Consider the following 288,358-nt stretch of genomic DNA (forward strand, 5'->3'; position numbering starts at 1 on the left):
GACGATGGATTATATTACTGCTATCCAAATTGAGAAATGTTACAAATATTAGTGAAGCTGCACCACCTTTCAATGTGGGGTGTCTTGCATACTACACAATCGAACACTTTTATCTGGTTCAATTACCACCCTGTAAGGTCATTTTCCTGTTCTTCTCAGTATGCATAACTGTATAATCCAACAGTAACTGGAGGTGTAGAAAAAGACAAATATTAATTGGCCATGATAAAAGTTATCGTGGCCAGTCTTATAAAGATTAAAAATCAATTCATAGGATCACCTGCTTGTGAAGAAAGTATATTTTAATAATATATTTTAAATATAGTTTAAAAAGGTAGTGTGGATTCCACCTGTAAGGGTGTTTCCACTGTCTAAGAATGCCCCATCCAGCCATGGATGTAGATGTCAACAATTTTTGGGAGCTTAATCCAATGTGGCACAGTGAGGAGCTATGATGGATCTCAAGTAAGGATAAGAAAAAAGGTTGACAACAAGGAAGTTGATACAACAAATCTTGTTCAGAACCTTGTGCAGTTGTCACAGTGCTATCTCTGCGGGTCTCTGAATCTTTATGGCTGTTGCTCAAAGAGCCAGTGGACATTCATAGACCACAGAGAGGTTGACAGGTTATTGCTTGTTCCAAGATGGCACTTCTTGGAACGGAAGGATGCAAGAGATACACCCGATGTTATTCAGGTCAAGCCCCTGCTACGTTAACTGCTCTAACTGAACTGAGTCAGTCATGAAGGAGCTGACAGATCACACACTGCCCAACAACCATTACCAATAATAATTAAAAAAGAAGAAAAAAAAACATTGTGGAGACTATAATTTGCTTCATTCTTCATACTTCGTACTGGACTAATGAGTCCATAGGGAGATCCAGACAAGCTATTTCTAAAGGATCATAGCCTAGTTCGAATCACATCCATGTTTGAAAGACACACCGGGTTACAACTAACTACAGGTCCAGTGAAAGATATCTTTGAAAGATATCTTTGTCTATTGAACATTCACAGTAGAAAGAATCTATCTTTAGTGAAATTGATTAAAAAGCCTGGAAAATGAAAATGTTGTCCACTTTCTTCCCCTACGACGTGCCACAGTGTCATTATTTTCTTTGCAACGGCAATAACACGTTGATGCTTCCATTCAACAGCATGCTTTTGTGTGTTCATTTTGGATGCCCCGTAGAGGAATTGGCTACAATTATTAAATATGATCAACAAAAAAAAACTGTAACAATGTTAGATGACCATGGAGTGGACCTTCACGATATCACCCTAGTTGGTGATTGGTAAACTTAAACGTTAAACTGGTAAACGTCTGAGACCAACTTAGCTCATGCTTGTCAAGGGCACAGTGGAGTATAGCTCAGAGGACAAGCAGAGTGTAAGCATGCTTGAATGGTGATAATTGGCAAAACGGAGCCAACCATTCTAAAAGTGCTATGCTGAGAGTGAATCAGTTGGATCATAATGTTATGTCCCAATAACTCTGAAAATTAAATTTGGGGTAAAATAGATCAATCTTAACCCAACATCCTTTGAGGCACACTTCACTTTCCGACCAATATCGTGAAGGAAAAAAAGAAAGAAAAATGATAGCAATTCACTCCGCTTCATCTTTCAAGTGATAATAGTTCCAGAAACGAAGACATCAAAAAATGAGTGTCATTTATTTGATGATGCAGTTTGGTGATATCAATTCATAACCTTACATATGCATTAATATGACATCTTAGAATAATTATACTGATCCAATCTATGTATAATACCAATAACACTTAAGATTATTTCCGTTACAATTAACTTCAGTCATGTGCGTCAGACAGAAAGTAAAGAGATAATGATGACATCCAGTACGTACCTTTTATAAGAATTCAATCTAAATGATTATTTTACAGGTTTTGTCACAATTGATTGTTCGGGACACATAAGTAGTAAGCAGTCTGCAGATTGGAGAGAGAATTGAAACATTATTGATATCAGTAATGACCACATAATACACAGTGTTGGTAACAATGTATTGATTCCACCAAGTTCCACTCAAACATCAAATGCATTTTAGAACAAATGCTGTAAGATTCAAAATTAGGCAATTGTAGCTCTAATTAATCTAGCTCTAAATAGCATAATATAAATTGTAATATGAGTAATAAAACGTGTTGGGCTGTGTTTATTCAGTCAGGTCTATCAGTGGCAGACTCAGGCTATCTGAGGGCCAGGGGCTAAAAAAATGAAAAGGGAACCAGCTGCATATGGTGGGGCACAGGGGCGTTGCTAGACTCAAAGCTCTGCTGGGGTACAGGCCCTTCATTAGAGCTACTACTAAAATAAAATCTTCCAAGGTTGTTGCGTACAAGAAGTGTGCGATACAATGCACTGTACCAACTTCCTTTGCGTAACCTACTATGTACAGTTCTGGCTTAGGCAGGGACATGAAAAGTAATATGAGTTCAATTTTGGACTCATGTTGTTATTTTGTTTGTCGAAATGAGATGTTTTTGGGGGGGGCGGGAGAACTGCATCCTGTTTTCTTCACTGAAAGGGCATCCTAGAAGGGACTTTTTTCTTTTTTTTCACACATAGGGGCACTAGAGGGCACTGCATCTCATTGCATCAAGCTGACATTTATCACCTCTAGGGTAACCAGATGGACAGGCCTTGAACAAGGCAGTGGGCATGATTGGTGAGCATGAGGTCCTGGCAGTAGGTGAATCTGTTGGAGCCAGAGAACAGCTGTGAGGTGATTACAGCACTAATCAGGCGGAGCTGGTTCATGCAGGAGACTCCGAGACCTTAGCGCGTCACTAGCATCTCGTCATATCACGCAGTCGGGGCACACCTTCTAGCAGGGCGAGGTATTTAAAAAGGATATCACGGCACTCTGCATTGCTTTGTGTGACACAGAATGCTCACAGTTTCAATCCTGCTGCCTCCGCCTCCCCGGCCTCCACCCTTGGTGCTGTGTTTCCTTTTGTAGGGGGAATGCGCCGCTGCTCTCTGCTCAGATGTCGGGACAGTGTCTCCGTTGGTTGTGGCAGGGAGCCGCTGCAAGCAGAACCATTATACCTAGACATGTATTGTATCGTGTGTAATAAAGTATCAAGTAAACTCTACGACTGAGTCCTCCTGCCTGAACCAAGGAGAAGGCATCAAAGGACCAATGAGATGGATTGGAGCAGCACCAGCATGACTGAGAGAGTAGTGAGTAGAGGAGGCTGAAGCTGCTAGTTATCTGTGTGTGCACTGCAGAGATCCATGTGGCTTGAAAAAGGAAGGTTTCCTAGGCCTGAGGAGTCTGCCAATTGGTGAAGAAAAGAAAGGAGGACACAGAGGTTGGTAGACTGTATTGGCCAGACAGACTCTTGGTGCTCAATGTATCGAGCCCGGTGTAAATTCAAAAACAGTATTGCAGTGGTTAGTGCCAAAGTACTGAGGTGACTGAAAGGTGCACAGATGAATGGTACATGGCAGAATTCATTCCACCATTGGAGAGCAAGTATGGATTTGAGAAGCACCCCAGGGTGGATGAGCAAGAACCATCCCTTTGATAATGAGCTCAATATCAATTAATTAGTCAAAATAGGCATAAATAACTAGTGACCCAAATGAACATAGCTTTCACAAAAAAATTTGAGGCATAAGCTATCACCATTTTATTATCAATGGCTTCATTGATACATTGATACATGAACAAATAACCAAGACCAAGTGAACCATGTTTATTTGGCCATGCACTTTTTCTCTTCACCATGTCACTCAAAAAACGTATGCATGGTGTCTACTGTTTAAACCTTATAGAGGTACGCAGACTCACACACGTTTTGTTTTTTTATAAATAGGAAATTATGTTTCTTCAGCCGTAGCCAAGAATGTTTTGATGGCCATTTTGTGGGTATGTGTTGTCATACATTTGGACCCAACTCTGTACAGGATGTTCGGTAAAGACGTTTTAGTCCTTCTATATAAAACAGTTACCTAGTTCGCCCAGACCAATTGCCTAGTTAGCTTGGTATTAGTTAAATTAACTGGTTCTTGAACATCTCAAAATACAGAACTTTTGCAGAGCAGCAATTAACCTAAATGCTGATGATGACTGTAATTGTTGGTTCAATTATTGCACTCTATGGACAAATATTAAATAATATAAATAATTGCTTATCAAATTATAAAAAGACAGCATGTGCCAGAAAATTATGTCAGAGGTGTGTGACGGAAAAGTAAGTGGTTATAATGTGACTTACTGCTATTTAACTGATCAAACTGTCCCACAAGTACTGTAAAGTTAAAAATACAATACACACCAATTTCCTTTTAAAGGATGAATCAGGGAAATATGTGATTCATACTCTTTTTAATCCCTTCAAAGATGAAGCTTAATAATACATGGCTCTACCTACAAGGCTCCTATTCTCAGTGTGGTGGATGTGAGGGAAGAAATATAATTGCATTTAAAATGAGTTCCGTGGCTTCCAGTCGGTTTTCAAAGTTTGTCAAATTATTTATTGGGCAGGCAGGTGGTATCTTGGAGAAAGGATTTTACCTAAAATTATATTCCCAGATTTGAGAAGAGAATAATATTATTTCCTGTTTGAATCATTTATTTGGTTTTAGCGTACCTACTCTATATTGCACTACTGCATTTGAGAAGTAATTGTAATGGAATTAACCAGGAATTAAAGTGTTATTGTTGCATTGTACCATTATGTTTGCTCACTACACATTAATTGCTAGCTACTGTAATTGAGATGGTAATATTATGCAGTAAGACTTTTTTTGTTCACCACGTTGGGTAGCTAAAATGTGGTTACTTGTGGGAGGTAAACACTGATTGTTCCTTGACCCTGGCCACCAAAGTAATGGAGCTGATAATGACCTTCTGCTGAACTTTCTGTGTTCACAATTTATATGTCTCTTTGGATGCAGACATCTGCAGAAAGAATACAATTTCAAATGGTAAATATAAAATTCAAAACGGTCACAAAGTCCTTTGTCCACAGTCATTACAAAACTGTTGGATAAAACAATATGTATTTAATTGTGTTTTAATATGCCACAATGTATAGAATATGCATGTATCAAATTCCATAATGACCACCTAGTGACCACCAGATGCATAATTTTTGGGAAAAAATAAAATAAAATAAAATGTGGTTGCAAACAATTAAGTGATTTGACCTTATACGGTCTATGGACTTCTGTGAGATTAATTGATTGGAAGCCCACAATATTTGCTGCATTACATAATAGTCTGGCATTCTTTAAAGGATAAGGAGGCTCTGTCCAACAGTACGTGCTCAGAAGAGGTCCCCTCAGACAATAACAATGTCACTTTGGTCTGGTAGATGTTTGGACTTGGAGACTGGAGAGACAAAAGTGTAATTGACAAACAAAAGTCAATAAAAATTAAATGAAAGGGAGTCCAACTGCAGGCGGACATTGACTCAAGCTCAACTGCCATGTCACCTAGCTGGAATCACACCTAGGTTTGGAGAAGTCGGTCAGAAAAATGTGTGCAGACTCACTGTGTGACAGCTGAGGTGTGAATCTCTCTCAGCCTTAGCAACCTGAGACATCATGCTGATTAGCATGGACCACTAACAAGCAGAGTGGGGATCCTGCGGTCCCACCAGGCACTGCAGCAAGACAAATCTAATTTTCAGACCCCATACTGTGTCAGAACACCTGGTAAAGTTTTACTTTGACAGGATGTCATCCCTTACTGTGGAGTAAATATTAAGGGTATCACGAAAGACAGGTGAATTAAATGTGAGATTTTTAATTGCATTTGGCAGAACTAAAACATTGTTATTCCAAGTCTTTATTTACCATCAGATTTTGGACATTCTGTCAAACCAACTATATTCTTGTTAACCCATATCGGTATCTCACACTGCTGGCTGTCCAGTAACTTATCAAGGATAGAGATTGATATTAACGTCACAAGAAGTAAACACTGTACTGAAAAACACTTTAATAATGCCAACATGAAAAAAAAGTATTTACATTCAGAAAGAACTATGTTGAACCAAGAACCTAAACCAAGGTCATCTTGGTTTGGATCATGAGGACTTCAAAGTGGCTGACTAAAATGACAAATGGAAACTGGTCTCATATAGGGAAAAGCTTTGGCTCTGGATGAGTTTCCATCATTACCTCTGGACAATGAGGTGAAACGTCCAAACAAATTGACTACACCACAATGTAATGGTTTTAAGACACATTTACCGACTGGTAAATAAAAGTTTATATAAAAAGAACAATTAAAGCCAATCAAAGTGGAAAATACTTAATGGGAGTGTTTTTCTGTGTCACAAGAATAGAAATAAGCTTTTATAATTGTATTCATTATTACCAAGAATACAACTAAGAATTCATCTTAGTTCTTTTAATTATTTTATTTACCGCTAGGAGCCTTTGGTTACATCCACTGAAAGAGTTTTCCTCCCCTAGTCCACATCAAATAATTAGAACAAACAATATGTCATGATGGAGCGTTGAGTCTGGAAGCAGGTGAAGGTGATACTTTTAATCCGAGAAACGAACAATGCAGAACAGAATCCAGACAGGGAGGATTAACAACTAAAGACCAAACAAAAGAGACACATTATGGGGAGGAACTGATGAGAGGAACGGAATCAAGGGGTGTGTAATGGTGATTGACAGGTGCTAGTATTCCGGTGACCTTGTACGCAGGAGGGAAGGAACAGGAAAATACATGTCACAATAAGGTATATGTGCACAAACATGTCACATGTTTTAGAGCATGTTTTTTAGAAATGTACGTGTAAATGCCTCATTCAATTAAAACACATTTGAATTATAATAATTGAATGCATCTGTTTCTTAAATAATTGCTGTACTGGACAATAGTAATTTGATTGAATCAACTTGAATGTATTCATGTGTGCATGTTCAACAAACAGAGTTGACGTCATGCAAAATTACACAGGGGTTAGATTTCTAAAATTAACAAGCTACATTTACACAGCTGGAATTCCTCCCTTTCTGAACAGCATGTACAACAAATTCTGCAAAGGCCACATCTATAGGACCCCTATGACTTAATGATTTAATTTCCTTTACAAAGCCATCTCAGCCCATGTATGAAACATGCTGACTGGGAGATAATTAAATCAGCTCCTGGGCCACATGGGTGCACTCAATATTATTTTCCAGTTCCATCTGCCCACCATGGAGAGATCTGTCTGATATCTTATATGACCTTGAAATCACCGATACTATTACACTAACATGCTCAAGGTGTCTTCATAATGGCTTAAATAAGTCATTGTGAAATTCTACATTTTTATTCTGACAATAATAGCCTATATGGCTGTTAAGAGATGCAGGCAAAGGTTGGATAAATAGTCTGGGATGACATGTACTCATTTATCAGAGGACATTCCTGGGATTGAGTCCATTACACCTGTCACTGAGGATTGCATCCAGCACACGGCTCACTAAAACTCATATCTCTCCGGACCTGACTCATGGCTTGGCTTCCTTGGTACAGAAGCATCTGTAGCTGGAGACAGAGCAATATGTTGCAGCTTTCATTCAGAAAACAAATTTAAAATTAATATATATGAATGCTTTAAATGGCAACTCAGAAAGCTATAAACTGCATCCCACTTCTCATTCCTGCATCAGTGACTGAGAGAGGGATGACTCATAAGGGCTCTGGAAGAGCTCCTGAAGCACCCAGGTTGGCTTTCCATCTGTTTACACTAGGAGAGACATCTTAGGATGAGAGATACAGAGGGCTTTAATGAGGATGAGGAAACATGCTTTTCACAGAAAAAAAAAAACATTGTTGACATGTTAGTCTTGTCCACAAGTTGTTTTAAAAGATAAACCCACTCAATACTACTGTTTTTACTCTTCACCTTTATTCAAACCCTGCCTCATATATTGTGGGTATGAACTGTCCCATTGAGGTCAAACAAAACATATCAGAATACATCAGGGATTCTCAAGGCTGCGGCCATCAGGGTTTCCTGCAGCTCTGTAGTCTCAACTATTAGTGAGACATGCTTGTAACCATGATCACGTTAACCCTGTTGCCAAACAAGGATTTATAGGACAGGTGTTGTATAAAGGAGCCTGTTCTGTGCATAATTGATTGTCATAAAGTAGCTGAATATTCCACCTAAATGTTGTTTGACATTGTGTTCCTTCTCTTCACTGAAAATGCGGTAAAGCAAGAACATTGGTGGCTTCAGTATAAGCACTGATGTGTATCCTATGTTAATATTGCAATTAGTGCACTTAAACAACACTATTAGTATTTTTGAAAAACAATCAAAAAATTATTAGGACTAATTACAAGGACTGAGGCAGTAAATCAATCACTGTCATGTTGAAATAAGCTGCTTGTTTCTTTGCCAAACTCAACTGGAATCATAAGGATGATCAAGAGTGTAACAATAGGCCTCGAAATTGACAAAAATAGTAACTTTGTAAAAAGACTCAAACATTTATAATTATTCAAGGTTACCATGAATATGGACACTGAAATATATGGACTTTTCAGTAGATCTTGATAAATTCATGTCGATACTGTACATTAATCATAGTTGGTTAATGTTTAAGTAACTGGGGGTATCAGAAACCCATTTTAAGTGTTCAAAATTAGTGCTTTGGGAGATACTCTCAAGGGTAGGGAGTTTAATTCAGCCCAGTTTCATCACCAAAGGTTAGCACATCAGCAACATTTCTAATCGGAAATCTTGCCTAGCCTAGTCCATGATACAGTATAAAGAAATATAACAGAGGGGTGGTTTGACTTGGGGATTTCAGTTTGGCGTGATTCTGTGAGATTTTGACTACAAGGATGGTTACAACAAGCCTGTTATAGCAATAGTTACTGTGCTACCCATAATGTCTGATTAGACATTCATGTTTCTGTAAATTCAACCAAAATGCTGCTGGATGGAGAACAATCAGTATAGATTGAAGGTACATTTAGAATTTCATATTCCCTTTAACAAGATCTTGGGGCATATTTTAATCAGACACATTATTTCACACTGTACCAGCCTACAGTGGGGCTCCATACATTCCTTGATGGAATCGTTGATCTACAGTATGGAAATATATTTTATTTTTATTTCATATTTTCCTTGAGGTTCTTTCCCCTTTAGTCTAGGTAGGTAATGTTTAAGCTGCACGGCACCTGCAAAATAGAAGGGATTGTTCTAGATCAGTTACTGATGCTAAAACAATTTGGAGGTGTATCTACAGGCAAAACCTACTGCTACAAGAGCCTGGTCTTATATTTGATGCTTTCTTAAAGTCATTTATTTGTGAAATAATATTTAAATTTTCCAATCTACCAAAGGCATTTGCAGAAAGGTAGAATCTGCTTCAGAAGTGCATTAAATTTCTGTGAAACAACTTGTTAGGGTGTGAATTCCCACTTTGTTAACAGTTATCTCACATTTGACAGGATGCAGCTGGAAGGCCGTCATCTGCCTCACGCTCCACTGGCCTGCCTCATAACAACATGCAAATAATATGCTTGTGTAATCAGTAGCTCCTGTTCCTTCACCTGTTGCAACTGCTCCATCGCTGGGAGCAAAGGGAATGAAGCAAGGATATGATTACTTTGTCTGTCTGCCAGTTTACCACTGCTGTTCAAAGACATTGAAAACAGAAGATTAAGATCTCTTTGGTGCCACTTTACTTTTTGGTTGTCCCCTAAAGATCCTCTGTGGATACTTAGGTTTATAGTGATGGTATATATATATATATATATATATATATTGAGAATCATATACAGATCTTAACATTGCCAGTCATCTCAAGATGGACCATATATGGCCTATATATTACAGAAAGCATATTTTAAGCATAAAGTGACAGAACATTTTAGTAATGTAATTAATAGAGAGGTTTCTATTTACCACATTGGCTGGTATCCTTTCCTATTTTCACATTTGTACATTTGAGCGTGTCTAACAAGGAAGTTTGGCAAGGGGTTTTGTCCCAGTGACACATTCTCTAGTGCTAAAAGAAGACCCAAGACAGGAATGAAAGTATTTATTTTATTTTGACACATGCCAAGGTTGCTGACAGACAAAATGTCGGATTCCTGGCAATTAGCTGTCCAAAGAATGGACAACATGCTCATTATTGCCTGTTTAAAAATGTAGGAAGTCTGACAAGACATTCAGCTGTGGCACTCTGTCCCTCCCTTTGTTTTCAGATGGATCACAGTATTTGCAACTACACTTTCTTGCTGTTTCATAATGCATGCCAACTACTGTACCAGTCATTACAGTAATAGCTAAAACACAGTTAGTTGTCAGGGGTAATGGCTTAGCAAAATGGCCGTGACCACATGCAAACTTATTGCGGTTAAAGGCATCTAAACCCAATTCCCCTCCGGAATCAGTGTGGCCTTACTGGCCTAACATAGTCATATGCAAGGGTTAATGCGAGGCCAATAAAGATAATTGCTAACTTTTCCCTGAAACATGGTTACTGCTTCAGACAGAATGAGGGTTCTTGGTTTATGCCCTGTTTTCATCAACAGTCAATTCCCCCTGGTGTGAACAATTACAACTGTGAAAAAAGGGAGGAGGGGGGGTATTAATCATAAGTGAGTTTTCTTTAAGGTTAAACAGTTAAAAGTTATTTTGTTGAGTATCAAGCAGGCTTTTTAATCAGGCCCAATTCATGTCGATGCTTCTCTGTGGGGAGGATAGGGATTCTTCAGCCCAGCTGGAAACCAGGGGCCTATGGGAAGCTAATCACACATTGGCTAAACTATTATGATAAGAATACATTAAGAGAAGCACTCAAGCTCATTAAAATAATCACAGTGGAAATCTTCAGTATTACCAATAGTATCCATCATTCAAGGTGTTCTCCTCTAATAAATGGCAAAGACAGATTATTTGTGTGAAACAATGCAGCCCATTATAAAGGGTAACACCAATGATATGATATAACACCATTTCTCATAGAGGCTCAAGTTCCTTGTGTTTTCTGTTTCTAAGCATGATGGTCAAAGGCAGGGTAATACATTGACGATACGGCTGTATCCCATTAATAAATGACTGTCACAACAATTACAGTAAGGCTTACCTTTTCAAGGTGGAACCCCAATGTATTCTGTGCACAGACAACAAAGTAAGACCTTGCCAGACCATGGCTACATTATCTCATTGGAGCTAATGGAGCTGATGGCATAGCTAAAGATAACATGTCCTCCAGCCTCCCATGGCTAAATCCCTTCATCAATGTTTCCCACATCAGGTCGTCAGGGGGACCCAGGTCAAAGACTTGTTAGATCTCAATCTCAGTCAATTTACACAGGATAGCGGCTTAGTACGATACAATCAACAACCTCCTGGCACAGGGACATGGATGGCTAATTAATTAACTTAGATCCCTAACAAAGGAGAGGTTTAGTGTCACAACTGCTTCGCTAGAGCTCAGTAACTGTAAGAAGGGTCTTAACGAAATGTTACAGGGAATAAAAGTAAACGAGAGAAGAGGTTGGAAATATCAGGAGACCAGACTGATGAAAATGTAGAGGCACTTTTCACAAACAAAAACTTTTCAAATGCTGGCAAAGCTTCTCCTCTTATCTGCTGATATGAAGACAAAAGATCCATATCTCCTGGCGTTGCGCTGCACCATTCATTTACATTAGCAGGATGACTGAGAGAGAACCTGTAAACCCTTACTGTCAATGCCACAGAGACCTTCCTCTCACATTTGAATTCATGGAACTGCACATGGCAACAGGAGCACAGTTATTTCATTTCATTTCATTTCCTCACTCTCATTCCTATTCATTTGCACAGTCCCTTGTGTTTGTACCCGGAACATGCACCTTTTCTCAGTTTAACAATCAGCCCCTGTGCTTAGGGAGAGACACTCCTGTGGAGAGCTTGAACCAGGAAATCAGCTTACACTGGTAATTAGTTTGCCCATTTGGCTGCTGACAATTGAACCGCTTTCATCAAAATACCACAGGCCGAGCCGCCCTTCATCACGAGCAACAAGCTAGCCCTGATGGAGGCTCCCTCACAGAAGCAAGTCGTCATCCCTGTATCAGCCTAACTATCTATGTCATCCATTTAGCGGTGGTGAAATCTCATCTCCCATGCACAATTCCCCTGTAAAGAAAACAACCTCCCAGCGACAGAGATGTCAAACTTGCTGATTAGCAGTGTAACTGTGCTTTGTCTGGGAGCCAAGGCCATTATTGTGAGTCGTAAAAAAAAAATCCCTTGAACAATGTCAGCTTTTTCTGCAGGTGTCCACTTTTTTCCAAGAAAGACTCATTAAATTTATGCAAATAGCAGTGTCACCCCATGAAACATGCTAATTCATTTCTTGCAGGGATGCTTTGAGTTGGAGGAGAGTTTGAGTAATACAGTCATTTTCAATGACTAAAAAGAAATGATCTACATATTCTCTTGACATTCTTATTAAGTGCACATACTAAGTGACTGTCAATATTTTTACTGTAATGTGTGTACATCTTGATGTACATTGTTTACATTATTGGGGTGTAAAAGCACCCTACATGACATCCCAATACACCACTGACTTGATATTTATTTGATTCAATTCACTTTATTGATCCCAAAAGAACCGCAAGTGTTCATGTAACTCTGTGTGAATCTGTTTTAAAATGTTACATAAAAGTACAACACTGTATCTGAACGCTATAATAAAAATGATGGTATTTACATTCATTGTTGCTGTTGTAAGACAGATACATATGTAAGTGTATTTAAATATTATGGAATATAATAGGTATGGATTAATCAGTTGTATAAATCCTTCACCTTCATGTAAGGCAGTGTGCATTTTAGAAATGCCTCATGCAGCCCCTTCCTTTTATCTGTTTGGACAATCAGAGCTCCTTCTCATCTTAAAATGTGAGTCCCAATCTTCTACCGTGTTATCTCTAGTGAGGCTCTTCAACAGGGGCATTTCAGAGGGTATTTGGAAAAATCTATAATATAGCTTCCAATTCTAGACTATTTCGGGCACCCGTAAGTCGAAGAAGGACCCATTTGATGTCAAACACGCATTGGGTATCATCTAAACAGCTTGCAGGAGGGTAAGGTTCAAACAAGATGTCAAGAAAAGGGCCAAAAAGAGAGAACTGAAATGTATCTTTTGACTAATTTGGCTTTGTTTCTCTGGTGACGGTTTGATGTTTACATTTAAGGAGTGTACCTGGTATTATTTCCCATTCAATTTCATAGGTACGAGGGATATTTACTGGATGCACATTCTGATATGAATTAATCAATTCAAAACCTAAAACAAACTAGATAATTCATTGGGTCTCATGATATAAATATAGCAAGAAACTGTTTGATGGTCGAGGGTAATGAGGTGCATTGTGTTTACTGGTGACAATGCATTAGACTGACTAAGTGGACTATTACTGTAGTATATCCTTCTGATGATTTTATCGTAAATGTGCCAATGAATGTACTTCTGATTGTTCTCCTTTTGAAACATTGATTCCATTTGTAGATATGCTCAGGAGATGCATGGATAATGATAATTTTGACTGAATGAATGTGTACCGTTTGCCCCAGCACATCTGCCTACCGGCTTAATGGAAAATCTTAAAACGAGGATGGCATTAACATTAACGTCAGTTAATGACCTTCTTTTGAAACAATATAATAAAACTGTATCTCCAAGAACTGTCTTTTGTTTAATTCTTTCTCTCCTTCCCACCCTTCACATACCAACCACAATCCCATCCTAGCCTCCAGTGGGTTGGCCACACATAATGTATTTACCACCAGACTGTTGACGCCTGCAGTGAAGCTTCATTGTGGCTCCCTCCACACAGTCCCAGAGGCCCACACTGTACCACCCTCATCTTGTCCTCTCCCCCTTTCACCATCCCCCCTGTCTCTCTCTCCCACCACTCTCTATATATCCCTCCCTCCCTCCATTCCTCCTTCTTTCCAGTCCAGATCTGCAGGGCCCAGCAGAGCACCAGCATCTCCAGGCTGTGAGACTGCATGGTTGGGGTGGCTATCAGCCAGCTCTCCCCACTGGGCTCTTTAAAATGGGATTAAACCTATTTAATCGCTTCTCTAGCAATGCAGTTCAATTTGCTCACACTTATCTATGCAGAACAGTCAAGAAGATGATTCTGGAATGAAGAAGCTACTGAAAGATTTGATTTCTTACCATTGAAGCAGCTGTGGTAATATAAATTAATTATGATGACAACTATATATACAGTACTGTAGCAGGTATTAGGTTCAATGGGAATGCCCAAAAAAGTATTCTGAAACCTAATAGAATAATATATTTGTAATGTGGACACATCTAATCAGGTATTCTCTACCAGAATAATCAATAACATTAATCCAGTATAATGTTTTAGCTGTACGAAGGTAAAGGCTCCCACCATTAATTCACTGGATCAATTTGATAGTTTAATTTGTGCCTCAACCAGTTACCACTGCCATTATACAAGCCTGTAAATTCACATCTTACACACTGATAGGAGAGAAACATGAACAAGATATTAAAGCAAAATAGTGTATTTTACAGTACTATTGTTTATTTCACCATTGTCAAAGTAGCATACACACACTCAACAATCAAAGGCAGTAGAATTAATGGGCCTGTCACTGTCTCAATTTGTGTCCTGACTGTATGATGCAAAACAATAGATCAAATTACTGTAACTATTTTAGACTGGCTTGTCAGCAGTAGATTTTTGCACGATTTGTAGCATCACATTATTAGACTACAGCTATTATCTTGAGTCTAAATCCTTTGGTAACTTTTTTTTAATGACACACAGAAACAAAAACAGCATTAGAATGCATTATCCAGGTTTTTGACATAATCCATTTCTGAATATTAGATAAAGTGAAAAGGAGAGAAATGTTGGGAGACATTGGGAGAGGGATATAAAATAGAAAAGACCTGAAACTACTCAAAAAATCCAATGAGTGTATAGAATACCAATGGACATGTCAGCACAAGCTTGGATCCATTTTTTACCACCACCTGATATCATCACGTCAAGGATATTGGTCATTCGTGACCTAAATGTCTCGCTGTCTGAAGCACATTCTGCACATGGTTCTACTGCTGTTTTTTCAACGACAACAATCTGACTGAAACTTTTAACAATATTCAATGTATATGGATTGAAAACATTATTGAAATGAAAGAGTTGCTGCAAATGTTACCCAGAACACAAAGCCAAACATTAATAGAATATTTACTTTATTTGAATATATCAATATCCTGCTGTAATCAGATTTCAAACTGCGTTTCAATATGAAGATTTTAGATGCATTCCTTTAAAGATGAATCAATCTTTGTTCTAACACAAGCTGCAAGTTCTACTTTGTTCTGTATTATCACACATACATATATTCCATTATTCACCTCACACAAGATCGGAGGCATCTCATTCTGGAGGAAATCACACATGTATCATGTCCCCTTGATGTGATCTCTGACAGCACGCATGTTATTACTCTCTGGTCATATTCTTCTTAGCTGTGTAATGTAGTGGAGGCCTTAGAATAAATCACACCACTGTTCAAGGTCAGGTGAAAATATTTCCTTCTATCAGAAATTCTCCTGAGGCTTTGATCCATTACCAAGAGAAAAATCTTAAATCTAAAATCCCTGGTGCCTTTCCTTTTTGTCTGCCAAGACAACAGAAACTAACACAAAATTGGAAAACTTCTGCTCAACTGACATGAGACAGAGTAGCAGAAGATCCTAGAACACTATCACACGTGCATCTGAATGGAAGTTGAAAAGAATGTTGCCCAAAATGACTGGCACTGTCAAGTCACTATCAAGATCATAAAAACAGCAGAACATTTAATGCCACATTATCCCAAATGTATTATTTGTTTTAACTTTTTCAATACAAATCAATGATGTAGGCTGAACTGAAACTGATTATGGGATCAAATGGCAGGCTTTCATTGGCACTGTTACCAAATCAGAGGTGTTACCATTTCAGTCCACCGCTTACAACAAACACAGAGCTTTCTGGGAAATGACTAGCTGGATCAATAACCTCTCCAGCTGAATTTTTTCCAGTCAGGCACACCTGATCCTAGCACAGACAGCCGTTTCCATCTTTTCATCTGATAAAAAAGATCCATGGACCAGAACCAGGGATGCAAACCATTGATTAAAAACACTGATGGAGTACATTGCTGTGGAATGATAGAGATGATTTACTGAGAGATGTGTTAGCATTTAGGTCCAGCCTCTGTCAACCTCAACAACTGTACCGGTCTAACTTCTCTTGTCAAGTAGGATCTTGTTCAAATGGTGAGGATGATCGTTTTCGTCCAGAGGTCTGATCATCAATAACGAACCATAAAAAGCTGTGGTTATCAGAACCCCCTTAACGCCAGCAAGGATTTCAGCAGGCTTCAGCAGTTAATGAACATTTAATGGCTGTAGTTACAAAGTCTCCATTATGGTTATTGTCTAGCTCTGATAGCTGGGGTTGACATTTCAATTTAAAGTATGCTGTTATCACCCCGCTACCCTGAAGATCACGACATTCACAATGTGGAGGTTGACATCCAGAGGCTTCTCATGGCCCTCAGGGACAAAAAACCTTCCTCCTGAATCGCTGCTCACCAGCGATAGGGGAGAAACCTCCTAAAATCCTTGACTCAGATCTACTTCAATTCCCTTCTTATCTTTATAGCAATCGAAACTGCTTAATGACCAGTACAGTTCTGAATCCTTCACAAACATTGGATCATTTCAGTTTCAGTTTGCCATCAATCGATAGTTTGATAAATAATTTTGAAGGGATTTTTTTAAATTTTAGGTTGGAATTTAGCTGGGATTTTGCTTTACAATGGTATGTTATGGTGGACTAACTCTTGACATGAAAATCTGCTTGAGAAGGTTTTTGATTTATAGCTTCCTCATCTCAGTGACAAGATGGTAGGCTGAAAGGAATTCAATGCTGGGCATCGTTATCTGCTGTAATTACAACAGATTATAGCTTAAATCCAGAGGGTAACAGTCATGAAGAGATTAGATTTGATATGTCAAGTCAAGTAATGAGGACATGAGCAATTTACATCTGTCATTTCAAATAAAAGACTTTCAGAAACTATACTTAAAGTTTCCTTAGCTCAGAGTTCCAGATGCAGTTTGGATTCTTACTGTACAAAAAGCAATGAATACTTGCACCTATGTATAAACTTCATATTACAATAAAAACATGTACAGTGTCTTAAAAATAAGCCTTACATTGAGGTGACAGCCAAATGTGTTGTGTCATCGTTGGTATAATATCATAAAATAAACTTGTGTATACTTGTATAAAACAAGTCATTTATCTCTAAACTGAGCCAGTGACAAAAAACAGAGTAGAATTATGAAAGGGCTGTCAGTTATTTAGTTGGACTTCAGGGCCACTGAAAGGTCTCAGTCTTTGAAACAACCACAAGCACAGCCTGAGCCAATGAGATAAAGGCTTCTGTTTTGTAAGAACCAATCAGTAATACTCAAAGGAGACCAGAGTCAATTAATCTCTTTGGTGACATGAGCTTTGGAGGAATGGCCTGCTTAACTTCTCATGGCATGCCAAGGCTGGATCGAAATCCTTCAGTTTTTTCTCTCATCTCATGCTCACAAACCATGAAGTACTCAGCTGCTAAGAGAATCTGTGAGAGACATTGTCTGACTGTCTTGAAAACTGCATGTGTACAATCAAGCGATGAGACACAGATTTTTTTCCTCGTTCAGTTTAATTCATCATAAAGATTGAACAAACCTGTATAAGACAAGGGTAAGTTTAACCCATACTGTGACTCGCCATTCCTTTGTTTGCATCCATGCCAGTTCAATGTCTCAAGAGCTTCATCTTGTTCAGGATCACACATTGTTCAACACCTTTAATTTCAGAACACTATAGAAGTCCAGGTTGATCATAAATGCATGCTGTGTACCTTCTTGTGAGAGCAAATTACATAACTGGCCACTCCCCACTTGATGCCCCTTTTCTTCTTAACCACTGCTCTTTTCAACCACATTTTGGATTTTGAATGTATCGAACACAATGGTGATTTGTTATCTTTAATTAAAATAAAATAAGTCAAATATCAGTCAACAAGGAGGATCATAATACTTATTAGAATACTTGTTGATTTTGCTTGTGGGCCAAACACTAAAAACATACATTTTACTAAAGATTGGAAAGGCATGGTTTACCCCTGGAGTGAATGATAGCACTAATATTGAGGTACTTACAACGCAATACTCAATGTGATAATGCAATTGCCAGTCTTATCAACTTGTGTACTCTAACTAAACAGTATAAAAGCAGAATGTAAAATATTTTGTTAATCTAGGTAACATTTAATTTGGAAATGATTGGAAGTGAAGTATATAATATTCAATTGGTAAATCAGTATAATTGAATATGAATCCTAACTAGTTGTTGAATGTGAGTAAAGCTATAACTGACACAAGTTACATCTGGAGAAAATATCAGCCTTCGGTACACTGCCATTCATTTGATGTGATACCTGGTCAAGAAAAGTCAGCTTCCTCTAGCCAGCATATTGGATTTCTTGCATCATGTGTGTAAAAGTTGTAGTGTAATCAATATTGTAAGACTGCATTGGACAGTGTATTACCACTCACGTGATTCACTCAGTGGAGTCATGCAAACAAACTTCCTTACCATGAAGGTGCCTGTGGCTCACTTTGTTAGGATGTAGCATCTGTAATACAAGGGATAGTTGTTCAAATCCTGATGAATGCAGATATTTTATGATTCGCAGTTAATAGTTTAAGGATTGTATGAGCATCTGTGCATATTGTCTACATTGGACTAAAAAATAAAGTGTAACCAGTATATCATATTTTTTTGAAGACTTGATCAGTTTGTGTTCATAAACTGTCTTAAGATAACATTTGATCTGCCATTCTCAGTATAATACTTGGCTGCAAACCATAAACTGGCTGTGGTTATTTACAGTATCAACAAGGTTCTGAAAACGATAGTGCTTAGTGCATGTGATGCAGTGCTCTTCATAAGCTAGCAGGGCAATGTTTTGACAGGATTGAAACCCCTGATAACCAAGCATAACGGATCTGTCTGGTCTATTTGTCCTTCTTCACTGGCCGCATAATCCTACATGTCTGTTAGCCAAACGAGGCCGACTCTCTGTGTGATACATGAAACAGAATGTGACAGAGGGGGTAATGGAGCAGGCTTGTTGTCTTCATGTATTCAGGGTGCATACAGAAGGGCTTGATGCTGCTTTAACCACCCTACCCCCTAAACACACAGACAAACACACACATCCAATGGGATGTTCTTGACAAGACCCGAATCAAAGGGAGGTCAGGATCATCAATGTTAATCTTATATCTAATCATGTTGACACATGTGATGTGACGTGGGTGAGTGTGGAAGCACTGTGAGGTTGGGGGGTTGGTATCTTGAGGTAAAGAATGACAAATGGGACAGGAACACGTACGGAGGGGCTGATAGACATCTTCCAGGGCCTTAACAGGTTTGTAAGCTGGAATGGGATAGGATATGCCTTGCAGCTACACTACACCGCACAGTGCACATAGACACTTCTGTTTCCTCATTCATATGAACAAGGACTTTGTGTCCAGGTTTTGTATACAGGTTACAATTCCATCTCTGTCCCATCAGAATCTCTCAGAAACTAAAACATCTTAATGACGTCAGATTGTGTGCCAGCCTATGACAACAGAGGTGACATAGACATATCTATTATTGTTATACAATACGTTCTATTTATGTATGTATTTGGATATTATACATTGTATACATTGTTGATTACTCTTTTGTTGTGTGTACTGTATACAACATAAAAGCTATAAAATGTATATGTGTCTAATCACATTCAAAATCATTCAAATTATCATCATTCAAATTATCTCTACTGTATGTGGGAACCATGTTGAGGTTTGCTTTAGAGAACTCTACTGTGCTCCACATCCACACCCAGTGTAACCAGCAGACTCAATATTCTACACTGTCTACCCTGCATTGCTCATGGATTTCATGTTAGAAAGTACTAGACATACAGTATAGGCCCACTTTTTAATATGCCTTCTCCATCATCTCCACAGCCATAAGGCTAAGTGCAGGGTAAACAAACACCTCTGAATGTATTGTAATGGAAGCGGAGCTGTCTGGTGAGGTGAGATTATGACGCCAGTGAATCAATGAACCTCAATAACAAGGCTTTGATATAAACCCATTGTATGGGTGGAAATCCCTGCAGTCTAAACAAAGGACTTAGAAACCTTCTCAAGGTACTGAATGATGTGCTGGAGTGAAACAGTTTTTGCTCTATGTTTTACTTACTTCCCCTTGAACAGTAGATACATAGGTCAGTGTAAACTTGTGGCACAGATAGGGTATATATCTTATTACATTACAGACTGTGAAATCAATGAGCGACATCAGCGACATACGATTTTTACTGATCGGCACGATCAATAAAACCGGCCCTTTTGGAGGGAATACAAATGGAAAAAAATGCCTTACAAAGCAAAGAAAGACATAACACCGACCACTAACAAATGACTGTTGAGGCCCCCAAGGCACAGACACAGAGAGCTATCAGCCTTGGGGATTGGTTTGTGGGTGGTAATGTTGTCCCTGAGGCCTAGCCATGCCTACCACCCCAGACCCCCTGAGGAGAGAGGGGTTAGACAGGCTAGATCCACACACACACTCCACTACCCACCCAGGAGACTGCAGTCTTGTGGGTCAGACCATACATGCATCACTTCAATTTATCATCCTCTGAGGGCAAGCTTTGTAAACAGGATGCTGCTAGTGCGATATGTAACATTCCCAAATGCTGAGCTTGCCGGTGTTTCGATTTCCAGGGACAGTTAGATAGTTGAAGAAAAACAGATATGGACTTAGATTAGTGTAATGCATGATTAAATGGACTGCATGTATACAGTGATTTTCTACCTTAGCGGCACTCTAAGTGCATATAAGGCATTAGATTATGTTTCCTGTTCATCTGCTCCATACTTTTTTCTGTCTTGGCATCTACAAAACAGCTCACTGTTCACCATGACTGACTACCTAAAAATGATTGCAAAAGGATGGAACTTCAGTTTTCATTAATTCGACAGAAATCTTGAATCTGAGTACATGATGAAACATTGGAAACAAATCAAATGTGCTGTTAAGTGGCCAGTCAAAACATGTTTTGCATACCGCAAAATGCAACCAAATGTAATGGGTCATTCTGGCAGTTTTGGTATACTTTATGACAATTATTTTGGAACGATGATATGCCATTTCAGATGCACAGATACTCTTTGACAGGGGACTTGAATCCCCTTTGTATTGACCTTTGGATGGTGCAGCCTCCAAAGTTCTGACAAAACTGCTGCAAGACATGTCAAGAAGATTTATTATTTGATTACATTATACGATGTGGCCTAAATACAAAAAAGGGTCAATTTCACTGTCTGGAAAAGCTTTGAGACATCCATTGATGTGTATAAATGCTGGACATACTGCATACTTTGTAAATGCAAACATGGCATGTTTTAGAGATAGATATACACACAGATAGTGATAAAGCAGCATCTTATTTAATCCATGCAAGTAGAGTTAGAGGGGGAGATAGGGAGATCTTCAAACCCAATCACAGGCTAGGCTCAAAAATACTCACCGTCAGCAATAATGTCAACTACCAAAACAGGTGCATCCCCCAAAGGCTCAGGTCAGAGCAAAGACTGATCTCTGCACTACCAGTTATTAGAAATGTGCAGTGGAGAAAATCCCAATGCATTACATATAGATTAAGTGTGCTGTGAGTTAATTGGGGACTGAGAGAACTACTAGTAATCTCACAATTTCTTATTTATAGCACTCTAAGCAAAGGGCTCTAATAAACTAAAGCAGGATCAGGGTGGATAGTTCAATAATGTTAGAATTTCAATGATTTCTAATAAATAAAAAAAACATTTAGTTTTACAAAAACTAAGCATAATATTTTGTTACGTTTACTACTACAGAAAAATTCTCTCTTTCACAAGAAATTGTTACAAAATGTATTGTTGTGACTACAGGTTGAAAATGTGTTTGTATCCCAAACAATTCAACAATACTTGAAAGTTTTATTTTATTAACAAAGTATATCTGCCCTAACGCTTAGCTGACTGCTTTGAGAACAAGACTCATTACAATGCTGAATTTACGAAGTTGCGACAACACAATTTTTGAAAAAAGACAACCAGGTACCCGTCTGCCAACCAACAACTTGCAACAAGATAAAACTGAAGTTTATTTATACAATAGCTTAGATATCTAGCGCACTCGTTCAGTGAAAAACATAGTGACACTGCTGGTCTTCACACCCAAAGTATATGTTATTTTACTTTATGTAAGACATAGTGGTTGCTATGCAATTCAGTCTCCTGATAGAGTTTCTATGCATCGTACGCTATTAGCAATAATGTTTTATGTTTTTTTGTAAGAAAACTACAAATGAAGCAACATTTTGATAAAGACACAAATGTAGGCAAAACATTGTGCCTCACACTGTGCTGCTGTCACTATGCTGCCAAATTCCTTTTGTTTTCACTCCATTGCCTCAGACTGACAGACCCTCTGCTCTCTGCCTCCCTTCCTCAGAAACAGCTGTAGCCATGTCTCACCAATTAAAGGAAGTGGAGCCCAGGAGATGCCTGTGTCTGATAACCAATCTAAATCTCTAATTCAGTGCCTCAGAGTTTCATTTATAGGTTTTACCAAGCAATGGTCACACACTCAGAGACCACACACACAGATTCTTGAAATCATTGCTGCATATTTGGATCTGAGGTGTAGAACAGAGACCAAAAAACAAGACAGTTAAAGAGTACAAGACGTGAATAACCATACCTTCTTCTATGTACAGAATGTACTGTCAATGGCACAAACGCTAAAAAGCAAAGATTCTCCTGATTAAATGACAAAGGCAACACAAGTGTCTGTGAAATTGTCTCGATGGTCCACCACACCCAACCAAGTGGATGTGCTTGGATTGCAAAAGAAACATGTTGGGTAAGAATGAAGATTCATTAACCAATTGGTTGGCACAAATAGACTCATTTTCTAATTAGCACAAGAACACTTTTCCTTAATAAATACCTTAAGATGTGCAAACTGTAAGACATATATGTATTCCGTACAGTATATATGGAAGAACACATAACAAACTGCAAGGAAAATATCACTAGTCTAAGATTTGTAAATAACTCATGAGGCATGACTCATGAGACATCTCCAGACCAGGTCAGGTGAAACGGTCTTACTGAAAATACTCGTGGCACAACAGCAATGGGGTATCTTCATACCTGAAAATAACAGTGTCAAAGGGAATAACTGAATATTCCCCGTTGAAGGGGTTTGCACTATGAATGGTCTTTGCTCTGTTAAGAGCCCTGGTGCTAAGATGCTGAGTCTCTCAGAGAAGGGTGCCTCATTACCAACCTGCACTGAATCCAAGCTTGCTGTCCATGTAACTTCATGAATATAATGGCTCTGCCTCTCTGCTGAGCTCCGAGTTCTTGCTCACTGGGAATTTTACAACAGAAACCCCTTTTAGCTGCTGATAACTGGAATAATCAGGCCTCTATTCTCTGCTCTGAGGACTCATTTGGGATGTTAGTCATTTTAATGTACATGCTTTATGTGATGGTAATTTACTGAATAAATAATCATTTAAATAACAAGCCTGATCCTAAGTGTCGTGTTTGGAAAGAAAAAAGTCGTAATGCACTACAGGGTTTGTCCCACTATGGGATGTGTTGAGATTCAGCGACTGGGAGTTAAGAAGGGTAACATTTGCATGCAAATGCAGCTCCTCACTGCATGTTAAACAGACTGGGATCCTCTGAGGTTAAACAGGCCAAACTATTCCAGCCCAATGTCTACACCAGTAACTTGCCAGTTACAAAAACAAGCTGATCAATGGAGCTTTCAGACTTGAGGTATTTATCCGCCCTGAAAATGTCTTTACAACAGTAGACGGCATTGTGACACTATACTATGGACGAGAAAGGTGCTGTAAGTATAGCGCGAGAACAGTTTTAAACGTGTTGTTTTTATGGCATATCTTCAGTATGCAGCCTATGTAACGTGTTTCACTAAATGGCTCAGTTTGATTTGATTGGAGGTGGTTCAAAAAGGAATGGACTTGGATGTACTAACATTTTATTTCTATATTCTTAATAAGATACATGAATCATCATTTTCAACAGTGGTGTGTGGTAATTTGACAGATGTTGTTTTGGAGTAACAGGAGTTTTCTGCTGTCTTTTCAAGTTTCGGTTTGCAGTGTTGTTGTTTTAAACAACATAATGGTATTTTGTCCTTGAGAATGTCCTTTGAGAAAAAAAAGGAGGTGTTACGCTTGGGACTTTCTCTGACATTCCCTCTGACAAGATGGTAGTTAAGTTTCTGCCATTATTCTGTAAACAAACAGCAGAAATTCTGCCTGTCTTTGAATGTGAAGTGATTAAGATCGTACAGTAGAATTCACCTGCCATTGATCCAAGGGTTACATTTTCATTGAGCAGGGTAACTATTATACAATACCTACCATGTGAACTAAGATGCCTCTGAAAGAGAGAATGTTGCCATAATTGTATTACAATGAACAGACACACCTACCTATAGAATTAATACATTGTCTAGAGTCAAGGTATGTTCTCTTTTAAATATTGTGTCAACTCCCGACTTAGCATGGTTGATTGTATAATGGCACTGTATTCAAATTAAGTGTAGTATCTGAGTCTATGGGGGCATAGCATGAAAGCTTGGTCCAGACCTTACAACTGGAGTAAGCTTTAAAAAGTAAATAAACATGGTTTACAGATGAAACACCTTCCTAGAAATCTAAGGTATGCATTTAATTTATCCTCAGTAAGACATTAACTTTTAAAGGACATGCCAATTACAAAATCAGAACTTCAAAAACATGCAGATATTGCTGTTAAGAAATCAATTGTGGGGTGTTCCATGGTAAAAGTTGCATCAACATGTAGCCAGCATCAAAGCAAATAGGTCATAAGTGAACTGCCTGATCATTTTATGCCTGAGAGAAATGTCAAACTGTGATACCTCTGAACATTTGACCACTACACTGTGGTGATATTTATAGCTATTGACCATATTACCCATGATTGGCCGTAAACTGTCTCAAACACGCACAGAAACTTGGCACAGTATCTTAAATGGGTTCTAAGCAACTAAGATAGGATTATTTTATAATGCATCTACCATCCAAGGAGAACAATGGGAGTTTTCTGAAACAACACAAGTTATACAGCAGATCAAGCAACACGGATCAACACGGTGTCCGAGGCTAGTCACGTGAGTGTATCTTTATAGGCTGAGTTTACTTGTTTTACCTCTGACCAGAGCTGGAGATTAACTGCTGTGTGTGGACCAAGGCCAGCAGAGGTGACCCGTGAGGCCAAATGGACTGTTATATTTCAGGCCAGGGGTTCAGAGGGAACCAAGATTTATTCCCTTTCCCTACCATAGTGTAACTCTGGGGGCCTCATTCTAAACCAGCAATAAATCAACACAGCTCCTACTGTGTCCTTTGTTTCTTGGGGCTCTCGCATCCAATGCTAATTTGTGGGCGGTGGCAGCTTCATTTCAATGGCACTGTCGACCTAACTAGCATATATTTTTTGAGTTGTGGATGCGGTGAACTCTTTTGATGGCTGAATAGATGTAAACCACACACTGAGTTGAGCTTTCCAGCTCCCAAAGCTCTCCTGTGGCAGTCCAGATAAGCCTCTGTTTAGAGCATACCTAAAGAGACCATCAGCTGATGTTGACATTGAGACAGACAATATTAAAATCCTTCAGTGCCGGGAGACACGAGACATTATCGGAGGCAGCTTTACATCCCTACAAGCTCCCACACATTGTATACGTTGCATCTGTCATATATCAAACGGCCACTTCATCTTCATGTGTCAGCAAGCTTAACAGCACAACACATCATGAAAAATGAAGCAGGTATGAATCTATAAATCATCCCTCACAAAGCCTCCCCACTTGGATCCCGATACCAAACGACAGGTGACACGTGACTTCCTAGTGCTGTAGTCTCCCCCAGAAGGGACAAATGATCTTCAAATACCTTTAAATGGCTGTAATACTTTGCCTTGTGTGTCTAATTATTGTCTCACGTTGTACCATGATGTCCTCTTGGTCTTATAATAGATTTTGTAGTTAGAATTTGAGATGTGTTTGGCAGTCACACTTTTATCTGGAATGGTTGCATTCGGTCAGATTTATAAAGTGTGAAACTCTTTCCACTATATTTCTCTTTCCAACCCTTGTCCCACCATCCACTTAAACCCCTTGGCCTTCTTTATTGAGATCATTATAATAACAGCCTAACTATGGCAGTATAGCTGTGTCAACAAAATAGCCTTTGCATTATCAATATGACTTCACTGCTAGCATCCTGTTTCAGCAAGCCATTAAAAGGCAAATGGAGATGCTCAACAAAAATGTGTTTGGAAGAACAACACTTCATCATGGTGAGCTTCAAGACCATGTGGTGGAATGTTACAGAAGTCACATTCAGTTTCAAATGGAAATGCAGACCTAGCAGGTTCATAAACTATACAGTAGACGCTATGCAAAAACTAAGTGGGACACCACAGATACTGTAAAAACTGTGATTATATATCAACTGAGTGGAAGCCTTTAGAATCCCAACCTCTATGTTTCCTTGGTAACTAGCAACTTAATCTCACAACATTGTCACCATACAGACATTTAAAGTATTACCGCATACTTCTTTCATCCTAATGTAATACATTATATTATTATTTGCAGTGAATATATAACTGCCCACCCATATATAATATCAGTACATAGACACCATTTAAGTAATGGGCAAGAAATAATTTTCATAGGGAAGGGTTGGAAGATGACTCTAATTTCAACGCTATCGGTATAATTAGCTTTTAAACCCTATGACTTGTCAAGTTCCACGTGGGGGTCATCAGCTACTGTGAACACAATGTAACATTCGATAATTATGCACAAAGACTCTGATTCAATATGAGTACTTTGAATTGCTGTAAAAGTTGCCTTTACTTTTTAGACTTATTTTTGTATTTGTTTTGAAACACTGTTAAAGATTTCTATTTGGTTTTAATATCCTGCCATTATTACTATACACAGGTAGACACCTGGCAGGCTTTTGTATTTCTCATCAATAAAACCATTACGTTTTGTACAATGTAACAATCATACACATGGCATTTTACCCCAAGCATCATTACAGGTACCCCACAAGCTAGCACTTTTCCTTGGTCAAACGTTCTTCAGAGTTTAAGCCATGGAACTAATGGGTTAGGATAAGAAATGAATCAATATACAATGCAAATATTGCCTTTTGCTTAAAAGCTCTCCTTTCCTTGACCACTCTTGTCTATGATAATCAATCATTTATATTGACTGGACCGGGGAAGCTTTAACAAAGAGGTAGCCACTGAGAGTAAGGCTATTAAACTTTCAGTGCATGGTCTACAAATGATCACACTCATCTACTGTATGTGGCTGAAGAAACCAAACAATTGGTATTAGATTAATAATGGTAAATGTGTTCTTGGAGTTTTGAAATGGGGGCACCACCTATAGTGAATAACAAGGAACCCCAAGAATGGTATGAATATACAGTGTGGGTTTTTTTTACCACACAGGAAATCACTCATCTCTGCAGCAAACTCCCAACTAAATACCATACCAATGTCTCTCACTTAGAAGGAAATAAGAAAGAATGTTATTAAAGGAAGGAAATTACAATAATATTTACAGCATATTGGACGTGTCACGTTTTGTGTTTTGTGTTCAGTCAATTCACAAATTGATGAATGGTGCATGGGAATGGTGTAATTTGAAAGGTACTTTTTCAAATATATTGAGAATAAGATGGTTCGACCAGGGCAAGATGTTGTCTGTAGAAAAGTGTCAGTGAACTGTAACAAATTTGACCCTGTGTGATCTTTCAAAGAAGCTATTCATCTTTGAATTGTTGCACTAAACTTCGAGGAAGCTATGCAATGCATTTTTCTTCAACAGAGACAGAGGGTTCATTTCATGCTTTTACAGCCACCCTCCAAAATGTCTCTGAACAGCCTTATAGCATCTTGTTCCTGCAAACGGCTTCTCAAAACTTGTTTTCCACAACATCTGACTGTGACAGATACAACATTTAGCCCTGTGCTGTCTTATTTTCATTCTTAGAGCAACACCTATTCATGAAATGCACAAACACAGCCACGAGCAAAGCCATTATCAGAGTGTTCAACAGAGCATTTTACAGAATTGCAGTCAGGCAAACCTGTCTTTTTTGTCTGCAAGAATATCAAACCATTATAAATGAAAATCTTGAATAGACCTGTTGGCCTTCCTATCAGTACCAAAGCCCCTATGGAGTTGTTACTGCAGGTATGACATTGAGTTCCATACTGAAAGTCAACTCAAGGTAAAATAAAAAGGTGAAAACCAAAACTATACACTCACACACAGATGTACACATACACTATTGTTTATTTCATTACTACCCATAAGCAGATGGCACCAGCCTGAGGAAATGTGTATGAGGCCTGCTCAAACTGGGAGAGTCCACCACTAAATTAAAAAGCTAATTTCCAAACTTCTGTCATTTCCACTTCCCCAGAGAGCAGTCACCTATTTTTTTACATAAAATTATTAAGTGAACAAGCTGATTAGAAACCCAGATACAATTCACCATTGGACCCTAAACTCCATCCTGCTAAGGCCAAATGTCATGGGAATACTCATATCTACAGTACATTTACTGTATTGTAGAATTGATGCAGATGCACAAATGTACCATCACACAAGCAACCACCCACATTGCTTCACTTTGAGTGTACAAATGTGTTCATCAATAGGGATAATTACACTAACACAGCTAAGCAATTATTAAAGTGTACTTAAACACAAGACCCTGCGTGTATGCCACTTCGGTAAGACTAAATTACGTCATGTATAAAATGAAAGACTTGCTGCTTTGAGAGATATGTTTCTTTGGGGGCCTGAAAGCTCTATCATTCATTTCCCTGTCAAAGACGATAGTCAATGAAAATGAGTCTTTCCGCATTCACACAAACTGAACATGTATTCAGTATTCAGCATTTAATTTCTACAGTATTTAAATAAGATGCTGCCAAGTCATTTAATCCACACGATGACGTATTTATTCACATGCTGTGTACCATGACGGGTAATCCTCTCGATGAAAACACAACCCAGGCAGTGTGAAGGAAGCACAGAAGAGACAGGTATCTGTCTGTGTGTTTGTACGCCTGATGCCGGTGGCTGTGAAAGATGCTGTTGATAAGTCAGAGGAATGACATTTGCTTTACTGAAAATGCGACATGCCCTATGTTACTCCTACATGCCAGAAGTCCTTTGTCAGGGAGCCTTAAAGCTTTCAGGGCAGTCATCTGTTGCTAAAATGAGGATGTGGACATAAAAACGCTCTCCAGTACACCTTTAACAGATGGATAGAAGGAGTGGAAGGCCGGCTGCAGACAAATTCAGCTGGTGATGGCAATATATGTCATGGTGACTCTCATGCTCCAAAGAGAACATTCTCAGAATGTAGTACCTAAAGACTGAGAACGTAGAAAGCCCAGTGCTCCTAAACATGAATAGTGTAATACTTTACGCTTCCGGTTGGCTCTCATAAAATGAGCCAAGATGCCTACTGATGTCATCAACCTGAGACACAGATCAAATGACTACTTATACAAAACAGTCAACAGGGGGTTGTAAATGAACATAACTGACTACCAAGGCTGCACACTCCCCTCAATTACCCATCCCAAGACTACTGTTTGAGCATGGGTGAGTCATGACTCATGTGACATGTCTATTTGGTTCTCTGCTTTGTGGTTCCTTATGATGTCTCTGCCAAGCAAGATGATAACAGGAGCTTGACTGTCAACCTCTGGGATCTTTTGACCAGACGGTTAAGTACATGTCATGCAGTGCATAAGAACTACACCGTTCACTGTCATTGAAAGACTTTACTTATTTTTCATTTGTAATGCCTTTCTCAGTGTTTACCTCATCATCATTTATTCACCAGATCCTTATTTAGACAACAGTATTGTCACAAATGCATGTATTGTCCACACAAAACCCAGAAAAACAGAACTGTGCCACTGTGGCAGTCAATGTTCAGTTTGCAATAGCACCCCCTACTGGTGATTTTGCATAGATAGTCATGTAGGAAGTCTCCAGTTGATTACATCATCGGGAAGCATCTAGGCAGTTCTCCTTGTCAGAACTTAGGGAAAACAAATGTTTTCATTTGACATCATCCTAACGTTCAGGTCTTGTAGCAAAAGATGTTCGCTGTGTAAAAGTAATCTTTGGGTTTATTATTTATCAAACTATATGCGTGTTTTCTCAAATGAAAGATATTTGAATGGGAATGTTATATATTTTGTAGTGTACCTTATTGCTTACCTTCTATATACCATCATGGGAATTCAGACACTTTTTGATAATAAATCTGTTTTACATTACTGCCAGTTGCTACATCAAAGGTCAACTTGGAAAACAACTTCATACATGTAGTAATTGGAGATGGAGCTCATCTCCCTGTCAATTCATGCAAAGTGTGTGAATATGACAAGACAGTGAAACCACGTTTTCTGGTGGGCTGAACTGCAAGGAACAGGAAAACAAATGTCACAACAGGCAATTCTCTTTCCAAAAGGTTGGGTAAGAAATGATCAGGATCTCAGTTCTTACAGACAAGGTCTCATGCCTCATGTGATCTTCATCCACATGATCCCATGGCTCCTCCACCAGTGCAACCGCAGCCTTAGCTCTCGCGGAAGTCCAAGCCGGAGGCAGCATTTGCAGAAAAGGAAAGCCATGTTAAATTAAGCACACTTAGAGGCATCTTCAAAGGTAAAGAAGACATATTTACAGTTGGCACTTAATTTTCCTTCAACAAACTGCAGCTGTGGTAACTGAAGCCAAAGCGTTCGAGTCACATAAGAGCAAAATGTAATAGACCTCAGCTCCAACACTGATCTTCAAACCCATCGTACAGCCGAGTGCATGCAAGACTATGTGGAGGAGCAGGCAAACCATGCTACCTATTCTCGAGAGTGTCAGTCAACCATCCATTGTTGGACAGTTATCCTATCTTAATCCTCTTCGTCCCTAATGGAACATAAGGCTTTGACAATCTGCCTTCATCTGGAGCTGTCTTGTGCCGCATGCTGTGCCTTCTCCCCAGGTTAGGTTGGACAGTGAAGAGATGTAACTCATGGGGAAGTGGCTGAGTACAGAGTCAGCTGAACATTTGAGAAGAATAAGAGCTGTGCATGTCCACCCACCGAAATGGCTTCAAATGGTTTGGGATAGACTTGACGAATGTTATTGGTTGCCAGAGGTTGTTGAGAATTATCTGTTGAAGAGAGTGGATGCCTTCCCTAAGATCTCTGACAAGGACCACAGGAAGTCACAGAGAGCTAGGTGAATCGTTAATGGAGATTAAAACTACTAACTCTGATGGGGACCTGCCAAGACTCACCTACTTAGACAGCCTGTGGTATCAATCCCACTATATAGAGGCTGCCTCACTTTTTGCAGGAGAGATGGCTCTCTCACGGTTTTAAGTTCAAGGAAGATTTAGTTCATTTCCCACCATTTTGTTTCCGAGCAAATGCTCAGAAATCCAAACACACAAAGCAACACTGCATCATGCATTATCTTAATATCAACAATATTATAACAAGGATGTTGTTTATCAAAACGATAATAATCTATCTTGAAATAAGAACAGCAGTCTGGACCATTTGTGGAACCACTCTCTGTGTTGTGCCTCGTTAGCCTACCCACAGTGAACTGTCATTCACTGCTGCAAGGATTGCTTCAAGACCCGGTTGACGAGTACCTCCTCCATGCCTCATTTCCAGACCTCAGATGGAACAGAGAGCGACAGACGACACCCCCCAGATCACATAGATGAGTCTGACAGACGCTTGGCTGCTCCTGTGCCAAATGTTACTGTCAATTAAAGCCAAGCATCAGCATGTTACCCATTTGATTCACTGTGGGAGAGAACATGCATTTAGATCCCAACTGAAGATGGTGAGAATGTTAAGGAATTAAACCGCGGAATATTGCATGCATTAATCAGAGGAGATTCATGGGACTGTTGTTGATTGAAATAGCTGTCTGACCAACTGTAACCTTTTACACCACTTCGAATATGTTTTACAATAGTGTTTGTTCACATATGAAAATGTGTATTAAGTAAGCGTGTCTCTCTCTTTCTCTCTGACTCTTTTTCTTTGTCTCTCTCTGTCTCCCGCAGACACACACTAACACACAAACTCATACCAATCTTGAACCATGAGGCATCAAAGAAGCCTCTAATTAAGATGCACTTGCTCTTCTGAGATTTCAAGTTTGCCGTTAATTCATCTATGAACTCAGCAGCGTCGCACAGCTGGAAGTCAGCTCTGGAGGATATGATTAGTTACATTTCATTAGAAAATTGGGGAGCACATGTCTAGTTTAATGTGCCTAAAAGTATCTCTCAGCCCTATTAACCCCGCAGGCATAAGTATTGTAATGATGCTAAATCACCATTCTCGACTATGAAATGAAATACATAATCACTACAATAAAAATGATGATCAAGTACAGTACAAATTCTGAGGAACAGATGGGAAATCATCTGAAAATCTCCCCCTCTGCTTTAGCCTTAACTCACTCCTGAGGGTCAAAGAAGGTTTTTCTTTAACCCTTCCAAAACCAATTTTCAAGAGTGGAAAATACTGGTTTAGTGTGGAGCAGTTCAGATTTTCAATGAAGGTAGGGATCTGACAACTGTTATGGCCATTCAGAGCAAAGCATAGAGAAAGTTTAACTATTGTGAACTTTCACTTGTAATTACACTTCGCCAACTCATGAATGCATCATAATTCAGGTCATAGCTTTTCCTCTGATTGCCCTGTGGGAAAAGGGGCCTTGCTTTGGTGCAAGCACATCATTTGTCATTTCATGTCCTCCTATGGATGACAGCAGCATTACATGAAAGGTCAACAACACCCATCATCTGATCTACTGACGGAGACAATGTAACCTGAAGAATTGACCGGTGGTTTCTACTTTAGCCTGACAGGATGTAAAGTGGACACTGACAGGCACTGTGTGTGACGTGACTCAATTAAATCTACACAGCAATGAATAAGCAATCGATTTGGTTAGCGGGAGGTTGGAGCTTGGGCTGAAAAGGGGCATTAAAATGATTCAGTCCATTGCTCCCTTTTGCAATATCTCGCCTCATGTAAAGGAGACTCCATGAGATGGTATGATTAATATTCCCAATCAAGCAGAGACACTTTTCAGCCAGACTCCAATTGTCCCCACCAGAAGAGAATTACACAAAGATAAAAAAATAAATGTCGAAAAAAATGTGACAGATATTTTCTAGTTATTGTGGGGATGTAGTGATTGAAGGCAATTTGTACATCATGTACATACATAGAGGTGCATACACAGATATACACACACACACTCACACACTAACACACTGACATACATGCATACATAATCCAAAATGGAATCAAGCTGTCAAGGTAAGTAAATCAGAATCAGAAAAAAGTATCTCTCAGCCCTATTAACCCCGCAGGCATAAGTATTGTAATGATGCTAATAAGAACGTGGTATAACTGCATTGGATTTGTTAAGCTCACTCCTCAGTATTAGTACCACACACTGCCGCAATCGGTGGTGTAGCTGGCTCACCATATTATTTGAGAGGTGGTTGTTGTGTGTCAGGAGTGTCCCAAGATCAAACAAGAGCAAGAGAGTGAGAAAATGTTGACAGATGAGCGACACCACGACACTTGTGATAGTAGCGCCTGACCTGAGATTTTTCATTTCTCAAAGTATTTTATATTTGAAAAACAGATATGAAAAAGGTTTTGGAACATTCAAAATCATGTGGCATACCGGTATGTGACTCTCCAGGAAATATGTTCTTTATTTAGGTCTTAGTGATAAATGGAAGGTGGACAGGACAAAACTGTAGCCTATTGTGTTTCACAGCCTTGTGTTCAATACAAAAAGACTTCATTCAGGAGAACAATAATAAGCATTTAGAGTCTCATATTAGAATAGATTCACACATTGCTCTCAGCAGGCATTGCATTAGTATGCCTGGAATGACCTTCCATATTTGTGCCTCGCATCACCGAGCAAAAGTGTATTTCATAAGAATTCACAATGCATGCAGCATGATGGCCAACCCTGCAGGAGAGATTTAGGCATAGTAATCCTGCCTCTGGTTTCATGAACTGAATTATAATAAGAGACTGGGAAAGGAGTTGGCATGTAACTGTTATGGAGCAATACTTAAAGGTCAAGTCACTTTTCTCCCTGATTCGTCAAATTATTTAAACATTTGAATGCTTATATTGTGTTACTACACGAAGACGCTTTAAATGAAACATTAGACAAAATGGATATTTTCCACTTTTACGGAAGTAGAAATACTTCACTCTTGTACAAGAAATGCAGGCTGCTGCTGTCGACTTGACCACCAGAGCTGTGCCTCGATTCTTAGTCTTTCCATGATGCACCAAAGTAAGACTGGGCTGAAGAATAAGACAAGCAAGAGCATGAAAATTCAATCTGCACGGTGAATTGATGGAGCTCCCTTGACGGCTCACAGTGGAGCAGATGGTATTACAATATGAGGACAGTGCTATTAACAGATCCATCCATTGTCTGCCTGTGTCAGGGGAGCTGCTCTGGGTGGGTGGTGGGTCTCACTGAGCCAAGACTGTCAGATGGCCACCCCTCCGTTCGTGTGAACAGAGAGCCGGCCATAGCAGGAGGAAAGCGGACAAAGTCACTGGCACCAAGGAGCATTTCTGGCATTGATGGTTTTGTGTCTGTTGTAGTCCTTTGATTATTGTTGATGAGGTCTATAAGAAAGCTTGTAATACAACCATAGACACAAACATATAACTCCATACGCACCCCCCATTCCTTCTGAACTCGAGTTTAACAATGTCATTTTGTAATTAAAAGTGCAACTGAGGGATGTTTTGGCCCACAAAAGTTATCTACCAGACAATGCAAAGGACTTGGATTCCACTAAAAGGCTGTCCATTTGATTGATAGCATATTTGGGGAGAAAGGCAAAGTTAAGTGCTGCATTAATATTTTAGATCTCATTGTCTAATTACACTTAATTAGTGTGATTAAGAATTTAAGGACACAGAGTCAAACTAGTAACTCTCAGGCGGAAATGGAAGCTGTCAATTCAGCAATAAAGATATTTGAGAAAGACTCTTGGTTCTCCCAACATCCCATCATGAATATGGATCTTTAGGTGAACTCCTGGCCCATTATGTAGTTAGAGAGAAGCTAATGGGTACAGAGTGGAGGAGAGAAAGGATCATTTTCAAATTGACATTAATTTGTGGATAGGAAAATACCATTCATTTTTAGTCTATGCTTAAAAGCTTTTCGGAGTACATGGCAGAGATTCATCACACACCAAAGTTTTCAAAAAGATCAGAGGCTTGCATTAGGAAGAGTGCACATATACACAGTGAGCTGGATCCAGCACACTCTTAAGGTATGCACCACTTACTGAATGGAGCTTTCATTCCAGAGAGAGTTGGGTAATGTGACATACATGTCAATGAATCTGCCCATTGGAGGTTTCATCCTTTCATATAGAGTGCTGAAGTGAACCTGACATGTCAGCATAGGATCTGACAGATGTGTGTTTACGCTGGGCCCATGGTACCCTTCTGGGGAACATTCTAGCCACTAATTAATCACACTCTGGGGTTTAGTTCTACCGCAGACAGCGATGCTCCTCCATCATCTTAAACCCACACCAACCTCACAGTGAAGTTTTCAACCCTGCTAATGACTCGGATCATCTTCAACATGGAATTTGTTGTCCCAGACATAGGATTAGGAGGCATATGAGAAGTAAACTCATATTAGTCATAGCACAATTAGCCTTATAGCAAGGGAGTCCCAAAAATGATGACTTCATCATGTTCTTATAACAAGTTAGTTGGCACGCGTGTTTCTTAGTGAGTGACATACGTCAAAAGGAATTTTACATGTAGGATTAGGAGGCTGGATCCCACCATACTCTCCCAGAGTGAGAGCCCAGAGGAGAAAGCTCATTCCCCAGAGTGTCTGGTCGGCAGGAACCTCACACTTTGATAAGCTATCATGAGCTGGTTCTGCTCTCAATCAGTGTGTACAGGTCCTCTCTGCTCCCCATGACTCTGCTCCCCTCATGCTCCGCCTCACTGAGGAGCAGCCGCATCCAGCCTGCTTCCTCACGTCTCAACTCAGAGACAAGGGGTATGCCAGGACAAATCAATGGGATATGCTTCTTACGCATGGTTCACACTATTGCATATTTTTAAGGATCTGTCTACACAGGATGGGCGTGCTCCAAATTTGTATGCTACATACTAGTAGGCTATTTGGCAGTCGTTCTTTTACATCTGTGTTTCCGCGCTTTGGAACCCGCATTTTGCCATTTTGAAAATGGATGTTGAACACACGTACTCTTAGGGATTGTTTTAAAACATTATGCGCTTTCTGTAAAAATACACAATGGTGAACCGTGCGGAAAACTGACAGTTTCCAAATTATGTAACTTGCTAAGGATTTTTGTAGTTAAGTTTGGCAAAAATGGCTAATGTATGTGTGTATGGCTATGTATTGCTTTGTGCAGTCGAGACACATCTATTTATTTCTGAAACATTATTACCATAGGGATATGCAGTGATAGTTTTTTTTCCAAAACTATCAGGCACCCAGAATTTCATACAGTGCAATGACATCATGACAAACACCTATTCTACAATCCTTGAAATAGATGCACATATAAGCTATATTTATTTATAGATGCCTGAAAATAAACAGATGGATTCTGATAGACTTCTGCGACCAAGAAAATTAGATCATTTCACTTGCCAACCACCAAACTGTTCCTTTGCAGTACAGACTAAACATATGTCATAAACAGGAGTCTGCCCTTCAGTCTCTCTCAAGGATGGCCTTTATGGGTGTGATTCTGGCTAATAGTCAATGATAAATAGAGCAAAAGTGACAGAGAGAAGGGAAAGAGTGCGGGGGAGAGAGTAGGGGAGAGGGAAAGACACAAACAAAGAAAGAGAGATGTGAGATAGATAAAGAACGGAATAGAGAAGGACATTCATAAGGTTGAAAAATACCTAAAATGCCTTGGTACTTTTAGATTCAATCCCCCAACAAAATCACTCAAAGGAGGTTTCTGGCAGAATAGGAGACTGGGGCCTATTCACTCTGTTTATTATTAATTCGTTCTCAAGCTCACGAGAGTGGCAGCATCATTTCAAAGGCAGAGATGAGAAATGCTGCAGCTGGAGGAGCAATACCCTGGCTTTTTCTTTTTGACCTGTCACATGTCCACAACAAAAATAGAGGTCAAGCAATGCTATGGTGAATGGAAATAATTGCATTTATATCAAAATACTTGGAGAAACTTGGAGAAAAGTTGTTCTTCTTCCAACTCATGATTTGGAATATCTTGATGGATGCACAGTAGGGGAGAAAACATATACATCGGCAGTAGAGATGAACAAAGGTCAAGGCACATTCCCTCTGCAATAGATTAGTAAAGTGAAAGTACTAAAGTTTAGTAAAACTTAAAAGTAACGTGTCATCTTTGGCCTTGGCTTAGGGTTCTTTAACTACCACATTCTGACTCACAGAAAACAGAAAATACACATTAATTCAATATCTACCACTGTGATAAGGGGGTCAAGCCTATAACCATTTTCTCTGGCCGCTGTTATCACAAAATCTATGGTTTGGCGCCTGGCCATCAAGGGATCTATAAAATGTTATTGCTGGCCAATTTCTGATTAAACTGATAAAGGGTGAGAGTAATAATGGTAAACGTCCATCTTTTTGTTGTTGTTACTATGGGGATACACTGCAAGTCTACAAGATACCACATATGGCACTGTTTTATAGCAAGGCTCTAAAGAGCTTTTTTGTGTATACTTGAAATGTATTGTAGTTTTATTTAATTATATGTTATTTCAAATCTGATTTATGTCTATGTGAGAGCAGACAACTTATTCAAATACACAATAAAATGTGTTGTGTCATTGTAATCTGGAGAGAAAGTCTTGAAGAAAAATTGTCAACTCCAAAACTCACAAGAGGTAACATAGGTAAAATAGTACGAAAAGAAAAATTTAATACAATAAAAGAAACAGTCAAGTCTCTAAACGTATATTATAGGAAAAATGTTCTGATAGTAAAAGCGTTTCAGAGAGGAATATAGTGAGAGGTAGAAAGTGACAGCCAGAGAGAGAGAGAGAGAGAGAGAGAGAGAGAGAGAGAGAGAGAGAGAGAGAGAGAGAGAGAGAGAGAGAAAGAGAGAGAGAGAGAGAGAGAGAGAGAGAGAGAGAGAGAGAGACTGAAAAAGAGAGAGCGTTTGAACAATTGTTGGAAGCGGCTGTAATCTTTTTGCTTTCCTTCCACATTTCCTGAGTACAGTACTATGAGCTCAAGGCTGAACATGGTGTAGTCGTGACCAGAGGCTGCTTGACTGACTGTACAGATATGGCAGCTAACGCCTCAGCCAGAGCCAACTAGCCAGGTTCCTCGTACAGTGCCTTAAGTCTAGCAGAGGAGCAGCCAAGGAGCAGCCCCGGGGCGAACATGCACATACAGAGGTCTGTCCAAGCCTATCAGTAAGTCACTCACTGGGGCACATTTGTTGGTGCTCTCCCACTAGGAAGGGCTGCTCAGCCTGAGGAGTGCTTGCAGAAAAGCACTTGGTTTTTCTAGATTATTCCACTTCACACACTGTAAACAAACATGCTCTCCCCATGACCTGAAAGTACCCTCATCCACAACCTGTGGCATTTGATAGTGTACCATCCCTTGTTGCAAAGTTGGAGTGAAGTCCATTTCTCCAGTCCAATGACCTAATCTTTCTTCACTGAAGCATTATAACAACATATGTTTCCATAACATAATCTACTTAGTCTAAAAAACGCCTTTAGGATTGCGGTTAACGGTACCCCAAAGAAGCCTAAGTTCTCTAACTCCTTATTCCTTACTTGATGAAGACAAGTCATTAGATCTCATCATCACACCTTAAAATGCAAACGAGTATTTACTAGCAACATGTGTCTGTCTGTGTCTGCAAGTGTTTTTGCATGTGTGAAGTGGTTTCCGTTCACAAGTAAAAGCTCCTGTCCTAGTAATGCCTGCCAACATGCACTGCGAGGTCTTGCACCTGTCAATAAGAGTAATGCTCATAGAGGTCCTGCCAGCTTGGCTACAAAGCAAATCTGTCAGATGGACTCCGGACACAGTGGTGTTCATGTGTACCTGTCTTGATGAATAGAATAGAACAGTCCCATCTGACCCATAAACATCTCCAATACGTAATCACAAACTCCCACCCACCCACCCACGCACACACACACACACACACACACACACACACACACACACACACACACACACACACACAACCTTACATGGAGTTATCAACAAGCCCTCTATTAACCACAGAGAACATTACAGTAATAGTGTTTCTGTGGTCCAACGGGCATCAAATCTAGACCACAGGTTATACTTCCTACTAGGGCAGGATATCTATGGGAAAATGCTCTACAGTGCTGCTTGTCATTTGAACACCTGAAGAGGCTGCATAACGTGGCTCCATGTGAGCTCCACAAGTACTCAAAGTACTTGATTTTAATTGGCTTGTTGTGGCATACTTGTGGTTAGTATAAAGTGTCCTAAAGTCAGCTCATGTCAGTCTTTAGGGTTGTATTCACACTGTTGACACTCTGTGCTGTATTCATACCAAGAAAAGATGAGCAGTCCCTTTCAACTGGATGATTACAACCACAAATGTTGTCACTTTGTTAAGCTTGTATTCGCTGTTGTGTTGAACATGTTTACAAAGACCATCCAAGTGTAAGAAAGCTGACAACCAAATGGAAGTTGTTTAAGCTGCTGTGGTTGCTTTCGCAGTGTGAAACGGAGGTCAAAATCATCACGGGAAACCCATCCGCCACAGATCTCTGAGAGACTGAACAAACACAAAGAGCAACACGCTTTAGAGAGGAATGACCAGTCAAGGTGTTAATCTATTCAGGAATACGTATTTGTTGATTTTTTTTACAGGTAACTACTTTCTACGTGTTAACATTTACTTAAAGGGTAATTCACTTAATTGTTTGACTGGCTAGACACAAGTAGAAAGTTAATTACTTTTCATCTCACAAGATACAGCATGTTAATGAGGGAGACTGTATTAAAGTTGACCCATAGTGATTACTTCACATCCAGCTGAGCTTGAGTTTGACTTGTCAAAGGTAAGTGAACGACGGGGGGTACCCTCTCAGCTGTCAGTTCTTCAAAACTCTGGAACATACCAAGTTTTGTTGGCTCTAAAAATTGTGCAGTGATTGACACTGCCTGCAGCATGACCTCCTACACATTTATGACCACTTTCCTATTTAGCGAGCAGCATGTAGCGAGTTAGAAAATGTGTAGATACTTCTGGCACACCTAGCACTGGAAAAGAGAGTTGAGCCAGATGAAGGTTTGGATATGTAATTACCATCAGGACTTGATCCCCCCTCTCTCCTCTCTTTTGGAATCACTGCCCCTCATTCACCACTGATTGAGAGAAATCAGCAAAACGACATCCGTTTCAGATGGTATAGCTCTATCATCATTTGCTAACTCTCGCTGGTCAGATTTAGCCTCAAATAGACCAAAAGAGTTGACTTACAATTGCATGGTCACCTAGTGAGCACACATTCCCAATCCCACAAACACACTTATCCAATCGATTCTGTCATACTTTTGACGTTGTCATGAGAACCTCGTCTTTGGGTTTTTCTGTGACAGCCCTCTTACTCTGCCAGTGGCAGCAAACCTTTAAATACGCTGTGGCGGATGGCCAGTCTTAGACACGCACACACACACATACCCACACACACACACTCAGACACATATATACACACACTTCAACAGGAGTAGGGGCAGTCAGGATGTCTGGGCGAAATATAAATAGGTAATTATCTGACTTGTGAGCTATCTGTGTGAGCTATGTAAGAGGCAGCCAGTACCACGTGACCAGCCTAAAACAAAACCTTCCTCTCGGCTCAAGAATATTAATTGCAATACCATTCAGTGCCTGGGGTCTTGATTATTTTGTCTGTTTTTTCAAGCAACCCAAATAAAGGCATCCCCTTATCCTCAACATTCACCCATTGATTGTAAAATGTTTTCTAACAAGGTTGGGATTTGAGTATTTTCTCATCTCAGGCATTATAAAATGACTTCCTAAACTGACGGTAAATATTTTAGCCTCCTTTCCTCAGTCTTTTGAGATAAGTGCCTCCTTGCTCTCTATGGTTAACACACACGACAGGCTGTGGTGCCTGGGTGCCCCCTATAGGGAAGAGCGCTAAACAAGAACTGTGAACGAAGATTCTCCGCTTTCTATAAGGACAAGGAAATATGAGAAATGTGAAAGGGACCCAAAGGCATTTTGTGTGCCCCTTATGTTGTTATGATGGAGAGATTGATAAAGGCAAGAAAGAAAAAGACATGAAAGGGCACAGATAAGATCAATATGACCAAAAACAGGAAGCAGAGACATATTTGTAAATATCTATTTGTGTATTTCTTATATTTCATCAGCAGTGACCTCAAAGCCACTCCATATCTGGAACACATCTTGACCAGCGGTATGCATCTATTCATGTTTCATATAATCAGATATGATTGTTAATAGTGCTCTCGGCTCTGTCTTTGTCACACTGGCCCCATATCTCCCTGTCTGTCTCTGTGTCGGTGGTCCAGACTGTCTGACTGGTTACAAATGATCCTCCTCCAGGCTGCTCACTGCAGCACAGCTAAAACAGCCCACAGTGGCTGCTATTCACAGCCTGGGCTGGAGTAGTGGGGAGACGACTTAAGACAAATTCCCTCTGTCACTTTCCACTCAAGCATGCCAGACACAATTTAAAGAGATTAACCATATTCAGTCAGAGTTCCTAATTAGCCACGTATGTCCCTTGTTTGAGGGAGCTGTAGTCGCAAGTCCGTGTTCACTGCTTATGATGAATATCGGAACTGTCGTCTGCAAATTGCGACAACAATTAAATGATGGGATTGCGGCTGCGTACTAAAATATTGTGCAGGGGTACATTCATGTTGCAAACGCGCTTAGTTTAGGGACGCATTTGTCACACAGTTCCAACTAAATGGGAACACAGTATCCTGTAAGAATTTGCAAGTATGCAAATATTGTTATATTCAGAGTGTCCTTCCCTTCTACAATGAGAGAAATGTCAGAGAAATGGGTCCCAGATGATTAAGAGCTGCATCTTCCCCCAGGCGACTCAGTCTCCAGAGACACATCATGTTCCTGATAGTTTCCAGGGTGTAGCTACGCCTTGCACCTCAGACAGATGACAGAGAGAGGGAGGGAGGGAGGGAGGGAGGGAGGGAGGGAGGGAGTGAGGGAGGGAGGGAGGGAGGGAGGGAGGGAGGGAGGGAGGGAGGGAGGGAGGGAGGGAGGGAGGGAGGGAGGGAGGGAGGGAGGGAGGGCATCAAAGGAAGAGAGGGAGAGAGGGAGAGAGAGAGAAAGAGAGAGAAAGAGAGAGAAAGAGAGAAAGAGAAAGAGAGAGAGAAAGGGAAAGGGAAAGAGAAAGAGAGAGAGAGAGAGAGAGAGAGAGAGAGAGAGAGAGAGAGAGAGAGAGAGAGAGAGAGAGAAGGAGACAGAGAGGCAGAAAGGAAAAGAGAGAGAAAAAGAGAGAGTGGTTGAGGGAGAGAGAGCGATAGAGAAGGGTGCCAACACAATGGATCTGGGACTATTTATCTTACAAATGAGTTTATCATCACGCTTTCAAGTCTAACTGGAGAGGAACAGATAGTGGATGAAATGGTTGCCTCTACCATTGTAAAATCCAGCCAGTTGTTTTCTCTCAAATTCAGTGTGTCACCATGTGTGAGACTGATGCTTCATATAAGTTCCAAAAGATAGGTGCTTTTCCTACTGGATAGCTATCCTCTCAAACATCCACTAAATATATTTGATCCTCTTTGAGTTTGTCTTCCTGTCTGTAATTGATGGAAAAAACGTCCCTGTGTTTTCTCATCTTTTTCATCCAGCATACAAAAACAAGTTCTTGTCTCATCTAATTAGCTCACACCAGGCTCTGAGAGGGAAAAAAGGAGAATGAATTGTCCTCTGAGCTGAGGTAATTAGCACCTTTTCTTCCCAGAAAACAACATCACAGGTTTCCTAAATAGTTGTTTCTGGAACCCCAGTGGATCTCTCTCACCTCCTATAGAGTGACCTATATGCAGAAGAAATGTCAAGCGAGAGCCAGGGAACAGATGAGAGGAACACAGGGGAGAGGAGACACAAGCAGACCCACCAACCCCTAGTCAGATCCACTCAGGCAGGAAATAAAAGAGACCCAGAGTTCCCCCTTGAGAGCTCCCTGAATCACAGTTACATGTCAAAGCTGGTCAGCTGCAAGCAGGGTGCCAGATCCTTTTCTGATTGTTTATGAGATCAAAGCCTAATTGGAAGCAGAGAGATTATTTAAAGCTTTGCACTGTCGATGACACCCTTTTTTTGTTGTTGCATTTTACAGGTAGTAAGCTTTAACGTTGTGGTTGGGTTCGTTGAGGTACCTGCTACGCTACCTTGATGTGGTAGAGTTATGCAGAAGCAGAACAGAATGTTGCTTTGCTTATACTCTTTCCAAATTGTATTTTTCCAAAACTTTCTTGTTGCACTGTGATGGACTTGTAATTCTGTTATCATCATTGGATGTACTCAACTCAGATATAGCTGGTGCTGGAAGCTAGCCTAATTTTTTTTAAACTTAAGTGACATTACTTAAAAGTATTAGTGGAATCAAATGGATTACATATAACTTATTTTTTAAGTTATTTTAATGAATGAAAATTTAATGTTTTCATGAATTTACTATCATCCTTCATCCTCTACCTTACCTTTGTCTTATGCAACATTGGTATCCAGTCAGCTGACTGAACCTATTCACTTGCACACCACTATTCTGATCACGCTCACGAGTTAGTCAAGAATAATGTATTTTTAATTATGGACATGTGTTGTACAGCACTAAATGTGAACATGATGCAAATATCCTCTGTAAAGACTGAGCTCATTGAAGTTGAACTAAATCTTTCTTTCAGATATTGGATTTCTGTCTTCCTCAAACCCAAGATGCTTTGATTTGAAGGCTTTAATGACTGGCAACCACACTGACGTTTACGGTGGCACATGTTACACATCAAACGTTTCCTCAACAACTCTTTGTGAACATGTTAATGAATTAGTATATTCAAAAAGACAAAAACGGCTTGACAAAATATCGAACAGTATCCTAGAAGTGTTCTGTGACAAACACAGAGGTTTGCCAGCATCATATCTACAATACATTGCAGTCTTCCCCTCTGAGGAGGTGCGTGAGAGAGAATCCATAGATGACCGCCACTATGTGGCCTTTGCAGAGTAACCTGTGACATATCAATTAACAATGACCGCCAAGTTCAATATCCAATGTCACCTTCCTGCACCTGGTGTCACACTACAGTTCCACACAACACAGCAGAGGGACTTACATTTCCGTGGAGGCAATTTGTCAAGTTCACAAATAACTAGCTTTTACTCTACTGGGGTTCCATGCTTCTCGAGACTGCTGAAGCATCTGTCAGTAAGGCTTTGGGATGCAGGGGGCAGCCACACCACACTCAATCCATGACGTGGTGGAAACCTGGGGTCAACCCTGTCCTCCTGCTCCAGAAGGTGCTATTGTAATGAGGGAAGCAATCACCTCATCACCAGGGGTTCTGGAACCTCAAAGTCACTCCATACCGGTTTTGTCCGTACCTTGTGCTGGAAACAAAACAACAGCAAATGTCTCAACTGTACTGAAGCTAAACTACACTTCCGCTTACCCTGCAGCCTCAGCTTTCTTGGCAACCATGAACAGCCGGATTATCAATAACCATGATGGGCAAGCTCTTGTCTTTACTTGTTCCAAAATGTCTTCCTATCCTTTTATTGTTCTCTCGTGAAAAATAGGAGTGTTGCCAAACCTAAGAACAGCTTGCATGCCTAAATCAATAAATAATTTTAAATTAGTACTTCACCAGTTGATACACGTAAACGTATGATGGGTTAAGCACAGTATGCTACAACAAAGTTATATAGCAACTGCTTGGAAAAAAGCATATACACAACCAATCCAACACAAACAGAAATGTCCGGTATCAACACACACACAGACACACTGCTCACCATTTAAACATTGGAGATAAACAAAACAAAACTGAGATTAGTAGGGCCAAATGCATGTAATTTATAATTCTAGCCCAGATCCTCTTGCCTCTAACGGTGATATGTTGTCTAAATTCAAAGTGACATCAAAGTCCTAACACATCAAACACATTATTTATCACACGCAATGAAAGGCAGACAGGTGTGCACAGTTTTGCTCCATCAGTCTGATGATTATTTTTCACTGAGAGGGCCATCGTCACCGGCATCCTTGTCAAGAGATAGGATTACGAAGAGATGCAATTAAGTCCTACAGGGATTCAGCATGACACAGAAAGATACGATTCAGGGCAAACCCTCTGATATGTCAATGTTGTTCTCAAACTGTGAAGTTGAATGCACACCTTTAGTTAGATGGGCATTATGCTGCACTTTGTATGTTCTGGCATTACTTATTGCGTCTTTGTGGGAAGTTTGACGAGTTCCATACAATTTGGAAAGGGGTCATTATCTATTCACAGCTGCAAACCAATTACCTAATGCAATGATTAATACTGCGGAAAAAAAGTAGGAAATATACAGCAAGATGGTCTCTGTAGATATATAGTGACATAGAAGCCAGTTCAGAAGCATATTAATTAAATTTTCTCCATGAAATGAGATAGCTACTGCATCACAAATTACGCACAGAATTAGCTTTAAAACATGCCATTCAACAATCTTGTAAACATATTTGGTAGCGTGTAAACAGTTAACAGTTGTGTAGCTTGTGATGGGCCATCTGATCAATAATTCATTGCTTAGGATATAACATGGGTCTCTGGTTTCACAACTAATGGCTTGATTCATTCTGACCCACATCCCAGCAATCTCCTCCATCGCAAGACAAGGAAAAACTGATAAGAACCTTGAAGCTGTTGCAGTTTTTGTGATCTGCAAATTCCCCACAAAAGGTTTATGTACATCCTTTGTCTAGACATATCAGCCATTCTCACAGTCCTAGCAAGCTAAAAAAAACTTTCATAACACCATCTAGCTGAAGGTCTGTTGAGGACGATGGTAGAACTGCATGGCTTCTTCAGAATTTGTATTTTTTGTTCTATCACCTAGTGTCCCTTTGTGGTCTCCAGTCTCCACTTCTCTGTTCTCTTATTCCATCTCCAATCTTTCTCTCCCCTTCTAGCAAACACATTCACATTCTCTCTCTCTCTCGCTCTCTCTCAACCTCTTAGTTTTCTCCACTTTGTCACTGGATACTCCATATTAGGAGCTGCAGGTCTTCATCGTAATGACCCCTCCAGGGACTGGGCGAACTGTCTATACTGTCTGGTTGTGTTCTGGAGTGGGAGTTCCACACTTCATGTGGAACAATAAAGAATTGTGACATTGTGCAGTATGCTGACCAGCCTCTTGTTAAGAGGTCTGATATCTCTGCCGAGACCCCCCAACCAGATGAGGACACATCGTCACATGACCAAAGACCTTCTGCAGTGACTAAAGAGCAGCTGATCTCATTATAATATAATATGTCCCCCGTTTCAAATTGAATTTGAGTTCCTGAAAGATTACATGATAACTTGATGTAATGGAATTAATTGACAGTTCTCCTTCCCTCTAAAAAAAATTTTTTTGTCCAAGAGTTCTATATATGCAGATGGTGACCACAAATTTCCAGTTAATGATGCATTTTAGACACCCACTGTATGTCAATCTCTAAGCATCAGTGAATGAGGATGACATGTGTGGCACAATGCCTCACTTAACCAGCCCTTGGGGCTCTTCTCTCCCATTAATTCCCTGTCACACAACGCCATTATATTCAGCAGTGATGACTCTGGAAAATAACTGCATCCCTCCTATGTCTGCCGCCCTGTGTACTTCCCTCTTGATTAAAAACAAATCTACTGAAGTTATTGGAATCCATTAGAATCATGTCTTTCCTGTCATCTGTCTGGCTTGTGGCAATCCTCCCTGATATCGTCAATTTTCTAATATGGTAATGGAGCTATCTGGCTGGGACAAGGTTATTACTGGAACTCGTTATTACTGCTTTATCAATAGACTCAGGACAGGGGACTTTTTTTGCTAAGGAAAATAGATCCTGTCAACAGCTTAATCCATACAAAATAGATGCTGGTGGCAGTGCTTGCAATATTAATATAATGCCTCAAGCCCTCAAACTCGCTGTAACCATGCCAATATCTACAATTAATCATAGCCTTATTGAGCTGGAAGAACATATATATTGTAGAGATGACATTGGGAAAAGTGTCAAGTTTGGAGCTGGGTTAGCACTTTTAATCCACTCCAATCTTCTTCTGTTAGAGGTTTTGTGTTTGGCCAATTGTTGGTCTTAATCATCAGCGTAGCTCCCTATGGAGGACTGTGGATTGCTAAACTGTGAGTAATTCCCAGAGCGGTGGTCCGGATGTTCCTCAACTGGTCCTCGCAAACAAAAGAGGACAGGAGTCATGAATATGCATCGGTAGGAGGGGAAGATCCCCTCAAGGCTTCATAAAAGACAGCATTAAGCTGCTCTAATTAAATTCCCCTCTCCTCTCCTCTATAGCGAACATGGCATTGGTGATCGGTTCTCTCTCAGACTGATACCAGGCTCCTGGATGAAACACTCTGCTGGGCTACTCACCGACGCTACAATCAATAAACAACATCATCATGAATTAGAAATACCTACTCAGCATTCCAAACACACTGATTAAATGGCATCAAAAATGTTATTGCTGTGTCTGTATTCTGCACTTGGGAGAAATACATGATTTAAATGCATTGAATATTGAAGTGCATCAGACACCAGTATCATACATACTCTGATTAACTGAAACACAACACAATGTACATGAAAGAAAGGATAAGATTTACTAGTAAGCAAACTGTGCCATGATGTGCATGGTACCATAATGAGTGGAATTATTGTACCCTAACAGACATTTGATACAGACATCCCCAAATACCCCCCCCCCCCCCCCCCCCCAAGAAAAAATGCCTTTTAATAAACCATTTAAACAAACAGTGGGATGTTTCCAGTGTAGACCTTATCCAGTTATGTTTGACATTTTAAAAGAAGATTTATGATGAGGTAGGCAGGTCTGAACAGCAGCCGGCACCCCATCACCCAAGCAGATGACAATCTTCCATCGGACATGTCTTCCTGGGTCTCCTTGCCCTGCTGTTGTCTTCATGTCTGCTGCTATCAGTTAATGAGGTCCAGTTGGACGCTCTGCACCTGTGGAGCAGGGCTTAGCCAATTTAAAGGACGCCAAGGAGGGACCAGGGGATTTCAGCACCATGGACAGTGATACACTTCCACTGTGTCATAAGAAGCAAGATTTGGTCATCTATTGGAAGTATAGTAATTGAAATGCTTGTTTGTTTGTGAGACTGCATCAATCCAATATTATAGCACCTGCTAAATACTATTTCGAAGTTTTGCTGTCATTCACGTTCACATAGTTTGGAACAAAGTTTGCTTGAAACTCTTTCCGATCTGCAACTTTTTCCTTTGATTCAAGATGATCCTTATTGTATGTAATGATGTGTCCTCAACCAACTTGAACGGTAAAATCAAGTTGAAATACATCTAAACAATGTAAAAAGGGACAACAAAAACATCTACGAACATCTTTTTGTTGTCAAAAATCCATTAAAACAGGAGGAGGCTGGGTGAAGGTCAAACACATCTGACTCCTTGAGATTGTACACAGAAAATCCCTGCAGTGAGATTTGGCACTGCGTGTCTCTCTCTCCAGGAAGAATCTAACCTGCATAGAAGGACATTTATTCTTTCTGACAGAAATTGGGGACATTTAAAGACCTTGCTTATCATCTTTTGTCTTTCATATGGGGAAAAAGTTTTACTTTAAACCTGTGAGCATTGGGACACCAATTAAATTGTCAATCATTGTATTCTGACGAATATTCAAGTACATGATTATAATACAGATACATTTCAGCAGTCTGAATCATAACTTGACAAAGCAGTTTGATTTTAAATAAATAATAACTCCACTATAATTTATTGACATTTTCTTCAGACTAGGTTTCTTTGAAAATGTTTTTTTGTTCATGTAAATTAAGTGAGGATCCTAATAATGACTTGGCCTTTTGTGGTTTTATGTCAAAACACTTAAGAGCAGTGAACAAATGATGTAGATTTACAAGTTAATACATCCAAATGAGGTGGCAAATGTTATTAAGTTCAAATTACTCTGCGGTAATGTGGAATACATGCCAGCTAATAAAACATAGCACAGACGATTGCTGATAATATCATTTAGAGCAGACTTCTCTAGAAGAAGGTTCATTTAGGTATTATTCTTGAATCATCTACTTACAGTATTTACATTTTCCTTCACACACAGCCGATACTGTAATCCTAAACTATGTACTAGTCCATCCCTATTTTGTGCATAATTGTGTACATATAGTCTTGTGTCAAGAACACTGCACCAATCTGGTCACTGGAGACAAAATGTATTCCTGGTATACACGCAAGCCACATTCCCTCTTCCAATAGAGATCCACTAACTGGCAAGGTGGACGGGGTACACAAGGGGAGTAATCTAGCATAAGGGAAAATGCCAAGTGTCTTATTAGTGGCTGAGCAGAGCTGGCTGGGAATCGATGAGTGACCCCCTGGTCACACCACAGCACTCCCAGAGACTCAAATCATGGCTCTCACTCTGTACTATCCATCATGAAAACACACATCTCCTCAACTAGAGAAAGTTGCCTCCCTTCTCTCTTACCCCCCCTGTGCTTTTGGAGGGAAACGTGAGAGCACTGCTAAGTATTGGGACGGCGCCAAGCAGGGACAAGCTCATCTTCTGGGCAGTGCCTTGGGGGGGGGGGGGGTGTTCCCTTAACACGTAAGCACACACACATGCACATAATATATTTCAGGCAAACAACTTTTCTCTCCCAACAGCTATGTGACTCTGAGGCTAAATAACAAACTGGAGGAAGTGCACCAAACTTTGAGAGTCACTGAAGAGCAAATCAGGTGAAATCCAAGGAGGTTCCAGATGACAAGGGGCTATGTGAAACTTGCCATCACCTGTAGAATGTTTTTCCTAATGGTTAAATGGCTTAGGTTCTTCATCACTTCCTGATTTAGCTTTGTCCATACCTGCACTGAGGCAGAAAATAAGCTCCTAAACGGTCTGCTGGTTGAGAGAGGCCCATGGTAAGACTGAACAAGTGAAATATCAAGGCCAAGTAAGATTCAATAAAAAAAGACTGGAGTAAGGCAAGCTGTATTTCTTTTTCAATCATCCATCACGATCTCAAACACTCTCACAACTTCAGAAGCTAACCATTTTGTAGAGTCAAGTGTTTATTTTAAATGGGTAAACTGTAAATGAAGAAAGTCTATGTATGAGTCTGATGTAGGAATCTAACCTGGAGGACCTGCTGCAGATGTACTCTTCATGGCTCCTGAAAGAAGTGTGCACACTTTGAACATGAGGATCGCTGTAAACAGAGTGTTTACCATGTGTTATATAAACCCGTCTTATTTATTTTCGTCATCTATGAGGGGTGAACGAGCACACGGAAGGGTAACAAATGGTTGCAGTGGCTTCCAACAAAGCTAGACATCCAGCCAGACTCACAGCTATTCTCTGGAGGGTTCCAATTTGTTCAGTGAAAGCCACTAAAGATAAAGCCTGGCTTTCCCCCCCCCCCCCCCCCTCAAAAAACCAGAGTGGTAGCCTACTCTAAAGCACTCCATCAAGGACCTCATTCAGCATGTTTCAAACAATTCCAACCCAATCTCAGTGGCCGCCAAACGAAGAAAACATACATTGGCCACAATTAGACAAGTCCGATTATCTCTCATCTGTCCTTTGCAGAGGATTGGAATTTTCTTGAAGGCATATTCTAGCCCCCTACACACCTGAGTTGTGTCCTGCCACATCCCCTCATTATTATTCAGAGAGTTCCACATCCATGGTGTAGCCCCACTCACACACAGGGACCAAGGTCAGGTATTGTCTTGCTCAAACACACGGAGCTCTCGGTTCCTTCTCTTCAAACCTCACACCTGACTGGCCCCATCACTAATGTCTTTGAACCCGGCTGGAGCAGGGCCCATACTAGATCAAGGGGGGTCTGCCTCACCTGCCTTATCAGCGGAGAGGAAAGAGGAGCCCGACTGCTTTGGGGAAGAGGACTGGAAATACAAACCCCAGACTCATTTCCCTGTACCTGCTATCAGAAACCCACACTGAATACTAACCAATTACAAGAGTGGATGGCATCTGTAATACGTTGAGCTGCTCTTGCATCCTCTATCAGCTGTTAACATACAACCTGGAGAAAGAGCGAAACATGGAGAAGGAGCTCTTCAGCTGTGTCGCAAGACATCAATCATTCTTTAGTTGTTAAATAAATAAGAGTGTCTTGCCCAAATGAATCCCATCTTCTGAACGTTTTTGTTGCCTCTGAATGTTGCTGCCCAACTTAGTCTCTCACCAAAGTTCTCAGAATCATGAGAAAACGTCAGTGGATGAAACAATGACCCTAACACCAATCTGTAGAGATATAGAGTGGATGAATTGTAAAATCTGTTTGCCATGGCATATCAATTACACATTTAGAATGAATGATCATACCAAGAATTTGTATTTTTATGTCACATTTGTTTCACTGTGACCTTGTGGGAAGCATTCTCTGCCAGTTTAGTGTGATGATAAATTGTGGGGTTTGTTTTATGAGAAGTTTGGCCTCATCTCCTCTCTCATATGTCATGAGACAAGGCAATGTGACAACTCAATGGATTCTATTCCACTTTTCATTCTTTCCATAGCTATATGGAATGTGAATTAATAATTAAAATAATAAGACAGTTGATTGACTGAAAAAAACAAAACATTTAGTAAAACCATTGGCACAATGCAGTATAATGGCATACAGAATAATGTATAATTGCATTATTTTACATGTTTGTCATTTCACACACAGAAGCTTTGGGAACATATTGTCAGTGTGGACAACAGCTAAATAGTGATGCAGGAAAATGACTATGGTAATATTATGTTGTGTATTTGCATACAGCCAGAGATGATTATTTGGCATTGGATTAAACAATGCTGTTTTGAATATCTAACAGAGCCTAAGAATTCAGAATAGTTTTCATACCATTTAATTTACATTTCAGTGCGTGCGCATGGGCAGTATTGAAAATGAACAAATGGTCTACATGGTTTTCCCCCGTCCTCAAAGCTAAAAGGCAACAAAAGGTTTGACAAAGGCTGAAGTGCATATCAATCTGCATACATTTCACCCCTCACTTGCATTTAATGCCATCTGGTAATGTTTGAGAAAATGCTGGAAGACCCATACTTCCAAACACATGAGTGAAGTGGGGTTTTCATGTATTTTTTTACCTCTGTCCCGCAGTTGGAATTGTGTTTTAATTACAAAGATGATCAAATAGCCACTATTTGTTTATTTTACCTTAAGGTGTGTTTATGCAAGGGGGGGGGGGGCTTTGGGAAAAACAATATTTGAAATGGTCAAAACAGCACTTGCATGAAATCTAAAGATGATTGTTTCATCTACACTGTCCTGCTGTGATTGCTTCAAGCATTAATCATTTGCAACACTAAGATCGTAGTGCAATTCCCCCACTGTCAAAAAAAATGAGAATCAAAAAACCTTCAGATGGAGAGAGGATTTCCTTCTAGCAGACAAACACACACACGCACTCACCCCCACTGGGTGCAGCAGAATACCAATTACCTTGCGTCTTTTTGTATTTACTCCCCAAAAGAGTCTGTGCCGTAGACTGGGGTGGCCAAGTTTGCACTGTTAAAACATTCCGGTATTCATGGTAACAGCAAAGCATGATTCGTATGTGGTCTTGCGCTCAGAAATGGTTTTCCTTGCGTAATGATGTGTCTGGTGGATTCTTCATCACGTTGTCTCTTTCCGAATTCACAATCATACATACACATACTTCAGTACTCAGAAGACCGGACGAGATTTGGACTCAGATTATACAGACATGCCCTTGGCCGTCAATTCTTTGCAGCAGCAGGAGCTGAACCATTTGAAGAACAGCTCACATTTGTATCCACTGGAATAGATCTGATCAACGTGCCTTCCTTCCTCCCAACACACTCTATTCCTGCTCTCGTTTGTTCGCTCACCCTTTTGTTGTTCTTGCCAAGGGTTGCACTCTGTTTATTTTAGGACAGAGAGCAGTTCCTTTCTTTAGATTCTGTCTTTATCTAAAGCCAGACACTAAGAAGGGACAACAAGGCTACTCTGGAAGCTGTCTGTCAGGTCCCTTGATGTTATCATATATGACTCAATCTGGTGTTTCACACCAATCTTTTGCACTCTAATCTGTAAACCAACAGGCAAGGATGATAGTGAGAAATATGTCTCTGGTTGTCTTACTTCTGCTGCTCCATGGGCCAAAGCAGCAATGTCATTGAGGGGATTGGTGAAAGGCTAGCTTGTTTTTGGATCAAACACACACTCAACTACGTGACATGAGCATGGGATCTGCTTGTTTACATTTGTCATCGAACAGGATGCAAATCTACTGAGAATACTGAACAATTCGAAACTGAAACATCCCCTTCAACCTAATATTTGAAACTGGGTTTAAAATGACAAGTATCATATCTTGATGATTGATTAGAATGAGCATACATTTCCTTGCCATTGAATCAGGACACCTCCCTAACATTGAACTATCCAGCAACCTCTGCTCTTACCACAGGGTTGTCTTTAACAGTTACAGGTAGTAATGTTTTCTATTGGCTGACATATACAGCACGTCTGATGTGTTCAACTTCCAAGCAGTCTGTAACATCTGAATGATCTCTGGTGGTGAAATTTTCCCAGGATGTAGGTATGACATCATGATGGTGTAAAGGGAGTTAGATAAGACATCGATGAACAGAGGACACCTATAATTTATATGCAAAAATATGATTTGACCTTCACCAGTGATAGAACCAGTCAATTTTCCTTGAGAGGTAATTCCTTGCAGAAAGGGTCTTATCTTTTTTTTTCTACTAATATCATCTCCTCCTTGTGTGTGAACACTCCTGCTGAGATGAGAGAATATAATTTTTAAACCTGCTAAATTAAATGCACTGCTCGATTCATCCCCATGGCTCCCAAACACACGTGGTGTTATGCTGTGCTCTAATGAAGAACTGATCCTCGTTAGTCTCAAGGGCTCTCGTTGCCCCTGTGATTGCAGGGTACAATATGCCAACAAAGGGCCCTGTCTAACTAATAAAAGGTCACCGATTTTGTCTTTGTAGGTTTGTTCTTTATGTGTTAGTTGAAAAGAATAAATAGAGGCTGGTGTTTTCCAGCAGGGATTCCAGACTGTCCTCGTAGACTTTGATAAGTGACTCTGTGGCATCTCTGCCATCCATGTGGGCGTTGTGTCCTTTTCCTGGACAGCCTGTGCTGGCTCCTTCTTTCCTGTCTGGCCTAAATCAACATGTTCAAGGCTACAATGGAGGCTAATATAGCCATTTTGTTTCTGACAAAACCTCATATATATGTTTAGTGTTAATGTATAGTGTAGTTTTGGTATTAAAAAGATTAGAACTTGTCTTCTTGTTAATTTAAAAACATTTGTGGCCAGACCAGGGGTATTTTACTTTCTCACCGTAATGGAATCTGAGAGCAGCAGATAAGAAGAACTCACATCCCAACTTCTGAAGCATTACAGTCGGCGTATCTGTGCTGTCTGTGATCACAGCCTTTCTAAGAAGTTCCTAATGCTGCTGATGTTGAAGGCTTCGTTTTATCACTGTGTTGCGTCTCTAACCGAAACCGAGCGCTAGATGAGTATGATGTGAGCAGATCAAAAGGCAGAGCAGAGCCCTGTTCATAGGAGGCTCAGCCCTGCCGATCCCACCTGCCGTGGATGTCTCACCTGCCCCCTGCCAAAGGCAGGAAGGAAAGTCATCACTAATTAACATCTCAGACCAGGCAGCCATCTGTGAACTGAGACAGTGATTGACTCTGAGCCTCCGGTTCCATTCATCAGACATTTACACACCCTTACACTCTTCTTGCGGACCCAACAATGTCGAAGGAGCTTAGTTGGGAATTTATACAGTTCCTGACGATCATCACAATCTTGGTCCAGTTCTCTCCTAGATCACGTGATCGGGTGAAGGATGGGGAGGTGAGATGAGTGTCATGGACTACAGAAAGGGGGGTTAACTGTGCTTCTCCGTGTAGCAAGGTGATCCCAATGGAAATATGGCTCATGTGCATCCAATCCTTCACCTGCAGATTTGTTACCATAGCTGCATCTGTGAGTCATTTCCATTTAGATAGGCAGGGTGATGGCAACTCTCTGAGACAGAGGATATAAGTGGATAAGCTCCACATTTCTTCTGTTCTTTTACTGATATGTGGCCGCACGAAGGCAAGCCCTGATTGGCCCATTTGGACACATCAGTCAGGAAGCGTATAGGAAAAACCTGCCTTTCATCACAAGTTATCATCTGCCCTTATTGGAAGGGAGCCTTGATTTGAGGCAAAAGAGAGGCGTTTTAAACTTTGGTGGCCTTTGTCAGAATAATGACTGTAAGTATACCAACGAGTGAGGGTACAGTGCAGTTTCCAACTACTCAACACAGTTCTTGAGAGCCTTGACTCTCAATAGATTAATGAAGTCACCTGATTGGATGGCTGAATAAAGGAAACTCTGCCTGTGCAAGCATGAAAGGCAAAAAGCCTCACTGTCGGCCACCCTTTGTTGTTAATGTTGCAATTTAGTCTTGGTTCCCACTCAATCACATGGGATAACAATACACATCAAACATAATTGAGAGGCCAAACTGTTACTTTACTCAAATAGCCTACCCCCAGACAGACACTTCAAACACAATGGTGGTATGATCACATCAGGGCATTTATGTTAAATAATTTACACTATGTGAGGCAGAGACATTACATGTTTGGAAAATCTATGAGTCATGCCAAGCCTGACACAGGAGTTCCTCTAATTGCCAAGGTCATCCTAAACCACTTAGTGCATATTAATGAGGTACTCTTTCTAATGGAACAACAATAAGAAATATTGACACAATCGAAATCGATACAAATGGATCTTCAGTCTAAAAGCGTCCGTGCGATTGGTCAGGTTCATTTTTTGTCATCCATTATTTAGTCTCTCCTCTGCCATGGAGTGTGCTTTTGAAACAATCGCCACACTCGCCATTGCAGATCAATGCTGATAGTATTTCCGTGTCTCTTGCCACTGTCCTCATTATCACTACCCTGCAATCGACCAGTGGAAATTAGGCTGATTCACCACTCCCTCCATGCTGGGGCTCTTCTCAGGGTGCCTAGACAGGGCCTTTTATGTAGACTCCTCCACGTAAAACAACCACACCATCAGAATACATTTCATCCTTTACAAAGGTGTCTCTCTGTCACCTCGGTCAGAAACCAAAGCAGCACAATTTCACATTTTCCCCTTTGTCTGGAGATATACAAACAAAATAATTGAGCATTGTCTCAGACGTGTCTCGCCCAGCTACTTAAGTCTGACCTGTGCGCCGTGGTCACGTCCCTATTCAGCAGCGCGCGAATACACAGTGATACAGAGCAACGAAGTACATCTAACCCCGGTGTATGGAAAACAAGGCTTAGCATAAGCCTCTTTAATCCTCTTCTCTCTCAGTCTCTCTCTCTCTCTCTCTCTCTCTCTCTCTCTCTCTCTCTCTCTCTCTCTCTCTCTCTCTCTCTCTCTCTCTCTCTCTCTCTCTCTCTCTCTCTCTCTCTCTCTCTATCTGTCTCCCTCTCTCTTTATCTCTCTCTCTTTCCGCCTGTGATACCCACCGTGGTGTGACTTACTGTACACCTCAACAGATGAGAAGCACCTTCCTCAGGCTCCTTAATCATTACCAGAGAAACACCTTTGACCATTACATACCTTAAGGCAAAAGTCTGTGAGTCAAGCAGTCCACTTCTCAAGGTAGGGTTGTCCTTTTCAAGCAGGACTTCAGTTGTCAAGGCAGCGGTGAGACATAAGTGTACAGCTTTTTTTACATTGTATTTATTTTAATGGCACCAGCCCTGAGTCATAAATCATTCATATTCCTTCAAACGTCTTATAGAAAACGTATAATTACTTAATTCAACACTGTGTTTGTATTATGACAGCTGTACAATAACTCTGTAGGGTTCAAATCCACTGGGTACAGCAGAATCTTCTTCCATTTCTTTGTCTTTTCAATATCCTTGCGCCCTGTTCATTCAAAGACCCTAGTAAAATAAAGACCTCAACCACAGGGGTTCCTCTGCCTTTTAGAAAGCAAGCGAGCCTATAAATGTTGAGCAGCAGGGGCTTTCTGGATCTTCGACAGCACCCATAGACTTTTCTCACCAAGAATCGTCTTTAGAATCAATAACCCAGCTCGTCTGTCAGACAGCCCTGATGGACCACTTCACAGAAGAAGGAGAGAGTGAGCCCAAAGTGCACCAAAAGTGCTTGATGCATGCTGTAGGCGATATTTCATCACTGTGTCTGAAATATGTTAAAAGCACTGCAATGGCATGAATAATGAATAGTTCATCTCCAGGCCTTCTGGTGTTCAGTGACTCTATCGGAATAATCACTTGGACTTGGACAATGTTCCTCTCCCCTTCTATATTCAGCCTCTTCGTCCGACTCAATGAATTACAAACTACAAGTCATTTGAACTAACTAAGAAAGAGTATGGAACAAAAAGGAGTTTACTTTGCTTTAGGTTGTTCATGGTGTAAATTATGTTCTGATATGAATTACAAATAATGGTAACATGGAAAAAACACTACAAGGGTTGTTTCATTGTAAACTGTCACTTGTTACCTCACAAGTAACTAACCAATCATGAGGAGCTTCTCGCTGCACCAGAGAGACTATTCCTCTCAGATTTTCAAGGTTTTTTCTGGTACTCTCCGTGTAACCTATAGAAGAGTACAATGTCCTTTGGTGGGTCAGCATACTATAATGAGGAGTAGGACACCACCAGGTGGTGAGACAGAACACCTGTCCTGGGTGTCTATTCTCCAGCCTCTCCACAATTGCTCGTGCACTCGATTATCTCAATGAGACTGATCTTTACACTGACTGAACTCAAACTTTGCTCTGCTAGAGGAGAGAGGACAGCACACTTCGGGGGGGGGGGGGGGGGGAGCGATGTTTCCCTTTATGTTAAGAAGACAATACCTCTTGTCAATCCTGTTCATTGTCAATCAGAGCACACACTGTCAGGAGGGATTTAAGACATTCCCTTCGATTCATAAAATGACTTACATCTAAAATTGTTCCATTATACTTGAGTCTTATATATTGCATAAAGATTCATAATAGGACTTCATTGATTTGTTATCGAAATTTGTTTCAAGTAGCAAATTAGTGTACTTCCCATTCTGAATCAATATGACCTTACATAGTCCTGTTCCTGTCTATTACCAGAACATATTATGTACCCACAAGCTATCAGGTTAGGTATACCAATTTGAATGATTTTGTGCTCATGGTTTACAATTTTCTAAAGGTTATGGGGAGACCAGCAACATTTGTGTGCACAATAGTCACAAAGATTGCATCTTTTTAAAGGTTACAAAATACATAAAGGCAGGTATTAACTCCAGAGACCTCTGCAAATAAAAGCAATTCCCTCAGAAAAGTGCTTTCACATTTTCCTCTGACTCATTAAAACAAATGAAGTTGCTTGGTCTGCATACAAAAACCGGGTGAAGAAGATTTTAACACAGCATCCAAGGGATAAGCATCACGCTAACACTTCATTAACAGCACAGCTTCCACTAATTTGTTTTTACATCTGGTATTAAGAGATACAATAGCCATGACTAGTCTTTGACACCTACAATAATGACTGTAAACATCTGCCCTCGATTACATTTAGGTGACACATATCCTATTTCAGTCCAATTACGTATAGACAGCGCTATCTCAAGGATAATCCTATACTGATTGATTATACTGTCAATATCAACAATACTGTAGACTTACTGAAGCAAGAAAAGCTATTTCACTTTGAGCCTGTGACTGTAGGCTCCACCATGCTTCTTTTTGATCAGGACACAACTGCCTGGTACCTTTTAACTGATTTTCCATTAACGTACTGCTTAAACGTGCAAATTCTAGAAAACGGCTGGTGAAGGGGGTGGAACTGTACAAAGGCATGACCAGTAATGTAAAAGGCTGAAGTTTGATTCAAGTCATCAGGCAATTAGAAAACACAAGGCAGTGCTTTGCAGTGGCAATGTATTAGCTACGCTTAATCACAGAAATCACTTAATTGATGTTACAATCTATTTCAGAAAGAAAGACTTCAGCTATACAGTCACTGTATGTGGGTCAGCTACTTGGTACCCAGAACATGTCTACAATTATTTTGTGCTAACAGGGCTCACAACAGGGCTTCACCACACTGGGGGGGGGGGGGGGGGGGAATGCAATCTGAATAGACAATGTGACATTTCAAATGAAAAATAACAGAATCATTCGACTTTACAAAAGATACAAAAAAAATGCCACCTTTATCTTACAATTTTGAGGCATGTTGTAAATACTGTATTTACTTTGAGCGGGGGTATGGTATGTGCGATATGTATGGTGGTTTCATGTATGGCATTTTGATTTAACAAGAGGAACTTTCATCAAGAGGAACAAAACAAGGAAATTGTATCTCCCCCTCATGAAAATGAAATGAAGCCATAGGCGTAACTGTATGGGAGGAAACCAGCGAGGAAAAAAGCAGGAATGAGTGACTGAAGTACAGATGTATACATTTTTAAACCTTAGTCCAGGCACCCATATTGTAAATTCACTGATGTTTCTCTGAGAACAATCTTTGAAACTACAATGTTTTATTCACAGACATGGGATTTCAGTTTCTCTGAAGTGGCAGACCCATTACAGTGGTCTTCCCTGATGAGTGTATCTTGACTGGTACATCTTTAATATCACTCTTTTTATCTTAGACGGGATAGCGAGAATATAGACATCTTTCCTTTTGTTAAAATTTCTGCTCCCCTCATGAAATGTTTCCTTTTTTCAGGAACATACTCTAGCATAAAACATACATTCACAAGTAGTGAATACAGAGTACACACATTGAGTAGGATATTTTAAGGTCAGCCAAACCTATGTGAAACTTTTTCCTTTTTGTCAAATACTGTATTTGGGGATGTGGATTAACAGAAACATATAACCCAAATGGTGGAGTAAACCACCATTTCTGGCAAAGAACGCTTCATGAAAAGCCTCGGAAAAACAGATGCCCTCACAGGATTCAAGACCTTGCATAGTGCGTGCACGCTGACTGCAGAAAGAAATTTGTACGTGAATGTAAAAACCCAGATGCTTTGAGCGGCAAAAGCATACATCTGCAACCGTATCTGCATGATTGCATATGCTTCATGATAGAATGCTTACAGTTTTACAGGACCCATTTCCTTCCTTCCTCCCCCTTATCCCCTCCTTGAATAAATGACTTTCCTTATTCCCTCACTCTCTAGTGTGTGTGAACTTTTGTGTGTTTTCTGAGGTCATGGTGTGCCTGTTTTAAGACACACATCCGCATGGTTAAGCCCTACTGTCTCAGCCAAAAGAGATAAATCAGTGCTTGTTGGATGTTTGGTGATACACTGACAGAGTCTTTTGTCTACAGTAGTTTTCAACACACTCACCCAACCTCCAAACCTACCACAGTTATTCTTATTCTAATCCCCCATCACATGGTTGAAGAAACCCAAAAGATTTAGACATATTTCTTTGGCAGAGTAAACCTCTCTGTTCTTACGCTGATACAGCGTAAGAACGTATGGTAGCCTGGTTTGATACAGTTCTCACTCAGTAGAATAACTGGGGGTTTTAAAACATGCTGTTAATTATTCACTCTTTCTGTTCTGATGAATATATTTTAATGAAGAACTGTTTCACAGTTTGAAGCTAAAACTCTACTAAAGGTTTTCCAATTATTGCTATGATTTTGTTGACGAGTGCTTGGTTTTAAGTGCTAGTATTTACTGACATTCATCACAAACACAAACATAAAATGGCATTGATTGGTTCTAGTGATTTTTGAACCTTGGGGATTATGAGGTCAACAAGGAGGTTTGAAATTATATAATGGAGCCCACAATACTGCAGTTCAACTATTTTCTCAACTTTTCTACAGAATTCTCAAGTGAGGAAACACCTCACAACAAACAACATTCAGGACTCATTTTCCAGCAAACTAGCAAGGTCAGAAGTCAGCAGAAAACTGTTTTAATTGGATCCAATTTGACCTGTTATCTCAGCCGAGTGCAGTCATGCATTGAGGTACACATGGATTGTTCCTGGGAGCCACAACACAAACATGCCCATCGCTTTGAGCCTGAAAGCAAGACGTTATTGTAAAAAAAACTTTCTTAGATATCATTTTGATAACCCAGAACCAGAACCACCTAATCATCAAAACGAATTGTAGGGCCTTTTAAATAGAAAAAAATGCACAAAAGCTGGCCACTTCGAAACGCTTATCTGTTAAATATCTTCACAAGCCTTTCTTCCTATTGAGTTCTATGAATTGGACTATAAACTGTTCCATCACCTATTTCATACCTTGCATAGATAAGTTGAGGTCCATTGTGTGGAAATTTCACACCAAATTATTCTGTGATTGCATCAGATACAAATACTTAAACTATTGATATTGGTCCGCTGTGCACATTCACATACTCTGAACATTTGATTGTGGAAGGCACCACAAACCGAATTGTCTACCAGTGTTTCTCATTGAACTCTAAGCTCTAAGCATTGTGGCTCGTTGAAGCTCGATTTTTGTCACGACAAAAATAAGAACAGAAACTGTTTTACAGTATGAATAGTATTCGCTGAGACAGTTGTCAGAGAAACAAACATCACATTCATATTTCAGAACCTATTCTTAATTCAGCATGTATACACATGTTACCTTTGCTGTGGGTGGAAACAGTTGCATCAACAAACTTCTCTGGGGAACTAACTGCCGTGATGTAGAATTTTGTAATAAGATAAAAAATAAGGCTTAGTCTAAACCACACACATTCCATTTACAGACTTCTATCTCTCTCTCTCTCTCTCTCTCTCTCTCTCTCTCTCTCTCTCTCTCTCTCTCTCTCTCTCTCTCTCTCTCTCTCTCTATCTCTCTCTCTCTATATATATATATATATATATATATATATATATATATATATATATATATATATATATATATATATACCTTCCAAAAACACATTTGATTCTTATAGGATCTGGAATGGCAACCTACAATGTTTTTATTTATTCATGTATGTTTGGGTGGCTTTTCAAGCCATGTGTTACATAACCCTCTGGGTTATTGAATATTAAACAAATTCTTCCTTCTCAACGATTACAAAAATGAAAACAAACTGTTTTGTCAAAGCTTTTTGTGTATCTCCGTAGCCTGCTTGCGTCCCTAGAGCTACTGGTGCGTGAGTAAATGAAAGCAGAGTGTGGCATGTAGACCTAACACTCCAACTACTCCCCCTGCCCCTAGTGTCTCTCTCTCCCTTCCCCTCTCCCTCTTTCTCTCTCTCTCTCATTTTCTCTCTCTTCCTATTACAGAGTTACACAGTCATTAAGCCACACTCCAGGGAGACTCGTTAAAACATTCTGGAGATCCAAACTTTCATTTCATTTGTAAGTTATCAGTGCAGTTTGTCACAGCCAAAGCACTGAGATGTAGCCTTGTTGTACTCAGGGGGATTCTGCCACATGTTTTTCCTTTTCTTGTAGATTTCCAATTGAATGTACTCAGCTCAACCTCCCCCAACCTCCCCCTTCCTCCCCCCATGAAGTCGCTGTACTGTTGATGTGAAGGTGAAAAGTTTGATGCCTTAGTAGCCACTCATAAAAAAGACAGAGAGAGAGAGAGAGAGAGAGAGAGAGAGAGAGAGAGAGAGAGAGAGAATGTGTATGTGTGGGTATATACGTGTGTATATATGCGCGTGGGTGTGTATGCACGTGTGTATGCGTATGCATATGTATATATGTATATATATGTGTATATGTGTGTTTATAGCGATTATTTGGCAACATTAGTAATACACCAACTTGAATGATAATAACATTGATACAAGTTGTACACCTGTGTGGTGTAGCTACACGTATGTATATGTTACTGTAAACTGCTGTGTAAGTCTCTCTGTATGTAAGTGTATGAAATATAAATATATATAAGGCCATGATTTACGTTGATTAATATTTCTGTAATTCTACCGTTGCTTTGGCAATATGAACTATTGTTGTTTTTCATGCCAATAAAGCCCTTTGAACTGAACTGAGAGAGAGAGAGAGAGAGAGAGAGAGAGAGAGAGAGAGAGAGAGAGAGAGAGAGAGAGTGAGAGAGAGAGGAAGGTGACTAATGATGTATTCTTTCACTTAAGACCCTTATCTCTGGACACTGAGCCCTGAGACCAAAGATGGTCCAGCCCTGGTAAACAACCCAGTTTGAATCCTCATACAGAGGGGTCTATCAAATCAGGCCATCCATTTCCCTGGTCACCTCCCTCAGTGCTCAAACACTGACATGTGCCGGCGGGTGGGTAGGCAATATGGGGCACAGTAATGATGTTTGTGATGACTTGCAGTGTTGACTCAGGCATTCAATCCTGACACTTTCACAGCCAGCCCATTCCACACAGTGTGATCCTCCTAAGCCACCGTAAGAAGTTTAGATGTGAAGACACTTGTTGATGCTGGGAAGTGACCTTTGGCTGAACTTCTATAAACACTGAACTATAGACAACTAACCTATTCCAGCCATCATGCCTCAGCAAATAGGGACATTGTAGCTGAAGCTCTCAAAATCCCAGATAATGGGCTGCTACTGAATTTGGAAGTGCGTCATGTGCAGGATGATTAGCTTTTAAATGGTTCCCATACACTGCAGCAAAATACCCATTATTTCATTCAACTGTGCATAGTAGTCAACATAATTTGCTCCAAAACAACCCTGTGAGTGCCTCATCCCTGTTGCACATCCAAAGGTCCCCATTGGAGACGGCCTTAGTTGAAGCCATGTTCACATGAAATTTCAGTTGATGTCCATCCTTGCCGACAGTCAAAAGTTTAAAGTATTCTGCCAACTTGTTATATCTTCTAACATGGCCTTTTATCCTCAGTCAACATATGGCTTAAAATGCAAAGCCTGGATATCACTGACAAAAAAAAAACCTGCATTCTGAAAGCTACACTTCAAATGGCAATCCAGCTATTATATCAAGCCCTCCCTCTTTGTTCAGACAGACCATTGTCCTATGTCCTTCCGTATTCTGGCGGTATTATTTAGATGAGTTCTGCATTGCAGTGTGAGTCATGTTTATTGACCAAAGCCGCAGTGTGAAATCCAGAATAATTACTCTCTTGCTTCTCCCCTGGCTCCTGGCATTCCATTCAGTTCACGGAGGAAGTCTAACAGAGACAAACAATTCACAGAATAAATAAAGTTTAAGTTTTCCATTCTCTTCTCAGGCTGCTACAGCATAGCATCTTCTTAGGCTGCTTGGGCAAGGCATTTCACCCTACTTGCCTCGGGGGGAATGTCCCTGTACTTACTGTAAGTCGCTCTGGATGAGAGCGTCTGCTAAATGACTAAATGTAAATGTATTACCATGACAAGTGCCACTAATGTTGTTTATCGCAGGAGGGGGGATCTCATAGCCATCTAGGACTGCTGCCTCATCTACTGACACACACACAACACACACACATACGACAAGTTCTCAAAGGACAAACTAGTTGCGTGCAGATACAGGCATGTCTCTCAAATAGTTTCGTTTTTTAGAAAGACAACACAACACAAAAAAGTCTCCTAGAGAAAAGAGAGAAAACGTATTATTGTAGACCTGAAGACTCTTAGTTTTCTCATACAATTTGGACGGTTCCAGGAAAAAAGCGTTCCAAGGCGTCATCTTCCCAGTACATACTGCCATCTATTGGTATTCAGTAAAAAGGACCAAGTACTGCACCAAATTTGGAAATCAAAATCCAATGGCGTGGAGAATGTTTATAAAGTTTGCTCTGAGTCTGTAAAAACAAAGCGTAATTGGATACAAATGAAACAGACTATAAATTGTAGGAAGTTAAATATTGTCCAAACAACCGAAAACAAATTCCCCTATGGTTTAAAGGAAGATGGGAAACTGAACAGTGTATTAACATTAATCATATAATGCCAATACAAATTTAATTGCAGTTATTTGACTCTATGGGTTAAATCAGAGGGAGTCAGATGGCTGACCGGTTAGGGAATCGGGCTGGTAATAAGAAGGTCGCTGGTTCCATTCCCGACTATGCCAAATGACGTTGTGTCCTTGGGCAAGGCACTTCACCCTACTTGCCTCGGGGGAATGTCCCTGTACTTACTGTAAGTCGCTCTGGATAGGAGCGTCTGCTAAATGACTAAATGTAAATGTAAATCAGAGCAAGAATGTTCAAAGTAAGGTTAAAATGAAATACGCATTTAATAACATTGTAAATGAATGAAATCAATTGCAAAACAGACATGTTACAAAATAAAGGCTTTAAATGTTACCTACTCTACCATGATCATTGCACATCAGAGAGAAAGCAAGAGTAGTCCAAGGAAGAACTGAGGAGAAGGTCTCAGGAGATAAAGAATCCACAGAACAATGCATTACAATTCCATTTATACACAAAACCAACCAATCAGACCAAATCTTGAATGGGGTGTGAGAGCCATCAAGTTGAGACCGTCCAGAAATTCCAAACTTTAGCATATGAGAGGTGGGGGTAGGTTTGATACCCAGCCTTACAAAATATTTGTGTTTATATATTATGATACATTGTGTATCGATCTATTGAATTATGAAAATAGTTTCAGCAATCAAATTGTTTCACTGTTTTTTAAATATTCCAATAGCCTGGTTATATTAAGTCAACTCCTAAATCCACATCATCCATTATGAATATCTGAGATCACATTTTAAAAGGTCTGTGACTAAGTAACAGTAGGCCTAAAGGTAAAAGGTATAATTTAACAGAAACAATTAAACATCTTAACTGATAATCAGATTTTGAAATATCTAATTAAGACACAATATTCGAAAGCCAAGACCCAATATTTGAAATGCCTACATACACACGCCACATAAACATAGGGATGCTTTTCATACCTTTTGCTTTTTAAATTACTATCATAAATCAAGTTCAATGACCTCCTAGTATGAAGTGTTTGCTACTCATTAGATTACTGTCTCATCTCCATTTCCTCATGCTAGGCTGAGCCCTAATTGGCTTTTAAAACAAAGCAAAGTTGACCCATGTTTGTTTTGCACCTCTCACCATTGATAACCATTCTGGTTGTTCAACACTTGACACCTTTGAGTGTTGACCCCAGGTCATGAGGATCTCGTCACAGTATTTTCTTCACCGCAATTGCCCTTGCTAACTCTTTCTAGATAAATACTTCATGACAGAATGACCAGCAAAAAAAAAAAAAAATGTTGACAACCAGTAATTGCTTTTATTTTAAAAAGTCAAATTGATAACAGGATAAAGAAAAAAATTATAATCTTGAAGCTGGCACAGTATGTTACAGATGAAGTAAATAGCGATTACAGTTCAATTCAATGGGCAATGCCACCAGCACTGTTGCAGTAGACTGGTTAAGGTCCAAAGGAGGAGAGATGAAATTAGGGAAGGTCAGTCACATTGGCAAAAAGGAGAAAAAAAGAATGTTTTTCCAACAGTCCATCATTAGTTGTTGCAAAACAAAGTTCTTAATTATGCATTAGCCTCAGGCAGACTTCCACAACCAAAGGTGTCTAAATGAAATGTACATATTCCAATGCTCTAGTTGATAGGGAAGTCCTGAAACTAACACAAATACATAAAAAAGTGGGGTTGGATACATTTCCTCAAATCTGGCAACGTGTCCTCACATCAATGAGGAAGTATACTCGTGATTCATATTATAAGAAGTGTAAACTTTATTAGTTCCAATAGAAAACAAAATGTTTAAAATGGATAGGATGTAAAAGCCCTTACATTACACCTAGACATTATGGTTCGAGTTGAGGAGGTAGAATACAAAAGAAAAGAAAGTAAATAACTAAAGACAAGCACTTCTGTAACAAAACATTATACTGCTCCAGGTGCTACGTTAGTTAGCCTAAAAATGTCGAGTCTTGGTTGGCCTGAGGACTTCAGTCTGCCTCTTCCTCCTCTGACTCAGATTCTGGAACACAGCAAATTCAGTGTCAGCCATATGAACAGAAAACCAGAAATTAACACACACAAAATATCTATATCTATCTATCTATTTTTTTTTAACAAAACCTTAAGGGTCACATGTAGTTCTGGTGATTGATTTGCAATTGTGGTCAATCAAATAACCGGGAAGCAAAAGTGAATTTTGACCCGAAGACAGATTGGAACAGCACTCCTAGTTTGTGATGCAATGCAGTTTTGTAACATAATAAATAAAAAAAAGACTAACATATATAATAAAATATTGACAAATTGTATCGCGTCCAAAATAAAAGGTTGTATACTGTCATATCAAACAGCCCTACATGTAACATTATAAACCAGAATTTCATTTGGTTCCAACTGGTTCAGGAGTGTTCATTTTAAAAAGGTGGAACATAAAACAGGAAATAGTAACAGATTCTGCTCAGAACAAACCAATTGAAAGAATTCTGTCCCTGGTTTAAATTGAGACATGGAAAAGTGAATAGTATCTATCGCTCTTATTGGTAGATAAGTCCCCTCACAACCACACATGCTTACCTTCCTCCGCATTCTTGAGCCACTCCACAAACTTTTTCATCTGTTCCAGAAAAACACTCTTTCCTTTGGCAACATGAGCTTCAGTGTACCACTTCAGAATGGCTTCTTCACTCAGGACATCCGCTGAAAAAATAAGACCAATCAAACCACTCCTCTTAAATCATGCACCCACCCATGACGGAACCATTAACTAATCAACCATGCATCTATACACGTACAGCTACCGCATACCTTTGTAAAGCAGCACGACAATTTTCTGGAAAGCCTTCATGAAGTGGATGTTGTCGTAGCAATACTCTTGAATCTTGAGCATCAGGGTTATCTCAGACTGGCCCTGGGAGGTGAAGGCCTTGAGCAGGGGACTGTATTGCTGTAGAAACAAGACAGATGTTACACTTGATCAAAGTACAACTTTTGTAAAAACAAGGCATATAGAAAATACAACAAAGATCTAGGATCAGAAGCCAGCATGGGATGGTGCCTGACCTTCAAGAGTTTGATGGCTTGTTCGGTACAAAGCTCCTCTTTCTTGTTCCACTCCACAGAGCTCATCACACTGCTCCAGATGATGCTGATCATGGTCTGCTCGGAGATGCTGGTCTTCTTCATCTCCTCCCTGACATAGGCAATGGTCTGCAGAAAAACCAGACGTGACAGTTAACACGAGGAAACAAACCCAAGTCCATCAAAGCAGGTCGATCCGTTGGATCTGTTGGCTTTCCTGTATTACAACTAAAAAAAGAGGGAGCGTTACATCTTTTAATGGCTCCCCAAGTGACATCTGCTCCTGCAGCTCTTTCTGGAGTTCCTTCCGGGCCCCGATGGACTGCTGGTTTCTGGCAAAGTCTGACAGCTCTTTGAGCCCGGCGTCGGTGAAGTACTTGGAGAAGTGCTCACAGCTACGCTTGTTGGCAGGAAATAGCTCCTGAAGGATGTGGGAAGGAGAAGGCTGTAATAATACTTCTCAGCAGCAAACGATTCTCTGAAACTCTAGAGCCTTCCCCTTCATCCCATTCCGCATTAACTGATAAAACATTGATTATACTATAAAAGGTTAACTTTACACATTTTAACAACCTTCGATCTACACTCACCATGAGCCTATTATCCATGCCGACCTTGCGGAGACTACCTGCAACAGAGTTGATGTCCTTCTCATGGATCCAGGATTTGAAAAGTTTCACAGCAAATGCTGCAGAGACCCCTGTAGGGTAAAATCAGAGATTGACTTTAAGCTCCAGAGCATACAACAGAAAAATCCCTTCTCAAACTTATGAAGAATTTGACTCCACAACATTAGCATTTTTTTGTGTTGCAACGCAGACAAAAATGAGCCGTATTTAACAATTGACGAGACTGAAGCTGGGGAAATCAAATCCTTACCTTCTTTGACAAGGTTTTCATTGTAGAGGCTGTTCAGGATGGAGGCCGAGATGTTTCCATTGGCCAACAGAATGCCAGTCAGCATGGCCAGCTTGTTGCGCTCAGACTCAGTAAATCCTTTTAAAAACAGCAGCAACTGAATAGAGGACATGGAACAAAAGAGCGAAAAACTGTTACAAGACAAATTGTTGGGCGACAAAGATGAAGTCAGAACATCTAAACCAATATTGGATATACACAAGTAGTACATTTCTTTACATTCAGTTTACTGACCTTCTTAATCTCTTCCTCAAAACCTTTCTCCAGGTATTTGTAACGCCTGATAAGCTTGTTAAAGACCTTCACATAACAAACAAGAAAAACATAATTCTAGCATAAAAGCATAAATCTTGGACTGTAGTGATTTTGAAAAATACACCAATTTGGAGGTTTCTGGGAGCACTGTAAATCCCATACTTCAAACAAACCTGTGCATATGCTTGCATGGTCTCTAGGTCTTCTTGTGCCGTGAAGAGACAGAACTCTGTGCGGGTCAAGTCATCAGACAAGGTTCCCCCAGGGGCTGAAAACAGACAGACATTTTAGGCAAAACGGCAAAGCTCATACCCATCTGATACACTCAACGTATAGAATATTCAAGTACAATTGAAACCTTAGACTAAATGAAACTTAAATATTTAACTAGGCATAAGACATGCAAATATCTTTTACCCAGCATTCCGCCAGCCACCAGGATGTCAAAGAGTGTCTCAGCATAGCGACGGTAGTCAAGTTTTGCGCCAGAGGCATCAAGAAATTTCGCAACAGCTTCCAAATCAGAGCCAGTTTGATTCAGACCTTGTACGATGCTTTCCTGAAACTGGGTAGGGTCAAACCTCTCCTTTTCATCTGTTGACACAAGAAATGTTTAGTGGCGTGGAATAGCTAAACAAGACGGCAGCATAAGTTATTTTTTCCCAACTGGATACGTAAATAATTAAGCTCACCTCTCTTCCTAGTTTTAAAACGCTGGCCTGTTAGCGTAGGCTTCTGCTGCCTTTGATTACTCATAAAAGACACCCTGTACAAGACAAGAGAGAGAGTACAACGATATAAATGAGTGACAAAAGGTCACATCAAAAACATCTGGTAATATGTGTGATCAAATCAAATTGGTTTGTGATAAAGATGCACATGACAGAGGTAACGATGAACAGCTAAATTGCCATGATAATATGAAGCCCGTCACCACTGTTTGTTAGCTGGCCACAATTAAGCACAACCATAATCCATTAAAATTAGAGCTAACAGTAGAAAAGGGGCTGTTTAAGTTGCCAATCCCCCCCCCCCCTTTTTTTTTTTTGTTGTACAAGCAAGCATTTGTTACGTTTTAAAGGCTCTACACATCCATTACTGTCCACCGCATTCAGCTGGGTTGGTCGAGGCCAGAATAGTTAGCACTAACCGCCTTGCCTTGTTCAAACGGCATCATGTGCAAAACTGAAACCAAACAGATGTCTTTCATTTACAAATAATTAAGAAGTAAGGCGAGCTCCCATGCTATATTACTTCGACTAGGCGTCAGGTTTTGTTTGTTTAGTCCTACTGTCGTAACTACGTAGCTTGGAACTGTATGTTCCTTCTAATTCTGTTAGCTCATAGCTAGCTAGCCTAGCTATGCTCGGTAGCTAGCCAAACCAGTAGACGCATGTCTCCTCCTCAAATTAAATTGACTGAACATTACCACGATGTAACTTATATGCAATATTTTTACCTCGATGATATACGCAGCGAAGCTGTACACAATCGAATGACAACTTACCGAATTCCGATGTATGATCAAAAACAGTCAAAGAAACTCTAGGTACTGCGACACAACAACGAGATTCCTTGGCCTAACCAAAAAATCTGAGGAAGTACTCTTCTGCGCCGACGCGAGCTTGATATCTTATGGATCATCACACTTTAGTAGGGGAGACAGCAATAATTTTAAAATAAAACATCTCTGTTATAGATATATATCAGCAATGTATTACAAATAAACAACACTGATACATATATTGTGACAAATCTATAAGACCATCATTGATCAAAATTGGCCTAAAACGCAGACACTTTCTTTAAAGGGCATACCACCCCACTTTAGAAAGTTGCCACCCTCCCTGAAAAGGCAAGCTTGAACAAAGGCCCCGAGGTGAATGTTCTTCGACTGAATACGGGGAACTCTGAACAATGCACATCTCTGTTATGGTCCAAAAAAATGTCTTATTGCAGTAGTGTAGGAAATGACATGCCAACGGTAATCTGAAACGAATCTGAAGTGTACTTTTGAAATGCGGCTTTGAGTTGAAAAAGGTAACCTAAACAGGCTATCGGATAAAACGTGTTAACTGAAACAAAGTTATTGACATTGAGTGCGATCACTGGCAAGAAGTTGAAAGACTAAATGTGTCCGGTTATAGAGTAATCAACCCAGTTTGTTTAGCCAAAACCTCAACTTGAGGGCTTTATCTCCAGACACAATGAAACTGGATATACCTGGGATATCTATAGGAGATATAGGCCTGCTATAGCCTAGTAGGCTTTAGGAATAGTCAAGATCGTCTTACTGGTTTTTGGTGCATAAGGGTTTTGTATACTTGAAATCCCATCATACCTACTAAAAGATCTAAAGACCTACTGAATGCATCAGTCTCAAGAAGCTTCAATAACACAATACATCACAAACTTAAATTACCTCCGGGCATAATAAAGGGAGTCAAATGTATATCTTATTGACTGCCTTTCCCCATTTAGAATCATGAACACCCAACAGATCAGGAGTGTAGGCTAGTTTATGTAAACAGCATGATTGTCTTGCACAAGCTACACCTTGAGTGCATAATGGACTACTAGTCATAACCCTAAATGGGCTGACAAATAAACTAAATTAAAACAATAGCAAAACCCACTCAGCAGGGCCCAGGGGATATGTGCTGATAATCAATTCTAATAACTCCAAAACATAACCAGTACTGTTTTTTTTCTCATGAAATATATATTGGGGATGCTCCAATTTGATCGGCACCATATCGGCCGATATTCCCATTATTTGTTTTGATCGGCGTTCTCAAAACGGCCGATCAAACATGGCCGATCAGATGACATAAAATCTGTGAGAACTACTATCAGAGACGTTTCAATAAAACGTTAGATAGGCATTTCAAGCCGCCAGTGGTAAGAAATGATTCTTTAACCTTTAGATGCGTGAGTTCTAAATATTTCCGACGCTTCCACCAGAGTTATTTTTCCAAAACGGAAGCTAGCTAGCTTTAGTTAGCTTCCATTACCTAGCAACCTAGTATAATACTCGTAGCAATGCTACTACCTGCTAGTGTTACTTGTTAGCCTCCTAATTGTACATTTTGAAGCCATACTATAGCGTTTGTCATAGTTTTTGTCTATCGGAAAATAGCCGGTTGGAATTTTCAGAATCGCACATGTGCGACATTACTCTGTGAGAACGGAAGGTTGTCAATTAATGGGGTCAGATGGCTGAGCGGTTGGGGGGGCGACATAGTGATCTGACAGGTGATCGGTACTATCGGATCGTCAGAAACTGATTTCAGTGATCGGTACCAAAAAACCTGGTTGGAGCATCTCTAATATAGCCTATATCATGAGGTCTCAAGTCACATGCTGTACATTATTGATTCCTCTTGAGATACTGCAAACAGACATCAGAGGAAGTCTCCAAATGCGTTTTAGACGCTCCAAAAAAGTAAGAATTTAGAATAGCTTTCTTGATTATTGTCACTACTTATTCATGTGAAAATGAAAACATGGGTTCGGTAGACTGCACTGCAGTCTCATTTAAATGTTTTGGTCACATTTTGGACACTATTGGGATTAGATTTCCATCCACTGATGCCTTCATCCTCCACTTAAATGAGATTTGGGTGGCGAATATAGTGTTTTTGTGTGAAGACAGTTTGTTTTCGGTGAGCCCTATCTGCATTTAATATGCCAAGCTCAGGAAGAGAACTGTAACATTGCACATACCCATTTTTAATATGGGAGCAAAAGGCAGAATATGGCTTTGACAGTTTGTTTGATAACACTAATAACGTTTTCTTAAGCTTATTGAATGAGACACTAAATCTGACAGTAATTTAATGAACTCAACAGACTAACTTTTGAACCATAAACTAATTTAATTAACTGCACAGGTTATTAAACATGCTCAGACTGTAAATCTGTTCAATAAAGTCAGAGCGCAATTAATTATGAACATGTTTAATCAACTCCACACTTTATTAACAGATCAATAACTAGATTCTGAGTTCCGTGACTTGTTTAAAAAATGTCTTCCATGCATGTTGTGGAAGACATTTAGATTTTCCTGTGTGCTTAAATTATTCACTAATCAAGAGAACTAGTCATTGGATACTAGTTAGTATGTTCTCATGTAAGCTTGCTATTAATAAGAGTAGATTGTGTGTATGTGTCAGGGTTAATACATGTTTGAGATCAGGAGAAAGTACTGGCTAAAAGGTCCTTGTCATGACTACAAGGAGATCTCCAACTATGAACTCTGTAGTTTGAGTGGTCATGTGTTGGGAGCTGTGAATCTCTTTCTCTGAGACTGTTGTAACGTCATTACTGCCTGACTGTCACTATCTATGTTTACATTCTTGTGCCCTATAAAAGATGGTCCTCCGGCCTTCAGAGCGGAGAGCGTTCATAGTTGGAGCTCTCCTTGTAGTCATGACAAGGACCATTTAGCCAGTACTTTCTCCTGATCTCAAACATCTATTAACCCTGACACATATACACAATCTACTCTTATTAATAGCAAGCTTACATGAGAACATACTAACTAGTGTCCAATGACTAGTTCTCTTGATTAGTGAATAATGTAAGCACACAGGGAATCTACATTTCTTCCACAATGTAAGTGACTTACACCCATTGTGCCAGTGCCTACCATGATGGTTCTGGGGTGTACAGTACACCTTTGAATAATGTATGAATTCATGTATTATACTTACTTCATCTGTGTCTATACAATAGCCTGTGGCTTTTGGGTAGACCCCCAGATCCAGCAGAGCATGAATCAAATATTGAGGATTTTGGGGCATGAACTACATCCTTTCTAAATCATTTTACAAAGGAAAATACAGAGTGGCATGCAGAGACCCTCCAGTGCAGTAAAGCTAGTATTATTCATTGAGCCCTTTAAACAATACAAAATAGCTGTTTCAATCCCTGCTAGTACTGATTCTTGCAAATTGAGTTTTTCTGCACTAAAGCTGGTGAAAATATATCTTAGGTTCACAACATCACATGAGAGATTAAGCAATTTAGGTGTATTTAGTATGGATTCAAGGAGGGCAAAGGTCTTGAATCTAGATTCATTTGGTGATATTTGCAAGAAACCACAAAACCTGTAGAATACAGCTGATGTGACTGATACTGATTATGTAATGCAAATGTAAAAATGGAAGGGAAATGCTAATAAATTGTGGAATAATTATGAACATGGTCTTTTGCCTGTTAATACCTGCAGTGCAGTGTAGAAAACTATATGACAACAATAATGTTTAATGTTACTGGCCCCAGCTTAGCTCCCCCAGTTGAAATAGTTTAGAAGTTCCACTGGAAAGGGCATGACATGGTGGTCTTTGGATCTTGAAACTACTTCTGACTCAATAGCAAAGATTAATATTGCATATCATAGGAATTCCTGTAGGTGGCACCAGAGACTTCAATAAATCAGGGAGACTCCACTAAGCACAAAACTTTCAATTTTCATATATTATTAAAAAATCTTTGGTGTCAATACATGTGTATCGAGTCTGTGAATAGATATCCTTTAATTAAAGTGGCTTGATTCATTACAGATGTTTTTGAAACAAGAAAGTAATGCTCATTATCAATGCTGGGTGGCAGTCATCCTATTTGATGCCATGGTCTGCATGGAAAGTGCCTGTTACACGGGTTTAACTTGTCATACCCTGTGATAATCACATGTAGCTTGTTGCAGATGAGTTGTACTTTGTCTATTCTCTGCCAGACAATCCCGTAGAGGGACTGAATCACAACGGGAGGCCTGCCCCTCCTTCCTTTCCCAGCCTGTAGATCGGTGGGAACTGGGTATGGGACAGCCCATAATTGTGCTCTATTTTTACCTCTCTGTGCACGATCTGTCAAGGACGGCTCCCCTGGGACCTGCCGCCGGCAGGCTCCCCTGGCCGCGGAATTTAACCCGGGAACAACTCTCCAGATGTGATGGAAAACATCTGGGCTGCTGCCGACAGGGCTGTCCACCTCCCTGTCTCCCTCTGACTCTCTCAGGCTTGTTGGTACTGCTGATAAATAGCATCTCAACCCAGGGATGGGTTTTGATCAGTCAACCCTGTGTGGATGACAAAAAGTGCATCTCTACAAAAGGCCTCAGTACCATTTGTTGGTCTTATATATCGTTATGAGAAGATATGCATCACCCATGTAGTCATCTTATGCACCTAGCAGTCATGAAGTGCATTAAAAACAATTATGTATAGATGGTGCAAGGACATATCAAAAGTGTGCATCGCAACAACCCTAAAATCCAGGAAACTGAAAGATGGTAGCCAAAGTACTTTATTAATTGTTTTTTAATTTAAAAAAAGAGATTACTTGTAAATGTTACATTGAGTTCTATTGAAACACGTCCATGTTCTCGGTCTCATCATAGGTTACGTTAGGCACACAACAAGAATGCATACATCATTTGCTTTTCTAGTTTGTCTTTTACTTCAGATAAAAACAAATGAAAGAGAGAGGGTTAACCTTTGCAAACTGCATTGAAATCTCAAACTGTACAGAGCAGAGAAGCAAAAACTCTTCAATAGAGCTCAGTTTCCCCCTGTCCAAGGAACAGAAACAACCATTTCCCAAGTACACCTGTGTCTTCTGTGTAACTACAAAGAAAAATAAAAGAAAAAAAAAAACATGAAAAGGGTTTTAAAATCAAGGTCCACCTGTAGAATCTAAGGAACGTGAGTTTGGCTGAACTATACCTCCACATCACCCATTGGTTTTCTTAACAGTACAAAAATCTCCAATAAAACATCCAGATAAAGAATATATCAAATATACTTCAAAATATAGCACACTTTTTGTGTTTGGTTTCTGATCAGCAACATTGGCATGTGTGTGTCTGAATGCCAAATATGTACATAGGCAGAGTAGACAGTAAAGCTGTGCCGGGTTAAACTTGGAGCAAACCTCTGTAGAATGTATACATGCCATATGCACTCTAACAGAGTTTGGGATTGCCCCAAGTAAAACACTACATTTATTATTAGCCCAGAGGTCACTAAAAATAAAACAGCCCACATTGCAATTGCAAAAAACATAGATATTTTTGGAACACAGCAATAAGAGAAGTAGCACAGAATACTATATTCCACCACTAAGCTGGGTCTACAGCCTAACCTATGTACAGCCAATGTGCATTACCCAGTAAGCATAGTTTCTCTGGGTATCTCTACTACACTTTCTAGGGAAACATCAAATGTGAGGGAACTTGCGCTCCTGTCAACATTGTACATCCTATATCTATGTTTCTACTCCCAGGCAAATGAGGAATAATGCAAATTGGTGTATATGCAGCGTTCAGGCAACGAGCACATTTCACATTTGCACAAGAGAGCCCTCGGAAACAAGGGGCTCTGGACTGAAAACCCCTAGATGTGGGAAAGTCATCAGGGAGGACCCAGGGGTCCACTCACTTCCTGTGTGGTTGGGAACATGTCATCCCACCAGTCTAGCCAGGGGTCTTGATGACAGTATATTCTTTATAGACCCAGGATCCAATCCTTCTTCGTATGATGAGTACAGAACATATAGTATGCAAAGGATGTGGAACTGCCTAGGTCAGATACAGGTAGAAAAGATACAGTTTAATATTATGCTTTTTACAAGTACATTGAGTAAAGTTTGAGAGATGTATTGAACGTCAAAGAAGACTACAGAAAAAATGGATATTGATCACGTGCACAGTGCAGTACGTTAGTCTTGCCCAGGCTGGGAGGGTGCCCTTCCCAGTGGTTTTTGGCATAAACAACGACAATGGCTTGAAGAGGGACCATTTACCTTACTGGTTCTTAATGACAGCCTTGACTTGACTCTGACACTCTCCCACACGGAACAAGTCATGGTGCATCCAACAACGTAGGGTTAGATCAATGGCACATGTGGGTCTCGAACAAAAAGTGGTTTACAATCACTTGGCAAATTACATTTGACAAGCCCTTGGTGCTTCTGCCGAACCACCCACTCTGCAATAGGTGCAAGCAAAGCCTAACAAATCAATAATATCAATCTCCTCGACAGTTTGATAATGACGTTTTTTTTCCTCTCACCCAGGTGAACATCACAAGTGCAGTCATTTTAACATGAACTTTCAAGAAAAAAATGTCAGGCCTACGGTAGCGCAAATTTTTACTGGTCTTCCTCTGTCTAGAAAGTTGCCTTTCCAGATATCTTATAGACAGGGTGACTGAATGTCAAAACCGTTGTCTGGTTTCCACAACCCCCCCCCCCCCCCCATCTCTTCACCCTGACAGAAAACTGAAAATAGTTACCACTTGGTCATTTTCGTTATCGTCGTCCATGTCATCATCACCATTGTTTGTCTAGATAACTCACCAAATCCATTGGCTGGAGAGACATCGTTTTTGCCACCAAACTACCACTTTAAAAACGATGACATACAAAACATAAAACAACCTTCTGTCCTCCATGTCTCTGTTGGAACGCAGCCCAGCGGGGCTCTCTCTACCAAAGATGGGCAGCACAGTTCAATATTACAGTGATTGAAGAAATAATTTTGGATGAAATGAAAAGACACAAGATAACAACCACAACAAAGTAGAATAATTGCACAGTCATTGAAGAGGGCTGGGGAGGGGAATCATAGGGTGGAGTTTGGGGTTCAAAGCTCAATTGTCCTCGAGCGAAACACCCAATTATGGTGGTGGTGGGGCGGGGGTCTTTATGGCGACGGCACAGACACCTCCAGCAGGCGGTTGTTTTTGCGCTTGCATGCCGCGCTGTTGCCATTCTTGGGACCTCCCTGGACAAACTTCACGCACACCTTGTCCTGCTTGAACTGCACCAGAAACCTGCCATGAGAGAGAGAGCGAGAGAGCGAGAGCGAGAGCAACTGAGTCAGGTTGTCTGTATGTAGTGAGGGTGCGTTTGTGTTAGATTGTGCTTAGAGGAGTGAAACTTTCAGAAGATTTGATCCTGGGACTATGAACGGAGGGGACAGGAAGGAGAGAGGGCACAGGGACAGGAGCTCGTACTCGTCTGAGATGTTGATGTTTATCTGCTCCCTATCGGCCATGGCTGTCCCAGCACGGTGGAGTTTAGTGATGATTTCTATGAGATGGTCGCTGCTCAACAGGAAGTCACCTTTGGATGCTGAGGCAGAGCCCTGTGGGGATGCGATAACGACAGTAAACATAGTAGACTGACATGATTGTTCGATGTTTTCAAGTAGGGATCAATTTGACTTCCATTTAATTCACATGGAGAATAACTAGAACACAACAGAAGACAGTTTCACATACGGTTTTGGTGTACTGGATTGTAAATGGGCCATTTGGTTCCTCACCTCTTTGAGTTTTAGGGCAAAGAAGCCGTCATTTTGAGTGCTGACGGACACACTGGTGAGGTCTGGTAGAGGAACGCTGGCCTTCACCTGGCCAGTTTTCTGATCGGCCAGAACAAAGTTGTTCTTGGTCAGCAGGAAGATCCTGGAAGAACCCTGTAGAAAGAAGAGCTGGCTTACCCAAACAATCATAACTCACCTAAAGAATGCCTGATACTGTATGCCTAAGATTGATTGATGATTTTTTTGGAACTGTAAATGGATCATATTCAAATGTACAGTGTTCCCAAACACATAGCTAAGATTAGTCTTTGGGCTGTATTCTGCACAGGCATGTTCAGACATGGCTTTAGAACATGTAAATGTCTCAGTCGTAAAACTGTCCGAAACCTGTAGGCTGAATGTCTGGAGGCGTGTGTTGCTGTTGCGGTCCTCACCTTGCCGTTGGCCCTGTTGATCTTGTTGACTACGTCTGCCAGCAAGACCTTCTCCTCCACGGCGCTGTTCAGCTTCTGGTACTTGGGGTTCTTGTTGATCTCCACGTAGTCCCCTTTGAAAGGCTGACTCACACTGCACAACACAAGAGGTCCCACCATGTGAAGGATGATTCCACAGGACATGGATAACCCAGGTGTAAAATAGGTGTGTCTGCTGTACATGTGAAAGTGTAGAGTGGGACTTCATTGTGAAGGAGACAGCCAACCTGCTGGGGTAGAGAGCCTTCTTATCCTTGAAGATTTTGCTCGCCTCCAGTTTCTCCTCATAGACTGCCTTCTTGTCCTCTGTGAACTGGCTCCTGTACTTCTTGCACTGATTAGAATAAACAAGTATCGACATTCGAGTTTCAGTGATGGAACCTCCTCACCTTTTCTATCTATCTATCTATCTATCTATCTATCTATCTGGTATAGGATTCCATTTAGGAACAGATGGATCCAGTATTGCTAGGCAGCTGACCCTCCAGAGGTAGAAGATTCTCCTCAGCTCTGTGTTGGCCCCCTCCATGAACTGGTAAGGCCTGGCCGGCCACTTCTTGTCTATGGGGGACATGGTGGGCATGGTCTTCTTCAAATTCAGGAAGTACTTTTGCATCTGGAGACAAACAGGAGAGAGCAACTCAATATGCAGTGGATTTATGGCCAATATTCATGGACATCCGAAAATTCCATTCCTTATTATAATTGACTTGGAGACGTGCAGTGAATTATCTGGATGGTCTTGGAAAAAAGACAGTTCTCATTCAGGTGTTACTTACGATCCTCTGTATAGTGAAGTCGTAAATCTTCCTGCCGGCATGGGCCCTGAAGAACTTCCTGTACTCTCTGCGGACCTGTAATCAAAATGACGACTGTCAATCAACTATCACTTTGGTGACCAGATGGTAATGAGAGACAGTGGCGAGGACCCACAACACCGACGAAACAGGACGGTAGACCAACAGACGTGGGGTTAGTTTCAGACAGGAGACACACCAACAGAGATCTAAACAGGAAGGTAAAACGGCAAGGTTTTAATGGTTATGTAATACGTTATAATAACTGTAGGAACGTCCAATGGTTTTCTGAAAAAAGTAATTATTTGAATTGGTGGAGTTTGTGGTAAATAACACCAGTGCTGACTTGTAACACTGTGTAGGTCATCATTTGATAACAATTAACGTGAGGAGAGGATTTTGGCCACTGAGTGAGACAGAGCTAATGAGTATTGGCAACCCTTCATGCGTTAGAATGACACACAGTGGACACAACAATCACATTACAAGGATGTAGGCCACTGGTAGGACACCCGGACAACACAAACAGGATGTGACCAGAGACATCAACACAACAAAGGAGCACATTTAGTATGTTAGTTTGACAGGCTAACATGCACCCAATGTCAACAAGAAAGACTGGACAGGTGAAATCAGATGGAAACATTCAGATGGATGGATGGACAGACAGGCGGACATCCAGGCAGCCTCTGCCACACTGGGAATTTCACCTCTGAGAAAATGTGGTCTTCAGGAACCAGAAGGGGGGGGAAAAAAGCATCTGTCACTCAATTATCGAGCGTCAGCTTATCTAAAGCCCAGGATTATAGTAGCAGATTTAACTTCATGGGAGGAGAGGAGATGCTTTGACTCATAGCATACATCTGAATCCCCTGACCAGAACAATGCGTCACTGAAAATAAAGGTGGGGAGGAGGTGCTAGGAGAGAATATGCATCAGTACTGATCGGTCCACATGTCAATCATTTTTTTCCTGTGGCACTAGTCCTCAAGACTCATCGGATCCTCAGTTTAATGGGCAGAGGCTGGCTGAATTCTGGCAAGGCCCCCCCCCCCCTCCCCCAGCCGTACAACAGGGAACACATGTACTGGGGTAGGTCCGAGATACCTTGAGTCCCAACCAGTAGGCCCAAATGACGGCAACGGCGTGCTTACGCCTGGCTCCCTCCTTCAGGCGCCTCAGCTCCCTTCGGGCCTGCGAGGAAGGGGAGGAAGAGACGGGAGGAACCAATGAAGCGCGATGGCAAGATGAGAGCGAGGAGGAGGAGGAGGAGGAGGAGAGGTTGACACACGGGTGGAGCAGAGCCGACACACTGCCTGCCGTCTCTGAGGAACACGCACAGTCACCACACGACACGCACGAGCCTGTCTGATCACCACGAGCTGAGGATGTGAAATCCCCTTCAAAAGAATAGCATATAAGAGTATTTTTCCAAGAGGTGTCAAGCATGTTACTGTGTAAACCATGTTTTTAACTGAAGCTTTCTTGAGTGAGACCGACGAGGCTCGTTTCGGCAAGGCAGTGGGTCACTCAAAAGGATCCAACACTACTTACTAGAAAACAAAAGCAAAAAAAAAACACAGCACTTCTGTATCAGGAGGACAGCAGGCAGGCAAGGAGGCGTCACATGCACACACAACTCATGCCTAGAAGAGCATGCACATAGAATGCACACAGCGTGGCATGCCGAGAGGAGGAGGATGCAGGAGGGAGAGAGAAAGACACCCCCCAAAACACGACTTCTCTGGTAAACCCGCCAAAGTGCCATGTCAGGAGAACGTGTCTGCTTTTGTGAAAAGTGTTTGTGTTTTTACGTGCGCGTGTGTGCATGTGAGCTCATGAGAAAGGTCTGCTGTTCACGCGTCACAAACGGGGCCGTTTGGCAAAGGAGTAGGCAGCGCCTACGTAGCCGCGTCCCATCCCACCCCCTCCGCGGGTGCCAGTCTGGATCAGCTATAATCCATCGGCTGTGGAGTAAAGAGGCTTAAGTGACCGTATCCTTCCCCCCTCCCCCTTCCTCCCTGTGCCCCAGACCCATCAAAGCCAAGGGTCACTGGCTCTTCAGCTATCCATCCTTCAGAGTAACCCCCTTGACACGCTCCCCAGTCTGGCAGGGAAAGACTGAGCAGGTGTTCATCAGGGTGTCTTCCCCCTTAAAAATGACTCGTCTTTACCGGTTTTGTTTGGCATGCAATGGGACTCTGGATAAGGGGTTGTATGGTTTGGTACCTTGTCATGCATGGGGGGGGGGGGTCATTCAGATACTGTAAGGGTCTGGTATGGGTTTGATGGGAGATGGTGGAACATGGATGTTGACAAGCTTTCCCAAATACCTTAGTCCCTTGCCAGCCGGCCCAAATGACCGACACAGCGTGCTTATTCCTCGCCTTGTCCTTTAGACGCCGCAGTTCTCTTCGTGCCTGGGGAAGTTGGTGGGGGGGTTTACTTTTACGGTGACTGTGAAAATGGCAGTGTCTAGTGTTTACGGTGAGTTAGGGGGGGAGGGTCAAATGAAAACAGTATAAAAGAAACGTGTGTGTGTGTAAAAAATGCCTTCTGCTGTGCTTTGAGTAAGCTAGTGTACAAAAGATGAGGTTATGCTCAATGAGAGTATAGAACAGTATAGACTAGATATTGCAAATTACCCAGCACACACACACACACACACACACACAGTTGGCACAGCACACAGTTCAATAAACTGTTTAATGCTGTAAAATGCTGGACAGATAGATACCCTGCCCTTGGATTGCAATGGAGTAGATAACCGAGTGCAATTGCCCATTAGTTCACAAGATAAGTCACACGTGTCTGTGCTCGTCATGGATCATGTAACACACCGAATAGAGTTGACCACAGTACAGCATGATTCAATAAACTTTCTTTTTGAAGTTTTATCTCTCTACTGGTTAGAATGCCGTTAGATAACATGCTGTTGAGTCAGAGTTACAAAGGTCACCTTAAAAAAAAAAAAAAAAAAAAAGAAAAAAAAAAGCTTTGGACCAAATCTGCATTTTATGGTGAGGAAATGGTGTGCTACTATGTTTTACACCAAGCCATGTTGTATGTTCCAACCTGTGAGTTACAAGTCAGTAAAACACCTCTCAGAGTCTTCTCTCCAAGATACTTGAGGCATTTTAATCAGACATAATTAGTAAAGATTCATACAACATTCTCATTATAAGACAAAGAAGCAAAGTGGGAGTAGTGAGTAGATTAGAAAGCCCCTGGGCACATGGGCGAAGGATGCTGAGGAACACTGGAATACTGTTCCTTAGGGGAAAAGTATTGCTTCTTAAAAGGAAGAACCCACAAAAAAAGACTGAAATAAAAATGTGTTAGTAGGTTGGTTTCCCCCATCCCAACACCTAAGGAGTAATGACAAAGACGAGTAAGACACTGGTGAGGGGCATTAGTGAACCACTGGACAACGGAGGGTTGGGGGGGGGGAAGGGATGACGACGACGACGACGACGACAAGGGGCACGTCCCTTGTCATTTGGCAGTTTCAAGGCAGGATGGGGATGACGGACAGCTGGAATGGGGGACACACGGTGGCAGTCTGGTTAAATACCTTGGTCCCCTGCCAGAATGCCCAAATGACTGACACAGCGTGTTTATTCCGTGCCTCCTGCTTCAGGCGGCGCAGTTCCATCCTCGCCTGAAGGGGGCGGTAGGAGGGCAGGTCAGAATGAGGACAGAGGCAGCCGGCGGTTTAGGAAAGGACGGGCGGAATCAGAGAGAGAAAGAGAGGGAGAGAGAGAGAGGAGTGAGGGTGGGGTAAAGTGAGCAGTAGTGAGATCAGCCACAGAAGACGACTAAAGGAAGTGAAAGTGGGGAGGATGTTTTTCAAACACAGCTTCCCTGGGAGACTTGGGATTGCCTTAATATACTTCACACCCTTGTCCGGCGGCTGGAAGAAGCACCGCGAAGCACGACATCATATCCTTAATGACCAACATTACATTTGCGTACTTCTGGTCATCGTCAATTGTAACGTCTGGCACCACTTAATGAATTGGTATTGAGAGGAGTCTGCGTTGTCACAATATCTGTACCTGTGTGCCGTGCCAGTATGCAGCAATGGTGGTCACTGCCTCTTTGCATCTCTTCTGGTATTTCAACTCTCGCAAGATCTTGCGAGCCTGTTGAAAATGATCAATGTCGGTTCGTTAGATGGCTTAATAGAACCGATATTGTTCTAAGTCTAAATAGTAAGGTACGATTCAACTCATTTGAGGGCCAGGCAGCCATGACACGGTCTCACCTTCCATCCTCTGATGAAGGACTGCATCACTATGGTCGAACTCTTGATCTTCTGGTATTTCTTTTGTTGCTACAAAAACAACCACAGAGAAGAAAAGTCAATATAAAAGGATCTATAGAGGAGCGTGTGTATTCACGTGTGAGTGTGTGTAGGCGGGCATCTCACCGCGTAGCGTCTGTACCAGGCTGCTACCACCACCTGGCTCTTCTTAAGCAGCAGGAAGTGTTTGCGGCACTTCCATCCACGGTAGATCTTCTGGATGAGAGCGGCCAGGTTCTCCAGGCAGCCCCGCCTCCTTTCTTCCAGGAAGAACAGCTGGCGGGCAGAGTGGGGGACAACGGAACACTTAAGAGGGCAAAATACCTTTTTCGCACTTAACTGTTGTGGAGGACAGTGAAGATTAGATCGGTACATAGATATTGATGGTCGGTAAAGCTGCAATGAGTGTGCTACATCTGCCCGGAACATATCCTGTGTGTCAGACTACCCAACGTGTCTAGCTCTGAAGACAGGAGACATAGGGGGCTGAGGGCTAAGCCACCCGGAGCCTACCCTGAAAGAACAGTGACACACACCACAAGGAGACATGGTGCAAGATAAGCCCAGCTCCAGATCATGGATAAGCACCGAGCACCAGCATGAGATCAGGTCGGTACGGGCTTTGTTTGGTCTTCTGGGCTCACAAGGGACACCGTTCCATCTCGCAGGATTGTAAAAGCTCCAGCCGTGCAGAGTGAATGCTCATTTCCCATGCTCGCTGGCAGGGCAAAGCAGCGTCAGAACAGCTAAGTGAAAGCATGTGTGTTCAAAATGTTGGGTAAGTGCTAATTACTGGAGAAGGGGCTCAAAAAGCGCAGTTTCCTGCCCGGGGGAGCCCCCCTCGTGAAGACACGTTTGGAGTTTGGATTCTAGGTTGAGCTGTACGAAACTGGTTCTTTGGACCTTTGTTATGATCCTGCGGAAAGGTTTGTGATTGGGTGAGCGAGCTACCGTTCTAGGGTTCCTGATGAAGATCTTGGAGCGTCCATAGGCAAACTCCTCCGTAGAAATCTGGAGGTCAGTCATCAGAACTTCTACTCCCTCCCTACAGTACCATGGGGGAGAGAAAGGCTCAAGCAACAAGGTAGACATTTTATGAACAGTTGATCTAAAAGAAAAACATGCAGATTCTAGAAAGAGCGTGGCAGATCTGATAAGACCATCAGGGGGCAAACGGCAAGATGTCATTCCGCGAGCAGATAGCAGGGCGTATCTACAGTAACATGTGGAATGAAAACATGCCTAACCTCATGAACTACTAAATCACCATATATGGACAGCCAGATCGAGACCGCAAAAGCACATTGGATACCAAATTCTTTAGTTCACAAAGCAGTAGATATCAGTCAAAGTGCTGTCATTACAGTGAATGCGTTAGAATCACTGATTTGGAATAGATTATAGACTAACTGTCCCAACATGTCCAGGATAAAGAAGGGAAAGACTGAACTGTGTTTGGTCTTGATAATCACCCTAGGAAACCAGTTAGCCAGGCAATTTTCATAAGGCTTATTGAAACAGTTGAATGTGTGTTGGAGGTAGGTGTGGAGGCGTGGTAGGTGTGGAGGAAGGGACAGATAAATACAAAGGGTGATTGTGTGCCCATGATGGAATTGCGCTTAAGAGGGTGTGTGCGTCTCTTTGTTAAGGTAGCCTAAACACGACTGGTATTCCAGACAGGCAGTGCGACTCCTACCTTGTGGGTCCTCTCCAGTGCGGCCAGGTCTGCTTGCAGAGCATCTTGTAGCGCTCCAGGCAGGGCTCGTACATCTGTCGGAAGGCGTAGCCCGCCCTCCTCACGCGCACGTTCTCCATGAGGCCGAGGTAGCGCACCTGGTGGCACACCAGCGTGTCTGTGAAGATGTGGGCTGCCTTCTTGTCATTGGGCTTGATGCACCTGAGGACAGACACAAAGGGGAGGTGACTGGGAGTGACAGGGGCATCTCTGTGTTCCAGATTCCTCGCACGAGCCCACAGAGAACGATGAGTGTGAATGTGTGTGTGTGTGTCTGATAGATACCTGATGTAGTTGGGGTTCTTGGTCAGCAGGTTCCTCATGAGGGTGCCCACGGAGGCCTTGAACTGGAAGCCAGCGGTGGGTGGTCTCTTCAGGTTGACCTTGGCAGGGTTGCCCTCGGGGAAGATCTGCTTCATGAGACTGTGGTTGGCCTTGTACATGGCCTGGGACAGGTCTCTGTACAGCAGGTCGTTGTTCTTGTCGACAAAACCCTCCACGCGGTACAACACCTACACAGATGGACGAAAACAGCATTTGGATGGCACTGACTGTGTACAAGGAGATGGACGGAAACCATGACGCTAAAATAGACCATTATCTGATCACTATCAGTGCACATGTAATTGTTAACTGACATAAAACCATCAGGATTTGTAGTTTGAATTCATCATGCAAACATCTGCATGTGTTCAATGCGTGTGAGTCTACTTTGGCTTATTTACTTAGTAATAAATAAATAGCATTTGCCCATTAAGTCCCATTCAGAGCTCAGCCAAGCTGAGAAAATGCTGGCTTTACGTGCCTATAGCTGACCGCAGGGCAAGTGGACCAGGCAGGGATTATCAACCTATTCACCCAGAGTAGAGTGTCTGTAAAGCTGGGGATATTCTAAAGGTTTCTCATCCATCATGTGTGCAGAGCGTCCTGTGCATAACATTTTTGGTCGTCGCAATCACACAGATGAGGCTATGCTATTCGCCCAAATCCACCACGCTCGGGAGATTCAAATCCCCCATCGACACCTCCCGACAAGCGACGCGAGGCGCCCCTCCCTTTCCCCGCGCTTGCCTTCCCGGCGTAGTGCTGGATGCGGAAGCAGCTGTGCGGCAGGCTGTGGTCCGTCAGGAACTTGGAGTTCTTGCTGAGGCGGCTCTCAAAGTGCTGGTGCTCAGCGCAGATGGTGTTCAGCTTGTCCAAGAAGGTGTCATCCGTCACCGTGCCCGGGCGGAGGCACTCCTCGTCCAGCATGGCCAGGATGCCGTTCTGGTTCTGGACAGGAGGCGCGGAGGGTGGACCGAGGACGGAAGGAAAGACAGGGGATGAGTGAAAAAGACACTAGATTATAGGATAGTAGATGTCGACCTTGGTAAAAACTAGTCTGGAGTTTGTCATTTCGTGAGCAAAAGCCACGTTAAGGCATGTCACTGTTCTTTGCACAGAAGCGTATATCCGTGACATGCTTGGACAAGGGTTGTCCTCAGATGTGACTCGTAGATTCTTGGAAAATGGCTTTGTTTGCTTCTCAAGAATGAGGAGACACAGAGTCGGACTTACATTCTCGATGAGGTCACAGATAACGGCGTTGTTGAAATATTCAATGTTGGTCCACTCAATGTCCTGTGACAAACAAAAACAAGGGTGAAAGGAGTTACTTTTTTCTGCTCCCTCTTCAGACTTTCACTTAAAGCTTCCAAGAAAGTATCGTGTGGCGTAATCTCACCCCATCACCTAGACTTACTTATACAGACCTGAGTGGTTTAAGAGATAAAGCTATTGACATTCCCTCCTCTTAGACAGCTAACCAATGGGCATCTAGTCCAGAGATGGTAGGCAAGGTATAAATTGTTCCTTGATCATCTGGAATGTCTGGCCAGACACGAACGGAAGCAGACATATGTCTCTACAGAGCTGTGGTTAGTAGGATGACACTGCAGCAAAACCCCCCCCCCATCTAACACATTCTCAGCGAGGTTTTTTGTTCAACGGCATAATAAATCACAGATTAAACTAAGTGCATCACTTAGTATAATTTTACTCGGGGATGAGTGAAGAGTTTTGGACTAAGATTGGGATGTGGTTATGGCTGGTTTGGACTGAGGGTCCAGGGGACCAGATCTGGGCGGGCTGGGGAGGTGGGGGGGGGTGTTTGCGATCTTGGATGGGGACTCTGGATTGGTGGGCCTCCCACTCTCTCCCCAACTGTGGTATTTTCCCATGCACTGGTCTGGAAGGGGGCCAGAGTGGAATATCATGGTGGGGAGGTCAAGAGAGCAGCACTCACATACTTAGAGCTTTGAAAGCAAACAGAGCCCCGAGCCCCATGGGGAGAAGTGTGTTTACCCCTGCTGGAGTGAAGGATCACTTCCGTCCCCGCGCCCAAGATGGAGAGGAAGGAGAGAGAGAGGAATTTAAAGAGACCGAGGGGGGGGGGGGGGGGGGGGGGGGGAAGAGTCCTATAACAAGTGATGGAGAGAAGAGAAGCGTGTGAGGGTGTGAAGGTATGCTGAGGTACAGAGAAGGAAAACAATGGCACAGAAATGGAGTGTGAGATGGAGCGAACAAAGGAAAAGATGAGGCTAAAAGGTTGAGCACCCTGGAAAGGTTAATAATACATCCCAGACATACCAAAACATACTACAAATTGGGGTTGTCGATGTGTGGATGTGAGTGTTGAGTGGGGGATGGGGAGGGTGAGTGAGGGGCTAAGGGACCTGGTGATGGATGCACGGCTTCACAAGCCGCTCCCAATCTTGCAGCAAACTCCTCTGGACTCACCTCCCTGATGTACTCCTCCTGCTCCTCGCGCAGAGTCAGCTCAATGAAGATCTGCTGCAGCTTCTCATTGCAGTAGTTGATGATGAACTGTTCAAAGCTGTTTTCCTGTGGAGGCACCCAGAAACACCGCTCAGACTTATGATCCGTCATTCAAATATATCGTCCCCCCCCCCCCCCCTTGCAGATGCACACAGCCGGACGGCACATGGCATTACTTGAAATACTGGTGGGAGGTAATACACAACCAGAGTTAACTAATAAACGGTCTGTATTTATAACCTGAAGAAAGTTTCCGCCTATCTGACGCCACCTGTTTCTATTTCGCTCTGACAATGCTGCCATAAGCCTCTGGGTCACTCTGGGGTCCTGTTCTGTTCTCTAATAGATTCCACAAGATCTGCCAAGTTCCTCTTGCAATTCCTTCAATGTTATGCCATGCTGACAAAGGAAAAAGTCTATTTCCAAACCGAGTCAATTGTCTTTCTTCCTTACAGCTGTGGGAACTGTTGTCTTCCGCTGAACCAAGCTCCGAACCCAGGGCCTACAGCTTCTTGAAAACGGTCATAACCTTATTGCTTTACAGCTACTTCTGTACAAACAGTCAAGTATTGGACAATAGATGACAGTCAATAAAACCTTATCTATTTCCGTTATCATCAGAGAAAAATCTACCCTAGACCTCAAAAGCCTGCAATTTATTTTTTAACGAGAATACCTTTTTAAATACATTTTTATGAGTGATATATAACGAATGAACAATCATTAAACATTAGCAGGCATGATCCCAAAAATAAATAAACCCAAATCACGCCACTTTTCCATCAATTATGACCGGAGTAGCTGCATTCATACATTTTCTGGGTTAGGTAACTGCAACATTTTCTGGGTTAGAAAACTTTTCATTTGCTTAGGATAGACTAGGGTTAGGATTGCGATGAAAGACGCACTGGTCTACTCTTGATAAGAAAGGACAGTAAACGCACACGACAGCAAAGCAATCGTGTCCATCTACACTGTTGAAAAAGAGCCTCGGTGTTCCATGGCACGTTTTTTTCTCCTTTCCTAGAGAGAGTGGAACCAGTGTGCCTTCAACCTCATCAAACAACACGCCACTGCAGAACAGAAGCATCTCTGCTGCGGCTACAGCAGCAGCCGGCACACGTCATACTTTCAAAGGGGCAGCTGATACCAGACTGAAACAACACTGGCCCCCGTCTTCAAACAAGAGCCATCCAGGCTGGGCCCGCAGTGCACTTTGACGTGCCGCGCCGGTAACAGCATTTGGGCTCGTGCATTTTACATGTCAAAAAGCACTGCAGAGCACAGTCAGATAAGGCTTTGCTCCTTTCAAGCGAAACAAACAGAGCATGAACAACGCGGCCCGCGACCGTCGTCTGCATTCAAAAGTAGGGTTTGTTCTTTTCAGACGGGGCGGCACGCTGCACCCTTGGGTGCCTGTGTTGTCCAGATAAGGAGCTGAATTAGGACTAGGATTAGAGGCATCACAGCATGCACACTGGCACAGCAAACTCTCCTCGGCAGGCGTACTTACTCCATCCTGTCGAGCCAGACACAACAACATTCAGGAGAGGAAGAAGGACTTCATAGTGAGTTGGGAACCAGTGACATGAGACGGAGCACTTCTGGACGTTAAAGATACTTACAGTACAAACCGTTTTAGATCAGAGTAGTAACATGAATCAGTAAAACAAAACAAAAAAACTCTAGAAAACTATTAGTACATGGAGGTGCTTTCTGTTATAGGGATTTGATTACGACGTCATTTCCCCTTGAGAGCTGGGACCCTTACCTCAAAGATCTCAAAACCATAGATGTCCAGCACACCCATCACCTTGTGACGTGTCTTGGCTTGAGCCTGAGAGGAGAAACAGACACAAACACGTTTGAAACTCATGTACACGTGCATGGGCACACATGCACGCACTCTCAGGGTTCCCATAGGGTCCTACCTTGATGCTTTCATTGATCCTGGTAACCAGCCAGCTGAAGAGACGACTGTACAGGTTTTTGGCAAGAGCATCCCGGGCGTAGTACGCCTACAACAACAACAACAACAACAACAGCAGCAGCAGCGGGTTAATGGATACATGAACAACCCATCAACAGGACCATATTCTGTTTTCAGCACGACCTCATTGATAAACACATTTGAAGGGAAACAGGTAGACTTTCAATTAGGGAGCTGTCCCATGGAGACAGCTCAAGTAAATAATCCTTCAAGGAGGTGACATGAGTTACTTCTAATGCTCAGTCCGCCTGGGTGATAGAGACAAACACAGGCCTCAGAACTCAGATAAGCAATGCAAGGGGATGTAAGAGTGTAGAACATCACTGAAGGGAATTCCATCCCTGCATTTTTCTCATTCCAGAACCTCCATGGAGCACCAGTGCAAATTACAGATGGAGATGTCTGGATGGGCGTGTCCACAAGCCAAGTAGGACTTCAGGACAGTTTATCAGGCTCATATGTCATGGAAACTTGTCGAACAAACAACATGCAATGAGACGAGCACAGACGAATGGAGGAGGGGAGTGGTCGATGGGGTTTAAACCGACAATGTTGCAAGGCAAATTGGCTCGCTGGTCTACAGTGTTACCAGACTGCTCTCTCCTACACGAGCAGTGATTTATTGTCTCATTCTTCCTCCATTCTACCGTTTGTTTATTCAGGGAGCCGGATGTTTGTGACAGAATGTTCTGGGCTCACACAGTTTCACCATAGTATTACCACACAGTATCTGTAACAGGGATGGTCCAATCGAGGATCAGACGACAAACTTATCTTTTAGAGAGACCTTTAGAGAGATGATTTGTTCCCCCTCCTCCCCCTCAGCCTGAACTCAAAGACCTCCAAAATATGACCTAGATCTGCCGTATAAACCTCATCTATAATTGATAGGTTTTTAGTTTTTTTTGTGTAGTAGAAATGGGGCGGGGGGGGGGGGGGGGGGGGGTAGAGCTAGTCAGGAGGAAGTAATAGCTTTCATCCTTGGAATTGTGTGTGGCTGTCAGAGAATCCCTTGTGACCCATCAGAACCAGACCTCCTGGTGGTGTGTTGTCATATGCGGTGAAACAGAGTCTTGTTCTGACCTGTGACACGTTGAGGGTCGTGGACACCTTCTCCATCTTGGCCTCCACGGTACGGTAGCTGAAAGCCCTCTCCAGGACGGACTGCTCGATCCCCAGCAGCTCACACATCTCCTTCAGGTCTGTTGGGGGACGGGGAACGGGGGACGGACGAACAAAACAAAAACACTCTTAGGAAACAGGAGAGGCAAACAATCGTGCCTCAACAAGCTCCGTGTGTGTGTGTGTTTACAGTCATTGGACTGAAATATACTCCAGGTGAGATTAGCATTATGAGCCATTGCAAAAGCCGATAACCATTACAAAACCGCTGAACAGCAGGAGACGACATTTTCACATTTACACGGCACATTCAACCTTTCAGTTCATGTCGGCCAAGTTTCAGCTGGTGATACCTTTAAGCTATATGGGCGATGTTGTCTCATGATAGGAAGAGACCATGAGGGTGCTAACATTAAGTCCTGCCAGGAGGCCCTGGGCTGATGACCAGATAAGGTGATCTAAACTCAATCTGGCCAGGGGATCTCCTTGGCTAGTATCGGGTGTGGGAGGGGTCCTTTTGCCCATCCCCTCCCTCCCTCCCCTGTCTACTCTCAAAGCCATTGCTCTCCATGGTAGCCGCACAAAGTAGTGTTTAAAAAGAGCTGCTAAAGACCATTAGCTGTAATGTACTTAGATCCAACAGTCCAGTTTCCCACTGTGCTGCCTTATGGAAGGACACGTTTAGACAAAGTTATTTTGTACAGCAATTAAACTGGTGGGTACTTCAATGGTCTGTACACAATGTTAACAAAACTACTATTGTCATTTTAAAGAGTGTGGAATTTATGACTGACACTCATGTTTTCCCACGGCATGCCCATGTACTATGAATAGAGAGTGTGAAATCAATGAAATGCAAAATGACATGCAAATACACCTTGTGAGCCATTTGCTTAATAGAGAGCAGCCGTTTCCATTGAGGATGTCCAGTTGTCAATGAGCAATGATAAAAAACAAATCTACTCCTCCTGCTGCTTATGCAAATGCCAGGTTGTAAACTCGGTGTCCAATAGGTGGCAGCAGTTTAAAGGTAGAATCTGCAATTGAAACTACTATATTGCTTGCAAGGCCATGTACGTGGAGAGACTATTCGTCAAGGTTGGTAACTAACGTCCTTGGCAACAGATTGCAGGGTAATATCTTATCTACATGTAACACGTCACCTAACCCATTGTAAAAACAGAGACACATAAGCCATCAAGGGGAAAGTACTTCGGCAACAATTGCAGATCCTGTCAAGGATGATGCGACCGAGGAACTCACCATTCTTGTCTTTGACCCTGCTCTCATCGAAGCCGTTGACCCGAGACTCGGGTTTGAACTCGATGTTTCCCAGTTTGAGGACGGCTGCCACCAGCTCCAGCACCGACTGCACCTCGTCCTCCATGAAGCCCACGATCTGCATGGCATTCTGGGAACGAGACAAGGGCCAAATCAGCCGCCGGTAGAGCCAACAGGCCAAAAGAGGTGTCTTGAAGAGACACGGTCGGAGTAAAACAGCTGGTGGCGCAGGGCCCAGGCTGGACACGGGATGAACGAATGAATGATGGGATTGTGTTATCGGGGTTTGGGCACGATTGTGATGGAGGGCGAGGAATGCCTGTGAGTGCCTGTGGCTCAGGCTGGGCTTCATATCCAGTGGAGAGGCCCATTGTTCCTACAGACTGCAGGGTGTTGTGTTGATATGGACTGCAGCTGTGCAGCGGCCTGCCATGGCAAGGTTGGGCAACTCAGATGGGGCAGGGCAGAGAGGCAGGAAGCAGAGGGAAAACCCCAGACAGGGAGTAGAGTCGAGTAGAATAGAGCAGAGGAGCCTGGCCGGAACACATCCTCTGTGTCACAATTGTCATGCGTACGGGGAATGGGCAAACTGGTGACCATACAAGGCATGACAGGCTCACGAGTTTGATTGTGTGCGCGCGTGTGGGGCTGTCTGTGACAATGTGTGTTTGTCTGAAGTGAACGGAGGGAATAGGAGGATGCAGCTGTTGCTTCTTGCTCAGGTTTCCCACACCGGGCCAGTTGTACTAGCATGTGTTCCCAGGCATTGTACTGGTGTTTGTTATGGTGTTTGTTATGCTGTTTGTTATGCTGTTTGTTATGGGCTGCAGGTGGAGGTCCATTCCTCTCCCAAATCAGTCCGCAAATAAAACTCCAGGTAATTATGACCTGACGAGGCTGAGCAGAGCAGGATTCAAGTGTTACCTTTAATCCAATCCCTCTGCTCATTTGTTTGATAAGGAGATAAGAAGCTCAGACCACCTATCGGCCTCTGTCACAGTTCAATCCTGAGATCCCCCAAAAAAGAGAAAACACCAAACGCACTGACCAACGCCCTCAGTCTCAACGACAGCTGAGTTTTCGGTAAAGCTAGGGACACACGACTGTATGTGTGTGTGTGTGTGTATATTTAGTGTGTGAGTGTGTGTGTGTATGCGTGTGTGCGCGTGCGGGCACACGTGTGTGCCTCACACTCACCCTCACAGTCCTGAAGCAGGCTGCATCATCCAGCCCAGCGACAGAGGCAGAGTCCAGACTCAGGTAGTTGTATTTGCTGAAGTCTCTGTCCAGCTTCAGCTTCTCTGTGGGTTATGGAGAGGAACGTCAACATGAAGTATATAGCCACTGCTGGGGACCAGGTACTATATACATACACACACACACACACACAATTTACTACAGCAGATTGAATGGCTTTTTCAAAGCCAAGGATCAGGTATCAAGGACATTCATTCTAGCCCCTCAACATGGACAAGATTGGATTACAAGTTAAACTAACGGTGCCTCGATACACTGCTCTGATGTTTGAGCACCAGTGAAACTAATCAATGACCATTATATTGTTCTTCCTCAGCGGGAGGGTCCAACAATGATGGCGCTCCGTCCCAGAACAAAGAAAAGGAACAGGTTCCTTGGGCTCTGTAACCCGCAGTGGGTAAAGTAGAGGATCCTGTTTCAGTGAAATCTCATGCTTCCTTTTTTCAGTTTGATCTGGCAGGTTAATTAAGAACATATTCATATGTACTAAATACGTGTGTGCGTGTGTGTGTGCGTGTGTGTGTGTGTGTGTGCGTGTGCGTGTGTAGAAGTGCATGTCGAAGACTCACTGAGCGTGTCATCAGAGGCTCCGGACAGGAGCTGGTAGAAGATGTGGAAATTCCTTTCCCCGCGAGGCTGTTTGACTACCCTGGACTTCTCCAGCAGGTCTGCAGAAAGACAACAGGCACAACGTCAGTGGATATAGGCAAGCCTGTTCATAACAGACCACACGGAAAAAAAACTATCTAACAATGGGGCTTTGGATGGCAAGGATATGAAATTGGCTGTTTATTATGAGTTGAATTGTATTATAACAACTAATCTCTCGTATGAGTGGACAGTGTCCTGAACACATCGGCTGGGCAAGGATGGGTTTCTAGCGCAACCAAATATTAAGAGTTTCCAAGGTGACAGAGCCACTGTCGGACAGCTTCATTGTCCATTGTGTGAGGAGAGCCTGAGCCTGAGCCGGGGACAGGAAGTCCCAGAGGAGGAAACCGTATGAGGAGATCAAAAGTCAGCTTGGTCTCCATGGCTACTGACCAGAGAAAACAACACCTGAGTGAGGAGGATGTCATTTCTGGGGTTAGGAACAGATGGATTTAAACATAGACTAGTCCTGTGTGTGCCATTTTTCTCTGGTCTGGTTGGTTCATAGAATCATATTCTGCCAGGTAGTGAGTAGGTTATTAAAAACGTCTAGCGCATCCTGCGTGACATCCAATATGTTTTCATAGATTGCTCAAGGTATTTTTCACTTCACTGTAAACCCACTGAGAGATGCATGATAAGGCCATCCCTGAGCCCTGAGAGACTGTTGCTGTCATCCATTTACAAACCCATCTCCAAGCCCCAGACCAGCCTCCCAAAGAGCCCAGGCAACACTATATCAGGGTCAACCACTAGAAGGTAGGGGGTCATGAATCTGTGCTGCCCACTGCTAACCCCACTGCCACGCTCCGGTGCGGTCGTCCCTAAGTGGCTCAGGGACCGCCAGTTCATCAATAATGCAGAGCCCCTTTAGAAAGTGTCAGGGCCTGCGAAAGCTGCCTGTCTGTGCTGTAATCAAAGTAGCAGAGGGCTCGGACAACACAGGACTTACTTTCTCTGCCAGGCCCCGGCAGTTTCTCTGCATCCCTCACTTTCAGACAGAGCAATATCACTATGTTTTGCTATGTGGGGTCGACTGCAAGCATCGGCACAGACTGAAATACAGGAAGTTTGGTTCAAGAACGTTCTGGATCAGTCTCCCTCCAAGGGGGCTGAGCTCCGACCTTCCACCTTTTGTACACTCAGTAAGTTCAGTCAAGTTATTGCGTTTTACGACTGAAGGCTATTCTCTGTGTTTTTCGAGTCTTTCATGAAGCTCTGGCATTCACAGTAGACTGCATTCAGGATATGCTCGGTTAGATAAACAAACATACTTTAAAGCAGCAATGTTGGACATGCAATATGGCGTCCAGTAAGAAAAAGAAGCCCATATCCTGTGTTGTTGCTGTGACTGGGGTCTAACAAGCACTAGAGACTTGGTCATTAGTTATCCCCTTTTCACTTCTGGAAATAAACTTTACTGCACTCCTTGTTCCTCTCTGCAGTGTCTCAGTGTGACTACACCTCCTATGGTCACTCCAGCTCTTTCTTCTCAGTTGAAACAGGGCCTTGAGGCAGAGGACTGGATATGAAGGGGGCGAAAACGAGGTGTCAGCTGACAATGCGGCTGTGTAGGAAGAAAAGCTGAATTTATTACCAGCTACTTCTGAGGAGAGAAAAAAAAAAGAAGAAGAAAGCCCCCGAAGGCACTAAAGAGTCCAGTCACTTCTCCATCCATCCATCCATCCCTCCCTGCCCCTGGCTTAAAAAAAAAAAGTCACATGTCCTTCAACACTCAAGAGATCCCCTTGTGTCAGGGGGTGGCTTCCTAGCGAGCGGACAGACAGACAGACAGAGGGGCATCTGTGACGGCAATAATCCACCCCTGACTGTTTCTGTGACCTCTGGCACATCTCTCCACACAGACACAACAATATGGAGAGAGAGAGAGACACTGTGAAACGACAACCGTGAGGGACGTTGGTGCAGGCGGAGAGGGGGGGGGGGGGGGTGGAGAGTTGAGCTAGAGAGTTCAAAGTTACGTTCATGTGTCCATCGCAGGTTGCTTGGCAGGCCTGTGTCACTGACCCTCCACTGACAGGGAACGAACAGCGTGGTATTGATCAGGCATTTTCTGTGCTGGGCCGACCGCCCGGGTGTGGGGGGGGGATGTGACCTGTGGCACGCTTTGATCAACCTTAAACTCCCATCGTGTGTGACAAACCATTAGGGTGGGATGACTGTGGGTGTTAATTGAACTGTTACTGTAACTGTTTATGGGAGGTCCGCGCAGTCACAGTCAGCGTTGCAACACTGACATAGGAGGGGCTAGTGGGATAAAAATAAGTGTGTGTGTGTGTGTGTTATACTCACAATTGCTAATAACTCCGCCCAGAGGGTCCCCTTTGAAGTCAAACTCTATGTCCATGTACTTCCCCTGTGGAGAAACACTCATTGAGACCATTTGAAATTTAAGACACAATAGCTTTTCTAAACAATTTTCTTTGCATAAGCAAATCAACAGCCTTGTAAGAAACTTTTGCAAAAATAGACAGATAAAAGGACCAACTGGGCTGCACCAGCAAGTCTGTCCAGTCCTTGATAGTATCAAAGCCCTAGACGTTGAGCTATGGAAGGGTCACGCTGCAAGGCTGGCCTGACTTTCTAACGAGAGAAGCTCTCACACGCAGACAAGGTTCACTGCAAACCTCACTGAAATACGAGCCTAACACGAGGCCATAAGCTTTTCTCTGGACTCGGAACTCAAGTCATTCTGTCTCCAGGCACAGATGTGTTCATAAAGTCAGCTGCCAATCATGGACAGGCTTGCTGCAGTATGAAGTAATGGACTACTGTGAAGGAAACGGCTTCGCTTCCCGTCTTCCACTGGAGGAGTAAAACAAACCATTCCTCTTGTTCTCTGTTTAAAGTTGGACTTGGAACACTGGGCCCAGTGTCTCGGAAACGTTTGATATCCCCCACTCCTCAAACCACCTCGTTTTTATTTATGGCTGAGAGTTCTTCCAAAAGCAGAGGCTCGATGAGCTGTCTGCCGCCAATCCCAATCAGATCCCTGTTCTTTCTACAGGGGAAGTAAGAGATGCAACTTTTTGTGCTCCGTTAGGAGGGAAGAGTTATGACTAGATGGCATGCTGTGGAAAGCCCTGAGGTATTGCTGATCATCCAGTGGTGAACACCAAGGTTACCTAAATATAAACAGATCAGATATAAGCTGGTTTAATATCCCTGCTGTGATAAGCCTGAACACAGGGACAAGGAACACACCGACGGGGAGTGGCTGAACTTTAGGAGTGCCACTGAGATTGAATAGGGCCAGGATACTTTCACAGGAGCTAGCCAATCAACTTGTACAGTGAGGACTCACTCAGCATTTAGTGGGCCATCGTCTCTGTGGTAACAGCAACTAGTATTGTGATTGGACTAGACGGAGATATGATTTACGAGGTTGGTTCACTCCCGAGGCTGGGTGGATACCGTGTGTTCTGTCGTATTGGGGAAGCTTGCAGTAATGGGATGACATCAGGGTGGAATCTGAAACAGCCAGCTGCTGCCAACAAGCCCCCAGAAGCACACAGGCTGCCAGCGAGCGTGAGAAAGGCACTTTTCGCAAATCATACTCCAAAGAAATGTCTTGTTTGATATCGCCAGTGTCTGGAAATGAAATGTTTTCCTAGATTAGTGTGCCAGACAAAAAACTCCACGGCAGAACCAGATAGTGGTTGCATCACTGGGCTGATGTTATCGCAATGCAAGCCTTAGCCAAGGTTTTCATAACAGTGCATTTTGAAGGCAATGCAGGGCAGCAATTTCTGCACGTGCTCAGTCAACATGGCGGCTGGGCCACCGAGCCAGTCTGTAGCTGCATTAATATTTGCTCATGAACAAGTCAAACGTCAGCAGAACAGTCAAAATATCCTGCCACTGGCTTACAACAGCGTCTCCACAGCGGCAGTAAAGGTCCAGTCTGTGGGTCTGTAATATGGACAGACCTGGACCAGGGAAGTGGCGCCCAGTCTGGAAGAGGGAGTAGATATAAGTGCTTAAGAGACATCCCTCCTCTGGGAAAAAAAAAAAAAAACTCCTGGAGAAAAGAACAGTTTCCAAACAGACGTCTCAGCAGACATCTGGAGATGGTTGCCAAAACGGTACGCAGCCTTCGGTTTAATTCCTGTTCGGTCCTAAGCAGTGCAACTGTGACAGCCTGATAGTTATGCCAGTCGCTAAGACTCTGCACTGTATTCTGTTTCAAAATGCTGGTAACAGACTTGTTGATACTTAGGGCCATTGATAATAAAACCAAAGATCCCTAAAACAAACCAACAATAATGGGAGAAAAGGCAGTCACAGCCTCTTTACGATATGAAGGCCGATGCCAACCTCAACTTGGCCATCCAGAGTAAGAGAGAGGGAAGAAAACATTAAAAACAGAATAGGGGGAAAGAGAGTCAGAGTGGAAGAGTGGGGAGAGAGAAAGGCCGACAGGGCTGTTTGTGATCGCTGATGTCGGGATCAAAGGTCCACCTGCGTTTAATCTTAAGCAAACACACCCTCACTGGATGTGAAACCATCAAAGCAACAACTCGGTCACAGCAGCCACAACCGTAGACATGAGGGGAAAAACACTTACAAATCTAGATGAGTTGTCGTTTCGCACGGTTTTCGCGTTCCCAAAAGCTGAAAAAAGGAACAAAAAGAAAAACAGTGCATTAGTATAATTTTCCAGGTTTGAACAGTGCTGATGTAGAACAATGCAGACCTTCTTTTTTTTTTTTTTTGTCCTAGAGTCTGAGTTCATACATCGCCAAAGTGGTTTTAGATTGTTTGGTAAACCACTTTCTAACAAGGAACAAACCACTAAGTTGTGGGGATGCATCTTGTGCACATTAAGTGGTCTGTCATGCAACACCTAGACTGAAAAGCCGATTGTTCTGATGAGGGCTCATGGTTCAGAGCCCTGTTTTTAGGGGTATGGATTAAAACAAAGCTGTGAGGCCTCCAAGGCTTAGCAATGAACCTTGGTGGTATCGCTACATTAGAATTAAAGTGTTCCCGTGTGTTAAAACATCAGCTACAGCCTTAGATGTTCTGCAGCTCAAAACCTGTTTTAATGGATGAAGAAAACCTTTAAACAAGTCCTGTAATCACACGTTCATACAGACAGGAGTGTTGGAACACTGACATTGCACTACTGTGTTCCCTCCTCCTGTCACTGTATTTTATATAAAATGACATTAATGAGTTGGTTAACACATTGCCATGAGGCAAAGTCCCGACTTTAATTGCAGAGCTAATTTAGTTGCATTGATTAAGTTCATTAGTAGTTTGCATGTCTGGGGTTTTTTAACTAGCACACTGGGGGCCTTAGGGAGAGAAAGGGGTAGAGACAGAGAGAGAGAGAGAGAGAGAGAGACAGAGAGAGAGACAGAGAGAGAGAAAAGGAGTGTGGAAGTGTGTGCTCAAGAGTGTATGACCAGCATGCAGCAGGATGTCTGCTCTGTCTCTCTGCTCTATGGATCGTTACAGCCCAGCAGCTAACCTCTTACAGATGTGTTCAGGCTCTACAACGGCAGCAACTCAACGCTGGGCATAGCTTCATCACTCATGGGCATTTCCTGTCTACAGACCCCAATTTAAAAAACGCAGCTTTCTCTGTGCCAGCACGCGACCAGGGGGATATTTTCCCCCATCAACAGGACTGGGATTTTGGAAAATGGAAAGGGGACTGAATCTCTGCGTCTCTGATTCAGACTCTTGACAAAGAAGGATGACTCAAACAACTCCTGTTGGAGACACACGTTATAGCCAGCCATCTTGTCAAGAGCGGAAGTAAAGGCGCGCCAGCACAGCTTGGTGAACGTTCTCCTATCTGACTACTTGATGCTCCAGCTCTGTACATGGTTGCATGGAAACCATGAAAAGTCAAGTACTCACCTTCGAGCACAGGGTTGGACTGCAGCAGCTGCTCCTTCACCTTGTTCACCTCCTGGCCCTTCCCACACACCGCCGCCACGTATGACATCACCAGCTTGCTGGCCTCTGGAACACACAGGACAACAGACGGGGTCAGAGGTCCGTCTGGTTCCAGACGGGGCCTGGGGAACGAGCGATCAACACTCTCAACCTCACCCAGAAAGTCCCTTACATCACCCCTCACTCCCCAGCTCCACAGGGACTGGGTGTGCACCCCCCAGACAGAGGGGAACTGTTCACACGCTCCATAGCCATCGCCACCTCCACAGTTAGAGGGCCATTACTCTACTGCGAGAACATGATTTATAATATTGCCTGTATACGGAGCCTAACCCCAGCTTTCCAAAGACTTGTTTGAGTTGTCCCAAGTTTACCCCGAGCCACCAACCCCATACCAGGATTGAGGCCAGCTAGCATGTCTGAGGAACCTGATGAGTTCTGCGCTTAGACAGGAAATGGTTAGGTAGGATAACTGTAATGATGTCCACAACATCTCTTCCTCTGGATTAGATGATTCATATGACTTAGTGTAAGCCGAGCTATTTGAAAAGTTGGCTCGGGCTAAAGATGAGGCCATAAACACAAAACAATCTTATACTGGATGAAAGTCTTTATAGAATGCACTACAGAATTGACAATGCAGAGCAAAAAAAGACAAAGACCAAGCGTAGAAAGATGAGCCGGCACAATGGCGTGCCAGTCTCAATGGTGGCACACTAGAGATCAAAAGGAGGCCGCTTTGTTCCATTACTATATCATGGAGAGAACGATCATCTTGACCTTTGATGAGTCCCAGGACGTCCAAACAAACCTAATGCCTCAGCTATCTCTCAGGCAAGAAAAGTAGGTTATGAATTGTCATCCATACAACACAATAACCCCCATTGTTGCATCTTTCATTTTATAGTGTTGCAAAGAATACAGACAGTAGTACCACTCCCTGAACAGCAGAAAGCCCTTCCCCAAACGCAGTAATACTCCAGTCCATACTATAGTCAAAACTAAGGTACTACCATACCAGGATATTTCCTTATGAGAATGGATTTGTGATGTACTCCTACTTGAGTGCACTGACCCCATCCCAAAAACCCACACCTATTTTCATGAGGCTTCCTCCCGCATAAACCTATAAAAATGATGAGATTACCTAAATCCAAACTCATCTCTCTGCCTTGGCTAACTGACTTCCTGGATTCAACCAATGAGTTGCTGGCAAATACAAATACCAGGATTTAAAGACTCCTGTCCACCCTCACCAAAGACCTGAACTACCAAAGAGGCCGAATGCTTAGGACGACAAACTCTAGTTGAGGAAAGTGGAACAGGCAACAGCAAAGGCGCAAGACCCTGCGAGCCAGGGAAATAAAGTAAACCTGTTACGCATGTTACTTTGATCGCAATCATGTTCTCCATACAAAAGTTATTTTACCATAATGTGATTGATAAAGCTTTTTAATCAAGCGCTCTGGTAAACCGCAGAGTCGAGGCACGGCTGGGAGTCCTCCCTGGATGTAAACACGAGTGTATTTCTGTCTATTCTCCACTGATATGTTTGCCATGTGTAGCAAGTGTGATGGAAACCAAATGCCGAATCAGCTGTATTGACAGCAGGACTATAAATCACGCACGCACGCACACACACACACACAAACACACGCACACACACACAAAGACCTCAAGCCTGGCCTACAGATGGACTTGAGTGGGAGCATCAGCCTTAATGCAGGCTCATCAGTAGATGAGGAGCCACAGGATTGAACCGTGAGGATTTTTGATGTCATGTCAAGGACAGACACCACATGCACACGCGCACGGCACTACCACGATACATATTGGGTCATGAGGCGACAACTTCAGAATGACATGCAGATTCATCAAAAAGAAGTCTCTCGTGTTTCCCAGCTTTGGATAATCACGTGGGTTTAGGGTTCACAAAGTTGAAAGGCTGAACGAAACGGGAAATTCACTTTTGATGGTTCTAGTAGCTGAACAGAAGGTAACTCGACACCACCACCGGAGATGGAGGTGAACATTTACACAGCTGTAGAGGGCAGTTGTGTCTGCGTGTGAAAGGACGGATCACTGCGTGGAGGGATATTATCGTGTACTGTAGGGGACGTACTCCTCCTCATCTCGCCTGTCACTTCCATATGGCCATCACCTGGGAATCAAGGGCGCTGCCAACCCTATATAACAAGTAGCAAGGAAATACCATTGGTACAGGCTTCTGTGATGCATGTGTGATTTCTCAGTTGATGGTTACCTCAGCTTCCTAAAATTAGAAATGTAGCTTGATCTACCATTTCACAGTAGAAGCTGACAATATGTGGCTCTATATGCCCAGGTCTGATTCTGTCAGCTGCTGTTTATTGTGGAGGATCACCACTACATCCACCTGAAGTTTATAGTAAACCTGACTGATACACATGCATACTGTAAACACAGTCCTGTCAAAGCTCTGGTTTTGAGCTCAATCTGAACCTGACTGTTATTGTGTCCCTCCATGCAGTTTCAAGGAGCTACAACGGCCTGTTCTGTACATTAAACCAGAATGTTGTACTACACTAGAACATGGTCTCTTGTGATATTTTTCACCTCCAGTGCGGCAGTCTAAACCTGCGAGAGAGACCGGCTTGCAAGTCCTCCTAATAAAGTGGATCCAGGCTGAGTTTGGTATGACTCACCAGTCTTCCCCGCTCCACTCTCCCCTGTGATGAGAATACACTGGTCCTTGTCCTGGTCCCGCAGGGAGCGGTAAGCCTCGTCGGCCAGGGCATAGCTGCAAAACACAAGGACATGACAGGGACATCTATTAGAACATCGCTGCTCAAATGACAGAGTATTGTGTTGACAGTCAGCTTCATGTATTGAACATCAAGAGCCGCAACTTCTATGTTCTTGTTCTACGGAATGCATTTCAAAACAACTTGTGTTATTATATGGACTAAAAGTGTAGTTGAATATGTCATTTGGTTCATCCAGGGTCGTCTTGGTTGTCCAGTGCTTTCCTGACTTGGTGGAGGGATAATTTCACAATAAATGCTTGGGCCCTAGAGGTATAAAAAAAAAAAAAAAAAAAGTTGGACCAGACTGCATGCCTACAGATCAATACCAACCGAGATGGAAACTAGGTCGCATCTGTGGCACTAACCCTGTGATTAGTATAACACTGAGCTCTATCTGGTGGCATCAACAATTTGAGTGTGTTCTGAACTGTTGGCAGAGTCATTGTTTACCACCAGCCAACCCCCTGAATGAAGCGGGCAGCAAAAAGAACAGAATCATCTCTATTTAATCAAATGGCTTCAGTTGAAGAAGCAAAACATAACAATGCTCTCTCTCTGCTTCAATAATTCACTTTCACATGCAGGAGAATGGTGGTCCTAAAGCAAAGCCCATTGTACTTACATTCCAGTACTGGGACACAATGGGAAAGTGGGGCATGGTATAGCAGACAGAACTGGATGCCCCAACAGCATTGGGGTCACCATTGTTCTACTGTCCTCTGATGCTAAAGACCAAGGGTGTTGGGGGACAGCCTGAGATAGTGAGTTAACAATAATGGTGGGTAGGGTGGTGGCTGGGGCGTGGTCCTCTCGTTTTCAGGGGAGACTCCTAAAGAGAACGAGGAACCACCCAATTGGTTGAGGCCATGCCTTTATGGATCACACTTGGCAGGCAAACAGTCATCTACAGTACTCCAACATCTCCTTCCCCAGCCTGCTAGGAGGCCAAATTAGCCAGCAAGGTTTCCCATTTCCACTCCCCCCCCCCACCCCCCATCTGTGCTTTTCTACATTCATTACTCAGGAATTTTCCAGAGCCACCACTAATAATAGCTATGATTGTGGAGGAAATGTTACATGTCGTTTCCCTTTTGCTCAAACCCTGAACACACTTCCCCCCCCCCCCGTCTGGTTTGAAGATGGTTTCTTATTAAAAACAGGGTAATGAAAATCTGACAGGCCTTTATAGACCCCCCCTGGTTAGGAAAAGTGGATGACCTCTGACACTCCTTCACAGAGCAAAGAAACATGGAGAGAATTCAAGTAGTGGAGGGCCACACCGGCCATGGAAAGTATGTTCATGTCATTCAGTGCTTGTCAAAATAACAAGCATACCTGTCAAAAATGTAAACAGAAAATACTGGGTGGGTTTTAGACATACCATGTTCACTGTAAGTACATGCAGGCCCTTAGTTTCAGGCAATTGTAGAGGAATGTATCAAATTGCCTTCCCAAGTGTCTAATTTTAGTGTCACGTCATGACCCAATTCCAGTCCCAATGATGTGAATAATGTTATTAATTAAGTAGTTGGAAGCACCAAAATTCCAGCCTGACAGAATTCCTGACCGCACACGAGGCTTAAATGTCTACCTCAATGGTCGACCCAATCAAAAGCACAGAAAGTTTAGACTTTAACCGTATTCTACCTTTTGCTAAACATATTTGGAATATACAAAATGTGTTAAATGTACTCCAATAAAATGTAAAAAAAAAAAAAAAAATTGCCTGCAGTCTGAACAAGAGTCCCACCGTGGGGAGTACTGTAACGACTTCAGAGGTTAACCACAAAATCTACTTGTTGATGTCTGAAATGAAGACTGGTTGGCGTGGTAGCGGGAAGCCATGAGAGCAGCAAAACTCTCCACACCATCACACAGACGTCTGGATTAGGGCCCGACATGCAGAACAACTGGCCTTTGCAGCAAAGCACCCCACTTGGAGAGAAAGGGCGGTGGGGATGGTGGGGGTTACCTCATCGCTGAAACGTGCAGGGCGGCGCGGCAGATGTCGGTGCTTTGTGAAAGCTGCCCTGACAAAAAGCAAAACAACCATCACACAATTAGCCTAGCAAATAGCGGGTGTGGTTGAGGGGGGGGGCGGGGCGGGGCATAGGGAATTGGTGGGAGGTCGCCTACCGGGAAACAGGCCAAATGAGCAGCCGTGGTCTGATGTGACGTGTCCCCTCCCTCCTCCAAGGCCCCACGGCACCCATTATGGCCCGAGTAGCCCATATGAATATGAATGGCCGTATCACAATATGAATGGACCTGCAAGCTGAGGCACAGGGAACAAGACGTCCAGACAGGGGAGCAGCGAGGAGGACGACAAAGCGGGACAGGACCTTCCGTCTGCGGGGGGGGGGGGGGGGGGGGGGGGGGGGGGGGGGGGGAGGAGACGCACATCCCTCATTGGTTGCACTTCTCCATACACAGACCAAGCCTCGCCTGCTGTGAAGAAGAAGAGGGCGGCTCATCTTTTTTTACACTCCTCGGTCCACACAGCGCTGCCACGGCTTGTGACAAGAGATGGGAATCTGAATCAGATCAGACCATCTGCTGGGCTACCAGCGTCGTACAGTATAATCATCCATAAACCATGAAAGGACGAAGACGTTCTTAAATGTTCGCCCGACGCACGTTACCGTGCACCACAGCTTCTTTTATCAACAGTGTGTAAATTAGCAGAGCACACCAGACGGGACATGAAAGTAGTCTTCTGGCCCGGAGGCCCCTTGGTCTGACCGGAGCTGGTGCCCAGGCAGGGCGGGGCGGGTCAGGGTGGCCGCCTGGCACACCCCCATCAGTCAGTCACTAGGGCCCAGGGCCCAGGGCTGTAATTAAGGTTTCCTCGTGGCAGCGGTGGGACTCAAAGCCACATCGGCATGAGGCAAACGGCAGAAAATAGACCCCCTCCGCCTTCCTCCTCCTCCTCGGTGTTCTCGGGGGGTCAGGGCGAGGGCTGAGCGATCTGGGGTGTGCAGCCGAGAGGGTGGGGAGATGCTCTGAACGGATCCAGATCCTCGGGCCGCAGACGAGATTCAAGTCTCTAATGAAGTCAGAACTCAGTTAGTCCAAGCTAACGACGGCCCACCAAGCTCTAATAGGGAATGACAGACCCGGCCGCATTCAGCAGATCCTTGCTCAGATGTTGACTGAATTTCAGCGGAATATTTCGACCGCGCACAGTCGTTAGCAATGATTTGACCCTGTTCTTGTGAACGACTGAGGGAACGGTCTCTGATATTGGTTGTACGTCGTCAGACAATGTTTGGCTCAGCTCCAGACACTGATCTCTATAATCTGGGTTATCCAGGGGCTGCTTACAGGATGTTGTACACTAATAGAGCACCAGAGGAAGACAGCACTTCCTGCCACCACAGCCACAGGTGGTACCGTGACCAGTGAGTCACTGCAGAGGAGGATCACTAGCTCTGGGTCAAAGGTGACAAAAACAATGGGGACACAGTCCATGCTGGGTCTGCCATACGACATGTGCTACACGATGGAGAGCCCCAATGAGAATGAAACCGCACACGTGCTACGCGAAGAAACGGCCTTCGAAATATTCAGGCCCGACTGCTTTCGCTTGCTGCAACATGGATGAGATCAATCCACATCTGAAGCAGTTTCTCAGATCCTGAAAAGAAAAATACAGCATAATCACCCCTGCAAAACTGACGCTTGCATAAATAAAACCTTGCTGAGTAAAGTATCCAGAGAACCATCTGAAAGCATCCCCCCCACACACACAAACACTAGATGGGCAACAACAGCAGTTCTCTGTTCCAAGAATTCCCAGGTGTTTGTGCGTGCCAACATGCTGCACATTATTGTCAAGGAACAAACCTTGCTCACCCAGATCGCATCAAATTGAGTGGAACTAACCAGACAATTCAGTTTCCCCCCTCGTAGGCCCCTGGTAAATGCACAGTGATGAAAATAGAGCACAAGCCCCCGGGTGTTGGCTAACAGTCTTAACCTACAGACAATCGAGTGTGTGTCTTACAGTAGCCTCTGGGGGTAGCATGTGTGCGTGACTGGCTTGTCTTCTGAGGGGAACCCCTACTCCTACCCCCCACCCCCACCCCACCCCCCCCCCCCCTCCGCTCCTCCTCCTCAATGTCTCTTTTAGACAGGAGCACACACACACACGCAAACGTTATGCCACAGGATGTTGGAAACAGAAGGAGAAGTCAGGCCTGTTTTTAGCTCAGAGAGGTCCGGATGACTTTAATGCTTCCCTGTGTTTGCCCTCCCAGTCTGCTCCCTGACTCAGCTTTCCTACCGCTGCCTACTCCATCCTACTGCTCCCTACTCCATCCTACTGCTCCCTACTCCATCCTACTGCTCCCTACTCCATCCTACTGCTCCCTACTCCATCCTACTGCTCCCTACTCCATCCTACTGCTCCCTACTCAGTCACTGCTACTTCCTTCTGCTCCTGCCACCGAGGCTACATGTGCAGTGTGTGTACAGAGCAGGCAATCAACCTTAAGGCTCTCTCCTCTGTCTATTGTTAGACCGAGAAGACATTTCTGCGGAAGGAAACACTCGAGTGTGAACCCAACCAAGTCCACATGTGGACTTTACCATAGGATGGTCAGTTTAGAATGAAGTCATACAGTACTTCTCCTGTACGGAGGGGATCATGAGGTTAGACTGCTCGTCACAACCCAGTTCTCTTTCATTCCCGCAGAACTTTAGAGAACGGCTACGCTTGTTTAAACTCAATTATATTGATACACAGCTTTTAACAGTGCAAACGGCATCAGATACAAATCTCAAAATGTCTAAACAATGAGTGCATAGTTCCAGGCACCATTGATTGCCATCCACACACACACACACACACACACACACACACAGTGGGCACAGGCAAATAGAGAGCAGAAAATCACTTGACATGTCTCCAAGGGTGCTCTGACCCTGCGGTGACCTGGCATCTTTAGTCAAAACTAACTCAGAGGGCCAGAAACGGGGTCCCACAGACTACAGACACGGCCATTGTGGCAGCGGGTGACTGGCAGGCCGACAGCGACGGCCGGCCCCAGCCCGTGCCACTGAGGAGAGGCTGTTTACTCTGGCCCACACCAGGATATGAGGCGGGGGGGGGGGATACGACGGGGATAGACATTTAGTAAAAATGCCCGGTGCCAAAAGAAACGGAGCAGATGGAACCATTAGAGTTGAGAGGTTACGATGGAGTAGACCCAGTGCTTCTGTGGAACGTATTATGGGGGGAGGGGGGGGGGGGGGCGGGAACAAGGTGTCGAGTCATCTTCACCTGGATGTCTGAGAGGGTGTACAGAGGTAAACACAGAAAGAGTGCGCCTTCGGGCACATCCACGGAGCTTCGAAAGCTAATTACTTGAGATGAATCAGCCCGACAGTTTGTTATGACAGAACTGAGGGGAAGTTTTACATCTACATTGTATGGATCCGCTCAAACACCATCACTGTCAAGGCCACACGATTAAGCGTGTTAAAAACCACATGTTCAGCTGCAGTGTAAAGTCATGGGAAGTAATGCTTAGGAATGTAAACAACGAGAAAACCAAGAAAAACATTGACTTTGTCGTAGTCAAGGGCAAAGTTCAGTCAGTGTAATGGAGAAGCTACTTGAAAGGAAATGACATGCGCATTCATTTGCACATAAATAAAGCATCTGAATATAAACCTCTACTTTACCTCAAATTTTGGAAGATAACAAGTACGGTGAATCAAGAAGACCACCATGTCTATATATTTTGAAATATCAACACTAACCATCATTTCTGAGGAGCTTCAAGTACATAACACCAGGAGGCTCTTTGCATAGTGGGGTTTACAAGGAAGGAAACGTTTGTGAAATCCATCTGGTCAATATGCCTGCATTCAGCTGTGCTACTTATTAACTTATGTAAGCTGTGAAAATATCACACCACAATTCTTTTGTTCAGACTGAACAGGGAAGTACACTTCTATAAATGAGTTCCATCATTGGTCACGATAGCACAAACTGACACAGGGTGGGTTCCAGTGATCAATACGGTTCAATACAGTGTGGTGCTTCAGTGCTATAGCCAAACTGAGACGTGATGTTCAAACATCTTTCAGGAGCTGCTCCTTTCCCCACACCTCCTGCCAGTGAAACAGACAAAACAACAAAGTAGTGAAAGTATTAGGTAGTCGTAGAGCTATAGGAAGGTAGGAATCATTTCGCAGCAGAGCCTGTCAGTCACAGAACCTTGCTCCTATCCATCAGACCCAAGCATGTGTTTGTGCGCCGTTACCATAGGGACTGAAGTATCATATTATGTTCTTAACAGACACGGGTGTGTGGAGGAGGCACACAGTCGCCCGCCCATAGCGAGAGCCTCCTCGTTCCTCTCTACCGTCACCAGGTCACCGTCACGCCAACACACGAGGGCTGCAGCGCGCTGCTCAGCCCACCTGGGTCAGAACGGCAGATTTGAGAGCCCACTAACAATTATTTTTCCTACAGCCTGTCGTAAGTAGGACAAAGAACGGTTCATAACAATGTGGCTGATCGTGATTTCTTGGAGCCAAGGGGATGAGGAGGACTATAAAGAACTTCACGTGGATTGGATGAAATGTACTTTTTACTCAAACAAAAAAAAGATATGTTTGTCAGAGAAGGTGGTGAAGAATGTTTCAGGTAAACCTCCTTTCCAAGAAACAATGGCATTCTGCCTGGCTAAAATGTTCTGTTCCAAGGTTTCCTGGAAAAGTAAACAAATGAGTACAGTAAATAGATTTTTTAAAGACTGGAGGGCTGGGGCTTTTTAAATATTTTGTATAGTACCAGACCGCGTCCATAGCCGATGCACAAAACACATCTCCATGCAACACATATCTGTCAGAACCCCCCCCTTAATGGATCAGCATCATTATCACAGACTATGCAAACAAATGTGTACTTACTATAAAAGAAAGAGTCGAGAGTCCACAGCCTCATCACCGTGGTAGCTACGTTACCATGGCGCATCACCATGACTTCAATACTGCTTCACACAGGGACAATTACAGTAGGCCTCTTCATTGTGTTGTGGGGGGGGGGGATTTCTTAGGCCACTCGGAAGACAATTAGTGTGAAAAGTGTGTGTTGGGTGTGTCTGCCATATGTCCAGTCATTTGTTTTGCCATTTGAGGCTACAGCTCAGCTTTATAGCAGGAGACCTGTCATGCTGTGAGGCTGGGGAGAGAGATTCACAGTGGGCCATTAAGCCAGACATCTGGCCCACACCCTGCATAGAGACTGGTCTCCGAGCCTCCCCACATATATGCGAGATCTGGCGCCGATAGACCAAGTCAAACAGCACATCAGCAGAACCAGCGTCCGCACTGCGCGCACTAATGAACCCTCTCCCCCCCGTGCCCAAACTTAGAACGGGACTCCCCGACACGGACGCGCCATGGCTGACGTCCATGTCTTGTACCCACACGCTGCTGATGCGCTCAAATTCCACCTTAAATAGAAACAACCTGCGAGAACCTCCCACACACCTCCCCTGCATGTAGGAGGAGACGCAGAGAAACCTGGGAGTTGCTCAGTGTCACGTTCGTTATTCATCTGCCTCCAAACAACTCCCACACCGATTCATGCTCTACCTACCTTGGTCCTGGAACACAGGATCACAGGCCCCTCCTTGGGAGGCCTGGCCCCATCATGCACCTGGTGCGTCAGCTAAAGCCCGTGAGGCACACTCTGGTTTCGATTAAGCCCCTCTCCCGCAGATAGCTTGGGTCGCAACAAGACACTTATCGAAAAGGCACAGCCCGCCCCCAAACACGGGAGCCGCAGCAACCACATCAAGTCGTCTCTGCGGTGCCAGCGTTGCGCTGACGCAAAACTGCAATCATATTAGGTTACAAGCTGGAGCAGCGGTGACCATGTCATTTTCAGATTGAGCCCAGAATCCGGGCTAAGTCCTGATGAGCCTCTTAGTGGGCCTACGGGCCAGCTTCCTGAGTCTGAGCTGAGGAGAGGCACCCACCAGGAGGCTGTGTTCCCACAGCGTGGACACCCCACCCCCACCCCCCCCCATCAGGCGGGCCTATCTGCACACGGAAACATGAGCGAGTCCCTCTGGAGCCTGACCTGGACAGCCTCCGCTGTGCTAATAGAGCCCGTAACACCTCAAGCAAGGACTGAAAAGGCACAAGGTTCCTGGAGCGAAGAGCTGGCCTTGTGCTCCTTTGATCTGTGCAGGATTCAATCGTCGCCAGATAGGATTTCCTTGGCATAACCTAATGCCTATGATATCCCTCGGGTCAGAAACGGTGTCCTGCCCGACTCTAAAAGCCTGTATTCCCCACAGTCCCCTAACCACACCACCCTCTCCTGGACACCCCAAATGGCCATAACGCCTTTCAGCTGGGCCTTTGTGACCTATCGGTGAATCTCGAAGCCCTCGTGGCCAACCCCCACAATGCCCTGAGAGCACTGAGCGAGAGGGTCTGGAACAGTGGTCTGATTACCTCATTACACCCAGGCGGAACACAATCCCCCCCTCCCCCCCCCCCCCTCAGGAGAAATCGAGCCGTCCACTTCACCACTGTTACCAGCTCAATCTTTGCAAGGGCTGGCTACCGGGCCACACAAAAGACAAGCAACGCCATCTGCCCGGCCGCGACGGCGGGGAGACGGGGCCGTGATTATTTATCACCCCATGATTCCAAAGACGTGTTGAAAGAAGGGGAAAACCCCTGCCGTTTAATAAGCAACGGCTCATCTGGGCAGACAGAACAACGCTGTCCTCTTATGTCCACAGGGGGAGGGGTGTCTTCTGGTCTGTAGTCTGTGTCTAGTCAAGGCCTGGGCTGCATCACAGCCCCCTGGTAATGGGCTCTGATCACAATGGAACTCAATAAGAGCCAATTAGAGCAGCCAGTCGGGGCGGTGTGTGTGTGTGTGTGTGTGTGTGGGGGGGAGGGGGGGGGGGGCAGCTGCAGTGCTACCCCCCACCTCCTCAGGTCTCTGGTGATCAAAGAGCAGGTGTGGACACACAAACAGGGAAATGGATTGTGGCAATAATGTTGTAATACCATATTCACTCAGTAATATAAATGGGTATGGTTTCAGTCTGACTGACTACTCTAGCAATACTGTTAATAAGTAACTTTCTAATAGGCCAATAACCTCTCTTTTATCTAGACTGATCTACCCTGGGTGTTTAACAACTTTTCATAACCCCATCATGTAACAGAAAGAAGAAAAAAAAAGGAACAAATACAGACATACACCAAACTGCCCTTCATTATACTGTAAAATAGGCAATCAATCTGCTCTAAACCAGCTCCGGTGGTCATTTGTTTGAGTTCATAGAAGCCTGGTGTAACTATGCCTCTTGCGTTGTCAGCCGGCTGGTCAGCAGAGCAACCGGGCCACTGCAGGTTTTGGTCAAGCGGTTAAAGAAAACACTGTCTGCCGAATAGCCCATGCTGTGCTACTGCCAACTCTCAACATGCAGACCCACCCTGGGCCATACCAGGGGATCCCATTAAGGGATACGGTCGGGTTAATGGTGTGTGTGTGTGTGTGTGTGTGGGGGGGGGGGGGGGGGGGGGGGGTCGTGGTTGAGACGGAACATGATGTCTCATAAAGAAATTAAAACATACACTAATCTAATCTGTATTGATAAATCGGTATCAAGAGTCCAAATGGTTCGCTCTTTGAGTTGGTCTGTGTTATTAAAGGTCAGGCCTGTGTTATTTGCATGTAGGTGTGTGAAAGCGGGTGTTTGTACAGTATGCATTAAACGCCTGGGAGGGAGAAGGCAGTCCTTAGCAGGCTGCTGCATGTCCGAGGGGCAGCTTGGCAATGACAAGAAAAGTGAGCAAACCCAATTGACAGGAGTCGCCGATCTCACAACTCAGCCAGACTGCTGGCTCGAGACCTCGGCACAACAGAACCCTGCTCGTCTACAGAGAAAACCATGTCCATTGGCAGACGTGCTCAATTCAAATCATACACATTTAACGTTCATATTCTGAAGACGCATAGACAAATACCTCCACAGCAATTGAATAGGGCCACATCAGGCTTCTCCTATAAGCAGCGAGCCCAGGCATACTAAAACTAATGATAGCGATGGCTCTGGCCTTGCATCCAGATAAGTCAAAGCATGCATGCGGCCAAGTGTTCATAGTTGACGGGAAAGCTATTATATCGCCAGTAATTATGGCACAGCCTTATCTTGTCTGTAATCTTTAGAAACTCAGCTAACACAATAACACACAACTGGAAACCCCAGCAGGAGAACACTGCATAAACCATGGAAGCAAAACTCACAAATGAGTGTGTGCTCATGTTTCACCTCCAATGTGCTGTTTTTTTATTGACATGGAATATTAAAATGTTTATTTAGAGGCCATTTGGCAAAACGGACCGAAATACTAAGTATTACTAGTAACTAACTAAAACGCTGAATCTCGGAAAGTCCCTAGTGTGCTCTTTTGATCAGCTCTGGTCACAACGCCGACCATCTGTGTGGCTTTGAAATGACCTGCCAAACCTCCTCTGTGGAAAGACGGATGCACCCATAGACGAAACCTCGACACTATACCACTGCCCTCTCCACAAGACTGTCCTGTTCCTCCCAAGATGAAAGGAGCAAGGTGAACTTGGTAAAATGACACGTCAGCAGACTTCAGATGACGTGTGCTCTCACCCAAACTCTTATTGTCAATGTAAACTTAACGCGGACAGTGACTCATCATTGTTTGGAGTAAAAACAGAGCTTCGCAGACTCAGGTTTCAGTGCAACAACAGAGCCAGGCTGCCGAGCTAAGCCAAGCTGTGGTTTTGGCCTGGTGTGGGCTGTCCTTTGCTGCTGGTTAGAGGGTGTTCAAGTCTCTAATGAGGTATGGGGGGGGGAAGGGAGTGAGGTGTGCAGCCCCACAGGACCCCCCAGTGTTACATTAATTAAAGGCCAACCCTGATCCCCTTTAGGCAGACCAGATCAGACCCACACAATGATCACAGCCTCTAAGGGAACCAGACCATGAGGATGGTGAACTGGGAGGCCATTCATGTTATGGAAATGCTTCTTTTTTCTTTTTTTCCCCCAAGTCAAACTATAGAAATGAGCAGGATTTCAATGAATTCTATTTCTTTCCTAAATGTTCATCCTTCCATATCCTAAAGAATCAAGATCATTCTTAAGATGGAGACTCGATCAGCCCTCCTACAGAAGAAAACACAGCTAAAGTTGAACTCTCTTTTTGATTCAACACCTGGTCACGTTTCAGATTTGCATGCACGCCGTGTTCATGTTAAACACCATCGTGGCCTTGGGTAGCGGGCGATAGCGAGCACTAGGCATCCGCAGGGCTTTATGTACTGAAGATCTTGCCAAGATAAGTAAATGTTTATCTGCACGAGCGACCTTTGAAAGCCCAGTTTGGTCGGTTATGTGGTGTGGCTTATTCACCTAAACTCCGTCCTCAGGACACGTTCCGCCCTGGGTGCTGAATTTCTTGACGCATGAAGATGGCAACAGTGTTGACTTTAGTCATTTGTGGATCTGATAAAGATTGTGGGGTTAAAGTAAATAACATCATATCCAATGCTTGCTTCCAGTATCTCCGGTGACTCAAATTGTTCAGCATCAAGTGCAAAGTGTTACTAATAAAGTGATATTGATATATTGCATCTAGATGATTGCAGTTTTATCACACTGCTTGCATAACAAAGGAAAAGCTACATGGTACTACATTGACTTCTGATACATATATTAAAATGTATTTTTTCCACAAGCAACAAGTTACAGTAGCATCCTTAGCTGCCTCTGTAAATGGAAGGGTTCAAGTCACAGTTACGTCCTATATAGGGAGTCAGATGGCTGAGCAGTTAGGGAACCGGGCTATTAATCAGAGGGTTGCCTGTTCGTATCCTGGCCATGCCAAATGATGTGTCCTTGGGCAAGGCACTTCACCATACTTACAATTTACAAAGATGCACCTATGCTTGTTTATGTATTAGACAAGCACAGTGTGGGTTCAGGCTGACAAACATGACTGGTGATAACTTGGTGACATGTTTCATGTTACAGAGGGCAGGGTCAGCACACAGTCAGGTCCAGATGGTGCAACATGAGGATGAAGATCAATTTATGTATATATTTATGGAGTTTGGAACAATTCCGGCCTCGACAAACACTTCTGACACTACCAGTCTGAGGGCCACTGCAAGGAAGCTTAATTGCATTGCCTGACAATCACTAGCAGCGCATACTGGCATCTTTTTTTAGCTGGTTTACATCATGGTTTTGTCTTTGACAACACCGAGACAACATCTGTTCACTTGTGAACTGTGACTACCCAAACTGCTTAAAATATGCCCGGGGATGTCAAGCAACATGTCTACGAGCCATTACTCTGTCATGATTTGATCCATTCCTTAAGTATGGCCCTGTCGGAGACACTGATCATGGTATTTTGTGTGACCTCTGCCCTAGGCTGAAAAGGATAACCATCTAAACCTCTTTGCTTAAGGTCTGTCCCACTCCCCAGTCCTGTCTGAGAGGATTTATGAGAGAGGCCGACTTGCAACAAACTAGACAGTTTGGTTCAAGAGGATAACCTCAGGCAGAGCCCTGTTTAGTGTTGATTCATGGGCGTGAGCATTCATCAATACCATTGGAACACAACAGGTGATGCAACAGTGAACAGTCCCAAGAAATAGGCGCAGTCAACAGTTTGCTAAGGAAACAAGGTGTTGACTGTTAAGTGTGCTCACAGTTCAATAAGTAGGCTACTTCCAGTTGGGTTATTGTCTCAGGCTACTGGAATGTGAAGCATCGTGAGTCCTAAAAGTTCAGGTCCTGTGCCATCACCCTCTCCATGTTCGAGGGATCGGTTACTGGGCAGTAATAGTCCAAACAGCTGCCCTGGATCGGCCACTGGTCTGAGCACTGGCCTCATCGTGGCTCCAGATCAGAGGAGAGAGGCCTGGGATTCTGACATCAGCCATCAGCTTTACAACCGAAGAGATTTGCTCACTTGAGTGCTCTAAAAACAACACCAGTGGGAGACACTGAGGAGGGGGAGAAAGTAAAAAATAAAATAAAAAAAAAAGTAAAATTTAAATTTTTTTAAAAAAAGATAGAGATAGGATGACACTAAGAAGAACAGCTTTGGCATCGGGAGACAGAGAAAAACATCCTCATTTTAAGCCTGCCAAAAGAAACAGCTGGACACATCTGTCATGTTGGACTGTTCTGCTGACTCAATGCATACTAAAAAGAGAAAGAACGAAATAAGATAAACAAAGGATGAGGAACAAGAGATAGATGGATAAAGAGAGAGAGATAAAGAGAGATAGAACTTGACTAAAGTGGGGTGGGGAAAGGCTATGTGGAGTTTGCCAGCTCCTGTGTACATACAGGCCATCTCTTTTGTCAGTGTGGAGTGTGTCAGTACAGAGGCATGAGAGGGGGTGCGGGGGGCTGTCTCAGAGGGGGAGCGAGGGTGTGCTGCTGCCCGGGCAGGCTAATTGATGAGCGCTGGTCTTTGTTTTACTCCTTCAGCCCAAAAGAGAGGCAGGCTTAACGTTGGATGAACAGATGGCCACCCGCTGGAGAGTGGCACAGGGGCCTCAATAGACCCCCCACGACCCAACTGTCCCCACAACATGTTCTTGTGTTGGCCTATTCCTCCAGTTTGGCTATAAATCTCCTAGTGCAGTCTAAGCATTACACCAACCTTGTGAACAGCTGAAAGTGAAGAGGGGAAAAAAAAAAAAGAAGAAGAATGTTGATGACAAGCTTATATTTGCTATGTTTTTTGGGACTCAGTCCAAGTACAGCCACTCGGACAACTCACCATCTTTGTGCATTGTGTCTTACGTGCACTCTACGTGCATACAAATATTTATGATTGTGTGCGTGTGTGCGCGTCTAGGCAGCATCTTTGGAGTGAATGTGATGAGCAGTGCTGTTCACTGTGTGTGTGTGTGTGTGTGTGTGTGTATGTGTGTGTGTCTGACACTTGCCTGAAAGACCTTTGAAATACAGGGGACCTTTGTTACTGATACTCTGAATAAGGACAAAAAGCATGCTGCAGCCTACACAGCAGCATGCCTGGGCTTCCAAACACAGTGGTGTGGAGGTGGAGGGCCGGTCAGGTGGCCCAGCCAGGACTTACATGTGTGGGCTGAGCTCGTAGAAGTTCCTGTTGCGGTACTCCTCCACCTTCTCTGGCGTGAAGATGGGCAGTGACCTGTATGGGTTCATGGAGATCACCACACTGCCAATGTACGTCTGCAAAGAAAAAAATGGGAGGAGGGAGGGGGATATAAAGAGAGAGGGAGAGGCAACAGAACATTTGACATAGTTATAATCGAAATAATACGGCGGAAACCTAAAAACAGGAACAGAATATTGCCTGAAATTATCCAACGTTTAAAATACCTGTCCTGATTCTATCTATCTATATGGGCTGAGGCGTGTACATGTGTGCTTCCCTCAGCTCCAGCTGGGAATTCCTGATGCATTCCTCAGGCATGCAAAGCCTGGAGTGAACATCAGGAGACAAACTCAAAACACAAAAGAACAATGTGCGGAATCCTGGACGGCATCAGTGGCATACCAGCAGCTCAGAACTGTGAACAAGCAGTTGAGGTCACCAGAGTGAGGTACACGCACGGTGATGTTGTCACTGTCAAATCATGGCAAACTGTCATCGCTGTAACAGCCAGTGCAATCTCCATTGGAAAAACTCATTTGGGTACTCATAAAAGTAAAGACAAAGTACTAAGAGAGGACAAAGTCGACTAACTACTTAGTTGGCATCTTCAACTACTTCGGTACAGCACAGAAATGACCACAATCTGTCATTTACAAAATGGAGTATTCGCCACTCAAACAGAAAACACCCCAAATACATTCAACTCTGAACTGCTGAACCTCTTCAATGTTTCTCCAGCTTAATGGCTGTTGCGTAACCCACTCCAACAAGAGAGGACCGGAGACCGCTTCAGGCCAACGCGACAGCCCACGGGCCTATCGTGAAGCTGAACACGGGAGGCAGGAGCAGGACTTTGAGATGCCGCCAACAAAGACAAATGGGGTGGGCGTTGTAAAAACTAAACGGTGGAGCTGTGGGGACTGCTTCTACATGGCCATCAGTGATGTGTGTGAAGCCATTAAGGTTGGGGGCCCCCCTCCTCCCTAGTCTGCACAGGAAGGGCGCCCACTCTAAGACCCTCCGACATACTATGTGGATGAACCCCTCTGACCCCTTGAATACCTCTGATAATGAGGGCTACAATGTGGCTGGAGGAGGATACAGTAGAGATCCTTATCTAGGCTGGAGGATGAGGGCCCGGTTAGTGTAAACATCATAGTCATATAAAGGGGTTGGCCTTGGGACGTTTCATATCAGGGGTTTTCCATTCATCCTAACAATAGGAAGAACCTTTTCAGCCATTGCATTTAAATGTGTAAAGCTGAAGAAGGAGTAGGCTAGGTGCAATCATAAGACCCAGAACTGTTTCAAAGCTACTGTAGCATTTTATGTGTTGGATGAAAGTATGGAAGAAATGAGTAAATTACAAACTGGAGGGACCTCGTTGCTAGGACTTAGTAATTACTAGCTGCAAAGGAAAAGAAAAACACTTCCTTGTCTCAACCATCACAATCCAGACAGTTTAGCCTCAAAGCACTATCAGACCCAGTTTACAATGATCTGTTATAAGGAGATTCAGACACAAGAAAATGTGAAGCCTCCATGCATACTCTCCCGATTCTGATTTGCTTGTTTTGCAAAGGCAAATTACATCAACGGGATTTTCCATATATGTAATCAGATATATGTTTTCCAGTAGAACTAATTCATGGCAACTGGTGTCATATGACACACTAAGGAGCAGAAAATATAAGGGAACAAAGCTAATCTCAGGAGGGCCTCACACCATAACAACAAGGCAAAAGGAACAACCAGTGGTTAATGGGTGAGTGCAGTATAAATGGTGCAGCCACCGTAATGTGGCTGTTCAGAAGTTGGATCGATTACAGACGTAGATCAGCTCTATGCCATTGCAACCATTGGAACTCAGTTGTTCTCCATTGTGCTGATGCTATAGAGATTAATATAACTAGTCCGACTTTAATTCATTGTATTTGAGAAAAACTATTCTGCGTTTCTTTTCACTGATGATTCCGCAAGTTTCTTGGTCCTACTTCTGTAGTAGGTGGGCCACCACAACACATCACGTTCTGAATAAACAGTCTGTGACAGAGAAATTTGAGGGCATCAGACATATCAAAACAACATGTTTGACCCACAGGAAGTCAACTGAACTCCATTAAAATATCAAGAGTCCCAGAGAACCAATCACATACAACTGTGGTGACATCATTCCCTGGGCTCTGGGCCTGTCCTAGTCAGCAATGAGGAGCCAGAGAGCCATAATCATAGAAGCTGACGTCTAGAGAAGCCCAGCCACAGAGCGGAGGAAGAAGCAGTCAGGAGAGCCACCAGAGCTTATAGCCCAGAGCCAAAGCCCTGATCCAGGCTCTCTGTTCAGCCACCCTCCCCCTCTCTCTGGAGAGAAGCATCCAGCCCGCCACAGTCCTTCTCCTCGCCCTCTAGCTCAGAAAGTTCTGCTTCATTTAAGACATCATCCACATTCCTCAATGACGTGATTTATCGAGTGTCTGAGCTCTGTGGTTACTAGATATAGTGCCACTGTTTTTAAGGCCAGGACAAAAAGAAATGAGTAAAGGGACAAAAAGGGATTGGACAAGGGAAGTGTGGCCATCGGCGTACTTCAGAAGAGTATTGGGTGTAAACATGGGGATAGGCACCCATAAATAAACTGAACTGAAAGAGAAACAAACACATTCAACAGTGGCTACAGTAACAGCAGAGGGACTTACGTAGATCTCATTGTGGTCAAAGCGGTTCCTCAGGTTCTCGATGAAGGATTCTTCACTAAGGGGCTCCAGCAGGACCATGTCGCCCACCCCTATCATGTTATCGAGAAGTGACGTCTTTACCTCCATCTTTGAATCAGTCCTCCCCTGGTAAAAGAGAACAAACAAACATATTAGGGCACTTTAGAGACTAAGCTTTGAGGGAAGGAAACCAGATGACCAGTTCATTCTGTTCTGGTCAGTGCAGACAAGTTTTCATAGCATTTAAGTGCTGTGTGAAGGCAGGAGTACACTAAGCCTGATGGCCAGGAGTTCTGAACACCCAATAACAAACAGTTCTAAACATAGCCAGCACAAATAAACTCTAGGGGGAGATGTTTGTACAGCAGAAGTTTGGGCTGCTTCGCAGTGAAATAGTGATTGGCCCTTGCCTGTTCAAATATCGTTTTGAACACCGTGGACTTGAGAGATTCCCCTGGGAATTATGTAATGGAAGAATCTCACACTCAACTTTTAATTGTCCACATGGATTTGGGCCTGCTCTGCTTTTTGAGTCAACTATTACCTAAACAAGTATTTGAATGAAACCTACGCTAAGGAAACAAATAACCCCCACCACCTTTGCTAGCTGCTTGTGCAGCGGGTGGATATTTGGAAGAAAAAAGGAAAGAAGGAAGGAAAGAAAGAAAAAGAGAGAGATCTAAACCAGAATACAGGGGACAATTACACTGCTGGGGGTTGCATTTTACCCCCCACCCCTGTTCCCCATCTCCTGTGGCCGATAATCCCAGAGCGCACCGGAGATAAAGAGAGGCCTAGGGCACATTCAAGGCCTTGATACAGGGCTTTGCTGTACCCCAAAGCCTGTGTCTGCTGTTGTAACAGAGGGGCCGGGGCTGAGGCTATGCGTTCATCCCCCATTGTTCATGGTCCTCCCTGAACAACCGGCATCCTTTAGATCAGCAGTAATAAACACTGCCAAAGAGCCACTGCGTGCATCTTATATAGAAATACAGCTCAGCTAACATCGCTCTACGGATCACATTTGACACTAGCCACGAGCTGCACTATTCGACATGGTAAAGCAAACCAGCCCTATTTCAGATGTAGTCTGACGACACGAGTGCTCGGCATGCTGTATTTGAAGTCTGTATTTAGCCATTTGAGAGGTCAAATAGCATGGACCTAGATGCTGCAAGTTAATGTGAGGGATTACACGATTGGATCAGCAGGGAGCCTGCTTTCTGAAGGGATAGGCGAAGGGGGATGGGGCCATGGGCAGGAGGGTGTTTAGGACAGGGGTTCTAGCTGGGGGATGGGCAGTGTCATTGATATGACTGGCCCAGACAGTCCACAGCTGGGCTGTTACAAGGTGCTGGGGAGCGCATGGAGTCCTTGTTATTGGGATCCCAGATTACCACTGCATGCAGATGAGTGACTTAATCTTAATATAGAGCAACAAGGCTTCAGTTGACTACAAAACCTTAACTCTTGAACATTGAAGAAAACATCTGCTACCCAGTTGAACCTACAAGTATGATATTGTGAATATAAATCTCTTATTCCATTTTCATGATGTTATTATGAGCCAAGATCATTGCTACAAAAAGTCAAACTAAATTCTGCAGCTATGACAGTTTATGACAAAAAGGCTAGTTTGGCTTTGCTAGACTCTCAGTAATCAGCTTGCGTACTTTCCAGCACATGTTTTTACAAGGCCTAGTTGGCCCAGATATGCAGTATCATCTCCAAGATGGAAGCCTGGAATGTCGAGGCGATGAAAAGCTCAATTCATTGTGATGGACCTCTATAAATAATTCTGCAAAGGTGCCGACAGAAGAGGTTCCAACATTTAGCAAAGAAAAGCTCCACTTGCTCCAAAAAATGCAATGCCCCATGGAGGGGAAACAAAGTTTAATTTGCCTCAGTGCATAGCAACAGCGTGGGTCCTGTCAGAAATGGGACCTGAGTCTTCCTCCTGACTTTTGTTCCCCTGAAGGGTACAGTGTTATATGAACTCATAAAGAGCTCTGGCTCTTGGTTATTCAAAAGCTAAATGTTCCAAACCCACTCAGCCCACCCCTTCTTTCTCAACCATTCAGCATTAAGGAGAAGGGGAAAATAAGACAAAGGTGGGAAATGACTATTTAAGTCAATGTATCACCTTTTGAAGGTCCACCAAAACTGGGTAGAACAGAAGCAGATAGACCAACCTCACTGTCCAGGTGGAGCCTCTCAGGGTAATTGGAAAAAGGGAGGGGGGGGAATTAATACATGTAAAGCAGGAGGATAACCAACAAAGATCACACAACCCGTTTTACTGGGCAGGGGCTTACAGACTGTCTCCAGCTGCAGGGGGAAATAGATTAGCATAAACCAAATAAACCACACCTGTGCAGAGTTGTGTTCGCCTACAGCAGCAGATCAATTAAAACATCCTGGCAACCCCAACAACCTAGGATAACTGAAGCGAAGAGGGACCAGTCAGCCAAACATTGGCTGTCGAGTTAGCACTGAAGGAGCGATGTGGATAGCTCAAGAAGTTTCCTACACTCTGCATATCCAGAGCTTTAAGGGCTGGAGATCCTGAAGAACAATGCACTATGGGAGGACCACGCTCATCCAGATTGTTCGGATCTTAATCTTGACCATCCAACAAGCTGATACACTGTAAATGTTCTTCCTCCCCCCCTAGGGAGAAGTCTTTCTGCGTCTGGTTGGACAGCTCCCCAGCTGGTAGCCTAGTACCCCAGATTCAGAGTGTGGTGCCAGCAGTACCAGGCCGGCAGCAGTGATGTAACCACATTAAAGAGAGTGCCTCTGTGCCTGCATGTCATATTGAATCCAGCTCAGGAGGGAGGAGCTGACAACGGTGGATGAACTGCATGTAGGATTAACATGACATGGAAACTGGCATCAGGGAAGAGAGAGCAAGTGTTCAAAAAGTGCCCAAAATATCACCAACAAGCCATTGTACAGAATTGTATTGTTCCAAACTAGCTAAATGAAATATCCTACATGTCTATTCTTACCAGTAATCCAGGGCAAATTCTCAAAATGTGTAGGGTCTACAGCTCTTTATTGACTAGATTTTGTTTAAGTAGGCTTGATGTAATTTGTGCATTAGTAAATCCTTGCTTAGTTGCCATACTCAGTCATAATGCATTACAAGGCAATTCAATACACGAGTATGCACAATTTAAAAAAACATGCGATAAATTCCTAATACAATTACTAAAATGCACATTTTAGAAACTGTCCAACAAATAAAACATTTCACCATGAGAAGAGTCGACATTACAGATGATCAGGGACTTGCACACAGAGTTTATACACCACGTCACCTTGCCTGTCGAGCAGTAGCTGGTTCTCCTCCAGGGTTTGACATTGCCCCAGATTTCCAGCCAGAGCTGCACAAATAATATATAATTTAAGTTTTTTGGACTGGGGCCATGTGTGATTTTCCACTTGCATTTGAAGTGTGAAAAAGACCCCCCTCCCCTCCCCCTTTTCCATAAAATCTTGGGCACACACCTCTTTTGCACCAAACAGACCATGACATCCCCAACATCTCACCAACTAGTCTCGAAAAGCAACTTGCTGAGGAAAACAAACTACAGCAGTAAAACATTCGGGTTTGGTTTCAAAAGAGCAATTTGACAAAAAGTCCATACTATTGTTTGTGAACTATGGATCTCAAACAGCATAAGCTTGGATGTAATACCAATATAATGGAGGTTGACAGTATGACCTAGAGTCCTTATAGGATCACGACATTGTCTGTCCTTAAAAAAATTATATTAGTGTAGATCCAAATTGGACTTTAATTCACTGAAAATCCCAAGAGATGGGCCAGTGAGGTTGCACATTGCTGAGTAACATCACAGCTTGTTGGCAATACGAGAGATTAAAGCTCTTAAAGGGGCAGCAACATGGAGCTGTGCATGGTAATCTAGCATGCAGGGAAACAGCAGAGGGATGGTTCGATGGTACTCGGAGGTGGAGCTGAACAGCCATGCCTCAGTGAGCTGGCCATATATATTAATGTTGCTTTAGCACCAAATCCTGGGCCTCAGTCACACTGCAGATGTTTTCATATGAAACAGATGGATATCACAATGGCGCATCTGTTTACTGACGTGGTTTTCCTTCCAGAAGAACCCCTGTATAACCTTTGACAAGAGAAGGATCACATACAGCAGGCACATTCTCCCCTACTGTACTGCACATGTAGTAAGCTCTAAAATACTGAGATGTTGTAATCCAGGCTGACTAACTTTAGATAACAAAGAGTCAAAGGTGCAAATTATCATTGACTAACAAACACCATGTTGATAGATATGGACTCAGCTAAATCAATATCAACCACTAGTTCAGAAGAGTTATGGAGTAGGCAGTGTGAAGACTGCTTCCTAAAAGCGTCATGGTTAGCTACTCAGCCAAAACTCAAAGGGACAGGGGCTTTACGAGGACATTACCCTCATCCATAGTCTTCAAAAACACTAAGGAGCATTCTGGTTTTGCAAAAATGTCTCCTCAAATTATTTGAGAGAGGATTTGTAAAAAAAAAGAAAGAAAAAAAGGCCTGGACTTGGGCCTTATACATTTGAATTATGAATCTAATTGAATCAATAGATGGTGTTTAGTTGGCACTGGACCCATTGTCCACTAAACTGGAAGTCACCTACATCAGGGTCACAAGCGAGGATGGGCAGAACCATGTTTAGGCTCAAAAACAACAACATCAAGGCCATGGGTTGCAGATGGCTTTTTGCAACCAAAGGATGGAATGTCAATATGATCCAAAAACATATAACCTAACACAAAACATCTGAGACTTTACACTGAGCTGTATTTCAACCCTCAATGTAATCTCCTTATCACAGTGAACACAAGTTGCACCTGATTCAGAAGTAAGCATGACTTCATTGTGTAAACCTAACCCTAATACAACTTTTTTAGATCCTTGTCTGTTGACAAGGAACATTTTCCATGTTCCCAATGTCAATGTCAAACTAAGTGCCTGTCTTGGGTCCTGAGAGGAGATCCTATGGGCAGGAGAATAAATGTATGCAATGTATAGTATACATTACAATGGGGCAAATTAAATAGAATACATATTTTGAAAGGTTTGCACCAAGCCAACTGGACTGCATGCATGTAGCTGATCTTCCCATTGCTTACCACTTCTGGATGTCTGTCCCACTTCATAGCATTTTGTGTTGGTAACATACTCACTCAAAAGAACTTTATAAATTAAAGAAAAAAAGTATCCTGGAATCAATTAGTAAACAAGACTAAGTAAACACAGGTTCACTATGTTACAGTATGCATGTTCTTCGTAAGAAGTAGACAATCAATTAAGCATAAACAATGTCAACGATTTTGCTTCTGCTGGGTTCTGCTGATCTTTTCTCATTTAGGCTGCCTTCAATGCAGTAAGAGCATGTCAAATATTTGTATTGTGCTCACTTCGCAGATGTTCCCAATCAACGACTTGGACCTAATTAATGAACCTAGATTTAGATGAGGACGATATAGTAAAATAAAAGCGTAGCCTCCCCCCACCCCCACTCATACAAACTGATCTTAAATGTCCTCAAACAGTTGGGCTACGAATTACTGTGAAACAGTTGAATGACAGCTCTTTAAAGTAACAAAGACAAACGACTGGACTGCACGCCGAAACCTGAACAATGAAGATCAGGATGAGTTGAGCGGACTATGGTTTCGGAAAACTAACAAAGTATGTCCACAAAGTATGTCCACAAAGTGACTTCAAATCAAACTAGCTATACAGTAACACTGACAAAAGACTGAACAACCTCACAATTAACCTGAAAGCGTCTCATGTAGTCTGAGCCTTGTTCTTACCTTTGGCTCTTTTTTTTAGCAGTAATGTGGCCTTTGCCAAATCCACGTTGGAAGATATTGCAGCCAAGAGTCCCGGGATGGCCCTTCAGATGAAAATCTACTTGAATTCAAACTCTTCCCCGTTTTGTGTTATATAAATCCGCGGTGAATGAGCCTGGACGCGTCTTCTCATCCGCGGCTCTCTGGAGTTTGAATGAAACACTAGTGGACACCAACTAGTGTGTGCATAGAGGCAGGGAGTGGCTGAAGTAGCGTAACAATGTGCTCGTCGCGTCCCACATGTAGACAACACACAGTGCACCCGCTGGGCGAGATGGGTTACTTGCAAGTTTTCAAAGTGGCATGACTGATCTTTTAGCGACGAACAAGTGGTGGAACAATCGCTCCATCTTGTGTGGATTTGGGAGAATGGCAGCAAACGAACTTAATTTTAAAGTGCTGCATAAATGATTATCCAGCTATGCAGTTATAGGCAGTAATCATTTTATAATAGCTCTAGTCTAGCCTATATTGATTTGAATTCTGAAACTATATTTCTATAAATGCATTCGATTATGAGTACATTTTTATAGACCTATAGCCTATATTTTTATTTATTTATATATTTCGTGATGAGAAAATGTCTATTCCCTAAACAGCTCAATAATAAAATAAATAAACAACTATTTTGTGATCAAATAGTGACAAAACAAGGTGCCAACCCAGATCAATCTTTTTCAATGGCTCTGTGCCAACCGTGCAGTTGCTATGCAACCACAAGCGGAATCTTTCCGGATGTACGTAGCCAGAAAAATGGCGGACATCAGAGGCACAAGAGGAGTGCAAGTGCCAGTGTTATGGAATGTGTCTGTGCATTCTGTAATTGCATTGTGCATTTTTATTCTCACAATAAGAACAGTGTTGGCTGAATTTAAAAACGAAGATGCGTTCCGTGCAGGGAACTCTGTCACGTTATCGACCGCAGCGGCAGCACGAGATCTACGGTATGTTGATTGCTCATGACTGTGCAACTAGAAAATATAGCTTGCTCCACAATCTAAATGTTTTCCTGGCTGTTTACTTATTTTGCGCCTCGAAGCTATATATGATATGTGATAATTGGCATGCGCTGCCTATTTATGATGTCTATTGATTGGAGTCGACAAGCTACTAGGTAGTATGGTACTGTATTTGTTTTGTATGAGTAGCCATGGGTAGTAAGCTTATACAACTAGCTACTCAGTGACACATTTTAAATTCACCTTCTTGAGTTCATAGTCTGTTACCCAACCAACAGGTACCTGCTATATGATGTGAATCCCCCAGAAGGCTTCAACCTCCGCCGGGATGTGTATATCCGCATGGCCTCCCTGGTTAAAACCCTGGGAAGGCAGGGGGACTGGGTGCTGGTGCTACCTCCCTGGGGTCGCCTCTACCACTGGCAAAGCCCTGACATCCACCAGGTCCGCATCCCCTGGGGCGAGTTCTTCAGCATCACAAGCCTGCAGGCCAACGTGCCTGTCATAGAGTATGAGGAGTTCATTGCTGGTGAGGCACCCATTCTGGCACTGCCGGTCTTAAACGTTTTAATCTATTTCACCAGAGATCCTTACCTTTCCCTCAGCATTAACTGTGACAACAATTGTGCAGTATGATCCACAGTGGCCATGTCTCTATGTTAATGATCTCTCTGTTTCTGCTCTAGAGTCTGGAGGCCCATTTATTGATCAAGTCCTTGTGCTGCAGAACTATGCTGAAGGCTGGACAGATGGAAAGTGGGAGGAGAAAGTGGATGAGCGGCCATGCGTTGATCGTTTAATGTACTCGAAAGACAAGCAGGGCTATTACAGGTACAGTTCTGTGCTGTTCACACCTGTTAAGGCATATAGCTGCTGTGGATATACACAAGTATGTTTAAAAATTATAAAGCTATAGCCAAATACAATTACCTGGCTATGCATTACTGCCATTAGCATGCTTTGTTCCACTATTCAAAGAATGATCTTAAATCCAGTTATTTCATCATATTCCTTCTCCCTTAGAGGATGGTACTGGGGATATGAAGAAACACGAGGTCTGAATGTCACCTGTTTGTCAGCTCAGGGCCATGCATCTATTCTGGCTCCAATCCTTCATAACAACTTCACAGCAATGTGAGTGGTACTCTGTGGGTTGGTCTTCAGAGGTCAACTTGACTTGCTAGCCAGACATTTTTTAAACCTCAAATCAATCAATGTTTTACTTTGTTTCATACTTCTCTGAACATTGGCCTTTCTAATCAATGCAGGTCAGTTATGCTGGATAGAGCAGAGACTGTTCTGCATGACCATTATGCTGGAAAGGATTACTGGGATGCAAGTATAATTATTTAGTTATCTACTATACAGTCGTGGCCAAAAGTATTGGGAGTGACAAAGTTCACGTTGTGAACCAACATCAAAACAACTGAAGCAGCAAACTTTGCAAACACAAAATGTATGTCAGTGCCAATACATTTGGCCACAACTGTACATGATCTATGTCTCTTTCACACAGAAAATACAATCCTTGAGTAACATGCCTGAAACTAATCAAATAAATTTAAAAGGATGACAAATGAGATGGAAGATACAGCCAGAAATCTCAAATAAAACTACAGCTTTAGATTCTTAAAAATATTAATCAGCGATTTATTTTTACAGTGGCCCATGTAATTGTGGCCCATGTAATTGTCGATGATGTAGGTGATCCAACAGGCATTCTTTGTTTATATCAGAGCCCAACGTGGTTAATGTAAGCTGAATACATTTGTTGTGTTATCCTTTCATGCAATTGTATGCTTACAAATTGCCTGGTAACAGTGTATTTTCACAAAAAATTAGTTGAATTACCATCACACATTTCTTCATTTTTATCCAAATCATACCTGACACACTGCATTCCAACTGGTCTTGTCAGAATAGGGTGGGGTACATTTACCTTTAGTCATTTACCCGACATTCCTATCAAGTACAGGGATATTCCCCCGAGGCAAAGTCTTTTGGCACAGCCGGGAATCAAATCGGTATCCTTATGATTAATAGCCCAATTCCCTAACTGCTCAGCCATCTGACCCCACTGGGTAGCCACCCTTTATGACACAGTGAAATAAAATACATAATAGTGAATTCCTGAATATTTTCCAAACCTTAGCTGTGCCATACATATGCCCCATTTAAATTATCCCGTATATTCCAAATTGATTTGGTCAATATACATTTTTTAAGTAAATAATTAAGACTTAAGCAACCATTGCCGAAAAAGAGTCGATGGAATGTGCGTCTTGTCTTTGATTTTTTCAGACTCGCCGGAGTATGGTTTTTGCAAAACACCTGAGACTAATAGGGGATGAATTTAGAGTAAAGTACCTGAATTCAACTGATCAAACAGATCAAACTGTGTATAATGAGGACTGGACTCGAATGATGGTGAGTGAACACATCCTGATATAATTCTTAAACCTGTATAAAAGCCATTCTTGCATGCAAACATAGTTTCTAATGGTCGGCAATTAGCAGGTTTAAGACTGGTTTTGTCTGGTTTTCTATCCCAGGCTAAGGTGGGTTCTGCTAGAGGTGGGCCATACCTTGGGGTGCACCTCCGCAGGAAGGACTTCATCTGGGGTCACAGAGAGGATGTGCCCAGTCTCAAAGGAGCTGTCAAGAAAATTGACATATTGATGAAGAAGCACAAACTTGACAGAGTCTTTGTTGCCACGGACGCAGATGAGGAAGGTAAATGTGTTAAACGTGATTCAAGGGACCACACATGCTTGCCCATTTGCTTTGAGTCTTATCGAGGTCAATAGGCAAGCTTCATTGGGGCAAATCACTCTAGTATGAACTGTTTTCGAATCATTTGATTCTCCAAAAATAAGAGAATTCAATGATTTGATGAAGATATAGTTAACCTTTAATAAACAGAACATTGAATGACAATATACTGTAGCCACAGACAGGATCACTTAGTTGTACATATTTTGACCATTTTGCATGTTGAATGGTTTGTCACTTTCCCACGTTCAACTTCTTATTGGTATCTCTGCTCCACACATGCAGATGCGGTTCTATGCATATGTGTGACGTCTTGCATTTCTGCTTGTTTGTCAGAGCTGGAAGAGCTGAAGAGGATGCTGCCAGAGATGGTGCGCTTTGAGCCTACCTGGGAGGACCTGGAGCTGCTTAAGGACGGAGGAGTGGCCATCATCGACCAGTGGATCTGTGCACATGCCAGGTATGGATAACACCCTGTAAAACATGTTTGATTAGTGTCACACCCATGCAACATTAACAAAAGTATTGTGTTGTGGACTCAAATGCCCTCTGGTGTCTGCCTTGTCCACACTTTGTCCCTGTCTTTACGTCTCTGTGACACGGTTGCAATTGTTATAATGTATATACTTCATAAGATCCCATGTTATAGAATAATATTTTTCTGGATGATGCATAGCCTAGTGGTTAACATACCTTTATTTAAAAACATAGCACAGAGGTAGCCTATGATGTGTAAAAGCCAATCTCTGTGGTAGATTTAGGTATTAGGCATTCAAACTGGAAAATCTAGTCATAGGGATGTGGCCCTCGAGGTGTTACATAAGTGCACCAGTACCCTTTGTTATGCACACTTTTCCTTATTCCTTGATCTCCAGAATTTCCTTTTTTTTCCTTAACTTACAGGTTTTTCATCGGAACTTCTGTATCCACATTCTCCTTCCGTATCCATGAGGAGAGAGAGATTCTGGGCTTTGACCCTAAAACCACCTACAACCGCTTTTGTGGGGACAATGAGACACACTGTGAACAGCCCACACACTGGAAGATAGTATATTGATGGAAAATGTGACTCGTGACATGTCTTTGTTTGAAAGTGCCAAAACCTGTATTCAAATTGACATTTTGATATGTTCCAGTAAGTTTTTTTTATTTCAGTTATTCAATATTTTGGGATCATTGTAATTGTTTTATAATGTTTTGTGAAATCAGGCAGACATTGAAGTATTAAGGCTTACCTCGAGAAGTGAAGACTGGGTGTAAATCAGACTCAGATTTTAAAGTTCAAACTTGGACCCCCATTTGCATATTTTATTTTGTTGCATGCGTTATCTATGTTCTCTTGATATTTAATAGTGTCATTCACTTAAAGATTATTTACAGTCTTTAATGAAAGGGTTGCAAACTGTCATAAAGGGATTATTATATATGTTTTCACTCAATGTCCTTTACACCTAAGCACACTTACAGTACTCTGGCTCTCCCTTACAAAAACAATTATATAGTATTGAACAATTTGCTAGATCAATCCTGTATTTTGTTCTTCTTCATGTTGCATAGATGTGATTATAATTCATTGTCTATCAAAACATTTATATTTTTGGTAAACATTCGATTTGAATGGATGTTGAAAACTTTGTATAATTATATTTCAATAGATGTTATTCATTATCATTCCAACATGGATTCACAATTTTGTGGTGTCCCTGAGAGTGTGCTCAACAGACTTATTTTTATATGACTAAATGACATAACTTATCTGCAATTTATAATGTTAGAAACACATTGAAGCAGCACAGCAATTAAGTGATATTTTTTTATGCACATGATGTTACAGCTTTCCCACCACAAATACTTGAATTGATGTCTGTGGGCATTCTGAAAACATAAACACAAGTACTGTGAGAGTGCAATATGATGTGGAAACTTAAATGTGGATTACTTTTTGGTGACTTAAAGGAAGCCATAGCTGACATGGCAGCATTATCACCTTTCAGGATGTCCCAAGAGACAAAAAAGCAAATATTCAGATTTATAATTCATGTCTTGTTTCAATAAATAACAAATCTGTTTGGTTTCATGTTTTAACACCGGTATTTATTGTATAAAGGGACATCTCCCTGACTGTAACACAGAGTGGTGTGTTGTGGTTGGGCCTTAAATCACAGTAGGCCTATTCTAGAAACCTGATCGTCACAGTTCTGTAAAGGACAGCAGTGTCCATCATTCGTTGACCTACACAAGATTCCCCTTTCTAATCTCTATTTCTATCTTCCATCTTTTCACTTGAGAGCGCCATGATCATGAGAACGTCCCTATTCTTGGGTGGGCACATAATCTCTAGAGTTTGTTTTGTTTTTTTTCACAATGCACATGGATCATATTTCGTCTGATTCAACGTTGCTCTTATTCAAAGCTCTGTAGATCGTTTTACCTACCTGGCTCGAAAGCTCATATATGGAAAAACAGTACGTGGTAAGACTGAAGACATTGCAAATACGTTTAGAATGATAACTCACTTAAAAATCGAAACAAAAACAACTAGTTTAAAATTATTATTGTCTTATCTTAGACACCGTTTCCAAGAAAGTAATTTGATCCTGTCAACTTTATTGACATGAAACATGGATTTCGTCATAACTGGAAAACGTGACGACTGAAATTCTACTCTAGCCTATTTGGTATTGTATAGTTTGTTTTTTCAAATTAGTTATGATTTATCTGTTTGATAATGACACGCATTAGCCGACCTACAACTATAGGACCATGTTCTGAATAATTGGTTGACTTAATCGGTTTGTGTCAATTAAAGTAGTTTCAAGTTTTTTTTCCTAACAGTGGAATCCAGTAATCAAACTGCAGTTACTGTTTTATCATCACTGTGCCTAAATGAAGTCCGTACACCCACCTTGAGATCATCCAAACAATACATTAGAATTTCCAGTTGCTGTAGCTACACGCCCAGTTACTTTGGCACTCCCCACGATAAAAGGATCACATTCATGCTTGGCAATTAACGGAACGTGTACAGCGTGTTTATTTGAAAGATAGATTTAAATTACTCAAGTTCGTCAAGTAGACCTAGCGTTTTAAGTTTGCTTCTTATATATGTCCATTTATGAGTAACATCACTTGCTAGCGCGATGCTTTTGGTACAAGTTGATCGAAATCCATATTTCCCGTAAAGAACAAGGAGGTAAGATTACCGATATTAACATTTTCCTCATCGTTCTTATTTGTCAATGTTTGTCGTCATTTTTGAGGACAAACATTTGACAAAAATTTTTGTTTATACAATTATGAATTGGTAGCGTGTAAAAAGATTAGCTTAACTAGTCTACAGTTGAATATGTTTGACATAACATTATAACGTTGCCTAGTGCGTTCCATTTTGTTCAGGATTAAGCCAATATACCAATGCGTAGGGTTTAATGGTGCACAAAACAACATTTTAATCTGGTGAATAATGCAATTTGCTCACACAGCTTCCCACTGATGGCATTTTTTCACCAACTTCGGCTATTACTTTGGAAAAATGGCCTTAGTGTCATCAGACAACCGGTGAGTGAACATAATTAATATTTTGCTTACTAAATCCTACGTCTGTCTATCAGTGATTGTAATTGTAAAGATCCCTAGACCCTAGCCTATAGAGCCCCGTCTTTATACTTAAAAATATTAGCATGAGTCAGCTGTCAACTGACGTCTTAAACTGTCAAGATACAATATTAGTATTTTTCTCATTTAAGAAGCATGTTATCAACAAGGCATAATCTGTGTATGTTCTGTTCACATTTGGGGTAATCAAGGGATAAACCCAAACATGGAATTATGAGACAAAACATTTTAACAAAATGTGTACAGTAGCCTACATAATGCTTGCTTTAATAACACAAACCCATTTCTATTTCATCTCCATTTCAGCGATGGTCTGTGGCACTCCTGGTCTGGCCCCTGGTCATCTTTATCATACTTGCCATCACCCGATCTCAGTTCCCTCCTAAGCTGAAAGACTCATGTAAGTTTGCAAATATTTATTAATGTGAAGATTAAGTGATTGGTTAGTGTGACTCTCAAAATAGTACAGGGTTTATGATTGTATTGTTAACCTTACAGTGCTTGTGGAGCAAAAACGTGTTTCATACTATGAATTTGTATACAAATGTAATGGGATCTGGCACATTGTGTAATAGTAAATATGGGATATTTTTGGAGAATGCCACAGCTTAAACCATTATCTTTTGTGTATAGATGTAGGTGGACAAACTGTAAACTTTGTTTAGACGTATAATGTGTCTGTTTAAAGAACAATGTGACCATTCATATGTTTTCTGTTCATGTACAACAGTGGCTGATTCTTTGCAGTTTAGGGAAATAATGATTTCCTACTGAACTGTAGGTCCAACCTGTCTTATAGGCAGCTCTGAGGATTCGCAACCAATCTCTTATGTTTGATCAAACTTACAAAGGTCTGACCCAATGTTACAGGGCTGAACTTTACTCTAAATCACCTGGCCTCGCAAATGTCAATCCCATTTTGTCTGAGTGATGTACGACTGTTCTTTATAGAACCAGTGAATGGAAAATATGCTGTTTATTGTTTGTTTGCGCCTATCCTTAGAATCAGTATCGGATACTGTATGGGGCTGAAAGGCCACTCTACCCACAATCATGGCTCAGAAAACAGAGAAGACAGAACATTATTGAGTGCATCACTCAATCAAAAGCATGTGTAGGACAAGTTTCACAATGAATCAGCATTATGTCATACTCTAGTTATACATTTTACCTTTACAGCTACATAAAGAGAAATGTTAATGACAACTTAACAACTGTAGGCCAGACGTTTTTTGTCAATTGTAGAACTACAGTGTCAGGTTCCTCATCTCCTCATATACTCCCAAGTTGCATGCTTTGTATTGGTTTGTATTTGAATGTACAGTACTATTGTATTTGTTTGTTGTTTAGATGACAATATTATCGGTTAATTTATAGTAATTTTGGAATAGGCATATAGTTAATTTGTATGTGATGTCATGTTTTGTAAGCATTTTGTCATGTGACTGCACTGCAGTAACCTCTAAAGGTTTGATCTGATTAATGTAGTAGATGCTTTTCTGCTTGTTTAGACTAGAAAACACTTTTCACATTGTGAAACAGAGTGACTTGCATTGACAATGTATGTAGATAATTCCTTTTCAGTTCATGATAGTGAGAATCGGGTTGACAAATAATCGGTAATGTGAACACTTGTAATACCAGGAAGGTCAGTCAGAAAATGTATAAATAACTGGAAAGACACGCCACTTTGTTTGTTGATGATTTGACTTTTCTTTACCAGGCTATGTGGCTCCGCGGAATCTTCCCAGCACTGGCTTCTTCCCTTTCCTACAGACTCTCATGTGCAACACAGACGGCAACTGCCATAACAAGTCCTTTCTGGTGGGCCGGAGCACCTCAAAATCCAAAGCAGCTTCCTTTGGGGCCAAAGATGCCAAGAGGTACTCTTCAAACTTCACATTTCCTTCATTCTCCTCTGGCCAATACTTCAGAAGTAGTGTAACTTTTCATGGAAGATATATATCTGTTGATTAAGAGTTGGGGGATGGTTTTTAGAAAGTTAAAAATACATACTTTACATACAGCACACACTTGGGAGACTGTTCTGTTGTATTATAGAGGTCCATCTGCAAAAACAGAATGAGTGACTCACTATGAAGTTGTTTGTATGATCCTGGGACCCTTTATATCTCCAAGGGATACCTCTAACTGTAAACAGGTACTTTCATTTGCTGGAAATCCCAGCTGCGTTTAGGCTTTTCCGACACCCTGGTGAACATGTCCATAAGAGGGTGTCCACAGACACACCCTAGCAGCCAGGCATCACAAGTAACATGACTGCCTATTGTATTTAGTCAGTCATTCTTGGAGACTGACAAGAGGGCTTATCTGATGACTGGCCTCAATTGTGCTCCATAGTCAATTGCTTTTTAGATTTTTTTGCATTGTGTAATTTTCCATTGGTTGTGTAATCTTTGGGAATGTTGTTGGTCTTCACACCAACTAGAGTATATGCATCCTAATCAATGAGCTGTCCATTCAGATGGAAACTGAGGTCACCTTTATGTTGTGTGACCCAATATTAGCCATATTATTAGACTTTGTCAGTAACATCTCTGTTGTTATTGACTGTGTTATTTCACGTGACATGCAATACCTTGAGGGTTGTACAACCTGTTTGTGCAACGCTTACCTCGGCGCTGACTGATTGCCGTTGCAATATTCCAATCCTTTGTGGACACATTTAGTTTGGTTGGGCTCTCACTCTTCACCTTTGGCCAACTATTACCGCCATTCTCTGCTATGTGACTTTGTGTTCAGAGTGTCACTTATCAAATGACAAATTATGTTTTTGTTTGACACACAGTAGAACGTGTCTGTACAGTACAAAAGTTACGCAGGGCAAAGGTAGACTTTATAAAGTGCACTGAATCTCGTTTATATCTAAATGTACTGTCAATTAGTCTCAAACCTAACAACCCGTCTCTGTGTCCCAGGTTGTACCTCCTTCCCTCAGGCCCACCCTTACTGAGCAGCCTCCAAACTGGTGGCATGGTCCGCTCAGTCCTGGCCAAGAGTACAGCCAGCCAACCAAGTCTCATGGGTATCTGGGACCAGATTCTGAGTAAGTCACCGCATATTCAGGAGAAAAAACTAACCTTTTATAAACGTGAAATAATTACGGTCATGTTTCAATACACTGTCAAAGGAAGAACCTGACTGAATCTGTCTCATTTTTGCCCTAATGTTGTATTTAAATATTTTACCCCCACCCCCTTCTAATATAACAAACTGAGCTAAAAGTGCATTACATAATAACTACACTTGCAATGGCTTATAAACAATGTACTCTTATTTTTTTCAGATTCCACCCAAAAAGGCATACCAAACGACATATCACTAATGAATGGCTTCAATTACACAGTGCTGGGAAAACAGGTGATGTACTCAGATACATTTAGATTTAGATTAAACGTTATTAGCATTGTGCACTGTACAAGAACATATGGAATGTAGCAGCAGAAATGGTCATAGCCAGAATGGAATCCAAGCCCCTCCGTTAGGGCCTGAAATTGTACACACTCTACCCAGCGAGCCATGCTTGGGTATAGCACTATTATTCATAGAGTTGTCCAGAGTAGGGTTTGCCTCTCTCCAGTAAAGGCCTCAGAGATCATATACTGTTTCACAAGGAGACTTTTGTTTTCATGTCACATGGGGATGGGTGTAGCTCAGTGTTAGATCATTTGACAGCAAGTCAAGAGGTTGCAGGGTTTCAATTCTCTCTGGAAATTGCTTTTGATAAATGCATTTGCTAAATGAACACATTAGCTTCTACTACCTTTATTATTTGTAATTGGCAGACATTAGGTTTACAAATATACACCTATTGAGTCACTGTTTTTTGTTGTTGTTTTTTTTAAAGAAATACATGACATGATCCTTGTCTTAACATGTATACTGTATATTTGCTACTATTCAGGAAGCACTCAATGCCATGCTGGAGTCTGTGAGTATGCTGAAGAAGTCCCTGTGCAGCTTTTCTCTGAGTGTCCTCAACATGTCCACCCTCTCTTCCATTGACCCTCTCACCTACGGCATCATCACCTTTTGCAAGTCAAATGACACACTGCTGGAAGTCTCCCTGCTCACCATCAACCAGGTGTGTGTGTGTGTGTGTGTGTGTGTCTGTGTGTGCATCTCTCTCTGTAGTATGAGCACGTTTTAAACAGTGTGTTTGATATTAACTCTGGGACATGCCCCTGTTGCCCTCCGCAGATTCTGATGGAGGTGATGTTGGCCAACCCTGCGGAGGCCATGACAATGGCAGGGCAGGCAGTGGTGGTGTTTGACACAATCCAGAAAGACAGCTCCCTGTGGGATGGGCTCCTGGGCCTGCCCAGCCTCCTGGTACCAAGCAGTGTTGACCAGGCCCTGGATGAGGTCCAGGCTCTTCTCACCAACATACATAGGTACTGTACTGGGAAAGGAGGGGGCGATTTTCAGAGACAAGATGTGAAAGTTCTCGGTGATGAAACAATATTAAGTTCAACAATTAAATGAAGCTGGTTTCTTCAAGGTGTTTCATAATGCTGTGGGAACATTTTCTGGTCTCAAGCACATAACAACTGATTTATGACTTTATAGTATGTTCTTCTTCCCCTTGTTTTAGAACTATGGCAGCTCTTCAGAGCAATATTCCTGAAGCAGATCTATCCATCTCTATGGTGAACCCTGCCATCATCGGGGGAATCAACCTAGTTCAGTACCTTCGCAACTGGCCAGGCAGAGGTAATAAATGATAATCACTGGAGCTGGTCAGTTAAGATGCACCAAAACATAATTAAAAAGGCTTCTGGGAAGTCAACACCACGATGAGAAACAGAAATGTCTATATTTATATAGGCATTTCTTTGTGTTTATTTTATGATAAAGGTAAAGTTGATGGCAACCTGTTAAAATGGAACAACAGTATTGTGTGGGTGGTTGTATGGTGGGTGGGAGGAGGGGGGCATTCAAAACGTGCACTTCATACCTACTGTACATCTCAATCTACCAACCGGACCTAAAACACCACAATACATTCAACCTGAACGTTAGACCTTATGCTCCAAAGCATTTAGCTCTTCACATTTGCGGTCCAACCACTATAATCTCCATCAAGTTACAGTTAAGATTAAGTTAGATCTCAGTCAGTGTCATTTGGAAATAAGTTGTGTAGAATAACTATCATTCTGACCGGGTGACATTCCACTGGTACTCTAAGTGGTTCCCAAACCTGGGGTCTCATTTATAAAGCTTGCGTATGCACAAAACGGGGCTGAAAATGTGCGTATGCCACTTTCCACGCAAAGGTTGAATGTGCGGTCCTCCACGCAAACTCTGACCCTCCCGTAGGCCTACGCACATTTTGAAAACAGTTGGAATTGGCGACGCAGATGACCGTACTGTAGTCAGACTGCAGAAATTGAATGTGGGAAGAACATTACTCGTAATATTTATATATTTTGTTTTCCTCACACACGTTTTTTTCATTCAATTTCATGATTATCATGAAGATTACATACAGCAGTGTTATTTGCGCTTGTACTGAGTGATTATTGTTCCATAAACACCTTGTACAATCCAACTCAAATTTTAAATACAAATTCAGCGCTTCCTCACCATCAGATTGTTCACTACGGGAGTTCAGGAGGGGGAGATTCCCCGACTGCATGGAATACAGGATAACATCACATATCCTACCTTTAGATAACTGCAGAACACAGTGTATAGCCTAACTAAATATATTTATTTAATAGGCCTACTGTGCAAATATCCTCATATGTCAAAAACTGGAATTACAGTCGTTAAGCTACTGTGCAATCGCTACACTCTACGTCCTCGTTATCAGTCCAGACTTTAATAGATTACTGTTCATAACAAAACGCTTTTGTTTTCAAATTGTATCTCGACTCGCAGTATCACTGCCACAGTTGACGCCACTCGCACAGTTTTTTTTACCTTTTTTTACCCGGTACCATCTACCGGCCACCACATTTTCGGGCTCCACCAATAGGCTAACAGTGTCTGAGAAATTGTCATGCGCTATGATTCACCGTAAAGAACAATCGTATGCCAGGGTCATGATGAGATACTAGATTAGCATTCATGAGGTGCTTTGCATTGACTATTTATGGTTAAAAAAGGGCGTGTTCAGGGCGGGGTACAATGCTGATTCACGTACGCACACTTGTGGGTAATCTGTGATTTATAAAGGGAACATTGCGTACAGGTGTGCGTACGCACGGTTTTATAAATCTTAATTTTTGTGTGCGTACGCCATTTTAGGCTTTTGGGCGTACGTACACTTTTAGTAAGAATCCTACGCACAGTTTTATAAATGAGACCCCTGGTCTGAATCAGGTGTGTCGGAGCAGGGAAACATCTAAAACATGCAGGACAGGGTGCCTTGAGGACCAGGGTTGGGAACCACCATCTTTAACAACGCCACCCACCACAACCAAAGAAAACACACCCAATCAAAAAGACACAAATAAATCATTATCACAGCTCATCAGAAACATTGTAAAAATGTTGACAGTCGTCTTTCTAGAATGCATGTGTCAGTATAACTCTTCAATGATCTGCTTGTATCTAGTATTTGATTGTGGCCGTTTGGTCTTTCTAGATGTGTATATCTCTCTCGGTGATGTTGTAACTGCACAGAATGACTCATCGTTAATGAGTGAAGTTGTCCAACAAGTTCTACAGAAGGTTCAGATTCCTTTAGACAAGGTATGGTTCACCTTTACTCCATCCACCCGTCACCATTTATGGTAATGCTATTCTTCTGTAGTGAATACAGTAAACATAAGAATCTTAATACAAATTTAAATAAATGGTCCTTAAATATATATAACAGAAATAAATGTAAAAAATGTACAACAAAATACTAACAATATTGTGTATGTATATATATATATATATATATATATATATATATATATATAAATATGAAGTATTGACACCTGACCTACTAATTGATTACCTTTTTGTCCCCATAAGGCCATAGGGCTGACTATGAACAGATCTCTGGTTCACTCTTATATATGTGACAAGAACAGCAATGCCTATTGGCTGCAGGCCGCCTGCAGCACAGGCACAGTGGATACACTTCTTAGCTGGATCAGTCCAAAAAAAGTGGCTGAACAGGTAAGTTTGGAGTCCTGAATGCTTTGGCATCAATGAATGAAGTGGTTATGTCAGTGGGAGGACTTACTTTGAATTAATGGTCTTGCTTAATTTGGTTCATATTGTCATGTTGACCTCTTGTTTTCATGTTTAAAATATGTGAATAATAACTACACACTATGAAGCATTTGTTCAAACAATATTACAAAAACAATTGGTAGTTAAGAACTTATAAACTATAATTAACACATTATCAGGAAACACTTTACATTAAGGTTACCTAAACTACCACATAACTACATAGCAATACCTATAGTAACACCATGGTAGTTAGATTAACTGCTACTGTATGTAGTTACACTATAAGATGGTTTAGCAGTCTCTCTCTCACACGGATAAACATATGTTTACCATTCTAGTCAAAATTGGTGGATGGGGAGGGAATACCACGCCTTAACTATGAACTAGCTTTAGTTAGGAACTTTTCATCAATGCATATTCATTAATGCATATACAGCTTAGTATGTTTCAGAATGTATTAGCCTAACGATATTTTATAAATTACAACTATTAAGCAACTATTTACGAATGCTTGCATAGTTATTTACCAACATGAAATAGATAGCCTCCTCCTATCCACTTCTCTTCGTTTTGAGCTTTTTCTGTCTCTTGCTCTATCTCACATTGACTCATGCATCCCTATCTCCATCTTCATGGAGATCCAGCTGTGGTCCATCAAAACATGCGAGTAGTTACCTGGGCAGCCAGAAACCCACCACCCCTACCCCCCACCCCAGAGAGCTCCAATTAATTCCATCAAAATACTTGGATGGGAAACTTGGAGAAATTGCTACTATAGAAAACATTTATCATTATCCAGTGGGATAATATATTGGAGAATAATTGTAGGAAAGGTGGTATAGTAACAATCAGATCAAAACAATGGAGAGCGGTAACGGATGGTTGTTCTCCCCCACAGGTCTTCTTGGCCTGGAGTCAGGATGCAGCCCCCAAGGACGTGGTCTTTTTCAAAGGACTACTGTATAGCCTTTTGGGAGCATATGCCCCAGGAAACCAAGGATCTGCTAACAACACCAGGTCCCAGAGGAGTAGTGACACGCAGCCACAGAACGTTGGGGAACAACTGTAATTATTTCACTCTTTCTCTCTCTTTGTGTTTCTCTCTCTCTTTTTCCCTATGTTGAACAGAGTTTATTATCTGATGATATAACTGTCTGACAAGAGAGATGACCCGCAAAATATGAATCCTATTTCCCAGACATATCTCGTAAACCCTTAAAAAGCAAAGTACAATATCTAGTAGGTGTAAAATCCCAGATGATTAACATCCAAGGGTAGGTCATAATTCTAGACAATACACATTTTTATAAGGATTTCCGGCAAGAAATTATGGAAATTATAGAATACAAAACCGTACCTCAACCAAATGAAACTTTATTTTTTGTAATACACAGTGGGTAAACGATGGTCTTCCATATCCATTCTTCTCACGGGCTAACCTCTCTCTTGTGTTCTAGGTTCATGGGTGTAGGCTCAACTCTGCTTGAGCTTCTGAAAGACCTTCCAGGCTCACAGTATATCCACAGCTTCCTTATGGGCGGACACACATCCATGCAGCTGGCCAGTCAGGCCATGGACACTTCAGAGGGTATGTAGGCTTTACGGCAGAAGAACAACATCTACACCATGCCAAAATGCACACATTGTACTCTGTATTGATCAATGGCATTTGTGAGGATATTAAAATAACTTTCGCCGCTGCCCCCAACTCTGGTAGAAATGATGGAAAAGTTCTCGGCCGAAGCCCATAACTTCCAAAAGATCTTCTTGTCTCTGATGGCCAACCAGTCTATGGCAGACCTCTATGCTGAGAAGCTCATAAACTCCAGCACGGAGATATTGATAAGGGTAGGTGAACACTGTTGAGTCACAGGTACACATATACATTAAATGTCCATAAGAGTGTGTCATTGTATTAAAACTGTTCAAGTATATTGAACCCTCGCACCCATCTGTTTACATTCTGATGTCATGGTTTATCTTCATTGTCATACCCGAAGGTTCTAGTGAAACAGGACACCGTCAAGTGTGAGGAGCTTCTCAGACCACTGACTTCCATAAGCACCATAGACCCAAGGCTTTGGGTGACCATGATTTGCCCAGGCAATGACTCCGACCTACAACAATACCTGCTGGCCGAGTGGATGCCTGTTATTTTGAAGGTCAAATTAGAGTTCTGCTGTAGACTTAACAGCTTTTTGAGTTATAGCTTCTCAAACCGCTTTGTACATTATGGAGATTTGACTCTACTGTTTTCTTCCTTATAGGCGACACTTTTCATGGATGTGGTCCAAGGCAAAGACTCATTCAACGTCACTTTACCCATGATTCTCTCTGAGTGGCACAGGCTATCAGCCACCTCGCTACGCTTTGGTGCGTTCCTGGAGAGATATTTCACAGGGTTCTATAAGGACTTATTTGAGGCCTCGGTTCCAGAGAACGTAACTGTCGACTGGCAAGAAATTATCATGAAGAGGTCAGTTTACCTTTTAACAAAGTACACAGCAACTTGATATGCATATATGTATTGACAAATATTTGTATATTGTAAAACTTTTGGATCAACATTTCTTAAATCTAAATGTGTTTCCACCATTTCATACAATTTCAAGACCTATGAAATAATGTATTGCCCAATAAAATGTAATAAAATGTATGATGTGTTGACGGGGGGAAAGTGGGCTGGTTTACTGTGAATCAGACACCATGGTACTCCGCTTAGAGGGTACATTTTCACAGAATGATTAGAATTCTGGCAGCACAAGCAACTGTATGAAGATATATGTGGGAAGCTGTATAGGGAAGCTGTATAGGGAAGCACTATGTGTGATTTAATAGCAAACAAACAAAAAAGAAAACAAATGTCTTCAGAACAGTGTGTCAATACAATATATATTTAAAATAATCGTCTTTTACGCAATCATGTATTTTGTTTTTTTCCCCAGGGGTCTAGGGGCATTGGGGACCATGGGGTCTGAACTCCAAATGACCACGATGTGGCCCGCCATGGAGACATACTTTCACATTGCGTACTGGATAATGACATACCAACCCAACATAACTGGACCTCCAACCTGTGAGTGTAACAAACAGATACTTGTTGATCAATGTATCTTCATATTACAGCAAGAAAGTTTATGGAAATTGTAAGTTGGCTAAATCTAAGTTCCTACGCTAGGTTTTTGTGCATTTTTATAATATGAAATCTGACTTACAGAACTGAACAATACAAATACAATTATTAACATGAGTTCAGTATTTAGCCCTGTTATAAGCCCCCTTTTTAATTCTTATCAGGTTCTCTTGATCTTGAGACATGGGTGCCCACATGTCAGACTGGTTTCACCTGGGAGAAGTTCATTCCTACCACATCACTTCTGCTTCAGGAGGTCCCAGGCAATCCTGAAGCCTTACTTAGGTAACATCACGTACCAGACTATTGGAGTGTAATTTGTATGTGAATGTGACAGAATACTGATTATGTCCAAAAACAGCTTGAGGAAAGGTGCTAAAGCTTTAACAAGTCCTAAATAGGGTTACTCATCTTGAAATGTGTTAAATGCAGGATAATTGTGTTTCTCTTTCTCCCTCAGATATGTGCAAGGGTCATTGGCTTTTGTTCAAGGAATCTACAGAGACTTCTATACAGCCACCCTCATGAAGTATCTCAGCTCCCCAGCTGTAATACCAGGAGATGGCTCTATCTCCAGCTTACTGGTCAATGTGACACAGGCTCTGGACAAGAACATCCATCTTATTTCCAACTTGATGAGCATAGAGCAGTTCAGTCCCAAACTCTCCCTCTTACTCCTCAACAACATGCTTGATAATCTGGGATTGAGGCCTTTGGAGGCTTTGTGGACGCAGGGTCCCCTTAACGCCTCCTCTGTCCTAACCATAGCCCTGGAAGTGGGCAGGAACACCCAAAAACTCTTCACCGGCCTGCCAGTCTATAACTCACAAGCTGAGTTGGAGGACTTGCTCATGCAGTTCTTGTCCATGAACATGAACCTCACATTGCCTCTGTCCCTTAGCCTTGGAGACGGCCTGCTCACCTACACAAGCTCTCTAAACTCTACAGAACTGGCCTTTCTTAGGGAGATCCTCAAGTCTCTAACCAATCACACATCAGCAGGCATCACTGACACAGTCCTACAGGCTGTGGAATTCTTGAAACAGGTGCTCGAAGCCCCCAACAATGACCCGACAACACTGATCCTGGGCTACCTTCACCAGCTACAGGGGTTCCTGGCTTCTGCCATCGAGTTACACAGGTACGATCAGCTAATGCTGCCAGGAGGGAACCTGACTATGGCCCAGGTCACTGATCTCCATCTGGCTGTAGTGGACCTTCTCCAGATCCTCTCTCCTGCCTCCCTCCAGGCCCTCAGCCAGGCAGGAGAGCAGGCAGCCCTGGGTGCAGTTATGCAACAGTTTGGAGCCCTCCTACCTCCTGAGCTCCAGCAACGCTTCATGGGCCTGATCAAACACACTCAGGCCCTGGTGGAGAGCTTAACAGCATGTTCAGTGACAGGGCAAGACTGCACATATGCAGTTCCCCAGGTGTTCCAGATCCTCTCTCAGGCTGCTGAAGCACTGTTAGCGACTAGTGGAAACATCACTATCCAGCTGGGGCCAGTTAATCCTAACCTGGTGACCCCAGAGTCCTTCTCTGTGACGGGCAACCTTCTGTCTCTGCTCCTGTCCTGGACTGATGAGACCAACATGTCCTCCTCTCCAGAAGCCCTTATAAAGACCGTGAATCAGATCCTTAATTTCCTCCAGCAGGTCACCAGTCAGCCCAACATCAGCATATCTGCTCTCCAGGAGGCTCTCAGACAATCGAACCTCACCCTAGGGCAACTGGATAGAATTGCCACATTGGCTGGAGCGGCAAACATTCCCGACCTCCTGGCTAACATCTTGGGCATTGCCAGTGTTCCTCAGTGCCTGGAGCTCCAACCTATCAACATAACAGCCTACATGGGGGTGACTGACACCAGTCCAGCTAAGTGTGCAGTGGAGCTGATAGACGGAGTCAGTGGCTTCATCCAGCACCTGCCCATGCCTCCAGGAAGCCAGTCAAATTACACCGCACTCGTCGCTGTTATCCCAATCCTGGTCAACCAGTCTGTTAGCATCGGCCTAGCATCTGCTTCTGGTTCAGGCTCACCTTCATCCATCATGCACGCCCTAACCAGCACCCTGGCAGGCATTAGAGAGAACATCAAACCCCTCTCCCTCCAGTCCATCCAGCAAGTGAGCAATGAACTTAGTGTAGTGGAGGGTCTACTCTACTTGGCCTCTTCGGGACAATATCCCCTCCATACACTGAACTCCACTCTGCTGGAGGACTTGTTATATGCCCAGAATGTGTATTTGAAGATCGCCCAGTGGTACTTGAGGAAGTTGGAGAATGTGACAAGCACCAGCACTTTTTCCGAGCTCCTTCTCCCTGTCTACTACATTACAGAGATGCAGCTCGCCCTGCAGATCTCTCAAACGGAGGTTTCCCTTTTTGTCAGCAATCAGGTTGAAGACCTAATCAAAAACACCCACAATCCCGTAGATGGCATAGAGGTTAGCAATATAGGGCAGGCAGTTGCCAAGATACTCCAAGTTAGCATGGAACAGGTGAGGCAAAACCTACAGCTCCAGAATGACCATTACCAGGCCATGGGGCACCCACCAGTGTTCAACTCATCCATGCTGAACATGGTTGACACCTTGGTCCAGAAATACCTTAACATAACACTTAATTGGCTGAGAGACCCCCACGTGACCTCTGTCATCACCAGCATGCTCCAATGGAACAACAGCTCCATGAGCATCACTGTCCCAGGCCAAGACCTGTTCAAGCTGCTTCAGACAATTGTGCCTCTTCTAACACCTGATGAACAGGCCTACCTTGTCCTCATCGACCAGATCACCCAGTCCCTGAACCAGGTGCTGTTGGTGGCCAGCCAACCAGGCGGCTTGGAGAGTGAACTCTTCATTGGAGCCATATTGGATGCAGCCAGGACTGTGCTGAGTAACTTGACTGCCATGACTGGTCCCCTGCCTCCCTCAGTCAGTGAGAACATCATGGGAGTACTTCACAGTTCACTCCTCCTGGCCCTAAGACCTGAGATGGCCTATGCCCAGGCCCGTAACCTGACCCTGGACATCTTGTGGAGAGGAGAAGTACTTATCCAGAACCTGATCCCAACGGCTGCTGAATACCTTCTGCCTGGAATCAAACTCATGCGCACCTACTTTCAGATCATCTCCACAGCTGGTGGCCCAGACAAATTCAATGAGATGTGAGTCATGTTATTATAGGTCTTCATCTATGTTCCCTTTGAGTAGATGGATAAAGATGTGTCATACCATTAAATACAAATAATGACAAATCTGAAATGCGGGTGAAAGACCATAGCACACATACACATTTTAACTTTAGGAGCAGAAATATGACAAAATTGTTGGTGGTATTGTGGATGATGATGATGGTTAATTTTGCTTTTGATTTCAGCATCCTGGGTGAGCTGAGCACAGTTCAGAGTCTCTTGCCCCCTGACAACAGTACACAAGCCTTTATGTCTGTGATCATGAGCATCAGTCACTTCATCTTGGACCCCAGCCAAGGTCAGTCAGATTTTCATCACAGGTGTGTCGGATGTAATGTCCTAATGGACTAATTTAGTCAAGCTGGCAGTATGCACTGCATTATTGAAAACCTTTCATGATTATTCTACCAGACAGGCCACAATGTCTGACTTTTTATCCAATGAATACCGTTTTCAACCAACTGTTAAGAGAAACATTTGTTTACTCATGTTATCAATGTTATTTTACACAGGCAATACAGGCCTGTGGCTGAGTTTTGAAAACATCACAGTTGAAAACATTGCTCAAATTACTAATCAGGTAAGACTAGTTTATTGTAGTCTTGTTTATTGCAAAATGCATAGTATGTAATTATATTTCCAAACCCTGCTATAGAGAAACAGTAACTGTGTCCAGAGATTGTTGTTTGCATCATGTTTGGAATGATATTAGCATTTATTACACAATGCCAACCAAAATACCAGACATTTGATCAAATACTTTATATATATGTTGATATAGTTGTGGTTATTCCATCCTGATAGTAAATCTTGGTTCCAGGAAAATAGTAAGGCCATGGTATAATATAAATGGTAAATATTGACAAATGAGGAGGATTTAACTGTGTCCTAAAGCAAGCCAGTCAGTAGCCCTAATGTGGGTTTTCAGTGTCACAATTGAATACAAATTTTAGTTTTTGATGTTCTACCCTTTCCTCTTCTTACCTTGTTACTTGTAAAATATAAAAGTTGGTTTTAGATGAGTTGATCGTTTTTAAGGATGAGCAATGTTACACTTTTTTTTTTCTTTGTCAGATGGGAAGTCTTCTAAACTCTCTGCTGCCACTCATCATCGGGGAACAGGGCATGCATTTAACCCTTCTCACACCCAGTGAGAAGGTCTACTTTGTCCTCATCGACCAGATCACCCAGTCCCTGAACCAGGTTCTGTTGGTGGCCAGCCAACCAGGCGGCTTGGAGAGTGATCTCTTCATTGGAGCCATATTGGATGCAGCCAGAACTGTGCTGAGTAACTTTACTGCCATGACTGGTCCCCTGCCTCCCTCAGTCAGTGAGAACATCATGGGAGTACTTCACAGTTCACTCCTCCTGGCCCTAAGACCTGAGATGGCCTATGCCCAGGCCCGTAACCTCACCCTGGACATCTTGTGGAGAGGAGAAGGACTCATTCAGGACCTGATCCCAATGACTGCTGAATACCTTCTGCCTGGAATCAAACTCATGCGCACCTACTTTCAGATCATCTCCACAGCTGGTGGCCCAGACAAATTCAATGAGATGTGAGTCAAGTTAGCATAGGTCTTCTTCTATGTTCCCTTTGACTTCAGAGGAGAAGATGGATAAATATGTCTCAAACTGTTTCAATAAAAATAATGACAAATCTGAAATGACGGGTGAAAGACCATAGCACACATGCATATACTACCTTTAGGAGCAGAAATGACAAAACTGTCAGTAGTATAGTGGATGATAATGATTAATTTTCCTTTGATTTCAGCATCCTGGGTGAGCTGAGCACAGTTCAGAGTCTCTTGCCCCCTGACAACAGTACACAAGCCTTTCTGTCTGTGATCATGAGCATCAGTCACTTCATGTTGGATCCCAGCCAAGGTCAGTCAACTTTTCACCACAAGTGTGTCGGGTGTAACGTCTTCATAGACTGATTTAGTCAAGCTGGTAGTATACACTTCATTACTGAAACCTTTCATGATTATCTGCCAGACAGGCCTCACTGTCTGAAATGTTATTCTACGAATACTGTTTTCAGCCAACTGTTATGAGAAACATTAATGTCTTTATGTTATCAATGTTATTTTACACAGGCAACGCAATCCTGTGGCCAAGCTTTGAAAACATCACTGTTGAAAACATCACAGTTGAAGATATTTCTCAAATTACTAATCAGGTAAGACTAGTATACTGGTCTTGCTTCTTCTTAAATGGAAAGTACATATTTATATTTCCCAACCCTCCTATAGACAAACATGTTCACGTCATGTTTGGAATGATTTGACCATTTATGACACAATGCCAGCCAAAATTACCAGACATGTTTGATCACATCCTGTACATATCAGTGTATATAGTTGTGGTTTACCAGCTTGATAGTAAATATCAGTTCCAGGAAAATGATAAGGCAATGCTCAAACATATATGGTAAATATTGACAAATTAGAAAAGTTGCATGTTTTTTTTTTCTCTGTCAGATGGGAAGCCTTCTAAACTCTCTGCTGCCACTCATCATTGGGGAACAAGGCATGAATTTAACCCTTCTCGCACCCAGTGAACAGGCCTACCTTGTCCTCATAGACCAGATCACTCAGTCCCTAAACCAGGTTCTGCTGGTGGCCAGACAACCAGGCGGCTTGGAGAGTGATCTCTTCATTGGAGCCATATTGGATGCAGCCAGGACTGTGCTGAGTAACTTGACTGCCATGACTGGTCCCCTGCCTCCCTCAGTCAGTGAGAACATCATGGGGGTACTTCACAGTTCACTCCTCCTGGCCCTAAGACCTGAGATGGCCTATGCCCAGGCCCGTAACCTCACTCTGGACATCTTGTGGAAAGGAGAAGGACTCATCCAGAACCTGATCCCAATGGCTGCTGAATACCTTCTGCCTGGAATTAAACTCATGCGCACCTACTTTCAGATCATCTCCACAGCTGGTGGCCCAGACAAATTCAATGAGATGTGAGTCATGTTATCATAGGTTTTCTTCTATGTTCCCTTTGACTTCAGAGGAGTAGATGGATAAAAAGGGCTCATGTAGTTTAAATACAAATAATTACAAATCTGGAATGATGGTGAAAAACCCCATCAAACAAGCATATTTTACCTTTAGGAGCAGAAATATGACAATACTGTTGCTGGTATTGCGGATGATGATTGTTAATTTTCCTTTGATTTCAGCATCCTGGGTGAGCTGAGCACAGTTCAGAGTCTCTTGCCCCCTGACAACAGTACACAAGCCTTTCTGTCTGTGATCATGAGCATCAGTCACTTCATCTTGGATCCCAGCCAAGGTTAGTCAACTTTTCACCACAGGCGTGTCGGATGTAACGTCCTAATGGACTGTTTTCGTCAAGCTAGCAGTATACACTTCATTACTGAAACCTTTCATGATTATCTGCCAGACAGGCCACACTCTCTGAATATGTATCCATTGAATACTGTTTTCAGCCAACTGCGATGAGAAACGTTCATGTGTCTATGTTATCAATGTTATTTTACACAGGCAACACAATCCTGTGGCCAAGCTTTGAAAACATCACTGTTGAAAACATTCCTCAAATTACTAATCAGGTAAAGATAGCATTGTCTTGCTTCTACAAACATGCATAAAATGCATTTATATTTACTAGCCCTGCCTAGGAAACATATTGACTGTCTTCAGAGATCTATGTTCACAAGTCACGTTTGGAAAGTGTTCAGCATTTATTACACAACACCAACCAAATTACTTGACATATTTGATAATATTCTGTTTATCCAAGTATGGTATTCATTTGTTTTCCAGGCATGTATGCAAAAGTTTATTGCTATTACAAGACAATTTTTTTTTTTTTTTTTATGAAACAAAGTATTGTGTTAATTGAACAGACACTTTTATCCAAAGTGACATGCAGTCTAGGGGGAAATCTGAACTTAAAGCCCCTTGATCTACAGTCAGATGCTGTAGCACTGAACTATACTCAACAAAGGCTGAGGGATTTTCTGTGTCCAACATCCAATCAGTCAGTAACCCTACTGTGTGTTTTCAGTGACACAGAAAGACAAAAAAAATATATATATATATATTGTATGCCCCACCCTTTCCTCTCCTTGCCTAGTTGCTTGTATGGAATAACAATAGGTGTTATATGTTGATAGTTTTCAATAATGAGAAAGGTTACACTTGTGGTTTTCTCTCTGTCAGATGGGAAGCCTTTTAAACTCTCTGCTGCCACTCATCATTGGGGAACAAGGCATGCATTTAACCCTTCTCACACCCAATGAGAAGGTCTACTTTGACCTCATCGACCAGATCACCCAGTCCCTGAACCAGGTGCTGTTGGTGGCCAGCCAACCAGGCGGCTTGGAGAGTGATCTCTTCATTGGAGCCATATTGGATGCAGCCAGAACTGTGCTGAGTAACTTGACTGCCATTACTGGCCCCCTGCCTCCCTCAGTCAGTGAGAACATCATGGGAGTACTTCACAGTTCACTCCTCCTGGCCCTAAGACCTGAAATGGCCTATGCCCAGGCCCGTAACCTCACTCTGGACATCTTGTGGAAAGGAGAAGGACTCATCCAGAACCTGATCCCAATGGCTGCTGAATACCTTCTTCCTGGAATCAAACTCATGCGCACCTACTTTCAGATCATCTCCACAGCTGGTGGCCCAGACAAATTCAATGAGATGTGAGTCATGTTATCACGGGTGTATGTTCCCTTAGACTTCAAAAGAGTAAATTAACAAAGATGGCTCATTCCGTTTACATAAAAATAATGACAAATCTGAAATAATGGTGATAGACCACAGCACACAAGCATATTTTGCCTCTAGGAGCTTACATATGACAATACTGTTGTTGGTATTGAGGATGATGTTGGTGAATTTTACTTTTGATTTCAGCATTCTGGGAGAGCTGAGCACAGTTCAGAGTCTCTTGCCCCCTGACAACAGTACACAAGCCTTTATGTCTGTGATCAAGAGCATCAGTCACTTCATCTTGGACCCCAGCCAAGGTTAGTCAGATTTTCACCACTGGTGTGTCGGGTGTACCATCCTAATGGACTGATTTAGTCAAGCTGGCAATATACACTTAATTCCTAAAACCTTTCATGATTATTTGCCAGACAGGCCTCACTGTCTGAAATGTTATCGTATGAATACTGTTTTCAGCCAACTGTTATGAGAAACATTAATGTCTTTATGTTATCAATGTTATTTTACACAGGTAACGCAATCCTGTGGCCAAGCTTTGAAAACATCACTGTTGAAAACATCACAGTTGAAGATATTTCTCAAATTACTAATCAGGTAAGACTAGTATGCTGGTCTTGCTTCTTCTTAAATGGAAAGTACATATTTATATTTTGTAACCCTGTTATTGATAAACATTGACTGTCTCCAGAGATCCATGTTTAGAATGATTTTACCTTTTAGTACACCATGCCATCCAAAATACCAAACATGTTTGATCACATACTGTATATCTCAGTGTATATAGTTGTGGTTTTACCATATTGATAGTAAAGATCAATTCCAGGAAAATAATAAGGCAATGGTGAAATAGCAATGGTAAATATTGACAAATTAGATAAGTTACACTTGTTTTCTCTCTGTCAGATGGAAAGCCTTCTAAACTCTCTGCTGCCACTCATCATCGGGGAACAAGGCATGAATTTAACCCTTCTCACATCCAGTGAACAGGCCTACCTTGTCCTCATCGACCAGATCACCCAGTCCCTGAACCAGGTTCTGTTGGTGGCCAGCCAACCAGGCGGCTTGGAGAGTGAACTCTTCATTGGAGCCATATTGGATGCAGCCAGGACTGTGCTGAGTAACTTGACTGCCATGACTGGTCCCCTGCCTCCCTCAGTCAGTGAGAACATCATGGGAGTACTTCACAGTTCACTCCTCCTGGCCCTAAGACCTGAGATGGCTTATGCCCAGGCCCGTAACCTCACCCTGGACATCTTGTGGAGAGGAGAAGGACTCATTCAGGACCTGATCCCGATGACTGCTGAATACCTTCTGCCTGGAATTAAACTCATGCGCACCTACTTTCAGATCATCTCCACAGCTGGTGGCCCAGACAAATTCAATGAGATGTGAGTCAAGTTATCATAGGTCTTTGTCTATGTTCCCTTTGACTTCAGAGGAGTAGATGGATAAAGATGTCTCAAACTGTTTCAATAAAAATAATGACAAATTTGAAATGAGGGTAAAAGCGATAGCACACAAGCATATTTTACCTTAAGGAGCATAAATACGATAAAAATGTCAATAGTATTGCGGGTGATGATGGTTAATTTTACTTTTGATTTCAGCATTCTGGGAGAGCTGAGCACAGTTCAGAGTCTCTTGCCCCCTGACAACAGTACACAAGCCTTTCTGTCTGTGATCATGAGTATCAGTCACTTCATCTTGGACCCCAGCCAAGGTCGGTCAGATTTTTACCAAATGTGTGTCGGGTGTACCGTCCTAATGGACTCTGACGTTGTCAGCCTAGCAGCATAAATGTCATTAATGACACCCTTTTATGATAAGTAGCCAGACATTTTAAACACCATGTACTAACATAGCTAACTATAGAAGGTCTCACCTTCTGACTTCTTTGTCAGATGAATACTATCTCACACAGCTATCAAGAAAAGCATTCAGTTGTTCATGTTATCAATGTTATTTCACACAGGCACTGCAATTCTTTGGCCGAGCTTTGAAAATATGACTGTTGAAACCATTGCTCAAATTACTAACCAGGTAAGGCTAGTATAGTCCGATTTCTTGAAAAAGATGTAAGAATGTATATTTCCCAACCCCACTATAGAAAAACCTTGTCTGTCTCCAGATACATGCTTACATGTTATGTTTTGCATAAGTTAAGCATTTCTTAATTGATGCCAACCACAATACCTGACAGATTTGATCAAGTAGATGTCAATGTGTGGTACAGTATCTGCAGTTTTCCAACATACCTAAAAGTTAATATTAACGTGCTTGTAAATAAAATGCACGGTGAACATGAAATAACTATCCATTTACAAACTATACTTTTTTTTTCAACTTATGAATTACGCCAATTAGTCAATAGTTCCATTTTGTTATTTATATTTATTCTGTAGAAGAACTGATGGCTCTCCCACCCTTTACACTCATTACCTAGTCACTTGTAAAACAAAAGGAAGTTATGTCATAGCTAATGTTACATGTTTATCTCTTTCAGATGGAAAGTCTTCTGCAGTCTCTGGTTCCCCTAATCCTTGGAGAACAAAGCATGACTACAACCATCCCATCCCTTGAGATCTTTAACGATATCAACACAATCATCGTTGACATCCTCACTGGACAAGCCGACCAGCTCACCTGGGACAAGTAAGTCAAAAGATTACCCAACCACGGAAGAAAAGAAATTGAATGGAGAGGCAATTGCCAAAGAGATGTGTAATCATAGAAGTTGAGTAATGGGATAGTGTGTTCAATTGTTGTCTGTAAAACTGATCATTGGGGGAAGCACATTTCATTCATCTTTATTAATCAGTCCATCTTTTATTTAAGGTGATGTGCTTTTGTCCTAAGTGTTCCATGTGTTTACTGTGTCTGGCAGGCTGCAAAGGATTCTGGGGGATCTGCTGTTGACCATCAGAAGGTCCTCCAGCTGGGACTCTGTGCCCCCTGCTGTGTCTGTGATGAGGGAGGTTGTGGGAGCCCTAGTTCAAAACTTGAAGGCTGAGACAGGTGACTGAGGCAGTAAACATCCCATTAACAGTCAACAACAAAGCTTACACCTATTGTTTTTAGCCTGCCCTGTTGTTGAAGCATGTACCATGCTATGCGTCTGTATGAAATGTTTAGTCTTGTGTTGAGCAACTGAGCACTGAAGCATTGTATTGTGTTTTTTGTTTGTGTTTCGTGTAACAAAAATGTCTGTCAAAGATTGTAGATCACTTGAGAGGGAATTCATGAACTGTCGCAAAGTTTCATATCTTTTCTGTACTCCACAGATCTAATAATGAGCTTCCAGATACCCCTAACTACTCTGATATCAGAGATTGTGCATTCTGTTAATGCCAGTCAGCTGAACATTGCTGATGTTTTGGAGCAAATGCCAAAGGCCATCCAGAACACCGTGGAATCTGCCATACAGGTTAGAAGGGTAGTCTGACGTGTTCTCACAGTATCTGTGACACTGGTTGAGTGAACAAGAAAAGTGTTCTTGCATGCTACCGTAAAGAATGGCTTGCTCATTACAAGGACCATTTATTGAACAGACCGGTTTGCTTATCTCCGTTAAAACCAACAATTGAAAGAAAGTATTTTCTGCTGTAGTCTTCCATGTGCATCTTCCATGTGCCTTCACGCTTAACGCTATTGTCTTTGTCAAGCACAAATCTTAGAACACACCTAAGGCTACCAGACAAAATGTCATGTCATTCCATGCATGCCTTCTCAGAAACCAGACACACCTGCAAAATTCTCAGAAATAGCCTCTGTGTGTCTGCATTGTGATTCAGACACCACTGCTCTTTGACTACCAATGATGATTATCTGTGTTTTGCCTCATCTTAGGAGTACAAACCAAATTGCCCTGTACAAATACACGTCATGTACATGTACTACTGACTTGAATGCGTAATATCAGTATGTGTAATATACGTGAGGAAGAGACATAGAGAGGACGAACAGACAAAAAAGAAAGAGAGTATGTCTGTCAGAGCCCCATAGACACTTGTGTGAGCTGTCTGCCCTTTCCATTGATGGAATGAAGAAGCTCTTTTGTCCTGTTAAACCTGTTCAAGCCAACTATTCTCACTGAACTGACCTTCTGTTAGCAAACCATTGACATATGATGACTTGTTTACTCACTGTTGTTATCTCTACATAGGACAATGTGAGCAACGAGGCCTTGGAGTGCAGGAATGTTCTGGAAGTTTGGGATCAGGTTAGAGAGGCAGCTGGTCTCAGTACAGACACCCTGGAAATGTGGTGTAACATCAGCCTGCTGCCGGTTATAAAGTCATTCGAGGGATCCAATCAACTCTTTGCCACTCTGAATAATAATATGACTGTGAGTAATAAGGTATTCCTCCACCAGTTGGAGTATCTCTGAATCCCACCACCGTTTTGTCCTGCAACGTAAAAAGATACGTGAAACATTGGGCACTAGATGGCAGTGTGACTTCACCGGTTAAACCAGTGTTCCACTGATACAGGGACTGAACCACAATCTGCCTGTTGTCCACACAGGGAATGGCGATGGCTGCAGGATCAGTGAATAGTACAGCTGCTGGGATTGTGGCAGCTCTGCGGTCTCTGTACTGGGTCAACGCCAATCTCACACGTGTCTCTGAGCAGCTGACCTCGGCCTTGTTGTACCATTTCACCCAGCTGGGAGAAGTGGACGTGAGCCCTACCACCCAGGCTCAGTGGAATACCCTGTTCCTTGGAATGCAGCTAAGACAAAGGTGGCCACCAGCCCTTCCCACCTGACTTATGCTGACATGATTTCATTTCCACTATTGAATGTTAATGGCTCAACATAGGAGAGGTGCAGCCTACTGTCAGAACAGTGATCCCACATTACAATCACTTTTGAGGATTTGAATGTAGACAGACAGAGTCAGAGGATGTTTTCACGCTCTATGGTGGAATAACAAAGGCAACAGGCAAAGCGTTATGATCTTACAGCACAACAGATATGCTGCTATTATCAGCCAAAGCCAGGTTGTAGAGATCAGCCCCCTTTTTTGTAATCCAAAGGAAGGGTTAGGGAATTACATAACATTTTGCATTAAACATAGATGTACTCGTCCCCTGATAGTTATTTTGATAGCTTGATCTCTGCCTTCATATAGATTTTTTGGTGTATCATTGTTTGATTATAAACTCAGGAGTGATGATAATCACATTATTCATCTGTAGGTGAATAAATCAAGGTAAATGTTTAGTGTTTTTTGTCATTGGTCACAGTGGTAAGATGTCATTGTCAATTGGCAAGGCTTCAACTAAATAATAATAGGGAAAATATAGTTGGGGGGAATGCTTTTGTGTGAGTAAATACAGGAAAGATATGCAATACAGTGTCTTAAGCCTTCATTATTCAGAAAAATATCTCTACCTTTTCGCTCTGTCTCACCTCCCCAGTATGGAGGGCATCAGGTTGGCCCTAGAGCAGATGGAGGCCCTGGACCCAAGCATACAGCCCTACACCAAACCCCTGGAGATGGCCATCAACTACACCATGGAAAATAGTCAGCTCCTGCAGAACACCACCTCAGCCCAGGACCTCATCATGCAGCTGTTGGAGATTCTTCTGACAGGAACCAATTTACCCTCTGACACTCTCAGCTCTATCCTGAACAGTGGCTTCTTCTCTGGGCCAGAGAGTAACTCCATCAATGGTCTCATAAAGGATGTGGTTAAACAGGTCATCCAAATGCAAATGCTGGGAGACGTCCCTATGGTTTACGGGGTCATGGAACAGTTGCTGGCAGCCAATGACACCAGTCTGATCCTGGAGAAGGTGCTTGAGTTAGGTGTCTGGTGGGGTTCAACCCAGGCCTCAGGGGTAGACCTGCTTAGCCAGACCCTGCCCCGGATTTACGAGGTGGTAAAAGCCCTCCTTTCAACCTTAACCCAGATGGGTGTCCCTCTACCTATAGACTCCAACGTGTTTGTTGACCTGGCTGGGAACCTTTTGATGATGCTGAGACAGATAGCCAGCTCCAGCAATGTGCTCGGCCCCATGGACCAATACTTGAGCCAAATGCAGGATGAGATGGGCCTCCAGACCCTAAACCGAAGGAACAGACGCCAGGCTATGTGGGAGCCCAGGAGAGAACCCATGGATGACTTCATAGACCTGTTCTATATTGACTATGCTTCTCTATTCCGGGCCCTCTCCGTCCCCCCCACTTTTCCTGAGATCATGGAAACCAGCCACATGTTCCTGACCAACCCAGACCTGGCTGTGGTCGTGAAAGGGGTGACCTGGGACCTTACCATGAATTCGTCCCAAGACGAGGCCATCGACTCAGCTCTGGGTGTTCTCTCCTTCCTAACCCTTCCGACTCAGTGGAAGACCTATGAGAGCCTATTTGTGGAACTGGGTAAAGAGAGCTGGAGTCTGGAGTCGCTGGCGAATATGGATAAGCTGACAGTGGGTCTTGGAAGGATAGTGGACATTGCCATGGTGCTCTCCCAGCAGCCGCCTGTCTACATTGCCCAGAGGGTGGGACACATTGTGGAACAGCTCAGTGACTCGGTTGCTCAAATAGTCAGTGGAGAGGGCCAGGGCCCGAACGTCGCGGTCAACTTCCTCTCTGCTGTCAGCAACATCTTGTCTGAGAACCTGATGGAGGTCACAGATGTTGCTCCTAAAGTCACTGCTATCATCGGCCACATTCTTAACACGGTGACCAGGCCTGAGGCCCAGACGACCCTGGCTCCCTACTTGCTGGCTTTAGATCAGACCATCGGCACCTTTTCCCCCTACCTTTCTGCTGAAGACCTTGTGTACTTCAACACCTCTGGGCAGATGTTGAAAGGTCTAGCCTTGCTGGTGGCTTTCCCCAGGGATCTGGAGAAGATGGTGCAGGCTAGCCACATAATCTCAGACTCTCTGGACCACCTCCTGACTTTCAAGGGTGAGACCACCCTTGCAAACGGACAGTCAATTCACACAATCACCCACCCTCTCATCCTAAATAGTGCCCTGGCTACACAAGTGCTATGGAATCTTGCTGATGCCAACCTCACATTTAGCAATGATCAGGAAAAGGAGGCCATGGTCAAAAAGACCTTCCGTGCCCTAGTAGCCCTACTACCCGAGGACCAGAGGATATACATCTTGCCCCTAGAGCAACACCTCCTCTCCGCCCTCTCTGGAGTGTCCAACACGGCCCAGATCCCCCCGGCCTTCCTGGGGATCTCCAGCCAGGTCACCATGTCTGTACTAGCTATGCTTAACATGACACACACCCCTGTGTCCCAAGGCATTGGTATAGGGGGCATGGCTCAGGTCCTCTTTGTGGTGTCCCAGCAGGTGTCTATGAGCCTGTGGCAGGGCCTAATGACTCCCACTTTTGCCACCCACATTCCCAGCGTGTTCATGTCCCTGAACCAGGCAGTTGGCACACTGATGCCTCTATTACCGGCTGAGGGCCAAAAGTACCTCAATGTCTCGCTTCACGTCCTGGAGATCACCGCCATCAGTCTCAACTACTCTGCCGCCACCGGAGACATAGAGGGCGCCATGAATGTTGTGGCCAGCTCCATCCAGACCCTTCTGGCATCCATGTCAGCCCCAGGGCTAGAGAGCACAGGCAGCATCGTAGGAGACCTTGAACACACCATGCAGAAGCTGCTGCTCGTGCTGCAGTCCGGCCAACAACCTCTGGCCCAGGCGGCTGACATCATCCAGCTGCTCCTCCAGAATGTTCACACCTTGCTGGGCCAAGCCAATGGCAGTGTGGAGGCCAACCTGGCGCAGGTGGTTCTTCAGGGAGTGAATATCAACACAGGGCACCTCCTGATGATCAACGACACCAACTGGACACACAAGTGAGTTTGCTTTGTTTTGGACGTTTGAAAACAATATTGTGACTATAATTATGTATTTGCTTAGCAGAAGCTCTGGTCCAAATTAACCTACAGGACAGGGTCTGTAGTAGGTCTATTAATTATTGCTTCATTCCCTTCGAGTAAATTGATTGAAGCCCCTATTGGTTCTCCAGGATGAAGTTCATTTTAGATTTGAGTGTTGATTTTATAATATAAGGATGTTAACACTATACTCCCTCAGGTTATCAATAGTGCTGTTAGACGTAGCTGACAGGTTTCCTGAGGACCTCCCCTTTGCTCCTCTCATCAAGAACGTTGCCAGAGGCCTGGCCGCAGAATCTCATGGTAAGTCCATTCCTCTGAACCAACCATTCAAACCACAACAGTGGCAAGGTGTGAGAATCGCTATGCAATGAATCTTACTGATTGAATTCAGACAGAGTTTATGAAGAGGAATGTACATCATAAACTCATTAGCGGTAAAATGAGGAATCCCAAGAGCGGCATATATTTTTGCCAAGTTAACCTTCCCTTCTGTCTTCCTTGATGTTTCCTCTTCCACTCACAGCGTGACTAATTGTTCTTCTATTGTGGCAGTTGTATTGACACTGTAGCCACAATCTGGCAGCCAACCAAAAGTGCTCTTTGTGTTAATTGTCCCCAGCCATAATTTCACATGACTTGCCAAACAAGTTGTATGAATCAACTCATCCCCCCCTCTTTACCCTTCACCCTGCTCCCCGTTCTTGTGAAACCTAGATGTAAACCTAAATGATAGCTCGTGCCGTTGCATTGTAACAGAATAATAATGGATTTAGGTCATGTGCATGGGATCCTACTATGTGTTTAATTGCAGCTTTGCAGGAGTTTCAGATGAGACCGATTGTATTGTAGCTCTCTCCAACAACAAAAAATTAAACACCTTAATATATGATTTAATCACTTAGTCCTTCAATGTGAGCCTTAACACCGACACAGAGACTATACATTCTAATTTAAATGAAGGGCACAAACTATACACTGTAAACTACATGTGTGTATAGTACCCTTTTGGTGGTCCTAACATTCTAAACTTTGAACTGAGTATGCCTCCACTCAAGAGCCCTGATATGCTGTTCCTCTCATCTCATCTGAAGCTCAGATAACAGATAACCTGTAAAACTGGTCTGGACATCCACTCCTGATTGCCATATCCTATGAAAAATAAAGGTTTCTCTGAAAAGTTCTCTCATGTATCACTTTCGGGACTTGTCAGACCTGTTGTCCCACATGACACTACAGAATTTGGGCTAGCCTACCATCCTGCTCTATTTTAGTCACATGATGCCTGACTGTAAATGAGGCTCTTCGTATTGGTCCCCAAAGGGATATGGTGTTGCTTTGTCACCTTTGAGACTTATCAAGGCTCATCCCTTCCTCCTATGCCCCCTCCCCCAATCTCACTCTCTCTCTTTTATTTATTTTATTTATTGTAATTTATCTATTTTCATAGTCTCTTTTAGTATCCTTTTATTCTATTTTATTTAATTAGTTGCAGGTACAACAACACATTTTACTGCATATTGTACCATGTATAATCATGTATGTGACAATTTATTTTTCTTGATTCTTGATTCTTGCTTCTCTCTCACGTTCTACTATACAGAGAACCTGGCCCTCCTGCAGCTCGCTATCCAGTCAGGTCAAGTTCTCATCAACACCAGTTGGACAGATGAAAATTTTGGCAGGACACTGAACCAAATGTTGTCCACGGTTAGATCATCTAACATCCAATTTTTATCTGTGGGGCGGGAAGCTGTGTGTGTCGGACTGAAATGAACAGCTTGTCTCCAGTCAGCTTCTAGGATGAGACAAACGTAGTGTTAGGGTTCACCTAACACCATAACAAAGCATTGTTTCGAAGCAGACTCCCATGCACACCCAGAGAGTCAGCTTTAAAAACGTAGTAGCCTGTATGTTTTGGACTTGGACACTGGATCTACACTCACTTTCACTGACATGGTTTGGTGTGTGGTATGCTGTGTGTCCTAGGTGTGTGCCATAGAGAAGATGGGCTCCATTCAGCAGCTGCTGCAGAGTATGTCTGTCAGTCAGGGGCTGCTGTGTGAGACTGTGCTGCCTGTCATCCAGGCCATGTATGAGCTCACCAAGAGTCTGGTCCAGGACAGCTCGAACTCGTATGATGCCCTCTTTGAAACGTTCATCGGAGACCCCATGACCTACAATGTCCAGACTAACTGGTAAACCTTTGCTTCAAAGAACTAAGCGAATCATAAAATACGCGAATGCGTATGTTTTTCTCAAACTGTTTTTGGAATCACACGTGAACACTTGTGTTTGTGTGTTTCAGGACCTCCATGTTCAGTAATATGTTTGGTCTGAACGTCAGCTCCCTGATGGATCTCACCATCAACATGACCGGTCCAGGTACTGTACGCTTCTGGCCCACTTGGAATAGTGCAAGATAACATAAATTCTTCTCAGTAAAAAAAAAAAAATTGAACCACCAATTTTACCGGACACACAGAACGGAGCATTTGGTTGAACGTATAAACCATGCAGTCATCACTTACACAACTCTCCCAATATACCCTTCTGTGACCAGGAGTGGCCAAAGTGTCTGAGATCCTGAGGAACAAGACAGCGTTTCTTCTGGACATCCAGACTCACACAGACATCCCGATACAGACGGTAGAGCTGCTGATTGACACCAATCTGCCTAGCAACAACCTCCAGGTAACATCACTGCCCTCTCAACCTGCTTCTGTAAAAGGTGTGACAATCAAACCAAGTGAATATACATTTAAATGTAGTCATGGACACTCTTATCCGGAGCAACTACCAGTAAGTACAGGGACACTCTTATCCAGTACAGGGTCTTCCCCCCCGAGGCAAGTAGGGTGAAGTGCCTTGCCCAAGGACACAACGTCATTTGGCACAGTGGGAATCAAACTGGCAACCTTCTGATTAATAGCCCAATTCCCTAACCGTTCAGCCATCTGACTAGCCATCTGAATATAGTCATGAAGCTCCATTCTCTCTGCTCCAGATCCTGTCTTGGCTGGTTAACATGCACTACTGCGACAACCCTGCCAGCCTGACCATGAACCAGGCAGACCAGGTCATCTTCAGGATGTTCTGCTCCCTGCCACCTGTTCAGTGGTACAACTTCATTGTGCTGATGGCCCGCCACATCAACTTGGAGAGTGTTATCTACAGGGTAAGAGGCCTTTCCCTCGCACTGTCATGGTTTATAGAGTTGAAACACACAATAGACAATAGGGGACTGGAGGAATGTTGTTTCTAGGTGTTAAGTTTGTCAGACGAGAAAGGTCACCATTTACTCTTCTTTGTTAATCCTTAAAGTAAATGAATGGGTATTGTCAGCTTTTCTTCACAATGCTGTCACTCTCTTGACAGGCACAGTGCCGAAAACTAAATTGGCATATGTCGTACTGTAAAGGTTTCACAGCTTTGCACGGCATGTTGTTTTTGTTGTGATTATTTTTGTTTCTTCAGTCAATGCAACCCCAGTTGATTTGATGCACATGTAGATGGATGGTGTACACTAACAGCATATTCAAAATAGAGCCATAAGTGTTTGCGTGTGTGTGTGTGTGTGTGTGTGCTTTCCTCTCTCAGCTGGTGTTGTCCAGTGATTTGCAGAGCGTGGTGGGGATCATGCTGCAGATGGCCAAGTTCCTGATAGACATGATGGGCAAGCTGCTTCCTTCCATCAACCGCCTGCAGGACTACCTGGTCTCCATCGGTGACCTCAACCTCATGGCAAACTCCGAGTTCCGTGGTGTGAGTAGCGCTCTGCTCCCGCTGTCTCTTTCTGGACTCCCGGCCTCCAACTCCCAGTCCAGCTGTTCTCCATTTTGAACCTCGTCGTCGTCGTCGTCGTAACTTCACAAGACATTATCTTCCTCATTCCTCTATCGTCCATCTGTAGTCAGCCATGACATTATAGTTCATTTAACACTGTTCCTGAACCCCCAAACTCCTGCCCGGCTGTTTGGACATAAACAAACTGGAGGGGAGAAAAAACATTGTTTGTTATTCCCTTTGACCCTGTCTGTGTCCCCTGTAGCTGGTGCTCAGTAAACGGTCTGTGATGTCCAGCAAAGCCACATTCACCACCGTGTCCAAGGCTGTCTGCAACCACGGCATCATGTCTCTGCTTGGCATCTCCAAGCTGCCCCTCGTGGACGCGTCTGACCCCTCCACACAGCAGGACCACAAGATCGATGACCTGGTGGAGAAGTTCAAGATCCCTCGCGATGCCAGTAGGAGTTCCCCTAATGCTAGACATGTTCGGAGACAAACACATTCACACTGAAAAACTTGACTTCTGTGCGCTTGACAGTGACGTGTGTGTGACAACGAGCTTCTTTTTTTTCTCTCGCTTTGCAGCTCCGTTCTGCATGAGCCTCTACCTGGACATGGTGAACACCACGGGGGGAGCCATTGCCTGGGCCTTCCTCAAGCCTATGCTACTAGGCCAGGTCCTCTACAGCCCTGACACTCCCCTGACCAGAGCCATCATCCAGAAGGTACTCCATGAAAACCACCCCAGCTCTCCTCCACCCAGTGTACCCCCTGCCCCCCTTGAATTTGTATAATTACCATTAACACTATATATATATATTTTTTTTAGATGTAACTTCATGTGTTCTTGGGGGCCCTCTGGTGGCCATGGGGGCCCTAAGCAGCCGCTTTGTTTGCTAATGCCTTGGGCCGGCTCTGCATCTACACCCACACACACACAACCACATCCACTATTTGCATTTGATTGTGTTCTTCTGCTTTGTCTTCCAGTCCAATGCCACTCTGCAGCAGTTTGCCAACCTAAAGATGTACTCTGAAGACTGGCTGCAATCCTCCTCCTTCATCATGCAGTCAGCCAAGATATTGACCCAAACTCTGCCAATGCTTCAAGTAAGGCTTAGCACTTGGAGCTACCGTACGCTGCTGTGAGCTGGATATATGGTCTGACTTCCACACCATGTATCATTCTGACAAAGCACAGGGCAAAATACAGTTATGCTGTGCAGAGTTGATGCCACCCTACCCCACCTTGATGTTCTTTGACATTTTGCCCTACAGAATTCCCTCAACATCCCCTTTGTCAAGGCTTTCATCGAGAGTCAGACTAACATCAATGTGGGCAACATGAAGGATACGCTCAGCAGTTTCTGTGAGTTTGAATCTTTGTCTTTGAACCCATTTCAACAAGCCTTGCCTCGTCATAATTGGATGGCTCTAAAATATCTGCACAGTGCAAAAGTAGCTCCAACCATTCTGCCTGAAATGATGACCCTGTTCCCTTCCAATCTTCCTAGCCAACATGACCACCTTGTTGGAGAGGAACAAACCCATCGTCCAGCAGATCACGACACTCTCCTCCCTCATGAAGAACCTCTCCTCCTGTATTAACTTTGACCGTTACCGAGCCTACAACTCATCCAAGGATCTGAACACTGTGGCGGAGAAACTGGCTAAAACACGAGACCTCTATGCCAGTGAGTGAATGCAGTTCACTGTTAGCTTCCAGTCTTCGAATGTATTTAGTTTCTGGATTTTGGTCCTTGGTACTTTGAGTTCTTTTCAGTATTCAGATGGTGGATTTTCTCTCTTTTTTTTTGTATTTCCTCTTTTGCTCTCTCTCTCTCTCTCTCTCTCTCTCTCTCTCTCTCTCTCTCTCTCTCTCTCTCTCTCTCTCTCTCTCTCTCTCCCCTCTCTAGGTGTCATTTTCAAGACGCCCAAGGATGGCGCCTCTTCCAGGAAGCGCCGGGACACCTCAGGCCCAATCCTCCCTCCCAAAGTGGCTTACACCATCCGCATGCACATCGACAACTCCATGCGAACGGACCGCACGCGGACCCCCTTCTGGATCCGGAGCTCGCAAATCTGGCCCCAGTCCCTGCGCTACACCCGCGGCTTCATCTACCTGCAGGAGAGCATCGAGAGGGCCATAATAGAGACCCAGACGGGCCAGAAAATCGAAGAACCAGCGGTCCAAGTCCAGGCCTTCCCCTACCCCTGCTTCTACAGGGATGAGTGAGTCGTGCATACACACACCAGATGTGTTCTGTTCATTTCGAAAAACATGTAGACCCTTATTGAGCGACAAGGGGAAGCGTTGCATATTCATGCGCGTGCTCCAGTGCAACATGACGAGAGAAACACGGGCCTTAAACGTGCACGATCGTGCACGCCAGTGCAACCTCACCGTCACTTGCATGTTCTACACGGACTTGCATATTTATGCACACACGCAAACACAATCTAATCGCTCATACCTTTCAGTGAAAAGATAAAGCAAAATAAATTATGAAGAACGATCAATACCCCTTCAGAGTTCAGCATTGGGTAAAACATAAACTGTATACGGTGCATCAATACTGGACACTGTTTCCAATAAATCATACGGGAGGATAATGTCCATGTTTATGTCTTGCCGTGAGTGCTTCTAAAGCCAGCACTGATATCTCATCTCACTAAAGCAGCTTTCGCTGTCTCAAGCTGGCTGTGTCTCCTCCGTGTGTGAGATATGGTGATCCTTGCAGCTCCATTGCATTGATTTATTACACGACGCATTACACGATGCGATCGCTCCTGAAATATTACTCGTATTATAACAAACAGCGTCTAGGTCCATGTATCAGGGTCCATATCTGATAATGGCAACCCCAAAAAAAACTTTCAAGTGAATTATTCGAGGTTAGGACACTGTAGTTTGTCTCTTTTTCAGTGGCAGATTATGAGTGACAGTCAGTGTGTGCAGCGTAGCTTGCGACATCAATTCCAGAGTGTCTTCGCCGTCGCGTTTGACTGACAGCTGTGGGTTCCCCTGCTCCTCAGGTACATGGAGAGCCTGGCGTTTGCGTTGCCTTTGGTATTGATGCTGAGCTGGGTGCTGTTCATCGCCGACTTTGTCAAGAAGCTGGTTCACGAGAGAGAGCTCCGACTACATGAGGTAGGGCGGAAAAAAAACAAGACACAAAATATTGTGTGCCATGCATATTATTCCTTTTTCTTTTTCGAATTATTAAAAATCCATACAGATTATTGCCCCCCAAAATGTATGGCCTATGTATTATTGAGGGGTGGGTGGTTCCCTAGGCGACTGTGTTTGGTTGCTTGTGCCTAGAAATTCCCCTGGTTGTCCGTGTATACTTGTTCTCTGTTAGAAGCATCTATCGTCAAACATGGACAAAATGGCTGGTGTTGTCGTTCCTCTACCTGTCCCTCTCTCTCCCGCTCATACTTCATCACCTACCCGTGTGACGACATCCTGACCCAACCTGTCGCCCCCCCCCCCCCTTCTCGCAGTACATGAAAATGATGGGCGTCAGCCCCGCGAGCCACTTCTTTGCCTGGTTCCTGGAGAGTGCCACCTTCCTGGTGATCACCATCTCCATCCTCACCATCATCCTGAAGGCGGGCCACGTGTTGCCCCGGAGCGACGGCCTCGTCATCTTCCTGTACCTGTGCGACTACGGCCTCAGCATCATCGCCATGAGCTTCCTCATCAGCTCCTTCTTCGACAAGACCAACATCGCCGGCCTGAGTGGCAGTCTGATCTACATCATCTGTTTCTTCCCCTACATCGTGGTCATGTCCATGGAGTCCATGCTCACCGCTGCCGGCAAGAACGCCCTGGTGAGGACAGACAGAGGCTGTCTGAATGGGAGAGAGAGAGAGAGAGAGAGAGAGAGAGAGAGAGAGAGAGAGAGAGAGAGAGAGAGAGAGAGAGAGAGAGAGAGAGAGAGAGAGAGAGAGAGAGAGAGAGAGAGAGAGAGAGAGAGAGAGAGAGAGAGAGAGAGAGAGAGAGAGAGAGAGAGAGAGAGAGAGAGAGAGAGAGAGAGAGAGAGAGAGAGAGAGAGAGAGAGAGAGAGAGAGAGAGAGAGAGAGAGAGAGAGAGAGAGAGAGAGAGAGAGAGAGAGAGAGAGAGAGAGAGAGAGAGAGAGAGAGTCTGTAAATGGAATGTGTGTGGTTTAGACTAAGCCTTATTATCAGTGAGTTATCAGTGCTATATGAGGCAGTAGAAAACCAGTTCTGGATTATTATACAGTGTAGCTGTGTGACAAAAGAGGAAGGTATTCAAAATGGGCCACATAGTGTAAATTTGAAATGAGAGTTTACAGAGTGGGAGAGAAAGACCGCGTTTTCTCAGATGACTGGGATAGATGCTATTTGAAGACGTGTCCTCCTAACATATTTGTCACTCGTTTCCCACAGAGTTTGTTTGCCCCCACGTGTTTCAGCTACGCCAGTCAATACATCACTCGCTACGAGAGCCAGGAACAAGGTAGGCGCAAGCTGGGACAGAAGCCATCTGGATGGCGTCCTTTTCATAACAACCGCAGAGAGAAACGGAGAGAATGAGGTAGCCAGCACTGATTGAGACGGGCTCTTATGTCTTTTTCAGGAATTCAGTGGAGCAATTCGTACACGTCTCCAATGCCTGGCGACTCAGCGTCGTTCGGCTGGATGTGCTGGCTCCTGCTCATCGACTCTGCCCTCTACTTCCTGATAGGAGCATATATCCGCAAGGTTTTCCCAGGTGACAGCACAACACAAGCATATAACACGGGCTCCATTGCCCCTCGTTACACTTCTTCGTGAGGTACGAAGAGATTCCTCATGCACGCGGTTTCTGCTCCTCTCAGGAAAGTATGGCGTAGCAGCTCCGTGGTACTTCCCCGCGATGCCCTCCTTCTGGGCAGACCTGCTCTGCTGCTGGGGCAGGAGACCTGACAGCACAGGCAAGGGCCTGCTGTTTACCAACATCATGCAGCGGAACCAGCCCGTCTTCTCCTCTGACAAAGATGAAGGTACTCGTCGTCTTCCTCCCCCCCCACCCCCTCCACTTTATCACAGTTCCGACTGCCACGGCCGAGACGACTGTTCTTGTGGACTGCTCCGAGGTCCCTTTGTCGTGCTTTGACCTTGTGATATGTGTGTCGCTTCCTCTTTTGTTACGTCTCCTGCTCCCACTGCTGGCCTCCCCCCCCCCCCCCCCCCGTCCATCTCGTTCCCCCTTCTCATGCGTTCAGGGAAGAGCGGTCTGTCCCACCACGTGGACGAGGAGTTCTCCGACCTGCCCGTGGGTGTCGCTCTACACGGACTGACCAAGATCTACGGCCAGCAGGCCGCCATCCAGAACCTCAACCTTTCCTTCTACGAGGGCCATGCCACGGCTCTGCTCGGACACAACGGTGCCGGCAAGACCACCACGATGTGAGGACCGTGGTCCATTCTGTCTTGATCACTTTCATCACATGGATGAAGGAATGGAGGATGGATGGATGAATGACGGATGACGTATGAATAGATGGACGGACGGATGGATGGATGGATATTCAACATAAAAATGTGTTTGTACTGTTGAGTACATCACAATCTACTTCTTGATCTATCCCCCATGTAAAGCGTTGCTGGTCAATCAATGACGTGTGAATGTGGTTGTATCCAGGTCTCTTCTCACGGGCCTCTTCGCACCATCCTCCGGCACCATCGAGGTGTACGGCCGGGACATGCAGAGCAACATGGACCAGGTCCGCAAGGAGCTGGGGGTCTGCATGCAGTACGATGTCCACTTTGACCACCTGACCACCAAGGAGCACCTGCTGCTCTATGGGCAGATAAAGGCCCCCCACTGGTCACAAAGGGAACTGCAGGAGCAAGTGCGCAAGTAAGTCTCCAACCAGAGGCAAGAGTAGCACACGTGGCGAGTCAAGTTTCAACGTTTCACCGGGAAGGGACGACTCGTTCACGCAAAAAGACCTAATTTCTAACTCACCTCTTCTCTCCCTTTGCCCAGAACCTTGCAGGAGACCGGCATGTATGCCCACAGACACAAGCGGGTGGGCACCCTGTCCGGGGGAATGAAGAGGAAGCTGTCCATCTCCATCGCCTTCATCGGCGGCTCGCGCCTGGTGGTCCTGGACGAGCCCACCACCGGGGTGGACCCCTGCTCCAGACGCAGCATCTGGGACATTGTCATCCAGCACAAGAAGGGTGACTCACAAGTGCATGCACACACCCTGTCCTCTAGTCTACCACCCGATACATATTCACACTGGTAAACACACTGAGCAACCACGTCATAATGCCATGGTTTGTGTGACATTTTAAGAGATGGACAGGAAAGGACAGAAAAGGAAAGGAAAGGGGGAGAAGAAAGAGAGGAGATGAGAGCATTCCCTGTGGGGCTTTTGTTCTTATCTGGTGTCTGACTTCCAATTCAACATTTAATCAAGCTGAAATTGATTTTCTCTAGGTGCACACACGCTAGCTGTGGAGAAGGGAAGTTAGAGAATCCCACGGCAGCTGTAGTATGGCCCCGATTGCTATCCGTCATGCATTTGACGGTGGAATTTTCAATTTAATTGGGTGTCTGTCTGAAACGATAGAGAGTGGGTTTGCGCTGGGGGAGAATTGGAAAAAGGTCATGTTTTCTCACACGTCCCAGTTTCGGCTGTCTTTGGCCTTTGTGACTGTGCCGTGTGTCCTCGTTTGCCCCTTTCCTGTTGCTAATGTGCATGCTTTGCTCTGTGTGTGTGTCTGTATTTACCCACGGTTAGACCGTACCATCATCCTGTCCACTCATCACCTGGACGAGGCGGAGGTGCTGAGTGACCGGATCGCCTTCCTGGAGAAAGGTGGACTCAAATGCTGCGGCTCGCCGTTCTACCTGAAGGACAAACTGGCACAAGGATACAACCTCACACTCACCAAGAAGGTACAGGCAGATGCTGCACACTGATGCTGCGCACATCCTGCCTACTCTCGGACTATACGGTCTCCTGTCCCTTACACAGATTTCAATTTGTTTTGTATTTGAGTGTAACTTTTTGCACAAAACATAAGACTTAGTCAAAAGCCCTTTGATCCAACTCCTCCCTTCCCCGGAAGGTCCAGGAGCCGGGCTCCAAGGTTCGCTTCAACGGTGCAGAGGTGAGGGCCTTCATCCAGCAGCACGTGCCCGAGGCCAGACTGAAGGAAGGCGAGGTGGGGGACGTGGTGTACTCTCTGCCCCCCTTCACCTCCCACACCGCCTCGGCTTACCGCTCCCTCCTCTCCGCCCTGGACGCCAATCTGGACAGCCTGCAGCTGGGCTGCTACGGCATCTCCGACACAACCTTGGAGGAGGTCAGCACACACGCAGCGACTGTACACGCCGACGGGTTGCACACCAGCCCTACACCACAACACATGTACTCTCACATCCGTGTGCTGTACCAGATACAAATTTGAAGAAAAAAAAAACCTCCACAAAGAAAGAGAACGTAGGCCCCGGGTCTGTCTTCTACACAGCCAGGGGCGTGCAGTGCACATGCCTAGATCCAGGTCCAATCACACTGGATGGTGTTTTTAGGTGTTCCTCCAGCTCACCAGGGATGACCTCGAGCCGGAGGACGACAAGCCGTGGTCTGTGTCTGAATCGGTCCCAGAGATGTCGCCCTCCGTCGACAGCCTACCAGAGGACCTCAGTGACAGCGGCTCCAGCTTTGGGGACAAAGCCAGTAGGTTCCTCTGCTCTCTGTCTGACACCCGTGCGAGCTCGGAAAACATCGGTCGTCTCATAGGAACAGAAAAAAAAAGATCGACGAGGATGGGGAACATTCTGTCTGCCCGTCTCCCAGCTATGTGTTTAAACAGAGTTAAAAGAGTTTAGGAAAGTGTCGTGTGCTCCGTAAATTCAGTTTCAGGAGCAACTATCTAACCTCCCCAACCCACCCCTCCACCATCCCCTCATGCAGGTCTGACCGGCTCATCCACAGTGCACGGCCTGGCCTTGGTCTGGCAGCAGATCATGGCCATGCTGATGAAGAGGATTCACCATTCTCGCCGGGACTGGAAGGGCCTCATCTCCCAGGTGGTCCTGCCTGTCATCTTCGTCATGTTCGCCATGGGCCTGGGCTCCATCAAGAGCGACCTGCAGCACTTCCCCGAGATGGAACTGTCCCCCGGCCTCTACAACGTCGGGCCTCAGTCCACCTTTTTCAGGTCAGGCAGTGCACTGTGGCAATGCCCTGCCAGATAGACATGCTGATCGTAAATAGGGCGGTTTTTGTGTGTGCGTGCGTGTGTGTGTGTGTAGGTGTTTTCGTTTTTCTCATTCCACAGATAAAAAGTCAATCATGTTCTGCATAGGGAGTTGATTTATTTTGAGAGGGGTGGGGGTGGTGGGAAGAGGGGGGGCTGGGGTAGATCCACCTTGAAGGGCAGGTGAATCCGAAAGAGATGGAGCCAAGTGTAACGAGGGGATAAGAAAGAGAGAGAGAGATGATTATGATTGTATGATTTCAAGATGAAAGTCAGTAAGAAGGAGAGTCAAGGAGGCAGATGTCTTGATTGAGCAGCTCTTTGATCTGTGGAGCGTGCAGAGAGGGGAAAGTCGGAGGTATGAACATGGCCCAAAATCTGCGCCCTCCTACTGTCCTTGATTGATGTCTGAATGAGATGGAACACAATTTTCTGGTGCCAGATCTCACATAAGCCTCCCTATCACTGACCCACAGTTTCCAGTCCTGAATCAATGCCAAGTCATTTTCATCACAACTGCACTGTGTGTTAGCAATGTATGGATGTGTAATTACCTTGGTCTAATTCATTGTTCCCTTGACAACAGTAACCAGAACTCAGACTCCAGCAAACTGGTGGACACCATGATGGCCTTTCCTGGGATTGATAATGGCTGCCCGGGCAGCCCTGATAACCCGTATGTACTCCACTGCTTACTGTCAACTAAACATTGAAGCACTTCTCCTATTAACCTTGGTTTGATTCAGTCGTAGAATCGTACACAGTCGTACAATGAGCGATAACAGTCACCCTTAGATCTGTCTACAAATATCCAGTTGTCACAATCGGACCTAGATCTGTTCACAAATAATCATCACAGTCACACCAGTCTGTCTCTGCTCCCACCTGCACTGACAGTACCTCTTCCATTTACCATGGCTCGCTACATTCCCTACTGGCCTTTTCCCTCTTTAACTTTTACTTTGTCTATCTGTCATCATTCTGCATTCCGTTGTGGCATTGATATTCCTTACTTTACCCCTCGGTTTTCCACTTTGTTTTATTCGACCCCTTCCTGTCTGTCTGTCTGTCTCTCACTCTCTCTATCTCTCTCTGTCACCCTTTGTTCTTCTCTCTCCCTCTCTTTCGGTCTGTCTCTCTCTCTACCATTCTCCGTACTCGCTTGTCGCTGGACTGTCCACATGGTATACGTGGCTTAAAGCCACATGGTCTTTGTGGCTTGAAGCCTAGAAGCCCCTCTGCAGTGTGAGAATCATTTGTATTCCATAAACACTCTGTGTTTATAGGATAGATTTCCCCTCACAGGCACTCAAATCAATGTTGGCACTCATGAACCAGACCTTAGAGGCACTATAAAATTGTCAGCCAAAAAAAAAAAAAAGACATCTCGTCGTGCAGAAGAGCTCCAGTTTGATGCCCTGTGGACAATCACTGAGGAGTGCTGAGTGCCGCAGTGCTCCCCTGACTACAGATGTGGTCTGTGATGTCATGACAGTTTAAATGGGAATAAATGTGTGATTTACGCTCTGCCATATGGATCCCGGATATTGCCGCGCTTATGCATTAAAGTGTGTGCGTGTGGATGTGGGTGCAATGGAGTAATCTTATTGTGAACCACTTCACGTGTGCAGTCATCTTCTCATCTCACTGGTTCACCTTGTGAATGTGTCTGTTGAAGGGTGTGCAGCAGAAACGCACAGCCAGACACCTGGGAGACCAAAGGGAATAGCTCGGACGCGTTTGAACCCTGCGCTTGTGCCCATCAGGAACAGGTAAGAATGAGCCACTTCAAAGGCAAGTGACTGGACATCCGTGGTGTGCGTCAGTCGCTGTGCCTCTGTGTGTGTGGCTGGGGTCGCGGCTGTATAATTGTGTAAAAGTGTGGTTGTGGTTGGGTGTGGGATTCATTTGTGTTCCCTTCTAATTTCTTTTCAGGTGTGTCCGAAACCCCAGTACCAGCCTCCTCATAAGAAGCTGCCCTCCTCCCAGATTGCTTACAACCTGACTGGCCTCAATGTAGAAAGCTATCTCCTCTCCACAGCTAACAACTTCATCAGGAACCGGTAAACAAAAAAAGACTTCAACAATATCTAGTCTCTCTTCTCAGATATTTATCAATATTTTTGTTTACGTCAGAGTACTGTAACTCTATACAAATGTATTAAAAAATATATATGTATGTGTCCACAGGTATGGAGGCTGGTCGTTCGGGCAGCCACTCCCTACAGGTCTGCAGATGGACCTATTGGAAGTGCCCAAAAACAGAACCCTCTCCAAGGTAAATAATGTTGTACCTGTCCCCAAAACCTCCAAACAAACATTCTCGTTCTGCTATAGTTAAGTAAATTATGCCTGAGTTTATAATTGCAGGCATTATGCTACAGATGCACTAAGATGCCTGGCCCCAGATGGAGCTGCATTATTACACTATCACTGTCATCGTTAACATGGTTTATCGCTGCACTTGCTGCCGTTATGTTTTTGCTTGAAATGTTCCCGAGATGATGATGCTTTTATTTGCGTCGTTCCAAAACCGCCCCTTGGAACATTCAGGTTGACATTAATTATAGAAAAGCATGGAAGAATGTATAGGCATAACACAATACAGTCCCCACACCCCCCTCCCTCTGTCTCTCTCTCTCTCTCTCTGTCTCTCTCTCTCTGTCTCTCTCTCTCTCTCTCTCTCTCTCTCTCTCTCTCTCTCTCTCTCTCTCTCTCTCTCTCTCTCTCTCTCTCTCTATGTCTCTCTCTATGTCTGTCTCTCTGTGTGTCTCTCTGTCTTTCTCTGTCTCTTTTTGTCTCTCTCTGTCTTTCTATGTCTCTCTCTCTCTCTATTTCTCTATTTCTATCTCTCTGTCTTTCTCTCTCGCCTGTGTAGGTCTGGTACAACCCTGAAGGTCACCACACCATGCCGGCATACCTAAACAGTCTGAACAACTTCATTCTACGCTCCAGCCTTTCTGCTGCCAAGGACCCACAGCAATATGGTGAGCAGCACACATTCTTCAAATATGTACGAGGAGCCTGCACCACGCAGTAACATTCCCACATCAAAACAATGGTCCTCGAGAAGGAGTATTTCACTGGAATAGCACAACAACTCTAATTTGAGGTATTCAAATATCGGCTCCTTGAGGGTCTAACAAAGGGCCAATACCACACAAAATCACTTTACAATCAAATTCCATTCATCACTTGCTGGCTCGATGGCCCGCCTAATCTGCTGAAAGGGATTTACTCTCTCTCCAAGCAGTGATCCCGGGGAGCTTTTCGTCATGTTTAGAGAGACCTTTAAAATTATACAATGTGATTGATTGGGTCTGGGGTGAGTGTAGCACCCATTTGGATTAGCAGGGCAGAGCTAGCAGTTTCTCAGTCCGCAGCCAGGGGGAGCTGTGTGTCCTCGGGCTTCCCGTCACGTCGCCGAATGAATACAGATGAGCAACAGAGAGCTGCTCAGAGGGATTGAACCAAGGCAGACTGACGTTTCAGTCCTATTTCAGCACTGTACCGGAGAGTCACTGTCTGCCTGTGGGCAAGATTAATGCAACCCCCCCCCCGCCACACACACACACACATCATACCCCCCAGCCTCCACAACACCCAGTCAATAAGAGAGTAGGGAAAGGGGGAGGGGGATGCAATCATTTAAATGTGACCTGTAGACTAACAGACTGAGAAGGAAAAGGAGTCTTCAGGGATTGCCTCAAGCAGAGTTGTCGTGTCATGTGAACTGTGTGCATTCTGTGTGTTCTTTCTGCGCTATGTGCTATGTAACAGAAAAGAAAACGTCTGTTTTCTGATTGTTTCTATACAGGCATCTCTGTGTTCTCCCACCCCTATCCTGGTAAAGTGGACGAAGAAGATACCATGTAAGAGCAAAACGGGACAAATTGACCTAATATGTAGTACTGCACCAAGGCGAGCTGAAACTAATGCAGAGATCATGAGATGACATTTTCATCATTATTCCATTGAATTTAGTTCAGTTTGCCGCTAACCTGTCTGCAACTTTAGACTTGTTAAGACATTTAGATTCATGTCATCACTGTCTTGGTCTAGGGCAATCTGACTGTTGTATTTATCCATATTTGATTTTCTAAATGGATTTTCCTGAGGCTGCATTATTGATCAGGAGGCCCAATATAATGTGTGTTTACTCAGAAGGTGGTGCAGAGGTGGATTGATTCTACCCTACTTCCACCAACACGGCAGTTTTAAACACTGCAGGCTATTTTAGGGACTCGGGGATTGAACACCTCAGTAGTATGTATGGCAAGCTCCACTTTTGCCATAGTCACTCGCTCTCTCTCTCTCTCTCCCCCACCCGCACACACACACTCACAGGTATCAGGTCAGTGTTGAGCAGTGACTCATAAACGAGAGGGCAGTGGCCTGATCTGACCAGGATGTTCCCCAAGAACCTCATTAGTGCACAGGGCTGTGCGGCATCTCAGCCACTCCTCTCTCACGCTCGCCTCCCACTGCACCGACTGTATTTATTGGATTTCAGTTTTGTCAATGTATTCCACTCTACTGAGACCGGTATTATGGACGTAGCTTTGGTTGTTATTGATTTGCCTACCTGGTGTTAAAGAGGTTCCTACCCCAGTACGACGCTATGTCCTCCTTGTAGAGTGTTGTGTCTGTGGGGCTTGGGAGTACTGTAACTCTCGGTCAATTTGATAACAAGCCACACACTGCTAGCTAATAAGAGCTCTCTCAGCTTCGCTGCCAGTCAGCTCAGCTTCCTCTTTGGTCTGTGGTCCTGCAACCGGGACCAAAGTGAGCAGGCCGAACAGATTCTACAGATTCTTCCGAAAACCACGTCTCTCGACGACTCGCGAGTGGATGGAGTAGGCCGATAGGGGACGGAAGTAGCTGCGGCAGAGTGGCGTTTTGGAAAGGATGGAGAGATCCAAGACACAGCAGGGGAACAGAGGGGTTCTGTGATATCTGAAAGGAGCCCTAATCACGGAGCCCATTGCTTACCACTGGCTCAGCTGGGATCTCTTCATCGGGAGACTCTATCTCACCCGTAGCATGGGCTGTTTTCTAGACATATTACATTCAGTTGCAAAATTGTCCATTTTGTTTGTGGCCATTGTTATATCTCCCCCTGGGGTTTAAGCATCCCTCTTAACAAGCTTGTATATGTTTTACTGTGCTTGCTCTGTGCCTCTTGAAAGGCTTGGAGTGTGTTATGACCTCTCCTGCACAGGGACAACCACACAAGTTCAGGCAAACCATGGCTTTTCCTTAGATACATACACATGAGGACGTTGATTTGAGGTTTGAGAACAGCAAATAGAACGTTTGACTGTGTATAGGGCTATTCGGACTCACTCAACGTGAAATCTATTGCAGCAGGGTACTGTGACAAAACATGCTTCCAAGGCGGATTCACAACTCCTTTCTCTCTACCTCTCATTCTCAATCCCTGTCTGCCTGATGTTTAGGATTCGAGGCCTGGTCCACATCTTGCTGGCTCTTTGTATGCTGACGGGCTTCTCGATTGTGACAGCCAGCTTTGTCATCTACGAGGTTCAGGAACACCATACTGGCTCAAAAGGACTCCAGCACATCTCTGGCATTGGGGAACCCTTCTACTGGACCATCAACTTCCTCTATGACATGGTAGCGTAACCCCAAAAGACCACCTTCTCCCAGGAACAGCCTGGCCAAATTGAACAGATGAACAATGGGTTTCCTAATTGATTACCAGGTGTGAGACAGTGTATGCGCTGTGTGTTTGTGATGTAATGAGCAGTCTGTCCATGTGTCCCCTCCAGACCCTGTACATGGTCCCAGTGACCCTCTCCCTGGCTATCATGGCAGCCTTCGGCCTCCCAGCCTTCACAGAACAGCAGAACCTGGGGGCTGTCACCCTTCTGTTGGTCTTATTCGGGTGAGTGACCAGCCTCATTACCATGACAAGAATGTTGCTGACACCGATAATGCATGTATTACTGTGCAGACGCTTATCATGGAAAAGGAAAAAAGGAGAGGAAAATAGCTGTAGCCTTGAATTAATTCGACTGAATAATCTCAGTCTATAAATGTAGCTTCTGTTGTACTTCTAACACCATGAAGATATTTTAATCTGGGTTTTATATTAGATAAAGAGGGCCATCTACACAAAGTGGGATTCCTGATAAAATCAAAGCCCATTGATATTGTCTTCAGTTTTAGTTTCAGGCTACGAATGCAAATGTTCTCCCAAATCATCGAATAAAACCTAGCTCAGCACCACCAATTCTTTATACAGACAACTGACTCTCATATGAATAATAATCACATACTATAAAGTTCAGGAGAGGTATTGGTCCATAACACAGGACCATAGTCACAGCAGTCACATTCTTTATCCACCTGGACTGACTCTGGTGCCTGTGTTGCACTTTATAGCTTTACACATAGTGGTTCTGTCTGAAACACCTCAGCTGCATATTTTGTCCCTGACCTAGCAGGCACTGCAATCAAATGAAAAGCAGATCATTTGGAGTAGGAGGACTGTGTTAACCGTGAAGATAGGAGAAAGAACAAGTGATTTATCTTATGCCTTTTGAGTTCAAGTGTTTGCCTTTAAGTTGAGAAGTTTTTGTTGTTGTTGTTTTCCCTCTCTCTTGCGCTTCCTTTTTCAAGGTTGTAGACATTCAATTAAGCAAACACGTTTCTAATTGACAAACTCCATAAGGTATCTTCCATATAGGTCAGGGGCATGTTGATTAAACAGCCTTGCGTCCTTATTTTTGTGTTCAGAGTTCAGAGAACAAAAGGCCTATTTATTGTTTTGCTTTTTACTATCTTCTCAGCTTCGCCACCTTCCCCTGGATGTATCTCTTGTCGAGCGTGTTCAAGGATCCAGAGATGGCCTTTATCTGCTACGTGTCCATCAACCTCCTCATAAGCATCAACACCATAATCTCCACATCCATCCTTTACTTCCTGGGAGAACTCAGTAAGAACAAGGAGGTGAGTGTGCTTGCGAGTCTGGACAAGATCTCAGCCTGGTCACGGTCTCAATTTGAGGTCTGTTATCTGCAATTGTTGGGAGAGTCATGGATGTTGGTGGTGATGATTTGCTGTCGTTACCAAAGGACAATGGCACGCAAGGAGAATGACACTGACCCTTTCTTCTTTACTTCCCTTTTTGCTGCCCCCCCCCCCTTTCTGTTCACCAGAACATTCAGCAGGTCTACAGGACCATGAGCTACGTGTTCCTGATCTTCCCCCAGTTCAGCTTCGGTAATGGGCTGATGGAGCTGGCCCGCATTGACATGCAGGTGCAGGTCCTCAATGCGTTTGGCATCGACGCCTACAAGAGCCCCTATGCCATGGACACCCTAGGCCCCATGTTCATCTCCTTGTTCCTACAAGGCTTCACGTTCTTCTCTCTGCGGCTGCTGCTCAACAAGTGGCTCATTCGTCGAGTCAGGTGAGTCCAGGGAGTTTACCGGGGGGGGGGGGGGGGAGGGGGAAAGAGCAAGGGAAGCAGACCCAAGACAATAGGGTCGTAATGAGACCGATCACCATTAGAACGTAGCTAGTTCCTCTGATGTCTCATCTTTGTCTTGTCCTCTCTCTAACCCTGACCCTAACCCTCTCTCCTCTCCAGACTTCTGATCTGCCGCAAGAAGACGGTGCCCCCCACGGGTACCGAGGACGAAGACGAGGACGTGCAGGCGGAGTACCAGCGCGTGACCAGCGGGTCGGCCTGCTCAGACCTGCTGCAGGTCAACCAGCTGAGCAAGGTCTACCAGCACCTCAGCAAGAAGGTCCACGCTGTCAAGAGACTGTCTGTGGGCATCCCAGCTGGGGAGGTAAGATCCCGCATCTGTCCGGCCATCTACATTCAACATGTCGCAACCTGTCCTTAGAACGTCAGATACCACAGTAGGGGTTTAATGAAGTTTGTCGAAAAACCAGAGGAGGTTCTCCTTAATATCAGTCGTTGTGTGAAACTCGATGCGTGGTCCCTACCTGCAGTGCTTTGGCCTGCTGGGGGTGAACGGCGCAGGGAAGACCACAACCTTCAAGATGCTGACTGGGGACATCAGCCCAAGTGATGGCACAGCACAAATCAAGGACTGGGATGGGTAAGTGGCGGTTGTGTGCACCGTGTAGCTCTTTTATGTCTTGACATATTTGCGGACGCTCATTCCGAAACAAACTCATTTGGTGCCTCTCACTGAGATTGATTCGTTATGGACCCCCCGTGACCAGGGTCTGTGTGTTTGACTGAAAATGCTCGAGAGGTAGCAATTTAGTGCGAGACCCTATACTTAAAGCCACCACTTACATGTTCCTCTTTGTTCCTGCGCTTTCCCAGGAGAATGGTAGACATCATTGACTGCCGTAATGAGGGTATAAACATTGGCTACTGTCCCCAAGTGGATGCCCTTGATGACCTGCTGACTGGAGAGGAGCATCTGTACTTCTATGCCCGCATACGAGGAATCTCCAAGAGGGATATTGACCGGGTAAGACACTTTACTGCTGAGAGAACCACTTAAATTGATATTAACGTTGTCACATCTATTTCCCATGAAATGTAACGTTTCAAAAGCATTTTTAACATTTAATTTGACCAAGGTAAAGCAGTGCTCTTTTATAAGTATGCTAGTACGTGCTTACAGGCTTACTGAAGTAGTACAGTGCACAAGGAAACACTTGAGGCCATACAGAGTATGCATCAACATTGCAGTAGCTGTGCTTCTTTTCTCTCTGCTTTTATGGCACCTGTTTTCTAATTAAAGGATGTTGTGTGAATGGGCCAATGAATCATGATGGATTTCCATTTAAAGACATCCTCGTATGATCAGTGAATTTAGCTTCCCGTGTCACCGTGGGCTCCGTATTCATTACTTGGAATGGAAAGCAATCTGGCAGTCTGTCCTGATTACGCAGAGTATTTGAGATGTTTTCCCTCTTACCCTGACAGCGAAAAAATAAGAGGCCAGGCGATCAGAGATTATGACATTTTAGATTTTCCATTTAATGTTTTAGACAACGTCTTAAGTGAATGCAGTTCAAAGCACCGAAACACGAAAATCACATTCAATAAATAAAATACGAATTAAATAATAAAAAAAAATAGGAATGGTGACCTAGATCCACAGGCAAAGAGATAAAAAGCCAGCTCCTAGTGATTGTCAGTGTGTGATTTTATAATATGACTGCCAACTCCCAAGGCCTCCATCTTTCTCTCACCCCTCCCTATTTCTCTCCCCTCTCTCCCCCTGCCCACCATAACGTCGATGGGCTCCGACGAGCCCTTAATGATGTCACCAATAGACACAAGGGCCACACAGACCGAATGCGGATGATTCTAATCACTGTTGTTTCTGCCATTTCTTCTGACTGAGAACAACAATGGCTATAATGGGCACAACATTGTTAGTGGTGGCTAATGTGGCTAACTCAAAGAACCCTCAGCTCTATAATGTCCCTTCAGGAGACAGTCCTTACTTGGAATAATGATAACTGGTCCTAATGGGGAAGGTTTACAGTCCCATGATTGTTACCACTGTTAATGAGATGAGACACCAAAGGTCAGTCTGAAAGGCTGTGCAGGATTAATTCAATGATGCCGGGACTTTTATACCTACAATGAGGTATACAGTATAGTCTATTTCAGTCTTTTATTTTGCTATCACCCAAAATGCCAAGATGACTTGTGTATGCTTTAAGGAGCAACAGACACCATGCCTTTTCTGTATGGTAAAGCTTACTTGATTGAAGCCAATATAAAGCACTGTACATGTAGTAAAGTGTGTGTTCCTATAAAAAAATAGATGGTTAAAGGTGTTGCTCCTCAGCTCGGGCCATTAACCTGGATTATAAAAATTATTCATGTGGAAATTCTGACAGCCCATTGAAAATACCTCATGCTTTTGATTTGTGGCCCCAAGATAAAAGAGATAAAAGTACATCATTTAGAGTACAGTTGATAGTTTTAGTGGTACATGTCACCTTAAATAATGTAAAATATTTTTACTTGCACTGTTATTTTCTTTGGTGTGAAAATTCAGCTTCCATTTATGGGTGCACAAACCATGCAACATTATCTTTCAAGTGCACATTATTCACATTATTGTTAAGGTATATATTACATACCATCTATTTTTACAGTTGCATCATCCTCATTGTCTCTTAGACATTTCACAATAAAACCAGATAACGGAGGACAAGAATTAAAATTATTAGCTAAACACACAAGGTCTTGATGGCCAGACATCATGAAAAATGCATGCCCACTAGATGCATCTCCAGAGCATAATTGCCATCGAACTATACTTTGTTCTTCTGCAAAACCAATTCTGCATCTTTTTATATTTTTTGCTCACAGGTGGTAAACTACCTGCTTCAGAAGCTTGAGCTGAACTACCACAGACGAAAGATCACTGATAGCTACAGCTGTGGAACCCGCAGGAAGCTCTCCACAGCCCTGGCCCTGATTGGACACCCTCAGATCCTTCTGCTGGTGAGGTCTACTCACATCATGTCTCCATAAACATGACGATGGCCATTTTGATTCCTGAATAGGTGGTTCTCACAGAATTCACTTTCCACTCTTCTCCTCTGTCCTTCTGGCATTGTGCCCACCTATCTATGTCCCCAGGATGAGCCTAGTTCGGGAATGGACCCTCGCTCCAAACGCCACTTGTGGAAGATCATCTCCGAGGAGGTGAAGGGAAAGTGTGCTGTGGTTCTCACCTCTCACAGGTACGACTTCCCTCTCGACCATCTCCACAATGCTGCAAACACTTAACAAAATACAATGTGATAAACTACCTTATTTGTTCTACTCATTTTTTATGTTTATGTGTGTGTGTGTGTTCAGCATGGAGGAGTGTGAAGCTCTGTGCACCCGTCTAGCCATCATGGTGAAGGGTCAGTTCAGGTGTCTGGGCTCCCTGCAGCACATTAAGAACCGGTCAGTGCTCTCCCTTCGTTCCACCTTTCCCTCCCAGCCAGCCATTAGTCACCTCTGGTCCTTTGCAGTCTGCCATCTATTGTTCCCCTGTGTGATTTTTTTATTCTGTGCTCTGCCGGAGCCTTACCTCCCTGATGATTATATTGACCCCAGTAATGAAAATTCCTTTGTTACTGTTTCTCCCGACAGTTTTGGCCGGGGATTCACAGTCAAGATGTACCTGAAAATGTATGTGTGTGATGTGGAGGTTATCACCAACTTCATGCAGCAGCATTTCCCAAACACATACCTCAAGGTACTGGACTTGTTAGGTCACACAGTTTGTTTGTCGGTCTGTGAATGGATCTGTTTGTCGTATCGCTGTATAGGATTAACACCATGGCTAACGTGTTTCAAGCAAATACTTTATATAATATGTTTAAACCAAACCTATTTTTACTACCTAAACAGCAGGGGAGAAGTGGGAATCGGGTTAACAACTGTGTATTCTCCATGTACTGTATAGAACAGGGTCATAATCATAATATATATTGGGCACACCCCAATATTCAAATCTGTTCCAAATATATTGATATAAATAAAATATAAATGTGCTACGTTACGACAGGCAACCACGCACGCTGTCCAAAATGATCATAAAAATTAAAATAAATTAATTAAAAAAAAGGTTTTCAGGTGGGGACCCTCAGAATACCCAGCAGATTGTGTCTCCCCCAATGTGGATTCCATGGCTACAGCCTTGATATAGAGTATGATTGTCACAGAAAGACCTCTGCCACGGTGGCACTAAAATCTGCCAGGCTGGATGATAGCAATGCCAGTCAGGGTATCTTCCAGCTTGGAGTGTAACTGTGCCCCTTCCTGTCTGCTGACCACAGGACCAGCACTCCAACATGGTGGAGTACCACGTTCCCATAGCACCTGGAGGTGTAGCGGACATCTTTGACCAGCTGGAGTCCAACAAGGCCACACTGCAGATCAAGCACTTTTCTATCAGCCAGACCACGTTGGATGAGGTGAGAAGGGAGAGAGGAAGGGAGGGAGGGCAAGAGCAAGGACATTCATTAAGAATGTGGGAGAGACTGTATAGTTGAAAATATGTGAGTTTTAACATGTGCCAGCACTGTTAATCTAGAATCATCCATCTCCTTTTTAGGTATTTATTAACTTTGCCATGGGGAAGGTTGGCATGGAGACAATCCTACTAGACAACGAGGGTTCAGAAGATTCCAGCAGCCTTGACTCCATTGAGGCTGTAGACACATAGGGATTGCTGTCATTTTGTCTCCAATGTTGTGATGTCTGTTGACCTGTTGACCCATTCTATGAAAACTGCTGTACGTGAACCGATAAATCATCTCTGTATGAGCTTAACGTAAATATATGTTCCCTTGATCAAATTACTTAATCACTTTCTTCTTTGTCTTTGATGTAATTTATATATATTTAAATATTATGTCCTGATGAAGAATAATTAAATGATGCCCCAGAAAAAAACCTTTCTGTTATAGGCCACTCCCTGACATTGCCACTTGATGATTACTATTTATGATTGTGGCCTAAAAAATCATGATGTTGGTGCATGACAGTGGCTGGACCCATGTGCAATTGTGCAGTAATCTGTTTACTTCATCCCCAAAAATGTATAAGGGTTTCTCCAATCAGGATATTGTACTGTAATATTATTGGAAATCTATATATTTATGGTGAAGGTGCAAAAGTGGATCAAAATTATCATCTTTTTACTCATGTTCAAATCTGCATTATGACCTGTGTGTCATACTGTGGTATAAATCACATACAGAAAACACAAAAATGTTTTCACAATCACTAAAAAAACGTTTGAAATATCCGCACTTTTCCCCTCTCATTAAAATTTCCTCAGAGGGCATATTCTCACTGTAAGAATGTGCTGAATATTTTATAGACACTTTCCCTCTATGGCTTTAGGCACATTTCCACATAGACTTGAATGTACTGAACTCATTTTTATACATTTAATAAAGCTATTTTTTCAAATGCAAGTGCAACTCAGTAGCTATGCTCATTATTTCAAAAGTGGGTTTACAGTGGGGACATCTTTTCATTTCAAAGCATTCAATGTTTATTGTGTATCCTGTTCTTGAGTTCTGTTGTTTTGTGTTCAAAGAATCTTTTCAAAAGAGGTTTTGGTTACAATAAAATAAGCGCAGCTAGTTCTGGCAGGGCAATCGGGCAGCGCGCGTCAGCCAGTTATAGGGGACGTAAGGCGTCTTACTCCACCTTCCTTACTCCACCCACTACCACACCCATGTAGCAGCGCATATCCATTGGGCCACATCCGATAAGGCGTCTTTAAAAGACGCGCGGATATGCACACACTCACCCCGGTCGTTGTATGATCAGTGCTGCTGCCAATGTGTTTGTATTCCTGCGTTGTCGGTTGTTGCTTTCGCCTGTGTTGCTGTGTCCGGCTCTTGCAATCCGGGGGTGGCCTGTTGTTGTTGGGGGTGTTTGCGGGAGGTTTCGGGCATTCGCCTGGATTCGCAGCCTCTGAGAACCGCCCCGACGGCGGTTGCGACGATACAGGTAGCCAGGCCCGGCGTAACTCGCGTCGGCTCAAAGATCGCCTACTACCAGGATTGGCGGGTCAACGCATCCTGGACTCTACTATGTCTTGGTCGTGTCTCTTTCCTTGAGTGTATCATGATGAACTGCACGTTCGTGGAGTGCTGCAAGGCCGCTCTTTCTCCTTCCTTCTCTTCCCGACCGGTGCCCGCTGAGAATGCTCTGGTCCAGGGAGGAAGACCCGGTCCTGTTGGCCCCTCTGGACGTCGAGGTCTCTGGCGGAAACGAGTGCTCGGGTCGTCGCGCTGGAGGAGGGGTCGACGACAGCGGTGGATCCGCCGATCCCCGGTACTGCTTCGGAGGCGCTCCCGTGGCCTTCGATTTCGCATTGACTGTAGGGGAGGAATGACGTGGTACCGTGTCTTAGGACACCACCGGCTGGTAATCAGGAATGGCGTACCCGAATGAAAGGGTTTGTGTATCTGCGGTTCTTTAACTCGATTGTATTGTTTGATTGCCATGGCATTCAGTAGGCTTAGTATAGCCTACGCTGTGCAAACGGAATACTCGGATTTCGGGAATGTATTAGCCGGTGCTTACGTAACAGCTTGTCAATATTGTTCATTGTAATATTCTTTATTTTCAGGGGTGCGCACTGATCAATAGAAAGTGTAAATGAGCAGTCAGCCAGAGACGCTAATTTCGTCTGCTGTCTCCGGGCAGATGTTAGGGCAGCCAAATTAATTCAAACGTCAAATACATCCTTAAGTGAAATATGGTATCCCTATATTATCGGTTAACCAGTTGAGTAGCGTCACAGTATCTGTCTGTCGTCGTGTGTGGGCCCACAGCGTAGACTACCATCTCGGATGTGTGACTTCGGACATTTCAAATGAACGTCCAATAGACATACGGTTATCTAGCTCTATGCACTACGCTGGTGTGGCAAAACATGTACCGGCAAGAGGGTGCCGTAACGGTAAACACCAGCGTCTAGCGTTGCTAGCTACGAGTGTCATGCTAGGTACTTGACGGAAGGAACAAGCTAGCAAGCTGTGGGCCCCAACCGTACTCATGCTGTGGGAGCGTGGGGATAATTGGACTCACGCATCTAAGTGTGCGGAGTGTGGCTATGCAAATCGTTGCGGGTGTAATTGACGTGTGATGGGCCGTCAGAGTGCCCCTACCCTGTGGCTAGTATAGGCTAGTGGGTCGATGGGTACTCGCATGAAGGTACGTCTATCTGCATACATGCTTCGAAACTTTCAATACAGACATTCCACGTCTCCCGGGAGTTCCGGGTGGGAGAAGCCAATATTTAAATCCACCGCGTGTACAAATGCACTACTATATTGAATTGTATTTGATTTAAAAACTGAATGAGATTAACCCCACCTTCCTGAGTTTGGGAAGAACCCTTGGACCAAGTGTTGATTTAGTGTTACTAGTGGTAGTGCTGAAAATAATACGCAAATACCTTGTATAATTCTGGGATTTTTTGGGAGGTAAAACATATATACTGTACATTTAAATTTACAAACTAAGTCGAACCATCTTTTTAGGTGTCTGAATCCAATAGTACTCAATATATTTAGGCAATTCCGATACATAGGGCCTACATTCCACGTCTCCCGGGAGTTCCGGGTGGGAGAAGCACCACCCGGAAATGGGTCTCTGCAGGTTGGGATGACTGACACCATCAGTGTTAATGTGACTGCGTTACATCGGTCATTTAGCAGACGCTTTATTCTGAGTGCCAATATTTAGATTCACCGCAAGTACATAGGTTATCAGTTACGAGAAGCCAAACGATTGCAACGGTCCCTCTTGTCGTCTGTTCTGAGGGACTGGATTTAACTCTGGCATTCACATCTCAAGTAGACAGCTTTCTCAGGCTGCCTGCATGTCAACGACCGGTGGTCCGCGCATTTTGCTGCATGCCTCTCAGTGGCACCTAATTGGCGTCGGTGGGCAGCAGCTGTAGCCTACTCTCGGTGGTATCGGCCGCCGCAGCGGCCCGCACACATCGACACACTGTCGGTGGCTCCATGTTGGATCCTGGTAATGAGCACCAGTCGGCATCGTGCACCTGCTGGACGATTTGTCGGGATGTTCCGTGATCTCCACCCGCGCTGCCTCTAGGTGTTCGGACGCGTCTGATTGCATGCACATTTCTCTGTCCTTGAGTTGACCGTAGGCCCGTCACCTTGGTTCTCTGCATTTCCTGATAGTGTTTAATGCGGGCGTCGTTACCCTCGGAGTGTGTCCTCTGCGTCGTGGCGGCCGCTCGGGCACCGCTTCTATGCATGCATCGTGCCCCAGAGTTCGTGTCCCGTCTGTTGGACTTCTCAATGCGTGCTAGTTTTCGTGATGGCGTACACGACTGGTGCGGTCGGATATACGTTCTGGGTGGGCTGTGAGGCCTTTGGCGCGGCGTCAGTTCTTCTATCACGGTTCCGTGGAGTCGTCCTCCGCCTCGATTTTCGTACCGACGCGGCTGCCTCTTTAGGTTGGGGGGTTATCGAGCTCTCCGGACAAGGCCCTGTGGCCACGGGGCTGCTTCCTGGCTCTTGAGACGTATCTCACGGCTTTACACGAATTGCATTCCATCGTGATGCTTGTTATTGCGTAGGGAAAAGTTTACTGTTGTAATATCGAAGCAAGGTCCACATCATAAGGAGGTCTGTGCATATTAATCTAGTCAGACTGCTCACTTGGACCAGAGTGTGGGAATCTCATTGCGCACCGCAGTCTTTCAGGCTATAGAGACGGTGTGGCGCACTGTCTTGTTCATTTCAGGAGTTCTGATAGGCAAGCATGCCGCCATTTCTCGGACGGTGCTAGACCATAGGCCCGGGTGCGTGCGCGGTGCACATGTAGGCCTATGTTTGTCTGCCGGCGAATACATGAGGATGGTTTTCAATCCACATTGGTGGATGAAGGATGCAACTTTGTGGTCTAAGCAGAGGCAATGAGCGCACAGCGCAGACGTGTTAAACACGGGTTCGGGGTATTCAATTAAGGTGTTTGGAGCCCTCAGCAAGCTGCTGAACGGGCCAAGAGAGCAGAATTCAGATCAAGATTACGTCTACTATCATCTACCCATCTTGCACATAGGCCACTGAGGGTTAGGTTGGTTGAGGGCCACTTATGTGAGCCCTCTGTGACATTGCTTGTCAAAGGGCTATGCTCTTCAAATTACTGGTGTCCAACTGAACAAGGGTACTCGGGCCTATACAGCGATAATACTCGAGTCAGTGTTTTCACAACCTTTTAATGTTTCACGGTGTGGGGAATTCACCACCATTGTGCAGTGAACGTTTAGTGTCCTGAACATTCCAACCTGATATTTTGCAAGGTGCCTCTATTGTGATTTCTCGATCTAACTGCGTTTTGTCCACTCTCCTATGTCACGCCGTGTCGCCCGGGGTGACGCCTTCCGAGTCCCGCCTTCCGAGTCCCTGTTGTCACCGATGCCGGCAAAGCCATGACGAAATCCTGGTTTGCTCAACGATTCGCTGTGGGCTGTCCCAGGATTGGTATACATCGCAAAGCTTCCGGATTGGGGCTGCCACCTGGGCATCTTCAAGTGCCTAGCCACGCTGGAATGATGGGGACTGGTCGTCCTCGGCTTACGAGCACCATGTACGCCCCAATGCCCTGGACATCGTTAGAGTCCAGAGATCTATGAGCTTGACGTGAACAAGCTTGCGGCCATGTGGTCAAAGGACTAATTGCTGTGTGTCAATACACAAGCCTGCATTACAGATGGTGGCTGGGTCGGCTTGTTAACCCATAACAGTAGAATATCTCTTTAGATCTCGGTTTAGGCGTGGTGATCCGCAGACGTGCTCTGATCTGGTAGCTATCAATCAGAATCCATAGTCTGAATCGAGATATCTCTGGAGATGCCCTGGACTCCAGGGAACGGCGGGTGCTCTGCCGACACATTTGTTTCTCATTCTCACATAGGGACATTGATGGTACACCATGCGCCTCGCGTACATCTTTGGGGTTGCCGACGGGCGCTAGAGGAATGGGTCTCTAGAGACAGCTGTAACTCTGCCCTGTATGGATGAGAGGTTACCGGATCACAAGCATTGTAGAATGTCTCCGTAGATCTTGTCTCAGCACTGGTGATCCGCAGACGTGCTCTGATTCGGTAGCAATCGATCAGAATCCAGCGTCCGAGTCAAGATATCTGCGGAGACACCCTGGATACCGGCCAGGGAACGGCGGGTGCTCTGCCGACACATTTGTTTCTCATTCTCACATAGGGACATTGATGGTACACCATGCGCCTCGCGTACATCTTTGGGGTTGCCGACGGGCGCTAGAGGAATGGGTCTCTAGAGACAGCTGTAACTCTGCCCTGTATGGATGAGAGGTTACCGGATCACAAGCATTGTAGAATGTCTCCGTAGATCTTGTCTCAGCACTGGTGATCCGCAGACGTGCTCTGATTCGGTAGCAATCGATCAGAATCCAGCGTCCGAGTCAAGATATCTGCGGAGACACCCTGGATACCGGCCAGGGAACGGCAGGTGCTCTGCTGACACTAGTTATTCTCACTAGATAAGCATATCTTCGTGTTCCGGCGTACATGCTGCCTTTGTGTACATCCTGATGAGTTCGCTGACGGGCGCAAGAGGGGCAGCTCTCTGGAGGTAGCTATCTGCCCGATGTCGGATTAGAAGGGTACCGGGGAGATGGTCGGTGTATTTGGCTTGTCGCGGGTTCACCTTCCGTCCAGCACTGGGTCTGGACGGGATGTGCGCGTGGGACGGCTCGGTAAACCGCACATCAGATGGTATGTAACACGATGGATATGCACACATAGTCTTAGTCATCGTTAATGCTAGCATGACCCCCGCATCCAGAAAACGCTTGTTTTCGCCACTAGTACGTACGTAGTGGGATGTAAGGGGGTCTTCCTGTGGCTCAGGAGCAGCGGCGCTCCGCTCTACACATAGTCTGCATGGCGGAGTGGTGGCGTGTGTTGGGGGATTATATCTCTATTGCTCCCTGCCTCATATGTCATGTATGTATGTGTTGCATCGAGGAGGCAGGGAGTGCTTCCCTTAGATCATCCACTCCGCCAAAGTAAATCTACATGTCCATGTCATGTAACAATAAATGCTCAAATCTAATACGTGATTGTCTTGACTGAAATAAGCGCAGCTAGTTCTGGCAGGGCAATCGGGCAGCGCGCGTCAGCCAGTTATAGGGGACGTAAGGCGTCTTACTCCACCTTCCTTACTCCACCCACTACCACACCCATGTAGCAGCGCATATCCATTGGGCCACATCCGATAAGGCGTCTTTAAAAGACGCGCGGATATGCACACACTCACCCCGGTCGTTGTATGATCAGTGCTGCTGCCACCCTCCACCGTCCCCTTCTCCCCCATGCTGTCTGTATCTGTCCAACAGGGGGATTATATCTCTATTGCTCCCTGCCTCATATGTCATGTATGTATGTGTTGCATCGAGGAGGCAGGGAGTGCTTCCCTTAGATCATCCACTCCGCCAAAGTAAATCTACATGTCCATGTCATGTAACAATAAATGCTCAAATCTAATACGTGATTGTCTTGACTGAACTACATATACCTTTATGAATAAATTAATAGCAAATCAGCTTGTAGTAGAAACATCAACATTATATTGTGAGTCCAAGGTTATGCAGGCAGTAAATTGGAAGTAGCTTAGCTCATCTCCATCTATGTTTTGAAAATATACCATTTGGACACTTTTATGTTTTTACAATGGTCTACTGTGTAGCTGGAATTTGTTTGTCTTTAATTGATTTATTTGGTTTATTTTGAGATAGTGTAAGTTACCATAGTCAGTCTATAGTTGAACTACTTCTTTTTTGCCTTCGATTGGCAGATCGCATCCAACTTAAATGTGCACACACAACCACCTACTGTGCAGGAGTGCGTGGCCAGCCACCCTCTCCTCCAGCCTGCATGTGTTTCCCCACCTTCTCCCCAATCACCCATCCAAAAGCCCTCACCTCACCTTTGTTCCTCTCCCAACAATCCCCCATACCCACCACAGCAGGGTGTTCTCCTCTACACTCCTTCCACCTGGCCCAATTGACCAATACGTATGCAACTAAATGGGACATGGGTGAGCTTTGTCTGTACACTGCCCCCTGTCGTTTTGGATGCATCTCAATACACTTGCTTTTTGTTGTGTTTAGACGGTTGACATTTTAAGTTATTGCTACATTACCACCACCCATTGTACTGGAGTGCAGGCCAGTTACTGAGGTCTTAAACCTACTTGTCAGCATGGTTACACTTTTTTGTTGTTGAAAGAACAGGGGATATCTTCACGCTTTATGTTACACAAGCACACCCCCCACGGCCAGTCTCATTACACCACATTGCATTAGGCTTCCTCTCAGTCTCTCCCTTCCCCTCCTACGCTGCTCACACTCAGGCAAACCAGGGTATCTTGTACACCTAAAGTCACACTGGCCCATTGGCTGCTTCCCCAGAATGTACAGTCGGTCTTTCAGCCAGCAGCTGAACAAGGCACCACTTAGTGCGCTCAGTAAACTGCAACCTCCCAATTCAATCGACAATGTTTTTTTTAAGGTACCATTGCGTTGCAAAAGTTGCTTTAGGGTAAATGTTTTGATGGTGCTGGTCCTCCTCTAAGGCCTCTGTTCCTCCCTAACAAATAGTTTCTTCACCAGAGCTGATTTGCTGATTTGATCTGTAATCAAATCCTCATAGGAAAAACAAGAAAATCCTAGTATTGAAGTTAGTAAGATTTCTGGCTGCAACGTCTATCTCTTTGTAAATTCACAAGGACAAAGAGGACACAGTGCTGACCCCAACAGCTCTACAAAGAAGCTTCTGATATGAGAGCTCAGATCACACCACTGGCCTTCAGGGCCACGGATGGACAGGGACAAGCATCAAGGAGTGTGTTGATTATACTCCTCACACACTAATTGACAAGCATATCTTTGGCAGATGGTTTCATCCAAGGTGTCAGTTCATTAGTTTAGTATAATTGGTTGCCATATAGAGATGGGCCAACTTCCAGGACAGTAAAAGTCTGCATGTCTGAAACAGAAGCAAAACTCCATGGCAACTACATTCCTCCTCCTACTCACAATACCTAACTACTTGGCTCATGCACAAGATACGTTCAAGCTCCAGGGTGTTGGCAGTACTGCTTCAGTTACAAAGATTCATTACCAGACACTTTTCATAAGAAACATACATGTACAGACAAATCCATCACAGTCTCTGGAGGAAAAATACAGATACATCAATGATGGAGCAATTCAACTAGAAGAATTAATTGATCCTTAACAGTACTAACATACCAAAATGGCAACTGGGCAGATAACTTTGAGGTTCACAAGTAAGTCTGGCAAATGTACCACCTAGCATGAATGGAATAGTGAATTCCACAGGGTGATTTTGTTTTTTAAAGCAGCATACAGCCCCATTCTATAACCTCATGGCTGGGGCGTAGCCACAAGGGGGCCTGCGGGTCTAGGGCACCTCATTTACATGTGTGGCCACCCCAGATTTCTGATTGCTTTGAATGGGAAAAAAATTACAGATATTTATTTATGTATGTATATTATTATAATTATTATTATTATATATATATATTAATATTATAATTATTATTACTGCCTCGGGGTCCCCCAAACGCTCATCATGGATATGATGTAAACAGAACTCTTACTTCAAACGTAAACAAGTCAGGTGTAGGAAAATAGCTTAGGTTGACGGTGGGTATCTTACTGGGTCCATATTTCTGTGTTTCCTCCTTTTTTAGTGCTGGCAGCTCTACTGATGAAGTCCCAGCCTGATCCCAGCCATTTTAATACAAAAATTTACTTTTGTTGTGAAATGTATAATTTGGTGTATCTTTCGTGAACGTCCCGCCTCGTCAAGCTTTACCACGCCCCTTTCTACGCGAATGCATGGCGGGAGAAACTGATGTAGGAAGTAGGATAGTTTTCGTGTTTTAGCAGGTTTTCATCAGGATAAATCAATTGGTTGTGGAAAGTTACTGTACTTTTGACTACAGATAAAATTGACATGGATCAAAATACTTTCACCGAAGTAAAAGGGTGGACAAGAACGAGGGAGGCTATCGCAGATTTTCGTAAACTTTTGCTCTGTTCAAGATGGTAAGGAGCTTCTGTATTGTTTACTTGTCTATGCCAGCTGTACATCTTGCTTAACATATGCAGCTAACTAACATTTGAATTGTGCTTTACAGTTTGAAACTCATGAACGAACCAGTGTGCCTCGGAATTTGCGAACACATGCTATGCAGGTAAAGAGGTCTTACAGACATTACTTAGCCAGCAAACTCAGATACGATGTGTTTGAAATCGGATGTTGTATTGTACACACATAGGCCTACTGTTATTTGGCATGATTTAATATTATCCACTGTAATGCTGTTACACTGCTGCACTTGCTATATGCACTTTTGTATGTCCTGTAGTATGTGATACTGTTCTGCTAAACGAATAAATGTTAATGTAAGCTAATGTTTGACTGTATTTGCCTCATGTCAATCACGTCATTACGATGTGCACACAAGTCAAAAAGAATCATTCAGTGCAGGTGGTGTTTTTTTTCTAGTCGTGTTTTACCTTAAATTGACAACTAGTCACGTCATCTAAGGTAGCATCCTGTTTTAGGTCTTGTGCTGGTCCCCAAGCTGGAGCTGGTTGTGTGGTTTGTCACAGCCCTGCCTGGGTGAAGGATATCCAGATCAACAGGCAGCTTAGCAACATCACAGACCTCTTCCGCAGTTTGGACTCCCTGCTCAACCCCACAGAGAACTCAGGTAGCTTACACGCCAATCAATTTAGCTTCAACCAGGCCATAAAGAATTCCCTGTTAAATATTAAAGAAGTGGTTATATACCTTGCTAAATCAGCTCTCCATCCATTGATTCATACTCTGCTTAGTTTGTCCCCCCAGGTTAAGCTCTGATTGATATTATTAACATGTCACCTCAGAATCGTTTTTTCCTTATCACCCTTTCAGCAGGCTGGTAATGACAGTAATTATGCAATGCAATTAGTTAGCGATGGTGGTGTTCAACTCTAAGTTTGAGCCTTTGACAGAGAGTGCGATGTAGCGGCTTTATGCAATGCCTACAGGCTGACAGTTATATAAAGCTTGAATGGGTCTGACAATTACAGACTAGGCAGTACATCAGCCGTGTGTGACGTTCTGGAGACAATTGCTGGCCTTGTCTTTCACATAATCTGATTTATATATGTATAAATAAAATAAATAATAATACCAGGTCTTAATGCATGCTTCAGTGATATACTGTCATGTTTGGGTTACTCACTCTTTTGAGTGTTCTCATTGTAGATCCTTCTCCTGTTGAGCTTCAAACACAGTCTTCAAATTCTGTCTTGAAGCAAAAGAAAAACTACAAGATATGGTTCAGTCCTCGCAGCCGTAAGGTGCGTTGCCGCGTGGAGAACCGCACGGATGCTGATCTCTGTGCATCAGGCACGGGCACGCCCGAGAAACTTACCTCGACATCGTCCGAGATGACCACAACCGAGTCCAAAGACCTGTCCATCTACAACTTCAATTCCTCCTCACAAGACTCCGACCCCTCCTCTCCCAAAAGAGGCAAAGGGGTTGTCAGCAGAAAAAGGAAACCGCAAAATGCATTCAGAATACCTGCAGCAGGTGGGAACAAGCCAACCACTCGCAAGCAGACCAAGCAGGCCTTCAAAAGGAACAGGCTGAAGGCCATTAACGAGCAGTGGGGGATTGGGAGTGGGGGAGAGACCCAAGGGGAGAAGGTCAGTTCAGGAGAGGGAGACCACATGTCCAACAAGAGGGTCTCCTTCCTAAGCCCTGCTATCTTATCAGATGAGATGCAGCCGGAACCCCCTCAAGGAGAATCCATAGTCCTCAGCCCCAGTAGAAGCATCCTGAAGGGGGCTCAGACAGAAAACGGTGTCCACACATCTGATGACCAAGACCAGTCCTGTCAGAGTCCACTTACCGGCCCATTTTCACTGGTTAACCTGTCCAAAAGTCCCAAATCAAGCCGGAGAACTGTGGAAAAGGACCTTCCCCGCTCTCCTAAGATCACCCCCAAGAGGGCCAGACTGGCAGAACGAGGCAGAGCTTCACAAAGCACCCCAAAGCGCCCCAGGGCTTCTACCAGCCAGGGTAGACGCCCAGAAGGCCAGAGGACACCAGTCCAGCCCTCTCCACGCTCCCCAGCCAGCCCCAACCAGGGAAGGATGACTAGAAATGCCAGGGGAGACCTGAGAGGGAGCCCAGGTTCCCCGGCCTCCGTGGGGAAGCGCTCCCCTGGTACCCCTGGTGGGTCTGGGGGGAAGTCTCCCCAGAGCAGCCCTGCTATTATGAAGAGGAACTTCAAGGGAGAGACGCCTCTGCATCTGGCAGCTATAAAGGTCTGGGAGTTTAGCTTAATGGGCGATTAAGAGTACAATAATAGAGAGGAGTTGGTAGCTGTGTCTATCAAAATATCCTTGACTTATGCATAGGTGGCAACCTATTTTGCATAGGAGTAATGCCGTCTTTAATTGGATGGCTAATCAGCCTCATGATCAAGGGGACAGGAGGAAGGATGTATAAAGCCATTTTTATGTTACAATTTGGTTGCAATTCCACTAAACGCCTTGTACATCTAGCTTGAGCTACTATAAATCTCCCCTAGCTGTGATTCCTCTCCGATGGCCCATCTCACTTTTTAGATGATCAGACAGCCTTTGCAGCCCTGTGAGAATACCCGGCTTTCTATAATCCCTGTAAACATGGTTGTAATCCTTGCTTGGAGCCCATACAAGGTAATCAATGTCCCTGTGCTGGGAGTGATTGATAACGGCAGTTCCAGGCTGGTCTGGGATCAGTTCCCAGGCGCGGGGGGGGCCTGTTCACATGTCCCCAGTACTGACCCCAGACCTGTGGTCTCCCATTCCCAGGGGGAGGTAGAGGCTGTGAAAGAGCTGTTGGAGCAGGGAGCCGACCCTAACTTGAAAGACAACGCCGGCTGGACACCACTGGTGAGTCAGTTCTCATTCAGTCTGCAGAGAAGCACTCTGCTTGTGTCTGGCCTTTCCACACAATGAAGGGAGACAGCCAGACTTGCGCCGCCTTCTCGGCTATGCTGATACAGTTTAGAGGAATTGTCCCCTGACCCCACCCCTCACACACACACAGCATGTCTGCTCTCCTCCCACAAGTGTGTCGGTCTGAGAAGTGTTAATAACACTCCAACTCTGCATAATGGATTGTCCAGAGAAATATTGACACTGGCTCTTGACTCCTTCTCTCTGTGTGGTAATATCATCTTTCGTAGAACACTCTATTTTATTGACTGTGTGTAAATGATATGTGCATACTGATGGGGCATAGACGTATGCCCTGGTGAAGCATATGTTTGACCATAGATGAACATGGTTAACTGGCAGAAGGTCTGACTTTGTTGTTGAACCTCCAGCCCTGTCAAGCCACCCAGTATGACGTTGAACACTCATGTTAAAAACCAATAGGACTTCTCATGCTCACCATAGCCTTATTGCACGAATGCACTTTCCTTGAAATGAAATGGCGACATTTAACGTCGTCTTTGCATATCATCAGAAAGGGCTGGTGCACTGTTGTGCCACCTTCTAAAATGTACTGAAAAGATAACGTTAAGTACATTAACGTAACAGAGCATAACAAAAAAAAAAATGCTTTTGACATTATTTATGGGTTCAATGTTTTAATGTAGGTACATAGTACGTTTGACAGCTGGATGTAGTTGGAAGTGACACCGACTGAGCAGACCTCTGGCCCTGTGTTGCAGCACGAGGCGTGTAACCTGGGCCACCAGCGCGTGGTGGAGGTGCTGCTGATGGAAGGCGCTCTGCTCAACACCCCGGGCTACGAGAACGACTCGCCCCTGCACGACGCAGCCAGGAACGGCCACACGGGCATCGCCCGGCTGCTGCTGGAGCACGGAGCCTCTCAGAGTGTGCTGTCAGTACCTCACACACACACAACCACACACACACACACGTACACGCATACTCGGCTTCTCCTTCTGTGTCTAGCAGTCAGCTTTACAGATAGATAAATGTCTAAGTGACCCAGAGTAATTGTCGCCGCACAAAGTGTTCACCTGTGTTGAAAATTAGTTTGAGAAAAGAGATGCATTTGATTGTAGCTCGCTCATAAACAGCAAGCCATAAATAAGGCATTCCATGTCGTCGAATGAACGGGTTGGCTAGCGATAAGAACCGCAGTCCAACAGAGACGCAGTACAAACTGTTGTCCTCTGAGTGTCACTCTGAGTGGCCGTGACGCTTTTTAAATGTGATGTTGACGGATCGTCCCTTCAGTTCAGACGGTGACACCGATTGGGCGGACGACGCACCAGCCACGTGACCTCAGCGTGCAATACCTGCGAGGCATGAACTGATGCACTCTGGGATGTCGGTATAGGACACCTCCTCTAATTACAGATGATGGACGGAAAGTGGTTTTGGGGCGAAGGAAAGGAACAGTCGCCGCTGTCTTTCCACTCTCAATCTCCCCCCCCCTCCCTTCCGTTCAGCTCATCATGGTGATGGCCTCTAGTGGGTGGGCGGGACCCCCGGCCTTGGCGACTGACGCCGGCGTGGCAGATTTCCTCAGTTTGGCCCTGCTACTCATCTGCAAGGCAAAACAGACAGGGACTGGCCCAATCTGTCATGACGCAGCAAGACAAATGCAATCCTTCCCCGTCTCACGCAATCAATTCATTTCCCCTAAGTCTCCTTTACACACACACACACACACACACACACACACGCAGCTGCAGACACACAAACAAACACACACACACACACACACACACACAAATCCGAGCTCTCTTAGTCACAAATCATTTCCTTGAAGGCTGCGTTGGAGTTGGACAGAGTGCTATGGATCTGCCAGGGCCATCTCTAATGGATTGATTGGCACAGTGTTGAGCTCCATGGGGAATGTTGATTTCATTGTCATGTCCAGCATGAGGTCTTTGAGGGGCCGCTGGTTTCCTTGCTGTTTATATGCTCTAGCCTTGGATCCTCAGACACCTTTTCCATCTGAGAAATGAAAGCTGTCCCCTTTTCTTTGTTTACAAGTATTGATATGGATAGATGCATGAGGGGTATTATATTCATTCGCCGCTATAGGAGAAAGTGCCCTATCTCAAACACGCGCGCGCAGACACAGACGATCATAAGTGTTTCCAACAAACTCCCACCTCCCCTGCACAATTTAAAAAGGTTTCACACTTTACTTTTATTTCGATATTCTGTTGGTGTTCTGCTGCGTAAACCAAAGAGATGCATTTCTTTTCACGGTGTGTTTGTGTGGGATGAGGGGGGGGGGGGGGGGGGAGGGGAGGGGGTTGAATCCAAATGAAATATTTTATGGACCAGTGGACCTATTAATTGTACCCCAGGTGTTATCTTTGCTGACGCCTAATCTTTCAGACCCAACACGCTGTGGTTTTCCCCTCCTTCTCTTCTCATCCCTCTCTTCCTCTCTTCTGCTCGTCATACAAGAAGGTGCTGTGTTCCTGCTCTGTGCTGCCTCCTGCGTGCGGTACCCTACATGTCGAACAGTCGCCTTGTCCACGAGATCATATTAAGCCTATGTGCAGTGAATTCCAACTGTCGCCGTTTTCAATGATTCCCTGTGTAGGCTTTCGCACTCTTTATTTGTTACCCGAGACGTGATCATGTCAGCGGAAGTGAAACCCGGAATGCCCAGGTGCTGTCTCCCACGCACACCTATCGGGCCATCTGCAGTCCGGTCACGATTCTCCTGGTACGTGTGCGTCTGATCTGAGAGGGGCTGTGTTTTTGCTCCTGGCAGGAATATGTTTGGACTGCGACCTGTGGACTGCGCTGGGAGCCCAGAGATGCGGGCCGTGTTTGAAGCAGCTTCTAAAGGACCCCACCCGCCACTCGCCCCACTCAGTCCTCTGCCCGGTCTCTGCAAGGTACCGTAGGACCATCACATGCAGGACACGGACTAGTTCCTGGTCAAATGCACTGGCCTAAGTATGGCAGATCATTCCTCCGAGTCATATAATTCAGCCCAAATCGAGTCAGTGGATAGGAGTTTGTATCTTGCTGTTCTTGATGAAGGTTTGTAAGACTGGGCTTAATCTGTGTCTATATACTGGCTCGTACTGGAATAGATGTTACCGTAGAACTTCAGTCTGGCATGCTGGCTCTTAGGATAATAGATAACTGTATTATTTACTTGTATCTACCGTGCGTCTGATGTATAGGTGTCTGATGGCGTGAGCAGGGATGAGCGCGTTGTGGTTCTGGCCAGCAAGCTGTCCAAGTCGCAGCACATTCGTCTGACCAAACTGAGCCAGAGCCTGGGAGGGGCCGAGGTCGACTCGTTCTCCAGCGCAGGTACCGTGCCAGTCCACCGGAAACACGTTGGGGTTTCATCTTCTCTGCCGTGTCTCCGTCGCACGTTTCCTGGTCACTCCTCGCAGATGGAGAAGATGATCCTCTCCCCCGCTCCTCGTGGAGCTTTGCAAATGACAGCAATAACAGGAGATGCCCGAGTTGTTTCGCTGCCGTCTCGTAATGGCAGTAGGGAACAGCAAAAAAGGGGAAATCATTGAAGGGATGGCTCATGGGCCATTTGGGACTGTTGTCAAAGTGAGGAATAAACAGTGTTCAAACGAAACGGAAGAGGGTGGTTTGTAGCCGCTCTCCGAGTGTAACTGGAGGGCTTATGGTGAAATGCTGTGTGGGAATTGTTCATATTTAAACTGGAGCTACTGTGTGTAGCATGCAAACATCCGAGTTGAGCCTGCAGATATAATTAAGGTCATTCTGCAGCTGTCAGCCCAAGAGCTCTTTTGACTGAAGAGGCAATAAGCCCGCATTTAATTTTTGATTACAATTCTGTCACATTGTGTAAGCCATGGCGAGAGGAGCGGTTTCCAACAAGTGTAACTATCACTCAGAACAAAGGCACAAACAAACATTGATATGTTTCTAATAAATCCCTTCACACCTTCACACACAATCGCCTAAGTAAAAAAAAAAAACAACAACAACAAAAAAACTGTATGAATATAATGTAAGGCGTTATATATATATGTATATATATATATATGTGAAAACGATCCACATTCAGAGCCCTTTCATCTGCATGTTGCTGTTGACGACAAACAAAGAGCACTCTTCAAAGCGTGCCGTGGAACTCTTGGGAATGGTGAACTCGGTGACCACGTGTTCATAAAGTCTTCTTTCTCTTCTCCAGTGACCCACGTGGTCGTGCCAGACGGGCCGATGCCCACCACCCTGACGACCCTGCTGGGCATCCTTAGTGGCTGCTGGATCCTCGGGTTCAGCTGTGAGTATCCCTCCACCGACACTCACCCAAACACAGCTAGTCCGTCTCACTGTCATTTGGATGCACTGGCTTCTGTAAATCAAGGATTTCTTACACGCTATGGATTTCTTACGTTCTATGGATTTCTAACACGCTATGGATTTTCTACACGCTTATGTGAGTTAACATACGCACATAGGAAGTCTTTCATTCATCCCACATTGACACAGAATAGGTTACAGCACATATGGTATGTAGGAACAAATAGAAAGATGGAATACATAAACAAATAATAAGGCAGTAGCTGATCTACTGATTGTGATTAACATGAGTAGAATCATCCATAAGGCTGTATGATGAAGTATGGGCACTATGATGGAGCAACAGCCTTGTGTTCCAGCTGAGTGTTTAGCCTTCCTGCTCTGTCTACACAGAGCCGAGCTCGATCATTTGAGCAACAAGCAGTTGCTAATACTAGGCCAGTGTGTGCATGCGTCAAAAACACTTGACTGTTCGAAAAGCAAGCATGGAAAGAAGGACGTTAGGGCAATTCTATGGACCTTAGAAGTACTCAGAAAATGAATGAATCAGTCTTCTTGAATGCGTGATTTCTTTGAAGATTTCTTAAAAAAACAAAACAAAAATCCTGCAACGACAATTCACTATTCTCTTGACTATTTCCTTGCAATCTTTGCATCCCTTTCCCAGCAAAGCAATCCTCAAAATATTCACAGGCGGTCAGCTGTTTGACAGTCTCTTCTCTTTCCTTGAAGTCGTCTGGCAGCTCTGTGTCGCCCTGTCCGTCTCCTTGACTTTTGAGTGCGCGCGTTTCGTTTTTTTTTTTTTTTCCTTTTCGAGAGCGGTTAGATTTTTCTCTTCTCTACACGGCGGATGAACACTTGACACAGCTTGTCTGCCCTCAGAGAGCGAGGCTCCCTCGCTCTGTGTCCTTTCTGCCCGCACGCCCATCCCGCCCTCGTTCACGCTTTCTCTCTTCCTCCCTCTCGCTCCGTGTTGCCCCCCCTCTCTCCGCTTCAGAGGCCTCGGTGGCGCTGTCTGTTTCCATTCCGGGCAGGCCACAGCGCTCACTGTGGGAATGCAGAAGAGAATCACTACCCAACCCCCCCCCCCCCCTCCCCCTCCCCCTTCCCTCCTGTCCTCCCACCTTCAAGAATCTAATTAGCTGATATGCTAATAGAAGTTCATTGCGACGTGGGGCTTAACGAGCCGGCCGTATCGTCCGGAGCGAGAGCCGGATTAACCCCCGGTATCTGTTCCCCCTGCCTGGGCCCCCACGATGGGGGCTCTCCAAATGAAAGCTCTAATTAAGAGGAACCACAAAATGTAATTACGCCCCCTGACTGCTTGTGTGTGTGTGTACCATTCACTCCTTGTTTAAGGACTTCTGTACCTCTGCTGAGTTTACACATGTTGTAATTAGTTGTGTCACCATACTAGACAGGCACAACTGCATGGGAAAAGCACTCAAACACACACACTCATGTTGATTATGATCTGACACATGGCAGGGCTATTCAGTGGGTTACCCTGCAGATTCTTGAGGGAGATTTTCCAAGTCAAATAACATCCAGAAATGGGAAGTTCAGAGCAACAACCCTGTTAACTATATAATATGAAAGATAGGATAAAAACAAACAAACAAGGTAACAGAATATTCTATTGAACACACAGTGTGTGGTTGCACACTTTGGAAATGTTCGACACAACCGGTTGACTTATGTAAACTGTAGCTGGGTTTTTAACATTCCATGTCCTTCTGGAACTTTCCTGCTGCCTTTTCTCTCCTAGGGGTGGAGAAGAGCCTGCAGGCTGGCAGCTGGGCTGAGGAGACCGAACACGAGGCAGAAGGGCCTCAGCGCAGCCGCATGAACAGGCGGAGCCTGGTGAGACACACCCGCCCAGTGCAGATTTTGTCTTTTTTGGGAGGTGGAGGGGGTTGGACACAAGAACACAAACAGACGTTCCCATAGTTCAGTGGAATGGAAGCAATCAACCTGAAAACTGAAGAGCTCCAGAGGGACAATTTAGTTTGTTGATGCACTTCTTCACAGCAGGCGTTTAGTGCCTGGATTCAGGACTGCTAAGCAGGTCTCGTGCCGGCCAAGTGGTTTGGAGGCAGAACTGCAGTGTTACCAGTAAAAGTTGGCATTGAAACAAAGTCATTACCGCGCACTTCTCAATGCTTGTGTAAGGACTAAAGGACTGTGGTGACTTGGGGATTTAGCATTTAGACTGAATCTTAGTCGAACCTGTTTTTGGCTGCGGGCACTTTTGAATGATTAACATCTTTTTAAACTTGTTGAGATAAGATACCTTACCGTTTGCTTTTCCTAATGTGCAAGAGTTTGTCACATCAGATCATTTTATACAAAACTGTAAAAAAAAATGGAACGGCACTATTGCTTGTTATGCCATTTTAACGAATCTCTCTCTCTCTGTCTCTCTCTCTCTCTCTCTCACGCATCCAGCTGCCCCCGCTGTTCGACGGCTGTTTCTTCTTCTTCCTGGGCTCCTTTAAGACCCCCCCCAAGCAGGTGCTGCTGCAGCTGGTCAGAGAGGGAGGGGGCCAGGTGCTGAGCAGGCATCCCAAGCCCCACAGTGATGTCACCCAGACCCTGAACGCTGCAGCCTACCATGCCCTGCCAGGGTCGGACCAGGCCCTCTGCACCCAGTACATCATCTACGACCCCCAGGGGTCCTACAAGCCGCCCAGAGTGCGCCTGGGTAAGGTGTGGTCCGCTCCCTCCTCCTGGATCATCAACTGTGTCTCAGCTTTCCAGCTACTCCCTGTCTCCTGATGTGTGGACTTGCTACCTGATGCGTGGACCTGCTACCTGGGGCTTGGACCTACTACCTGGGGCTTGGAGCTTCCAGATTGCCACCATACACTTTGTGCCTAGTAGCTCTTCAAATGACTGGGAAATGTGTTTATGGAAGCTTCTATACTGGCTGCACAATAATGACAGCTCATATGAAACAATCACAGTCATTTTCTGTGGTTTAATGAATGGGAACTATCTAACTCGGTGTGCTTTAATTCTTTACAGTAGACTAGTGCTTAAGGCATGTTGATCTTAATTTTGAATGTTTTTCCGATTTGTGACTTCCTTATTTCTGTGTGACAATATTGGCCACATGATGAAAGGAAGAGTTTCAATGAAGCTGCACAAAAACACTACAATGGAATGCCCTTAAAAAATAAATAATTTGTCATGTTTTGTTACTATTATGTTGCAATGAATGTTTTTGTCAAGCAGTGCTTTTTACTGGATGGCAAATATAGCATTTCCATCTCCAACTCCAACACCAGAAATACCTAATGTAATTGAGAATGACTGGGTTATTTAGTTAATAACTCCTAGCTTTTAAAACAAACAAAGCCTCTGCCTCAAAAGATCGATTCAGGGCAAATAGGAGGAGCTGAACATGAAAGCAGTGCAATTAATCGTCCAGTCACCAACTTGGCACCCACTTTGGAAAAGAAACAAACAAGTTTTCTTTTCCTTTTCTCTCTGCTAGGAGATATGGGGAGCAAAGTGCCTTCCCCAGTGGTGAACGCTGCAGATTTCTGGCCCTGCCTTCCCTGAGGTCTTCCCCTGGCCGTCTCCCAAGACGCCGTTTTCAATGGGATTAGTCAGGGATGCTAATTGCTATTGATTGCTGCATGCTGCATTAAATTGCTTCCCCCTTTTCCCATCCAAGGACTGAGGCAATTAGTGGTGCGGACAGAAGTTCTGCCTCAGTCTGACTGGTAATGAATTGGAATGTGAAATGAACCTGTGTGTAGAGATCCCTTATTCACTTCAGTCCACTACGCACAGGCACTACCAGGCACCTTGTAACTCATGCTGGGCTGAAGGTAACGTAATACGGTGGACGGTCGGTGTTATTTCCTGGATGTCTCTGAACGGTCTTTCTCTGTTCAAGGTCTATGCCCATTCCAGGGCACATGGGTTTGTACTACTAGCCTCTGTAAGCTGAGGTTTGATTTGAGCGAGCAGGATTCTGCCAACATGGTGGCCCCTGGTGCACCTGTCTACTGTAGCCTGGTGTACAACCCAACATGTTCATAGGTAATTCAGGATTTGTCAGTGCTGAAGGTTTGTAGTATCTGCTATCAATCAGTGTGTTCACTTGGTGTGTGTAGCTACCCAGGAAGCAACGGGTAAAATAACTGTTCTTCTGTGCAAGAGGGGAGGAATGAAGGAAATAAATCAACTCACACTTGCGGAATAACACTTCTTTTCCAGTCTATTTAACAAAATAGTTTTTGTCTTCATAAATAATACGCATTTTCTTTTTTTTCCACCTGTGATTTCAGAATACACATTATATGTTTGAAGATATTTACATGTTATACAGCAGGAAGGGCACCAAGGGTGATTGAATTGAGAAATTCATACAAATCTAGGCTGTTTGGATAGATGTACCAGATGTCTCCAGTTATGAGTAGTGATGTTTGTGTTTGGGAATTAGTACTTCTAACCAAACGCTTTCTTCTTTATTGTCTTACTATAGTTCTAAATTTAAAGTCGAAATGAAATGATAACAGTGGAAGTAAATAGCAGTTGTAGAACTGACCCTTAGTACCCATGAGTTATACAATTGATTGTTTAATAACAGTGTTTCTCTCAAGAGTAGATATTTCTCTGGGTTGGTTTTCAGGCACACTTTATGTAACAGTATAGTAAAAAAAAAAAAAAGGAACAATCTTTAATAGCTTCCAGCTACAGTAAGTCGGTGTCTCGTGAAAGGTGGTACACCTCTACATGATGGCTGTGACAAAGCAGTGTTGACAATGGCAGGGGTTGGTGCATGTGCAAGCAGACATTTAGAGGAAAACACAAAAAAGGAAAGAACTGGAGACTGAGTGCATTAGGTCGTAACCTTGACTACATCTACAAGGCTTCTTTTTTTTTTATGGAGGCATACATTACAGTTACAGTTATTCAGGTTTATGCAGCTATGAGATGACTGTCTGGCCGTCCCATATGTTGCACTTTGTTGGCATCTAGTAGACATAGCAATTAAATGGGCATTATACCAGTTCCTGGTAACGCAGGTCTGAAGAAAGCAGGGGGTGAATTAATATAGCACTTGCTTCAGCTGTTGGTTGGTAGTTCATATAAAGGTCAGCATGACAAGGTGACATTGGGAGCCAATGCCTCAGAGCCTCTGATCTACAACACCAGCTACCCATCTGCCTCTCTGTCTCACCCTCCCTCCCTCCTCACTCTCCATCTCTATCTCTTTCTCTCTCCCTTTCACCGCTCTTGTTTAGGATTTTCAGAATTATATTGAACAGTTTTCAAATATATTTCAATATGTCATATAAGAGGCCTGAAACAAATGAACTGTTAACCTTAACCAGACAATGTCGATTAATATCTATGATTGATGATCAAGAGATGTAACAGCCATTAGTTCCAAAAACATTTTCATGGAGAATTTGAGTGTAGATTGGCGTAGTCTAGCTAAAAAAGATGAGATCTGTCATTTCATTTTGAACTAACACTTAATCTTTACTCCGTTCTTGATAAAAATGTCCTGAGTATAATGAACCTGGGAATGAAACACCCCTTCATTGTCAAAATCTGGGAATGTTTCTCATGTGATTATGACTATGTAGTTAGAACCAGCATGAGGGCCCTGAAGGGGGGAGTTGGGTAATGCACATGAAGTCCTTTTTTCTCTGTAGTCGAGGGGGTTCTCTCCTGTGTTCATTTCTGTCTCATTACCGAGGGCTTTGAGATGCTGTTAAGTAGATCATCCATCATGGCCCACGAATGGAGTCTAAAAGGTTAAAGAAATGGATTCTCTTGGAATGGAAAAAAATACCAGTGATGTATCACATACTGTAGGCTTAGTGGAATTTGCCTGTGAATTAATGACTAGTATTTATCATTTCAGAAGTGGGCAGAAGTGGGCACAGGCATAAGTTGGGTGGGGTTTGTCGGAGTCTGTTGTCTTTGCATTAGTTTGAGCTGGACCTGGCAAAATCCATAAGCAATGCATTAGCCTATCCCAAGTCAGAGCTATGTAGACATATGGAAGAATCTGCAAAACAGAAAATCTATTGTATAATCTATAGAGAAGGGGAGGAGAATTGCTTTGTGCCTTGACAAGTGCCTTATTGGCTTAAGTGCTTTCTTGGGGTGCAATGTGGATCAACATTTTTAAGCTGAAAATGAATTACCACAAGCTGTGTGTGAGCCTGCTGAGGATGAAAAAAACTGTGTGTGTGTAAGTATATGCCTACATGTGTGTGCATGCTTCTATGAGGACTGCTTTGAAGTACAGAGACATACAGTATGCAGATTTGCCAGTTTCTCCTCCAGTTCCCCTAGCATTGCACTCACAGGCAGCCCTACTGAGAACCCAGCTGGGTGATTTATCACAGAAACCTTCTTGATTAAGGGAAATTAAAGCAGGATGCTTTTGGCTTGCTAATTTCTCAGATAACAAGTTCAAGCTGTTCGCCTGAAGGAATATTTTTGTTGGGAAGAGCCGTGGGGGAAAACAATATGGCCAATTAGGCCAGGGGATTGTACCCAATCAGTGAATTGATACTGTAGTTCTCCATGAGAGTTTTTTATGTGGGCTGCATATTTTTGAATCCTGCAATAACTGGCAATTGTAATACAGTTGGTGCCATACTTGGTTGGTTGGTCACCCACCCCTGTGTAAAGTTTTGGATATTAAGTTGGATTTCTGCGAGCAGACGTATATCCTTCTGAATGGTAGATGGGTATGCACATCTGAGCTCCATATCTACGTAAGCTGAGGCACATTGAGCAGTCGACATTCGAGCCAGTGACACCACCATGAGGAAGCCATTCGAGACCTGACCTCTGAGACGGATGGGGGAGGGGTGTTGTGAGCCACTCTCTGAGTGAAGCGGGCCTTGTGTTGGGAACACAGCACTGTCATGCGACCTTCACTGTCAGCCTCATAGCAGAGAACGCCTCAGATAGATGTAGTCGTGTGCTTTGTGGTCATCGTGTCCTGCTGTTCAGCCAGCTAGGTCTAATTATACAACACCTGTGGGAGCGACAGACAGCTACGGCAAGCATATGACTTACAGAAAACAACAGAACATTTCAACAGCGCCAAATGATTCGAATGGATACGTTTGTCCTCATGAAATATAGAAACTTTGTGGGAAAGCAGCAGATAAGCATAATTATTAGAAAATAGATAGGCGACGCGCCACTGCTCCTGGGTGAGTTTCATTTGTTGTTTGTTTTGAACGAGAGCGTCTCGACGAGCTATGCAGTCTCAGGTTGCCTAGGAATTGTGCTCCTGTACTGTCAATCCTCCAAGATAGGCATCAGGTTTGGCGTGGCAGGGCGCTACCCGGCATGTCACCGTCACTGATCCCCGGTGGGGTTTCTATGACAACGTCTGGCCGTTGAGGCACTCCCGCCTCAAGCACTGCGCAGGCTTCCACCAGTCTCCGTTGAAGCAGCGGCAGATGGTGCAGTCGTCCACCTTCACTTCAATGCCGGCTGGGATGATCGTCGTTCCGGCAAAACAATTTGGACCTGCCGCATGGGAGGAAGTCAAAGAAAGGAGGGAGGGAAGGAGGAGGAGAGACAGACGGGGAGAGGGGGGAGAATACACAGAAAGAGAAGGAGGCATGAATGTGCGGCCCCCCCCCAAGAGGTTATCTGTTAGAGAGGGATGGTGGAGAGAGGCAGAGAGCCCAGGAGAGTTGGAAGTCAGAACAGACGCACAGATCTTTTCACGGGCATGCACCGATGGGCTTGTTTTTGCAACACTAAAGCGCTTTTGTTAGCCTCCCTCTCCCTCGACATGGAGCGCTTTGCATCCTAATGTGCCACAAGCAGAGCCGTGGAGAGCAGAGGAGGCTGGCTAGATGCAGGCCCTGGCAATTGCAGGCTTGGCAGAACGCTGAGGTTGGAACGCAGAGAAAGCTGCTTTGAGAAGCAGCAGGGAGGAGAGTGTTAATCACTCTCGTCTGCATGACAAGGCCTTTTGCCTCCTCCGAAAGCTGCGGCTTTCAGCACACAGCTTTTGGCACACAGCTTTCTCGACACCAGACCAACTTCAATAATCACTTCTGATAAAAAAGGATTAATCGATGTCCTCCTTGAAACACTGTTCCCAGATGACTCAGCTTGTGTGTCTTGGTTGAAGGAATTTGTGTATTTTGTATCAAATGATGTGGATTTTCTTTATGATGTGTCTTTGAAACAGCTGACACATTTAATATGATTGACAATCAGTTGTCTTTATCCAGGTACGGGATGCCTAAGAGTTACATTAACATAGGCTAATCCTAAAGCCAACATCTATCTGCAATTAAGGTTTCCTGAATTACTACTGGGTTCTGCTTCTGGCCTTGAGCGAATACCACTTTCTTTCCATCTAAGTACAGGGAAGTATGCCGCTGCCAAGAACTGGCTCTAGTTTTAATCATTTGAATTAAGCAATCAGCGGCTCAATTGGTGTGACGGTGACATTGGATTGCTCTCCTAAATGCAAATCTATAAAACCTGTGTGATTCAAGCTTTGAGTAAGGAGGATTTAGTATGGGATCTGCCTGTCTAAGCTGGGAGAAAACACATTGACCTTGACTTACTTTCCTCCAATAATGACTAATATTGAAAATCCAGCAGGCAAGGGAATTATTTCGAAGCTTGGTACAGAAGGACTTAAAGTGCAAACGGCAATAGTGAGGTTAAGACGTGTTTGTGTAATTAAAACTAGCTTGTCTGGGGGCTTAAGCAACCATTAATTATACTTGGCTCAGGTATTGACCCGATATTGGCATGATCAGAGACAGACATGTGCCAAAAACACACGCCCTCACCAGCTACTGTACACTACACAGCAACAACCAAACTCTTGTGAAACCAAAGTGTTTGGTTTTCCAAAGATGACGGAGCATAGCTCTTCCTGCCCTCAACAATAGTGGAACTGAAGCATGAAGTATGTAGATGTTACGTGTCATAACATGCTTTCTGCCCGCCTAATGAATATGTGCTGCCATAAAGGCTTCGGAGGACGAGTCACCTGGTAACTGCACCATGACAACATCCATTAGATCTGCACCGAGAGGATACATGGGGTCTCGTTCTATTGATCCTCCTCAGGACAGCAGACAAACATGGCATTGGGCAAGTGGGCAAGCACTGGCGCTGCCAGGTTTGATTGTTTATGGCCCGATAGATCTGAGCGCCTTGAGGCCACAAGGACAACGTTTCCACCACCCGTCACCTTGGCAGGCTCACGGACAACAGGCCGGGCTGATCGTCCATTCAGCCAATGAAAGTCATTCGATAGGTGGGTCTTTTTGTGGACCATCAGCCCCCCACCATAAATCTGTAAACATACCGTGTACTTGTGTGTCTGCGTATGTCTATACTATGTGTCTGCCATCTCGAAATGTGTGTGTGCGTGCGTGTGTGTGTGTGACAGGAACATGAATTGTATAAAGGGCCATATCTCCACAGCCCATGTTGACGCTACTTGTCCATCAACCACTGTCAGCTCTGATAACTGTTACCTGACTCCAGCTGTCTCTGTGGCATTAGATGACAGTCTTCCAGGGCATCACAGGGAAAGAGGAATCAAAAGTGACACCCCGATGAAATATTGAGACAGTGGGTTCCCTAGTGTGCATACATGAGCGGAGTAAGATAAATAAATGCGCATAACAGGACCACTAATCAACCTCAGACTTTTCTTGATTACATATCTTCCTGAAGACTCCATGGGGAGCCCAGTCTGATGTCTTTATCTAGCGACAGAAGCCAATGTGCTCCTGCTGATGAGCGTAAGAGCTCCTTCTCTATGACTCTGTGTGTGTGTCCAATCAGATGGGCCTTGCAGGCCTGAACATCTGCCTACTATCTCAGAAGCAGGTGAAGGTAAAAAAAAAGAAGCATGGCTGTGTCCTGAAGGTATTGGATGAGGGGATTGATCCTCCCCCGGTCAGCCAGAAACGAGTGTTAAACACTCCTCCACCACCCCGCTCCAAGCCATCATCTGCCAGGGTTGGCTTGACTTCCCTGTGGGGCCCAAGACGACATGCTCCCCTGAAATGCCACTGCCGCGAGGGCGTCACCATATCCTGTCTGCCTAGATTAGCTCTTACTTCTCCTTTAGGCTGGCGCGCGTGTGTGTGTGTGTGTGTGTGTGTGTGTGTGTGTGTGTGTGTGTGTGTGCGTGCGTGTGTGTGTGTGTGCGTGGGTGTGGTGTATGTGTGTGTGTCTGCCTGTGTATGATGTAGTGAGTGGGGCATGCACTTGTGGTTGTGTGTGTTTTGTAGGTGTGTGTTTGTGTGCGTACTGTGGATGGAAATGTCTGCCTTGAACATTACATTACATTTAGTCATTACAGCTCCCTAAAATCTTCACTGTGCTTCACTGTGGGCACATTGTGCCACAAGGTGAAAAACAGCTAACATACTTTTGAGAAGCTGATCATTTTAGTTGCTCCCAGAGGGTAAGTATATCTCTAAATATGTAATCATGTATTTACAGTATTTACTTTCCACTTAGCCTGGCACTATCTCCATGTGAAAGTTACACAAATTACATGAGACATTAGTGTCCCCTTTGTTTGACAGAGCTTTGATCACATGATCACCATTCCTATACATCGATAACACAACGACACATAAAACAATGGAATGAAAGTATTTTGGTCCTTTCTGTTACTGGGTTTCCCCCTAGTCGTGAGTTGTGTCCAGATCAATCCCTGTTGGTGAGGTCACCCAAGGGTAAGGCTTAATCTTCAGTATTGGGCTGTTAAAGGGATATCCCAGCACCTAACTGGCCAATGAGCTATTGGAATCCTTTAATTCCAATTTGGGGATTGGTTGTGTCTGACAAGGACATCAGGACCAAGGAAGATGAAGGATTCTCTAGGGGCCTATTATTCCCTCCCATCACAACCTTAATCAATGGGCCAATGTTTATTCTGCTTAGTGTGTCATCTATAATTAAAGGCAATTCTTCTCATTATTGGCAAATATGCCCAAGGTAATGATTTAGACTCATAAAACATAAATTACAACTCTGTTGACAAGAACACGAAAACACAGACTTTGCCACAGGTATGCACTTGTTTTGGTGTGTGTGTGCATGTGTTTTTTTAAGAGATACAGATAGAGAGAGCGAGGCTTACCATTTTTACAGATGGGGCAACACTGCTCAGGCTCGTACACGGGGTTGACACACTCTGGGACGGCACAGTCCGACACCACGCAGTGCACTTCGTTATTTGGTTCACAGCGACACCATTCACAGGGGGACGGCTGGGGACAGAGCCAAATAACCATGTGTAAGTTAGATGACTCTGTGACTCCAATCTTAGTACCTCTCTGTTACAACTGTGTAAAAGTCCAAAGGTTTGTTAGTGTATGTAGTGTGAAATGTTAGTCCTCAGTTTATCTGAAACACCGTGTCTGGAACCCATTTTTATCACTGACTTATTTTCTTATTGACAGTGTATGAATTTACAAAATATAGTAGGGTGAATTACTAATACCTAGGTACTTCCATATATTCTATACATCATCCACTGTGGGGAGGGAAAGAATTATTGTCAAAACAACTCTTTCTGAATACTATTTTCACCTGGAAGATGCAGTGCACACTGTATGTAAATATATTTTCTAGAACTATTGGAAAAAACAACATTTGCACTTTTGGTCTAGTGTCAAGATAATATATTTGCCTATAGCTATGTACATTTATGGAAGAAGAACATTCAAGTTTACCATGTCAAGAAAAGGCAGTTCATGAACTAATATCAGCTCATTTGTCACTGACGTATTACTGTATTTCATGATCCAGAAGGTTGGCTAAAGGAACTGCAATTCCTAACAAGACATTAGAACACATGGAAGCAGTAAAACTTCTAGATGTTTCTCCTTTCATCCGGTCCATAGTTTGCTTGAGTCAAAGAGGCTCGTGCCATTGTTTCTTCTTTGCGTTCTGCCTCATTAACAATGTAGCTGACCACGCTAGAGGCTTACACTCATAAAAAGACCAGATGTACCTCTTCCCCTGTAGTTGTTCCTGCCCTTGAGTGGTTTGATTGTTATAGCGTTTCATATATGCTTCAAAACATGCGCACATAGAAGACAGAGTACTAGTCATAGACACACCATGGCCCCTTCTATACTGAAACAGACTCCTATTAGCAGTGTTTAACATCCCTACAGCCTTGTACCCTTTCCCTGACCTGTTTGCCCGAAGTGTGCCAATTAAACAGCAAGATGTTGACTCATGCATATGGAGGAAGGCTACAGCTTGCCTGGAAGACCCAGTCTGCTGTCGGGATGGGGAGGGAGGGGGTGTCAATAATGGTACAGAGGGGTGAGGGGGGTGCCCTCACAGCAGTTAGGGTGTTTAAGCTAAAGTACAGCTATGGTGTAATTACCATAGAGAATGGCCTGCACACTAATTATTCCTCTATCTGTTCCACCAATAAGAATGTCTAGCCTCAGAAGCAGGGCTTGGGAACAACTTAGCCATGAAAATGGCCCCTAATTGCACCAAGCTGAGTGGGAACAAACAGGCTTGTTGTGTGGCTATTCAGGAGAGAGTAAAACAACCACTTTGCAATGTTTGCTCTTGCATGTTGGATTTGTTTCTTTGCTACTTCAAAGGTGGACAGCAAACATTAGTATTTACATACAATGTTGGAAAGCCATAGCATCCTTTGAATAGCTGAGTGATGCATGTGTCGATGAAGAAAATGTTAAATGGCAATAGAGCGTTATGGAAGTTTCTGAGGAATGGGAAGCAAAAATGACTTCAAATGTGTACTCAGATGTGAACAACCTGCTATTGATTGTTATCTTTGCTGATCTACTAGACCAGGAACATGTGGTTTCCTGCATTGTAAAAGCCCTATTGCATGTGATATCTACTTTGAAAATGTTAATGGCTGCAGTGGATGTGGCTGACTCAGTTCCTGATCTATTCCTGATCTTCAGCCAAGTCCGTGGACAAGTTGATGACTCAAAAACATCCAGTTAAAACATTGACATGCTTCAGCTGAAATCTATTTATAGTAATGCCATAGTAGACTTTACTATTTTTCTGAAAATAAATAAGGCACAAAGTGAATGATGCTGCTCTACTCCCTAGGGGGACATTAGGGATGGATGGCTGCATTTGATAAGCATTCATTTACTTTCTTCCACATTTTTGTTGGGTCGTTGCTAAGATAAAACAAAATTCACAGATGAGCATGTATATATTTATACACAATAGCCTGTGTATATTACACAATGTTTGGTTGTTTTGTTAAAGCGTATACAGCTGAAATGATGAGTCTGATCAGTAGGAAGCTTAATATACTACATGCATTCTTTAATACGTTGCCAGACTCCCATCAATGTATTTACCCGAGAGGTGCTTTGAACACAAACATTTGTGTGAAGCCAAAAGACCGAAGTAGATTCTTGCCTTTTGTGTTGACTGACAAAAGAAAATAGACCACAAACACCACATTTAGCCATGCTGGCGGCTATGTATGCGTTTCTGAACTAGTTCCTCATTGTTCGTTTCCAACCTACTGAGGTGCAAGGGAACTGACCATCATCACCCTCTGCAGAGACCTCATCTAGCCTGTGACCGCTGCTGTGGCAGGGGTCCAGAGAGGCGGACAAACAACCGCAGGGAAGGGGAGGAGGGGTGGTGTTGGGGAACATGCATGATGCCGAAAAAGTGGATGCCAGTGATGGATAGAAAGCCACTGAATGCACGCTGTTCTTTGCCCACATCAAAAACACCTTAGCAGTGTCGGGTAGTGTAGACAACAGAGCTACAGTAGGAGAGGGGAGTGGAAGCAGATGCTAAATGCACAAAGCAATATTTGGCTTTGTTTTTTATCTGACTTCACAAAGCTTTAAGTTAAGGGAAGGTGTGCCTGTCCTTCACTGTCTCAAACCTCCAGTTATGTTTGGCCTTCTTGTTTGCTCTCAATCAGTTTTTTTGATTAAAACTACATTTTTTTTACCTCTGGCAAATTAGATTGGAAAATCAATTTGAGTGACTCATTTTAGCTTCTTTTTATAGCAGTTTGCTCTCAAAGGTGTCACTGCTGAAGAGCATACTCACTAATTACTGTGGCAGAGAAAAGATGGTTCTGTAAGTGTGTGTGCATTTGTGTGTGCAGGTGTATGTGTGTGTGTGTGTGTGTGTGTGTGTGTGTGTGTGTGTGTGTGTGTGTGTGTGTGTGTGTGTGTGAGAGAGAGAGAGAGAGAGAGAGAGAGAGAGAGAGAGAGAGAGAGTTAGAGATAGAGAGAGAGAGAGAGAGAGAGAGAGAGAGAGAGAGAGAGAGAGAGAGAGTATGAGTACATTATGTGAGCAAATGAGAGAGCTTTCACCTACACACTTTATGCGCTCATGTAATGTCTTTTTTTTTTTTTTTTTTGAAGAAAAAAAAATATATATAAAGATTGTAAATGGTTTGCTATCAGAAAACAGACACATCAAAGATGCTCTGGACAGAGATTGCATTGATGTGTCCTCCTCCTCCCTCTCAGTCATTAACCCTTCCCCGTCTCCACATGCCTTCCCTGGGGATCTCAGGGGCACGGATGGGATCGATCTGAGTTCACATCCCAGCCCTAGCCTGTCCGCCTGGGATCTGAACTCACCCTATATCTCCTGGTTCTTGATTGGAGCTGTGCTGAGGCCAGGGGCACGCCGGCAGTGATGTCTGGTGAACTGGTCCCTTCCTCGGCGGGCGGGGAACCCTGTAGGTGAAACACCTACCGAGGGTAAGTGGCATAGCTCTCTTATAGGGCAGGTATAGTATACAACACAGCAGCACAGTCCCACTACTTCTGCTACGTCACTCCATTATTCTACCTCTAAGTCTCCAGAACAACCCCACTTCGCTAAGAATAATCTTGGAAACTGGGCACAGTGACAGAAGATATATAATGAATGGAATTACTACGAAAATGATATGAAATCTATGGAACTTAACTTCTGGAGACTCCCTACAGGTGATCCTTAAATGACTCGTCACATTGATCAGGACACGATCTATGCGACTTCACATGGACCACATTATCACAACCAGATGACTGTGCAAGGGCCCGAGTTAGATCTTCAACCTTTAAGATGACAGTCCTGCCTGGGCGCGCTGCTCTCAGAGATGCTGATCTGGGTTGGACTCTTCCCCCACCCGCAGCCCTGAATAAACGTGGACCTCAGCGGGAAGCTCCAGGACTCCCAGTCAAGGAAATGCCAAGTCGGCCCATACCAAAGGTTAGCCTGTCGGCATTTCTTAATTGGGACGTATATCAGAAGAACTGACGCCCTCTGATCTCTTTCCACACTCTTGGAGGCCGATCTTCAGTCCATAACTCAAAGCAATGGCTCAAACACCACACTGGCCAGGACATGCCATAATGACTTGTGTCACAAGCCATCAGCGACTACAGCAATAGTCAGTAAGCAATGCTACTGCAAGGCCTACTCATATTTGTCATCGGTTATTTAGCTAACTTTCTGAGGGTGGCCATCGCCCACAAAGGGTTCCTCTCCCTTTGTCCACACAGTGTAATTTCTCGGTTCGAAAATCAATAGGAACAAATGAATGTTTTTGTCAAGTGGCACGAAACGTCCTTCTCTCCCCTGGCCACCACTCAAGGTTAGTGGGGATGTGAGGGGGAGATGCACTATTGATGGACTTGATCTCACATCAAACTGGCAGGCTTACGTGTCCACAGGCTCCCTCTCAGGAGAATGTGGACGTGAATCACAAAGCAGGGCTAAAATACCTGCTGCTGTCCAGCCAGCAGTCACCGATCACATTGGATTAACTACACTACATAGGTTCAAAGGGTTGATTCCACAGACCCAAGGCAACTTCCCTTAAGTATGCCCATGTTAATACCTAATGCAGGGCTCTTGTTGGAGATGAAAAGCCTTGTAAACAATGCTGCTCGAGAATAAGTGGCGTGTGTGTCACGTCATGAGACTATGAGGCAGAATTGATTGGTTGCCATTTATGTACACATGCAACTTGACAATGTGAATTATAGGACCTGGTTTCTCTAAGAAACTAAAGGCATTGACCATACCGTCAGCACAGTGCTGATTTACTGTGATCTTTACTTAAACGTTCACTTGCATTAGAATGTAAAATAACCCTTCCTTTCATGCTTAGACCCATAGAACATGATGAGATTTTTAAAGCAATCAAATGAGCACTACCAGCCAACTACATGATTTAAGCAGCACCATTTGGGCATTAACGATTATAGGCTTGGATCCTGATGAAGCAATAGGTGGCACTGGCAACCTCAGACATTAAAGATAACCTTAATGCACAAATCAGCCTTCATGGCAGTAAATGCACGTCATACAGTATGTCTTTAATAAGGACAATAAAGAAGATATTGTGTTTGTCTGCGATTTAGGATATCTGTGTAGGCTTTCTCACAAATGTCAAATTATACACTCCTTATGCCTCACGCTGTCTATTACATACTACTATACATTATCTAAGCAGATGTTGGATGTTTAAATGTAGGTATATTTGGCAGTATGTCTAAACCTCCCCCAATATGCTTGACCAGAATGCTGATGTCCTCGTTTCCTACAACTCTATGACTGATCTGTCTTCCTCTACACACTGGATCAAATTAATAAAATGAATCTTATCTATGCTTGTTGAGTTGCATGAGATGTTAGTTCGATGAGATTATTCGTATCTGATATTGGAGCTTTATGAGTCTTAGTGTGGACCAATGATGAGAAAGGTCCTCCTAGGTTCACCAAACAACAGAAGTACCAGATGACATGAATCTACATCTCTACTGTGTGTTGTATGTGGGCTCCCCATATGACAGCATGACTTGTTGCCATGAAAATGAATGCTAACTGCTATCAGCTACATTTGCCCATGTTACTCACATGCATGTTAATGATAAACTCACACATGTTAATGCTAAATTCATACATGTTAATGATAAACTCACACCTCCAAATTCGCTTTATATTTATATTATTTTTCCAAGAGGAATCTACTTGGGTCCCCCATTGTGTTGTTAATGAGAGACAGAGCGAACCACCTGGAATGATTATGGATATCGTGTCAACACTAATCAAGCATATCCTACAACCAAGTGTGACAGTTGAGACTGGTGTGTGATTTCGTTTTATTGTTGTAGTTTTCACTTAGTTTCCATTGATGGATTTATGCACACAGGTGCGCAGGCCACGATGAGTGCAAACTGTTAATGTTGCCTATCCCTTTGCTTGTACCTCAAAACATGGCGCAAATTAGCCTACACGCAGGCCTCGTAAAAGATCGCATTAAAGATCGTTCTACTTTCTTACCTTGAATTCTTCCAAGATTTTGTAGGTTTTCCCCCGATATTCACAAAAGTTTTTGACCTCTTTGCATTCGGGGCAGCATCCATTGTGCTCCACCTTTGTGCACTTCGGATGTATTTTGGGGCACTCCGGCTGGTCACAAACGGGTCCGTCCTCAGTGCAAACGCACGGGCAGTTTGAATGTCCCGGGAAGAACCGTTCCCCAAGTTTGTACACAAAACCGCTGTCATCCACACAGCCTTTACCCCGGTAATCGTCAAAAATTATGTTGTCGTTTACAGTCCGCTCGGCCTCGTCCGCGGGATAATCCTCGGGACTGACGGACGCCGGTGACACTGTGACAGCGTTCAGAGCGAGAAGGACAACACAGATCGCTGGAAAGAAAGGGCCCATCCTTCGCCACGGTATTCCTATTGCAGTGGAGAAGAGGAGTCTAAGATGAATTGACTTTCCTTTTTCCCATTTTGAGCTGTAGCCTATGGAGGAAGAGAAGGCTGTTGGACATGTGCTGAATGAATATGCTGCAATGTGCATATGCAGATGGATGATCAGTGATATACCGTACATTTGTATATTTAGACACCTTGAATAGGTTGGTGAAGGAAATCAAATAAACTATCAATAAGGGGAGAACTACTATCACATCAGTGTGTGTGCGTGTGTGATGTGTGTGCGTATATTCGCGTAAATGTTGATGGAACAACAAAAGGTAGAGGGAGAGACACTAATATTATGTGATCACTGCAATTCTGAAAGAAATTATACCGACGATTGTTTATCATTCCTAAGGTTTTTTATTTTTTGTCTACCAACTTTAAATAGCCTGCTTGTGTATGGCAAATGACAGTTTTAAAACAGGTATTTATACTGATTTGTGTCGCGTATCTTGTCAAAATGTATCTCAACTACATTCTTATGAATTAGGGTAAATGTTGATCTCCACGGTTTTTGCTAACTGCGGAGAGGGCGTTAATCCAAACGCATCGGCCCTTGCGATATGAGAAATGAGCCTTCACTGAAGCAAAATCCAATTGCAGCATTTAGACTAATCTCTTAAGCAAAACTGTCGAGATACTTACTGCATTGACAAAGTGGTCTGTTATACTCTCAGATATTTCGAGTTTAAGACTCCGATTTTCAAATACATTTAAACAAACACGGGTTTGGAAAAAAACAAGGGTGAGGTTTTCCATGTGGATTTGTCAAGTGTACATTATTTGGAGGAGGTTACGGACTCACCGCGCTCAACTGTATGATTCCAGTTAGTTGGATTCGGGATCAACAGAACCCAACATTCGGCGGAGCAGATTAAACACAGTTTGCAACTCAGATAAAAGTCTGGGTAAGATCAAAGGACTCCAATATATAGGATAATCCCGTTAAGTGGGTAATGTTCTTAAAACCAATTAAACATCAGACCTTTGTGGCTACCGATGCTCGTTTGCAGCACCAGCGTTGCGAAATCCATACGTAAATGGGTCTGATACATGATTATTCCTTGCCCGACTCCAATAAAATAACGTAATTAATGTCAACAAGGAAGCGATGGTTGAAAACGTCTATATAAAAAAGATGATTAAGGATTTTTCCATCCGTTTTTGCCAATCAGAATAATTAAACAGCCTACTTCCAAATGCTGCGGGTTCAGTAACAACACGGTTCGATCTTGGTGCGTATATCCAAAGCTTGCAAGACTAGAGAAACCTTACAATTCCAAAGGTGCAACTTTAAATACCAGAAATTTGAATGAAAAGCAATTAAATCCTTCAATTTTTAATGGCATACAAAGCATCTTTAGTCCATTATTGTTCCTTAAGCAGTAAAAAATAGCTGGTCAATACCAGTATCTCCATCAAACATGGCTTATTGACTGTTACTTGAATATGCTGAAGTGAAACCCGTTGAAATCCGACCACAAGAAACGCAGTGAGGAGAAGAGTGCAGCGGCGTTTCGCATCATCATTGTGCGAGAGAAGACACTCTCCGACTTCAGCACCATGGAGAGCGGTGTCTTCCGTACTGCTGCTGCTGCTCAGTCGCGCGTCCCACTAAGCACGGCGGAAGCTGAAGTTTCTTCAACCCATTTCAATGAACAGGAAGGCAAACGCGACCATTGAAGGTTACTTGACATTTGAAATGTCTCCTTTAAACTTAATGTGGACACATACATGTAACACAACAGTGCCATACAAAGGCAACCCATGCAGTGTGTGGCGTTAAAAATATCGTGGCCATGGTTGTGTAAGCAAGTAATCACTCGCAACAGAGAAATGCAGAACAGTGTGACTTTCGGTCATTTGAGTAAACTGTTGGCCTACACAATATTATATTCACATTTCAGCACACTGGCCCATCTGCCTTTCAAATAATTACCCGTAGGGGCCACTGCCTGTCTGCATTCGCGTCAAAATAGTGACGATTGAGACGGAGCATATATAATCAGTTATTATAGATATTAGTAATTGAATATGCGATCATAGGAGCCCTGGGTCTTGCGTTTATGGCTTAGTCGTCTTAGCTATTTTTCCATATCATTTGTGCGTGAATTGGTCGTAAGAATCTCGTGGAGTATCTGCTTTAGGTTTGTCCATCACTTACATCGCTGCAACAGGTTGTCTCTAAGAAATTCAACAAACGGACACAATTCTCAATTTTCTGCATTTGATCCAGAATTAGTTGAAGAATATTTGCCAGTGACAGTGCTCTTATCAGCTCTCATCATCTATACTTGTTAATCTTGTTCAAGGACATATTGTATGTTATCTCAATGAACACAGGACATTTGCATAGTAGAGCCTGGAGTTTGGAATTTGATATTTGGTTGTCCAATTTTCTGCCTGACAAAAAAATAAGCAATGCAAAATTCCATACGGAAGTTTAAATTAACTAAAGGGTCATGCCTTGGAAACTCCATAGAGAGCCCAACTTTGCAGTGCCCATCACATATGGGAATTGGAACAGAGACACGAGATTTCAATACTGTAAGATATGTGCAGTATGAAACACAAAGAGATAGCATCATCCTTACAAACACAGAAATGGCGTTCCTAAGGATTTGTCCACATCCATGCTCTCTCCCCTGCGTGTAAGTGAAAACACAGATGCTCCAATGGAAATAGCTAAATGACAAAAATACCTTTATCTTGGGGCATAAGTGTGTTCATGCTTTACTTCACCCAGGACTGTTCAACCTCTCTGGAAATCTACAATGTAAAATGGAACTCCAACTCGCAATTCAGCTTGTCAAACAGCTAATTACTAGAACTAGGTGTGATGGAAACCTGCAGGCTTGGAACAGAGTTGAGCACCTCTACTCTACACAGTCACATAAGCACGGCACTCTATTCATTGAAATGATGTACTGTGCAGATGTGCACGTATCTGTAGACGCCTCGTTATTCCTTGAAATGTGTTCATGTTTCATGGGAATGTAAACAGCAGCATGCTCTGCAGTGCCTGTCAGGTCTGTTCAGCTTCAGCCATGTCCGAGCCCTGGGTGGATGACATCCCCGTTCTGTAATGGAGCCGTGTTTTCTCACCTTTTTTTTTAAAATAGCAATGTGTTAGCTGCTCCCCATAGCCATGTTGCACTAATTGGCTCCCAACCCTCCAGCTCCCCCCTTTCAAAGGTTTCCCGAGAAGGGGTGAGTCCAAGCAATACATGTAGGTCACATTTCTCATTATGAGGGATCATACGAGCTGAGTGTGCTCTTAAGTCAATCAGGCTGCAAGGCAACGCCATGGCTCGGAGGCAGGCGGATTTTTGGAGGTGACACAAAACTGATATGCAGATTCTGCGATGACTGCAGTCATAACAAAATCACGTGGAAGTGCTTGATTCGTTTGGGGTGCTTTCATAGCCATGGTGATAAGCAGTAGGCGCAAGAATGACGGTGTCAGCTTCAGCATAAGAATGCTTGAGTACAAGGACAAAGCTTTGCTGCTCAAGTCATTTTTACACTCAAACGTAACTTGAATTTGTTGGATATTGAATCGCTTTCCCCTCAGAATCGCTTATTTGCCTGAACGATTTATTTCTATGACCCATGAGTTTCAGTTTGCATGACAAGATAATAACCAAGATGTCCCTCTCCTCCAACTCCACTTTTACAAGGAGGTTTATCAGTTACTTAGTCCTCGACAGGAGCAGCAGTAAAGTCTTTATTTTTTCCCCTCAACTCTTGGGTGCCCTTCGTGTTAACCTGGGAAGATCCTAACAAGACCCAGCAGGCCTTGTGTGGTTTCAGAACGCAATTTCCCTCCTCAGGACTGAAGGACACGCATGCGTTCGCAGGCCACTATGCTTAGTTATGTGTCACGACAGCCCCCATCCATCTCTTACAGCGTTGTACATGCTGTTGACCTGTTTGTCAGGGCCAGAAACACTGATGACTCGTGAAGCTCTTCACCTCCCCCCTCGCAGTTCTTCCATAGCCTTTTGCTTCAGCGTCGGCAGGCTCGGCATCACGCCTGAGCGAGGGTATCAATAATTGAGTCTGACATTGCACACTGGACCACATTGGGTTGCAGGATATGTTGTTTCAGATATTCAACATCTGCAGCACCACTTGGTCCATTAGTCTCTCACTTTCGTTCAAGAAGAACACCGGCAAAAGATACAAAAGTTTCACAGTCCATGTAAAGTTTCTATAAATATCACTAGCTACATCTCACAGGTTAGTGTACTGTACAGGCAGGCATTCTTCTTTGCCGCCACTTCTTCTTAATGTCCTAAATGGGTGTAATTCATTTAGTGCATGGTTGAAAGGAGAAAAGGAACAAAAGCTCCAACCACAGGAATTATTCCATTTCAATTAGCTAATGGAGGACCTGAATGTTTCCTCCCAACCCATTCTTTCTTCAATGGTGAGTTCACAGCAGAAACTGTAACCATGCCATAATGGTTTAGCCATTAAGGCCACATTTATAGACCGCTAGCAGGTCCTGACCATTATATTCAGTCATGGCTATTCATGCCTCCTTCATAATCTGAGTCTCAAATAGCCCTGAGAGAGCGAGCGTGAGAGCGAGATGTTTTTGATGACTGATCTTTTCAGTCATTAGAAACAGCTAAAGTACTCCTGTTGTTATGTATGTTTCCGTTCTACTCATCTATCAGTATGTCAGCCAGTGAAAAATCCTCAAAATATACATTTACATTTTCTTTCAGAAAGAAGGAAAAGACAGTCTTTCATTTATCTCTAAATGAATGCTCAAATGTACATATGTATGTAGGAACTATTTGGCTGTGACACATGTAATCCTTTATCGTTTTTCTGGAGTACCCTACTGGAAAAGAATGACTGAAAAAACTTGAATCCATCCCTCTCGGGATTATTCAAATAAAATACAGTTCTCTGACAAAGCACACTTTTAATCCTATTATGATAAATATGCCATTCTGACATTATGATACAGAATTAATCCATGTGTGAGTATTTAATATACATCCCTATCTTCAGCTATGCTGAATGATAAGATACAGTCATTGTGTTCAGTAAAGTACTTTATCTGTCATGGATATACATACAGCAGGAACATTGAGTAGGGAAATATTGTAAGTCATTTCAGTACATTTCACAGTCTGCTTATTATTAGTCATATCTATGTTTAAATGGAGTTCCTCAGGGTTCAAACGTGCCGCTTGTCCACCTCACTCAGGGAGTGAGTCATCCCCAGCTCATCTCCATCTCCCTGTGCTCCTGTAGCCAGCCGACTGTATTACACGGGGCAGTGACTTAGGCATTTAAAGAGCTTTGCCGAAGCAAAGAAAGCTCAGCATCCTTTTTCTTTAGGGTGAGTCAACGGCATGCTGTCTGTGACGGGGGAGAAATCCACGTTTTGGTCTCAGTTCAGCAGAGGATCACAGTCTCACCCTGGTACTTATTAGCCTGACCATGGGTAACTGTCCCCCCGTGGCTGCAGGCATTTTCCACTGAGTTAGGCTAAGAGCCCTGGCTACCTCCTCTCCAGGGAGGTGGGGTAGAGCCCTGGCTACCTCTCTCCTCCAGGGAGGTGGGCTGATGCGGTACCACGGCTGAGAGAAGGAGGCTGCTGAGCTTGACTGTGTCATCGTCACGGCCCTAGAGCTGAATTGGCCACAGGGAAGACTGGGAGGATTAAGGCCTTGTAGGCAGCATCACCTGCTTGTTTTTAATCAGAGCCTGACACAGCTGGGGGAACTGGTGTAAACACTCTTTCAGTGATCACTGACACCGATTGATCAGTGAAGAGCAAGGAGGAAATACAAATGTGCTGGAGGGTTGAGAACAAGGATTACAAGGATTAGAGCTACAGATTCTTTTCAAAGATTCTGTCCAGGTACGACTGAAAAAAACAAAAAGTCTGACATTCCTGATGCTTCAATATCTCATGAATACGTGGTTTAACTGCTATTAGTCTTACAAGTGAAGTGACGGCCCACTTACCAACAAAGTTCCCCTCACATGAAATGTTCATGTGCGTCTTGTCAGCCAGGAAACACGCGGGACCTTTCGTAACACATTTCTGCTAACACGCATGTGGGAGGAGGAGCTCCAGCAACCAAAGGGGATTGATTAAGAGTGTGTGGATGCTATGTCAGGCAGTATCTCATGGATGTCATGTATTCTGTGTAATCAGCTTTGATTATGCTCATCCTGTGCAAGAGGACGACGCACAGTCATCTCCTCGCCTGCCTTTGAGAGCACGCTCCTGGTGTTGCCACAACAACCTAAACTGCTTATAATGAAGGCGCAAGGGCGTGTGTGTGTGCGGGGGATAGGTCCATACGCCAGGGTGAATAGGCCCGACCAATAAAAAGGAGTTGGGTTTACCCATTGAATGTTCTGGTAAAGTGGATTGCCACCCCCGTTATTGTCAACCCCCATAAACCCCTCTGGTCCTCTCTCTCCCAGGGCTCTAATGGGACAGGCAGGGCAGCTTGATCATCTGGGGGGCTGTGTGCAGGAAAGAGGGATTTACTTCACCAGTGGAATGGGGAAGCATACTGAGGGGAAGTGATGTTTCGCATACTGAGGCAGACCTGTGGACCTCATTAAAACCAGCCAGAAAGGAGAATATGAGGCAGAGGCAAGAGGCCGAGGTAAAGAGGCAGCCGCTGGAGCGGCAGACAAAAGCCTCTGTGATTATATGGGGTCAAAAATACTGGCCTTCTCTTTGCTTTGTCTTCAAAAGGCTAGATTTTTTAATAACATATTTGAATACATTTCTTGTGAAAACAAAAACATGATAACATGATGTTTGCGTGCAATTAAAAAATTATTATTAATATATTATTACTTTCAATGTAGGAAGAGTCATGATTGAAAGTGCTGCCCATTGCCTTCTTACCCTGCTGTCAAACAGAGACCTAGTGGGATCCCCGATTTGTAGATGAAACCCAGTTCTACTCACTAAGGGAACTTTCATCCATTCATCTTGAAGTGCATCCCCTCACCACTCCCCTGTGCTGTAGGATTTAAAATGCGTTAAATGTCTCAGTGACATGGATTCATTCACTGGCTACCACAAATTTGTGTCAATAGGTTTCAGTCAATACAGAATACCACAATTACTTTTTTTAAATATTGCCTCCCTTTCTCACCTCTTCAATGTGAAGATGTTTTAAGCTTTTTGAAGGGAGTGTGGTCTCTCCCTCAGGGGGAAGAGGGGTCAGGCCTGTGAACAAAGTTAATTCCTGCCCTCCGGTTGTTTATTTCCATTGCATGAAAAATGTCTGACTTAGAGGAGCAGATGGAGACCAATTCTATGCATTTCAAAAGAAAGTCTTCTGTTGTTAGCGGCGACCCAAAAATAGACGATGAAATGTGGTGGTAACTGCTGCATAATTAACTCATACTTTCACACACTGTCTGCAGAAGGCCTCAGGCTTTCGGTAGCCATGTCCATAGTCTATCTATAGTTTGGTTCGCACTTTCATTCAAAATCCTTCAAAAGCAATTGCTTATACATTAATGTTGTGTCACAATCTATCCAAATCTTCTGGTGCATCAACCCATATTGGAAATACCCTGCCACTGGCAAAAGACGAATGTTTGGTAGCAGTCATCTAGTATTGATTTGTTGCAAGATAAGGTTTGCTTCATCCTGTGACCTTATTAACCAGTTGATCTCAGATTTCCTTTTTTGATGAAGCAGTTTTTCCCATTTTTACTAGGTCTTGGTGGCTAACAGGTCCTTTGTCATTTGGATGTCTTCAATCCCTGGTCTTCTTCCTTGACTGTTAGAAACTATATCAAAGGACAGAAGAAGGTCGATCTTTCTACAGGTTTGTTTTTTTGTTCAAGAAAATGTGGTCGAAAGAGCAACATTAAAGAAACGCCAGCACAAACTACACCACAAACTGTACTTTTTCCACATGATGGAGTTAAAGTTATTTTTGCAGTTTGCAAATGAAAAGTCCTTCACTTGAGAGACAGTTAGGTACAGTGGAGCAGAGGTAGGAAGAGAGACCGTCAGACATACTGCTCAGAGCTCTTATTCTAATCCCTTTAATGAGGCTGAATCATTTCAGCACAGCTCCTAAGGGAGGAGAACCATCGCTTTTTTCAAGTCAAAAAACGTCTTCTGGAATTGTCCGCAGGAATGGGAGACACACATTCCTGTACACACCCAGCCTGTCTCTGTCCCCCACTTTGGTGCAAGAAGACCTATTTTGTTTCACGGGAGAGAAAAAAGTACTGTCACTGCATGGGGATAGAACTCATTACAGTTTACTAGTCTACTGCTCTAGCCAGTGGAAATGATGGGGTAGCCAATTCACCTTGGAGTTCTGGCATAAGGAGAAGACTGGTAGAGAGGACTGGATATTTTCTGTGCAGGCAATTTCTGAAGATGCGGGGAAGCATCAGAGGCACATCATCGAATGAGCTTGTGCTTCCTCTCCTCTCCGCTCCTAATATGCTTTCATCGTGCACATATTTGCAGTGTTCTATCAATGCCATCCGACGGCTTTTCCGTGGGTATGTAACTTCAAAACAGGCATCCGCTGAGAGCCATGTGGAGCAGCCAGTGTGTCTGCGTTCCTCCAAGTTCAGCCCTGAAGAGGAAGTCTTGGTTCCCCTAAACCAGCTTCTGATGGTGTGCCACTTTGAACAGGTGAATGGCTGGCATTAAAGTTTAAACAGCCTAGCACTTCTTCCAAGTTCTTTCCACCTCAGCTTCCTCTGAAAGTTACACTGACAAGGTAAGGTCGGGGGGGGGGGGGGCAACCTACCACACTGGGTGAGCGGTACTGTAGGATACCATCCAAATATCCATTACTCAAGAAAGTTAGGCAATGATTAGGCAGTGATAAAAGAATAGCATCCAACTACTTTAGAATTCTACACATTCATCTTGTCTGCACATGAAAAACATCCAGACAAAGTTAGGTCTAAATTGTCTAACAGATTATAATTCACCGTCATTGCCCATTTCCCACTTTGAAACTTTTAATGACTCAGCAGTAGGGTTAGCTAGCCTAGCACTCCCCCAAGAAATGGGCATCTGAACGGGCATAGATAGACAGGGGAATCCCTCTAGCTTTCAAACATCCACAATAACCTTTAGCAAAGGCCTATGGGAATCTCAGGTTCTGCTTCAGTCGGGAGGAGATATACACAACAGACAGCGACAAAATAGACCCGGGCGATGTTAGACTGGGAGGCAAAGATTACACCCACGTAACTCTGTGAAACTTAATTTACACTAATCCCTCCATGTCTCCCAGCGACACCCCTTTCAAGACCTTTTAATTATGCCCTGGGCACCTGGGCTGGTGCCAGTGGCTCCCCACCTCCTCTGCTCTCTCTCTCTCTCTCTCTCTCTCTCTCTCTCTCTCTCTCTCTCTCTCTCTCTCTCTCTCTCTCTCTCTCTCTCTCATGCAAAATAAATATCAAGCTTTATAGCCAGGAAACCAGCCAGCCGCTAATCAACCAACCCTTTAGTCAGCCATGAAGCCAAACAGGAGCAAGCCAGTCAGCCACACAGCAAGCCTGCCAGTCTGCAAGCCTTTCATTCAACCTGCCAGACAGTCTGCCGGCTAGTAGGCCATCCACCCGTCTGCCTGCCTTCCCTTTGGCTATCCTCATTATCCCTAGCCTTTTACCTTCCCACCAGATGGAACCAAATAAAAAGTCCTTCTCCCAGCAGCTTTCTTTATTCAGTGGCCCTGCCTCCTCTGCTCCTCCTGCCCCATCTCTCTGCTAATTACTCATGCAGTAGATAAATAGATAGCTCCATTACCATGGTTATTATCGCCTGTATAAGCCGGAGGCGTTGGCCAATTTCATGGCCCTGATGTTTATCAGTTTTCCTCTTTGCACATAGTGTATGTGTGGGCCTTAGAGAAAACACTCAGAAGATTAACTACTGGAGTCTGCTATTTCTAGTTTTGTGGAAGAGAAGTCATTTGCATGACTTGGTCTTTATGTCTCCAGATTTTATGTCACAAATAATTATGTTTCCACTTAGATCCTTTAAACTAATAACAGCTAATGCTATTTATTTAAATATTTTTTTACAGTACTAATAATTGAGTTGTCCTTAATACATTTTACTTTTCAGGACCGGCGCTTCTAAAAAAGATGAAGAAGCAGTTCAAAATCTTTCTCATTCAGGAAGGGAAGGGTGAGAAAGGATAATATGACAGCTTGGATAAAGAAGCTTGGCATAAATCTCCCTGTGAAGAGAGATAAAAGGAGAGAAAGCATTCTAGGCACTTTGGGTTAATTGCATTTGACAAACAAGTCCATCCTTGCCTTCTGTGTTTTCCACAGAGGGTGCGCTCAGTAAGACAGAACAAAGTGAGGGATTCAGAGACTAGGAACAGAGGGAATCTTCAATCTCTCTAGCGAAGAGTAGGGCGTTGTTGGGATAGACAGTGTCCTGCTTTGATCCTCAAACAATCTTCAGCTGACGCCCTCTTTTTGTCTCAAAGGACACAGGGAGTATTTGATAATAGGGATCTTGTATGTTGACTGGGAAGAGATAAACTGTCATATATTCATTATGTATAATTAAAGTCACCTCAAATCAGGTTGTTAGAAATATTTGGTAAAATAAAACATCTAATGCTGGCTTGTTAACTAACAGCAAGACAATAAAACCTGTATAATGTATTTTCAGTGTTAGCGAATCTATAAGTGAAACCCTGAGCGAAACATTGGCCGATTTCATCTTTATACTGTGTCCAGTTCTCACAATTCTCTCTGGTCTGGGATAATCGAGCCTCAAAAACTTGAATGCACACTCACTCACACACACACACTCACACATACACACACAAACACGCACAGACAGACAGCTGGCACACCCCCCAACACTGTTCTTGACACACACATTTCAGCCACAACAATTCCAAAGACATGAATGCAACATCTTTAAAACACAATCAAAAAAATTATGTGCCTGCATTACCAAAGTGGCAAACTAGCTAGCACAAGCGACCGGTGTCTCTGGAAGCTAACATATATTTAAACTAATGGCTGCGTGTTCAATTAGCAAGAAGTCATACCTAAGAATATCAAACAGCATCTCTGTGTGACGGATAAGTGACGGACGTGGTCATGCAAGCTCCGTCAGAGGTATCAGGCCAATGTACACCCCCACGGGGAGTCAAACCTGCCACCTCTCGACTTCCAAGCGCAACCACCACCAACTATGCCAAAGAAAAGCTGACTATTCATTGACGCAGTTGGCCCAGTACATACCTGAGGAGTGAGTTTCACCAGTTCACACCGGTTACATACGCTTGGGATTTTTTGTTGAGAACAAAGTATAAGAAAGGGTAATAAACAACATAACGTCTAGAGGTAAACAACTTTGGTCAAGATATCCTGTTATTTCAGAGCTTCAACACACTCATGAATAGGCTGTTAACCACTGTTGAATAAATATGAATTCTCCAACTCTTTTTCCATGCCATGCCAACCATTTCACTTTAAGCCACTTAAAAATCCAGGCACACTGGTAAACGGTTCCATTTAGACCCAGGTAAGAGCACTTTCTCATTAATGTAGACAGAGCATCCATTAAGGGTAGACTCAACTCATCAGCATGGGACCAGCTAAAGACTTGCGATGAAGCAAACACAAATCACATCCAAGACATACATGAGCAACACGTTTGTTTAAAAATTCACGGCCACAACCACCCTTTAAATCAATACCTGGATTATGGTATTTGTCTCCCCGCTTACAGTAAAATCCCCCTCCTGTTGTGATCCAGTCGAATTGGACCAAGCAAGTTTTCTCGCTGAAAATGTGTATTCTTTTAATATTATTGGCCTTTTAATATTATTCCATGGCTTGGTCCACACAGGGCATCTGAACACACAAAGTACACTTGGATGATTTTCATTCAATTGTGGGTGTAACTTATTAACACCTGTGGTGTTCCTATAAAAAACTCACTGTCCGTTAGAAATGACTGTTAATTACAAATTGTGTGTACAATTGAGTTCAGGCCACTCACCCATTCATGGGATAAACAAACTACTCTTCCAGACCCCCACATCCATGTAATAAGATAACACAAGACAGTCTGCTTCAACTGTCTGTGTATTTGTTATAGTCAAAATGATCCAGACGCTATGCTCAACTCTAAAACTAAATGTATGAACATCCTAAAAGAGTACAGAAAAACTTAAGTTCATGAAAAGATCTAACATAACAATAGGCGATAATACATGTATGTTGTAGATTTCAAATGAGCTAAAATGGCGCTGTCATTTTGGGACCAGGAACACAAAAGTAATGAACTTGAAACAAACACGAGGAGGTTTAATGATAGTAAATGGATGTCTCTTTCTCTGAGATCTGTCATCTTGTTTTTGTTTTTTTGAGCTGCACTTTCACTTGTGCTTGGCTATTTCATATTCTATTTTTATGTTTCTTGAACTTCTATGTGGAGACCTACGCATTGAAATGATGACAGCTGACTGTAGACAGCTGAACTCTACCGTTTCTCTGACAAGCCCCAGAATACTTCCTGTTTGCTCAGAATAATTTTCAGACAGAATTAGTCATCCTCCCTCTAGCTAGACCAGCCAGAGCCAACTATAAATGAGACACAGCTTTTTTCATCCTTAAGCCACAGGGCAGTAATGTTAACTGTCTGCACCCATGTTTTCTATTACAAAGGGAAAACCACATTTACCATCCCATCTGCCGGTTCACAATACATTTTTAGTGGAACAACTTGGAGAAAGAAAGACCTTTGTCATGCATCCTCCTTCACCAAAATGATGATCTGAATAGACTGATGATCCAGAGCTCCCACACATGATATATGAATTCTTGATGGATTTGCCCTTTGGTATTGTCCTGAACCCAAAATGGCTTCCCTTCATGCTCCTCTATCTCCCTCCCCTTTCAAATACTGTCACAGTAATCCATCACTAGTTGCAATGACAGCTCCTCAGGTCCTGCCCGTCAGCCCCAAGGGAATTGACAGATATGTGTCTGTCAGACCTGGAGGTGAAAACATAGGCGGAGCTTGGCCAGAATGGCCTGTTCTGACAAGGAGACACACTGAGTAGACCCACGAAGGCCATCACATCGCCCGGCCTTGGAAAAAGACAGGCCTCCTCTGTTGTCAGCTCAGTAAACAAGACTGCTCACCCTTTCTGCTTGTCAGATCACAACAACTGTTAACGGCTGATACATCTACAACAGTAGAGGCTTTTAAGCATGCTATCCCTTGCTCCCTGCTTGTACATCATGTTGGAAAATGGAGAACAGGCTGCAAGTTGTCTGTATCTGTGTTGCCTCGTTATGGTGACAACTCACAGAGGAAATGTCTGTAGACAAATATCCCCCAGGCTGCGAGTCTGACAAATGGCTTCTCTAATGTGTCCATTATCTACCAAAGGTTGATGCAGAGGAGTTAAGCTGTTGTTTGATAGAAGCCTTTGCACTATCTAAATCCCCATTTTTAATTTGACATGCTTGCAGTCTGCCAATGACACCTTGAGGCTTCTGAAATGCCTGGTATGAGGCTTGCATTGATCCCATTGGGATGTGGTGTGTTGCAATACTCTCTGAGAATCCTCTCTGTCTCCCCTGACCAGACTCTGGATTGTCTTCATGTGAAAGGGTCACTGATGATCTTAATTAGGGTGAGATTATAAGATCACTCTTCATATCACCTGTCCCAACAGAACGGGATGAAGAGTCAAAACCACAGTGCTTGGCATTCTGTATTACATGGACAAAACACTGTCTAATGTAAATCACGTGACTAGGTTTTTCTTGCACATTAAGCTTCCCCTATCTCTAAGGAGTTCTGGGTTTCAGAAATATCTCCATCTCCCAGTTGTTCTCAGCCCATTTCTAAGGTGTTGTTAACCTGACACTGATCAATGTCTTCATTAGGGTTGCTGAATGGCTCTGTGTTTTAGGAATTTTCAGAGCGTGCAAACTGTGTGCAGATCCATCCGCAGTGTAATCGATTAGAGGCATCAAATCATAAAGCAAAGGTTATTTATTTCTTGTTACTCCCCTCAGACACCCAGGGTAAATCAACTGAAACTTTCGGAATGTTTCACTGTGACAGACAGTTGTTTTACGCCGACAGCAGGGAGGTTATGGTTTGTCTAAGTTGGGACTGTAGTTAGACACGGAATGTTCCTGGTTGTTTGGGAATTAGGCAGATGTCAACACATCAGCCTCTGTACTTTACCCACATTTGAGCTCAGGCAGATGTTTGGAGTCACCCAAGCATCTGCTCTTGTCCCACTTTATTCACAACAGAGCATTTAAAGACTCACGGCTCAGGTTTATGGTGATGCAACTGACACAAATTTAAGTCATCTTGTCTAATGGACCCCCCCAAAAATGTATATTTTGTGGACGTTAAAGATTAGCATTTTGTTCTGTTTTCTCATGAAGGCGTCAACAACATCAGCCAAAAAAATCTAAAATCTGCTATTACCATGCAATGAGATTGTTAGTATTTCTCTTCAGCGTTGATAGCTCTCTTTTTGCCAGTGACAAATGCAGTGACACTAATTCTTCTTAAAGCTGAAATTAGTTTTCAGACAGTCTCATAAATCATTCAGAAACGACCATATTGGTCTAACTGATGAGTGTCATCAGGGGTACTGGTGCCTGCATCTCCAGCTCTTAAGGTATGTCGCTGCTAAGTATACTAAACTTTGTGACAGAATACTCACCAGTAGTTACATACTTTTTTCCGCAACAAAGATATGGGAGATGGTGGGAGAGAGAAAGACAGAAATAGAGAAAGAAAGACAGAGGCAGAAGAGAAAACGGAAAGAGATGAAATATAGCCTCCTCTATTGAAATCTAAAAGCAGTAGCAGATCAGGACTGCATGGAGATCTTATTTTCTTTTCTTTTATGATGCCTGGGAAAGTTTTATCACACCATAACTTGTACTAGTCTCCAAGGAATGTCTTCATATCTCACCTCGAAAACTTTCTTATTTTTTCATGGCCCACTATGAAATGTGCAGAAGTTTTCATTACTTCTCAGATAAAATGAAAAACTTGTATTTATACTCTGACTTGACATAGTCAGATTGTATCTTTGATATGTTATCCCCTCCGTAGTTAAAATACAGTAATATGGTGTGAGTTGAGTGTGTGTAATGTGTATTCTGTTGAAGTGTTATCACAAGAGTCAAGCTTGAGAGTAAAAGTATGTGACCGAATTTGAGTCTCCTAAAAGTAACAGTGCAACTATGCACTCTCACTCAAAACTAGGATCTATGCATGCACACACCATAGCCCACGGTAGTGCCGCAATGACCACATAAGTTATTTCATTCCAACAATGTCTTCCTGGCCTTCCTAAATGATGTACTGAGGTCAAGGTTCAAATGTGATCCTAAGTTCACAATGATTTTCAAGGGTAGATAAGTGCCCACGGAACACCTCTGGGTCTGGTGTAAAGGGGTTAATCTTCATCTGAGACAGAATTTCATGAATAAATGATTGACGGCTCATTTTCTGGCAAAGTCTTCCTACTCAGATCAGAACAAAATGAACCTTGGCCATATCCTACAGTACATTACAGCATGTTTAATTAACAACCCCATCTAAGAGGTATGAGTTGTGAATATGATTTGTGTACTTGGAAGAATGTACGGAACACCACTGTAGTTCAGATTACTACAGACATTCTGATATTTATATTAGCTGAATATTGTTGTGCATGGTTGTGTTGTTAGGATAATTGTGCTGTTGCACCACAATAAACGGTTTGATTCAGTCAGACTCTTAAAAATGCCATATAATTTCATTAGGACTGCACTGTGACACTTTGGAAATGTGTTTCCTTTCTAATGCTTCGGAAAAAAATCTATAACACATGAACCACTCCAATTGTTATTTGGGTCACTCAGTCAGGGTAAATCAGTACCCTTTGAACACCAACCTCAGGACCTTTACTTTAGAAGTCAACACATGTATAGCATTTGCAACCCCAAGCCAAATGTACCTATCATTTAAATTGGTTGTCAAAATAAATGATTTTCACATCACTACATTGAACAAGTCCAGTTAGACTCCCTAAGTTAAACCAATAACTATATGCACGTGGTTTGTACTTAAATTTGAGCATAAGGAGCGTAGGCAGCAGTCCCAGTCATGGCGAGGTGGAGTGGAGGGGCTGAATAGAAACTGAGGGGGCATCAGAATCCCCCTATTCTCAGTTGCAGCTGGACTGAGTGACTGATAAAAGGCTTTTCTGGCTGTGAAGAGCACAGAGCTCCTCATCAGACCGAGCCCTCCCAGAGGAGTCGCTGGTGTTTTGAAGTGAGGCACAGACCCGTCCAACATGTCACATCAAATTTTCCTCCAGATCTTCAACCCAGGTCGTCGTTTTCAATGGAGCCATTTCTCTATCCCTTGCCGTAGGGTCAGACTTATTCTGGGAAGTTTGACAGAGGGAGATTGAACAAATGTGCCAGCATTCAGTGACTGTGTTTGTTTGCTTATTCCATCCCTCAGAGCTGTAAAACACAATACAGATTTGTGATAAGTGTGATGAACTACTGTTTACCAATCACTTTTGTGGTAATTGTCTGAAATGAATTCATTCATTCATTCATTCATTCATTCATTCACAAGAGTGGAGGTTCTATATACGTAATCTCCTTTCCCTTCAGATTAGGAGTGTGTAGGTTGTAGGTTATGGCTAAAACTGCAGGATGCATATTTTGTTTCATTTGATTGTAGTGGAATGGACACACTGAATTCTCTTGATCTGACTAGAATCTAGTCGGATCAAAAAACTGTGGATCTAGTCACTAGATCCACAGTTTCAAAGTTCATATTCAGGCATTTGCATTTCCTATACATTTATTGTTGTCTTCCTGGAAGCACCAGATAAATATCAGCCATGATCGTGTAACTTTATTAGAGATCTAATAAGAATGTGAACCATGGCATTTTGACAACAGCCTGTGTAATAACACAATCCTGTCCAGCACACTGCAGTGCCTTATCCAAGGTACAATGTCTAATGGATTGGCTTGATTAATCAATAGTAGTATTGACCTACACATGCTCGGGACAGCATTGTAGATGCAAGACCAACAATATTTCCATGGGATTCCCCATACACTCATAAAATGAAATGTCACTGTTGATCAGTTTAATAAATCACCTATTACTGTAAAGTTACTTGCGTTGTCTTTGTGATATTAAGTGTTTCTATGGGCATTATACACACACATTATGGATTTGTTTTAAAATTCTTGTGTTTGAGTTCAATTCTGCAGATTTTATATCACCCTTTCATAATTTGAAATGTAATCAAATTCTGATAAATTGTTCAGGATTAACACTAATGAGCGATACTTCAGGCATGGCAATTCGGCAGCACGCGTCATCCGCTCATCGCCACACCTGTGCAGCCAGCACAAGCCCATTGTGCCACTTCCGATAAGACGGCATTAAAAGGCCGCACGGATACGCACACACTCACCTTGGTTGTTGTATGATCAGCGCTGCTGCCACCGCCCTCCACCATCCCCTTCTCCCCCTGGCTGTCTGTATGTTCTATCCATCAGGGGGATTATATCTCTATTCCTCCCTGCCTCATAGCGCTTCCCTTAGATCATCCACTCTGCCAAAGTCAAACCTATTTTTCATGCCATCCATGGTATCAATAAATACTCAAATCTAATGCATGATTGTCTTTTTATTTTTTTATTTCAGGGACAATGCACACTGATCAACAGCAAAACTGTAAGTGCGCCAGAGTTAGCCAGAGGGGCTAATTTTCATCTGCTGTCACCAGCCAGATTTAAAGGCAGACTAAAATGACAAAATATCAAATAACATACTATGGTTAAAATACATCAATAAACATACAGTAACGTAGACACACCCAGTTTACATATAAGCAACAGAAAAGTTTACCTGCAGTACAAGCGCATATGAGGCACACGACATACATCTGAGGCACATGACATACATCATCATGACAAACACACATATAAGCAGACAGTACATCAATGCTTGCATACCTGATTGGCAACAAGCCATTCCTTAAGGCTGTGTTTGAATGTTTTGTATGTGTCTTTTGTGCATATGTGCGATGGCAGAGCATTCCAAGTGTGTGCTGAATTTACAGAAAATGCTGATTTGCTAAAAGAGCTAGACCTATGTGAAATAATACAATCACCTCTTGAAGCAGATCTAGTGTGTCTGCCATTCTGAGTGTGCTGTTTAATAAAATCACAAAGCGGAGGTGGAGCCATACCATTTAAAATTTTAAAAACCAAACACACATCTGTGAATTTAACAAGGTTCTCCCAACTCAAGATATTGTGTTTGATGAGGATATTGCAGTGATAGTGACTTTTAGTTTTTTATCAAGTGTTTTTAAAGCTTGTTTATGGAAAATATGGATAGATTTTAACATTGTGCTACTGGCTTGTGCCCAGATGGTTAAACAGTAGGTCAGATGGGGGATAATCATTGCATTAAAATACAGTTTTGCAGCCTGCATGGTTAAACCGTTTCGTATATCTAAAATTCACAAGGTAAAATTTTAAGACATTTGTCACATGTTTTACCAGTTTTTTAAAGGAGAGATTATAATCAATAAAGATTCCTAAATATTTAAATTGGATACTGCCTGTAGCCTTTTACCAGCAAAATAAACATTTGGTTCTGGTGACACCTTGTAAGCCCTTTTTTTGAAGAACATACAAACAGTCTTCTTAACTTTCAGATGAGGGCAGGAATCTGCAAGCCATTTAGATACATCTTGTTTTGACTAAACTGCGTTAAACCACTGGACAGCATTAAACCACTGGATATAACTAAATCCAACATTAATTTGAAATGAATCCCACATTTCATAATAACTTAACTGAATTAAGTAACTATATATAAAACTGTCATATATTGAACATAATAAAGTTAAGTTCATTTAATGACATTTTTAAATGTCTTTTAAATTTTAGTTTATAAACCATTTACTCTGTATTCATTCAGTTCAGTTAATTTACTTGAATTCCTCGAGTACATACAGTATTATTAAAGTGCCAATCAAAGTTCTTGAAGTAACACAGCTGAGAGGAACCAGTGGAACAGTGGCATTACATTTTCAAGGAAAACCAGCATTTCAATATTAAATGTTCAGGACTGTTTTTACAGTTCAAACATGAACACGGGGCGAATCGGCTTTGAACCAGTGCATTCAAATGACTCTGGCATTCTCACCTAATCTTCAGCTTCAACTTGGCCTAGTTTGTGTGTTACCCTCTAAGGGTATCTACATCCCCACTATCCAGTCAGCTTGTTTCCCAATCATGCCTTATTGACCAGGACATATGTGGTTAAAAGGTTTCGGGGGCCTCCATGTATTTTACCTTTCCACTTGAGTATCGATAGAGACATAACTCTGACTGCTGCGACCACATCCTGTCATTTAGTTACACACCATTCTTCCCCTCTGCTCTTCCCCTGACTCCCCTAGACTTTAATCATTTATTAATTTCCCCCGTGGTCCGTTGGCAGGCTTCATGGTCGGAATGCAAAGAGCCCAGATCAGAGAAGTGGAGTGACACTCGCTTATATGAGAAAGAATAGGCAATGATGGGCTGTCTCCATGGCATAACACTAATAATAGTACCACAACACTTTTACTGTATGCTGAAGTGCAGGATGGTTGTATTGGAGTGAAAGGCTAAGGCAAATTAGCAGCAGATTAGAAGGAATCTAGCTTTTCTATACTAAATGGATGTAAAGATTGATTTGATTGATGGGAATTATGCTTCATGCAAATGTAGTTAGGCAACCTATGCATACTGTATCCTAGATGAGGATGAGTGTACAGCATATCATATTGCAACATATTTGATCTGAATGAACTCTATGATGTATAACGACATGATTATCTATTATGAAGTTGTAACACTGATAAGTAAGCTGACCATACTTATACAGTCTTGTTTTCATGGCCATGCATTGAAGACTAGCTGATTTGCTAGAGACCCTTAAAGGGCTTGACAGTGAATTGACGGTGTGAGCAAACTTTGAGTAATGTCATCTAGAGAAGTCTGTACAGGTACTTACTGCATCAACCCTCTAATATCAGTTATCACCTCCCAGGCATCAACAGGAAGCGAGAGACTCACTGGAGGGAATGAGGTCAAATGACCTATACCAATTTCCCACTGGAAAAATTCATTCTCATATGCCTCCTTGACCAGAAAAACGGCAATGCAATTGCATTCTGCCCCCCTCATTATCATATTTGTCAATGATTTATTCATGTTTGTCCATGTTTTCGAATAGACTGCTAAAGCGAAAAGGCCCTGCGTGCATTTTCACGTTTGTTTCCTGAGGGTGTTATTTTCCTCACTGTCAAAGAAATTCCATACATTACAGTATGTGAGCCCTGGCAAAACACTTGCCTCTCCAGCATGGTGGGCACACATGACCACACACAGAGCTAGTGCTGCCTTCAGTCCGATACACAGGGAAGCCAGTGGAGCGGATAGGTTCTCTGTGGGTAGATCCACACTAGCTCTTTCTACTGCCCCTGCCACTTTATGTGACCCCGTTGTGACACTGTAATTCAATTTACGCACCGCAAATATGATTGCTATGTTGATTCTAGTCAGACAGATTTCCTGTCCCTTTGTTCTGTTTGTTGTAATTGAGTCACAGATGACTACCTGTCTTCCTTCAGGCACTATGAGCATTCTGTAGTAATCACCTCCTAACATGGGGTCTGAGAGAAATGGTACACTGACTGTAGCCCTCCACAACAGAGCCCTCTCAATGAAGCCAAATTCTTGTGGGATTTTGTCACGTTTGTTGACAAGTCTGTAGTTACTTTCTTTAACCTATTTATCCAACCATCTCAAGAGATGCTTAGGATAGCATTGCTACCGCTGAACTTTTTTCATCAGACTATTAAGGGAAACCAAGTTGTACACTCTCACACAATACGGAATGTAAGCTTCAAAATAGTTTGAACTGTGTTCACAGGTTACTCTCTGTAGTCCGTACTCTGTAGTTAATATCTGGTAATGAAAAGATGTCAGATTAAATTAAATCCAACGTATTGTTATTGGCATAGCCCTTTTACAAGGAATGTCATATATGTCTTCACAGATGAAACGGCAGAAAAACACCCTAAACCCCGATAGAATATCGTTAGAGATAACAGAGTGTAGATGAACAGTCATCTTTAATGAATGCATTGTAATGATGTATTTTAGGATGATACTGGTGTGATAAAAGGACAAGATTGACACAGAGTTCCAACTTGCCAAGATATTTCTCATATAGTGTCCTCACAGCTTGGGAGTTCAATATTTCATTACCTTTGCGAAATCTCTGGCTTACTCTGTTAGCACTTGTCATGTGCTTAAAATAGTTAGAGCATCTGTCTGGCATGCCAGTGCATTTCCTCACTTCTTAAGTCCTTCCCCCAATCAAACCCACTACCAGCCACTATGCTGACGTGGGGTAATGGAACCATATGAGGCTACTGGGTGGGCTTGAGTGTGTTTGGTGTTACATTAGGATAAACAGATATAAGTAGAGCTGACAGGGCAATGTTTATGATTTGTCTTCTTCACGCACAAACAAAAGCGACGCTACCTTACCATTATTCAGCTGTGTGACAGCATGAGCACAAGGAAGATTTTAAATCATGTCTTGCGTCAACCTGCAGTCCGGCGTGGAAAATAAGTTTAGTTCCAACCTCCCCGTGAATTGTCTTTTCATGAGGCCGGCGATTATTAATGGCACCTGCACTTTCTTCCGTCTACTGCCATTTAAACCTGTTTCTTTTTCTGCTTCCCGACATTTTGGTCTTAAATAATACATTTCAGGAACTTTCTAGAAAGCTCTGTCTGCACTACATTTTTCCCCTGCCAATGTACTGAATGATTTATGTCAAACCCAAATATGCATCCAAACTGATAAACAGATGCAAAATCAAGCATTTAGTAATAATTGCAACAATTGAAATACAACTGTGCTACAAGCGGGATATGTTAATAAATTATAAAAAAAACTAAAGAAATACGTCTAGTAAATACAGACTGTTCCTAAACTTTAACCACCAAAATACTTTAACACTTTGCACTTCTGATTCTTGATCTTCTGCTGTATTTATAGATATTCTGTACTTACTATATATGCTCAATTTGTGCATTCATTGGATTAAAGCATCAGCTAGATCAAACACTTTAAATGTGATGTAAATAAATAAGATATTGTAGCCTGTTCATGTGAACAATAGCATATTGTCATTAACAGAACTCTATTATTAATAAACATCATTCTTTTGTCCTCTACAGAGTCCTGTGTTTAGGGGCCTGTGAATACCCACGCCAGGCCAGCATGCTGCTCTCTGTGGGAGACGACCAGGGGACGTAAAATATTCATCCCCTCTTTTCAAGGCACAGAACAAAAGAGAAATACCGCAAGTATCCCTGGAAAACAAACAAGTGTGGAAAGGAAATGCAAACGCATGTGCTGTCCTCTACAAAGGGCTTTTTCATTTTCCGTCTTTTAATGCTGTTAAATCACAGGCTTCTGAGTTGATTATTCTTGCAGATGCGCAGAACATATTTCTGTCACAAGCCCAGGAATGGCCCAAGATGAGATGTGGTGCGTACTGTATTCCCACTACGTATGTAGGTGCTAAAATTAGACAGTATCTCACTTCCAAGAGGGCATACTCCAACAAGAGTCTGTGAGATTGCTTCTTGCACAACCCTATCCCATCCAAGACTCCAGGATCAAATACTATGTCAAATATCTGCAACGTGTTTGAATCTTTTCTCAAGTGAATTTCTAACTCTTTGTAGACACTATAATAAAACAACAGAAGGTTTGAAGGACAGAGGTAAAGGGCAAGAAGAGACATTATATTTATGTAAATCACACTAACAGTCTTCAGAGGGATTGAAGAGACACATGCAGTTGCTGAATCCACTTTCATAATGGGCGATAGTGTCAAAACAAATGAAAGACACCAACAGGAGCAAAAGAAAACAGCTGATGGATAATGGTGGCAAGAACAAAGGTTTCAGGAATCGAACTACCATCCTTTCATAAGTATTGGACCGTCTCTACCCCCGAGCAACTGCCATCCCCCATATATATAAATATATATATTAAAAAAATACCAGATCTGGTTATGAAGCATAATTAAATGTATTCATGCATGGTTTTGGTTTTATTGACATAATGAAGCAGAGATTCATATTATATTCTTGCTATAATGGTATTATATTCTCTACAGATTCTACTAATTTACCTAAAACACGTTCTAGCACATGCATTGAATACCTAAATTAATTATCTTTAAACATGGGTAAGCAATCAGCCATTTTTTGAGTCAATCAGTTTATCTCTGGAATAGCAGATGTCAGAGGAAAGGGTTGTCCTTGGTTCTACACAGTGATTGACGAGGAGATCTCAGAGAAAGTAAATATGTGTCTTCGAGTCTGAGTGCTTTGGCCTCCATAAATCTGTGGATGTGCTTTGGGTGCATGTACGGAAGGGAGGAATAACATTTGCTCATTGTCAAGGGCTGGACTTTTCTGAAACGGTGTGCATGGAACACGAATCCGGATGATCAAACTGATCCATGGATATGCCAACTAAGTCTTCTGGTTTTAATCTCTATTTTTAGAAGAAGCTTTTTTCCCTTATGACAATCATAAATTACATTAAGAATGCCAACGCTTTATTATGTGAAGCCTAACAAATGTTACTCTTTTTGTATCGTGTCTTTCCTAATATAGTGTTGTCTGTGTTAAACTGCCAACTATTGCTTGGTGGCATTTCAGTGGAAACGGGTGGCCTTTTCAGGGTCCAATCTCTTGCCACAATTGGTACTTTATTGCCAACCTCAGTCTGTAAAATAGTTGGCCAAGTGAGAGAAGCAGCTGACAAGATTTGCATGGCAGATGTGATCAGAGTGCGGTAGTCACGATTTAACAGATTGAGTTCTTTTCACTGCCACAGATGGGAAGCCTTGGAGAGAGCACAGGAAATTATACAACATCACAAGCATAGTAAAGTCTTTGCACTTTGCAAACGGCATACTGTTTGGAATATGTCAAGTTTATATTTGCTTATGTGGTGCAGGAAGACTGTAATATCTCTTTGTGTCCTGTAGTCATTTTGTGATGACATCCTTTGGGAGGAAAGACATATGAAGATGTCAAGGAAGTCACACTGGAGTCTTATAACATTCTGTTTCAGTATATAATTTATCGGTGTTCCATAGTATTTAGTATTTTTTACAACTTTTCTGAGAAATTGTAATCATTTTGCACCCTGACCATTGAACATCCCTAACATGGCTGGGCCCTGAATGACTGTTCTTCTTATTTAGAGTTGATGGGGGCAGTTTACAACGTTGGGTGATAAAAATGTGTGGGTTAAACTGGTTTAATATTATTCTAATGTTGATCATTAAAAATCCCTGTCCCATTTCAGTACTGTACTGTACATCAATAGGAAAAAAGAGATGCCAAACTAGATTTCCGGGATTCAAGACATAATTATATGAAGGATTATAAAATACAGCTGTCTGCCCATGACAGTGTTTGCACAGCGCTTCACTACCTAATTGTCCCTGTGAACTGCTCAGTGTGATACCAACAGTATGCTCCAGATTATATTTCACCAAGGGTTGTATCAGTGCTTCCTCAATCACATGATCCGTCCAAAGCCTTAGTGTGATTTATAAAACGCCCCTGCTCTAGCACTGCCAATCTCCACAGGAATACAGATGGTAATTAAGCAACAGTGTGCAGATGGCTGCAAAATGGCGAAAGCCACTGGGGAAGAAAGATAAAGATGACATTGAGCAAAAATACACATACAGAAAATGTGCTTTTATTAAGGATCAGCGTGCCAAAGTGCTTTAGAACAGAGCCAGGATGAATTCTTGACATCTATTTAAAGTATTTCATAGACTCAGTATAACTTAACAAACTGGATTTGGAGAAGTAGAGGTAATACAAAAATATAACTGTGTTTGAGACTGAAATATTAATGTTCCAAAGGCATGATTTAATCATGGTTCTTAACTTCTATGTTCAGAACCAAATATAAAACAACTTTCTCTCTATTTGGTTCCGGTAACTTTCATCTCACTCTTCAAAGCTGTTTTTATGCCTCACAGCAAGTATCCCCCCCCCCCCCCCCTTCATACTTGCTCTGGAAAATTCAACAGTGCAGATTGTAGAATAACTTTCCCAGACAACACAACACAAAGTGTTTGAGCTCTTGTCAGAACAGTCTATGATAATGACACAGACATATTAAAGTGAATTAGAAACATTAACATTTATGCATTCTGTTGTGACACAATAAGGTACTCAACATTCATTTTTTATGACTTACCAGCCCACAAAGCCAAAGGGGATTTCATGTCAGATGTCTAGATTTTGGTTTTGCTTGTCTTCAGAGGAAGATAAAGTGATGTTCAGCATACAACGGGGAAGCATTTATTTTCAGTTAGGTATATATTCCATGTTTCTCACACAGTAAGAAACCAACCTTTTTCTCGGTTCATCAGACACCAGCTGAGAAAGGGATCATTTTTGCTCATTACTCTTCATTAATTCACCAGCCTTGAAAACATTATAGTTCATCTGGATGGATGGATGGATGGATGGGTGAATGTTATACACTTTTCTAAAAAGACCTTGAGGTCAGAGAAAGCTTTTTTCTCACACTACAACTGTATGGTAGTCCTGTGCATTTAGATGAACTGGTATGATTAAACAAACATGTTTTTGTTAAAGATCTCTTTATGTCACAAGTTAAATACATTTTTGCAGAACCCTAATGCTAAGATAGCACTAAATCAGCACTTTAATTAGACCCCCCCCCCCAAAAAAAATATAGACAGCACATTGCATGATCTGCAGTGTTCAGTGTGCTGTAGAATGTACGTCTGGATACTGGGTTACGGACTCCTCTAACGTCTGTTGCCAACAATTAACGCATTATACATACTTTCATACTTATTTTAGATCAAGTGATACACTTGAACACCTTATGACTTGCTTTGGACACCAGCAATGGCCTGTCCTGTGAGGCTCAGATTTCTGTTTACCTTCTGACACACCTTGATCATTGTACTATATCTGGATATCTCATGCATTTGCAATTTTACTCTCTACAACTCAAGCCTTTGAACCTTTTCTCATGTTAAAACTGGGTTATTCATACTATATACTTCAACAGACATCTACTTCGACGTATAATTACCTTATTATGGTCAGTGAAGATACATAAATATAAGTGCCTTCACATTCACATTAGAACATTATTATGTGTCCTACCTTCTGTTTGACTTGCTTGAATATTTTGATTGAAATGCAGTATTAGTAGATTTTTCATCAAGAAAAAAACATGAACAACAAAAATTAATGTTGTTGGTTACTTTTCTAAATGAATGGGAAAGACAACAATCTTTCCTCAAATTATGTACCCTAAACAGGATTTAGTGCTTCTGTGCTGTTGTGTGTGTGATAAATAGTTTTTTTTTGTTTGTTTCCCAAAACAGCCCAAAGCTAAATTTAATTCCTCTCTCTGTCAGACCATGGCTGTAACTTTTCACATTTCATCACAATGAATTATTGATATTTCCTTTCAGGCCATTCCATCACTCTTACTGCTGGCTGTAACAGATTAAATCTGCTTGCCAGTAACTTCACATCTTCATACTGACAAAGTTGCAGCGTTGTGTAGATTATTTTTTACCTCACCTCCTCATGGTGCAAGTCAGAACTTATCATCTGTTTATTCTCGCAAAATAACCAAATAAATCATTGTATTGAAACTCAAACTGTCAAACTGTAATCTCTTGATCTGAAATATCCGGTTGATCCTTTTTCAACAATTGGGATCTTGTCAAATATAATACAATATTTTGGATGTTCTGTGTTAATATTAAATAATGGATACTGTTTTCATTAGGTAAAATGGCAGATGGGATCAATAACTTTATCAGAGAAGGGAGTGAAAAAGTATACTCAAAAGTAGGAGACAAAATATAGCTTAAGGCTGCCACTTAGTACGCAGAAGGCTAGGGTCCACAGAGAACCAAAAGAATCCAATTACTTTGGTTAACAAGCTGACCTTCACTCGAATAATGCTACGCTGTCCCTTAGCCTATTTTTCCTGCTAGCCAGGAGAGCCCCCTGAGTCTCTGCAGAACCTCTAAATATATCGTGATTGCACTGAAAAGTAATGTCTGTTGAATGCCACTGTGCTTAGAGGAATGCTGATGAAATGGATTGACAAAGTATAGGGAATGGGAGTCTGAAATGCAATGGAAGTCAAAGCTGCTAAAAGGATCTGGTGATTTGTAGCTGATCTACATTTGTATTTCAGAGGCTGAGTATTGGGTTGAATATTTCAAACAGCTAAACATTTCAATTCTATTTTACCGTCCTGTGTCAAAATCACACACGTAGAAGACCAGTCGGATCCTGTCTATCATGGTAATAACCTTGTTTATGTAATTTGCCATGATAATTCTCCACAAAATGGATCCCCCCAAAAAGTTTGAGAAAACAGTTGTACCCACCCTATTTTAAACAAAACAATAAAAAATAGTAATGTAGATAGTCTTAGGTGAATGGCTTGGCATGGAGAGGACTTGTGATGAGTGAACAAACTAAAGTGGAATTCTCACTTCTGATAGATTTGTAGCAATGCCTACAAAACAACACCCCAGTGTACCCCCATGATGAGCCAACGTGTTGTTCCAGAAGGAGTTGTATTAGCATAATTGCGTAATTTACACCAATAGGAAAACATATCAGCCTCAACCGTCCCAGCCCTTGACTCGCCCCCCAGCACCATAGGAAGTTCTGCCAACAGCAGTCTCTGGATAAACAACAAGGATTATTGAGCTTTTGAGGCTGATGAGGCACTGAAAGCACCACAGATATCTTCCTTTAAAGCCTATCCAAGCTTCATGAGCACGAATGGATGTAAGATTTGTAAGAGCTTAATTTAGCAAGACTAAGGCCTTTGTAGCTTTGTTGATAACAGTGCTACTGTAAAATACTATAGGAAAAACAATCTTTTGGGCTTGAAAACATGTTAGATTTATGTGCTCAGTTAAGACAACAAGAGGTCTTCAGCTATTCTGTACATTAGCATAGATCCTGTTTTCCAAGTCGGAATATGCAGCATGTTTTTACTTTTACAATTATTAACAGACATGTTATAATTTACATTTACATTTTATTCATTTAGCAGATGCTTTTATCCAAAGTGACGTTCAAATAGTACATGATGAAATGTGAAATTGTAAAACATCAAGGATCAGAAGTGCATAGGTCTACTTTATTTTGGTGATCAGAGTTTAGGAACAGTTTGTATTTACCAGCCACATCGCAAGGCCACATCATATAAGCTACCAAAAACAAATCTACAGTACTGTCAACAAATCTAAAAGCTTCATGGCTCTGCAAATTTATTGTATGGAAAACTCGAAAACTCAGTTGAGGAGCTTTGACAGGATTAATCTTGAGGCAGCATTTTGTTTCATAAAGTGAGAACCAAATTGTCTCGTCTTCTCTTCGCCTCACCTTAGCCTTATCACATTTTAACAAGGTACCCAAAACTATTTTGAACCAATGTCACAGTAACTTTTGGAGCAAACTATACTTTTGGTAAATGGAAAGATATGGGACAAAAGTGTCAAGACGTAATCATTGGATCCATCACTTCTTATTGGATATTTGTTTGTTGGTGATCAGGTACAATCTCAAACAACAGTCCCTTTCCGCTTCATTTACATAATGTGTATTCGCTGTTCATTCTCTTCACTGGTTATTAACTTCTTCTCAATGTAATAAAACACCTGGGAAAATCTGTGTTGATAAAGAGCTATTGTGTGAGCCGTAAAAAACTCCTTGTAAACACAGCATACACCACTACACTGGTAAAACATTTCCTTCTAAGGGTTTTTAATTTATTTTGTGCTGTGTGGATATTCCAGTCAGACAGCACATCATATGTATGTGTGAAAGAACAATGGGTGGCAAAGCAATCAAAACCTTAACATGTCAACTGAATAGCAGGACCAGAGGATAGGCCCACCAGGTCTACAAGGATCACATGAATTTTTGTTTAAAAGGTCAGGTTCTAAAAAGTCAATTTTTTGGGAAAAAATATGTCTGTGTGTACTGAATACCTATATGTGTAGTTTTCAGTATTGCACTGTTCAGTTTGGCATCAGGTTAGGCCTTATCCATCAGGTCTGGCCTCATCCATCGGGTCTGGCCTCATCCATCAGGTCTGGCCTCATCCATCAGGTTTGGCCTCATCCATCAGGTCTGGCCTCATCCATCAGGTTTGGCCTCATCCATCAGGTTTGGCCTCATCCATCAGGTCTGGCCTCATCCATCAGGTTTGGCCTCATCCATCAGGTCTGGCCTCATCCATCAGGTTTGGCCTCATCCATCAGGTCTGGCCTCATCCATCAGGTTTGGCCTCATCCATCAGGTTTGGCCTCATCCATCAGGTCTGGCCTCATCCATCAGGTTTGGCCTCATCCATCAGGTCTGGCCTCATCCATCAGGTTTGGCCTGGTACATGGCAGAAATGCCTCCATGATCTTCTTGTACTAAACCAGTAACATCTTGGACAAATAACTCCAATAGTATCTGAGCCTCGTTTTACTATTTGTCATGGATATTATTGTGATATTATTTTCCTCATGTCCTTACACCCTTTATATTGCTATCCAGCTGTTGTTGGCTGTCTCCACTAATGCTCAGATACGTACCTTGGTTTTCCAAGACAGACAGATGGGAGACACATTCCCAGGCCGTCCGTGAACCATCAGTGGGAGAGCAGGAGATGCCAGGGAGCAGACAGCCGTCAGACTCCAGTGGTGCATCCTAAATAACCTCCCTGTCAGCAAGGAGGACAGCAGGACAGCAGAGATGTCTGTCTGAGGCGGCTATCAGTTCCACCAGGAACTGGCAACACAGTATCGTTCCTGTCAGGAAGGCGTTACTTAGAGAAGCTATAGAAAAGAGTTTCCTCTATCAATGCTTTGGTGAATTGTGTTTCTTATTTTTTGTTTAATGCATAGTTGTGTGTCATTAGGGCTTGCAGTCATGTCCACAGTCTTCATTCAAAATCCCCCAAACAATTGCTGATATCCAAATCACAATAGATTGCAAAGCCTGCAAATCTTAATCTAGTACACAGCTATGACACTTGTTAGAACACTAGCTATATTGGTCTGTACATCACAAAACACCTTGTTTTTGCTTTGGATCAGATCGGGTTTTGGTGGTCATTTGAATTTTCTTTTTAGGCTTTTTACAAACCATAATTCACCACATTCATGAAAACAAATTCTAGACACAGCTCATGTTAGTTTACCTTGCAGAATATTTACTGAAACAGATGGCATGTGGTTAGGTGAGGCTCCAAAAGCGTGTGCGTGTTTTGTCCAGGCTATAAAGCTTGCATGTTGAAGAGTATCAGTGAAAAGGGCCTTTCTCTCTCTCTCTCATCAGCATGGCGCCAGGGGAGGCAGCACCAACAGAGAGTTATGTGAGGAAGCTGGGGAGTAAATCTCTCAGACCTACTCTCTTCCGGACCTGGCCATTCATTTCCATCACAGAGGGAAATGTGTGTGAGTGGCGGTGTATGTGTGTACCCAGCTAGAATCTGCAATGTGAGGAATGAGACAATTCGCTTGGAGGAAGAAGAATAAAGTCCCATTATATATCACCGGCTGATAGAGATACGACACATGCTGGGCTCTTATAATCTAAAGTGTCATGAGCTGGGAGGCACGGGAAATGGGAGGGTCCTCACTGGAAGACAGCTGTGATTGAGGGACTTGCTTTGTGTAGACACAGGTTACTTTGTGGTGCTTCATTTTGGGGGCGGGATTTAAATCACCTCAACCTCATACAGTATGCATTACAGTACACAACTGAAGGTCAATCAATAAAGTCACATTGAGGAGTGCAGTGTATAGTCAGTCAATATGTATGGTGAGGAGACAAGGTGATGCTGTCAACGTTGGCTTGTTGTAAGTACAAAGACGGTAAGATGAATGACACAGCTGTCTCTTTTAATAGGATAATGGTCAGTCAAGCCATAGGCGAGTCATCAAATTCGTCAAGGAGGTACATGAAACTTACTGGGAATGCCCCTGTCCTTGTGTGTGTCCATGTTTGTTTGTTTGTTTGTGTGTCTGCATATCTTTTTTCATCAATCACGAGCTGGACAAGTGTATCATGTGATGAGGGTTAACATAAGCCATTCTGATGCAGACACATAAGAATATTGTGGGCGGTGTAGCTGCAAAAGTAACCTTTGAGATTATTGATGCAGTGGCAAAGTAAAGTAACATTTTGAATTACAAGATTAAAGAAAAAATGGCCTACTACTTTTTGTAAGATTAACCGTATCCTAACTATGCAAGTCTAATATTTTTGAAAATGACGAGACACAATAACATTTAAATGACATATTCACCACACCACATGCCAATATGTACCCATGCATGACATTATGGATCAAGAGCACCAAGACCACAGTATCATAGCAACCATTGCAATTATCAGTCTCATCATGTTTCGATGGTTGTTTTCACAGCCTTGAAAACACTGAGTAGTCACTTTTGTACTTTTCTCTCTTCTTGTCTTCCCCTGGGGCCCTCTTCTAGTGATTCTGGCTTCAGAGGAATCGGTCAAGAATCTCTCTAAGAGAACGTCTTAGTTCATTTAAAGTGTAGAAGCTAAGGTTGGCATCATGCAAGGGAGAGAGGACTACCAGAAGGGAGAGATACATGCTCAGTCTAAGGTGAAACCAGACAGATATTGTCTAAAAATCACCTTACCCATCAGCTTCCTAAGAGAACATAAGTGATGTCCCATGTTACATCATTGGGCAATACATGCTGAATACTGCAAAAGCACTGAGTGGTATGTACCCTAGGACCAGGAAATGGCCTGTCAGTGTGAGCCACCACAGCACACTATGTCTGGTAAGTGAAAGAAAAAAACCTCTCAGAACTGTGAAACACACAATTTTACTCTCTCTCTCTCTCTCTCTCTCTCTCACTCTCTCTCTCTCTCACTCTCTCTCTCTCTCTCTCTCTCTCTCTCTCTCTCTCTCTCTCTCTCTCTCTCTCTCTCTCTCTCTCTCTCTCTCTCTCTCTCTCTCTCTCTCTCTCTCTCTCTGTACAATCCACAGTATTAGTTAGAAATAGACAGCACATTTAAGTAGCCTCATCAGTCTCCCCGATGGGAATCCATCTTCTTTTCTCTTTTTTGAGCGTGCTGCGTCTTATGCTTTTGACAAGTGACTGGGGACCATTCATCATTCATTTTAATTAAGCATACCTCTTTGGCTGAGCAGTGGCAGCTGCAAGAGTAGGAGACAGGAGTAGGAAATAAATTGTCATGAGAGAAAGGGGAGAGACCTGGCCAGTGGTGAGTGGAGAGACGGAGGGAGGGAGGAAGGAAAGGTGGGGCAGATACTCTGGCGCCTGGCAGGTCTGCCAGACAGGCTGGACCCCTGGTAATAAGCAACATGCCCCCCCTCCTCTTCACAGGGCTGACAGCCTGGTTTTAGTCCATTACTTTAACAACATGAGTTCCTTTTCCATCCTCCTACAGTCAGATGGAGGTTGTATGTCAAAAAGTCCCCGGTTGGAGGCAGGGGGGATCTCAAGATGGGATGGGATTTACTCCGATGAAACCATTGGGAACACCGGGATCACTCTTCTGACAGGTAGTTTAGAGGATATCTGGACATGAATCTGTCTTGACTGTGGGATGTGTATTTATTCTTATCTCTATCCAAGTTTGTGAGATCTAAGTGGACACGGTTGAGAGTGAATAAACTGTAAACAGCGTCTGCGTCACAAAAAAAGCACAGTTCCATTAGCAAACACAGATGCTATGTGTGCAACTGTATTGAGTGAGCATGCCTTTCTCCTGAGTACTAACACTCCACTGTGAAGTGCTTTCCCCAAGTAAGTGTTCAGCAGAGGTCTTAGTTGACCGTGTGTTTTCTCAGTAAGTGCTTTGTTTTTTTCCCATGGGGCTGCACCCCTGAACCGGGCGGCATTGTCTAACCTTGTCAGCTGAAAAAATGTGATTCATGACATCCAAACCTCAGCTGATCCTTTGAATTTGCATACCATATCTATAGTACTGTACACCATAGGCACACACACTCACACACACACACAATGAAGCTAGACATTTAACAAGAGAACATTGAATATGCATTTATTGTGTTATAAGCGATGTAATCATTGTACGTACATTCAAAACCTGTTATCCAAATGTAATCATTGATGGTTAATTCTGTATCACGGACAAAACTTCTATAGCCTATGTTGCATGTTTTGCTGACTCAGGTACTTAGATTTTTTGCATTGAGAGGTTAGCCGTGAAAACAGAAAGTCTGGATTCAGTGTGGCCTTCTAGTTATTGGAATTCCAGTCACGGAATCAAAACAGTAACAAACAAAAAAAAGTCAATTCATAGCTGCTGTGAGGGCAATGGGTTGTCACAACACACAGGAACAACAGCAGTGGGGCGAAATAAAAGAATACCCAAGAACAGGAGAACCCCTGCAGTATTGATAATTAGAATGGACCCCAGAGTGCTTGAACCACCGTCACGCTACCAAATAAATGATGACCGTAATTACCCTCTCTGAAAATAAACAAAGCCAACACATTTGGATTCACAATCCTCGAAGGCTGTCTACAAGGTTCCTCAAAGCAGCAGGAACTCGGAGCGAAGTGGACATGCTTGTTTTAACCTGTGGCCTACGATAACGGATTGTCGACGGCCACGTGTTGCAACGGTGGGTTGGTGTAAAAGTCAGTTTAACAGAGGTGCAATTCAATCTGGCCTTGCATTGGGTTCAGGTCAGTGCTGACTTGGTCAAATCAAAAATAGATGAACAAGGCAGCAGCAATGACTAGAGATCCTGGCTACACCAACCACCTGTGTTACTTCAATGCCTAACAGCACAACAACATGCTGGTCTGTCGGCACAGCTGAATTTATGCATTGGCTGAAGCTCAAGTCATTTCCATAAAAACGAGAGGTAGATAATCCTCCTCATTCATTCATGACTCTGGAATATGAGATCCGTTTTCTTTCAAACAGACCCAAATTGAGATTATGCTGTCCATAAATTGAATTACACACAACAGCACTTCTTCTGTGTCTCTCCTCTCATCTGGCCATTATGTTACCTTCTTTCATGCAGACCGGATAATAATCACACGGCTCGCTGCAGGTGCACCGCAGGTCCTTATCAAATTTGCTCACTTCTCCAACGGTCTAACATCAGGCTGTGCTGATTTCACCATGATCCCTGTAGTCTTGTGCATTACTGTGTTGGAGCCACCAAGATCAGTGTAATGAATCTGTTTTCATGAATATTCCTTGAGCCATTCACACGGAGAAAAGACGCAGAATCCATTAGAGTGATTGAATAGTATTAGGAAATGACCTTTTCCATTGACATGCATTCATTCGTTATCAGGCTAAGGTGTAATTGTCTACTGTTCTGCATCTGGGATGGTCTTAATGTGACAAATATATAATCTGCTCCTACGGGGGAGTTGTGTGCCAGAGTGTGAAATTAATACTGCTCTGTTCTCGTGAGTGAAATAAATAAAGTCCAGAAACAGAGGAGTGAGAAACCCACTTATTACTCACTACACAAACACACACAAAAGGTTTTTAAAATGTTGTGTATTTATGATCTCTGCAGTTATATACACATATGTGTAACTGCGCACACTTGAAAAATATTTAACCACAATTACACCCTCTTGCTCAAATAGATGAAGAGGGCTTGACTCTCGAAAGGTTGATTTATGACTGTGTTAAATGTCACGGTTAGGGAGTTAAATTAGAGACAAAAGGTGGACTTAGACTTGATACTGTGTATACCTATATGGTATAGGTCTGATTAAACATCAAGTTTAATCAGTTTTCAAGTCATTATGCATAAAACAGCTCTGCATGGATAATTCAAATTCACTTTTGTTTGTTTTTTGTTTGCCACTCTATTATTTGATTAGAGTTGAGAATTTAAAGAAGCCTCAAAAATCCCTTTTGATAGTTCTCCTGAATTATTAATATTGCTTTATACATTGCAATAAAAAAAGTCTCCCTAAGATATTTCATAGCATGAGGCAAAAAATGTGTTAGCAGAAGAAGATGGTTTCTGGTTTTCCTGACAACCAGTTGTAGGAGCAGTGTGTCCTCCCTGTCCTGTCTCCTGTCCTGGGAATGCTGACTTACAGCAGAACCACACCTCTTTTTGAAGGGGAGCTGGAAACTAGGGAATCCCTCAGACTCCCTGGTATTTATAGAGTAAAGTCCTGACACCGCTCTTCCAGTACCCTTCTGTCTTCCTGACACTTGTAGTCCAACACCCTCCTTCCAGAACACCTGTATTCACTTTGATCTCAGCCTTCTAGCTTTGTCTCCAGCAGTGCAGTTTATATTACTATATCACTTATAATACATAAGAAAACAATCACATCATTCACTGTACCCGTGTTTGTATATCCACAACCCATTTAGTGATGATTTGTATTTTTAGTTGTTGTCAGGTAAACAAAAGGCACACAGCCATGCCCTGTTTTTGATGGGCTCCACATTTTCCTCCTTTGGTGTACATTTTGTCCACGCTTTGAATACTGATGTCTTTGAACTTCCAGTGCATTCATTTGCATGCAAATTAACTTGCAAATTAATTCTTAATTTCTATTTTGGCATTCAACAAATCCTATGTTTTGTTCAAAATAATGTGATTCAGAACAATTTCAGGTAGTCCAGTAAATTTGAATGGGTCCCTTTTTGTTTTTGAATTCTATTGAAATCCCTGTAGAATTAGCTTTGCATCTGAATTATTTACAACCTTGTCAGGATCTCCTGCATTGGGTTTGCTGTATGCCATAATATTTTGAATGTACTAGTGTTGAAAAGCATTGTTTCAGCTGCATTGACCAAGGTCAGAGCCCAACATGAGGCGCTTAAGAAGTCACAAAATGGTTTGGGGCTCAAATTGTTCCCCTGCATTTTAATTGACTGTAAATGATTTTCTATTGGAGTTTATGAGTGAACCTTTAGATTCGAAAGTTTTTTGATAAATACTTATTTTAAAAGCCACATATTTGAGCCTCTGTGATCCTCCATTGTTTCACTAATAATGTAGTGTGCATGGTCTTCATTAAGTTCATAGTAATGCAAGCCGCAAATAAAAACAATGCTATAGTCTAACGTTTGTGTACAGTGTAAACAGGTATGTGATTAAATGCGTCCTTGCATATGTTTACCCCATGACTGGCAGGTTCTAGCCAATGGTGGTGGAGGCATGAGCATCATACCCCCGAAACAGCATGCTGCTCTGCAGCCACAGAACAATGTGTTCTCTGAGTGTCAACCAGAACATCAGAACAACTACAACAACAACAACAACAGGGTACATGAACACTCTCTGCTAGAGAAGCCCCTTATTAGGGACAGACTTGATACTACCGTTGTTCGACTGAGACGAAAAACACGTATTAGTGAGCCTCGTCTTGTTCCCCTGATTCACCACCACACTGAGCCTTATTTGTGCCAATCACACCTCTCATACATTGATACATTCATGGGGATTTCTTGGCTTCATGTTTGAATCAACAAATTCATGTCATTGTCAAGGATTCTTGATAGAAGTATTCCATATGATGTTTGTCTCATCAAAAGCCACAAGGTCTTCTAGCCCTTTTTTCGTCTAGGCTCACATGAGACCGTGTTGCCGGTTGAGGGTTATTCTAGACCGGCATGGTATCTCTCCCTTTGCCAGGGCCATGGTATCACAAGTGGCAGGTCCCTCTTCTGGGCCCATTTTGGTGTCTCTGAACCCCTATCTGTCTCCAGCACGGCGTGGAGCCTCTTCTTCCTGCACAGGAGCGGGAGACTTGGGGTGCTGCTCCAGTGAGCAGCTGGCTCCTTCTGCGAAATGGATCTTTTCTTTCACTAATGCTTCTCAGTAAAACGTGTTTGCCAATACGAGCTGTTTTTTAACAGCTCTTATCCCTGCGTCCAGGATGGCAGGCAATGGCCAAATTGATATGCAGTTATGATATCACAGGCAAATCACATTTATTATCCCCTGCATGTACAACTGTGGAGAAGATATAATTGTTTACCCACTGACGTATCAAATTCCTTATGAAAGTACTATGGATTGATAACTTAGTTTTACAGGTTCACTATTTCAATGTTATTAAATTGAATATGCGTCTTATAGTCTCGATCTTTTTGAATTATTCTGAGATGAGAACATTAAACACAACTCTGACCTTTTCATTAAATCAACACAGATCAGATGACAGGAATGAAATGAGATTTCCCTGCCTTGAACCCTTGGTTGTTGCTGTGGCTCTTGCCCTGAAACACTTGCTTTAACCACATATTGAAAAACATGGGAGCCCCTCATTGTGTCTCTGTGACAGCTATCATCTTTTCTCTGCTTTTCCCAGAGTGAACTGCCAAGTCGTATACAAGCTCACTGTCAGAGGTGACCACTGAACAAAGAAACCAAAAGGTTAGGATTGTATACTGACAGGTCCTCAGTTTGGCAACAACTTTGGCACTTTTGAACAGTAATGAAAAATCGATTGCAGTAACAAAATAACAAAGTAACAAAATAATTTACAAAATACTTGGGACTAAAATAAAAATGTGTCTCTGCAATTCAGTATGCTAGCCACTGAAGTCATGTAAGAAAATAAAAGTAATAGTGGCATCAGAATGATTGAGGGAGATAAGGGATTCCAGCACTATCAAATGATGAGGCAGAGACAGCTTGCTAGCAGGTCTAGTGCACCACGGTATCCAATGAATAACACATCTTTCATTACCTTGTTCACCCTATGACATGAACAGCAGAAAGGAGTGAGGTGAAACACTCGGTCTACAATTCAGAAACGTTGAAACTGTCTCCTATCAGCGTCAACCCTGAACCTGTCTCCTCCACTGTGCCTTGGAGGATGAAGATGGTTGTGGTACCAGCCAGATGAAGACTGTGGTTCCAGCAGACCCCTCTGTTCACAGCAGGTAACCATGCTCTACACTCAATAACGTGACAATAATACAATCCAATACATCCAATGCCCAATTGGTGTTTTACTAAAACATTATTTAGATGGGAATGGGGTCAATTGTACTGTGGTGCGGAACACTGTTCCCTCAAGATGTACCGGAAACCCACTTATGAAATAAGTCGACCTAAGTGTTGCGCGATTAAAAAAGCATCAGTCCTAATTAGATGAGAACGTAAAGTCTTTAGATGAGTCGATAACAGGGGGCTGCCTAATGTGATCTCAAGCAGATTGAAATGCATTCACTGCAAAGTCCCAGTGAACACTCAAATAGGATTGTGGCCACAACTTTGGACACATCAGCATTAGTTTAGAGTACCTTTTACAAAAAAAGGCTGATCTGTGGAAAAAGGTAAACCATTTTCTTTTCTTTTTTTCTTCTTCTTGCTTTCATTTTTTTTTTTATGTTCACGGTGGGGGGATAACAGTGACAGCACATAGTAAGAGTACAGAGGAAATCAGACATTACCAGAGTTTTTCACAAAGTGAATCATTCTTGGAAAAACATATCTCCCACATCATAAAACATGACTAATTGTTTCAGTGCTTCATTTTCAGATGGGAAATTTTGAAGGTCTGTTTTCCAGAGAACATATTGTATTGCAATTTATAAGAATTGTTGGTAGCGTGAGCATGTTTTATAATCAGAATCAACATGTTGAAATCAATCTATATTTTATATATTCACTGTAGTATCACACATTCTATGGCTCTGTGAATTTTCAAACAATCTCACATTCTCTTGGTCAGAAAAAAACCTCTCTAAGAAAAGTATTTATTTATTTATGTTTAGTCTCTACAAGATTCATGGCACCTTTAAAATATTTTCTGAATGATAGAGGGGGATTTTCAGGTAAAGTTGACATTTGAGATGAAGCATTGCTTGACACAGTATATTTCTTTAAGAGGAAATGGACCCTTATATTGATAATTATATTGTTTTATCAGTTTGTTATGTCCAGAGAAGCATGACAGCAACAGTTGTTTCAAGAATGACTGTATGTTCTAAACAACACTTTTTGTAAGACTAACTGTGAGACGACAAGATAATATCTTTTAAGTGTGTCCATGAGATGAGAAAAAGTCAAAGAGAGAAAGAGAGAGGGATTGATTTGAAGGTTCTGTCTCTGCACATAGAGTGGTTTCATGCTGATAAAATTGGAGGAGGTGGTTAAAGGAGAAATTCAAGCCATGCTGAGACTTAGTTCTCGACTTGTCCACCCACAGCTTTGATGCAACCATTTTTTACACAATAGTCTACTACTTTAAACAACATTTTTTCAGCAGGGTATTTTTTTATTTTATTTTTTTATACTTCCGTCATTGGCTTAGTATTGGTTTAACATATTGATTAAGCATTCAGCTGCAGAACAAGAGGTTGCCCCTGTATGTCACCAGATAAAAGTATATATTACATAAGCAAATTCTGCATTGCAAAATAGAAAACAATACATAATCAAAGCAAAAGAGTATAAGATTGATACTCACACTAAATCAATGTTTAGTCCAAAACACTACATGACAGATGTGAGGGAATAGTTAACAGCTGTGTTTGAGAATGTCATTACATTGAACAACTCCTCACCAAAAGGAGTATGGGGCAATATTTCTCTTCCCACATCACGGATGGCAAACTTCAATGCAAGACTGCCTCTTCTGCCAGCCCTGGGCCAATAATAAGCCTGTCAGCTTGATTTAAAGAGCCTGTGGCTGGATTATAAGAGACACCATCAGATTTATAATAATTCATAAATCTAAAGCAATAAAGTGTGAATCATTACTGATATGAGTGCAAACCTCTTTTCTCTTAGTATCAGAGCTCAGGGGAGGGAACCCAGTTTAATTGTGGAGGACTAGCTGGTCACACAATAGAGAGATTACCACTAACTTTAAGGCATTGGACAGAGAAATGCCTGTTTTTTTGTGTGGAACATTTCCATTATAAATTCACTCTGCCAGCTTGAGAACTGCAGACAACACTTCACATTAAGGTTACATTAACCACCACGTAACTACACAGCAATCTCCATAGTAAGAACATTGTAACATTGTACCTATATGGCCTAACCCTAACCCTAGCACTTAATACCTTTACGTGACTATTCCTAGTGTGCAGCTACAATGTTTTTACTAGTAAGTATTGATGTGAACCCTAAATTGTACCTTACCCGACCTCATGTTTTAATGTCTAACCCTAATCTACAGGTTCAGTAGCAAGCCTGAATAAAGAAAGTTCCTTAGAATTTGTTTATTTTCAATGTTATCATGAAAAGTGACGATCCATTAAACATGTAGACATTTCTGAGACATGTAAATTAACTTATAATCATACAGAATGTGCAAAGTAGTTCTGTTGAAATAGTGAAAATATTTAACAATTAAAATAATTAAATGTACTGTGATTACATTTGTGAGACCGGTGAAGGCAATGACATAGGGGAGCCAGATCCCTGTGAGAGAGGAGATTGTTGTATGCATTATGACCTCACCATACCAAGTTGTTTACTTGTGTTTCAGTGACTGTACAGATTTGCTCTTGTTAGGAACTGTCACTCTGTCTTCCCTCTCTTCCTGGCTCTGCTCATCAAACCCTCCCTAGTATACTTGGAGCTCAGAAAGATTTTTTATCCCGTCAAGAGAAAATTATTGTCTCAGAAAAGTGCGTCATATTGAGAAAATTGCCTTTAATTTAGAGCAATTTTCCATGATCACAAATAGCTTTCTGGTGTGGTGTGCCTTTGTTAAGTGGAGATGGTTTTTTTCTCCACTTTCACTTTCTGTAATCTTATAGATCCAAAAAAGATGAGTGAGTTTGTAGTAGCTGCCCAGCCCGTGTATTAATTCTCAAGTGTGTCATTACCAACAACTACGTGTGCAGTGTGACACAACCAGAGTTCATGAGAGCTTGATTTGCCCAAGATCAGAACGTCTATGCACTTTAGGACTAGACAAGCCCTGGAGCACATAACCATTTTTTATTGTTTGGAATCATTAAAGTGGCACAAGCCTTGCTGGGGCAAAATATTGCATCATTATGTAGCATAAAGGGGTGGAGTTTGACCCCCTTTTCCCTCCAAAAACAAAGATATGCACTTTGCTGCCCATCATATTTGATGTAATTTTTCAGAAAGCATTGAGTTATCCAAGGTCAAACATTGTACATAAAGAGGATTAAAAATGATGATGATTCATGACTTTTGACCCTAAAAGCTACCACTCAAGGTCACTGAAAAGGTTGCTGAAAAGGTTGCTGTATTTGTATATCCAAAATCACTTCAGAGAAATATGCAGACAGAGAATGCTGAATTGATAGACCTCTACTGATCTTATGAGATTTGACAGAGCCAGCAACAACAACTTCTGAGTAGTGGGACTTGCATACAGAGTTCTAGAGGCAGTTTGTATGTAGTACAGCATCCATTGGGAAGATGTTATCTGAATTAATTTGTATGAAAGGATATGACAACTCTGAGGCAAATCCAACTCTGCTTGATCTTTTGTTTGTTTGTTTGAGGTCCAACTTTGTTTCCAGTAACCTTTGAAAAACTGGTAAACTTTTTCAAAAATTTCATGAATTGTTATGTTTATTTTTGAGCCATATGAACAGTGTAACGTCCCAAATGTAGAGTGCCAATTCACGTGAGAGGTAATTAGGTTTTGAGCAAAAATTGTAATCACAAATGATTGTTACTACCGAGTTGAATAATCAATGTTTCTCAATCAAATCAGATTGGAACAAAATCATCAAATCTTATTCACAAGTTATTGAATATTTTTATGGTTACAGAAAGTAGGACTATCAACTGTGTTTCATTATTGTTTATCCAGCAAAGCGACATACCATATTGCCTGTGGAATAGATTTGCAAGTCATGTGTAATAGCACCAACTAAGTGATTATGAATGCTACATTACATTCTCCGGTATTTACTATAGAGAATAAACCATCTTGAACCCATTTTTTTTGTTTATTTCATGCTCCAGTTGATTTTTGATTCTAGAGGTGCAATGGGATGAACTCATCAAGCAAACAGACAATTGCTACACATGCTGATGAGATTCCACAGTACAATGAGACAAAGAAAACAAACAAAAACATAATCTTCACTGTTGCTTTGTGAACAATGTCTCTACTGAATTGTTTTATCAACTTGTTTAATGGTGCAATACACACTGCAACCTTTCACCATGTTTTTAAGGAACATAATGTTGCTACGGTAAGCTATAGTTGAATAAATAATTAAAACACAAGGGTGACTTTTAAGTGCAAGATGTGCATGCGAATTTGGCCATATTTGAGTTGAATATTTGGCATGTTTGTCCCTGTGCATTATTTACTTATACATATAAACATTTACAAAGGATTTACAAGGCTAGATGTTAATTATTACAATGTGTAAATGTCAAAATGTTTTTCAGCACTCTTGTCTCTCCTGATTTGATCTTCATCCCTGTGCTCTTGGTTTCCAAAGGCTCAAGTGAGGGAAGCACAGTGACAAAACTTATTGCAACCATAGTACGCAGCACTCATATTAGCATTGATTCGTCTGCCCACTAGAACCATTTTTGTGATCCACGTGTGTCTTACCAAGGACATTGGGATGTCTTCTTGTATCTTATTGTGCTTTTGTTTTGGCACAATTTCCTTCCAACACTGAATCCACTTTTGGTGCTTCCTTTGGCTCTTGAGGAAATGGAAGGAGAAAAAAAACAGGAAATGAAAGTGTCTGAATGGAAACAGAAATGTTAAGCAATGATTAGTAGTTGGCACAATTGAAGTCGTTTCCATTGGCATCTGAATGTGGATTTGGAAATGTAAACATGGCTGTGACAGAGAGTGCTAATCCCTCCCATCACATCCTGGCTCCATCAGTATGAATGGGTCAATGATTGACTGTGATTCAGACTGTTCCGGCATGGGAGAGAATGAATAGATGCCAATCACATGTCGCCATTTTGTAAGCAGAGCTGCCCAGCTGTGAGTGTATGCAGTTAAAAGCCTGATTCAAATCAACTGCAGGACACAATTGCATGGAATCACTTTAGAATGGAAGCACGTCACCGACTACTTTAGACTGCTTTAGACTTTACTGCTTTAGACTGCTTCTGAACTGGTTCACAGTACTGAAATACCATGTTAATGTTATTGTCCACTTTTTTCTTCTTTAAACTTTTTGAAGTGCTTAAAACGATGTCCAGTGATCACTGGATTTCTACCACAGGGGGGGGGGGGGGGGGTGTTCATTTTCAAGTCTTCTCTGTTTTCAGTTTGTGTAAGGATTCCACGCTGGCAACCTGTGGACATACAGTAACTTCAAGTTAACTCACTCTAAACACTGATATCCTCTAACACTGTTAAGTGTGTTGCAACATACACTATGCAGGTTTACTGCACTGTGTCAATAAGTCTTCTACATAATCTAATTCTATCACATAGGATTTCACCTAACCCATTTTTCAAGGACTACAATTTGCCACTGTCCTTGCTCAGCACAGCCTTTGGCTTTGCCATTATGTTTTAGCTTTTCAGGAGAAGCCATCCCAATGCAATGGTATTCGGGAAACACAACCGGGGAAATATTTTATCTGCAGGAATTGTTGTGCCCTTGAGCATGCTCACGGCAATTCAACCTTTCCAACATTTTGTTTGAAAGGAATGTTTTGAAATGGTGGGCAGCGATCATTACGTAAGCTTTGCTAATTGAAATACACCAACATGTATATATTTCAAACCGTACCTCTTTTTTCACAAGGTAGACCAGTTACTGTAGCAGTCCTTCAGCCAGAGTCTATTCGTTTTCACTTATGTAAGTCATTGATTTGAATGTGTGAATCAAATTAAATATGGAATTTAAAACAGTGTGTTGGCTCGTTGCAGCTCACAACATAATAGAGAAACAGAAAAAAGGCATAGATAAACTATCTTTAGAATTATCCTCTTCTCCAGCAAATGTTTGTTTTTCGAGGGGAACAACAATGGAAAGATCACAGGGTCAGTGCTTCTGCTTCTTGGCCCAACACTCAGGAGGCAGCATCTTTCAAATGTTCGCCCTTGTGTGGGTAATGCTATTTTCTTCTCTCCTGCAGCCTCGTTTGTCCTTCTTATCTTCGGTGGTCAGGTCACAGTGCTGGTGCTGAGGTCTGTATCTCTTGGGAATGTTTTGAATGACCTGGTCAGTAAAGAGACTCTGAGACCGTGGAGCACGACTTGACTGAGGGATGTTTGCCAGGTCCAGCACCCTTACCCTTGAACCCCCAACCTCTTCAACTAATCCCTTCCTCTTTTAGTGTATACTGTAGGAGCCCGGGTGGAGGACTGTGTAACTCATTATATGGAGTAGAGAGAGATGTACAAGCACCTGACTTTTATTTCCTGATGATCCAGGTTAACGGTACTTTTATCGCACTTACAGTACGGTTTTTGGTATGTCTGATTAATGGCACTGGATCTGAAGTGTTATTCCTTATTCCTTTTGACCTTCATTTGCACCCATTGTAGGTGTCTTTTAGGAACCATTTCCAGTTTCAAGTTGTACTGTTCTTTGGCAGTAGAGATTAAATAGAGTGAAAACATCACCCCATGCTTAACACCATCGCCAGAATTCTGACTAAATTTTTCATTTCCTTTGCCATCCAAAAGTCTTATATAAACCCACTAGCTAGAATGCTTGAGATATTTTTTCATTCTGGTCTTTACTTTGACAAAATGTTGCATTGGAATTCCAATTGGTTTTGCAAATAACACAACAACATTTCAGGCATCAGTGCCGTGTGAGATTGATGATGACTGCAATTGCCTTATGAATTAGGATTGTCTTGCTTTGCTGTCTGGGTGAGAGATGATTGGTCAAATTCCCTGATAAAGAGTGGCCCTGACGAGAACACAACAAAATCAACAAGATGACCAATTCAATTGCCCGGGCATCATTCCCTAAAATATTAGTAGTGACATAAACACAGTATACACTCACTACTCACTGCATTAAACTGTTGCTGACAAAATGAAAGGATAATAATTTTCTTATCACAGTATACAAAAAAACACATTTGATGTATTGTGTCTTTTAACACTGGCATTGAAAATACCATAATTTAAGTTATACACAATGTAATACTAATAACATAACAATTTTTTTCTCTCGCTTTTTCCATTTCTAAATGACCCCCAATAATGTCTCCTGTTTGTCTGCTCAAAGTGACAAGTAGATCTGTAGCCATGAAGCAAATAGATCAAAAGATGAGGGGAGAGAACCCATGACTCTCGTGAGACATTGCTGAGAATTTAGTAAACGTTCAGATTACAAAGCATTAACCTGCGCCAATATCCATTTATCAGCCTCAACTGGCTCCACAGTATCTACTTGGTATTGCAGACAAACACCATTTTAAATCCTCCTGTTTTGTCTGAATCATGCTGTTATTGTGTGAAATTTACACAAATAATGCCGTTTGTTAAGTGTGTCACTTACATTTCCCTTACATCTTTTGCCTGAGTAAGTCGATTTTAGTGGTGTTGCCATCCATTTCTGAATTTGACCATTATATGTAAAGCCTGACACTGTAAAATGTAACTTGTTTTAGTCTTACAGTTGAAGCAAAGACCTTGGTTATGAGCTCATTTTTTCACCCTTGTGTCTCCTGTTACATTGCCTTGTCTGAAAACCCTCCATCCTTTCTTCTCTTACCATGCCATCTAAGTCCTTCCTGAAGCTACCCGAAATAGATGAAGTAAAAAGAAGAAAGGGAAACTTTAGCTTTGGGTCTGGAACATATCACATTACGAACATTTATTGCGCCATTTCTCTCCCATTCTCAGTAAGCACTCTAATTGGAAATAACCAAGTACAGCCTAGGGGGAATATACAGTATGGTAACAAAATATATGTGATTTCATAAAGGCATAAAGATGTTTCTCAACTCCCTTGTCATACAGTAAGACTTCATAATGAAGATAATTGTCTGTGTCAGGCTCGGCTCCAGAATGAATCAGATGGGGGGGCATTTGGTAGCATTTTGTATAAAGCTGTTATGGAAACGTATCACTAAAATAATGGGGGGGGGGGAATCCCTCAGATCTGACTAGAAAGCCTTATCACCACACTCACCTGATATTCAAACATGAAATCAGACTTATGATGCAACCTGTCCATCTCTCAATTTTAGGAATCATGCAAAGGCAGTTTGTTTCTTATGTATGTCTTTCTTTTTCTACAGTATGTAAAGTAACATATACATTGTCCTTCATTTATTCACACTGCAAAATAGGGAGTCACACTCTGCTTTCATAAAACATTTGTTCTTCACATGCACATCCAGCTTGGGGTGTCAAAGCTTCAAAATAACATGGAGAATTTCAAAAAACAAACAGACAGAGAAGCCTCAAACTGACCAATGGGAAACTGTCTGACACCCATCATTGTGATCACAAACTTTTTGAGTGACAGGAGTTAGTAAACACAGTTGTTTCGTCTTCTCAGGCTGGCACAACGGCATTTTGGTCAACAGAACTACTCCACTGTCCAGTGGGGACAGATGTTCTGGCCAGAGTTGGCACCTGAGAGACAAACATTTTCATTCATGACTCAGACACCTGCTCTGCTGAGTTGGATTTCTAAAGTAAAGACCATACACATGCAGGCAATGGGGTATCACCGTAAATCCAAATGACAGAAACCAAAATCCAGAGACCACCTATTGAATAGATTGCAGCATCCACTGTCATTTCATTGACAGAATACATTTGTTTGAAATATATATTAGAACCACCTCATGTCCTTGTGTCACATCTAGCCTCTGACTGCATTTACTGTTTTTTAAGAGTAAAGATTACAAGACCTTGGTCAGAATAGAAGCTGCACAACACATTAATCACCATCAGTATACCTACCTATACTAAGCACACTCTTCACCTGAAAATCACAGGCTTCTGACACCGGGTCCAAATGACTGAACACAGAGCCACTCCTGGACAAAATTGCCCGTACCCCGGTCAACTCATCAGACAGTCCAAAGAAAGCAATATTTCTAAGAACGAGCTCTGCTCTCATCCATTAGGTCTGCAGTCCCACTCACATTGAAATCCCTAATAGCCTCCTGCTTGGGACAGGTGCTCTGCAAATTGCTTCCTCTAAATGATTAACGAGCCAGGCCACATCCTTGAGCTCAGAGTGAGGTCTGGGGCTGAGGACGAGCAGGAAGCTAGGGGTTTATGACTGGCACAATCACACCGGTGAAGATCTTTTTGATAAAGTCAATCTATATTGAATTGATTTTATTAGCAATGATGGCAAATCTATAAATTCAGACCCAAATGTCTTGTTATAGCACTATACATGAGCTAACCATAACCAAATCTTTGTGTTCTCAGAAAAGTGAAGGCTATTTGTTGAATCAATGCTTTTTGTTAAAGCAAACACTAACGTTTCTAAAACAGCACCTTCCAAACTCCCTGTAGCTCCAATACCTGAAGCCAATGTTAGTGTATTTTCATCATGTTATTGGTTTGAAAATGATGGAACCAATTCAGTTATGTAATAACTGACTCCAAAAAGACCACTCACAAATTTACGCAGGCACCAAAAAATCAAGATCACCTTGAAGTTTGACTAAAATGTTTTGCTTCCATATTCTAGTCACACTGTTTTCAAAAAAATTGAATGTGACAGGAAAACAAACAAATGCCATACTGCAACTCCACATCATCTAATAGGTTTCAAATGAGACTCAAGATTACAGTACCAACCAGAGCGAAAACAAATCAGTCATTGTGCAAACAAATATTCAAAAAGACTTACTGCAGTTCTCAGGATGTTTTATTTATTTCTTTATGTATTTCTTTAATTTTAATGAAAGCCACTAGCGCAATTATCCTGCTTACTAGGTAAATATACAGGGATAAATACATTGTAAGGAACACATGTATATGTACTGTATTTTGGAACTCATGCAGTGTTTTTCCCTCTGGTGCCTTAAATCTTGAGCTGGAGTGAGAAGCATTTACCTTGTCCTTGGGCGTTAATTAGAGGATAATGAGAGGCAGCCATGCCAGTTCTTATCTGTCTGCTCTGGTAGAGAAGCCCTCAGGAAACTCAGATGGCCTACCTGTGTCTAGGAGGCAAGTTTCTGAGATTAAGTTTCCGCACTGTGAATCTCATCAGACGTTAAGATAAAAACACATTCCAGCCCTCTCAGCAGGAAGTTTGGAGTCTGTAATAACATTCTTTATTTCTTTTATACTGTCTATTATCTGTCCTTTTCTTGTTATTTGCATCCACATTAAGAATCCTTTGCGGGATTCTTCTTCTGCGGCTTGAATGGGACCATCTGCTCCACAGCAGTTATTGTACTACTACTTACAGTATAACACAATAATTTGATACACATTAAAATGTAGAGGATTTTATACTGGTCAATTAACCACAACGATACCGATACCCCTTGATCTAATGGAAGAAGGGTAAACTGGACAGTGTATTAATATGAACCAAATATGCTGGAATTGCAATTATTTGACGTAATGGGTCAAATCAGAGCAAAAATGGTCAAAGTAAAGTTAAATGACAAAGTTAAATTCAATAACATTGCCATTTCACGAATTAAGCACGGGGCAAGCATGTTAGAAAATTAAGGTTTAAAATCTTACCCACTGTACCATATTTATTATAAATTGAAGGGAGAGTAAGAGGAGAGCAAAGATAGAAGGAAGTAGAAGGACAAGTAGGAGCTGAGAGGGACCTCAGGAGACAAATAATCTAGAAAACAAATCTCCACGTGACCTTTTACATCCTAACTATTATCTGTAAAAACAACTAATTAGACCACATCTTGAGCCAACATAATGAATCCTCAACATAATGACTCCTGTGTCACACAATGAGGTGTGAGATCTAACCAGTAAAGACTACATCCAGCAACTCCAGGCTTTAACATGTGAGAGGTGGGGGGCAAGGGTGTCTCCAAACCTATAGAAATACCAGGTCACATTTCCCAATTGCAAGAAAAGAACCAGATGCATTGCTGGTCTTCCTTTCCCTGCTAAAATAAGTTTAACCATCAGTAACCCTTTGGTATGTTTATTGATTGCTGCAAGACACCAAATGTGATTGTTTTTGGGAAAAAGTTAGAGAAGGTAAACCATCAACACACTTCAATTTACAGGCTCCTGTGTAATCTAAACCATATTGACATTTTCCTCAAAAGGCCTTTGAGATCCATTGAGCTGCCAGTCATCTACTTCCATGTTTGTTCTCCCAGTCTTTGGCATGGCTCAGAGCTGGGTCCGCAGAGGCTGTGAACATCAAAGAATTGTCTGGGACACAGTCTGTTGATCAACCCGCATAGTGCCAGGACTGCACATAAACACAAAATGGAAGCCAGAGACCACACGAGTGAAGGTACACTGAGCTGTCACTGATGTCACAGGACTTGCAAAACCGGCAGGCACTGTGAAAAGTGAAGACATATCTGAAAGGTGACACTTCTCAAAAAGACCCATAAATTGAAGCAAATTGTACTTTGGACGTGGAGGAACGTTTTGTCCATTGGAACGACGTTCAGATCAGTTCTGGGTTTGGAAAGAAGCTATAAGACAACCAGCTGATTTGATTGCATGAAGGTCAGGAGACGGGATTTATAGCTGAACAGAGAAAACAAACATTACAGCCAATATGTGTTTGTTGTTCAATCAGCCAAATACTACATCATGCACATAACAGTCACAGTATTTCATGAAGTCTTCTCATATCAGGACTCCTAGACAGGGGCGCCAATAGGGTTTCTGGCTAATTTGTAGTCCGGTACCCAAAATCATACCAGAAAGTATGGGGTTCTGCTGGGCCCCCTGTCTGACCTTTTTAATAAACTGTGGATGCGGATGTTAGCATAATATTCTTGATGAAAAGTGGTGGGGGGGCAGATTCGCAGTTTTCAAAAGCTGTATAATGAAACCCACTCCCCTGCCAGTATACACAAGCATGATTACAGAGGGAATACACACTGTATGTGTGAGTGAGCAAAAAGACTGCATGCATGTACAGATGATGTGCAATAGCTGATCAACTGATGGTGATTAATGCACATAAGAAATTCCTGATTTCTCCCACAACAGTTTGCTTTGAATGGTACTGTGAGGCAGCACAGTTTCATGCAAACTTGTGTGTGAGAGGGAGAGAACAAAGGAGAGAAAGAGAGGTGGAAAGAGATGGGGGGTGGGGGGATGCTGAGAGAGCAATTTGAAAGATGAATTCCCCCATAAGTCCATGAATCCAACACCTGCAGATCCCTGGTGTGTAAAATCTAGCCAGTCTTGCAACTTTATAAGCAGGATTTCCTTTGTAATACATCACTCAATCCATGCAGGGTTATTACTATATATGCTGCAGCATGTGATACCAGGGGGAAAGTTCTGAACTCAAAGAGTCGTATCAGTTCCCGAAAGTAGAGATGGATGATAATCTGCCTTTCATTGACCCTGCGTTATGAATGATGTACACATGCATGCTGTTGAGCAAACTTTTGTCTGGATTAATGGTCATTCTTCATTGTTTATATTGTGGACACATTTCTCACCATTAAGGTTATTACTGGCATCCATATGTTTATTTATTGTTGTTTGAGTTTTTGAAATAAAACCTGGCTGTAAAATCTAATTACTTAAAAATTCAATAATGACCCTCATCTAGTACCTCTTATATTAACTAGTTCTGACTCAAGCCAACTGATACTGCAGTACTGCTTACCTCATATTGTAACACCATAGCCTTTGAAACAATACAAAGGTGAAAATACTTGAGTACTACTCAAGATATACAGTCTTACATAGTGTTACTCTGAAGATCATTTTAAGTGAGAGTGAAACAATTTCTGGTCTATGTCTAAACCAGGACACTAACATTACAAACAGCAACCTACACATTGTGTTCAAAGAACACTGTTTATTAGAATCAAGGAAGCATTCCAATTCTTTTTGTGACGCTCCACCATCTTGCAGTCCTGCCCTTTTAACAGATGCAGAAGCTTGGTAATATCTGTTTCGAAACAAACGCAGGATTGGTATTCTCTGTCACCTTTCAAGCCCTCTGGCATTTGCAATAGATAACACTCAGAAATGCAGGGAATGAACAAAATCAGTGGAGCAATGCTATATTGATGTAATCTAGTGTTAAATTGGTATGTTCTCCCAGAGTCGGAAAGAATAATTGGCTTTGGTATTCATGTTATTATTGAGAATTATATGGTTGGTATTTGTAAGAGCAGTAGTGTCTAATGTAAGAATCAAAACATTATTCAGAACATATACCAATAGTCTAATGGTATTCTATTCAATTGCATCACATGTTTATTAAGGCATGGAATCCTCTATTTAAGAGTATCTTATGTCAATATATATACATCCCTTGATGTTGGTTGTTTAATGTGCCTCAAGTCAACTTTGAACTCCTAAAGTTTTTTCTCAGTGTAGGCCAGGCTTACTTGACAAGTTGAGAGCTTAGAGGTACAGATTGTGTTCCAGGCAGGAAGTCCCCACTGTATAGATGGATGAAGAGAAAGGTCTACCATCTGAGGATTCAGACAGTGATGTGTCAAAGAGGCCGGGCGCCTCGGGTAAGCAACCGCACACAATTAGAGAGTGAATGAGTGGGTGGCTGCTCTCAAGGCCCAGGGGGAACCCTTAATCTAAATAGTAAAAACATAAATCTGTGGACTCTTTCCTGAGCTTTTACATTCATGCCTTATTTTCAGGAAATCTTGATCTTTTATCTATGATAAGTGTTCTCTTGGGGTTTACAGTACTCACTAGTCCCAATTTTTTTTAAGTGGGAATGTAAACTCAACTAAAAGCATACGGCAGATGTGGTTATATACAGTATATATACACATATGTACCCACATACAATTAGTCCAAACCCAAACACCTTGAATTTGATGGAAAATTAGAATATTAATTTCAAGGGTTCATTTTTTGTGATGAAAATGAGAGTCAACTGCACTGTTGACTCAAATGGTTTGATGAAATGATGGGGGAATTTCATGTTATAAAATGTCATAAAAGTTGGAACAACTTTCAGGGTTTTAAATGTATAACGTATACATAACTATAGTATTACGAAAACTCACTCAACTATCTTCACTTACAGTTCAAGAAATATTCCACACATCAGACTTCTAACAGGTAGGAAATGTCTTGACAAATATGATACAATCACCATAAAGTCCGTTGAACAGGACAGTTGAACTACTGTAAATCCCAGCCTTGGTAGCTGCACTAATAATGGTGTAGCACCTTAATACAAACCTACATTTTAAAGTGTTGGTAAATATAAATGTTTCCTCCCGTTGAATCATATACATGAACCACACTCCATCTCCTAATTAACTCCTAAATGTGTTTATTTTAAGTCAAATTACCATAATGTTTGCATGAACAGGAAAAAGAAAATATTACAATGATCCAAGGAAAAGCCAAGGAACAGCAGACAATTTGACTAATTGGGATTGCAACCTTAAAAGCACCCAGCAGGATGCAAGTAATGAGCTAAACTGCCGGGGCTGGAACGTGCAGTGCAGCAGTCTTTAGGGATGTTTTCCTTTTCAAAGTCACTGTAAGACGGCGTGATCATGTAAAACCTTAATAATAATATAACCCAAATGAACCTTGCTCACTGTTGTCTTAATTAACCTATTAACCATTTACTTCAACGGCAACTATCAGTTCCTTTATTAGGATATAGTACTGCAAATGTGTGCAAATCATTGTCAGATTGGAGCAGGTTTTCATGTCAGTCCATGCAAAATAAAAGCAATGTGAACACAGACTTGCCTTACCATCCCCTATGTCAATCTTGAGAGCACACTTCCTGTGCAGAAATCAACAAAGACCAGAATCAGAATTCATGCATTTTTATATCAAATCCAAGATGAAGGTGGCGCGCTACTTAGCGAGTCAGAAAGCCCCGTGCTCATGCCTGGCATGCTGAATAGTTTACTTTGTGAAAGTACGGTAGATAAATAACTCATGCTTACACACAGAACTCTGTGGTCGTTTATTATTCACACTGTATTCTAATGCAGTATTGTGCAAGGGGGCTCTTGGAGAAGGGAAAACCAAACATTAAAGCCAAGTATGTGACACACACTTTGAATGAAACACAGTCACCTTCATCAAAAAGACATCACAGTTGGTGCGTCCTTTCCATGTGTGTATTGTAGAGTTACAGTGCTGTATCATACTATCAGCATATGCCTAATGATGTTCACTAGCTGTCATGAAACACTGCAGGATAAGGGATGCCTGTCTTGGGTTTCATTGACATGATACTGAATGGCATTCTTTCTTTTCAAATCTGCTTACTGAAAGAGCCATGTTCAGCCCTTACTACATGCTGTAATCCATGATGTTACAACAAAAATTACCATCATCTTCATTCAGTGGTCATGTGTATGAATTTCTTTAAAGTTAAACTGATTTCAGAAACTGAAGATATTTATTGGCAATATTTGACTGCAGTGCCAGCCACTTACAGCATAGAAGCAGGCGTCAGTGCTTGTGAGTGCAATCAACAATGGTTAGCAGTGACGCACCAGGGCTGAAATGAGAAAGTGTGTCTATAATTCAGACCAGCTGGAGACTGAATTGATGTGCCACAGACTATCACAGGGTCACCATTAAGTCTTGATTGGCGCACTTTGCTTATTCAATTAGATACCTCTTGTGAATTGCACAGGTGGTACAGATGGCAGGATAAACGTCCAAAAGTGTTTGTGTTTGGAGGATTAGGGTAAGTGTAAAGGTAACCCTATGGAGGATGCAGGCAGGAGCCTACAGTACAGTGTTTACAATACACAGTTGTGGCAACAACTTTATTTATTGATTGCACTGGAAAGTTTTTGGAAGGTATTGACCTAAATAAATAATTTTATATGAAATGCATTATAGTTTTAGCACTTTCCACTGAAATTAAGGATACAAAGTAGTTCATTTTGAGTTGATAAAATGACAATTAACTGTTTCTCGCACTAAATCAGATTCTTCATGATTGTATTGTTGTTGCTAAAAATACATGGCTGAGATGGTTCATTGTGAATAATATGATTGGTGAGCTACCATTGTTGCAGTGCAAAATACTCTGCATTCACCATATCCACTACCTCAATCTAAATACAATCATATGGCCAATAAACTGATTATTACATTTTATTGTGCTTTACTTGCCAGTGGTTTAACTAGTGTTCAAAAAAATGGCGTAGAATGATGAAACCATAAGCAGAGGGAGCAAACTCAGCACAGGAGAGCAGGCAGACAAATAAAAAAAACATAGATTTATGAAATAACAGGGAACACAACATCTCAGGTACTCGGATACCATCGGAAAAATAACAAGCAAAACAAACAGGGAACACAAAGGACATAACTACTTAAGTAGTAAAAAAGACAACAAAACAGACAGGTAAAGACCGACCAAGGAATCAAATATATATACACAGGGTGATCACAGTTGACACCAGCTAAGTGATTACAAAAGAAGACACAGGTGTGTCGGGGGAGGAAGGAACCATGGGTTCTGGAGGGATACAATATACACCCATGCCTCAGACACACACAGGGAGATTGACTGGGAGCGATTGAAACAGTAGGAAGGCAGGACCATCACAAGGTAACACCAAGACATTGGCTGTGACACCATTGGTATCGTGCAATATTCAATATTGACTAATCACAAATACAGGAAATCTTTTGAATATTATCTTAAAAAATAACTCTCTCTCTTTCTGTTTCTCTCTGTGAATCTTTATTTGTCTTTCCACCTGCTGAAGTTCCATAGGAACTGCTGAAGTTTCCATAGGAATATACTGGAATTAAACATTGTAGCTGGATTAACATAACTTGCTTTTCAGTTTGGTTTGAGTTATTTAGGGTGTTTAATGGGACAGATGCAGTGAAGAGAAAATGTAAGGAAGAGAGAGGAGAAGATAAGACCTGGTCTGGATTCCGACCCAGTCCATGGCAGTAAGGCTTTAGCCTACATGGTAAGCATACTCGCCCGGTGAGTCATTGGCGCACACTTCGCTTTTCAGATTTAGATGTAAGTACATTACCCTGTCTTACTTTCACCAACCACATTACATCAAAGAGCAATTGTTTTATCTGACCTGATTCCAAACTATTACAAATTTGTGATGCCACATCTGAAAACATTTCCGACTCATAAATCTAATCAGACCAAACATTCACCAACTCAAATGTTATGCACCAACCCTGGAGCTAACTTCCACATGGAAAATGCAAAGAGATTATGTGGGCAGCTAATGGGGGTGGTTAGGGAGCTGAGGTCAGCAACTCCGACTCAACAAAATTCTATCTCATGCTTTGAAAAGCTTGCTGCAAACTGGACTGCAGCCTCTGGGGGTTTAACAAAGTGCTTAGAGAGCTGGCCAACAAGGGATAGCCCTCACTGCAGAGTGAGGGACTCTTAGCCTTTGGGCTGTGCTGTATAAGTAATGAAATAGATCATGGAGGGGACTTGAATAGACCAGTGAGATCCTGTATTGCTTATAGTGCAGAATGTCAAGTACGATACTGTAGTGAAATGCAAATCGACACAGCTTAGATATTGTCTTGCACATCAAGTGCTTCTTGGCTGATTGCTTCTTGTTGCTTCTTTTACCTAAAATACAAAAACAAAATTGACCACATTCAAATAGAACGGATCTCAACCTTGCTACTGACAGCTGTTCTGTTCCCTGCTTTTGGCAAGCTTTGGCCTTTTGGACCTCCTTTAGACCCAAATGTCGGAAAGTATCTGCCTGGTGTTCCCTGTGGTTCTGCCGCCAGGCTGTCTGAGTAACATTGTGCTGAAGGTGTAAACAAGGACAGAATCTCTCAGTGCCCCCTGGACAATCATTGGCACAGCAGGCTAGGAGCAGTACCCCACCTAACAGCTCCCACTAGGAGTCATGACCAGACATCGTCAGGACTCTCATATTTCCACACTTAGTTAGCATCATGCTAAATGGCTGGTGGACCATTAGGATCACCTCAGATGACTGTTTATGCAACACACAGGCAGGGGATCAATAGCTGAATTTTATGATCACCTTAATTGTCCAATCAAAGCCATTGCTGAAAACTGTTGGTGGGCTAAAGATGTAGAGTAGAGACAAACTACGCATAATTTGGGTCATTTGAAGTTTTCTAATAAAGTATTAGTGACTTATACATTCTGAGGTTTACCTAGAGGTTCCAGACAAGTCAAGGCAAAGCTTTTAATTGAAATTCAGGACAGTGAACATTGAATGTTTGAGTGTATAAAACTTAATGTTTCCTTAATCCAAGTTTAAAATACAGACCATAATGATAAAACTGTTGATTATATATCACAATGTGCTCATTGAATAAATACAATTGGGATACAGTATTGAATGACCTTAAGATAGATCATAACTGGTGGATGATGCAAGACATATGAAATAGGCTTTCAGCATAGAGTAAAGTTAATTACAAAAGTTTCCTGTGGCATTAAATTGGGCAAAGAACGTCAAAACAAGTCATCTGTGTGCATGTGTACCCTGAATCCATGGAGATTGAAAATAAATCTTACACTCCAGAGCATCTGGAGATTCTACCAAACGGAATATTTATATACATTACTGTGTGTAACAATATAGTACTTTAGTATTCCTAGCATTCAATTTGAACAATACTGATCTTGCTGTAATAGAGGTAAATAGATACTCTGTCAGCAGAAGTACAATCCTATTTTGAAACCAGAATGTAATTACGTTTTAAACCAGAGTATTTCTTATTTCGTAAGTTGTATTTCCATGTAATCTAATAAAGACATTTGAACACAAATGCTTTTCTATTAGAAGTGTAAAGTACTGAAAGCAAGAGACAAATCAAATTCTGACGTAAAATCTTGAATGAGATCTTGGATTAATTACACAATTATCTTCAAGCCTGGTGGAGTCTCCATGCATAATTACAGGGCCCATTCATTTTGCTTTCCGAAGCCAGTTCTGGTGTTAAGAGCCTTATTGTGTTTCACAAGAAATTAGAGGACTTGTAGACTAGAGGTCTACAGTAGCCATCATGACAATGGGGTAGCTACAGCTCCAACAGTGGCACATATGATTAGAAAAGTGTTACTGAAACCTCTAAACCCTCAAACCACAGGTTGTCTGTTTCAGGATTTTATTGACAATAAACACATTATTTGACACCCGTATCCAAACTTTGTTTAACACGGGGTGAACAAACAAGAACACAGAGTTGAGGGCTAAGAGTTTCCTCTGAAGCTACCTGCTCATTAGGCCCTGCTCCCTCTCATCCTCCAAGCTTTGGGTTTCGCTCGCTGCCAGTCCCTGCCCTCTGGCAGTCCCTTTCTACAGTGCTGACACTGACTTTCCTTTGGAGTAAGATATCCCACACATCTCTCTGATGCTCTCCAAGGGTCAAAGCCCATGGAGTACATACAAACACGCTGAGGAGAGAAGAGTTGAGAAAACCAGTTAGGAATGTAATAAGTGGCTGAAATGAATGTTTTAAACTGTGTATTCTGAGATTTTGTGCAGAATTACAAGTGACAATTTCAATCACGGTTTTACGAACCCAGAAACAGTATATAGACGTTATTATTTTTAGAGGATTTGTCTCCTACATACACTAGCATGAACATATCTGAACCTGTGGGGTAAAAAGTCATAATCTGGCTCAAGATTTACTTTAATAGATTACAATGACATACTTTCATTGTTGGTCAAGTACTGTATCAAGTGTAGAAGCATTTTAAACTAGTATTAGTAGTAGTAGTAACCAAATGCACAAAATGCACATAGTAAAATTCGGGCAATAGTCAAGTAGAATAAATTACATTATAGAATAAAATTCATTATTTATTAATTGTAATGATTTATAAAGAAATACAGGAACAAACTTTTCCGATATAATCAAAGTAAATAATGGATTTGTCATGCTTCTATTAACAGAAGACCAGGACAGGCAGGGCTGTGCTCAAAACGAACAATATCTTTAACATTAACCTTATCACAGCAAACAGAAATTTCCACTCACACAAGGACAGGAACAAGATGTCTGAAAGCTTGTGTCATTCTCTGGGTTCTACAGGTTAAGTCAGGGCCTTCCATTTTAATAAGAATGACATTAAGTATTTCTTTTTTCATGCTAACATGGTTGCCTCTACTTTGACTTCAATTATTCACTCTAAAAAGATAGCACACAGCTTATTACAAGATAAGAGCATGAACTATTTCTGAGCATAGGTCACAAAAGAAATGTACAAAGGGATTTTTTGGGGTCTTTGTTATTGAAGAGAGTACAACACATCATTGACCTTAAGTGATGTCAGGGAAAACACTTAATTTTGAACATTAATATTTGCAGGTTTCAAGATCAGAATAACATGGGTTGTACCCTTGACACCAGGAACCACCAAATAATAAAAGACAAAAGTTCAATAGTACAGAAGACTCACTGTCTTCATCATTTTCTCTAGGTATTGATAGACATCATTCTTCCTTGAGGGCTATCACCACAGACTGACCTTTATGTCAAAACTTTCAGTTGGTTCTCACTAATCAGGCCATCTCACGAACTTTCACATTCTGATAGGTGTCTCACTCTTTTCTGTCATGTCAAGGTTACTGATATTCCTTCACTAAATATGACAGCATTTTGGCATTTTAGAGAAAGGCCACTTTCAACTTTAGTATGAGAGTGGTACTGGTCTCCCTTTCCTGAATGATTGAAAGGCAGAATATTAGACAGTAATGAGAAGTGGAAGGCATGGAGTTTTCCAACACAGAAATATTTGACAAATTCCTGAAACTGAAACCCCACAGCATGTGTGGAAAATACTTTGAAAATACTGTACTTTATACTAGACATCTCAAGGTATGGTATGGCCAACACAACATTGTAATTTTTAGACGAGACTATTATCCTCTACTGAATTCAAGATGTGTTCTGTCAAAGAAGAGTTGTCAAATATAAACCCTTTGGCCTTTATTCACAGGTGAAAAGTCGAACACCTTTTGTTCTTGCAGAGATCATGATATTTTGACTAAAATGTATAATATTACATGATCAATAGGATTTATATGAATCTCCATTAGGCTGCAACTTTGCCGAATCTGATGTTGAATGAATTTTATCTTTATGCTAATACAGAATATAAGAAAATATTGCTGAATAGTTTGAAGAATTAAACACTATGCATTAATGTATTATGGTGTTGTCTTCCATTCTAGATTAAATGGAAATGTTATGGACTGCATCAATCTCAAGAAGCACTAAGCATGTTATGATATTTATTTAGTGGCATTCAGGGAAAGGTTTAGCAACAGCAGTAGTTATTTAAAACTGAGAGCTCTGGGGGAACCAAATTAAATGTCAAAAGAATCACAGTCAGGCTAAAGCCACAGCATTGATAAGGGAAGCCCTTCCCTGAGAATTACCCTATAAATTAAAATGCTTTTGAATAATCCTCCAATGAGCTGTCCCCCTGGGATTCTTTATGATCCTTTAAAAGTCATCAGTCTATCACCAGGTCTGGCTCATTCAGTCGGCTGGCAAACATGCTTTGTCAATGAGCCAGCCTGAAAAATTATATTTATCAGAATATAATGAAGTCTCTGATTGATTGCTTGGTTGAACGTGTACAGTGGAGTGATGACTTACCTAATGGCAACATTATTAGAAATAGATAAAATATAGATAGATAGTTGACTTCATTAATCCCCGGAGGGAAATTAAATCATCATAGCAGCCAGATACATAATTATTGAGATATGCCATGAGCCCAATATATTTACTACAATGAAAATAATTGTGATCACAGTGAAACATTCCAATTACATTAGTTATTGTACACATGCCTTATAAGTTTCTTAACATAGAGCGTGGTCACAGAGCTCCTCAGGCTTGATGGACACAGTGTGGAGCATGGCTGGTCGACCGTGATGGCTGACACAGCAGAGTGAATCAAGCGCTCCCCTCCTTCCATCATACCATTCAATGCTGGCCTCAGTCTGGTCTTTTGTAAGCGACCATTAACAAGACCTCTCTACTGAGTGGTACAGCTGGTTGTCTTTTGTTCCATAGTTGTGGCACATTCTACAGTGTGATATTGAAAAGTAATGACAGCAAACTTGAAATGGTGTTGTATGAATTAGAATGGATCATTGTGGTCTGAATAGCTCTTTACAGTCATTGCACAAGTTGACCTGTCTATCATCTTTACAGCTTTCTGCTGTGGTCAAATGTTTAATTAAAACATTATACATATGACTGAATATAACATATATAAACATTTATGAACATATAGAGGTATTTTAAGTGAAGACAATCATACAAATGTTTCAAATAGAGTTTGAGTGTTTGAGGTTTTAGTATCTATAATAAATGTTTGCTCTATATGTTAATTCTCAGAGCAGTGGTGTGACAGCTGTGGAAGGTTCGTAGGTAAATATGTTCCTCATTTATTTTCTTATTGTCTACCAGCCAGCCTGCAGCTCTTGCATTTTGTTTACTTTAACAATCAATGTAGACAGAAGGCAGACAAGAAAAACTATTATACAAGATAAATATGAATGGCAAACTTCGTTTAGTTATCCAAGCAACCTGAAGACTGAATTGTACTGTACTATGCACATATTCATTGAACCACTTAATTGGTACATATGGAAAAAAAAGAGCAGTACATAAACTAGCTTTAGTAACAGTGAAACAACACCCATACAGCATATGAAAATACCAGATTCATCTTCATAGGGAAATGATGGGTAACATGTCTGTTCTGCTGTCCTCCTTGCTGACAGGGAGGTTATTTAGGATGCACCACTGGAGTCTGACGGCTGTCTGCTCCCTGGCATCTCCTGCTCTCCCACTGATGGTTCACGGACGGCCTGGGAATGTGTCTCCCATCTGTCTGTCTTGGAAAACCAAGGTACGTATCTGAGCATTAGTGGAGACAGCCAACAACAGCTGGATTGGGAGTTAAGGCCTAGAAGGACATGAACAGAATGGAGACCGAAAAGGCACTGTGTTACCAGAACTGAGTTCAATGATTGTCCATGACATTGAGGTCTAACAGTATACTTTTTTGCATCTGTGTTGTCAGTGCAGACTTTCTCTGTCACCACTTATAAATAGGGGGTCAAGACAGACAACTATTTTAATGAACATTTTAATTGACATTTCGCCAATGTACATTGTGTTGTTAACTGATTCATTTAAATATGCTTTTGTTTTTCTCTGAGGTGGGGATGCCTGATTTTGGAACACATTTTCAAAAGGAAAGTCATTTTCTTTGTTCCCAATAGAGCCCAGAGAAACAATTGTGATGCTGCTGCATTGGATTTTCAAAGCAGTTTCAAACACAGATGACTTATCTTTCCACTATGGTTGGGTTCTCTTAATTGTTCTGTACATTTGTACATGGTGGAGTCAGGTGGCTGAGCGGTTAGGGAATTGGGCTGATAATCGGAAGGTTGCTCATTCGATTCCCGGTCGTACCAAATGACGTGTCCTTGGGCAAGGCATCTCACTCAACTTGCCTTGGGGGAAGATCCCTGCACTTACTGTAAGTCGCTCTGGATAAAAACGTCTGCTAAATGACTAAATGTTAATGTAAAAAATGTACATCTAATACATAACCCTAAGACATATCAGATGATTGTGTCAATGATCTAATATGTGATCTCAGACTTATATTCAACATCTAGAGTATTCATATTTGATAGATTTTTAGGACAAGGATTGGAAGAAGACTTGAATGTGTTTCACTTTTGTAGTAAAACTTGAATGAATCAAATGAGTCTGCTGAAAATAAGAACTTGAGCAACATAAAGCATTTTTACACGGTTTTCCACGTGAAGATCATTAGTTTGTTTCTGAAGCCCTGTCCATGAAAGAAGGAGTTTGAGATTGTGGCAGGCAATCTATGGCGACCCCTCAGATTTCAGTCACGTCTCAGTTCCCATACTTGTCTACTGAAGCAATTTGTCTTCTCTGATAAAATGGCCACACAATGGCAGAATCAATGGGGGCAATCAAATGCATTCAATCAGGTCTTTGTGCCACCGATGCCGGCATTTCCAAAGAGAAGTGCACCCCTTGTCATACCACAATCTTAATAGGCATCTTAGAATTAGCTATTGAGTTTGTATTGGAACCCTTATATTAGTACAGAAATTAAATGTGTGAATACAATTATATTAAATCAATATTTGACTTGACTTTGAATTGTTCTGTTGTTGTTTCTTGCTGTATACAGTTCTAATACTCTAGCCAATACATAGCTCTACTAAACTACTATTACCATGATTCATCCAATGCAGTGACGGTAATCTTTGTGGCATTGTGGCGAGGACAGTACTGTCAAAAAAAAAACGCAGAAAAGAAGGTGGATCAAGGCTGACCCTTGATTAAGCCAAGGCTGACTAGACTGTGAACATGAATAACTGAAAGATAGAGAGAGGTGCATGCGTCCATGTGTGGATGCCGTATGTGTCTTGCTCCTGCCCAAAAACCAATGGCCCCCAGTGATGAAGCCTGTTTCCCCTTAGCAATGTGGTCCACTTCAATTTGCAGTAAGCCTGAAGGTAATGGCAGCTGGTCCAATCCAAAACTATCTGTAAATCATACATTTTTTACAGCAAAAAATGCATCCAACAAAACTCCAGCTGCTTCTTCCTTTGTGGCTAAATATATGTCACATTCAAACTATATAAACTATACAATCAAAATAAAGAGGTATAATACCGAATGTCTAAACACTCAACAACTTAATTATGTAGGTCAGTAAACATCCTATTTACAGATTGCCTACTGTGTGATTTTTTTTTTTCTTAGAGCCACAGGAGGCATCAGTTCCTATTCCAATGTGGACCACAAGCATTGTTTGTTGCCTGAAGCTACTGGTGACAGGGAGATTCACAGGCTGTTTGAATACGAGTGCATGTGGTGTTGTGCAGCCAGAGTGATGTGCTGGACAAATACTGCTCTAGCCTAGAGCAGCCTAATAGGTCTTTGACGGCTGGTATTGAGATGGACACCTTGGTCATTAGAGAGAGATTAATGGCAGCTTGGTCAGAAGGGGGGGAGAGAGAAGGGCCGCTAGGAGAACTGATTTATCTTTTCTACAGTTCTCGTCTTTTGTCTTCCGAGTTTCCCCATTGTGGGACACATCAATGTTTATCTTATCTTATCTTTATAAGGGCAGATGAGTGATCAATTAAATGAGTTTCTATACACAAATGCGATTTTGTCAACATATCAATCAGGTTTTAGAAAAAAACAAAGGACCACCACAGCTACACTGAAGGTGGTAAATGACGTTTCTGTTGCACTGGACAAGAGGCAACATTGTGCATCACTCTTTATTGATCTGTCTCAAGCGTTCGACACAGTTGACATGATGTTTTAAAACTTTGATTTATTAACTCAGGACTCTCGGAACAAGCAGTCGCTTGGTTCTCAAACTACCTTAGTAATAGGTCTCTGCATTACATATGATGGTCTATGTTCTGATATTGCATCCTTCTACAAGGGTGTTCCACAGGGCTCTGTATTAGGTCCACTTTTATTCATAATTTATAATAATAATCTGGGTCTAAACGTGTCAGATGGTAATCTTCATTTTTATGCTGATGACACTGTTATATACTGCTGTGCGTCAACTCTTTTAAAGGTCACTGAAAACCTGCTAAATGCTTTTATTGTTTTGCCAAAATACCCTACTTTAGCTGAAACTCATTCGAAATGTAGATAAGACTAAATGTGTGCTGTTTACCAACTGTGACAGGTGGGAGGGGGATAAACCAGGGAGCCATCTGGTTATAAGGGGCACCTTACGTACTGTCAATGAAGTGCATAATTTTTTACGCCGCCTCCTCCCCCATTCATTTAATTGAACAAACCATCGTGGGAAATACCGTTCTAGCTACCGCTGGTTCTTAGTGAAGAGCCAGTAGGGTCTAGGTTTCATAACTATAGGAACAGGCCACTAAATATTGCTTCGGTAGTCACTCTTGACGGAAGTGAAATAGAGTTTGTTAACTCTTATAAATACCCGGTTATTTTGATTGATGACTCCCTCACTTTTAAGCCACATTTTCTGTACCTGGTGTACAGGCTGAGGCTAAGGTTTTTATTTTCAAAATAAGTTGTACTTTTCTTTTAATGTAAAAAATCAACTTGTTACCACCACTTTTTATCTGCACTATGGACTATGGTGATCTATTGTATATGCACAATTCTACTCAGTGTCTTCATAAGGTTGACTCAGCATACCATGCTTCCTTGAGGTTCATCACAAACTGTAAAGCTCTGACTCACCACTGTGAGTTTTAATCTCGGGTAGGATGGCCTGCTCTGACCACCCATAGGCTCCGTCATTGGTCAGCTGTATATATAAGGCCATTCTTGGTCTACTCCCATACTCCCTTTGTGTGCTTATAAAGCATAAAAGTGCCGAAAAAAAAAGTGCATAAAATCTGTCCATTATGCCCATATGGAAATTAGAAGAGGGCTTTATGTACTCTGTACCCTCGGCATGGAATATGTTGCAAAATGTCTTGAAACTAAAGGAAATGATCTCACTTGATGCTTTTAAATAAAAAATGAAAGATCTAGATACAGATTCCTTAAGATGTAAATGTTTTGAATGTACCTGGCTACGAAACTAACTCCTAAATGTTGTCTCCTTTTGTGTTTCTGTCTGTAACTATGTTTGTATGTATGTATGCTGCTGCCTGTCTTGGCCAGGTCTCCCTTGAAAAAGAGATTCTAAATCTCAATGGGTCTCTCCTGGTTAAATAAAGGTTATAATAGATACTGAACAAAACATAAGTTACAAGAAATGTGTGGATTTTTTTCTTCACTTTTACCCTCAAAATAGCTTTATAAATAATGTGTCCAGAGGAGAGTTACAGAATCGTAAATTTATATCCGCATCATTCTAGAATGTAACCCCAACAATGAATAAACATCTCATTGTAATTCCCTATTTAGCTATTTGTACAGATTACTTATAATCTTTGCTCAAATCATACATCATAGCTCTCCTGTTTTGAAAAAAAATCCTTTGTACACAGTTTGGGACTGAGTTTGTTTAAGCTCTAAACATTTATTTCATTATCTCATAATAAACCGAACGATTACATTTCAGGGCATGAGATTTTATAAACTATGGATTAGTGTGATCCCAAAGTAGTAACTATCCTCATTAGTAATACATGGCTCATTTTTTGTAGCATAACTAAATTTATAGTTTTTTAAAGATGCACCCCCACAATTCCCCACTGTAAGATATGTGAGGTATACATAATATACAATATACTATACTATGTGGCTATATGCATATAAATGCATTGCTTAGGAAATGGCATCCTCGTCTGTGTGCAATTTTGATATAAGCAAGGTTAAGGATATGACTCAAATTGTTTTAATTAGGCTGAACAAAAAAACATGGGAGGCTGCGCTTGGCCAATTTTGAAATGGAACAAATGGATATATACCTCTGCCTAACCATCCACCATATACAGTACTTGGCATTTTGTACCGTAGCACACACATTTAATATGTACTGTATGTAGATTAAATGAGAACAGTCTCAATTTGTCTCAGAAACTTTAGATATTTTCCATACAAAAACTTCAAATATGTTTCATTACAAATAGTGTTTACTTGACATGAAATTGCATTTAGTTAATATGCTATTGGGGGAATATGTGTAGCGCATTACATATTTTGTATGCTTTCACAGTGTATCCGCCTAGTATTCTAGATACAATAGTGACATAACTGGCTAAACAATGCAGCCATGCAAATAGGATTTGGATAAGGGGCTGATTAACCTCTAGCAAGATTAGATTTTACATGAACCAAATTAAGTCCAGTAAACAAATAACTTCATAAGCAAGCAGTCCACGGACCCTGCGCTTCCTAATAAGAAAACATGAGGAACGCCAAGCCCACTGAGTTGTAAAATTAACTCCACATGTTCATTCAAAATGGCATCTCAAAATGAAAAATAAAATGTATGCTATGCAAGATAGAGGAAGTAGGGTAGAGTTAGTTATTTCCTGTGATAATTTTATGCCACTTTGCTATATCAACCTTTATTCATGTTCTCCTTTTTTGTTGTATTAAATGTTTGCTAGTACATTTGTTTATCATTCTAAAACTTTTAATTCAGCATACATACAGTAGTCTACTTTTCGAGGAAATAAAGTACCCAATGGACACTTTGATGAAACTTTGTTCAATTTCTCTTGGCAAATGTTTCAGCTCATCCAAGTTAATAGTACAAACACAAGCATACTTAGTCAGGCTAATAAAAGGCAGCAGAAATTAGATGAATCCTAGCATCAGCAAACACATAGTTCTACTGACTCAGACCTCTGAAGCTGTCTGAATCGATGCATATTCCGTTCAAACAAAACTGCCTTTAAGTACAAATCCATCTTTACTCCCACTCCATGTTCACCAATACTTACAGGGTCCCATGGCTGATTATTCTCAATCCCGAAACATGAACGTTTAGAGAGATAAATGCAGTAGTCGGAAAAGGCAGCTAATAATTATTTTTCAGTCTGAATTTGTCCCTTTGATATTACAGAGAAGCTTTGAGAACACAAGCTTATCTTAGAGCCAATCTGTATAGTAAGTTCTTTTATTAGAGCCAAATTTGAATTCTCAGCATGCCCTGGTGGAGGTGAAAATGATTCTGGGCCCATTACTGGTCCCATGTTGCTGGGTTACAGGAATAAGGAGTGCTAAAGGACACTGGGTCAAGATAATTACAGCCATATTGAGCAGAGATAGCACTTTTTATTTTGACTTCCCTCAGCAAAAGGCAGTATGCAGACATATGTGTCTTGCTCTGGACATGAGGTTATGGAATGGATGAAAAGCCTTCCTTTTGTGTCTTTCATCCCTCAAAGTAAAGTGTCTGTCCATGGGGCTGACATGGTAATCTGAGACTCCCTGGTAAAACTCCAATCTTCCATCACTACGAACAAATCTCCCATGCACCTGCAAGCAACACAGAGAGCAGCCCATTCATGAAAGTAACTAGCTAGGTAACTGTGTCTTACACAGACAACATACATCTGTCCGTGAAAGTGGCGCGCCCTATTCTAAACCTTCTAGTATTATTATGAACCTTAGTTTAATTTGTTTATTTGGACTACCTCACTCCCATTTTGGTCAAAGTGTCAAACATAAGAACCACAGATGTTCCAGAATGATGCAGCAAAATGCATCAGGGTAATGGGTGCCATATTCTGCACACACAATAGACCAGCCACAGAGCAGCCTGGGCTTTTAGCAAAGCTTGCCTCCATAATTTCATCAAAGGCTGTGATTCTTTTGTTCTTTCTTCGTCCTCCTTTTCCCTTTTATGCTTTTTTCTTCACTGACAAAGGCTCTCCCCATCTTAGGGAGCTGACAAGCTATGGTACAACTGCCATTTTATTTCTTACTAACAGCTTTCTACAAGGTATAATGCTCTCTGATGTAGGTTCCAAGACTGCTTCCCTCCATTTATCCAGATCATGCAACTTTGTCTTTCCCTGCCGTATTTTGGACAGTTCTGAATGAAGCTTAAACTTCTTGCTCATCCAGAAACAGGCTGGATGTCTATATGGATGTGTGTACTGTGTGTTAAATTCACAGCATCTAAAAGCTGTTTAGCCAATAAACCTAATAAAGCTTACACACCGCCATCATAAAACGTTTTGCCTTACCAATTGTTTGGAACACAGTTGGACTTTGATTCAATTTCTTGTGGATTGTGTATTCTTTTCTCTTAGGGGTACTATCTTAACATACAAATATTGTACCATCAAGCCAAAATCTGTCATTTAATCCAACACTCATCATTTCATTACAGATGGCATCTAATCAGGAGGATAATAGTTTGGCCACTTTCATTTCTCCTTTTGTATCATATTTCACTCACAAACATATACACATACATGTAATTGGTAATTGAATGTATTAGTATATTGTGTGTGTAACATTTATTTAAGAAGCCATCCAAGTAGCCGTCTATTTTTCTATTTGTTCTGGCCTGTTGAACAAACTCCCTCTTCCACAACACTGGCATGCACCTCTATCAAGTGCATGCTCTCCCTAATACTCAACCAATTAATTAAGACAAACACTTCAATTAGAAAGGTAATAACATATTAAGTGAATACTTGTTCGGTTCTTAAGCTCTCCATAATTTGACTATGTACCCTCAATTCATATTAGACATATAAAAATAGGAATTAACATAACTTAAAATGATAAAGTACTGTATGCCTAATCACATTGATACTGAACCACTGACATTAAGCCACAAACAGGAAAGTAGCCTTTATGTGCCCTTTAATTTTTGCCCCTGGAAATCCTGCTGCCATTTTTTCCAAGAGCAGTCACACTCAGAGGAAATGTGACATTTTCTTTGGGCGAAAGTGAATGCGTTTATTGGTTCAATGAAGTCTGACATTCACGTTCTCTTTGATGTCCTTAGTCTTACATGACCATTTTAAGTTGTCCGTTTCAAGCACTGATGTATAAAACATGAGAGGGACCTTAGGTGGAATACCTGCTCGCATAACATTTCTCAGATGACCAGGGACCTCTACATTATTAGTTCTGCAAACAACAGACACTTCATACCGTCGGTAGTCCATCATGCATAAACTCTAGTAATTAATAGGTGGTGGTTTGTTTTCAGTTGACTACATCATTAGCTCT

General features: G+C 42.7%; 6 protein-coding genes across 11 annotated transcripts; 3 read left to right on the forward strand and 3 right to left on the reverse strand.

Moving 5' to 3' along the window:
* Positions 1 to 67,009: 67,009 nt before the first annotated feature.
* Positions 67,010 to 71,603, reverse strand: LOC146234121 (eIF5-mimic protein 2-A-like). Of its 2 annotated transcripts, XM_084689485.1 has the most exons (13): positions 71,482 to 71,558; positions 71,047 to 71,159; positions 70,667 to 70,740; positions 70,392 to 70,568; positions 70,148 to 70,242; positions 69,954 to 70,019; positions 69,681 to 69,816; positions 69,392 to 69,501; positions 69,052 to 69,222; positions 68,784 to 68,930; positions 68,529 to 68,667; positions 68,298 to 68,420; positions 67,010 to 67,743 (listed from the first exon to the last, which is right to left on the reverse strand). In XM_084689485.1, exons 2-13 carry the CDS (start codon positions 71,064 to 71,066, stop codon positions 67,712 to 67,714), a joined length of 1,290 nt encoding a protein of 429 aa, XP_084545611.1. In that variant the 5' UTR covers positions 71,067 to 71,159; positions 71,482 to 71,558; the 3' UTR covers positions 67,010 to 67,711. The 2 variants fall into 2 exon arrangements, with proteins under 2 accessions (XP_084545611.1, XP_084545612.1); XM_084689486.1 differs by lacking the exon at positions 71,047 to 71,159 and having other exon boundaries at positions 71,482 to 71,603.
* Positions 71,604 to 76,265: 4,662 nt separating this feature from the next.
* Positions 76,266 to 127,914, reverse strand: myo1b (myosin IB). 3 transcript variants are annotated; one of them, XM_084688838.1, is made up of 32 exons: positions 127,206 to 127,914; positions 121,335 to 121,478; positions 118,600 to 118,715; positions 104,350 to 104,444; positions 101,627 to 101,731; positions 100,323 to 100,369; positions 98,048 to 98,111; positions 95,653 to 95,751; positions 95,024 to 95,127; positions 93,809 to 93,956; positions 92,507 to 92,625; positions 91,365 to 91,451; positions 91,205 to 91,270; positions 89,395 to 89,499; positions 88,174 to 88,236; positions 87,688 to 87,888; positions 86,902 to 87,128; positions 86,578 to 86,778; positions 85,833 to 85,926; positions 85,008 to 85,157; positions 84,843 to 84,911; positions 84,634 to 84,720; positions 84,150 to 84,236; positions 82,909 to 82,995; positions 81,683 to 81,769; positions 80,558 to 80,632; positions 80,260 to 80,394; positions 80,006 to 80,112; positions 79,740 to 79,872; positions 79,306 to 79,458; positions 78,995 to 79,125; positions 76,266 to 78,811 (listed from the first exon to the last, which is right to left on the reverse strand). In XM_084688838.1, the coding sequence occupies exons 2-32, from the start codon at positions 121,458 to 121,460 to the stop codon at positions 78,682 to 78,684; spliced, it is 3,498 nt and encodes a 1,165-aa protein (XP_084544964.1). In that variant the 5' UTR covers positions 121,461 to 121,478; positions 127,206 to 127,914; the 3' UTR covers positions 76,266 to 78,681. The 3 variants fall into 3 exon arrangements, with proteins under 3 accessions (XP_084544964.1, XP_084544962.1, XP_084544963.1); XM_084688836.1 differs by lacking the exons at positions 82,909 to 82,995; positions 84,150 to 84,236 and having other exon boundaries at positions 127,206 to 127,913; XM_084688837.1 differs by lacking the exons at positions 81,683 to 81,769; positions 82,909 to 82,995; positions 84,150 to 84,236 and having other exon boundaries at positions 127,206 to 127,913.
* Positions 127,915 to 127,989: 75 nt separating this feature from the next.
* On the forward strand, positions 127,990 to 133,060 carry pofut2 (protein O-fucosyltransferase 2). The gene is made up of 9 exons (XM_084688164.1): positions 127,990 to 128,188; positions 128,482 to 128,732; positions 128,890 to 129,034; positions 129,227 to 129,337; positions 129,472 to 129,538; positions 130,505 to 130,630; positions 130,756 to 130,936; positions 131,312 to 131,435; positions 131,879 to 133,060. The coding sequence occupies exons 1-9, from the start codon at positions 127,998 to 128,000 to the stop codon at positions 132,030 to 132,032; spliced, it is 1,350 nt and encodes a 449-aa protein (XP_084544290.1). The 5' UTR covers positions 127,990 to 127,997; the 3' UTR covers positions 132,033 to 133,060.
* Positions 133,061 to 133,105: 45 nt separating this feature from the next.
* abca12 (ATP-binding cassette, sub-family A (ABC1), member 12) lies at positions 133,106 to 185,687 on the forward strand. Its single transcript, XM_084688484.1, has 83 exons — positions 133,106 to 134,168; positions 134,458 to 134,533; positions 134,897 to 134,990; positions 136,314 to 136,473; positions 137,530 to 137,657; positions 137,898 to 137,971; positions 138,516 to 138,695; positions 138,812 to 139,005; positions 139,206 to 139,324; positions 141,204 to 141,310; positions 141,581 to 141,727; positions 142,686 to 142,852; positions 143,245 to 143,375; positions 143,505 to 143,635; positions 143,788 to 143,949; positions 144,055 to 144,263; positions 144,733 to 144,863; positions 145,085 to 145,205; positions 145,381 to 148,089; positions 148,302 to 148,414; positions 148,629 to 148,696; positions 149,191 to 149,675; positions 149,894 to 150,006; positions 150,219 to 150,301; positions 150,603 to 151,087; positions 151,307 to 151,419; positions 151,632 to 151,699; positions 152,313 to 152,797; positions 153,012 to 153,124; positions 153,337 to 153,419; positions 153,729 to 154,213; positions 154,433 to 154,545; positions 154,798 to 154,865; positions 155,329 to 155,477; positions 155,710 to 155,840; positions 156,107 to 156,249; positions 156,988 to 157,170; positions 157,350 to 157,567; positions 158,247 to 160,664; positions 160,906 to 161,009; positions 162,310 to 162,416; positions 162,696 to 162,904; positions 163,015 to 163,091; positions 163,270 to 163,400; positions 163,714 to 163,884; positions 164,307 to 164,471; positions 164,758 to 164,953; positions 165,081 to 165,220; positions 165,486 to 165,605; positions 165,774 to 165,864; positions 166,010 to 166,189; positions 166,412 to 166,727; positions 167,532 to 167,646; positions 168,003 to 168,332; positions 168,912 to 168,981; positions 169,102 to 169,236; positions 169,343 to 169,507; positions 169,730 to 169,913; positions 170,149 to 170,367; positions 170,497 to 170,693; positions 171,260 to 171,417; positions 171,591 to 171,827; positions 172,054 to 172,201; positions 172,439 to 172,685; positions 173,311 to 173,400; positions 174,403 to 174,496; positions 174,660 to 174,787; positions 174,915 to 175,002; positions 175,603 to 175,711; positions 176,542 to 176,596; positions 178,184 to 178,361; positions 178,517 to 178,632; positions 179,540 to 179,699; positions 179,909 to 180,162; positions 180,343 to 180,547; positions 180,714 to 180,823; positions 181,057 to 181,207; positions 183,076 to 183,210; positions 183,349 to 183,452; positions 183,571 to 183,663; positions 183,853 to 183,958; positions 184,542 to 184,679; positions 184,820 to 185,687. The coding sequence occupies exons 2-83, from the start codon at positions 134,468 to 134,470 to the stop codon at positions 184,928 to 184,930; spliced, it is 17,784 nt and encodes a 5,927-aa protein (XP_084544610.1). The 5' UTR covers positions 133,106 to 134,168; positions 134,458 to 134,467; the 3' UTR covers positions 184,931 to 185,687.
* Positions 185,688 to 193,952: 8,265 nt separating this feature from the next.
* On the forward strand, positions 193,953 to 204,854 carry bard1 (BRCA1 associated RING domain 1). Of its 2 annotated transcripts, XM_084689862.1 has the most exons (13): positions 193,953 to 194,190; positions 194,280 to 194,382; positions 194,475 to 194,531; positions 194,905 to 195,053; positions 195,593 to 196,662; positions 196,966 to 197,058; positions 197,194 to 197,274; positions 198,063 to 198,235; positions 200,102 to 200,228; positions 200,523 to 200,655; positions 201,521 to 201,613; positions 203,402 to 203,496; positions 204,082 to 204,854. In XM_084689862.1, the coding sequence occupies exons 2-13, from the start codon at positions 194,291 to 194,293 to the stop codon at positions 204,409 to 204,411; spliced, it is 2,493 nt and encodes an 830-aa protein (XP_084545988.1). In that variant the 5' UTR covers positions 193,953 to 194,190; positions 194,280 to 194,290; the 3' UTR covers positions 204,412 to 204,854. The 2 variants fall into 2 exon arrangements, with proteins under 2 accessions (XP_084545988.1, XP_084545989.1); XM_084689863.1 differs by lacking the exon at positions 196,966 to 197,058 and having other exon boundaries at positions 193,953 to 194,382.
* Positions 204,855 to 209,005: 4,151 nt separating this feature from the next.
* Positions 209,006 to 219,348, reverse strand: vwc2l (von Willebrand factor C domain containing 2 like). Of its 2 annotated transcripts, XM_084689735.1 has the most exons (4): positions 218,959 to 219,348; positions 216,261 to 216,374; positions 212,771 to 212,900; positions 209,006 to 209,157 (listed from the first exon to the last, which is right to left on the reverse strand). In XM_084689735.1, exons 1-4 carry the CDS (start codon positions 219,346 to 219,348, stop codon positions 209,006 to 209,008), a joined length of 786 nt encoding a protein of 261 aa, XP_084545861.1. The 2 variants fall into 2 exon arrangements, with proteins under 2 accessions (XP_084545861.1, XP_084545862.1); XM_084689736.1 differs by lacking the exon at positions 216,261 to 216,374.
* Positions 219,349 to 288,358: the final 69,010 nt, after the last annotated feature.

Source organism: Hypomesus nipponensis, chromosome 23 (genome assembly GCF_054491055.1).
Source record: "Hypomesus nipponensis isolate SF chromosome 23, ASM5449105v1, whole genome shotgun sequence".
Classification (NCBI taxonomy): domain Eukaryota; kingdom Metazoa; phylum Chordata; class Actinopteri; order Osmeriformes; family Osmeridae; genus Hypomesus; species Hypomesus nipponensis.

What these genes read in the sequence shown, in the direction of transcription:
- LOC146234121 (XM_084689485.1), bottom strand. Translation starts at nt 71,066, where the DNA reads ATGTGTAGAGCCTTTAAAAC. An exon ending in TTTTAAAACTAGGAAGAGAG is followed by an intron (nt 70,569 to 70,666) that starts GTGAGCTTAATT and finishes TTGTGTCAACAG; the next exon opens with ATGAAAAGGAGAGGTTTGAC. An exon ending in GCTCAAGAATGCGGAGGAAG is followed by an intron (nt 67,744 to 68,297) that starts GTAAGCATGTGT and finishes GCTGTGTTCCAG; the next exon opens with AATCTGAGTCAGAGGAGGAA.
- myo1b (XM_084688838.1), bottom strand. Translation starts at nt 121,460, where the DNA reads ATGGAGGTAAAGACGTCACTTCTCGATAACATGATAGGGGTGGGCGAC. An exon ending in TTGACCACAATGAGATCTAC is followed by an intron (nt 118,716 to 121,334) that starts GTAAGTCCCTCT and finishes TTTTCTTTGCAG; the next exon opens with ACGTACATTGGCAGTGTGGT. An exon ending in CCTTCATCAGAGGATGGAAG is followed by an intron (nt 84,721 to 84,842) that starts GTGAGACCGTGT and finishes CATTTTCAACAG; the next exon opens with GCTCGCAAGATCTTGCGAGA.
- pofut2 (XM_084688164.1), top strand. Translation starts at nt 127,998, where the DNA reads ATGGCGGACATCAGAGGCACAAGAGGAGTGCAAGTGCCAGTGTTATGG. An exon ending in CTGGAAAGGATTACTGGGAT is followed by an intron (nt 129,539 to 130,504) that starts GCAAGTATAATT and finishes TGATTTTTTCAG; the next exon opens with ACTCGCCGGAGTATGGTTTT. An exon ending in AGGACTGGACTCGAATGATG is followed by an intron (nt 130,631 to 130,755) that starts GTGAGTGAACAC and finishes TTTCTATCCCAG; the next exon opens with GCTAAGGTGGGTTCTGCTAG.
- abca12 (XM_084688484.1), top strand. Translation starts at nt 134,468, where the DNA reads ATGGCATTTTTTCACCAACTTCGGCTATTACTTTGGAAAAATGGCCTT. An exon ending in GCACGGAGATATTGATAAGG is followed by an intron (nt 143,636 to 143,787) that starts GTAGGTGAACAC and finishes TCATACCCGAAG; the next exon opens with GTTCTAGTGAAACAGGACAC. An exon ending in CATCTTGGATCCCAGCCAAG is followed by an intron (nt 151,420 to 151,631) that starts GTTAGTCAACTT and finishes TATTTTACACAG; the next exon opens with GCAACACAATCCTGTGGCCA.
- bard1 (XM_084689862.1), top strand. Translation starts at nt 194,291, where the DNA reads ATGGATCAAAATACTTTCACCGAAGTAAAAGGGTGGACAAGAACGAGG. An exon ending in ACGCCGGCTGGACACCACTG is followed by an intron (nt 197,275 to 198,062) that starts GTGAGTCAGTTC and finishes CCTGTGTTGCAG; the next exon opens with CACGAGGCGTGTAACCTGGG. An exon ending in GGAGCCTCTCAGAGTGTGCT is followed by an intron (nt 198,236 to 200,101) that starts GTCAGTACCTCA and finishes TGCTCCTGGCAG; the next exon opens with GAATATGTTTGGACTGCGAC.
- vwc2l (XM_084689735.1), bottom strand. Translation starts at nt 219,348, where the DNA reads ATGGGCCCTTTCTTTCCAGCGATCTGTGTTGTCCTTCTCGCTCTGAAC. An exon ending in AAATCTTGGAAGAATTCAAG is followed by an intron (nt 216,375 to 218,958) that starts GTAAGAAAGTAG and finishes TACCCTCGGTAG; the next exon opens with GTGTTTCACCTACAGGGTTC. An exon ending in TTGCCCCATCTGTAAAAATG is followed by an intron (nt 209,158 to 212,770) that starts GTAAGCCTCGCT and finishes CCCATGCGGCAG; the next exon opens with GTCCAAATTGTTTTGCCGGA.